At 39.0% G+C, this 288,358-nt stretch overlaps 14 protein-coding genes across 20 annotated transcripts; 8 read left to right on the top strand and 6 right to left on the bottom strand.

Annotated features, from left to right (window-relative positions):
- Positions 1-902: 902 nt before the first annotated feature.
- tnxba (tenascin XBa) lies at positions 903-7,966 on the bottom strand. The gene is made up of 15 exons (XM_033981771.2): positions 7,374-7,966; positions 5,682-6,954; positions 5,498-5,599; positions 4,414-5,421; positions 4,218-4,340; positions 3,647-3,790; positions 3,453-3,572; positions 3,225-3,380; positions 3,032-3,141; positions 2,815-2,947; positions 2,142-2,293; positions 1,978-2,074; positions 1,730-1,891; positions 1,323-1,486; positions 903-1,230 (listed from the first exon to the last, which is right to left on the bottom strand). The coding sequence occupies exons 2-15, from the start codon at positions 6,877-6,879 to the stop codon at positions 1,132-1,134; spliced, it is 3,768 nt and encodes a 1,255-aa protein (XP_033837662.2). The 5' UTR covers positions 6,880-6,954; positions 7,374-7,966; the 3' UTR covers positions 903-1,131.
- Positions 7,967-10,862: 2,896 nt separating this feature from the next.
- On the bottom strand, positions 10,863-21,315 carry c4b (complement 4B (Chido blood group)). The gene is made up of 41 exons (XM_055228065.1): positions 21,214-21,315; positions 20,954-21,143; positions 20,721-20,886; positions 20,583-20,653; positions 20,050-20,138; positions 19,902-19,984; positions 19,718-19,811; positions 19,398-19,509; positions 19,183-19,324; positions 18,861-18,973; positions 18,622-18,771; positions 18,376-18,537; positions 18,111-18,311; positions 17,788-17,931; positions 17,576-17,702; positions 17,400-17,468; positions 17,106-17,318; positions 16,913-17,027; positions 16,651-16,721; positions 16,332-16,471; positions 15,601-15,816; positions 15,121-15,172; positions 14,949-15,038; positions 14,677-14,883; positions 14,467-14,551; positions 13,665-13,857; positions 13,498-13,593; positions 13,270-13,429; positions 13,055-13,194; positions 12,826-12,981; positions 12,687-12,746; positions 12,532-12,622; positions 12,297-12,462; positions 12,131-12,221; positions 11,952-12,026; positions 11,780-11,882; positions 11,610-11,699; positions 11,444-11,530; positions 11,289-11,372; positions 11,078-11,210; positions 10,863-11,004 (listed from the first exon to the last, which is right to left on the bottom strand). The coding sequence occupies exons 1-41, from the start codon at positions 21,276-21,278 to the stop codon at positions 10,869-10,871; spliced, it is 5,028 nt and encodes a 1,675-aa protein (XP_055084040.1). The 5' UTR covers positions 21,279-21,315; the 3' UTR covers positions 10,863-10,868.
- Positions 21,316-25,209: 3,894 nt separating this feature from the next.
- Positions 25,210-28,455, bottom strand: LOC129456958 (macrophage mannose receptor 1). The gene is made up of 5 exons (XM_055228066.1): positions 28,387-28,455; positions 27,947-28,306; positions 27,546-27,872; positions 27,211-27,444; positions 25,210-26,352 (listed from the first exon to the last, which is right to left on the bottom strand). The coding sequence occupies exons 1-5, from the start codon at positions 28,427-28,429 to the stop codon at positions 25,991-25,993; spliced, it is 1,326 nt and encodes a 441-aa protein (XP_055084041.1). The 5' UTR covers positions 28,430-28,455; the 3' UTR covers positions 25,210-25,990.
- A 1,015-nt stretch (positions 28,456-29,470) lies between these two features.
- On the top strand, positions 29,471-34,161 carry rxrbb (retinoid x receptor, beta b). 2 transcript variants are annotated; one of them, XM_033981288.2, is made up of 11 exons: positions 29,471-29,645; positions 30,520-30,706; positions 30,812-30,965; positions 31,046-31,225; positions 31,377-31,528; positions 31,649-31,778; positions 31,934-32,060; positions 32,124-32,165; positions 32,243-32,334; positions 32,415-32,520; positions 32,607-34,161. In XM_033981288.2, the coding sequence occupies exons 2-11, from the start codon at positions 30,569-30,571 to the stop codon at positions 32,752-32,754; spliced, it is 1,269 nt and encodes a 422-aa protein (XP_033837179.1). In that variant the 5' UTR covers positions 29,471-29,645; positions 30,520-30,568; the 3' UTR covers positions 32,755-34,161. The 2 variants fall into 2 exon arrangements, with proteins under 2 accessions (XP_033837179.1, XP_055084042.1); XM_055228067.1 differs by having other exon boundaries at positions 29,486-29,645; positions 31,046-31,224; positions 31,364-31,528.
- Positions 34,162-34,353: 192 nt separating this feature from the next.
- fhod3b (formin homology 2 domain containing 3b) lies at positions 34,354-107,145 on the bottom strand. Its single transcript, XM_033981285.2, has 27 exons — positions 106,699-107,145; positions 104,153-104,259; positions 97,911-97,975; positions 64,105-64,172; positions 62,264-62,369; positions 50,725-50,819; positions 50,219-50,330; positions 49,346-49,440; positions 48,829-48,972; positions 48,171-48,418; positions 45,732-45,803; positions 44,947-45,036; positions 44,637-44,771; positions 44,431-44,481; positions 43,678-43,865; positions 42,832-43,350; positions 41,825-42,726; positions 41,452-41,610; positions 40,765-40,947; positions 40,364-40,483; positions 39,419-39,580; positions 38,747-38,937; positions 38,467-38,659; positions 37,270-37,293; positions 36,696-36,882; positions 35,899-36,060; positions 34,354-35,817 (listed from the first exon to the last, which is right to left on the bottom strand). The coding sequence occupies exons 1-27, from the start codon at positions 106,861-106,863 to the stop codon at positions 35,738-35,740; spliced, it is 4,623 nt and encodes a 1,540-aa protein (XP_033837176.1). The 5' UTR covers positions 106,864-107,145; the 3' UTR covers positions 34,354-35,737.
- Positions 107,146-107,762: 617 nt separating this feature from the next.
- slc6a19b (solute carrier family 6 member 19b) lies at positions 107,763-112,235 on the top strand. Its single transcript, XM_033981519.2, has 12 exons — positions 107,763-107,976; positions 108,818-108,958; positions 109,034-109,171; positions 109,259-109,440; positions 109,514-109,624; positions 109,755-109,867; positions 109,941-110,069; positions 110,160-110,316; positions 110,391-110,595; positions 111,103-111,262; positions 111,336-111,498; positions 112,044-112,235. The coding sequence occupies exons 1-12, from the start codon at positions 107,778-107,780 to the stop codon at positions 112,233-112,235; spliced, it is 1,890 nt and encodes a 629-aa protein (XP_033837410.1). The 5' UTR covers positions 107,763-107,777.
- Positions 112,236-112,632: 397 nt separating this feature from the next.
- On the top strand, positions 112,633-116,149 carry LOC117383747 (sodium-dependent neutral amino acid transporter B(0)AT3-like). Its single transcript, XM_033980964.2, has 11 exons — positions 112,633-112,876; positions 113,207-113,347; positions 113,425-113,562; positions 113,881-114,173; positions 114,262-114,374; positions 114,448-114,576; positions 114,680-114,836; positions 114,909-115,113; positions 115,215-115,374; positions 115,636-115,798; positions 115,863-116,149. Exons 1-11 carry the CDS (start codon positions 112,705-112,707, stop codon positions 116,016-116,018), a joined length of 1,827 nt encoding a protein of 608 aa, XP_033836855.1. The 5' UTR covers positions 112,633-112,704; the 3' UTR covers positions 116,019-116,149.
- A 175-nt stretch (positions 116,150-116,324) lies between these two features.
- On the top strand, positions 116,325-119,979 carry si:ch211-254p10.2 (solute carrier family 40 protein member 1). Its single transcript, XM_055227746.1, has 9 exons — positions 116,325-116,566; positions 116,744-116,847; positions 116,920-116,987; positions 117,081-117,240; positions 117,320-117,435; positions 117,603-117,729; positions 117,859-118,110; positions 118,228-118,899; positions 118,983-119,979. The coding sequence occupies exons 2-9, from the start codon at positions 116,805-116,807 to the stop codon at positions 119,240-119,242; spliced, it is 1,698 nt and encodes a 565-aa protein (XP_055083721.1). The 5' UTR covers positions 116,325-116,566; positions 116,744-116,804; the 3' UTR covers positions 119,243-119,979.
- A 2,040-nt stretch (positions 119,980-122,019) lies between these two features.
- On the top strand, positions 122,020-139,899 carry LOC117383662 (rap guanine nucleotide exchange factor 5-like). Its single transcript, XM_033980859.2, has 19 exons — positions 122,020-122,093; positions 122,194-122,403; positions 125,756-125,865; positions 126,453-126,547; positions 130,754-130,832; positions 131,440-131,584; positions 132,971-133,068; positions 135,095-135,125; positions 135,222-135,300; positions 136,284-136,433; positions 136,814-136,911; positions 136,996-137,118; positions 137,187-137,365; positions 137,494-137,584; positions 137,676-137,726; positions 137,965-138,052; positions 138,122-138,186; positions 138,258-138,312; positions 138,379-139,899. The coding sequence occupies exons 1-19, from the start codon at positions 122,091-122,093 to the stop codon at positions 138,495-138,497; spliced, it is 1,869 nt and encodes a 622-aa protein (XP_033836750.1). The 5' UTR covers positions 122,020-122,090; the 3' UTR covers positions 138,498-139,899.
- Positions 139,900-141,418: 1,519 nt separating this feature from the next.
- LOC117383661 (dynein axonemal heavy chain 11) lies at positions 141,419-176,420 on the bottom strand. 2 transcript variants are annotated; one of them, XM_055227648.1, is made up of 82 exons: positions 176,205-176,420; positions 175,928-176,068; positions 175,645-175,830; positions 175,369-175,551; positions 175,185-175,284; positions 174,902-175,113; positions 174,607-174,828; positions 174,355-174,522; positions 174,152-174,268; positions 173,705-173,842; positions 173,515-173,630; positions 173,164-173,359; positions 172,786-172,890; positions 172,311-172,706; positions 171,689-172,021; positions 171,019-171,273; positions 170,586-170,755; positions 170,290-170,512; positions 170,096-170,212; positions 169,872-169,958; positions 169,639-169,797; positions 168,830-168,913; positions 168,542-168,700; positions 168,149-168,271; positions 167,956-168,078; positions 166,660-166,884; positions 166,489-166,580; positions 166,261-166,387; positions 165,749-165,901; positions 165,439-165,672; positions 164,601-164,732; positions 164,310-164,470; positions 164,003-164,159; positions 163,416-163,561; positions 163,215-163,331; positions 162,888-163,026; positions 162,705-162,797; positions 162,441-162,635; positions 162,288-162,365; positions 162,073-162,205; positions 161,834-161,961; positions 161,115-161,263; positions 160,879-161,029; positions 160,678-160,809; positions 160,365-160,538; positions 159,603-159,807; positions 159,062-159,227; positions 158,886-158,988; positions 158,566-158,805; positions 158,319-158,480; positions 158,055-158,248; positions 157,744-157,906; positions 157,527-157,650; positions 157,306-157,448; positions 156,570-156,731; positions 155,203-155,436; positions 154,789-154,935; positions 154,611-154,724; positions 154,393-154,536; positions 153,974-154,156; positions 153,779-153,880; positions 153,568-153,702; positions 152,347-152,520; positions 151,540-151,775; positions 150,927-151,049; positions 148,837-149,041; positions 148,595-148,759; positions 148,273-148,413; positions 147,536-147,706; positions 146,870-146,992; positions 146,601-146,794; positions 146,364-146,512; positions 146,158-146,285; positions 145,431-145,658; positions 144,801-144,992; positions 143,555-143,674; positions 142,913-143,155; positions 142,648-142,830; positions 142,463-142,578; positions 142,079-142,191; positions 141,864-142,004; positions 141,419-141,702 (listed from the first exon to the last, which is right to left on the bottom strand). In XM_055227648.1, exons 1-82 carry the CDS (start codon positions 176,418-176,420, stop codon positions 141,455-141,457), a joined length of 13,359 nt encoding a protein of 4,452 aa, XP_055083623.1. In that variant the 3' UTR covers positions 141,419-141,454. The 2 variants fall into 2 exon arrangements, with proteins under 2 accessions (XP_055083623.1, XP_033836749.1); XM_033980858.2 differs by having other exon boundaries at positions 175,369-175,579; positions 175,655-175,830; positions 175,928-176,067; positions 176,201-176,420.
- A 42,911-nt stretch (positions 176,421-219,331) lies between these two features.
- sp8b (sp8 transcription factor b) lies at positions 219,332-221,897 on the top strand. 2 transcript variants are annotated; one of them, XM_055227742.1, is made up of 3 exons: positions 219,332-219,417; positions 219,846-220,031; positions 220,161-221,897. In XM_055227742.1, the coding sequence occupies exons 1-3, from the start codon at positions 219,397-219,399 to the stop codon at positions 221,181-221,183; spliced, it is 1,230 nt and encodes a 409-aa protein (XP_055083717.1). In that variant the 5' UTR covers positions 219,332-219,396; the 3' UTR covers positions 221,184-221,897. The 2 variants fall into 2 exon arrangements, with proteins under 2 accessions (XP_055083717.1, XP_033836189.1); XM_033980298.2 differs by having other exon boundaries at positions 219,846-221,897.
- A 2,946-nt stretch (positions 221,898-224,843) lies between these two features.
- macc1 (MET transcriptional regulator MACC1) lies at positions 224,844-230,039 on the top strand. The gene is made up of 5 exons (XM_033981192.2): positions 224,844-225,076; positions 225,806-225,924; positions 226,199-228,231; positions 228,818-229,006; positions 229,384-230,039. The coding sequence occupies exons 1-5, from the start codon at positions 225,006-225,008 to the stop codon at positions 229,585-229,587; spliced, it is 2,616 nt and encodes an 871-aa protein (XP_033837083.1). The 5' UTR covers positions 224,844-225,005; the 3' UTR covers positions 229,588-230,039.
- Positions 230,040-240,417: 10,378 nt separating this feature from the next.
- twist1b (twist family bHLH transcription factor 1b) lies at positions 240,418-241,733 on the top strand. The gene is made up of 2 exons (XM_033981719.2): positions 240,418-241,112; positions 241,280-241,733. Exon 1 carries the CDS (start codon positions 240,580-240,582, stop codon positions 241,084-241,086), a length of 507 nt encoding a protein of 168 aa, XP_033837610.1. The 5' UTR covers positions 240,418-240,579; the 3' UTR covers positions 241,087-241,112; positions 241,280-241,733.
- A 24,893-nt stretch (positions 241,734-266,626) lies between these two features.
- hdac9b (histone deacetylase 9b) lies at positions 266,627-286,402 on the bottom strand. Of its 4 annotated transcripts, none has more exons than XM_033980562.2 (11): positions 285,997-286,402; positions 279,542-279,783; positions 278,635-278,794; positions 278,007-278,130; positions 277,774-277,895; positions 273,478-273,609; positions 272,834-272,949; positions 271,046-271,153; positions 270,441-270,618; positions 269,691-269,905; positions 266,627-268,408 (listed from the first exon to the last, which is right to left on the bottom strand). In XM_033980562.2, exons 1-11 carry the CDS (start codon positions 286,103-286,105, stop codon positions 268,079-268,081), a joined length of 1,836 nt encoding a protein of 611 aa, XP_033836453.1. In that variant the 5' UTR covers positions 286,106-286,402; the 3' UTR covers positions 266,627-268,078. The 4 variants fall into 4 exon arrangements, with proteins under 4 accessions (XP_033836453.1, XP_055083599.1, XP_055083600.1 ...); XM_055227624.1 differs by having other exon boundaries at positions 278,007-278,137; positions 278,633-278,794; XM_055227625.1 differs by lacking the exon at positions 285,997-286,402 and adding an exon at positions 285,812-285,914.
- Between the last annotated feature and the right edge of the window lie 1,956 nt (positions 286,403-288,358).

Here is a 288,358-nt window from a genome sequence, read left to right on the forward strand (position 1 = left end):
TAAGTCATGTCAACATTATGATGGCATTTGACTTTGAATTAATTTACTTCTCTAATTCACTCACAAGGTTAAGTATAAAAAACTGTAAAACTGTTGCAACATGTAAAACAAACAAAAAAAATTATAAAATAAAATAAATAAATAACTAAAAAATAGGGATTCACACCAGACAGTTGTGCTTAATACAGAGTGAAGCCAACTGTACACTTGTGTGTCCTTGGGACCTGATGTTGTAATGCTGTAAACTGTGTGTTATCAGAAAATATGTTTAACATCTGAGTCTTTAGTAAACATGGGCAGGCCTGGGCTCTGTCTTGTCCATATTGGTTGTAACAAAGAATAAACCTTTTGGAATTTCATAACTCACCAGGCTTTGCAAATGTATTATTGTTTATCAAGAGAGAGATAGTGTTTTCCACAACAGTTGGTATTAATAAAATTGTGAAAGAGCGCATAACACTGCTGGACTTTGTCAGTGCAACTGGCTGTATTTTTTTTTGCCTTATAGTCATTTTCACGCCCGGCTTTCTGTATTTCGACTAAACAAATGCCAATATATTGTCCCCTTTACTGTTGCTGAGGATCAGATTGGTCAAAAATAGGGAGACCTAGAACATTTCTTAAATAAAATTGGGACAAATCAATTAATTTGGATAAATCTGCTGGGACATGGAGCACAGAGCTCAAAACTGTGACTGTCAGGGGTGAATAGGAATGTCTGTCAAGTCAAGTAAAATTTATTTATAAAGCACATTTAAAAACAACCACACACAGCTGCCCAAAGTGCCCACAGATGTAATCTGGTCACCCTAGATTGGCTTCTCAGACGTTACTTTACCATAAAAGTCAAAATAGGCTATACAATTTTAGCTTCTGGCCTCATGAATAAAATAAACCAAAAATTAGACCCACGATGGCCACATTTATTCAATTGGAGCGAGACAGTGCATACTTAGTTACAGTAGTGAAGTACCTTTGCAGTACACATGAAGGTGTTAAGACTAGGACACTGAAATACAGATGAATCTAAATGGGTCTTTTCTCAACAAAAATATGAACAATCAAAACAATGAGACAAACAGGATGGAAAACTTTAACATTCAACTTTCTTGGGCACAAAGAGAGTGTTGTTTAGCCGTGTGTGGCCGGAGAAAATGTGGAGGGTCGGAATTTCATCTCGGTGAATGGAATGGAGGAGTCTTTACCTTTCCAGTCAATCCACACTATTCCCTGTTAATTAAAACAAGCAAAACAATAATACAGTGGATTATTATTAAATGAATAAATGAATATGACTTATTTTGAAGTAAAAAAAGATGTACCTGATTGTTGCTGTTGATGCCATACAGGCCGTTGAGGTTGGTTTTATAACAGTTCTTGTACCACCAACCCCCCATATAGGACCTAGAACAGTGAATGCCCAACGGATCTGGGTTCTTGTCCCGGGCTGAGAATGGGCGGCCATTGTGATACCTCATAGAGTCACCTGATGGACATTTAAAAGGCAGATATAAGGGAATTGACAAAAATCCTTTTATACTTTTTGATATGATATAGTCAAATTATATTTTTGCAGTCTTTCAGACAGATGTGAAATATTGTAAAACATAATCATAAATATCCGATTGCGTCCATGTTTAAGAGATTACAATCCTACTTCTCGTTTGACAGAAGAGTTTTTTACATTTTGACAGATGGCAACATGTGTAAGCTTAAGTTGGTGGGTCACCTGCGTTCCCTGAGTAACCAGATAAAGTCAGGGTGTAGTGCTTCTCCTCTGAGCCGACAGAGAAGTTTGCGTAATGAGCAAATGCAGTGTCATTTCCAGATCTCATATCCACTCTCAGGCTGACTGGGCCAACACTGGTCAAGTTATGAAGTAGTCTATTTCCTGTTGGCACATATTATATTCATCTTGTTACAGAATTGGTTATGTTTTTAAATGAGAGTAATGAGTTTGCTCATAAAACTCTATACCAAGCCAGAACTCTTCACTGATGTTCCCAAAGCCAGTGCTATACTCGTTCCATGTTCTGTAGAAGTCAGTCTTTCCATTCATTCGCCGTTGGAAAACCTAAAATATTTCATATGTTTATGAATGTGACTTTTTTGCACAGATTGATTTAAGCAGTTTCTCTTACTGTCCATCCACCTCCATTGGTCTCCATGTCACAGTAGACTCTGACTGCTGGGCCCTCTCTGCCCTGTGGGTAAATGTCCACCTCTCCTGAGTGAAGAGCCCCATTCAGCAGCTCCTGGGAGCATTCAGTGGGGAAAGGGAAGCGCACTTTCCCTGAAAGGATTCAAAATTTCCATAAATACAAGTAAGAATATTTGGCATATGCCTGACTAAAATATTTCAATATCCAAAAATTCCATACCTACCAGTTAGACAAGAACTACTATATGTTGGATTTTTAAAAGGGTGCACTTTATGTAACTTATCTGGAAGGATGGTCCGGCCTGGAATGTTCTACAGTATAGTATTACACTTATAGTCTATAAGTGTGAAGCCATACTTGCAGGCTCAGGTCCAGACCAAACTGACTTAGGGTGCACCTGAGTATTAGTATAGGTGTCATTATTTTATTTGAAAATAAAATGAGGGAGCAAACACAGATCTGACTTGCGACTTCATGGAGATAGATATGTTTAATGCCATACTGTGGAAGATTCCAGGCAAAGGAATAACATCTCTATGGAGACCAGCAGGTGGCTTACACTCCACTAGAAACGGGACCTAACTTTTAAATCGATGGAGGAATTTGAAGTGATGATACTTCTTGTTATCAGTTTAATGCTGCAGATCTTTACCTGTGGTGAACTCTGCGGTGACAAGAGAAGTGTAGTGCCCATCTCTTTCACCTTGCACCAACACTGTATACTGAGACATGGGAATGAGGCCTGTCAGCTTGTATTCAGTGACGGTTGGATCCAAAATAATCTCCTGAATGAAATACAGAGAGTTATATCATTATTATTATTATTAAAATCGCTGGTCTTTGTATATCAAGAATACAACATTTTGTACCTTTGCCTCCTCACCAACCACCTGGTATATAACTCTGTAGCTGTGATAAAAAGTTGAGCGCTTCCATGTTATGACAGCATAACGAGCACCTACTTCACTGGGCCTGACCGCTGCAAAGTACAGAATTGTACATTTAAATAAATAAATAGTAAAAAATGGAAAACAGTAGTTGTAATTGCAGTTGTATACTCACCGTTAGCAGTAGTAAAAGTGGTCGACACACTGGGACTGTGGTAGCTGTCTTTCTGGCTGAAGATCTTAACTGAATACACGGTTCCTCGTAGCAAGCCTTTTAGCTGGTGTTCAATAGTGTTGCCAGATAGCATCACTGTCACTGTTACATTTGGAGCTGAAACAAGACAAATATTAAATACATTTTGTTACTTTATTTTTATTAGGTTGGTCAAGTTTCAATACTCACTTTTGGACGATTCGTAGCTGATCACAAAGCGATCGACCTTTCCCAAACTGGGTGTCCACTTCAGGAGAGCCTTTGTGTCAGAAACCTCTGTGGCTTGGAAATGTGTTGGAGGAGCGGGAACTGTGAAGGGGACAAGACAAAGCTTTATACAGTTTCTCATAACAAACCAAGTAAAATGCTTGAAAATGATTTACCTGTACTGATAAGGGTGGTGTGGGGGTCACTCTGGACACTGCCATATCGCGTATACACAGTGACGATGTAGGAAGTGCCAGCAGACAACTTGGACAATGTGAAACTGGTATGTTCTGTACTGAGAATCACTGATTGGCTTTCCCCTGGGATAAAAGATGCATGTTTAAGGATACTTTTCTATTTACCACAGATGAAATAAGTACTCCTGTCCATACTATATTCTAGAGCTAACTTCAAGTGGTAATAAAAATTTTACTATAACAATAAGTAATACTAAAATAAGGCAATGAAAAAAATGAATTGTCATCTGATCTTGTGACAATTCACTATTTTGTTGAGATTATCATATTGCGATTCAGTACCTTTTCGTTTAATGCAGTTCTGTTCTCAAACACACACATTTCCCCATCAATTTCTAACCAGTTGCAGATGGCTTTAGTTACCCCTTAATGGCAGTTAAAAATTGCTAATTGCACTAAGTAACAACTCAACATACCTCAAACAATGTAAGAAAAAATGCACATGATTACAAGAAAAAACATAGACTGTTTGCTCTTGGTGCAGACAAACCTGTAATGATGTTGATGTATGTAATTATGTAGCCAGTGAATGCACCCTTTGGTTTATTCCAAGACAGAGTGAAAGAATTCTCAGTCAGGTCACTGAACAGCACCTCCTTGAGTGGCTCTGGGCCTGTGGAAAGGAAATGGATTCATGTCAAGAAACCTTCAAAAACTTTATAAACTTACCCAAAATTAGAAATTACCTGTTGTGACTGTTACATTGTGTGTCTTGGATCGTCTCTCTGCTCTTGAACCGTAGATGCTCAGCACATACCGCGTGTTTGCTCGAAGGTTACTAAATTCCACTGAACGTGTGTTGCCAGGGATGACCATAGAGATCCTCCTGCCTTCTGCTTTGGTTCTTGTTGCCGTCACTTTACCAAAAGTTGTTTCATTGATGGTGTTTTCACTTTGCACTTGTATGTCAGTGATATTCTTAGCTGTTTTGTCTTTTTCAAGGACTTCCTCTTCTTCTAACTCTCCAGCCTCAGGTTCACGGCGGATAACTGTAAAATTCTTGAACATGCCATGTGGGGCAGACCAAGTGAGGATAAAGCTATAGGAGGAAACATTGGTTACCCTTACCAATCCTAGCCCTCCTGATTTAGGATCTTTTACTATGTCACTTTTGTTTTGCTGAAGTCCAGTCTCCTTTGTTGACTGCACAGTTGTCACATTCACAAGATATATACTCCTTTGGTGGGCCTTGCCATCACCAGCTTGTTTGTCATCACTTGCCTTTTCCTTTTGGCCCTGCTGGGTGGTAGGCTTCTCTTTCATGGTTGACTGCTCCGCCTTGGTTTTGCTTGTTTCAATTACAGATTTTGTTGTGTTATTGACTTTCTTTGTTGTGATTTGTGTGACGTTGGTGCGAGGCTCATCTTTGAGTTTGGGGGATTTAGAAGTTATTTTACCTGCAGATTCTTCAGCCTTGGTGTCTTGGCTGCTCTTTTTCGGAGTCATGACTTCAGGTTTATCTCTGCGTAGTTCTTCCTTCTTCATTTTGGTCTGCAGTATCTGAGTCTTTGTAGCATTTGTCTTCTTAACAGGAGTGTCTAATTTGGTTTGCATTTTATTTGTTCCTTCATTGGTTGTGGACTCAGATTCTCCCTTCTTGGCCTTTATTTGGGATGAGTCTTTTGCACTACCATCTTTTTTCATTGATGTAGAGCCTGTGTCTCCTGTAGTCTTAGGCTTTTGTTTGACAACTTCTGAAACACCAAAATAATAATTTCAAATGACATTCAGAATATTTGGGCCCGATTCAGTTTGATGCTTTCTACTCACTGCTGCAGTCTGATCCAGTGAAATCTTGTTGGCAAATACATTTCCCTTTCTCGCATTTGCCATGGCCACTGCAGTCATTGGGACAGCTTGCAGAACAGGCACCTACAAAGCACCAAAGACAACCAAAATTTAAATAAAAACACATATAAACAAATAATATATATGATTTACAAAGCATCCTTACACTTCTCTTTTAGGGATGACATTTCTTTTTCCAGCAGAGCCACTCGTCCCTCAAGGGCAGCCATCTTGGCCTCACACTCACCCTTGCAGCTGGTGGGCACCAAACTGATCTTGTGCGTCATCACCAGAGGAGCGCCAGGCTTCAGCTCCATCTCTTCGTCCTTTTTGCTGCCGGACTCACAGCCATCACTGATGACCACCTTGATTGGCGGGGTGGGGGCAACACTGGGCTTAGGAGCTTTGAGGACCAGTGTCTGATTGGCTGAGGGCTGATCCTTAGCTTTTGTGGTAGGAGCTTTTGTTGGTGCTTGTTTCACAGTTTGATTTGTGGAGGTGGTCTTCTCTGTGGAGACAGTTTTTTCTTTGTTGGTTCTAGCAGCTCCACCTGAAACTGATTTGGTTGAAGTTGACTGAACTTCTTGGACTGTTGTAGTGGGGGCCTTCTTTGCAATAGTCGTATTACTTGAAGCAGGTTTTGTTGTGACTGTAACTGCAAGTTGAACCTTCTCTTTGGTTGTCTTTGCTGAAGTGGCCTGAGCAGTTGTAGATGTTCTTGGGGCAGACTTCTCTTTAGTTGCCTTTGCTTCAGTTGTAGTTTGATTTACAGAGGCCTGCATTTTGTTTTTGTTGAGTTTCTCTGTTGCAGATTTGGACACAGATTTGGCTGAAACACTCTGGATTACTGACACTTTATCCTTGGTGTTCCTTATACTACTTCCTGCCACTGCCTTAGCTGCTGTCAGCGGGACATGTGGACCTGGAGTGGGGGCAGTTTTCTCTTTGCTATCCTTTGCCTCAGCAGCAGCCTGAGGTTTGGCTGGGGCTGTCTGGTTGACTGAGGCTGAGAGCTTGTCTTTGTTAGATCCACCGAAGGCAGGAGCGGTCTTTGAGGGTGCTGCCGGAGTGGTTTGAATCACTGGTGGGCTGGGCTTAGTTTTGGCGGGTCCTGTGGTGCTGGCCGTTGGGGGGTTTGGGGTGGTGGTAGGAGTAGTTAAGACTGTCTGATTGACCGTACTTGGCTTAGAGGCAGAGCGAGAAGCCGCTTTGGCAGCCGCTACAGTGGTTTTTGGTTTTAGTAAGGTAAGAACTGCATTTACTCTGGTGCCTTCACTTCCCAAAGAGTCCCTTCTGTCAATGGTTGGGCTTTCAAAGGAGGGAAGTGGGACGACGAGTAGGAAAAGTCCAAGAATAAACAACATTTTCAGCCAGCACCTTTGCCTTTCTATATGTGCAGTTTATGTATATATATTTTAATGTCCTCCCTGGTTTCCCTCCTGAAGATTACAAAACAAACAAAACATATTAACGATAATAAGTTACAAAATCATATGAGCAAAATCAATAGCTTTAACTACCATCATTTAGTAGCTTGCCAAAACTGTAAAAATAGCTGAAGGTGCACAGGAAGGAAATGGTGTGAAAACGAAGAACAGCAACAGAGCGTTAGTGTTTAGGACTGTGGCACTCTGTACACGAGGTTACATAATTCTGCAGCCTATGCCTAGTATTAACTAAAATTTGCAATTAAAAATAAGTAGAAATAATAATGAAATAATTAAGCAGTTTACATATAACATCCCACTTACAACTAAGGCTAGCATGCTTAAAATCTTTACAAATGACCAAAAATTGTGCAAAAATGAAAATAAATAAATAAATCAATAAAGGACATTACTAAATCATAAAGACTTACCTGAATATTGATATTGTCCTTACTTTATAACTATCTTTGGGCTATAGAGTCCATCTGAATGAAAAATCTCCCAAGGCTCTGTAGATGGTATCAGGAGAAAGATGTGAGGGAAAGAAGTAGCACTAAAAGGAGGAGAGATATAAGTTTGCTCGTACTTAAGGACCCCTCCTTCCCCACAAGTGGTTCCACTCTCCACCACTGCGGAAAATATTTGCACAGGACTTCCAGAAAGTGTGGCAGTTTACATCAATTTATATTTCTAATCAATAATTAACCAATAATTATCTACAAATGTGAGGTCAAATTTGAATAAAACCCACAAATAAAGCAGCTTAATTAATACATAACTGTGGCATATTATTCAGTTAATAACAGTAACATGTCATTTTGGTCTGTACATTTTCAATCAATTGTTTGGCTCTTTGTTCTGGATATGCACAGTTCACCTCAAAAATTCTGATCCAATGTTAGTATTTCTGGAAGGGAATCTGACACAAAATCAGTCTTCACAACCAGTGTGAGTACAGATATATGCATTTGTGTACTTCACTTTTTGATTTTTACCTCAGAATTAACAACAAACAGTAAGTACACATATGTATTTAGTGGAGATTGTTTCTTTGTCTGGTGCCCAGCCCGGAGCGTGCGTTAGTGTTAGGAGGCGAAGACAGGCAGATTGATGTAGGCTTTGGGTGGATAAAGGCTCGGTGTGAGAATCATGATTCAGCTGGAATACATAGTACATAACAGTGCTGGTATTCAGGCTGCACTCTTGGGGACAGGAACCGCGCGCTATATGAATTGCCCGCTTGTTGGAGGTAATGAGATGTAACTACGTGGGAGTTATGTAAGTGACCAAGTATCCACCAGATTTAAGCATGCTCTGTCAAGGCCCTGCGGCTCTGACCAGTTGGCCACCCACCATCCTGCCTTTTGTAAACCACATGAAGACGTGAGGGCTTTGGAGTCACCACCTTTCCAGCAACATGCACGCAAAATTTACTAACTACAAGAATTACATTTCAGATGTTAAGCTACATAAGTGCAATTACACACAAATACATTGCAGACCTAAATGCTGCTTCTATAACAACTTGAGGTAGAAAGAATGAATATGAATTAAAAACACATTTGAGACGCTCTCCTCACAACATGAAGGTTCTGGGTTCAATTCTAGCCTCGAGGTGCTACAATCATCCCTAACTCCAGTTCTGTGCATAGTGACTAACCCTCCTTCCAATCTACCACTTACATTACATTGTATCTCATTAAGTAACACCATTTTCCCACTACCATCAGTTTTTTTGGTGGAGGATCTGCAACCTTCTTATTCCCATGTTCCAACTTTATCTGGTATGTTTCACAGCAAGGCATTGAAACTTGTCCTATGGCAGGTTACGGCACTGTGTCAAGTTACAGCTCAGATCTGTGGAGAGGCTACCATGGGATACCTCTTGCAACAAAAACTCATAATGAAATAAGTGTAAGACCAGTACATTGAATGCCATACTGTGGAACATTCTAAGCGAAGCACAAGCAGGTTGCAGACCCTCAACCAGAAAATTTACATAGTGCACCTTTAAATATGTTTTATCCTCTGACTGTAAGAGAGTTATTCCAAATGTACAGATACATACTAGGTTGTGGACAGTGTGCACAAGTACTTAATAAACACATACATATTAGATAAAAGGATGTTATATGCAATAAATTTGACAGAAGCACATATTGCACGCTGCAGACTCAACAAACATCTAAAACAGTTTCATGATGGGGCAACATGTTTTATTCAGTGATGTAGACGATAGACTGGACTGTGTGTCACTGCTGTGGTTGTCCTGTACATGTGAGTGCCCGCATGGTGAAGTTATATTTGCATGAGGATATATTTGTTGCAACATGTCTAAATGAACATGTTTACCTTGGCACAGATGTTCTGACTCTATCATAATAGACCTACAGTGAGAGCACCCTAAAAAGGTCAGTGCAGCAGACAGTAAATAGAGAAATAATGAGTAGAGTTTAAATACATCAGATTAAATGGTTTTCTTAGACAGATTTGGCTAAAGGACGGGACATGCTGTTCATGGCTGTAAGGTGTGGGACCATATTTATATTTGGCTTTAGGCCTGAACTTAGGACAGTACACTTTATGTACTGAATTGTGAATATTACCTCCATTCAAATTACAAAACTGGACTATAATTTACAAATATATTTCTGAATAACTACTTTTTCCTGTCTTCAATCGCATGTTGCCTGCTCTAGTGACCATGTCAGTTTTACCAGTCACAGTAATAGTACAGGAAGCAGATGATCATATTTCACCACTATTAATGCTCTCTGATTGTTTGCTCATTTTAAATTCAACACTAGATTCAATACTATTCAGAATGACACTCTTGACAGTTTCTCTATTGGGGTGTGACATGTACAGCTGTATTCTGTTATCTTGTCTGATTAACAGTTACTGAACGCTTTTATTTTTTTTTTTTTTTTTTTTTTTTTTTTCTTCAAGTTGCTTTTGTAATTTTACAATCCAAAACCTATTTAGATCATGTTGTGCATATTCCTGAGGATGGTGTTAACTGCTTGCAAATTTTTAGACAAATTTGGTCATCACAGCAAGCATTTCACTGAAAGGATACAGCTGTGTTACAAATAAGATCCCTTTTAAAATCACAATGTTTCTGTTGGCAGCTGATGGGGATTATGTCCGTATTCCAAGTCAGGTCTATATATCTGGGCCTTATTGATTTATGTTTAATGAACTGTCTAATAGCAAATCCAGTGACACTGCGGCCATTGATAGGGTCATGATTGAAGTGAGCGTCAGTACTCCCCGTGTTGCTTACATTAGGCCAGGCCTCAGAGATTAGAATAATATAAGTGCATAAGCTCTCACTTGTTCCACTCCTCCCCCTCTGGGCCCCCATACCCCCCTCGCCTTAACCCCCTCCCACACGCCCGCTCCATCTTTCCTCACCTTCAACTCATCACACGTTACATAATGACCCATATCTTCATGCATGTATTCATAATTGCCCATTAAGTACTTTTCTATCATCTTCAGTCAGTGTAAATACTTTTTGTTAATTAGTCTTATATGCTGGACCACTTCAAATCCCAGACTCTACTTCCTTACTTAGCAGATGTTGAAGAAAGAGGCGGGGTAGCCATAAGGGGGCTATGTGGAGTACAGAGCACCCTCTCAGGTACCTTAGAAAAAACGAAATTCAGCGAAAATACCAAAGCTGCACACCAAAGTGAATCATAGTATTTAGATAAGATTGGCTGTTTACATATGGGCTATTTTCTCGGATTCTGTGTGATTGGATGTGTTAAAGAACTGTCTCCATCTCTAATGCCAGTTAAAGAAATAATGTTTATTTTAATAGTTCCATTTATAATGTATTGATAACAATTACTATTTTATGGAGGGATACATTTTAAAGAGCAGATGCAGTTATTTTTCTAGCAAAATAAATGTTTTATTCACTGTCTGCATGAGTTAGCCTTGAAGTCTTCCACAAAATTTGTAAAGTCAATGCAGAAATTTGCATGGTCAGTTTTATCGCAATCAAATGGTTTTGGTTCAACCCAAGTGTTCGCTTCCAAAAGATACTGTTTCCTACAAGGTCAGACAATTAGATAAGATTATTGTTGTTGACAGAAGGTTTGACCTAATACTGACTAATACTTACTGCCCGTGGGAGTCGGTAGTGGTGCCATCTTTTCCCATAATGAGGTACTCCATTCCCTCTTCTAATCTGCTTTTACACTGTCGTCTTTTGGCAAACACGCGATGAGAGCCAGTCTTCACAACATGATCCCCATCTAAAAATACAAAATTTAATATTGTACTGCAAACAACATATGTCTGAGAGGTACTGTCTGTAAGACTTTTTTACTTACTGATTTTCAACACATCAGTGACTTTGGTTTTGTATAGTACAAAGTTGTTTTTCTCAGAAGCCTCCATGACTGTCACCATGTATGCTAAGGAACAAGAGAGAAGTCTGTGTGATTACACTATTATTGAAACCTAGTTTAACTGACAGTGTGCTGACCATAATCCACAAGAGGATAGAAGCAAGCGTGATTTTGGCGGTCTTCTTCAGCGTTCTTGGATGTATTTCTTATTTTGTGACAAGGTCCTTTGACAGAGTCATCAGACATTATTAATGTAAGTAAAAACAGGACATATTTGATATTGTATTACACAGTTCAACAGACTTTCTGCACATTGGCACACATCTCCCGAACAGAGCCTGGAGATCACCTTGCTCCTCTTTGGAGCGGAGTAGAAAACAGTACACTTGTGACCTGTACCAAAGCATATGGCACATCAGTATATGACACTCTTAAAGACTCCACATATAGTATAGTACACTCCAGGAACCAACCTGGCTCATAATAATCATAAAAGACTGCAGGCGCAGGCTGCAGAAGGCCAACTGTGTGCAACTGTTTAGCATCAAACTCAAAGCACTGCTTTTGTTCAACAAGCTGTAAAGAAGTGTAAATGTTTTTAAGTGTGTTTTAATGACCAGTACACAAGCAGTATTGTAGCTTTACCTGATTCAGATAGATCAGAACTTTTCCATGTGACAGTTCATAGTGGGAGATATATTGTTCCGGGGGAGCTTTAAGCTAAAATAGTTTGATATCATTTCTGTACTTATTCTCAGATTTTTAAATAATCATATATAGTTATTACTGTAATATATGATACTGTAAGGAGCTGAGATACTTACAGCCTCCAGGTCCTCTGCTTCAGCCACAAACCCACTCAGGAGTGTAAGATCAACAATTGCCATTCCTGTGAGCTCATAGGTAGGGTTATGCCTAGAACAATACAAGATTTTCAGTACAATTTCATTTATCATCTCACTCATTGCCTAGTGTTGTAACTATACTAACATGACACAAACTTCATAAGTGACAAAGTGATCATCAGCTTGGTCACTGTCCACATCTCTTCTCCTGCGCGTGCGAATATCAATCCACTCAATGGCGGTACGAGACATTCGGTTGTCATCACCCATATTGTCATCATCATAGTATTCATAATTCTCTTGGATTGCAACTGTGGGTCAGGACTCAGAATCAGGGCCCTGTTTACGTTTGTTCTTTGTTTTGGTTCAAAGTTTCTTACCAGTGTACTTGACTTTCCCCTTCACTTTCACTTCAATTGACACTTTATCACAAATGTCTTTGGGTTCCATCAGATGAAACACTTTTCGAACCTACACATACAACAGTCACTTGTCACTTTGAATAGAATACACAGATGTTTTCTACTAAACTCACTTTAACTATGGCTTTTCCACTTCCTTTGAATGTTGCTGTAATATCCCTCCCAACAAAGCGCTATGGCAAACAATAAAGGAAAGTTATTATATATTATTAAGATATAAGAGGTGTTTTTTAAATCCTTGTTGCTCGATACCTTTAGGTCCTTTTCCACCTTGTCTTTGTTATCCAACTGTAACTTTTCAACATAGTTTTTCCCTTGAGCTGTGAATAATGCCTCTAAATTTGCTTCAGATGTGGCTGGTGCCATCATTTCATATTCTGAAAGAGCCTCCAAAGCTACTAAAGTATCCTACAAAGACATTAAACACTTTAGACCATCTGCAATCAATCAAAAGTAACTGCCATTTCTATTTTCCCTGCACCTGTGATGAGTAGAAGCCACCATAGTAATTTTCTTGTGTGGTTAACCAGTGTGCTAATTTATTTGCCTGCTGGACTTCTTTAAGGGCCACTGCAGTCAGCAACGCATATGCTGTGGTCTCTACTGTAATTGCAGCCTTGTCTGTAAAGTAAAATTAAACAAATTTAACATGACAGTTTTAAATGATGCATTACACACTGTTGATTGATTGGTTACCTGTAGCTTCAAATTTTGCCCAGTCAATCTTGCGTCTGACCTCTGGAGCATACTCTTTACTTACTGCGAGGGAATATGCTGTGATGGCAACAGCTAATGGATGTTGCAGTTGATTAAAGTTCGACCAAAGATATTCTGTTGCTTTTGATATGACAGCCAGCTGGTATGAGATCAGCAGTATTATTCATCATTCTTCATCAGTTTTATTTTTTTCAAACATTATCGTACCGTAGAACTCTTTTCTTGTTCGTTCAATAGATCAAGAGACTGGGTTAATGCTAGAGTAGCAAAGGACGTCATGAATGCCTTGCTATCTACACCGTTCTAAAATAAAATAAACAGGTAATAAAAGTTTTCAGTGTATGCTTGGACACATGCTTTTAATTTCAATTTACCAAAATGCCTCTATGTAGAACACGATTTGCATCGCTAAATGAGCCATCAGCTTCCTGTTTAGCACTCAAATATCTGACTCCTTCTATGATTTGCTGTACTGGTGTGTTTATTTTCTTTCTTCCCTCTCGATCAAATGTAAACAGCTGGCGTTTCCCCACCATTGACAGAACTTTCACCACATGGGAAGTTAACCTGTAAAAGAGCAACATAGTTTGGAGAGTTAAAATACAGTACAATTCAACTGTATTGTACTGTGAAGGTTTGGGTTTTTTGTGTGTTCTGTGCTGTTTTCCCCCCTCCCTTCTGTGTTTGAGCCTGGAGCTGGGCGGAGATTCTGGTTCCTCCCACACACACCTGCAACTCATTATTTGTCTAGCTGCACCTGTGAGTAAAAAAAGGACTGAGAATCTGACACTCAGGGCCAGATCGTCTTGTCATCTTCTGTCTTTTCTTCATGTCACGCTCCGGTTTATTTGGTCGTGTATCCACCATCCTGCTCCCAGGAACCACTCTGCACCTCTGTCTCTGACCCAGCTTTCCACAACCAATACGAACACCTCAGCCTCAGATCCGGCTCACCTCGATTGAGACAAACACCCCAGGCTCTGACCCTGCGACCCATGACCTGCTCCACGAATACGTCATACAACACCACTCCCAACTGTCTGCTCTGTCTACCTTCATTTACATTCCTGTATCTGCAAGTAAAATCTTTTGAACTGCTTCCCGAGTCTGTATCTTTGGTCCTCCCGTCAGTCTTTACATGTTCAATATAAAAACTATGAGAAAAAAATATCATACCAAGTGCTGGGTCTGTGATTGGGCCATGACCCATAAGCCCCTGGTGACCTGCTTTGGGTTAATAATTGTACAATTCTAGCGACACCTGAAAAGTATATGAGAAAAAGTGTTGAATATTTAATCTATATAAAATATTTGGTCTTGGCACATTATTTGATGAAAAAGGAAAAATCCTCCACATCATTTACTGATAGGTTCATTTTGTTTTACCTTTCCCAATATAATTAACTGCTTCATCTCGGCTTCCAGGAGGCATGCTGAACCACTGGTCACTTAGATCTAGGTAGCGCACAGCCACAGCTGTCGGAGTGAGAGTCCTGGTTGTTTGTTCCAAACAGCCACTAGGCAGGTGAATGAGCTTAGCAACTTTCTCTGGATTAAGAAGATTCTTCAAACGTGACTTGCTAAATCCATCCTCTGTCAAACATAAATATTATTTAAGTATATAGAGTCACTCACACATGAATGTTTTAATGACATACCCTCCACTGAAATGAAAATGTTGGATGTAGATTCAGGAACTGTGTCATCTGGTAACTTTCCATTAATTTTCCTGGTTACATCATTTGTTCCTTTGAAAATACAAACAAAAATATTGCATGAATTAATTGAGAGAAAAACACAAAACACTGGAAAAAAAATAAAATCACCAACCATTTAAATGTATTATTGTCGTTTCTTCTTCAGTCTTTTCAACTCCCTCTGTCTACAAAAATGATAAAACACAAAGATGACTGCTGCAGTAGGGTCAGGTCCAGCATCTTGGTGCTCTACTCTCTGAGATTAACACCAATCAAATACTACTGTAGATTCCAGAGAGCCTCTCCATGATGAACTCATACCAAAATCACTTTTGAGAACAATAAGTCTTGGCCTTGTAGATTTGTTTATTTATTTATTTTAATCATTTGGTTATTTTAATAGGGACAATTCACATTAATACATATTTCTGTAAATGTACTAGTATTACCTATACAGCTGCAGTCTGAATTATTTTAGAAATACCGGTAGATATTTTGAAAACTAGTCAAGTCAAAGGTATTTGTGTAGTGCATTTAAAGGACCACAGTGCTGAACATAGACAATAAACCCCAATACAAGCAATAATACGCCAACGAAAACCTTGACACTTACCCATACATTCAAAATCTTCTCAATGGCATCTAATTCTGATTCTTTATTTATGTCATACAGGCGTATTTGAATAGGTATGGAGCCACTTCTCATTGGGACAGCCGAAAATGTGACTGTCTGTGATGAGTCTGGGCTCACGGTGACGTTTACAAATGACACTGAGGTAGCTGAGCCTGGAGAACAAAGGCCTTCACTCTGGGCCATGTGCACTGCTACCTGTTACAACAGATAATATATATATTTACACATGTACTGCACCTGTCATGTTATAACAGATATTTAATCATATCTGTTACATGGTTATAGTAAATACACTGCCCCCTGTTAGAAGAGTTAATATATAGACCTAGTAAATAAATATGTAAGGCCACTTGGTATTATAGGGTCAAATTTACATGTGTACTAAAGATGTGCAATTTATTGAATTTTAATCAAATCAAGGTCCAATCATGTTCAATCAAATCACGGTCCAATCATATTAAATAATCAGTGATTAGATCTTGATCCATCGAGCAAAAAATATACAAACTCCACACAGAATGGCCCAGGCTGGCCCAGGACCCGTGACCTTTTGGCTTTGAAAAGGGAGTGCTCGCCATTCAGCCACTATGCTGCTCAAACTATTGTTTTGTGTGACATGAGACTGATTGAAAGTCTGTATTAAGTTGTAAGAATGAAGCCCTGACCCTGTTATAACAGAAAATGTGTAAATACATTTCTCATTCACTTACATGAAGGTCAGCACTATCGTAGTTGTAAATGACTGGAGCAATAAACATTTCCTCGTACTTCCTAACTGAAGTAGGAAGTCTCAGAGACACAAAAACTGGTTTAAACGCCCTCAGCAGACTTGGTTTTTTGACACACAAACCTGTAATTGAAACAGACAAAGTGGAGGTGCTGCAGAGCTGAGGTTTAACTTGTCATTGTTATTTTGCTGTAATATCAATATACATTCAGAGTACACATTCTTTTTGATATTTTAGTGCAACGTGTCTATTGTGAAACTGCCTCTGATTGGAATGGCGAGATTAGAAAAGTTGGTGTCACCTGATGCTTTGGACAAAGTGACAACTCGAATCTCCCATGTGGTGATAGAATCAGGCAAACCTAGCCGGAAGCTTTTAAAATTTAAGAAAAAGTTATTGTGCAAATTTGAAAAGAATAAAAATTACAAGACCACCAGAACATCCCACATGACTCTGTTTTTTGTCAACCCTCTGACATTTTTTATTTAGAAAAGCTTCTGGTTGACTGGGTCTTATTTTATATTATCCCCTTCACTTTATATAAATGAAAGTTTCTACTTTACCTTGCTTTGCCCTTTACAGGAAATGATGTGAAAGCAAACGAGGAGGAGAAAACTTTCCTAATGAATGCATTGTCTGTGGTCAAGAAGTGCTCTTCAATATCAAGTAAACTTGTAGCTTTAGTAGAAAGGACAAAGCTCCTGTTACTTGTCAAGTAGTTATGATTGGATAATGTCATTTAAATAGCACACTCACTTCTGCCCAGTCCTTTCTTAGCCTCCTCTTTGGCCCTCTGCTCTCTCAGGCGCTGCCCTTCCAGGCAGCAGTCCCTGAAGGCCCAAGTACAGGAGGTGTTTCCCTGGAGCTCAAAGACCCTCTTAACCCTCTCTTCACATGACCATTGCATAGGGATAAGAAGGAACCCATGGGCACAACAGCTTTGCAAAATCTCTTCTTCATACTTGGATTCTGAAAATAAAATAAAATACATTTGTGGTGCTAAACTTGTAGTGATGAAATATTTGTTGATAAACTGCATATACTATATACTTAATTCCATCATTTCTTGTTCAAGGTCCACAGATCGCTTTTGTCGTACTTTGGAATGGCACTTCAAATCTAAAAGCAGGACAAAAAGTTTCATTTGTTCAGTTGTACTGCATAAACATTACATCAAGAAATCAATTACAAAAAATACATCTGTATTTTGTCTGAAACACTTGTACCTTTTCTCCATTTCGCCTTAGTCTCGGTTGTAAAAAATGCCAACCCCGCTTCTTCCATAACAGAGCCAGGATCTTGTCCTCCACCATATGAACAGCCCAGGTCATAGGCCTCCATTGAGGAGTACACCTGTTGAATAAAAAAAAAAAACATTCTTCATGTTTTTGTTTAACCTTTTTGTTTAGAGAAGAACTGATTTTGAATGTTGAGTTACCTGCTCTTGAGTGAGTTTATTGTCTGCATTAAGGCTATTGAAGGCTGTGTCCACTGCCAGCAGAGCCACTGTGGCTTCTTGCCCGAACAAATCAATATCTAACTTGGACAAACGTCGTGGTTCAACTGTTGCTTTATGTTCAACCTAAAACAGTAATAATCACAGTAATTACTCACACAACGTTCATGCAGAGGCAAAGAGCATGAAGTATCTTGCCCAAAGACACAATGGCAGCATGCTGTCAGCTGGGATGTAACCACTGATGTTCAGGTTGGTACATGACATTATGTTCACACACTGATGATGCAATCTTCTTTACTTACCTTCACCTTTTCCTCACAATTGCCTTTGGCAGCCAGCCACACAGAGTCGCTGATGATGTGATTGTTTGGAGTGTAGAAGTAGCCAATTATACGGAAGGATGGCACCATGTTGTCTGATATCTGCAGCTTCAGTGGGGTCTGTGTGATTGCATCTCTCATGTTCACATGATTTGTGTCGACTATAGATCCTTGACTCAGCACCTACAGCACAGAGGATTCTGTCATAAGTTCTGACTGGTACAGCTGTTACTGAGGCTGGTCCTACCAGGTAGTGTATGACCCCAGTCTGTGGAGCGTTTTTAGTCATGAACTTCACTTGTAGTTCATCTCCCACTGTGTACTCTTTATGAAGTACATCCAGGTAGAGGTCGACTGGAGATACAGCAGCATTTATTACTTTGGATTCACTGCTGTCATCAACAGACACCTATTAGAAAAGACAAGCAGGAAAAATTAAACAGAGTTTATTAACATTTAGGATGTTATCTGTCTGGATCATGAGTCGACCTACTGTAAGAGTCACTGCATTCGTGGACACGACATTAAATGTATAAAACACTGCCCCCTGCAGGTTAGTTGTACTTTGCCCTGTTTGATCCATTAAAGTCATTGTTACTGGCACTTTCTCTGCAGGAGAGCCATCTGGAAGACGAACCAGCGCCTAATACAAACACACAAAGCACAAAAATAAAGACATAATTAAACATACATAGTTTTGAAAGCTGTACCCATGTCATTATTCAGACTTACTGCCACATTTAATGGAAATCCAGGTTTGAAATGAGAGACAGTTCTTGAAAGGTCAATCCTGTATTTGTGAGACACTACAGGTATAAACATTTGTCGCTCTTGTATTTCTCCATCTGCAGAGACAAACAGTCAATAGATTCACTAAATAGCATCAGGCACAATACAAGGTATAATAATAATAATAATAATAATAATAATAATAATAATAATAATAATAATAATAATAATAATAATAATAATAATAATAATAATAATAATAATAATAACAATCATAATAATCATAATAATCATAATAATCATAATAATCATAATAATGTCATACTTTGTACGTCAGTGACAAGTACTCCCAAATACAGAAGTTCCCCGCGGCCCTCTAACTCTGACAAGCTCAGGTTTGTCTGCTCTTGGGTTTTCTGATTTAATTTTGCAATATTCACTGAAACTGATGCTGTTCCATCGTTGATCTGTACAAAAATAATATATTCTTCACAAAAGCAATTTTTAATGTGTCAAATTTTTGCTGCTGTAGTGTCTCACAGAACCAGTCTGCTCCATGCCCTTAATCAAGGTTGGCTTTGCACTGGATCCTTTTGGAATGACTCCAAACTGACAGTGGTAGGCCCCGTTCACTGGGTTTGCATGTGTATACCTAAAACATGTAATCAGAAATACAATCATTTTGATGGTCACTGGTCTACATACATCTGCCCCTCATATTCTTTTGCTTTATTCAGTGTTGGTTTTTTGGGTTTTTTTGGGGTTTTTTTTTCTGTAGGATCTCTGAGTAGATGTCATCTCCATAGACATTCCACTTCTCTCCCTGGTTTACTTCCTCTCATCTTCAAAAAAAAGGTTACCTTGCCAAGATTCTGAAGTTGATATTTTCTTCTTTAGTATTGACTAAAATGTAGTTATTCTCCATTTGAACGTTCACTTCAAAACTGGGCATCACTGTAAAATATATAAAGAATCTACAGTAAAATATAGGATTGATTTGAAATTTGTTTCATATCATAGTAAACAATAAAAATTACAGCTCACCAAACTTTTGAACTTTAAACTCTTTAGAAACAGCATGATCTCTATCTCCTTCATAGTGTGCCACAATCCTCCATATGCCTGTTCTTTAAACACACACACTGTTAACTGTGCCGCAGTCAGGCTTTGCTCGTGCCTTTAGAAAACTTACTTAGCTACATCTGGAATGACAAAATGATTTTCAAATAGGCCTCCCTTCGTAGTGTAAATTGCTTTCAATGCTCTGTTTCCAAGTGCATTCTGCAAAAGACAAAGCCATTAGGTAACCGGTAGTTAATATTTCCATTGTGAATACATTTTGAGAAATTAGTTGGATTTTTTGAAAGGGAAACAAATTGTCAATTTACAGAAACATATTCAAGTTTGAGCTTGGCCTATATGGGTTTTTTTCATGGTTGATTACTATATATATATATATATATATATATATATATATATATATATATATATATATATATATATATATATATATATATATATATATATATATATAAATCCACATGAGCAATTTCAAAGTTCACAGTTCACATCTACTACACCGCTCTATACATATAGCAATGAACCACAATCCTGTTTCCATCGAATTATTTTAAAGCATATTTTGTGGTGTTTTGGCCCAAACAAAATATTGGCCTATACTGGAACTTTAAGGCCAATAGCGAATTCTTACATACAGATACTTACATACAATAACAAGTGAAAAACCTCCTCTGATGGCCTGAATGTGTGGTCAAGAGTGAATATCCTGAATTTCACTGTAGAAGTAAAAGTATTACTCTCAACAAATGAACTTCTTTATGTAAGTGATGATGTAGACTGTACCTGTGTCCATGGGTTTGTACAGAGGCTGGTCAGTCTGAATAAAGATGTGGCCTCTGTGTGGGGAGAGCAGCACCCTGGTCATCTTTCTGTCCACAGAAAGGCCTTCTGCCACCAACATGACATAGCTAGGTCTGGGTGACAGGGTGGAGAGCTTTTTCTGGTCTATCTGTTGTTGTTTAAAATACCATCAGTGTCATCATTTTAAAGGTCAAATGTATTGTAGCATGTCCTACCATCAGCTCTGTTAGCTCCCCTTTCTCTTCCTTTGTACAGGTAACAGTCACTGTATCTGACAAAACAATGCCTAAACTCTCATGTTCCAAGTAAATCCGAAGATTTTTATTTAGATGGTTTTTGCCCAGCTGCACAAAGACTTTCTCTTTCACTCCCTCATGGAACACGTTAGGAGCTGAGATGAAGAATCTGCATAAGCAAGAAATATTTGTTATTACCTTTGACCTTAATGTGTAGTGTGTGTGCAGGAGTGTGTTACCTGTCGTCAGGTGAGGCATCCACCGCCAGGCTCAGCAGCAGAGCAGACAGGAGCAGGAGCATCATTGTTCCCTGTTTGTCTCTTCTGATACTTCTGCTCAGGGCCTTTTATAAGCAGTCCAGCCTTTATTTCTCAAGCCCCTCAAATGCTTCCTAAGCCCTCCCAGTTCTGTTCTGCTCCAAGTTTTTTGTACACCCTCAACAGAAGAAAATGTTCTCAATTGTGTCACAAATTGAAGACATTTTGTGTGCCATAAGCTTTGGGCTTTTTCCTTTTGTAAAGTGTTTCACTCAAATTCATAAACTGAACAGAATAAATTGTTCAAACAGACAGATTAACAGTGTTAACTGTGTATTTACTGTGCATATATTATTTATTCACCACAGTATATGCTGTGCCTTATTATTATTTTTTACAGAATGTTGGTATAAAAGAGGTTTGATACTGGAGTATATTAAAATGTATTGCACAATAAGTGAGCTGTTTTGGCAGCTGCTTGATCACTTCCCCCAAATCATGTGATTTACAAGAAATCTAATTTGCAAAAGGGAGGAGGGGGCACTATTCTGGCTCTTAAAAATAGACAAAACATGCACACATACTTAAAATTTCATTTTGCCAAGTCAGCTATATTCAAATTGAATTTTTATAACTTGCTTATTCCCTCATAGGAAAAAACTGTGTCTGCATTTGACCCATCTGCCAGTACCACATGGGCAGTCTCTGATGCAGTGGGTGACCGCAGAGCAGCGCCTGTGGACCCATCTCCAGTTGTTGAGCTGTTTGGTCAGGACTATATGAGAATTGGCCTATTGTGCACGTTTAGTTTGATGTGGTAAACTAGAGTCCCCAGCAACAATAGCACAAGTCACTCACTGCCACAAGTACCAGTCGTAATGGTATCATAAATCAGACCAGTAGAAAAATACACATAAAAAAATCACTTTGAAACAATAATAACAAAATAATAACAAAATTAAAAATTAAATAAATAAAGTAAACATCAATTTAAAGCTTTTTAATGACATATTTTCATTAATGACATACAATCAAGTAACAGATGACCAATCTGTTTTTTTCTAGAGCAACCAGTTTGATCAACTTTGGAATCTCAACTTTATTCCAATTTAACGGATTAAACTGATTAGTTTTGGCTTGTATTTCATGTTTTTTGTAGTACTGTATGAAGGTTAATATAGTAGCTGCCTTTATGAGAAGATATTTCATGTGAATTTATGTAGCAATTGCCTCCCTTCAGCTGTTTTAGAGTTTGTTGAAAGAGTTTTGTTTATTCTTCATCATAGTAAAAAATCTGTTTTGAATGCAAACAAATGTGAAACTCAGGAATATGTTGTATATATATATATATATATATATATATATATATATATATTTTTTTTTTTTTTTTTTTTTTTTTTTTTTTCATTTTATATATTGTACTCTAGCCACTCTGAAAAGGAAGAAATAATTCCTAAAAATAGTGATTGTGATGATTTAGTTCATACATGTGATGGACATTGAAGTATTAGTATTGTTCTATTTTTTGTAATATATATATATATATATATATATATATATATATATATATATATATATATATATATATATATATATATATATATATATATATATATATATATATATATATATAGGGTCTCTCACACTGTCACACTCATAACTTGGCAGTACCACATTCTCACTTCTGCAAAGTTTTAGTACTGCAAAAATGCTAGTTGATGTCTACTTTTGTGTTTAAAAGTAAATGAAAAATGGTAAGTTATGGTACATTAAATATCTATTGCTTTTCTATCGCTCTGTTCTTCTCTAGTGAAAAATCAGGCCTTTCGTTTTCCCAGTAGAAGCCAGTGAGAATCAGGGGCCTGATGTCCATCCACAACTCCTGAAGAAGGTGAACAAAAACAAGAATTGCGTTTGGACAATCAGCCCCTGAGTCACTATCTTATCAAAAATCAGTTCTGGAGAAAAGTCCTGTAAAAACAAAATATATATATATTAGATTGTTTTTTTTAAGTAGCATGTGGAGGAATATCATAATCTCTTTTCAATTGAAATGTTTCCCATAAGAAATACTTACTTTTTGCAGAATTTATGATTTGTAGTAATGCTCCCAGTAATGTCAAATGGAACAAACAAATAAACAAAAAAGTTATATCTCTAAAGTTGTAAAGTTTAGTCCACAGTCCAGTGCGTCCGTCCTCAGGCGCTGCTCAGTTCAGTTTGTCTTGTCCACTTGCTCTGCTCTGTCTCTACCCTCGATCCATCTCATTTCATGCAGGAGTGGGGTTACCTAAGCGACCCGGCCTCAATGGAGAAAATCTCTTTTTCTACAATTAACTGTGAAAGTGACAGAAGGAAAAGGAGGGAGGGCTGTCCACTCAGAAAAGAAAAGAGGAGCATGGGAAAGGCTGCAGTGCGCATGGCAGGTACGCAGACACCCAATTCAAAACTAATATTTGCTAAGACAGCAGTATGGTGCAAGGACAATGTTGGAAATAAAGTTGGTGTCTTATAGGTAGACTTCAGTTGAAAATGTTCATAATTATTACATTTGAATGTTGCAATAAACTAGTATAGTCACCTGTATGTAAATTTGCTGTGCATAGTTAGATTTTGTTGTAACCGCGTGCTATAGCTTGTTGTATTCAAGGTGTAGTATTGGCCAAATTAGATTGCATTACAACACTGCTACACTGATCCTTCTTTAAGTGAATTATACCCACCAACTCAAAATGCAGTGGGAGTGACCAGCAAGTTTCCATGGAGAGGTATACACAAAAGGGTGTGGCGTGGGAATGTCCCCAAAGGTCAGGAGTAAGGGTGAAGAGGTCAAAGGTCAGAGGCAGCTGGACAGCACAAGAGAAGATGAGGGTGAGAAAGAGGGTGGAAAGTGGGGGTGAGCCCTGAGAGCCACTGGCCGGACTGAGGGACTTTAACATTGAACTGATGGGAGACAGGCTGACCAATGAGAGGCCGGGTGATGACACACTCATGTGTAATGGTCCGTGGTAATTGACAAGTGACAGGCCTTTATTGTGGATGCAGGAGCAGTCATCAATATGCAGCTGCGGATTACAAGGTTTACGTTCTGTTTCAGTGGTTTTACACATAGTTTAGTCCACAATGATGAGGACATTTTGAAATGTTGTTTTCCAAAGCATAGTTACGGTGTCCATCTGACATCCTTTTCAAACCCTGTACCATGTAAGAACCATGGCTCTGAATCTTCCCAAAACGTGCAATTTGAGATTTCTCAATTCTGTGGAAATGTTGTAATGATGGGGGGGACTGATGTAGAGACTCCTCCCTGGGTAACTCCAGAATTATCCTGTAAACATGTGAAGTGGAACAACAAGTTTCAAACCAAGATTCACACATAGTTTTCTCTTTATTTTGGCAAGGCAAGGCAAGGCAAGTTTATTTGTATAGCACAATTCATACACAAAGTAACTGAAAGTGCTTTACACAGAATAAGAAAGACATTAAAATCACACACATCAAAACATAAATAGTCACAAATAATCATCATAAAATTAACATTAAAACAGAAGAGCACAAAACAAAACCAAACAAAACCAACCAAACAAACAAACAAACAAATAAACAAACTTATAGAAACACATAACAAGGAACCCAGGAAACATTCAGAATCTCTCCTTTTAAAACTAAAATCAACTACAATCTGTTCATATTGTTCATTGCTTTAACTGCAGATAACATGAACACAAATAGGTATGTCAAAGTGATTCGTTTAATTCATAATTGTGATTATTCTGATAATCTGATATTCTGATAACATAATCGTACAAACTAAAGAAATGAAAACAATGTAAGAAGTACAAAAGACATGTATAATGTTTATTTCCAAAATCTGAACTTTAAGTTCTGCTTATGTAACAAAGTTTGAATAATTGGTCAAATACTAGAGAAATATTAAGCAAGAAAACGTGAAAAGTATGTAATTAAGGATATCACTGTTGGTGGTCATTATGTCAATAAGAGTGTATAATTGTAAAATTCTTCTCACATTCCTGAGCAAGAATTTTTACAAAATAAACATCCCTTAAAGTAAATATATCACATTCACTTGTACATGTAAATAAGTTAACGTTCGGAGGACAGCAGACAGCCCTGTGGTCCATGTGGCGTCCTAGTGAAGGTCAGGTCATAGAGTCAAACCTACTGTTTTGGGGGGCCACTGGAGGGTCAACATGTAAATAGTAACCCCGAGTGAAAGGCGTAGAGTGGATCAATGTTCTCACATCACTCTAGCTGCCCATGACTGTGAATGTGCACGCCTACTCTCTGCATGACGTTTTCACATTCATTGAAATTCAAACATAACAAAAGGCAGAGCAGCTGTACTGGAACAATGCAGTGACATCATCAGTGGGAAAGATACAACTCAGGTTATAGCAAATTTGCAATTGAATATTAGGGCTACAAAATATGCTGCAAGCAAATTGATAACAATATTTCAGTTGCCACAATTATCAAATCACAAAGGATACAATTATTTTGATCAAAGGATGATCTCTTCAAATAACAACAAATCATTTACCTGTAGTTTAGGTCTCTACAAACGTTCTGAAATTCACGGGATTCTTGTATCAGTTTATCAGTTAATATTTCTGACTTCTTATTGTCAGAAAAAAAAGAATTTTTTCATCCCTATTTCATATTTTCCAGCAAACACTACACAAGTGAAAGATTTTTTCTAGATAGTGTGTTGCAATGCCATGTATTCAACTCATTTCCTTCAACCTACACATCCATAGCAAATGAAATTCAACTTCTCTGTCTGTGGCAGGCCTACCCACTGCTGCCTCCCAGTGGCCTGAATTGCACCTGTAGCTCCACAGTTGTAATTTCCCTCATAGCCTTGTTGAGGAGCCCAGTTCTGGTAGCAGCCGCTGCTTGACCTGATCCAGAACCAGAGTTTTGAGTGGCAAGTGTATTTAAGGCCGATCCACACGTGAGGCGTTGTGGCATTTTTCGCCTTTTCGGCAACTTTCATTTGAACATTCTCAGTGGAGATGTGGACCAGATCAATATAATTACTCCTGCAGTAGGTTATAGCTTCAACCCATGTTAGGTTTTGTTGAACTAAAACCAAGTTATCTGTGAGAGGACAAAGTAAAGGTAGTAATTAGTACAAGGGCTGTACTCTTAAAATGTATAAATTGTGATTTCAATCATTGCATTATTCAAAAGTGTTGCAATTGAAAATACAATTCATTAACTTCAGTTCACAATATGTGTGCTCGTTCCCTGCTAAATCTGGAGCAAAGCCATTTGTATAATCTACTGTGGCTTTTGACAATGTAGAAATTACTGTTTGAAATTGAACTGAGATTTCAGTTAGGAGCCAAATAGGAGCCAATAGCCAAAATTCTGATGATTATTTGTGTTATAATAGAGCAGCCCAGTTTTTTACAGGCACATTTACATTGGTGATTGAAAGAGCAGTGATGATGGTAATGCATACAATTTACTGTTTACTCGTCTTCTCTGCAATCCAGCGGTTGGTAAAATTGTGTTTTTTAATCTTTTTATTAATAGCTTGCAGAATGTCTAGAAGTACGTTTTATTTTCTTTATGGATAAATTATGTTCTTTAAGGGCCGAATTTGGCCCTGATCCTAAATAAGGGAATAAAGGGTTAAAATTGAAAAAGTGAATATTTCAGTGTTCAGTGAACTTATAGCAGTAATTGAATGCATTGTTCATAATTTTCCAAAGAAGAAAAGGGTTCTTGGGTTCTTCAGACATATTTTGACTACTCTAGGCCTAAATTAACAAGTAAAAGAAAGTCAATAAGAATGTCAGCTGTTGTACTGTGAGGTGAAATTCTAATATATTGGGTGGAGTTATTTATGCTTTTCCTTTCAAATAAGACATTAATTATTTCTGATTGAAGAGCATCATGATGAACTGCAGAGAAGACCGTAACGTGTTTAAAAATCCAAATATAACCTACCTGGTGTGTTACTATGTGGGGCCAGTGTTACCGGCTTAGTTGTGTTTGGTGCTGCTGAGACTCCCACCGTGGTGGGGACTGTTGTTGTGGAAACATTTGTGGAGTTTTTATCAAGAGTGAAATGAAAAGTCACTGTGATGCTTTCAGATGTTACGCTGTAATGGGTGCTCAGATATGTCACTTTCGTTGCCCCTTGGGTAGTGGTTTCAAGAGTTGTTGTGGGTACTTTATATGCTGGAAGATAGCAACAAAACATAATATACATAAAATGTTACTCAAATTATACTATACAGATGAATTCAAATTCAAATGTGGTACAAAATACATTATCTTACCTCCTTGACAAATAAATGCCCTTTTACCTGGACATTTCAGATCATTCCATTTCCCAGAGTTTTTGAAAATCACAGTAACACAGTCCTGACCTTCTAGATAGTTGGGCTGAAATGCACTCCAGTATCGGAAAGAGGAATCACTTCCATCTGACCACTTCCATGGATCTTTGAAGAGGCCGATCCATATATTTTGAGACATATTGCTCACTACTGCATTCTCCTCTGCAGACAGTATGCTAACCAAATCTGTAGACAGACTCCTGCAGTGGTTTTGTGCATCCCGCCATGTTTTAGTGTCAGCAACAAATACATGACTACCTCCGTCACCTGCCGGAGAACCTCATTTATAAAAGCTGTTGTGCATTTATTGAGTTTTTGTGTTGGTGTTTTTTTCAACTTACTGTGACATACAAAGCTCATTTTGGATTTACAGTCACTCTCGAACCACTTGCCATTTTCATCCACAGCCACACATGCATCCTGATCATTGTCTTGAGGATTTCCTTCCCTCCAGTTTGTATAAGCTACTGTGTGACCAGGCAAAGACCAATGCCATGTTCGTTTGTCTGCTAATTCAAGCCCTATCCAGGCTCTACTGGTACTGCCCGACACCAAATTAATCAAATCATTCATTTCAGAAAAGTTGTGAATTGTAGCCAAGTCTGTGTACATTTCTCTACAGTAACGTTTGGATTCTTCATAGCTCTTGAGCTTATTGATAAGATGAAATTCAGAAGAGCCATGTGAAAATACGTACAGTCCTATAAAAAGTGAACAGTTAACAACAACCAAACCAACTCTTAAAAGTAATAACCTGTCATAAAGAACACATATAACCTACCTGAGATGAAAAGCAGATGAATAAACTTGCTATTTACCAACATAATGCAACAAATACTCAGTAAACAGTTCCAATGTTACTCTGGCAGTGTAATGGCTGAGAATGCTACTGGGTTTGTTAAAAGACACATGTAAGAACAGGCACTATCAGCAAAGCAGTTTTTCAGGTCTTACCCCCTCCCACCCTTCATGTGACAACGCAATGACAAAACACATATGGAAAACACACACAAAAAGACCAGTTTATAGATATAATTTAGTTTAAAGTGGTGTTAATTTGTAAAAACTGAGATAAGGGTAATGGTTATCAAATGATTCCTCATCCAGCAGGAAAATGGTGCAGGCCTATGTATGTTATGAAGTCCTATGTTTAGGCCTATTTCAAAACTTAATTAACACAACAAAACCAGAACAATTAAAATTAATTCTCATCTGTATGTTCAAAATAAATAAATTGGCAAAGATTTCCCATTTGGGAGATTGACGGGAGGTGGGAGGTCCATTCATAGTGAGATCTTACACTGATGAATTTGTGGAGGCCACAGTTTTGGACTTGGGGCTCTTTAGTCAGGTAGGCTTCAAGCAGGTTAGAGGATGGATTGATGTCATGACAAAAAATAGAATTACAAGTCAAGGATTTAGTGGCCATCAATGGGTTTCAGAATGATGAAAAAAACTGAACCATTACAATAGGGATAAACAATTTATAACACAATATTAGCCTACATCTTGAATGGGAATAAGTCCTCCAAATGTTGCCTGTAACAGAAACCCATACATAATTAGGCCTACACATGTTCTAGCCTGCAGCCTATTGTTGGCCGGGGTTTTATCGAGACTTAGGCTCCCTCTATTGAACCGAATAGGCTATGTCTTTGATAATGAAGACAATTTAATCTTAATAAAATTACATATGATAATAAATGGATATGATCATTGTGAATAGGCTACAAAGCTGATTACCTAATAGAAAGTCCATTGCCATAAAGCCAGTTATGAAAAATGTAAGTCTATAATAATAACAACACAGCGCATGAACACGTGATGAAAGCAGAGTGTATGATTTTATTTGATGTGTCATGTGACTGGGCTGTAATGGGGTGGTCCCTCAGACATTTTGGCTCAGGCACTGGCACAGAGCCATCATGGCCTGTAAACAACAACAGCCCTCAGTGAAGCAGACTGGCTGTGAGCGCTAGCCGTCTGAGGCTCGGTCAAAACGGAAACAACCCACATTAAAATGTGTCGAAGGGTTTTTTGGTAAGTTAGAACATTATTTTAATTACTTTTAAACTATTTTGCCATGAAAAGGATTTAAAACGATCGACCTTAGCTGATCGACCTTGTTAGCTAACGTTAGCCACATTTAAACGCTAGCCAAATTAGCTCCGTGAACAAATGCAGCTAACAGGCGATTTGCACCGATAAATTAAACGATTTCTTATGCATCTTGAATTAGCACGCGGCCTTATATACTGTTATGCGACAACTTTACACACTTGGCTATTTTACATGACGCCTTAAATCTAACTGCTGTCGTATAACATCAAACCCAAATGGATGGTACCAAGCTAACACTTGAAAGCTACTGTAGCCAAACGCCATCCCAGTTTACTCGGATCACGTTTTCAAATAGTCTGTGTTATTACGCATGCTTTTGGTACATGGACGATTGTCTGCTCACCTAGATTAGGGGCGGTTATATGTTTGATTACATGAAAAAAGCATGTTAAGTTTTGATCCACGTACCTCCGGATTTGATCAAAAGTAGCGTTATTTACCACTTCACCCTGAGCGTGTTTTCAGTATGCAGTAAGGTTGCTTCAAGTGTCTGTTTAGTTTGGATTAATAAGAATTTGAGTTCCATGGTTGATCTACTTGGTATTTAGTCTTACTGCGATTTTTTTCTTTTCTTATGAATGTGTTGTACTCCGAATTAATGCTAATTGGATTAAGCTTGAAGCTTCACTTAACCCTAATGTAACTTCTTACTTGTACCACATCAAACGTTATCTTTGTTCAGTCAGTGCATCTACTGGCCATGTCACTGTTGCAAAGTAGCTGCCTTAGTCTATAGTGTTCCCTAATAAAACCTAATGCACTAATGCCCAAATGCCTCTTTTTTTCTTTCCAGTTGAGAACCTTCAGACGGGCCCTTGCTCTCCTCTGGTAGTGTCCCCGCCATGTCCTCACAGCAGAACAGCTCAGGGTCCAACAGCCCCACCAACCTCTTGGGTTCTCCTTTCTCAGTCATAAGTCCCGCTCTGAATTCACCCCTGGTATCGCCCTCTTTAGGATTTGGACCTATCAGCAACTATCAGGTAAATTATATTTTTATTTTATCATGTAATAGTTTTTATTATTCATTTTATTATTTCTATGACTATGATTATTATTGGAGTTCTGAATAAGTATTGCATTTCTAGCTGGGTTCTTCAGCTTCTGCATCAGGGATGCACTCCATCAGCAGCTCAGAGGATGTGAAGCCTCCTTTTGGCCTGCGTCCTGGACCACCACACAGTCCTGGGATCATGATGTCCCAGAAACGCCTTTGTGTCATCTGTGGAGACCGGTCCTCTGGTAAATAATTGCATACTTTCAAGTAGACCTAGAATCTTAAAAATTCACATGTTAACATTTTTCTTGTTGTTTATTTTCAGGCAAGCACTATGGTGTGTACAGTTGCGAAGGTTGTAAAGGATTTTTCAAGCGGACTGTGCGCAAAGATCTGAGTTACACTTGCAGGGATAACAAAGAGTGCCTGGTAGATAAACGCCAGCGGAACCGATGCCAGTACTGCCGCTACCAGAAGTGCCTTGCCATGGGCATGAAGAGGGAAGGTATAAGACCATTATTCTGCATTTCTTGTACAATACACAGAAGTACCATTTAAATCACAATGTCTGTAACCCCTTAAATCACAATCCCTCTCTATCTACCCTATCCTGTTATTTAATTCGTTTTTTTTGCTTTGAACTGCTGTGACCGCAGCGGTCCAGGAGGAGCGCCAAAGAAATCGTGAGCGTGAGGGAGAGTTTGAGTTCAGTATGTCTGTGAATGAGGAGATGCCTGTGGAGAAAATCCTGGAAGCAGAGACTGCAGTGGAGCACAAGACAGAGCTTCACTCTGATGCAGGCTCCTCTGTAAGTTTTGATGGTGCTTCTTTTAGATGAAAATTTATTTATATGTATATACATACATATATACAAGTATGAATTTTATATATATATATATATAATAAATTATGATGTCTTTGTCTGTAGCCCCATGATGCTGTGACCAACATCTGCCAGACCGCAGACAAACAGCTGTATGCCCTGGTAGAGTGGGCAAAAAGAATCCCCCATTTCTCTGAGCTGCCGCTTGATGACCAGGTCATTCTCCTTCGTGCAGGTACTAAAACCATTCCACGGCCACTGTGTCACATTAGCCTCCATACATGACTTTTGGTTCAATGGCATACAAAGTTTTAGAGACATTTTGGCAAAAATGACATGTAAGCCATATCTTATCACTTATACCACAAATGTAATGTTTTGTAATTCCAGGATGGAATGAGCTCCTGATTGCCTCATTTTCCCACCGGTCCATTGCTCTTAAAGATGGAGTTGTTCTAACCTCTGAGCTGCAGCGTGACAGCGCACAGAGTGGTGGAGTTGGAGCCATTTTTGACAGGTAAAGTGCATCGTTTACTCAAACCAGTGTAAGGAGACATCTAATTTCACATCTTTACCACAGGGAGAGTGTGCAGAGTGCTGAAGTTGGTGCCATATTTGACAGGTATTTTTCTCTATCCAGTCTTAACTAGCTGTTCTTGATTTAGTTGAACATTCTGCTGATGCTTTGTTATAAACCAGGGTTCTCACTGAGCTTGTCAATAAAATGAGAGATATGCAAATGGACAAGACAGAGCTAGGCTGCCTCAGAGCAATAGTTCTCTTCAACCCAGGTACCAATATGCAGATAAATAAAATCTGTTACATTTTCATAGTATGAATGTGCATTAAGCCTTAAAAATGATTTGTGTAGATGCTAAAGGACTTACCAACACCAGCGAGGTGGAGCTCCTTAGGGAAAAGGTCTATGCATCATTGGAGGCCTATTGCAAACAGAAGTATCCAGAGCAGCAGGGAAGGTGAATTGCCTGCATTCCCTTACACCCGTTCTCAAGTCAAATGACTGGCTGTTTCATTATTTTATTATTATTATTTATTTTTGCAGGTTTGCTAAGCTACTTCTTCGACTGCCTGCACTGCGCTCCATTGGCTTGAAGTGCTTGGAGCATCTTTTCTTCTTCAAGCTGATTGGCGACACACCTATCGACACTTTCCTAATGGAAATGCTTGAAGCTCCCCATCAGTTGTCTTAGGTTGAAAGAGATGCTTACTGTGGTTAGGTTTAGATGGCTGAAGTCTGGGAGGCTGGAGTGGGACTGGAGTGGCACTTTAAGTTCTTTGAACATTTGTCAGTGTGTCTCACTGCTGTCTGGGTTACACTTTTGTAGTGCATCACAGATTTGCTCTTCAGATCAAACCCAAGGCTTGGCATAATCTACAATCTGGTGCTATAACCTTATGCGCAACTATGCTTACAAAAGTATTTTTTAAAAACAACGTAACAAATTTCCTTCAAATGAGCAGAAATTTGGAATTACTTTTTTATAAACATTTTTAGATGCGTCAAATTTGAGTTTCGGTTATTGTGACTGAACAGAATTACAAAACCTATTTTTAAAGCTGAACATAACCAGATAAGTAAATATGCATGAGAAAGCAGTCTCTACTTTATAATGTAAAACTAGATTTTAACCAAACATAAGCTGTGATCTGTAGGAATGTTCAGCTCAGTTTACAGCAGATGAAAGAACCATGCTAACAGTGACAAGTCAATCACTCATTCTGTCAAATGCAGCTTGTCTTGATCTTGGATCATCAGCTTTATATGTCTGGTAATACTATAGTTAGATGTTTACTTCGCTGTTTCTCAATCTAATCACTTTATGGCTAATTAGACTGCACTGCACACCTGCTACTTTCTATTTTTTTCTTTAAAAAAAAAAACACTTTCTCACTAAATTACGTGAGAGTGTTTGCCTTTTGGTGCTATTTCAGGATATAATTTGACATCCAGATGCATAGAGCAAAATGCACTATGAACCAAAACAGATAAGAAAATATGCAACAAAAAAGAATCCCTTTGTTAATCTTTGTTAAAATGTAGCAATATAAAATGTAAAAAGCTTTCTGCCTGTGAGTCTTTTCAGGGGTTTTCCAAGTCCAATCATGTCTGGTGGAAAGGGAATTTCAGTTTTATAATGATCTCTACACCTCTAAGGTACTGTGCAAACATAATTGTTCAGGGACATTGTAGATGGGAAACTGATAAAAAATGATTAGGAGATAAAATACATTTGAAACCCTTGCCCTTGGTTTTAGTTATTGTAAAGCAGAACATGTCTTGGATTGCACTGGATTTGCTGAGACAGTTTCAGCTGATTTTCTTTTGTGTGCTTTTTTAATGCTCAGTTGTATTTCCTACTTTTGGGCCCCTTATAGGTAGCTGTCTTGTTCATTATGTCTCTGCAATTTATTAAAGCAAATCATAATCACCTTTAGATCCATAACACCTGTGGACAAATAGGAATTTCAAACACAAGGTCTTTGTGACAGCCACATGTCAACAGGAGCTGTTCTGATAAATCTGTCATCGGCCGCCATTTGCTCAAGTGACTTGAAGCATGGGTTGTATGGACTAAAAATAAAGAGGCTTAACTTTTGCCATGGTCCTTGTTCTTTTTGCATTGAGTGAAATCATACAGTTCTCTCACTCTGCAGGGTAAAATAAAAAAAAAAAAATCACCTTTTCATTTAACTTATGTTTGTCAACCTTTTAATGGTCAGCATCTCCACATTCAAATGTCATTGTCAAAATATTTGTGAATCGTGTAATAAAACACTCGAGGTGTTCCACAAACCTACTCAAAAGTCAAAGTGGCATTGCTTTTATTAACACATTTTAAACCGTGCATGGCTTGGTTTGCATAAATTAGAATTAAAATAATACTGCTTTTTAGTAATATACACTATTCTACATATGGACCAAAAAGGAAAATTACAAAACATTGTAACATATATCATTTTAAAGCAGTCTCCCTTTCACTTACCACAAAACCCCAGTTTGTCTTCAGTGATTTCAGTTCTACTTTGGTTCTACATGTGACATGCTACACATAAACTCTAAGGTGCTGAAAAGTAATTGCTCATTTAGTTAAAATTTGTTCTTCCACTGCAATTTTTACTTGCCCCATACCAATTCAGATAATGTTTGAATGTTTGCATCTTGCACTAAGCTGCTGTCACAGTGTTTTTTACATTTAGGATTTTGCTCTTTTTAAGAAAAGAGCAAAATCCTTTTTTGTCTTTTAAAATGTTCAGTGGTGTCTCTAAAAAAGCACACATTTGAACAGTGGAGCACTTTATCCAAATATTATAGTAAGGCAAAAGCTTGTTGAAGACTGTGTTATAAATAAAGCTAATGTAGTAAACAATAAGCTGTAACGCATTACAGTCACAGACTCCAGATGAATTCTCCCTGAAAACATAATAAATATCTGCTCATAAGAGACCTTACCCAAGTGTGTAGCTGGATGCTGTATCATTGCAAGAGTCTTTGTATAGTGCTCTGTTGATTTCTGTGATTGTGATTTAAACATCTGAACTGCGTAACATTTTACTATATTTGCTGTTTTGGTATTGCATTTACTAAATAACAAGTAACCTTATCTACATATTGTATAAACCCAAGATTGTTGGTTATTGGTGAAAGCTAAACTTATCAAGTAGAGTCCTCTCATTGACACTCACTGTTAATATCCAGTGCACATTTTACTTTCTGAGCACCTTTTACCAGAAACACAAACCTTCTACAGTAGTAAAAAGAAAAACAGAAAGTTCAAATGCAAGTCCATCAACTATACAATACCAACAATGTCTTTTACTAAAGATACAAAGCTGCTGAAGCCATACCACCATTCAGTCATTTGAATATTAAATGAGGGCAAGGACCTTTGAAATACACAAACACTTGTGTTTTCTTTCCAAGATGACTGTGAGTGAGCTACATGAGTGCAGATATTATACCTATCCTGCTATCGCAAAGCTTGGTGCTTTTGAAGGCAGCTGTGTTTTTGGTGCCCATCAAAGTCGAGATGTTTTATCGGCTCTGTCAAGGGTTCTGCAGTGTAAACATGATGCAGAGATAAGAGACCTTCTGCACGATACTTGGGCCATCTCCAGTCAAACCTCTACAGATTGTGTGGTGCCAACAGTGAAGTCCCACATGTGAAGACCTGCTCACACCTGCAGCTCTGAGCTTGACAAACCAAGAGCATTGGCTTCTTCTGTTGTCAAACCATCCCTCAGTGTCCTCCTCACTGCAGGGAAATACACATTAGATCACACCATGTTGTCATAAACTTAAAAATACAAAAAAAGTGAAGTATGTCTGAACCCACGTGACTTTCGATTGGCTCGTGAGCGCCTCCTCTCTCGGGGCAAGGTCCTGTGGGTTGGCCCCTGTGTGGCTGACCTCACTATTCTCTCCATGATCTCATCGGCAGTGTCGTCCACACAGTTCACTGGGTCATCATTAGTGGTGCACCATGGGGGGACACGCCCTGATACAAAGTCACATGTGTAAGAGGACAGTCGTACATGTGCAATGACAAGTGATTAGACCTCTGGAGGTGAGTCTGCCACTTGCTTGTCTGTTCAGATGTTATTGCTTTGCCTGGGACGTTCCACATTATGGCATTAAACTCTATCTTGTATTGATGTGCTTAAAAATACCTTGAAAAAGTGTCTACATAGATCTGACCTGTGTGACTTGAGCTGCTTTATCTTCATGGAGATAGAAAAGTTTAATGCCTTACTGTGGAAGATTCAAGTCATCCCCATGGTGACAAGCAGGCGTTCCAAAACTAAAGTTACATTAATAATTAAGAAAATTAATCAACTACTCCTTCCTCTTGCCTTTTAATTTCAATTTAAATAATTTTATGTATTAATTTTGTATTTTTAAAGTAATTGCACCCCACAGTGCCACCCTAACCACCTTTGCTAATGCAAAATATATTACAAAATGCATTCATTTTCCAATTAGGTGGGAATGGATGGGGGATCAAAAAAGATACAGATGGTCAGTCTAAATCATTAAAAAATATATTAATTATTCAAAAGGCAATTGAAATGTCAAGAACTGCCAAAGTTGTCTATTTGTTTATGGTAATTTATGAAATAAGTGTTGGCTAACCTCTGGTGCCATTGGCCCTGGTGCGTGAGCGGAGGCCTGGCAGAGTGCTGGTGCTGCTGTCTCCTCCCTGTGAGCTGTTCCTCAGCACTGCTTTCATGTTCTCGTGTTCAGCTGCATTTTCTGCAAACTCCAGGCCCTGAGGCTGGCTCTCCTGGGGGTCTGATGGAGTACTGCCAAATTTACCACTCTGCAATGCACAGACATAATGGCATATCATAAAGGAAGGTTTGACAGCCTTAGATTTCAAATAGGTTTTTACATTGGCTTCCCATCATCGCAAAGTTAAAAATACAGACGTTGCATGTCTGTATATAAAAAAATGTTTTCAAACAAATGTGCTGTATTAGTAATTCCTAATGGGGAAGTGTTTCTCATTCATGTCAACACTCCAACATCATGCTAAACTTCTCTGCCCCACCGTCAAAAACATTTCACTTCCTCATTCATAACATGTTACATAAACTGATCTGTCACTTTAACCAAAGAACAACAATACTCTTTGTTAAAAAAAACATTTCAACACAATGTTAGAAGCCACAATAGGCTTTCATGCATTTGTTCAGTTGTATCATACCTCACTATCGTCATCATCCTCGCTCTACAAAAGGTAACGCATAAATAAATTTTCAGTTCAGGCTTTTAAAGTATTGTAGATTATCTCATGTGGTTAATATTTATAAACCAAGCTAAAAATGAATATTGTTTTGTGTCCATAAGAAGACTGTAGCCTGTGGAACAAAAGTTTGACCAAACATCTTGTTTAAAAGGTTCAGGTGCAGTTCGTGTTATTCTCCCTCATATACGTCCAAAGGTTTGAATTTTCACACAGTGATTGAATTAGTGTCTCTTTGAAGAGAGAGGGGCCCCCCCATCAAGGCTTGCAGTGAAGTCCAGTCTGGAGCAGCCGCCTCCTCTGGGTTTAAAGGATTTTAATCAGGCATCCAAGTGTTTTCTCTGGCCTTTCTGAGCTTGCCACAGCTACAGAATAGAATACACTGAAAACAACTGGCTGTTTATTGATACAGTAACCTATACATGTGAATACCAAGAAGTGAAGTTGATGTCATTAGGAATGTATGTCGGATCTTCATAAAACAAAGACACTGGGCGCTTAAAGCAGGATCAGAGCAGTGCCTGGGGAGTGTTCACATTAAATAGGTTGTGTTCTCGTTCTAGAATTTGATCATGTCATAATTTTAGACAGAAGGCATGGGTCTTTATAATAGCACCACTTTCTGAAGTAGTTGTGAAAAATAATTTCACTTTTGTTTATTTATACAGATGGAGAAGACATTGAACTTTGTGACAGTTTTTATTTCATGTGGGTTAATTACAAATATTAACCATAAATCAGGTCAACAAATCTGACAGTTAAATAGTCAGTTCCACTATAGAATTAAGACCTGTCCTCCAAGGCAATGTTAAATTATATAGATTCAAGGATGTTATGATGACCTGAACACAACCTATAGGTGGTTTTCAAATTCATTCTACAATTTGATGGTGTCAGAAACACAGATGGGGTGCCAGTTTTCCCTATTACACTGTCCATAACTTGACAAATGTCAAACCTAATTATTTTTGTTAATGACTAGACCCCAAAATTTGCTATATTTGAATAACATTTTAACAATATTAATTTTCGCTGCCCCACATCTGTATTAAATATCATTGTCCTATTGATTGGTGTGGTGTCATCTGAAACCCAGCAACTGGACTAAGATGGAGGATGAGGAAAATGAGAGATGTTCATGTGACCTACAGCACTTACATCTGTGATCATTTTCCCCCGGGTCTTGTTCCTCTCTCTGTGATTGGCTCGTTTCTGTTTCTGCTGCAAGACGCGTTCTCTCGTGGTGCGATACTCCAGGGCAAATTCACTTAGGATTTTACTAAAGCGGTGGATGCTGACCTCACGGATGCCATATACTGGATGACCCAAGAAAAGCAAGAACGCATGAAACCTGTAGAAAAGCAAATCCAGCCCTCTTTAATCAAAAGCATATACTGTAAAATGAGCCTATTATGTCATACTATGGTTTTGGTCATACCTATTGATTATCCTTCGATGTACAACCTTCAGGATAATGATTCTCTCTGCACAGTCTTTTAAGAAGTCAGACATTTTTTGTTTCAGTGCTGCTTTCATCTCATGTTTAGAGATGACCTTCAGATGATCCCATGATGCTTTGCAGCGTCTCTCCATCTGAGCCAGATTGTCTTGTAACTGATCAAAGTCCACCTGTGGAGACAACAGGTCATGACCAGCGTACAGTGAGTTTATGTACAGTACAGTATATAATCTGTAACTCCTGCCTGATGTTGAGTGATCTTTATCTCCAATCTTATTCTTGTATAAGGCGTACATTTAAAGAGCACTGCCTAATCCCTTATGCAACATAGTGTGCATTACAGTGGCTTATAATGATTACACTCTATAATCAAACTACACATGAATTAGTCTTTAGAAAGCATGAATTAGCTGATAATGAAAAATAGTTTATTCATACTTTATTTAGGTTTGGTAACTCTTTAATTAAGGGCTTGAAATTGCATTCTTCTTCTATTCACCTCTTTCACACATATAATGGCAACATTTCAGTTATAATTATGCTACATTTCAGTTATAAGACAACAACTCTACTCTACCCTATCTAAAATTTCAATGACTCCGACAAGTACAGAACATCATGACCATTTATGTGTTAAAAAATAAAGCTAACCTTTGTAAGCCGTGTGATAGCTCCTATCTCGGAGTAGAGGTCGGTGCTGTCAGGAAACTTTTCAACCACGATGGCACAGGCGTGGTGCAGCAGTGACTGTTTGTGAACCGTATCCTTCACCTCCGGAACTTTCTCCAGGTAATTTAACTCAAATCCTTTTGCCTACAGAAGCATATGTACACCAAATGAGTCACAGACAAGTACAGGAAACAACCAATGCCTAACTTGTAGTAATTGTGGAGCATTTCCTCTTCGTCATACAAAAAAAGGCCTCAGAGTGGAGTGGATTTCTGGATTTATTAAGCTGGATTTATCAAAAACCACAATCTACTCTCAAAGCCCACTGACTGATTGTTCTACTTACCACTGTACGCCTAAAAACCACAGCAAATATAATCCTAACAAAATCTCCCTTGTTTCTTTGCCAGTTTTAAATGGCTTACCGTGAAACCCAAATGCAAACACTACTTATGGGAAGTAGCTTTTTTGATGTTGTTGACTAATGCTTTTCTCGTGCATGTTTGTCTTTTCATATGTCACTATACAAATGTATGTACAGTGTATAGGACAAAATGTGTGCTCAGTGAGAAACCACAAAATGTACTGAGACACAGTGAGGTTGACTATGGAAAGACAGTCAGGCAGGACATTCTTCTGCACAAAATGTTACTAAGTAAATATGTTGTGTGATATGTAAAATAATGTCAGAAGGACGAGGTGATGTTGATGAAAAAAGAAAAGCATTTCACACAGATTTTGAGATCTGTTAAAAATATAATATACCAGATGTAGTAAAGCAAAGTAATAAGTATCCACTGTAAAATGTATGCTATGTAAATGAAGTACAGATACCTAAAAATTGCACTTAAGTATACTACTGCTACTTTTGTACTTGTACTACTGTACCATTACTGCCCTATACAGTATGTCCAGAGAGATACTCACGTTTGTGCCATTCAGGAAATTGCCGATGGCAAGCAGCGTGGTCAGAATGTAACGGAGAGTCTTGTTTTTCTCTAACTGGTCCATTCCTTCTTTGAGATCCTGTAGAGGCTCAGCAACTTCCTAAAAAAAGATTAAATTAATGATTAACAACATTTGCAGACTATTTCTGTCTATTTAACAATGTAAAGGATTGCCTGTACAATTTACACATGCAGTAGTTTGTCTCTTTTGCCGTGCAAACAAAATAAAATAAAACCATTAGGAGGCTACCTCTCTAATCCCTTGTATATAATAATATAAATCTGACTAGCTGCAAGTTACTCAGAGGCTGTCTTATGTATATCTTATATAAGCAGCACAAGCCATGTCATTCTAACAGACAGGAGCTCTGTGTGTCTGACCTTCTCCATCAGCTCGTAGTCCATCTTGAAGGCCCACAGCTGCAGCCGCGCGCTCAACTCTGTGATGGAGGACAGGGTCAGGAGGAACTGCTCTGCGCTGCCCAGGGGAACGTCCGGACTCATCAGCTGGGCCTCCTGGATCCTCTGCTTTTCCTCCTCCGTCGGGATCATGGTCAGGATTTTCTACATTAAGAACAAAGAAGAAGAAAGGGAAACACTTGTGGGAGTGTTCTGTCAACTCTAAATGTCAAGAATTTATTTTACGTAATATGTCGGAGGAAATACGTTTCCAGCTGTGTTTATCTCAAATGTTGCAGGCTTCATACAAACCTGTGTGACAGGTGAACTCCCAACCTCACATTAGACTTCATGAGCAGATGGACTCATAGAATAAAGGTGAGAACGTTTCTCACAACTGCCATTACTGGACATGTTATATAACATGTAAGATGCAACATGAATCACTTCTGTGTAGAGTATATGGGTTATGTAGTAAAGGAAATTCACAAATGTTTCTCATTAGTTGAAATCAGTCAGACAGACGGCCAATGTAAAGGAACCAGACAGATTTTCTATAATTCCACCCAGATCAGACAAATCTGTAACTATAAATGTTATGTGGTATTTTTAGTGCTGGATCAAGTATATTTAAACAGTATTACAATGAATCAAGGTTAAAATGCATACCTCAATGCCTTCTTTGTTAAGAGCATATTCATCAAAGTTGAGGATAGCAGTTTTGATTGTGCGAGGGGGAGGTAAAACTGTCAATCCGATGTTTATGGCGTTGCTTCGTTTTGAGTCTAGAACAATGATTTCTTGTCGTTTTCCATCAACTGCAGCTTTCTATTAAAAAAAAAAAAACAACCACAAAAAACTAATTATCAATAATATTATGCTCATCCAACAGGTCTTTCAATCTTAACTAAAAAAATAACGTTACTTGGAAAAAATTATGAGGTCAGTGATGAAAAAGGTGCAAATTTGGATCTGACTTACTGATGATAAATCACTAATTATGTAAAACAAAACAACTGGGATGTTGCTGATGAAAGCTTACTTTAGTAACAGGCAGCTCCTTGGACTTAGACTCAAACAGCTGCTCCAGTTTGGATGTGTCCAGTTTAATGGGCTCTAGTTTGGACCAGAGTGAGTCCTTACAAAATTTATGGCTCTTGCTCTGCCAGTCCACGGGCCGGACTTCGTTCCAAAAAAGACGAATAGTCTTCTTCTTCTTCTGGAAGATGGGAACATCCCCTCGATAGAGCTGGGGAGAGGGTGGGGGCATGGGGGCCATGAATGGAGGAGGAGGGGGCATCACTTTACCAAAGATGGGAGGAGGAGGGGGGCACCCGAACAGAGGAGGTGGAGGGGGCAGTGCAGTGTGGTGCAGAGGAGAAGCAGGTACAGAGTCACCTGACCTCATCAGATTGTCCATGTCTAAAATGTCCATGTCGTCCTCGTCTCCTAGGTCTGTGAAGTCCATCTCTTTGATGCGGAGCTCTCGGGGTGTGGCCAGCAGCTGGTCCCAGATGTGGTCCGACTCTTTTTTAGGAGGTAGTGGTGCTGGGACAGTGGTCACTTTCTCCTGCGTCTGCTGCTGTTCTTTTAGGGTTTCCACCTCTGAGGGACAACCCAGTCCTTTGACCAGATCTCCAAACCTCTCTGCTACAGCTCGGACTGAGCCATGGTCCCGGTGCCCCACTTCCCCTTTTTTTACAGCCTCCTCTCGGGCTTGTCTCTGGGCCTCCAGGGTGGAGATCCTGCTGACCAGGCTGCCCACAGCGGGTACACTCGTCTCTATATCTTTCTCACACTTACTACTCTTTGTCTCATTCGTCTCAGGGTTTTCTTCATTGTTGTTCTCTGTTTGGGCATAAAGCATGTCCAGCATGAAGCGTTTATTACTGAGGATTTTGTCACAGTTTCCATTCACATCTTCATCACACTGAATCAGCTGACCTGTAACAATGGGAACAGGAACTGTAAATGTATAAAGAATAGACCACTTTAACATAGACAATAACATGTGTGCAAATGCAGTAGTGCATTATGTGACTTTAGTACCTGCTTGGATGTTCAGCCTGTCCTCGCGCTCCTCTCTTTCCAGGGTACTACTGGTGGAGGAGATGCTGGATGCTGAACAGTTGTCCTTTTCATTCACTTCCTCATTCTGTCGTTCCTTCTCACTCAGGAGCACACTGTCTTCCTCGTCTCTCTCCATCTGCTGCTCTTTCTCACACTCATCCAACTCCATGTCCACATCTGTCTCCACCACCTCTGCGACCTGCACTCCTCCCTCCAGCTCCTCCACAGTCTGGAGCTGCTCCTCTGGCTTTGGCTCCTCACATGTCTTCTCAGTTATATCTTCTCTGGATGTGGGCTCAACAGTAGAGTGCTGGCCACTCTGTCTCTCACAGTTACCCCTCTCTATGGTACTCTCCCGGGTACTCTGTCGGGTACTCTCTCTCTCCCGTGCGTCTGTGTCTCGAGCTGTGGTGGAGCTCTGTGTTACTCTTAAATCCGCCGCTGGACTCGTGGTCCTGGTCTGTAGGTCCAGACTTTGCTCTGAGTTGTGCTCGGAGTCTGCAGGAGAAATCAAAACAAAGTTCACAGGAACACTCTTTGTACGGTGCTATTTCAACAAATGCACATGATCTGATCCAGCAGAAACAGATTGTTTAAGTAAAACAGCTTTAAATTACTTCCTGTATGACTGATGGAAGCAAAAGCAAAGAAATCTTTTGAAGTAATCATTCATGTTTATTTTAATTGATTATGTCCTTTTGGCTTCTTCTACATTTCATGCAAAACTTGGATAAACAAAAAACAGAGACTAATATTTCTTGCTAGTTTCAGACTGCAGATGTTTTTGTTTTGTTTTTAAATGGAAGTCTGTAATACAGGATTTACCTGGTTTGGTGCAGGCTGTGGTGGCTGTGTCTTCTTGTGAGATGATGGATGGGGTGGTACTGCGCGATGCTGAGCGGCTGCCTGGTCTGGGACTTAAACACAAAGTGATCTCTGTTCGCCCTCTGAAGGGCACCCGAGGGTGCTCTCGCTCAAACTCCTCTGCAGCCAGTCGATCCACAGCCTTGTACCTGTTGGAAGATCTACATGTTTACATCTGTCTCGATAGTCTGTTGTTGCCGCAGTAACAAATTACATTTGAAAGCTCTGCTGAAGAACATTCTTCCAGTATTAAATGAATAAAGGTTCTGTTGTCACCATTCATGCTCTGATATTGGCAGAGACTTTGCTCACTGAATGGAAAAACAAAACCTCTCTGTAACATCTGGCACAGGCAGCATACGATTTTTCAGTTGGATGATTTGTCTACATTTTCTGCTAATGAGTTACTGTGGGAAGCATGAAGGAATAGTTTCAGAAAACACATTTCAAAACATTTCATGAGGAGAAATTCACCAATATAGTCTGTCCAAATCACTATTAAACACTTGTCTTGTTAACCTCTGAGCTGTGAGGAGGCAGTCTGTCTTCTGTGATTTGGTCTAAGGGGGGTACAGAACATTTTACATCTGCAACCAATTACAAAATGGAGCTAAGAGTGTTTTCACAGCTCCAAAGTTTTTCATCTACATATTTTCACACCATTAAAATGATTTTGTTTTTTTAAACCAATATGTCAGGTCACTCTGAGCCCACCTTTCCTCTCTGGCTTGTCTGGCCTCTTCCCTCTTGTCCACATAATCCCGGCTGCAACACAAAGTACATCCTAGTAAGCTTTGTTTATTTCTACACATGCAATTACATCTAAATCAGTTCAAATAAGGCAAACTATAAAAAGCTATGACTGTTTTTGAATAAAAATACTTGATCTGGGTTTCAGGGATGTGTAAAGCAAAACTCACTTGAAGCGATTTCTTTCTTCCCTCTCAATCTTCAACAGACGCTCTTCTCGTTCTTGGCGTCTTTTCTCTCTCTCTGCGGCCAAAGACTCCTGGTGCTGTCTGTACGATGAAGTAAGCAACCCTCCTAGAGCCGCTCTGCATGCCAAACACACAGGAATATATGACAGTGAAAGTAACTGGAAGTAATAGGTCTGTGTTTGATATAAATATGCGAGTGTATTTAATATATGACTCCTTTACTGTCAGACTGCAAGATTTAATTATAAATATGTATGGTATGTCAAACTATAAAAGGACTTAGAAGGCTGACCTGTCAGCTTTGGAGTCTGTAGAGCAGGAGGATGCACTGGCAAGGCGGTGGACAGGTGAAGGGGGAGTCTGCTGTTTGCTGCTATTTATCCTTCAACAAGAAAAACTACATTATAGCACATGATCAATCCAATGAAACCCAATGAAGACATAAAAAACAGGTGCTTCCATATGTCAATGATATCAGCTGCAGGAATCTGCTATGGGAATTCCAATACTGGATGAGAAAGAGCATGCCAGAAAAGCAATTTTCAATATAATATCCATATAAAGTTAACAGTGCAAAACAAACACCATCACAGGAGTTAAATTTGTGCTGGTCCCAAAATTGGATAAATGGATAATGCATTGCAATTTAGCATACAATGAATATGCAGAGAACTAAACACTAAAATAACTGACTACAGTGGCCCTAAAGGGAAAATATCATGTTTTTATATTAGCAAAATGGAGCTGAACTGTTGATGGGGATTCTTGGCTCATTTTTTATTTTTAGAAATTTTTCCAAAATAAATATGATCTATATACATTTATATAGATCTAAATGTATAGGAAACATTCATGAAAATATGGCAAACTGTATGGTAGTAAAGCTAATTTTCAGCTTTCAAAAGATCCATGGGTGAAATAAATAAGAACACAAGATCCACTTATATACATCCGGTACATCAGTTGTTATATCATAAATGCATATGTGCCTATATATGCATAATGGTTAAAAACTAGATTGTTATTGTGAGTTCATCCTTATGTGAGCTGTGCCCATGCATTAAGATCTAGCCTTACCTTTCAGCCCAGCAGGGCTTTTTAGTTGTTAAAGGTGTACTAGAGTTGTTTGCGTGAGGTGTTTCTGTCACACTGAAGATGAAAAGCACAATTAGAAAAACACACACAACATCCCAAAGATAAAGGATAATGAGTTAGTCACAGATATAAAGATAGGGAGAGGTAGGAGGGCAGCAAGACCACGCAACTCTGTAATAACCACTGAACTGGGAAAATAATAAAATGTATTGTTTGTATTTCAAGCTGTTACCCACTATAACCAAATATGTGGCAGCGCTTCTTTTGATGTTTTTATTACAGTCATTTGATGGCATGAAATTAAGAAGGTAGATTGACAATATTATTTGATGGTGTGTAAAGCTTTGTGCAGTGCAGCAAAAAGCAAAAAATGGGATAAGTTTTTTTGAGGGCACACACCAAAGGCTATAGTTCCTCTGTTTAGGAGCGACGGACACAGGAGTGGAGGTCCTGCTCTGGACTTCAGGGACACTTGGCCTGGGCACGAGTTGGGCCATACACTTAAAGCTCAGACACATGCTAGCTGCAGCCGCACTGCAGGACAAAGTACAAGAGACAAGGAGGACTAACCGGGAGAATGAACTGTTTTCCAATGGTAAATGAACTTCTGATTTATTTAAAGGTTTCCATACTGCTTGATTTTTTAATATACAAATGAATTAGACGTCCAACATGTGAATGTTTCAGTCTTAATTTAATGAAAATAAACAAATTAGACTTTTAATGAGTGCCATTTAACTCAAAACATTTTCAAATTTCTCCAAAGTCTTAACTAATCTCCAAAGAACATTGTTATACTACTGCTGTAGATTTGCACAAAAACAAAAAACTCTAAGCTGACACTTGATGATTTGAAACTATTGAAAATGTATTATATGCCCAACCCTAATTATCACTATATTCAACATTAAACTTGATGGATACGTTCATTGAAGCGCTCCAAACTAATTAAAAAACAACAACACTGCATTATGAGAAACCTTTGAAATAAATGACAAAGCGATTATGGGAGACTATAATGGAATACTACAGTATCAGGGAACACAACTGACCCAAAATACCTGTGTTCACCCTGACTACTGGACTCAATGACTGGGTGACTTTCAGCATCTGCATCTTCCTCCACCTCCTCCTCCTCCTCCTCCTCCTCATCATCATCCTCATCATCATCCTCCTCCTCCTCTTCCTCCTCCTCATCCTCCTCCTCTCTGGGGTTGAGAGGAGGGGTAGAGGATCAGCAGTAGGGAACAGAGATTAAGACAGACAACATGAACACAGAGCAGACAATGGATAGACATGGGCACTTAGAACATGCAGAAGGCTTGTAAATAGAGTTAGTAGATGGACAACCATGCCTTAGAAATGGTGATTGTTAATGGACAAAGATGATAAAAATTAATATAAATTCCAATTTCATCACCAAAATGACAACTAGGACTAACATGTAGGAGGTACGCTGTGTATGTTGCACTGTTCTGATCACTTGTGTAACTTCTCTGGATCCAATTAACAATAGAGAGACCAGTGACTTTCAAAGAGGCTGTAAATTCTTGTAGTGAACCGGAACAACCTACTCCGGTTTCAGATGACCAGCTGGGTTTGATCAACTTTACTGGTTGGCGTGCTACTACATAGGTAAAAAATGCACAAAAGCAAATACTGATAGCAGAAAACATGGTTATTGAGATGAAAAAGCCCATCTTTGAGTAAAATTATATCACCACAATATTTCATTACCTCTGTGTCACACAAAAAGTTGTACTCAATATAAATAGTTGTAATGTGTCAGCACTTTCACTATTGTTCCACTTGTTAGCAGGTGATGTGATGGTTTGACATTTGTTAATTTGACATGGTAATTATATTCTGCATTATTTTTCTGCAATATATAAGCTTAGGAAAACTGAGCCACAAAATGATCTGGAGCTTATAGTACATGCCTCTGTGTCGTCACATTTAGACTATTGTAATAGTTTGTTTTCTAAACAAAAAGGAGCTGTCTTGTCTGCAACTGGTCCAAAGCTCTGCAACGAGGATCTTAACTTGCACCAATAGAAGGGCTCACATTACCCTTATTCTCAAAGCTCTTTATTGGCTTCTGGTCTCCTACCGGATACAATTTAAAATTTTGGTGCCGACTTTCAGAGCCTTGCACTCGTTTTCGGACCAGAGGAGACCATTGTAATTGTGTGTTATTTTTACGTGTTTTAACTTGTTTTTATAAAGCTCTTTGTGACTTCCCTGTCTGTGAAAGGTGCCATATGAATAAACTTTGCTTGCTTGCTTTGCTTTATGAATGTGCCAATCAAACTATTTTCCTGTGTAATCAAGTACTACTCTATGGACCTCAAGATAATTACTGATGTTTTGACAAGTGAGTTTAGATCACTCAGACCCATTTCGCTGATCTGTCCCTCTCACCTCTCACTGATGTCCTCCACTCTAGGACCACCGAAAGACAAAAAGCCGGTCCCGTGCGTGTAGGGGCTGCAGGGCGATGCGGGGGCAGAGGCATGTCCTCTATTGTTTTGGAGTGAATGTCTCCGACTGCGCCTCCGCTCTAAACCCCGCCCTTCTGAAGTGCATCCCACACTGGCCCGTCTGCGGTCCTTACGCCCACTCGGGGGTAACTGGGTCTCCTCATCACCATCCTCATGTCTTAGCACCATCTGGGAAAGAAACATAGGAAACGATGAACAACGGAAATATAATTGGAGAGGGAGTAACTTCTGTCTTATTATCAGTGACGTCATTTTTTTGAGGGATGTAATAAAGATGAGTCAAACTTTAATTTACAGCACAGTGGTAGCATAGTTGTTGAGTTGAAATAGCATTGTAGCTGGGATATCAAGGGATAATGCATATTGCAGCACTGTTTCCATAGACTACCAAGAAAATACTAAACTTGTTTCCTAGCAATTTACGGTGGGTTACGATGACTCATTACGATGATAAAATGTACAATAAATAATGATTCCATGTGTAATTACAATTAAATATTTAGACTTTACACTATCATGCTATTACCGTCCTTACCAAACAGAAACCCAAGCAAAACATACTTGGTGCTGCTGCGTACCTCATAAATGTTGAACTGCTCCACCAGGTCGAGGTCAGTGCCCTTTCTGCTCAGGTGTCTCTGGGCCAGAGCCTCCAGGCCCTGCTCCTCTAGACTGTCCACCACGTCATAGTACGAGTCCTGGTCTGGGAGCCCCGCCAGCGTCTGTCAAGGCCAAGTATACAAACAGGGAGCTATGATTAGTAAAGCTTATGAAGATTTCAATATTTAGTTGTTTTTTTAAAGATTAACTATCTCTAAATCGATGCATCATTGCAGACAAGATTTTCTAATAATACAAGAACGTGCATCTCAAATTCCATTGTGCAACTGAAATGTGTCACTTATTTACTAAAACTCTAATAGCATTGTTTACAGTTGATAAAAACCACAAAACCAAAAATAAATACATAGCTAACTTTAATGAGTCTGTAGAATAAGTATGGCCCAATGGAATACATATTGAGGAGCTCAGCATAGAAAAATTACTTATATTTGGAATAAGAACTTTTATAAATAAACAAATTTGTGTACTGACCTTATTGATTAGAGTCATGGCGTAGACCAGCAGTTCTGTATCCACGCCATCCTTCTCGTCTAAAATCTCCATTATATTTGACCAAAACTTTGTTCCTATGGCGGCACAAGACACTCACATTATAACAGGCTAATAGCATTACACAGGGTTTTCCAGCTTGCTAAGTCATCTCGGAGCTCCAGATCAGTCTCTTGCACTTTCACTGAAAAAAAGCAGTGGAAAAAGCAGAGGCGACTTGATCTCTAATACGGAGACGGCAGAGTCAAGTCCATTTCCTTCACTCCGGGAGACACTGGATCAGGTTTACTTATGCAACAGTAGAAGGGATGAGACAGAGCTATACCAGATCCCACTTACAATACAGGACCCCCAGTAGAGTCAATGTGCATAATGTGGAGCAGGTAGGGACATGGGTAATTGAGAAAGTCATGCAGTGTGGTTCGGTTGCATGGGACATTTAATCTGAGTAGTGAAAAACGAGAGGAGGAGTGTATAGTAATTTGAACACTGGAATCTCTGAATATCTAGTAGTAGCAAGATTATATTGTATTTCATTGTGAAGTAGATGAATACTATTTATGGATAAAGCACCCGGTAATATTATAAGTTTAACATTTATTGAGTAAAGGGAGGATAACTACAATCCACTGCTTCTCTTGCTATGTTCCCACTTCCTGAGTTGGCCCCGGTTTAGTCCTGATGTAGACTTGGCTTGGGCTTGTTCTAATCTTGGTTTATTCGTGGTCTAGTCCAGGTTTAGTTCTGGGTTTAGTCTTGTTTAGTCCTAATTTTGATGTGTGTGCAAGTGTGAACACAGCCTTAAGTTACTACCCAAAATATACTGCTAGAACTATGACTTCTTTAGTACTTTACCTCTTTTGGCATCGACAGTGTTCACAGCCTGAATGAGCAGAGCGGCATTGGACTCGGTGTACTCCACAAACACCAGCAGCAGTTTCAGAGCGGTCTTTACCACCAGGCGAAACTACACAAGAAAAAGTACACTGTTTAAGTATATTAACACACTTCACACTTTATTGAATTACATGATTAACTAACTATCAATGCACTCACCCAGAAATATTGATCAAAATCAGACCTATGCACAAAGCAGTGATCCCATATATTCTCCAATGGATAGGTCACTTATTACGGTTTCCAAATGAACTATCATTTTTTAGTAATGTTAATAAATGTGTACCACTGATTTAACACACACTATACACTGAATTTCTTAGTGATTTACTAATAGGCAGAACCACAGTCTGACCACTAGAGGGCTGAGGTGACCAATATGACTGCAAGCTAGTTAACACTGCACCTTACAACTATTTCATTTAACTTTTATGATTGGTGGATTATATCTAAAATGCATTTACCTTTGACCCAACCAGGGAGTACAGCCACTGAACTGTTTCATTGTGTGATATGAGTCCATTCATTCCATCCACGTACAGCATAATCTGCCCAAGAGCTGCAACGCAAAAGAGAAAATATTAGGATTTTAAAAAAATATATATATATGAATTTTAATATATGAATGCAAAGGTATGAGTCAACAGGTATCAGGGTACAAGAAGTACACTTTCCAGTCATCATTCATCTGAGGCAACACAAAAGGATGGAAAATATTTGAACTGACGACTTCCCAGGATGTGAACATCACTTGAGTAACAGGATACATAAATAAGATATATAATAAGAGCCCTGGGATCTCACTAGGGGGCAGTGAAAGTGTGCAGATGATGTGAGGGGAGGGGGGCACACTGCCACACGGAGGTGAAATATGGACTGGCTTCTCAATGGCTTTATGAATGTTTTTAGCTGCTTGGTCAGCGGGGTATTGGAAAGAACTTCATGAGGTAGAAATAGAACAAGACAAATGCAATAAAATAGCTTCTAGAAATAGTGCATATATACTGCACTAAAAATAGTGCAGTATATTTTGGCAGCGGGGCTGTGGTGTCAGAAATGTTCTTGCTTTTCTTAAGTGGCATCAAAGTGTGAATGTGGTGGAGAGAAGTCAGGATCCTCATGTGCAGCTTCTGTATTTATGATGAAAGTTTGTAAGTTAAAGCCTTAAAAGAGCTTCTTAATCTTGGGTTGATCTAATAATTCACCCACCAAGCTCTTTTATATCAAAATTATTTCACTGGCAACATTATTGTTTGTTCAGTTACTAATCCATTCTGGCTCAGGGATGTGGAATGTTCTGAACTTGCAATATACAGCCTCCTAGACTTAGACTTTAACATTCTTATTAAAACATAAAACAATATTAAAGTGAAGAATGACGGCCCTCTGACATCACTGCTACAGCCTGTGGTTGACCACATGAGCTACAAAGTGCTCCATGAAATTCTGCATTAGCATTAGTTGTGAAGGCAGAGAAAAGTGGTCATCACAGTAAGGCTGTGGTTTAAAAATATTGGCAAGAACCTACCATTATTTTTATCTGTGTTATATGAATTTGTGCACTATTTAACTTTTCAGGTGGAGAGTCAGTCATGTACTTGGAGATGTTATGGCGTTGCTTGGAATCTTCCACAGCATGGCATTTAGCGTATTTATCTCCATGCATATAAGCAGGCCAAGTTATAGGTCAGATATGTGCAGAGAAGACCCCACTTACAGTAAGAATGCATGCTGTTCAAGGTATTATAGAGCAATAAATAAATGCAAGATAGAAACGTTTAATGGCATATTGTGGAACATTACTGGCCAAGCAATATCATATTACTGGAACCCCCACCAGAAAAGTTACACAGAACACCTTTAAATGCTGATTATATTATCATCTTTTCACAAAAGTTCTTCCAGTTGTTTATCTGTAGAAGTTCAGTCTCCTGGTTTCAGCTCATGGCTCTGGGAAAAACAGCTTTTATCTTGGCGCTGCACCTGTGGACTGCACTGATGTGAGAGGCACGAGGAATGCCCACTGAAAACATCAGTGAGGAGATAGGTGTCTGTAATGAGCCTTTTAAGAGCACCATTATACCAGTCTACTGCTTTTGAATGTTCAGCTGCTGACAGATGAGATGTTAGCGCCCGCTCCCTCCCTCCCCCGTCATCCTCACAACGCAATGACTTTGGGATCATTTTGACATGTTTGCATAAGACATTTTTAAAGATATTGCTGATAGGTAGAGATGACTTTATACAGGCAACTCCCAGCCAAGTCAAATAAACTCACACAGGAGGGGCGTATCATATGTAGATTTAATATAGAGGACAGTTGAGATAGGGCGAGGATACGATACTGAAAAACAGCTATGCCCAGACCGCATAGTCATTATCCATTTACTCAAAAGTGCTGCTTCATAAAATGTCTCCCAAGTATAATTTAACAGGAGAAACAGTTTGATTCCCACATATTTAGTTTGCAATGCAGACAAAAAATGGAATTCATTATGTGCAATGTTATGCTACAAAATAGCTTTAGGAAATGTTTAATGGTGTTTAAACAGCCACCTTTGTGAACCATTGTTTCCATAAACTTGTGGTCAAATTAGTCATGCAAAAATCTATTCTGCGTTACCTTGACCAAGATATTATACAAGAATCTAAATCTCGGTGGTAAACAGCGTCCAGACCTAAGGATTTGTTTTAAATTCTCCCAAAGACACTCATCAATAACTCTGAAAGAAGGTTAATAGGAAGAACATGTGAGTGCTGAGGCTGCACAGGGCAAAGGCTGGTGCAGAGCCAAAAATGTGCATGGGCCTCCATTCAAGTAATCAAGATCAACTGTGCACCATACCTCACACACAGTACAACAATAACAGGGCTAAGTCGCTCCGAATGGATGTCACGTAAATGAGACGCTGGCAAACAATACGCCGCCTTCAAAGAGCAGTGATTAGAATTTAAATGTAAAGCCATTATGAGCGAAGGGGGACGAGGAAGAGGAGGAGGAGGAAAGATTAAGGCCTGAAAAAGAAACTTGGAAGTGTTCAATGAGTGGTCTGGGCGTCTGGAGAGCACTCTCACACTCAGATTCAAGATTCAAACTGAGATGGTCTATAGACGCAGAACTTCACGGTATTGGCAGCACAAGTGCAACAAAACTTGTTACTTTTACCACACAGCTTTACAACAACAAAATCTTAGGCGATGAAAGACAGTAAAAAATAACTAATAAAATCAAATATATATATATATATATTTTTTTTTGCTTTTAACCTTGTTATATTGTTAAAACAACTCCAGACCAAGTATGTTTTTGATTAAGGGCGATTCTCATCAAAAACATATCTGGCCTGGAGTTGTATTAGTTTCATTCACGCTTGTTTTATTAATCCTTTTTATTAGGCCACATTCTCTCTCTGCTCAAATCACTCTGTTTGAATTTTTCCTAGATGGCTATGTCATAGATCAGAAATAAAAGTCTCCTGCACTATTTTTAAGTCCATAAACCATCACTAGGCTCATTCTGTAATCATTATTTTCACAACAAACGCATGGCTCTATTCCCACATCCTCATTAAGTCATTTTTTAAAAGAACTTTTCTATTTTACAGTGTTAGATAATTCATTCCATCCAGGTTAAAGAGTGGGTCAGGCTGCAGACAGAAGGGAAGTTCTGTTGGATGAAAAGCTGAAGCAGAGTGAGATGGAGAGGTGGTTTGTTCAGGGCCTTTTGTGAAACCACAGCTATTGCCTTCAGAGGAATGTGCCGGAAGGGCTGCTCCTGACCACTGTAGAGGTGAGAAGTGTGGGCGCCTGCAACTCATTTAAACCATAGAGCTGGGATAGATTTGAAAAATTTGTGGTGCTGGTCTGGTTTTGAGTCAATTTTGTACAGAAAGACTGGCAGAAGTGTGGTGGCTAAACTGCAGTTACAGCTCCTACACCAATCAAACACTGATAACTTTGGCAAGGAGGGTGAGGTGTTTTACCCAAGGACACAAGTGTGGGATTGGAGCGCAGATCAAACTGTAAACAACCACTAAGCACCATCACCACAAAATTACATTAAGATAAAAGTTTAAACTGAGATATTTCCACATTTAATTAAATAAATAGTAAATATAAACCCATGGCATTTTATTTTCTTTTTTTATTGCAACTGTAGGACGTTATGATAATTAAAGGTGCACCATGTAACTTTTATCATGGAGAGACTACCAGTTTGACTCCATGGAGATGTTGTTACTCTGTCTAGCATGTTCTACAGTATGGGATTAACCATGTGCAAACAGGTAACACCACCAGGTCAAGTTACAGGGCAGATCTGTGGAGAGGCGACCTAAGGCTAACAGTAAGAATACATGTTTTTCCAATGTATTTTGAGCAATAGAAACACCAGTAATAAAATAAACACAAAATATATAACTTTACTGCTTTACTCTGGCACATTTCAGAGCAATATCTCCATGGGGATCAGCAGGCAATGGACCACCATTAGAAGTTACATAGTGCCCCTTTAAATTTAGATATTCTTTGGTTGTCTTGTACTGTAAAATCATATATATACCGATATATACACACACATACACACACACACACATATGCAGACAGATCTTTAACAGCAATTCTTAAAGTGGATAAACCCGTCCTCGGCTTCTCCCTGACACACCCGTCATTCCCTCAAGATCCATTATTTTGTTGGACTTCATCAAAACTGGGTCAAGCTGCACCATTTGTTTTAGCTGAGCTTTGAGAGATGATCCAAATCCTCACCTCTTACTCTGCGCTTATCTTGTTAAGTTGTGCATTAGCAAGGCTCAGTGTTCGGAGTGGGCCTCCCTGAGCGTACACATACTACCAACAGTCCGGGCAAAATATTTGAAATATTTTACTGCCCATAGCAAGAATAGTAACTGCAAACATATAAACTGAAAAATTATGGAGTTAAGGATTAAAATGTTTATTATTTGCTTTATAGACTTTGCACAGAAGTAGTTAAGTGTTGTTAAATATAAAACAGGTATAATGATTTAGTAACGCCCAACATCCCTTCATATTGTCACATACCAATAACACATACAATAAATTCACTGATTTACTGTTGGTCTATATACCAAACTTTATTAGAGGGGAAAATTCCACCTCTTACTGGACATAAACAGGATGAGACAATTTCAGGTTTAGCTAATGACCCAGGCTATTAGAGTCAGACACAGGGGCTCTGCCAGTCCTGCCGTACCACTAAAACCATTGCCAAAGTAACTGCGTAAATCTGCATACAGTAAACCAAGAGGAGCGAGGAGGCGCCCACCAGCATCTGACAAGGTTTACAGAGGCAGCGCAAACAAAACTCCCCACAGACAGCCAAATAAAACTGTGAACAATAGAGCAGCTGATGAGAGGCGCTGCTGGGGTAAAGCAGTGTGTGAAGGCCTCATCAGCACCAATCATTTTACAAACAAGAGGAAGGTCTGTCTGTTCATGGTATATGCGACATCTTGAGGACGTTTTCCTATTCAAAAGATACTTTTTTTTGTGTTAAATTGTCATTATGGCATAGACATGGGCGATATTGACAAATCTTGACATTTTTTTCATAATCTCGATAATGATATTCAGAGGATCATTCAACAATAAGGAAAATTTGCCTATAAATGCCTTGGTTGAGGTATCGCACAAAAAAGAAAAGCAGAAATATCAATTTATACTCTTGTTTGGGAGATTGCACTAGATGTTTTGTCTCTTTTTGAGGTCATGTTTAATAGTTTTAATTATAGACCATATGACTGATATTCTAATTTTGTATATTTTCAAAACAACTATTGCGATACTAGAAATGTTTCGATATACCTCCCACCTTTACTATGGCAATGGTACTAATTCTGTTACAATTCTGAAACTTATGAAGGGTTTTAAGTAAATAATTGGGCAACACGAAACTTACGTACTATAAAAATTTACCCTAAAATATTGCCTTAAACTACTCAAATCTAAAATTTCAAACTAAGCCACAAAAACAATAATCAAATAAAATTCTAGCATTTATTAATTGCCATTTCCAGAAGATGTCTTGAATTTTAAACATAACAAGATTACAATTTTAACTTGTTTTAAGTAGCTTTTTGCTTGGTCTACCATCTGGCCAAATACAAGTCATTAAAAATCAAAGCGGGATACTAACTAAAATCTGAGTTTGATTATGTCCAGTGAGTGAGGGGTGGTGTTCCTGTGCCCTGCTCTGCTCTCGTGCAGAGGAGGGGGGATGTAGGTCAGGCAGGTGGGGCTGGATTGGCTTCAGATGTGGTCGTTCACGTGAGGAGATCCCAAAGTCTGTGATTCTGAGGGGGGCACAGGGCGGAGCGTGTCCCGTCATCCAGACCAAACCAAAAACAGGACAACACGTGAAGCTTGCAGTTCACTCAAAGGTTGTCTGGCACTGTGACATTTTGAACCCTGCCGCAATTAAGCACGTTCCAGAAATATGTAAGTTGTAATATGCACTCTTAGTCCATGGATTATGATATTTTTACAAAGCAAAGCCAGTGTATAGGCTGATAAAATTTTTGTCAAATACTAGTCTTGAGTGAATAGAGATCAGACATGGAAGAATAAGATAAATCAAAACCTGTACTGATCTGTACTGTACATATTACAACGTTTCACATATGAAAGTGTTCACATTTTAGAGACATTTTATTGTTTGACTCTACTACAACTACGATTACTTCTACTGCAATACTACAACTACTACGGGCAAATCTATACTGAGACTGTGTCCTTTTAAAACCTTGGTACTGCCAGGCAAAGGTACATAATATTATTCCTGAGTCCACAGTTAGCAAAGGTGGGCAATTATTTCTTCCCTGGAGCCACATTCAAATCCGGGCATTTGGCGGAAGCCTGGACCAACGCGATCATTGTTTTATTTTATTCAGTTTGTTCAATTCAAATAACTTTATTTGTACCCAAGGGGAAATTAAAAGGCAAATGGTGTAACAGACGCACATTTCTATGATCTTTTCTCTAGCTAATATCTATTGGTACAGTAAGACAATCAATATAATCAAACCCAAATCAGATTAAAAGAGACCAAGGGCTGCAAAATGTCCAGCTCTGGTCTCTATGGTGGTGATGCTTTAGCTTTAGCTGCAGGTTGTCAAGTTCAAAGGGAGAAAATGTATAATCAGTTTTGTTTTTTTTTATAACTACGAAAGGAAGTTTTACTTGTGTGCAGCATTTTAACTAACTGAAAAATGTTAATTTTGCAGTGTTGGCATGAGATAACATTCTGTATTGAGAGTTGAAGTGAATTCCACTGTTTACATTGTTTTTTGTTTCTCTACATTCATAATCTTGTGAATCTTGTGTTATTTATGTGAAATATTTTAGCTGTTTACATTTTACAGAAAGTTTTGGCCTCTAGAGTAGAGCATGGTCCAGCTCTGAAAACATCAGCGATTTCCCATGAGATCTTACTACATACCAGGCATCACATTTCTCCTGCTGCACAAGTCTTCCTGGAGACCTCCTCCTCACTGCTCAACATGTGTCAGCAGTTCCTTTGTTGACTATATCGGAGTTTCACTTTGCCCTAGGATTTCCACTCCTCATTCACCTCCCCTTATGTCCTTCTACCCTCTACTTGATCACACAAACAAGGAAGTTACAGCACCTGTACTAGACCAGATTCTACAAATATAGCCCAGACAGGAGTGGAGCATTTATCCAGACTATTGGCCAAAGCAGACGGCAACACACTGTTTCCTATGCAAGCGTCCAACTTGCACTGTTAACTTTAGCGAGCCTGGTATTTCACTTAACAAAAGTAGGAGCTCTGTTACACAGCTTTGACTTTTAAAGAACTTGTCCACAATGGCGGTAGTAATGTCCTCTTTTCAAATGTAACGCAATACAACTTTGCGACTAGCACTTTGTTCAACCGGACTTAAAAGTGCAATTTGTGTTTATTGATGTATAACATTTTACGCCTCAACACACAAAAGACTGCCATAGAGACAGAACACAATGAGGTCTTGTGTTCTGGGTTCACTAAGACACTAAAAGTCGAACTGAGATTGCGAGTGGGGGCAAACAGTTTAAAAAGGCAGTGAAAATCATCAATATATCTCCCTTTGCGGTTCAAGTAGAAATCAGGAAGTCCAGGTGGTTAACTTATGGCAATATAATGGCCATGTTATTGAAAACAGTTTGACCAAGGGAGACGAAGAGATAAAAGCACAAATGATATATGACCGTGAGTTATTCAAAGCAGTAAGAGTCTTCACAATGTAACTCCATTTTCCTCTGCCAGCTATAAATCTGTGCTTTTTGCCATGTATGTAATTGCATTCAAAAAGAATAGTTACCTGTTTTGAGATAAAGCTGTAGTTTTTTGTAAGATATGAGTAATACGTTTTAAAGGTGTACTATGTAACTTTTCTGGTGGAAGGTTCACCATCTGCTTGTTGCCTTTATGTAGAGATGTTATAGCTTTCAATGGAATATTCCACAGTATGGCAATAAATGATCTTTTTAGCATTTTTTTCATTAGGAACGTGACTACTTCTTACTATCTGATCTGCTCATCTCCATAACGGGCAAGTTTAATGCTATACTGTGGAACATTCCAAGCAAAACAAAGAACATCTCAAGTCACTCTACCAGAAAAGTTACATCATGTGTGACTCACTGGATGAAATAATCCATTATATTTTCTCACAATGCTATGTTTAACCTCCAAAACGGGTCTTACGATATTTTGATGTTCCACTTTTTCGTTCGAAACAGCACTGCACTTCTGCAATGTGATGTACTTAACAAAAACATCAACTTTAATTTGGAGATTCTCGGAGACGGTGTGTGTTGTGTAAACAGGTAGAAATGGTACAGCCTTTCAAAAGTGCCAACAGAGAAAGTGTAGCTCAAAACAAAGCTTATAGAGAGGAATGTCAGGAGATTTCAAAGAGGGGCATAATTACTTCAAGTCAACTGCAATTGGTCTGGTTTAATCCACCCAGCTCACAATTTTACAGCCGCCAATTAAAACCTGGTGGTAGCTGTTAGTTTTGGTAAACACAGAAAGTAGAGACTGATCCACCAAAATCTTGTTATACACTTCTTTAGCTTGTTCCTGAGTTGTTCATCTAAACGGAGCAGGAGTGTGATACTTAAACTATTCTGACCTTTCGCACAAGCTGTTTTCATTTAACAGGCTGAGGCAACCCCTGCAGTCTGTCAACAGCGTTTAGTTATTATGGCTACTGGTGTTGAAAAAAAGTTTGAAAATGTATGGACAGGCACAACTGACTAAAGGGAAAAAATATAGACTTTTTAAAGGAAATGCCAGATTGGACATAACTTACTTTTAATACAGTTGCCACATTGTCTGTCACACCTTATTAAATAGTAATAGTGAACTGGTAGAAGTGTGTTTTGTGCCAGTGTTGGTTTATTAGTTTATTTGTAAAGTAATTTAAAAAAGAAAATATTTGTAAAAGTTGACAACACAGAAGATAACAGTTGATGGAAGAGTTAACAAGTTTGTATTTTTGTAGTCGTACATGTCTTTACTCAGTTTTGTATAGTTTTGTATATGTTCCATGTCTTTTCCTTGTGTTCCCTGTGTCTTGACTATTTTTGTCCAATTTTCTAACCGCACTTTAAACCAAATATACATAAAAAACATTTAAATTTAATTGTAGGCTATTCAAGGAACAACTTTCTTTTGATAACTTGCCTGTGGCCCAAGGTTTTAAGATGTGTTGCTGGCTGCTGGGAATGAGTGGATTTTAATGGTTCTAACACATACTGTGTTGTTTATATTACTCCATGAGTCTATCCCATACTTTTTATTCATTTACGTACATTTACAGTGTTCTAATCTTCCAATCTTTTAGAATAACACTTACATTCATTATATTATGAAAGAAATTCTAATATTTTGACTAGTGATGTTATGTTTTGTATTCCACTTCCCTGGCTGTGTTTATCCATGTGCCCCTCCAGATGGCACATTGCCCCTAAAGGAATGACCTCAGCTCCATTTAGCCTGATGGTTTGATAGAGGTGCACATAGGCCCCCCACGGGCCCCTCTGATGGGCTGAGGCCAGGCCTCAAGTGCTGTGGTCCAGGTGTGAGGGGCCCTTCAGGGGACAGCCACCCGCCTTCTGCCACATTATAATGGAGCACTAACTGGCCACAGACATGTTTGGGGGTCCAAAGTAAGGACTTGTTCAAAATGTGTAGATTTGTTCTCTGTTCTCATAAATTTGTATTTATTAAAATTATTATTATGTATGGAAGGACGTACAACCAGGTCCAAACCAGGACTCAAGTAGGACCAAAAACATGAACTTGGAGTCATCTTGAGACATTATTTTTTATAATAAAATAAGACAGCTTTGTCTGTATCAAATAATGTAAAAACAAGTATTTTACTTATCCCAAATACCAAAGAAAGGCAAAGGCCTAGATAAATGTCTACACAGTATTTATAGTCAGGATATAAGTGCAGTAGTCACTTGCGTAGTCTGTGAAACTGTGATGTGGGACCATGATGTTTGTAAAAAACTTTACAGAAATAATAGGCTGGAGCACGTGTAAATATATATGTGTCATATGATTGATTTTGATCATAAAAGCAAGTGAAATGGTCATGTCCAGACCTTTCTAATGCACAGCAGACAGTTGGCCTCAAAAGAGCACATTCCTATTTGCTTTTTCTAAACTGCCCCAAACATGAAAGACATTACAGTGAAACCTCCCACATGTGAAAGGCCCGAGACAATTATACCTTCGACTTTCTCTATGTACACGTGTGAAAATGAGAGGGTCTAATTTACTCCTCCTTTGGGAATCCTCACCGCATCCAGCAGCCAGATCTTTATACACTCCTGACACGTCCATGTGTGCTCCTCAGCTCACAGGGAGAGTGATCTACTGCAGCCCCTTTCCTCAGCTGCTCCGCTCACAATTAGGTCAAGAGTTGAAACAGGTTTAGAAAAGGGCTTCTGGGGGAGATCGGGTCTAATTGGAGTATGAAGTTTGCAGACACACCGACGAGGCAGCACGTGCAGGAATTATTTGTTTAGTGGGGGAATACAGTAAGGAGGATTTTATTACCAGCTACGGACACTTTTGAGATAACCTGTGATCTTTGATATTTTCTTCTCAGGGGAAAATGAAGGTGGGGTCTGAAAAGGTGCATTCCAGTAATTTCTATAGGCTACATCTTCTCTATAGGGACTGAGATTTTGGCTCCAGTGTTACTGTATGATATAGTGAATATACAAAGACAGAACATTTTTTAAATCCTGTTTTATTTTGTATAATTTTGCTCTTGTAATTTTCTGCTGCAACACTGCATTACCAGGGAATATTGTCCAAAATGTATATGTTGAAAAGTCTTTTAAAAATGCAAGGGCCCTATAGATGAATTATAAGAATACAACAAGCATGAATGGCTGTTTAAGGATTAGAAAAATAATGACTGTACCAAAATTATAGTGTGATTATGGTGTACGCAAATAAGTATAATAGCAACAATCTTGATGTTTTATGTAAAGGTGAAGAGGTAGAAGAGGGGGAAATTAGTTTTATGATCTGCAATATCCTGCCTGTATTTTATTAGCCAGTAGTCAGTGCCCCTCACGGCAGGTTGGGGAGTGGACACTTTCTTGTAGACACTTGAACTACGCTTAAACCTGCTTAGTCCTTCTTCTATCCCACTGACCCCCGCTCGTGACCTTTCACCTCATCATCAGGGGACAGATAAATTAGGTCGTTGTTAGACTTTGCAGAACTTCTACAAAATCCAGGTCACAAATTTTCAGCTTGTTTATACATTCTTAATGTGTGAGGGTGAGAAGGAAGGATCATCAATTTACATGGTGTATATAAGCACATGTGGTCCGGGATAAGTGAACGGAAAACATGGGGTTATGGGGTTGATTAATGACCTCCTGGATTGGCCCGTGCTCTGAATGCGATGTGTGAGAAAATGGACGTACCCCTGAGGATGTAGTTCTGGTAGTTCTGGTCGGCCTCAGCTCCGACTTTTATCAAACACGTGAGTCCTTCTGCCACCACAAACTCATGGACCAGGTCTTTGTCGTCCTGCAAAACAAACACATATTGTGAAGAAAGAAATCATTTGTGGGTCTTTGTTTTTGTGTTAGAGGTGCACTATGTAACTATTCCGGTGAAGAGACGGATGGAGATGTTATTGCTTAGCCTGAAATGTTCCATAGTCCTCTCCACAGATCTAACCTGTAACTGTTACGTAGTGCAACTTTAGTTTAACTCTTAAGAATGTGAGAGGAGGAACTGATGAAACAGAAACACTGAGCAATTGAAAAAAAAATCCAAGACATTCTTGTAGTAGTAATTTAGTTATTCGTTCAGAAACAGCCATCCATCTATCCATTTTCTTCCACTTATCTGGAGCCGGGTCTAAGCAGGGACTCCCAGACTTCCCTCACCCCAGACACGTCCTCCTGCTCCTCCGGTGGGATCCCAAGGTGTTCAGAAAGAGCTTTGTGGCTAAATAACCTGCACATTTATGCCTCCACTAGTGACCATATCTAGATCTTGCTCTTGAGACGGCAAGATCGAGTCAATCCCTTTGTTAGGGTCTAGGCTCTGCAAATTAGCTACAATTTCCGCTACATACTATATTTAAATAAAACACAATATTTCAGATTTAATGTCTTTTACAATATGTCAATTAGAAAACCATCTGCTTCCCCCATTTCCACCAGTAGCTTTGTAATTTAAAACAACACAGAGGTTTCTGCACTATTATGAAGTGTATACAGTAGGTTAGTAGTCAAATGCGCAGTAATGGACTCTGCGGGGAGCCTTAACTTCTGTATGGACATGTTGTATAGACCTGTGATGGAGACTCCAGTCATTTGGCAATGTTTCTAAAATCACAAGATAAAATATAGAAACGACAGCTTGGAGACTAATACATGCGCTCAACACTTCTTCAAGTCAACTGAGGACGCATGATTTCATTTTCATATGCGATACAGTTATGCTGTTACTCTCAGCTTTACACGCAAAAAGTCGAAGTGAAATACAACCAAGGTATTTTCATGTGGTATTTTTTCAACAAAGTGTAGACTTTGCAAGTAGAATGAATTGCATGTGATAACATTAACAGTATCTGAATTGCTGTTATAACTATCCAACTTCTTTAGTATGTTTGAGCAAATATTTCCAGTCAATTTGGTTTATTTTTACCCTATATTAAATCTAACATGCAAACATTCACATCTTCTCCAGGTTATCCAAGCCAGCGCTGTAAACGCAATTAAAACACAACTTTAATACCCACTTCCTCCTGCTTCTTTAATAAGAGCAAAATTGAAAAAAAAAAACTATACTAAACATGTTTAAACAAGTGCAAAGCAAGGTCTAAAACAGGTCTTGTCTCCTACTAGATGAATATCCATAGTTTTAAATCCAGACATGTGTAAAAGTGTAAAAGTCAAATGGATAGTCTGGTAGTGGTGTGGTAATACTGCATAGAATTAAATTAAAGCTAACTGTAAAATCTGCATTTCTGTAATAGCAACCCACTTTCATTAGTAAGTTTGATCAACTATTTCAAGCCAATTTGATTTATTTTCACCCCAAATTAAATCTAACATGCAAACTTCCACACCGCCCTCCCCTGTCCAGGCTCTCCAAGTTAGCACTGCACCACTGAGTTCCCATGTCTGTTTGTATCTGCAGGCTAAAATCTGCCTATCTGCAAATCTGATTGTTGAGTGAGTGCAAATTAGTGCAAATAGACATTACCATAAAGGACCAAATCACTGTGTCTATGTAAATTAACTATTACCTGAAATATCTGCTTGAGGGAAAACAGGGCTCGGCGCAGCTCCCGTCCAGTGGAGTTGTACAGCTTTTCTGGAAAAAGAAAAAAAAAGTTTAAGATCAACCATCAGGCACTGTCATAATTCAATGTTTTATGTAGAAATATTATGTAAATGTTTAAACAGACATAGAAGGAAATGTGTGGTACAGTTTGAGCTCATTTGTGGTTCATTAGCCATCACTGAGCGTTTTATAATCACCACACATGTGTAGCATGGAAAAGAATTGATTCAACGGCCACATTTGGGTTGTCAAAAACTCAAAGCACAGATGTGAAATGATGCTAAAACTAGTATTGAAACAGAGGAACTCAATTGATTGAGTATTGACAATGAAAAAATACATAAGATTGACCAATTTTAATCTTTCTTTAATAGAACTATTATAAGGCCACATGGTAATTATGTACAAACTACCATTATTTTGGGTGAAAATAACATTCCACTGTATAGAAGAGGGTATTATTAATTCCGTTATCAAAAAGTACTGAGCCTTTTGCTTACGTATTAGTATTAGAATCAAATTTTAAGTTTTATTATCAACATACATATGCAAACCCAGTTGTTACTTCAGTGTAATTGTGATAATGACCACAAGGTGTCAGTGCTGGGTCCAGTGTTTTGCTTGTTCATCACTGCTGCCTGCACTCTGACTCAGCAAAAGCCCTGGTAGCACTGCAGCTCCACAGCACTATACTGCAGCTACTCTCCTATTCTGTTATTGCTGCACCACTAGTCTGAGAACCGAGGCACATGCACAATAAACCAGTATGTCTTGGCCTTAATCTGCATATCAATAGCAAACATGTCTAGTGTCAGGAAGCTGGTAGTCTTTACAAACAGCTGGTGTTAATTCTATTCATAAGTGTGAGAAACATAGACAAGTGTGCACTCTCGGGATCAGGGTGAACAGTCCTCTATTCATTGATATTATTGGCCTCCTCCTCCTCCTCAGTAAAGAGAGAAAATCTTCCTTGTGATGAGCTGAGAAAGAGGAGGAGGAGGGATATGACGGCTGAGCGCTTCTGCTACAAACATGCTTTTATCATAAAGCAGGTGGTATGTGGTCTTTGAGTTAAGATCTGCATAAAAACAAGACATAAAAGGTGTTTAATTGAAAATTCAGATGCTCGGATCAGGTTTTAGCATATTTGTCTGTTGCTCTATAGTTGATTCATTTCCTTTCACACATTACCTGCTCGTTGGAGGCCTAACAACTAGAGACAGCAGAGACATTTGAAAAAAACACCTGCATCTCTTTGGATAAATACTTAAATCGAAAAGCCCTTTTGTGTGAGACTCAAAGGCTAACTACTCTGCCACTCTGTATGATCATTAGCAGTAATTTGTGATAGAGATCAGGATTGTGTCGTTACATTTCAGAGTTAGGCTAATGCTAAAGCAATAGAGGTTTTAATATGCTAAATACAACATGTGACGTTCATTCAGAAGTACAATGTGAGGGATTTCCCAGTGGTGACCAATCTTACAAAGCTTGTTCCATATTTTTTTATTTACTTTTTATTATTTTTGCTAATGCATCTCTATGATCATAACATCACATTTTTGCCATTCGATCCCAAGCTCTATTGCAACCTGCATGTAGACTGGAACTAAAGTTGTCTGACGAGTTCTCAAGAGAATTCAGACAAGAAGCATAAACGTGGTAACTGCAACTTTCAGAAATCTCCAGTAGATATCCGTGTCTCATAAACAGCGTGGCTAATTTGCACTGACGTTTCTATTGGCACTTCACTCCTTCATCTTGTTCACTGCGTGTCTGACAACCAACAGCTGAGCGCAAAAAAACAAAACACCAAACTTCTACAACCAGGCAAGCCGCTGGCAGCACATCCTCTAGGAATAAATCCACACAAGTCCAGAGGTATTAAGACGGGAAACGTGCTATACTGTTGATTTATGCCATTATAAATAACAGGAAGGAACTGTGAGGCAGAACTTCTCAGCTGGGCCCCTGGGTGCTGGAACTCCCAAGCTGAGATGTCACAGTTGCCAAGTTGGGATCATCATTCAAACCTACAATGAAAACAGACCTAATACTGTTGTTGTATAGCTCCCTGATTTTATTAACGACCTATATTTTAATATATACTGTGTGAACTACTGCACTCCTGTAAGTCTGTCAGTTTCTATCTATAACATTATGGTGATTTTTATGTGTTTGTACATTATTGTGGTGGATTTTTGATATTTTTTGAGATATTTCATAGTCAGTGGAACAAGCACCAGTTGTGTTCTAGGTATGGAATAAACATAATTGATTCAAATAACAATTAATACAACTATTTATTTACAGTTTTACAAAATTATTTGTTATGTAGAGTGAAAGTTCAGTTATGTGTTGTTCAGAAAAAAACAAAAAACAAAACTAAGTTAAAAGTTACGATACTATAACGAGCATTGTATCAAAAGTAGTTACAACTGAATAGGTACCGATAGTGAAAATGACAAAGTTGGATCATTCCTGACTTGTTTTAGAATGGTTTTAAAAGTGTTTATCAGAACTAACATGAGACATAATACTAATAAAACAAATACTATTACTTTGTTTTGAAAATTACATTCTATTCGTAAAAAAAGGTAGAATAGTATCATCCTTATATAAACTTTTAATGGGAAGAAGGGAATGTAATACTTTAGATGTAAAACAAAAATGGGAGAAAAAAGTGGGTATTACAGTTTTGGATGGAGAATGGTCAAACATGAGTAGAACCCAACAAACCACAACTACATCCAGAGTTTGGAGGGAGCATTGTTGGAATATAATTCAATTTTTCATCACACCCCAAATTTCAAGTAAATATATATCCAGAATACAGCCTTGTTGGAGAGAATGTGGACATGTGCAAATAAATCACATCTTTTGGTTATGCCTGAAAATTGTATCATTCTGGGATACTGTACACTCAGTAATAATGAAGGTACTGAGGTGTGCTATCCCAAAAACCTGTTTAGTTTTCTCTGCTACAGTGTTTAAGAAGTACCCCTATAAGCCTGCAAGAAAGCCATTACAAAAAAATACTGAAAACCAGAAATACCTACATGTAAGGAATGGATACTTGTGAGTGACAAAGTTTGAGAACAATCAACAACGTCAAGAGAAATTGACAAAATGGACAACTTACACACCAATGACAAATGTCTTAAAAGAACTGTAAAGGTCATATATCCTGCTGTGATAAAATGATAAATGTCTAATGTGTTTGTGTAAAAAATATGAAGTATATTAAAAAAAGAACATTCCATTCTATTGTATCATTTGGAAATCAGCAATGAAGGTCAAAACGGAGTTTGAAATTGTGCTTTCATGTCAACACTATAACAGTGATTCTTCATTTTACATCTATGTAGAAATTCCACCAGTGGGACAGGGACCACAGCTTGAGAACCACTGCTCTAAACAAGGATGGCTTTTGGCTAACACTATAATGGTTAATTATTTACTACTTTACTGTGTTCAATTACTGCATTGCTCTGTAGGTCAAGGTAAGGGCATTTGTGTTTGTGGAGACCTGAGGATGACGAGTTAGATTAGAGCGAGGGTCTCCAAACAGCCATTCTGCTTTCTGATCAAAAGTGTGGAAAGACAGTGGGATACTCTCCAGGTTAGTCATTGTACCTTAGCGTAACAAACATATGTGATTTGTAGTGGTGCAAATACTTCCTTTTCTCTGCAGGCCTTACAGAGTGATCAATGGTTAGAGACTGCCAGAGGAGCTGATCAAAGTGGCCAGATCAGAGTGGGCTGCGACAGTGATGCATCGACTCAAAGCAGGAGGAAATCTAGCATGCATCTGTGTGTTTGTGTACAGCCACTTTAGACCGGTACATATGAAGCTTTTAGGATTATAGGGCTAATCTGATGAGGGTTGTGGTTTTTGTCCAGAAAGTACAATCCAGGCCAAAACCATGACTCAATGTAAACTCAAGTGTTGTGTATTTTAATCAGCACTAAGGCAGCTGGAATCACAGGGAGCCTCACCATTAGATTCACTGTGTTATATATGACTCAAAATACTATGAAAATGTATATATAGAATATGCCTACTACAATATTATAAGCTTGTTCAGTAAATACATACTGCTGTAAGTAATACTGTAGAACGTTTTTACAAGTAAGCAACCAAATGATGGTGCTGCCTCAATATGGTTTTATATATAAAACAAGATTACAAATATATTGATAGTACAAACTGGAATTTGGGTTGTAAAAAGAATCAATCCCCAGATACTAAGAATAATAAAGAATTACATAATTACACTAATTTGGATTTAATTTACATCTGAATTAGTGTAAAACCAAATAATAACATGAAAAATGCTGCTATTATTTTATACTGAAAAATATATCTCATATTATTGGAACACATATTGGAATATTATATAATATCTTTCACTTCTTAACACCAATTCTACCACAAAAGGAGAACACGTGAAATACTTTGGCTTACAGGCGCACATTATTCCTGGACATGATTTCAAAAGTAGGAACAGGCGGTCCCACCCAGTGTATGTCTATGGTCCACACATGATGCACCTCCCAAGGGTCAGGCTCTAATGAGAAATCACTCACAGATTAGTTCCATACTGTTTGGCACACATTTGCAATATATCAATGGACTCTGTGCTTTTCCTAATTTAGGAAAGAAACTAAAGCCTCATCTGTCCAGAAACCACTAAAAGCAGCTTTTCACAACATGTGTCTTGTGTTTGTGTTTGAAATTGAACAGTTTTTTGACCATAGGAAGACTGTAATGTAATACAGTTTTTAGCTGAGGCAAATCAGAATGGGTCACAAGAAGAAAGTATCCAAAGCACCAGGTATTGTTATCGAGACATCATAAAGATCGAGTGGTGCAACACTACCTTTAACCGATAAATAAAATACAAGCAAGAGGCAGATGAATTGCACTGATACAATGCCTATACAGATGAATGGTTTAGCATTGAACACTACACAATTAAAAACATATTTTTTGTGAGGCTCAATACTAGGCTATACATGTCTAAATACACATCTGTCTATAACAGCTCATTTGCCTATCTGATACATTACCTTGACTGTTGAGATTTTAGACTTTTTTGTGAAGTAAACATACTGTCAAAAGGTGGGCATATATAACAGCATTCTGCTTAAAATAAAACATGCATAAGCAGAAGATCCAATCCAATCTGATATTTCAATAACAGGTTACTCCAAAATACTGGGGAAGCTCTGAGGTATTCACACCGATAAGAACAAGTATGTGTTTTCAGTGTCGTACCCACGCTGAGGATTCTGCTGACAAGATGCTGTCTGTAAAATGACTCAACAAGGTGAAAATGTTGAGGGCATTTTTATTCAAGCACCAATGAAAGCAGCTGTTTCTCCTCTTAAACCCCAATACAGTCACATTTTCTTAACTGGAAAATGTCCCATAATTATGTTCATAAAAGTCACTGTGGAATCTGAATGATGATCAGGAATGTGCTCATCTGAACTCTACAGGGGTGAAACCTGTATGGAAGAAGTAGGGCAGTTTGTCATGAGAATTTTGGTTCCTCTGACAAAAATATAAATTCACACCATCAACAAAAACTTCTGTGATTTAACTTCAGCCCAATTAACAAATCAACACACTGAATTTGACTATAACACCTCACTGCTGTGACAGTTTCCATTCTTGAAACCATGTGTGATTACAACTCACTCATCTTTTCACACGTCGGTATTTCCATAAAGTGGTGTGCAGTAAAAAGGATGACTACCGCTCGGAGCAACATAAAAGCCACATCCAAAGCTCAGCGGGGGAAACCACAGAGACCCCACTGGGCGGGACAGACCAGAACACGCTGCTGTTAATCTAAAGTATTTGTTCTAGACAGCAACTGTATGTAGAGGTGGTATAGGAGTGTGGATGGAGAAAGTTCATACTTATGGAAGTTACAGTTAAAAAAAACAAAACAAAAAAACAAAACAGCTGTAATTACCTGATCATTTCCAAAGTTAGATCAAGATGTAGAGTATAGATTTTAGCTATTCTGGCTTTAAGATGTAGAAAATACTGTAAAGTGGAGGAATATAAATAATGCAAACTGAATGCCAGACTACCAATGTGCAGAGGAAACGTAATTTCCTCTTTTTTTGGGAAGGAGGAGGGGAAGGTATATCACTAAAGTTTTTACATTTTATAAGGTGTGTCTTGCGTATGAGTTATATATATATGTATGTTTTAGTAAAAGCAGTATAGTGGATGCAGTAGTGGAGCAGTTGAAACAGAAGAAGTAGAAGAAGACTGATATGAGTATACAGTTTGCTTTACAGATTGGCGCTTGTGTACTGGTGCCTTCTATATAAATAACATGGGTTGTTTTTGTAATGAGTGTAGATTTTAAATGTACACTCTTTAGATTTGCCCTGATCATTGAAGGGCACAGTGACACACTGCAGCAGACTGTAAAGCACTACTCTGCATAGCCAGCACCACTAAAACAAGACCGGGATTAACTTAAGTTTTTCCTGTTTCTTTATGAGCTCTGCATAATGGCTGTCTGGACTCCACAACAACAACAGAACTATTCCACGTCAGTTTATAAAGTAACCCCTTGTTCCTACATTTATGAAGAGAAAGCACGAGTAATTAAACACAGGACCTCCCAAACTGGGCCTTTAGCGTTCTACTTTTAGATCTCCTTTTTCCGTGAACAAAACATAAAGTGAGTGATGGGTCAATAAAAGCAGACTATTGCGCTCAGGTTGAAATCATTATGGGGGAATGCAGGTAAGAATGAGATCACTTTCAATGTGTTTGGGTTTGCACTCACCATTATGGAGCGGGAGGACACGCACTGCACACAAACGGGAACATACGGACACTAGCACAGGCAGTTTAGAGACACAACAGGGCAAAAATGACATTAATTAATTTGTTCCTGGGGTCTGGAGTTGATTCAAACATTTTTGGAAGTGGTGATGGGAGGCAGATGTAGAGATGGTTTAGATTAGAAAGAGAGGAAGCCCACACAGACTGAAGAAGAAGCCGTTGTTGTTGGGATGAGGCCTCACAGGAAGCCTAATGGTGGACAGTGTCAAACATGCAAGCAAACAAGGCAGAGGGCACAATCATATTTACAACTAGGAGCAATTCATAACAGACCTCTGGCCAGACATAACACGCTTTTTCATATTTGTGCCACGCTCAAATGTTAATTTCTAGACTAAACTTAAGCCTTGTACTTAATATCAGATTGGACCTGTTCTATGGCAAAACATGTCCGAATTTGAGGAGTAATCTGATGGGTCTTATTCCAATTTACCCAATTTGAGAAGAGAAATGTAAGAGTTATGTTAGATTCAGATTTAATTTGATGCAAAGTTAAAGCATTTATGGGTCTTTTGCATCATTTCCTTTTTGAGTTGGGGAAGTCCACATTTATATACAGTTTTAATTTGCAAGGTGTTTCTTCCTGAGTGTTTGAGTATTTACACTTGAACTAATGGACAGAAAAGACAAAATCAATATATAGATAGATATGGAAACTATAAAGATACCAAACCAGCTGCACAGAAATGTCATTTCATTGTATTAACTGTCAAAGCCTGCCTTGCTTGGTGAAGTTAAAATGAGCTGTATAAGCATGCAGACATATTGACTTGATTACATGTCTTGACGTGGCACCTGGGTTTTGTCTGCCCATCGTGAGTGCTGTGTCAAACTCTCTCAGGAGCGAAGCACAGATTGAATTTCTCTCCAATGACATGCTTCTCTGGCATAGCTACACCTGATACTGCCTTTGCCACTGCACATCAGATCTAGACTGTACTATAGATTTTTGCAATTGAAATAAAATTTAGGGATACTGGGGACAAAATCTGACCTTTCCTGAATAGTTTTAGTTTGGTTTTGATCTATATAAGAACAAGACTACACAGTAATATCAAAAATACATGTTATTGATGATGTTTTGTGTTGAAAATTACATTGTGTTGCATCATTGTGGTGTAGAAATGGAGTCTTTCCCTTAGCATTGAAAACAAGTTTAAAATGTTAGTATTAATTTGTAACAACGCTAAAGTACTTTAGAAATTCATAAATGGTTTTAGTCAGTTGCAGCTCAGAAGGCACGAAAAACATTTGTCCTTCAAGATCCTATCTGACTCTGTCAAGGAGGAAAGTGGAATTTGCAGAATGTTGGAGCAGATCGGAGCGGGACAGCGAGGCCAACCTGAGGACAGACCTATCTTTCATGGGAGCCATTCCTGAGCTGCAGCAGGTGGAAGGAGCCCCATGTATCCCATCCCATAATATCAATGAGAGCAGACAGGGATTTTCTCTATGTAATTGTGTAGATTTGACCCCCCTTAGCCACAGTGGAAGACTTCCCCACCTGCACCGCGACTGACACAGATATGTAGTGGAGAGGAGAGAGTCGTCATGGTGTGTAAGCAGAGACTGGACATGGGCTTGAATGAACCAGGGGGTAACAAGTGAAGAGGCAGAGTGGAGGCTGAAAGTATGAAAAATCATTATGAGGCATAAAAACTTTAGTGCCTCAAAACAAGTAAAAGTTTCACAGTCCTGGTTTTGCTGCAAAGACCAGAATAAGTCTCGTGTCCGTCTAGTATTTGAAACCATGGGTAAGCACCCACTAAAAGCTAAACACATATTTAGCAAACTATAAGCCAATTAAATTACTTTTTATGAGCTGTTTCTTGCTGAGGTAAAATCCACTCATGTATAGACCAAATAAGCTTGATATTTTTAACATGTGTGACATATGTACTGGAGTTATTAAAACAGCATACAGCATAGTGATTACATTCAAACAGTGGGTCCTTGTAGCCAGGAATCAAATTGGCATTATTAGCCAAACCCATTGTCTGTATTGTTGTTTTGCTTGTTAAATAAGAAAAAGGTACAGCTCAGATTTATCACCTTTATTAACAGAGCAAACATTTATTCCTTAACTAGAAGTTTACAAGTGCTGGCCTTGGCAATGTTTCTTTACCATTGGAAGATAGTGTAAAGTCTCTTAATAAGCGCTATCCAAGAGTTACAAGTTACCAATTGGCACTTGTTTCTAATTAATTTTGTATCAAAGCATCATGAGCAAATGACTATGTATTGTAAACTGTAAATGAGGGAAATTGTAAAGTGCAAAACTGTTACCGCTGAACCTGCTGCACAAAATCTCCCAACACTCCTTTCTCCACTGTTAACAGCTCATACTGTTGTATTTGATGTGGAGCCACTGCTGGCAACCTGGCATCTGCGAACTCATAGACACTGAACAGGGGATTTCAATTTCCCTTCAACCTTGTGAATGTTTATTATTTGATACAACTTAAAAAGATGTTGGCTTTATAAGTGAAACGAGGCACTGCATAACATTATAAGTTGGGTCATATTCTGTTGACAAGTGTGATATGGGTTATCAGGGCAGTGTTGGCGATACTTGAAAGAATCGTCACGTCATGCTGGGTGTGTCGATGTGAGTGCTGACAGGTACTAGAGACACAGAGAGGCTGGGTCACATGATAGAAGCCACGGGTGGAAGGGTAAAAGGTATACTGTGTGTTACCCAGGAGTCCACTGCAAAAATAATAATAATGCATCTTTTGTGTATTGTTCATTCATTCCACACTTGGCTGTGGTAAAATACTACTGTAGTCACAGCTGCGGTCAATCTACATTCCTACCCTCACCTATGGTCATGAGTTTTGGGTAATGACCGAAAGGAGAAGATCGCGGATACAAGCGGCTGCAACGGGTTTCCTCCGCAGGGTGACTGGGCGCTGCCTTAGAAATAGAGTGACGAGCTCGGTCACACAGGAGGAGCTCGGAGTAGAGTCACTGCTCCTACACGTCGAGAGGAGCCAGCTGAGGTGGCTCGGGCATCTGTCCAGCATGCCTCCTGGTTGCCTCCCTAAAGAGGTGTTCTGGGCATGTCCCACTGGGAGGAGGCCCTGTGGAAGACCCAGAACATGCTGGAGGGACTATGTCTCTGAGCTAGCCTGGGAATGCCTTGAGGTCCCACCGGAGGAGCTGGAGGATGTGTCTGCGGTGAGGGAAATCTGAGAATCCCTGCTTAGACTGCTGCTCCCACGACCTGGCCCCGGATAAGCAGAAGAAAATGGATGGATAGTCACAGCTGCCCTGGGACAGACTGGTGGAAACGAATCTACCAATCTGGGACATTGACTCCTTTGCCCAACAAACAATCAACTGCTGCTTCACTGTAGCACCAGTGGCCTACCTTTCAAGTAATAACCAAGCCTGTCTTACCAGGCCTCTGAGATCACACAAAAATGGGCATTAAATGACCAGATGTAGTTCCAACCAAAACAGTTTGTAGAAAGGCCTATATAATTCCTTACTATAAAGCACCTAATGTAACCTTGTTAACGACACAGACAGCAACAATACAACATTTGATATGCATAAGAGTATGTAAGTCGTCTCAATGGAATCTGATGAACATGATATTAATACATAATGAGAAAAGATTATTTGCATTTCTGGCAGACTTCCACCAACGTGACACAGGATCCATCTCAAGGATGTGAAATGCCTATACTTTTTTGTATGAGGTAAATGCTTTATCTTCTGAGCTTCAAAACAACCCACTTAATTATTTATTAAACCCTTGGGGTTAGTATCGCAATTAAGACATCCTCACCTCACACTAAAATAATTCAAATTAAACGTTTATCAACTCCTTCTTTGCCTTTTACTATCCTTTTTATTTATTTTTGTCTAGCATACAGACCAAACATTTAATGACGTAAACTTTGGCGTGAGTGGACAGCTTAAACACCCATGGGAACCTACTAGCCTAGAGAATATAATCTATTGGCTGCTTGTGAGAAATGTATCCTCACAATACAAAAAGACTGAAGTGTTTGCTTTTTTATGTGTTGCAGACCTTATCACACTTTTCTCACTCCTGCTGTAGCTGGCATATAAAACAAATTACTTCATAAGACTTGTTGGCAGACAGTTTTTTTCCTACTTGGCTTTGAAAATATTTTTGTTTTTGTTTTTTTAAAGATTTACTTGAGATTTACATGACATATGTTTCACTGATGCAACGATGGGCCAAATAGATGTGGCAACTCTCTCTTTCACCTAAAAAATGAACTGATCAAAATCCCACTCACTACATGAGACATAAATCCAGATTAACATGAAATATGATACAGAAACTGTATTTGTGATTGATGGGATTTTTTTTTTTTTTTACTTGGACACAAACGTTTTTCAACCGTCATGTGTCAGATCAGAGGTATCACCATATCAAAAATACTGATAAAATTACTCCTAAAAAACGAAAAATTAAGTTTACAGGAAAAGCAATGGTAAAAAACCTGAAAGAACAGTTCATATATTGGATATTTGAATCTTATTATGGCTAATATGACAAAAAAGTTGTATTATATTCAAATTTGTCTCATTAAAAACTAATAAAATGTCTATATTAACCGTGAGTTTTACCATTTAATACAAAAACAGCCACATTTCTTGCTCTAAAGTCTAAATAACAGCTTTTACCAACAGAGGATTGGCTATGGGCCTCTTAATTAAGATGATCTTTGGCAATTAGAAATGACCAAATCTCATTCTTGATTAAAATTGGATAGATTGCACAACCCTAACACAAAGGTATACAAAGTCTAGTGGGTATATTCTCCAAAATCAACATTGCGATGAGAATAATGGGAAAATGAGTGCCTTGAGCTGCTGGGTTAAAATAAGTCATTTTCAGTAAACAAGTCTGGGCAGTAAAAATTATAAGGACAGTTTTGAGCTCCTCTATTGGGATTCAGTCATGCATCCCCAAAACATGACAGTGAGAGGAGCCACACCTACAGCAGCCTCAGTCTCTAATGGGATCAAAGGACCCTGTGGCTCCCAGTACAGCGCAAGATCCAGCAAAAGTTTGGCAAGACGCAATGTTAAGTACTCTTTGTTTAACCACTAGCTGACAGAAGAGTGGTTAACAAGAGACAACAGATTCCAGCAAGATACACAAATGTAAAAAAAAAAAATAGAAAAGAAAAAGATGCTCAAGAACCTTATGATATTATATGATTTTTAGGGTTGAAATATGTTTTATGCACAGTTTTGGGAGAAAAAAAAATTGTTGCGATTGGATTATATTTTCAAATAAGGATTCAGTTTACAGTGTGTGTTTGACTGAAAAATGAACTGGAGCAAGACTAAAAGAGCCCTACCTTCCTCAACACGTTTGCAGAAGCTTTCCAAACCAGGATCTTTTGCTGTTTACATGCAGAAAGCTTTGGTGACGCGATAAGTGGGGCAATTCAACATTTGTATTAAACTGTGATTAAGTTAAGTCTGCAGCCCTAAATAGAGTTCCCATTGTTACAGGTATAGCACAATTAAACCATGTCTTTAACAGGTTTAACTATCCCCACAACACAGAAAGTAAAGTAATAAAGCCAAACAAACAAAGTGAGAAGGAGCCTGGTCTGTGCTCTGTGGGATGTGCGGTTCATGGTCACCTCTAAAAGTGTGTCTATGGTGAGTCAGGCATAGACAGATATAAACCTTCCCACAATATTGGCATATCAATGTGGTTTAATTAACTTGAAAGTTTAAAGAAAATCAAATCAAACATGAGTATAAATATTTAACAAGCAGATGAGATGTGCCTACTAAACCAAAGACAATATGGAATTGAAACTGGTTGAATACTGGTTTCTTTTTTTTTTTTTTTCAAAATCATAATCAGAAGACTTTTATTGCCATTGTCAGTGAACACAACTCACAAACTAGGAATGTTCGTCGGTGATAAAGTGCAACATAAAACACTGAATAATAATAATAATAATATAAAAAAGTAGAAATATAGCTATAAGGACATGCATAAAGTTAAAAAAAGATATGCTTAAAAATAAAATAAAAATATTCTTGTTAAATGTGTTAAGGGGTGCAGGCCTTTCATTGTTTAATAGTTTTATTGGTCAACTAAAACGTATATTGTCGACTAACACCACTTATCTTGTTATGCCAGTGCACTTTGGGTCAAATATGGTTTGATCATTGGGATCTTTTTTTTTTTCCTTAATGCTATGTTCCCATGTATTTGTATCCCTTTAGTCGACCAAGGATTTCTTGCACACAGCTAAAAAACATGTAAAATAGATGCAGTCTTTCTCAAACAAAATGTCTTTCTGTTGACTGGCTGGTGCCTCTGTGTTAGAATGCCCTTGGCCCTTGTCAGTGTGAGTATGACCAGACACACCATAACACCATAACAAACAGGGCACCAGCTCCACTCTGCTCTTTGCTCTGTCCAGTGTCCACCATGATGCCAGTTTCACTATAACCCCTCAGACAGCTGCTAGTGGTTACGCCCAATCACAGAGCTCCGCAGAGCCCCTGGTTTGATTGACAGCTCTACCTCGTTGTTAATGTGAACATGCGTGCACATTTGATCCAATACTATATGTTTAAAATATAAGTTTATGTGAAGCAGTTGGATCAAAGGCAGCAGAAAGGTTCATATGTGTTTGAATAAAGTGAAGGAATGCAGATCTATTATTTTTTATTATCGCACGAGCAGTGAGAAATAACAGAGCTAAAACTAGGTCTGACCCACATTTACAGCCGCTTATTGACAACAATGAAAAGAAGAAGGTATTTACTGAAAAGAGGGAGGATCTTGTAAAATTTGGGCAAACCTTTCAACAGTGCAGTTAAAGTACTGAAGATAAAAGTGAATCGTGTGACAACTTGAGCACGTTGTTGTTCTACTAATACAACTATTCAACTAATTACAGTATTTCTTTGTGGTTTAAAGTGCTGGCAGGTTAGAATACTATTCATTTAATAATTAAGATTAGTTTTCCCTAGTTCAACAAAGTTGGTGAAGTTTATATGCTAATTTCACTTCTTGATTTGACATGGGCAGCAGATGTTTAAAAAATGTGTTTGTATTTTAGATGGAATTTTGTGTGTTGATGAAACATATAAAGGGATTCGTCCTTAAAATAGCACTAGTTCCTGTATTTTTCAGTTTTTCTTCATAAACTACCATTTAACTATGAGACTATAAGAAATATTTACCACACATACCATCCCACTAAACGCAGTCATAATGGGAAAAACATGAGAACCTGTCAAATACACTTCGAGACTTTTTCTAACTTGTGATCACATTGAATTTGAATCTCAAAATCCCTCCCCTATCTCGAAGTTATACATTTATGTCTTGTACAAAGCCACTGATGCTGTCTTGACTCTGATCTAGCTCAGATAAAACCAGCAGCTCTGAAAAAGCCGGACTTCTCCAGCTGGATCCCATAAAGCTGCAGGCCTCTTTGTGTTGGGAAAGCCACTGCAGTAGACAACACAACTGTGCATGGTCTAAAAACGACATGATTAGAAACGAAGAGGAAGAGTATACCACACGATTAGATACTGACAAACAAAGACCGGGTTTGGAAGCAGAACAATGGCGGCGAGTGAATGAATGCTGTCATTTACATAATATTGATGTCCGAAGAGGAAGGAGAACCACATTTAGGCAACAAGAGTCAAACAGTCCTAATGAAATTCAAAGGGAGATGGGTCTGTTTATTTACATTAGAGTAATGGTGGAGCTATTTTCATTCATCTTGTGGCTTGTATCTGACATTTATGGCCACAGGGAAAGTTTTTTTCTTTTTTACATAGGTTTGGCATAAACAGACTGTATTTTCTGGTTTGTTGTTTGGTGGCTTGTTAGCAACTCCAAAATACTATACACAATATGCCATCTACTATGAAAATTTAGAATCGAGACAAAAAACATGTGGAACAAGTAGACTGTCTGGGTTGTATCCTTAACAAGACAAAATACTAACAAAATTTAAAGTCTTCAAACCGCGAAAAGGCAAAGCAAGTCTTTAAATATAGTTAACTAGGTCCTAGCTCCCACAAACTCTTTGGTAAATCCACTGCATTTACATACATGAATTTTAAGACACGTGCACAGCTTCAGAAAAGATGTTTGTTTTGTTTTTGATCCTAGCAACTTCTTTCCAGGTTTGCGGTCCACTACGGTCACTGCTATACGCCATTAGCAAACTGTTTTATTCCTTTGTGTAAATGTTTGTGAACTGTAGGGGTTTTCCAAAAGATATGGTTTCTCTGAACAGATAAACACCGTCTTTATCAAGTGAGAGTAACACATTTTAACAACTTTTTAAACTATGACTAATCGGGCTTGGGGTACATTGCGATAAGCTAAATACATAATATTGACGGGTATGTTTTCCCAGCAGCGAAGCATGTCGGTGCCACTACTTTTCCGCTTCACAGAGTCACCTTTGACCTCCATGATATCAATAGCTCCGGTGTGGGATAATCAAGAACTAATTGTGCTCTTAAAGGAAATACACCAACACTGACCATTCACTGGAGAGCAACGCATTTCCACAGCCATTTATTACCATCAAGTTGTTCAGTCTGACCCCTCCATCACATTACGGGTATGTCATGAACTAAGTGAAACGTAGTGATTTACTTGTTAAATTTGACAGCTAATAGAAACCTCAGTAGTATATTTCCTTACATTTTGTTTTAAATTGCTAAATGAGGATCTAAATTTTGTTGAATGGCCAATTACATCATGTCCGCGCGGTCTGGATGCCTGTGCTTAAAAAGAGCGCAGACTTGAATGTGATCTGAAACTGGAGCAGGGTCAATAGCATTCCTCTGACGACTGGCTTTGAACTTAATGGTGAGGTGGACTGACTTGTGCCCATGCTTGGTATTATTGTAGACCATGCAAAGTATTGAAACTACAACTGCCAACTTTCCAACGCCCCATAAAGACACCATGGGGCAAATTTTAGTCAAAACAGTGTTAGCATTTGACCACATAATGCTGAATGTTCAAACACTTTATTACAGATACAAATCTTCATAGTTTTACTGTGCACTGTACTTGTAAAATATAGTAACCATACGTATGACAATTATATAGGCTTATTTGATTGATGGGTCACTTTGAATACTTCATATGATTGCATTTGTCTTAGTGTAGGTTAAAGTTAAGGGGGCGACAGTCAGCACAGTGTTTCTCCGCTGATCCGAGGGTTGGCAGTTTGAATCCCACTTTTTTGACATAAATATCTTTGGTACAGTGGTCCGATCCATTGACCCACAGGTTGACGGTGTGATTCCAGCTCCCACAGATGAATGCTTCTGTTGTTTCATTGGCAAGACACTTAACTTTTCCTCACCCCCTTGAATGAGGAAGAGCACTATATTAAAATGTGACCATGACCATTTACCAAGGTATACTTTAGTGACAATGTAAGCTCAAGGTGCCATTGTGGGATAAGGTGAGAGGTACCTTCTTCAGCCACAAGAGGTCAGGTACAATATATTTGTTATAGTGAACTGGTTACCACAGCATACTTCTTCCATGATGTCTTGGTCCAAATGTGTGCAAAAGCAGTAAAGCTGGTGTTTGCACTGTGGGAGAGCTAGTCTGTAGTTAACATGTTGTTTTTAGCCCGTCATAATGTCTTCCATGTCTGGGCCATTTGTCGCTGGTTTGAGTTAGCCACATCAGAAGAGACACAAGAGGAGACCCGGCTGTTCACGGATCTGCACCAGACGAGCCGTCCAAACTGTAATTAGTGCGCTTCTGTCGAGACGTCTCTGCAACAGTGGCCAATTCAAATATGCAAATATGGCATGAACTACAAAAGTCAGTCCAGAACTAGAAGTGTGCTAGTTAAGGGGTCTATCCATTTAGCCAAAAAGCACATAACATATATTTTCCTTTATAGTGATAAAAATCGGGTAAAATTAGTCACAGTACTGCACTTCATTAAAGATACACTGTAGCTTTTTGCTGTAACCATGAAGACAGTACCTCCTTGTCTCCGGATAATGCTGCCTGGCCAATTTACAGGTCAGATCTGAGGTTCACATCTCACTGTAAACCTCTCCACAGACCTGATCTTCATGTTTTTTAAGGTATTTTTGAGCAATAAAAACACCTGTAGTTGAATAAATCCAAGATATTCCAGGCAAAACAATAACAATACCATAGAGATCAGCATCAGGTGGTGCCTTTGAAGTAAAAAAAAAAACGACAAAAAACGTCATTAGTTAGATTTAGAGGTACCAACCCATGCCTGACGGGGTAATACATTTTAAAAATAGTGAAACTGTGCGAATAACTGCCTTGTGATTTCCCCAGCGGATGGAAACTAACCTAAATGTCCACTTTGGCAATTTGCAACCACAACAGAACAACAAACAAAGAGAGAAATGAGTAAGAAATTGAACATCTCTTTCCCTGCTTCAAACTGACATTTCAAAACCTCAAAACAACACCAATAAACTGCCTCAGAGCTGAGCAGATGTGCATATGTATTCACTTTGTGCTGAGCCCAAGGCCAATTTGAAGGAGATTTTTCAGTCATTTCCAGCATATACCACTCAATCACATAATGGCAGGTGTATCCTTACATTTCAAATTGTTACCTCTTAAAACACCTAATCAGCAACTTGTATTGAACTTATATATAGTGAGTCCAAATGCTTAAAGGATTAGGCTTTTGATTGGAAGTAGCAGTCTTGGGTGTGGAATCTGGTTTTGTGTTCAACCACAGTGGCTCTGGACTTTTCCACACAGCTGTATTAGTTCATATGACTTCGGCTACAATAAAAGGCCTGTTTTAACACTACCAGCCGTGGGATGGACTCATCTGACTGACCCATATTTTATACATTGTTTTGTAGTAACAGAGCAACAAACCAACAGGGGGTTAGGGGTGGGAAACACAAGAGACAAAATATTTGGACTGTCCCATAACAATAATAAGATCATATATTTTCAGCTATCCAAAATGAGCAAATCACACTTGTAAATACCTTGGTTGAGATTCAAGTATCATTCAAAAGTGACAGTGAATCACAAAAGTGCCCTGACAATTTTCTAATAGACTCTGGAGGGTCAGCTAGCTGCTTATCTATATAGAGATGTTATTGTTCTGCCTGAAATGTCCACAATATGACATGAGACTATCTCCAGGAAAGCAAGCAGGAGATACCACCAGGCTAAGTTACAGGTCAGATCAGTGGAGAGGTGATCCCACTCAAAGTAAGAAAGCATGTATTTGTTAGCAAAAACATATGTAATAGGTAAAAAGTGTAAAGACTGGTTTAACCTCATACCGTGGAATATTCAAGGCATTACATAGTGCAACTATGGGGGATTTTTCTCTGATTAAAGAAAATGTGACTTCAATTGATAATAGACACATGAACTTAACATTGCCCCATTGATGAGTAGATGTTAACTTTTGACTTTCTCTGTAGTCAGATAAAAGGTCATAATGAAAGGGGAACCATGAGCTTAAATCACAACATTAATGCCTTGAAGTTCTAAATAACACTCATAAAAGTAAGGTCTGTTATGTTACTTGCAAGTTTTGACAAGACATTTCATGATTGTCATTTGAGCAAAGTAGAAAATATGTGCATGATTACATAAAAGACAAGCCATTTAGAGCTACACTGTATGAAGCATGGTCTGAAATAAAATGACTTTCACAAAGATGGTATTAACAGCTGTGCGTTCATTTGGAAAGCACAGGGACACTTCCAAGGCTAATTTGTCGCAAGTATTCCACGCACAGACACATATAGACATGACCTCACTATTGAATCAAATACATTCTAAATAGAGTATACTTGCATATTTCATCTTATCTTGCAATGGTAGGTCAGTGGATCTAATTTATATTGTAATAATTGTCTTTGTTAGTAATGTTTTGCAGCTGCACACATTTTAATTGGCAAACTAGACTGAAAAGTCTATTGCTGGGTGTCAGATGACATCACACCACTCTACACGCCAATATCTTTTAATACAGATTGGGGACAGCTAAAATTAAAATTGTTAAATGCAGATTTTTGCTGTAATACAGTGAATTCTTGGATATACTCAAGGATAGAAATAATCAAGTTCAACATTTGTTTTTCTGTGATGATTTCATCTGGGAGAATGACATCACCACCAATAACACATCTTTGGAGTTTAGTTATGAAATAATTTGAAGTTATTTGCAGCTTCTAACTAGAGATTCACGCTTCATCAAAGGATTAACAGTACCAAATTGCACAATTGTTCATATATCATGCACAGAATTTTAAAAGCCCATTAAGTAACTTTGATGTTTGAGATGTTACTTCTTTGCTCGAAATAATGCACAGTACAGCATTAAACGCATCTATCTCCATGGAGACGAGAACGTGGCTAACCCTCCAGCTGACAAATTACGTAGTGCACCTTATTTTCCCTTGTGGATCAATAAAAAACTTATGTCAGTACTGGCCAATACATAGTGTTAGTTTGCTCATATTAAAAAACGTGGTTATTGCATAGCCCTCTGCGCCTTACAAACTAATGAGTAATATAGTGTGATGAATTGTTTACACCATTACTTTTCACACGGAGCGGTGAACCAGTGAACCTAAACTTTGCCAGACATGAGGTCGGCAACTGAAAAGAAATATGAGGTGTTAAGGGTTCAGGTGCACCTTTTGATATTTTGAACATGTCCAAATATGGTAATGACCTCATAAATAAAACTAAACAAATTCCTTAAGAGTAAAGTGGATTCCAACACCTTCACAGCCCGCTCTTCTCCTGCACGTGTTGCGTATTAAGTTTCACAAAATCCTTCAACAATTATGATGATTTGAAGGGAAGCTGAGGTAATCGATAATATAGAGCCAGATGATACTGAGGTCATTATTCAAAAGTTCAGACAAGACTTTTTCCCTATACTGACATTTTATGAAGCTGAGCGTGTACGGCATGGAAAACAAGCTTATTTTTCTCTTATGCCATAGGGTTGATGTAGTGGTGAAATATTGGAGCAATGCACAGTGCGGCACAGAATTATTCAAGTAAAACCCGCTCCATCTTTTGAACTGCAGCTATACTTTGTCAAGTCTAGACAGTGACTCTGTGTTACATAATAGAAGATAACATAACATTACATTGTACAAGACAGTAAATCTTACGATATAGATGGTATTATTATGGCTCAAAATATTTGTACTGTGTCCATCTTACCTGTCAAAATTCCACTTAAAAAAACAGTAGTGTGTGGAAGCTTTTCAGTAGATGATCATTTTTAAGCCATGATGCAAACTGGGAAAACATCTTGCAGTGTTTTGGATGATGAGACTGAAGTTGAATAATGGTCTTCCAGTTTGAGGGGAAATCTTCCATTAAGCCCTAAAACCCCTTGTGTTTTACAATGGTATGTTCATTCTAAAAATAGTGATTTTTTTCATGAACGAGCAGAGTTAGTATCAGCAGATAATTATATTTAAGAATTTAATTTACAATTTCAAATATATACAGGATTAAAGGGCCCATGTTATGCTATTTTCTGGTCTGTTATAATGTTCCTCATCAAATGCACAAACCTTGCATATTTAGACTGAGTTTTTCTCAAATAGAAAACACTCTGTTCCACCTTTGATGTCATGTGGCAATGCAGGAAGTGCTCCACTGTGTTTTTAAACTCCATACACCTTCACTAAAATCATTTGGATCATTTCAGCCATGGAATTTCTAATCTCTGCGGAACTAAAGGTAAAAAGTAGCTGTTAACTTGAAAACTACCACTTCATGACATCACAAGGTGGAACAGAGCATTTTGAGCTTTTGGAGATGTAGACAAACTAATAATAAAGGGTTACTCAAATATGTGTGAACGAAACAAAACACAACTCCAGGTATGTTTATGAGGAAGCTATAGCAGTATAACATGGCGTATTATTAATTAAGGGTAATTTTTGTGTGATATAGTACCTTTAAATGTAGTTGATCTTGATAACAGAAAAAATACCATAACTGAGCTATTTCTGAAAACAGAAAAAAGAAGTGTTGTATCATCCAGCATACAGTATAACACCTGAGTCAAATAAATGTATTTTCATATCATATAAAGTCCTACCACACTGGCCCTGTAGATCATTTGGTGTGGTAAATTTGATACTGCAATAAACCAGACAACTATCAAAACAACACATGGTATAACATATTCTTGTGGTATAGAGGCAATAAATCTCCAGCTATACTTAGCTCATGTTCCTAAACTAAATGGCTGCTGAATGGTGGTGCAGGTGGCATCAGTGAGATGTAAGCAAGATACAAAATAGAGCTGTCTACACCTGTTAAATTTGTGTCTGTGATCAAAAAACGATCTGGCGTTATCTAAATAGGCCTTAATGAGTCACCAGCTATAGAGATTCCAGTTTAAGGTCACACTAAATTTAAGCACAAGCACGTATGCATGTGCAAGTCCATAGGATAAATATACACAGGTATTATTAGACTTGTGTGTGGATGAAGTGGGTGAAGTCTAAGAACAACCGACTGGTTAGAATATGCAGGTCACTGTTCACTAATTATCAGCACATAACAGTATCCTAAAAGTGCAGCTGATGCTATATTTTGACTCTACAGGCACGCCACGTAACTCATGGCTTAGATTGGCGATGATAAGAATAATATGCTTAATAGCTGCCATCTTGAGTTACAAATTATTTCCTCTACTGCCAAACCTCAAATAGCTCAGGTCTGTTTCAATTTGATAAAGTTATATGTGCCAGGAGAAAGATAGGCTGAAAATGTATACAGGTGCATCAAGGAGGGCATCTGGCATAAAAACAATGTAAAATATAGAGTTAGGTAAGAAAATAATGTTATATCTGTGCATGCATTCACTATGATCAAAACATCATGTCATTCTTAATGCTCTTTATGTAACTGAGCTTCCAAAATTAGTATGAAATTGTAAAATAACTATTTCTAAAGCCAGTTTGATGAGAAACTATCTAACTTTTTGAATGGCCCTATTTTGCCCATTATACCCAAAGCCTCTATTTGTCAACTCAGGAAACAACCGTGCTGTTTTGATGGCACAAACAGCCTTTAAGAACTTTCTGCAGGGGCGCTAATTTGTCATGCTCCTCCACAATATAGAATATATGAGGCCTTCTAGTCTCCTGCTGTTATTGGGGCTTCATTATAAGGAGAAAAATGAGTCCAATATAGACAGAAAGAATGACATGAATTCCTGCATTAAGTGGATGAGGCCCGACTTGCTCCGAGACTTGGATTACACTATGGCCTACTGCCCATACGGAGCTCTTTGTCCCACATTCCCTCCAGCGCATGACAAAAACATAGTGTGTGAGATACAGACCCTGGCACGGAAATCATACAAGATGCTCCAATTGAACAAGATTTTGGACTATTCAAGGCTGTCAATCACACATTCTGGTGAAGTACAATGTCTTGATCTTTCTTTAGCGAGTTAGCTGACACTGGAAGCGGCCGCTGCTTTTCTGTGGACTCAACACTTTCCAAAGATAACATGTGCCAAAGATTTCCCCCTCATGGGCAGGGAGGCCAGATGAGGACCAGACCAAAGAGAGCTCTGTGCATAGCCATAAGGATGTGCATGGGATGTGGCTGATATGGTTTATGGTTACCTGAGAAACAGAAGGAGCACATGTGGTGAAAAGTTGTAGTCTTTTAAACAGGGACAGGTGCTTAGCCTGGCCTGGCCTTGGTTAATGTGCAATGCAAACTTCCAACTAAAAGCTAAAGTTACAAAAACAATACTGGTCCATCCTACCAAACCTAAGCAAAACTAACATCCACGATCTATGCATGAATGTAAATGTATTCATGGGTTTTAGCTTCCTGTTATGTGCATAATTTTGAGGATTTGTTTTAAATTGTTAATTGCCATGGCAACACTTAATTTTTCATCAGTCTGAAACATGTGGATAAGACAGGTTAATTGCATAAAATAGCTTAACAGTCACATATGTTTTATAACCTGGCTCTGAGTCATACATGTACTGTTGTCAGCAAGTATTCATTTGCCAAAACCATCTTAACATTCAACAGGCGCTTTTCCCCATTTTAAAAAGGAAAGCCAAAAAACATGGTTTAGCAGCAAATCACTACATAATTGTGCCCTTAAAACCTTCCATGTTAAATATGTCTGGGAAAAACTTTAAAAAACTATTTCCATCCGATACCCAATTTAATTTTTGACTTTGAACCAATCCGTTAAAGAAAACTTAATCCTTTACCAAACATGATCATTACCTCGCTCAAAAATATTCAGTGAGTGAGCAGTGAATGTGTTGGCAAGCACATCCTATCGTCTGTTTAAGAGATTTGCTTACTAACTCCAGCCCGGAGCCCACAGGCAGTTGACTGAATGATATGATGTTATGACTTTAAATTCTGGGAGCTTGAATTGTGTGCAGTCTCCATAAATCATTGGACGGTGACAGGAGGTGGTCCCCTAGCTCGCTCAGCCCACCCCCGCTGGCTGACCTCCGGGGGCAACGGCTTCCCTCCAGCGTCAACCCAAACAAAAGTGCTCCCATAGCCGCATGTATAGAGGTCGCTCCCAGCCATGCCTTTCATCCTAAAGCGTTTACAGGATCAGAGCATATATAACCATCAAAGAGCAACAGACAGACAGGCAAAGAGGAGCAAAGTAACAGAGACAGAGATGGCCTTTTTGACCTCTTCATATTGGTGTGGGATAATCCTTGGACAGCAATGAGGAGGGGGTCTCCAGGTGGTCCATGAGGTTAGGCGGTCTTAACCCCAGTTGACCCCAGATCACTGCTGTCAGAAGTAGGTGATCTACCCAAAGCTTGTCGAGGAAACTAGAACAATGTGGCATGTCTGTCATGTAAAACAAACAGGGAGGCAGAGGGCTGAGCTGCATGAGAAACAGTGCTGTTAGCAGGAGATTTTGCCATCTGAATTTTAAGTAGTCATTTGGGGTAAAAAATCTGGTCATGGACGTGAAGTTGTGTGAATACTTTACAGCTCAACAAGTGTCCAAGTAATTTTCCTTGTGGATAAGTCATGTTTGTCTAAGTCCAACTGGTGCGTGACTTGTAGGAACATATGACGATGGGATTTTATTTGCAATGTTTTATTCAATAACTACTACTTCTGCTTTAGGTTTCGTTTTTTACTACTATGTGATCAACAAAACACAAATAAAATACAAAGTTTCTACCATTTCCATTCATTTGGACTTGGACCAGGCACAAAGGGCCTTGTGTGACTAACCTAGGGCTATGCAATGAATTGAATTTTAATCATGATTGAGATTCTGTCTTTAATCATGAATGATCAGCTTGGGTCTTTTAAATCGAGGTCCACAGCCAGTCCTCTGTGAGTAAAAGAATGTGGTTTGGAGCAGAGTTCAGACTATGGAAGAAGCTATTTGACTATTTTTTGTGTTTAATGGCAGTCATTATAAGTCTGTATTGTTTATGTTCAGAAAGTTAAATTGAAAGCTGTTTTTATTTGTTTTAATAAGACAAAATAAAACCAAATTGAACACTACAATCAATCAATATGAGAGAAAAATATTTTTGTTACATCAGCCAGCTTTTGACTGACATACGTCAAACACTGAAATGCAACATGCTCTATAAATTGTGAAAACGTATGGATCTCTTTAAAGCTTTGTTCACACATTTGTTCAAACTGTCAAAGTATAAAATATCAAACCCTCCAAAACCATGATCAAATTTATGCAGGGCAGATTTTCAAAACCTGGCTTCTATTACTGAATAAAACTTTGAATAAGATATTTCTCTGTGACCCTGTGAGGTAAAATGATAGTGTCTGTTCCAGGATAAGCTTCAGTGGAGGCCTTCGCTGGCTGGCTTTAGCTCAACTTTAAACACCTCCAAATACTGCAAAACAAACGCTTCAGATGGCAGCAGCGCATGGCTTGGACTCCTGCTCCTGTGTCGCTATGGTAGTCCAGGAATGTCTGCAGTCTGCAACAGCTGACAGGTCAAAGGTCACACACCCCCCTCTGTTTGACTGGTCATCAATGAGGGACACAGTTTGAGTCAGGTATAGGAAGAATACATGAGTCCAGAGAATATAAAAATATAGTTTTTATATAGTTGGTGGATTTGACAGTGGGCCAACACATCTGCTGCTGTGGTTCTGCTCAGCTGCACCAGTGGAAAGTCGAAGCCGGAGCTCGTCTGTGGCTTAGGATGACACACAGACAACAAAATATGCGCTTATTGCAATCTGAATATCCGCTGCAAGGTTTAGTGTCAGAATTCATATGGTTTAACTTGGAAAATAAAAGAGCATACACTCAAATTTAGTCTCATTTTGATCAAACATCCCTGTTCAACACCAGTTTATTAATCATGCAGTATGGAACTTTTCACTAAGGGTTTGCCACATGCTTGACACTATGGAGATGTTTTTGTGTCATCTGAAATGTTCCATAGTATTACAGTAAACATATCTATCGCCATAGAGAAGGGTTTAATCTCCATGTTTAATCTCATTCTGTGTAACATTCTAAACAAAGCAATAGCATCACTATGGAGACAAGCAAGTGGTGTACCCCCAACCAGAAAAGATACGTCATTTCCAAACACAACGATTAAAGGCTTTCATACATGCTTTTATCAAACAAGAGTCTGCATGTTCCAGCATCCACAACTGGCCACATAGACAAACAATACAACACTTTAACTGAAAGACAGGCTTAGACATGGAATAAACCACAACAATGATGTTCAATGACTTCAGACGTGTTACAGGCTACAACTACGCAAACGCTTTTTTCCTTTTCATGTTAAAATGCAGACTAAGCAAAGAGAAGATTGAGTTTGCTTGCTCTCACCACATCTTTAGAATGGGTAAACCCTAAGTCTAAACTGTATTATAACCAAATTTAGTCTACAATTTGACCGATTGTGTAAAAAGATAAAAATACTTCAGAACCATGGGAACATTTTAGTTTTTTTATTCCCTCTTTGAATGATTTGGTTCAACATGAGCTGTGGCCATTGACATAAGATCTGAGTCAGCTTTTGTACTGCACTTCTCCTTAGCAACATCTAACAAAGGTTGTCCAATCGTCTTGCTACGATCTGCGGTGTTCCCCATCAGATCCTCGAGTGAGTCTGAAGTGGAGACTACTGGCTATTCAGATCCCTCATTTCACTCTTCCTACGGCTAAGGCTGGTTGATAAGATGGTTTGCCAAAAGCCTACCTAACTATTGAACAGAATTGCTACACAGTCCGTAAGGTATCCTATTCTCCTTGATTTTGCCTTCTGAAGTCGTAAATCCCATGCATTTTAATGTGAACTGATTTGCCACAGGTTTTTAACTTAAAAGGCTCTTCCTGATACAGCTCCTTCCATCTATCAATGCCAATGCTTGCAAGTGGTACACCGAATAAATAACAGTATGATGCATTCAGTGTGTGCAAATGTAATCTTTTAGTTTGTCATCACTGCTTATCTGTTCCACATTTTTTATATTTGAGCCTTTCGGAAAGTTACCCATAAGTCCCTGTGAAAAGATAAATTTTACTTTTCTTCCCTCTTCAATGGAATTACATCACCTCTAAAAATAACACGTTGTACCTTGGCCTTGAAAGCGCTTGCAGCTTATGAAATCAAACCTGATATTTACAGTGGATCTGAATGCGAACCAGCATGGACCTTGATATACACAGTCATTCCTAAAGCCTTCGTCATTTCTGCTCTCTGGGTGGTTATAATGCTTTGCTGCAATCCTCACATCAATTCAACCCCTGCTAAATGGCCCTGGGTCAGTTTGCCTTATGTTTCCATTGGCGCGTTGCCAGTTAAGAGTGATAAAGTGTAAAAGATGGTGGGTACAGGTGTTCGGGAGTGGCCTAACACCTGATATAAGCACAAAAACACGGATTTCCCTGAATTAAATGACGAGTATTTACCCAAAACAGTGCACAATACACTTGGAACCCAATCTTAGCACCTGTAAATGACAACATCCCATATACATTCAATCAAAGTCAGCCGTAATAGTGAAATGACTCAAAGTTAACCAGCTGTGGCAACATGTCCTGAAAGCAGTCATAATAGCGCAGATCGAGAGAACACTGGGTGACTGACAGTTACAGCAACAGCCCAAAAAGTAACTTGATTTTATGACGCATTTCACAGACTTTCCGAGTAGATCCGGAGAGAGAGATTTCCTTACAAAGGTGCTGACATGAAAGTGAAACAGGAAGAAAAGAAGCCAGCATGACATGTGTGAGAGGAGGTGGAATTCTGTGGCACACTGGGACTTGGAGCAGAGCCAAAGGGGTACTGCGCTGGGGTCAGTGGGGCTTCCTTCAATGTACCGCCTGCCACACATGCTGCCCGTGTCTGTGTGCATGTGTGTATGCATGCAGAAATGGTTCACACCTGGACATTTATTTATTTGAGAGGTAAGATAGAAGAAATATATACCGATACAGAATACAAAATAGAGTAGAATATGGCCAAGTATGTAAGCTCATACGCCCTATTCCAAATGTAGTTATTATAGTATTAACAAGGCAAAATAAAATTACACCATGATATGACAAAATAAATATACTTCTACATTTTAATTTCTGTCTTTGTAATAATAACTTATAGTTTCTTGCAGATAGTATGGGGTACAGTCTATGTAAAGGCCATGCAGGCAAATATTGATCTTACTGTTTTGCCATGTAAAATAAATAAACAAAATAACAAATCACAAACAATGGGCACAGGCAATTTACAATTTACATTAAAGTAGCTACTGCAAGTGCAATGAGTAATATTCAAATTGTTTGTTAAATCCAAATATACAAGGATTTTAAGCCACTATAGCCAGTGCCTCATGGTCTTTCTCTCAGTATTTCCTCGTCCTCTAATTTAAACTGTCCTGGACCAAGTGTAGATATGCAACAAGCAACACTCTGTGGACATCAGTAAATGTTAGTGGGAATAAAAACAAAGTCAGATTCTTTCCCAGTGCCTTCGTCTGTGCAGTCAGCTGTTTAGAGTCTGTGGCTGCTGAGGTTACACACCTGTCCAGTCCACTCACAAAAAGGAGGCTTGAGTGCTTAGAGAATGTCTTTTTCATCTACCTCTTATCCTCACCCACTGGGTCATACATGTTGGGTTAAAATGTTAAAAAATCACATACATGGAAAGGGACTTATCAATAGTCCCATTTCTGCTACTAAGACATGTTAGATTAGATTCTGTGCTTTCCGGTGAACAAAATATAAACTAATCATGTACATATGTTATGGTTTAAGAACCAGTAGAAAAGTATAAAATGTCTTCTTTACAGACAGATAGACAGTGAACATCCCCCAATAAAATAATGAGTAGTAAAGGCTTAGAGCTCATGGTGTATTCCAACATTGTCTCTCGTAAACAGATGAAAAAGAACCTCTTCAAATGAAAATCTAGAGCACCTTCTATTTTGGATAGCTGTGCGGCTGTACTCGAGACAACTGAAACCAGATGGGCCCTTAATATGGGAAAGCTCTTACATGTGGATGTAGTATATACTGTATGTGCATGTGAGCACGCTTACAAGAATTATGATTATAACAGTAGTGCAAGGGGGGTATGGAGCAAACAGTGAAAGCCAATCATCTGATTGTAAAAATAGGCAAAACGGTAATTATGTTGAATACTCAGACTGTCAAAGATACAAAATTGCTCAAAGAATATGAACAATTCTTTACTTTCTACACTACACAGATTACATAGTGCTTTTTCTATACCCAAAGCGTTTTACATTGCATTTTATTATTGACTCAACCATGCTCTGGTGTAGCAGACAACCACATTCATATGTAGGCAATGTGGGTGAAGTATCTTGCACAAGGACACAAAAAAAAACCTCACAATTCAGACCTAAGCACTGGGCTTGGGGGCAATCACTCAACTATTGAAACACAGGCATATGCTGCACATACCATATAACTTGTATTGAATATGTATTTTTGCATATCTTAGGGCTGCAAGATTTAGGAAAAATATCAAATTGAGATATTCTGACAAACATTAGTGATTAGATTTTCAATTTATGTTTTAATAATTAGATTTAGTTCAAAGCTCACATTTTTAACACATACATAAGAGCCTTTCAGACCATGAATGCACAGACTTAAACTACAGGGTTAACAGTTTTTTTTAATGCAGAATAAGACATAATATTTTGTTGTTTATGGAGAAATGACTTGTTAATTGCGTCTATTGAAATTGCATATCTCTTTTGGTTTATTTTTTACTGAGCAACCCTGATGATAACTTCAACCCGCAAAGTTGTCCGAGAGCAAAAACATCGGACATAAGGAGCCCACGTGAGGCGAGTGAATGGTCTGGCTGTAAATTCAGACAGATCCTCTCACATGTCTCCTTCCTGGCCTGGTGCTGTTTGCATTGGCCCCCCAGTGTGACTCTAAGCCCCTGATCCCATTTTAGGTGTGTTGTGGAGCGAGAAGGAGGAGAAACAGGGTGTCATGGGAGCCATATGATCCGAATGTGTTTAATTATTCCTCATTCTTCAGTGACAGAACATGACAGGGCACCTCATATGATGCTTTGATGGACCGCACTCTCCAAGAATGTAATACCAGTTGGGCCATTCTAAAGATGCAAGGGTATCTTAGGATGTCTCTGTTAGTTCATTCTTCAAACATCCTGGTTCAAAACATTCACAGACATTCAAGACATTTCCCTTATCCCCTGGGTTGTAATTTCAAAGTTGAAGAAGTTAGTGGCGTTAACAGAAGTTCAGGCAAAATCTCATGATGACTCATTGTGAGACGGTGTAAATCAAAATGGCAGGTTACGTACTGTGCTGCCAGATGCTGCCAATAAGCCAATAATAAAGGCAGAGGTCAACCACGGCATTTACCAGCACATTTAAGCACTTTTTTTTAGATAATACTACTGTATACCAAATGGTACAATGCATTTTTTTCAGAATCTAAATATTTTCTACGGAACTATAATAAAGTTGCAGATGGTTCAGAAAATATGTGACACTGACACACTAACACACTGGACTTACTGGGGGGAGTGGAAAAGGGCTTTAGAAAACCACTCTAATCCACAGGTGATCTGATCCCCTTAAGACATGGTCCCAACCCCCTCCCCATCTGGGACTGCTGCCCCCTGCAAACACATACCTAACCAGTCATATTTCCACTAAAGCAGGAACCCAAACAGTTATTATAAAAAAAACTACAGTGTATCCTCTTCCCTTTTCACAACCACAAAACTTTCAGCTGTCAACCTGGAGATTAAAACTACCAATTTAACTAAATTATAGCCACAGTAAGCTCCACAAGTCAGTCCCGGCATTGCAGTGAATCACAGTGGAGAGCAGAGATTATAAAAGTTGTAAAAGATGAAGCAGATAATCCACTCAGAATGTGTCACCTCTTATTAAAGCCGTCACTCCTCTCCTGGGATCACAGTGTCGACAGATGAACCTGCCTTTAAAGGCCACAGATAGGCGGTATAAGGTGATAACGTGAGTAGTAAGGTACTATTGTGTAACAATAACTGTGTAAATGACCTTTATTTTTTGATTGTTTATTATCTTCCCTATTGGCCATTGTCTTGACACTGGCTACTCTTCTTGGGTCCTCAAATCTAGCTCCATCATATAAAGATAAAAAGAAAAAAAACATACTGTGTTTTCAGTTTGAAAATATAGATAAAACACTGCAGTTTACAATACATATTCTTTTTTGTCATTAAGCATTTTACAGACATCTGTAACCACCTCAGTTTTCTGTCTTAAAATTAAGCTTGGTTTAGGCTCAACCTTTACAATCAAAACTTGATTATAAAGTTTTTCAAAGCGTGCAGGATTGTTGAGGTGTGTGGACGTGAAGTGATACAAAACAACTCCATAAATCAGACCTGCGGCAGAGCTTTCGCTGCAGACGTGCACATATCTGAGGCTGTCCCATGTAAAGATCCATGTGTTTGTGAACACTAATGACTATCATTATAAAAGCACTGCTATGGTTTGAGCTTTGGTTTAACCTGACAGTCACACAGACACTAGATGGGACACACAACAGAACACAACACAGTCCACAATGACAAAATGTACCTAAAATGTATAGTCTAGGTTTGTAAAAATTTAAAATAATGAAAAAAATCAATACCTGGATAAGTATCAATTATAAGTATTGATATTTTTAAAAAATCTGATAAATAGGACAAAATGTAACTTGGCCTGAATAGTTTCAGAACTAAGGCCACATTCTAATATTAAAACTACAATATTATTATAAAATTATAAAACTACATTCTTTTCTATTTGGAATTTTAGTATTATGAAAACACTAGTATACTCTAATTGTGTTTAGGCTTCACAACATGTACACCCACCTCAGTGCATTTCTCTAAACCCTACTGTCATAACATTGTATTGCATAACAAACTTATTAAGGCGAAACAAAAGAGAAAGATTTGGATCAAAAAGCACTGACAATCCCGGGGCTCCCTTTGGGGACAGTGTTGGATTTATGAATGAATTCATTCAGACAGAGACTTCAGACTTTGTTTATCATTGTAAGACTAAAACACAACCTCTTCAAACAAAATAAATTGCCAAGACCATTCGCCACAATTAGACTCAAATGTTGGAACCAGTTACTGTACAATGTTGTTACAGCGAGGACATTGCCCAGACTAAATAAATCAAGGAGCTTCTTGGGAAGTCGCAACAGGTGGCTGTCAACTTAGAGGGTCATCATCCACTTAGGCCGGGCCACAGTCTGTCTGGCTCTGCACAGGATTCACAAACCAGGCCCAGGTAACAGCAGGGGCACTGGAAGAGTCCTCACTTTAACTTTACGCACAGGATCACATCAATGAGATTCTAGTCCAAGAGCATCCCTGGTTTATTTACTACACATGTAACAATATATGACAAAATACAACAGTGGTAGTTTCATGACAAGTGACTATGTTAGGGCTGAAATGATTAATCGAGGAAATCCAGTAATTTTACTAAAAAGCTCTGATTATTGTTGCCTCAATGATTCATTTAATTATTATAATTCTTTCAAATTGTGTGAAACTGAAGCGCACAGAATCAATGCAGAATTTGTAAAGAGTGGAGAGACCCGGAGGATTCTGATGATAAAAAAACTGTTCATACAAGAGCGCAACAAGGGGCATGGAGGCTAAAGTAAACACCACACGAAGCTAGCACAGGAAAATGACTCGTCCTCAGTGATGCAGAGCTCAGAGCTCAAAGCTCAACACGACAGGATAAACACATGTTTGCCTCTTATCTTAGCTGAAAACTTTAATTAATTAATAAAAAAACTGTGACTGTAGGTCAGAATGAATGTGGCCTGTTAACAAGTAAATTGGTATTAAACATTCTAGGGACATTTTCATCCGTTCTATCTACAGCAAAATATTACTGATGTGCAATTAAGAATAAGATGTTATTTCAAGCAGAAAAAAGGAAGTGTTTGTTTTTACTATAAAAATAACTAATATGCTTTTAAGAATATTTTATTTTATGTTAGGGTAAAAAACTTAATAGATTACAGTACTCAGTTAACTGAAGTAAATAATCAATAGATTACTCAACTAAAGTAATCGATAGCTGCAGCCCTGGACTATGCATCTAAATTTCATCTAGGGTGGACTGGGAGGTAACCAAAACAATAACCAAACAATCACATTTTTTTAGAGTGTAGCAAATCCCAATTCAAATTTGACAACATATCATGTGCTCTTTATATAATCATATATATATATATATATATATATATATATATATATATATATATATATATATATATATATATATATATATATATATATATATATATATATATATATATATATATATATATGTCATCTGCTGTGTCTGAAAGTACAAACTTTATTCTGCAGAGCAAGGAGAAGGTTCTGAGAGCTGATTCACACCTGGAAGTCACCACCAAGGACAATAATCAAAGAGGCATTCAGGAGTTTGGTCCCAGTTTGATTTTTATCATCATATTGTCCAACCTCAGAAAATTTCCTACCAGGTCTCCAGCACTGGTGGTCACTACCTATCCAAAGTAGCCCAAGACAGCAACAATGAAGAATACTTGCTGCATAATAGGGATTTGATATTTCTGCTAGGTGTACTCTGTCAATTAAACATAATAGTATAAACACAGTAGCTCCGGTTTCTTGGTAGTTTTATCTAAATTTGTGGTAGACTTTTTGGTGAAACCGAAAACCGAAAAAAAAAAAAAAAAACTGAAATCAGAGAGTTTACTAATAGCTTTTCCAGACTGTAGGTTATTTTTGCACTTGTGGGGGCACAGTTTTCCTCATGTTTTGCGAGATCATACAGTGCATGAAACCAAAATGAAATTACTGCAGATTTTGTCTATAACTTTAGTGTTTCATGTACTTTGTTTATCAATCAGACATCCAATGTAAACAGAGAGGAGACTGACACATCTGTGAGTAAAGGATAAGCCATTTGGGGCCTAATGTTATTAAAGCTGAACTGGTATTGACTGTGTGTCGTGTGTGTCAGCACATGTGGCCTGGGTGCACGCTGCATATGGTTTCACTCAGCTCTTTGCACTAGTTCCTTCACATTACTCAGAGACACCGGGAGGCCCAATAAAACCAAGTGACAGAACACAGTAACTCCGAAACATAAAGAAACGTGTTTAAGGCATCTGCTTACTGCCCCCACTCTTGTTTCAGGCTGGTGATCAAAGGCTGTTTGACCTCACAAACAGATTTACGTGCCACTGTGTAACTAGTTTTGCATTGATATGAATCATCTTTTTAAACAATACAAAATGAGTAGTGGTCATTTTGTTACTCACCGATGCAGGCGTGGACTCTGACTGACAGCTGAGTCCGAAGAATAATGCTGTGTTTCTTCCCTCTCCTGAAAAAGAAAGTGGTTGATTTTATAATTTGTGCCCATCTCCAATACAGACACATATGATACAGACTATAAAACTGGAAAAGTTGAAGTTGAATAATAATGTTATTGGTCATTGAGATATTTATGAGTATTTCTTGGCAAGTTCACCTCATGTATATAAGTATGTCCAACATATATTCCCAGTCGAACTACAAAGCCTTGAGTCTATGAAGGATGGGAGTGTCTCACAGGTCAGCTCCGCCGCTGTGTATTAATAAAGATGTGAAGACTCTGTGACCTCCTGTCAACAGCTCACAAAGACTACAATGCAGTAAAAACAAAAGCAGCAACATTGACAACGCTGCTCCAGTCACCAATGAGTCCACTATGTAACTTTTCTGGCGAAGGGCATGCCACCTTGTTGTCTCATTGGTGATACTAGTGCTCTGCCTGATTCCACAGTATGGCATTAAAGGAGACTAGCAAGTGACATCCATAAATCAAGGCTAGAAATAAAGCATCTGTAACTGAATAAATGCAAGATATATTTTAATGATATACGTTCCCCCTCACCACTACCAGACCATTCACACTTCACACTTGCACATCAAAATTAAAACTCAAACTGGGCCCAAACCAGGACCAAACCAAGGCAAGTGTGAACGTGCCCTAACTTAGAGATCTTGCCCCATATTTGTACTTAATCCATTGACTACTGTCCTGCTACTTAAGCTGGCAGACATGGCTCTTGACAGCTCAGCAGGTAGAGTTGTGCAACACTTTTAATTGGACTCGCTGACAAATAGGCTTTTATTCCCTTATTACAAAAGCCGTATGTGTCGGGGTGGCTCTGCTCCAACAGAAGGCTCACTGGTTTTGCACCACTCATATAAGACAGCTTACACTATCAGTAGCACAGCATTAGCATAGCATTAACTTTGCACCATTATCCTACTACAGTTTGGCATGAGGCAGGGATATTTGATATGCCCACTGTTATCATGCCCCCTGTGTCACCTTAACAGGCTAAGGTGACACGGGGGTATTATCTGTCAGTGTAGATCTTGTCAAAATGAGATGGTAGATTGTGGTAATATGGGAGCAAATAAGTAAGCTATTTTTCCCAAGTGCCTGTTTTATTTTCTCCAATGCTGTAAGTTGATATCTGTGATTAAACCAGACATGAGGCTACACAGACCAAGATACTCATTAACAAATAAGTCTACACCAGCAAAGATTGTCAGACACCTATTGGACACCTACAGTGCAAATCATCACCATGGAAGAGACATGCTTAATGTTTACATTTAGATGCATCTTTTTTATTTACAGTGAAATCCAAACTACTGCAGTTAATGATGTTTATACATGACTTTACATTTGATTTGTTTGTGGCAGTGAAAGACATTTTTTTCATTGACATTTAAGCAAATTATTAAAACTCCCCTTTAAACTTGTAACTTGCAACCAGGTAACTTCTCCAGGCACAGGATTACTATTTGATTTGTACTAGGGATGCACCAATCCGATACTGATGAAACAAAATTGCTGGATCGGATATCGATTTCCAAATATTGGTTCAGACGATATCCTGGTTGGACATATAATTTGATGTAATAAGACTATTTACTCGTCTAGTCAGCCCATTAAGTTTGAATTTTTATCTATACAAAGCTATTCCCTAGTTACTTTAGAGATAAATCACAGCTACATAACACATTTGGATCAGTTCTGTCTCATATTGTTTTTGATTAAAGGAAATAAATGCTGTTTTCAGTCTCTGCACTGGTATTGGTTAATATCTGGTACTGGCAGACATTTCAGGATACAGTATCGCAATCGGTATCGGAACTGAAAAAGCTGGATCGATGCATTTGTAATTTGTACTGTTCACTATTTTCCTAATTTCTCTCAAGTGTATATATGGATGGGAAAACACTATAATATTGTTTAGTGTGATTTAAAAAAAAAAAAAAACGGTTGAAATAACTGTGGTACATTTTGTATAATTGTAATAATCTCCAACAAAACTGACCACTTATCCATGATGTTCTTTGGTAGATTATTGTTGTTTTCAAAAATAACAAAGTACAATTTTATAATAGTTGTTTAAACATCATATACCTTCTAAAAGTATATCCTAACACAGCATTTACTATACCAGTGGATGTCTGCCAGCACTGCTCTTTCTGGCTTTGTCTAAGACAGCCATCCACAAATGAGGGTCCACAGAACGTGAATACAAATAAACTAAAGCCTCTCTACAGCTTACAGAGCGATTAATAGCAGACAGGAAGGCCCCACTAAGAGCCATTGAATCAGCATTTTCACCACTTGCCAGCGAGGCGGCATCAAGGGGGCAAAAAGATGGAAAAATTAAGCACAAGAGTAACAAAAAAGCTTTATTTCACAGTAGAGCTCATTCATTAACCATTTACCAGCACTACGGCAGCCAGTAACCAATTAAACTCAGCTATTCAATTCTGTTAATAACAGACTAAACTGCTGGGCAAACAGACGATACAGTGTGTTTTGCGTCCTAAAACTTTAAGCCCCATGATGTTTGACAATTCCTCTGGTTCTTTTCAAATGCACTTTCCGTTTTTCTGCTCCAAATGAAAGTCTAGTGTGCTCTGTGTCTCGGCAACAATGTCCAAGTGGGTCAGAAAGATGAAAATAATGAAAACTGTCCAGTGAGAGATGATAGGGTACGATTAGGAACCCGAAATACTTGCGGTCTGCAGTGAAGTCGCTTTAATATAGACTTCTAACTGGTTGTCAGACACATCAAGAGCAGTCAATAAAGAATGAAGGGCATATTTGACACAATGGTTTCTGGCTGGCTTGCATGTTTTTCACTTCAGAAATAAGGCGGAGGAATTTGAAAAAGTGTCTTCTGTAGTGCCAGCTGGACATTTCACATGCGGAATCAATTAGGCAGTCAATAACATGTGATCTTCGAAAGACAAGCCAGGGCATATGTGTCCTTGAGGATTTGACTAATCATATGTCAATCAATGCCAAGTGAAAGTAATACCCAAGCAAAATGGTAAAACTTCACACATGTATAGGAGATGTATATTTTCCTATTGCAAATCCAACTTTCTGTAAAAATTCTCAGCCGGCAAACACTCCCTCCTCTGTAAAAGGTAGAAAACTGTGTGTGTGAAAAATAACACTGTGTAAAAAAAGATTTCATATCAAATTCTTATTTTATAAAAGAAAAAGAACAGTGAAATGTAATTAGCATGGTTCCAGGCCACTGTTTTTGATTTAAAGATGTTTACGCAAAGTCTTTCCTAAAAATCAATAATCAAAATCAGCTCTATATATCGGCCCAAAAATATCGGCAGAGCTTATCAACCATGCTCTTGCTCTGCATTCTAAACAATTGGTATCAGTAACACATATCGGTCGATCTCTACTACAGATTTTACCTACTGTCAAAAACAATAGATTCTTTGTTAGTTTGTGATTAAATGGCCAGACATATTTTTTGCTGAAACAGAAAAAGTCTAGTGTTGTCATGATAGTAACATTTCAACCTCAATTCCGATACAAAGAAATAGACGTGGCACATATTTGATTTCGATACCACAATGATAATTAATGAAACATAATTTTCAGCACTAAATAACAAGACTTTCTTTGTGTTATACTTTCATGTGGTGTTATACTAAGGCTGATAAAGCTCAACGTTATTCTAAAACTATTCAGAAATGGTCAACATGTTTTGTATCGATATTTGTTCAACTGTGTATCTACTTTTGACATAAGTTTTACTCTACAAAGTTTGTGCACTATGGGTTCAATTGAGACAGTGGAGTTAGTGCTTTAGCGGATGTCTCTATATCTCAAGGCTGCGTGCAAACCCTCCACCAGAAAAGTTACACAGTGCACCTTTAACACTGTTGCTGATTTATGTTTGAGTTGACTCAAAGTTAGAATCAAAACCAGGGTAGACCTTCGGGCCAGCTAACATGGTGTGGAAGTGATTACGGCCCTTAAGCTCTTATGACATGGATCTCTGCGGCGGTCTGTCACTATAATCTGATTGTACAGACACCAGGTATGACACAGGCACCTCAGGAATGTAATCTGTCATTAATATCAATTACCAGTGCAGCCCATGGCCAGTGATCAGGAGGAGGCAGGAACGCAGACTGCACAGAATATGCTTTCCTGCGGATCAGGGCTAAGATTACAGCAAAACCCAGGAGACCACCACTACAATAACATGGTTCACGAAAAGTGATGGAGGTATGACCGCTATAGACAGTTTTGAGCAAAACATCAAAGAATAATGTATTTGGACCTTACATAAGACTTTGGAAATCCCATTAGTGGTAAATCATCATGAACACTAGATAAGACTGTCTTTGACTAATCAACCCTTAAGTTATTTTATCTGTACTATTCTGTAATATTAAGAACCATTATTAAGTACCTCGAAGGAGCAGGTAGCTATGGTAACTACGAGCTTCAAGTTAAAGATGGACCGTGTAACTTTTTTGGTTGGAGGCCTATCAGGTGCTTCTCTGAGATTTGTCTGGCTTCCACAGAATCTGAGTGGGCTTGTTTATCCACAGATCTGATTTGTAACTTAGCTTAGTGGCATCATCTGCTAGTTTATCACGGTATGATACATGCCAGACAAAGCAATAACACAGAGACAAGCAGGTGGTAGACTCCCAACCAGAAAAGTTACAACGTACACCTTTAAGTAACCTGACTGGACTGATAGAAGTAGAAAGTAGCCAACACCACCTGAAAAGATAATGTGTAAAATAGATTTTCTTTTGCATTATGTTACACGATACAGCTAAAATGTTGCTTCTTATGTTTTAGATCTGTCAAAAATCCTTCTGAATTTTAATAAAGAGGGCAGCCAAAAATATCTAGATGTTGTTTTAAAATAACAAGCTTACCTGAAACCATTTCATTAGCTCCATAATCATCATATCAACAATACTGAGCCGAGGGGGTCTAATCTCATGCGCACAGTGCCAGAATCTACTACCAAACACAACTGCCCTATTTCTACAGAATAATTGGCTAACCACCTTCACCCCAGCCTCCATAGAAAGCCCTGTGTGGGTTTAATGACACACATCCCATACCTGCCTGTGCCAGCTGGCAACCTACACAGTCCGACCAGAGAAGAAGTGGACGACTCTAACCTCACAGCGCTCAATAAGCACCTAACAATTTCACATGGAGCGAAGAAAGGACACATATCCACTGTCCAATAGAAACATCAAATCCAGAGAGCAACTTATGAATTCCAAGTTGGACAAATAAATCTTTACGTGTTTGTGGTCCCGCCAACCAGACACGCTCATGCCAGCTTTAGGGTATGAGAATTCAAAATAAAACGGTGATATGTGAGATCACTGTACATGCGAAAAACATGTGGGGTTAATAAAACAATTGGAACGCATATGTGTATGAAAGTAAAACATTTTAAAGCTTTCTTTTCTTGATCCAGATCCACTTATATGATGGCTAAATCATACTCTAAGCAATTTACCCTGGTCTGATGGCATGGCTGTGGTTGATCTGTATCTAATGAGGACATAGCAGTGAGAGTGATTACTTATGAGATATGTCCACACCTCCTAAGTGACCGCATGACTTCACTGTTGCTTTAGGGCCAGGTATTTGAAGGGTCACCACTGAACACATGCCATGGAAATTCTGCAACAATTGGTCAGAATGTAGGGCACCGTTCCTTTCATATGGTTGATAAAAAGAGCAGGCATTTTGAATTGACTTGTTGAGCGCCAAAGTTCCCCACTTGCAGAATGACAATATTTAATTGCCATCATTCTGACATACAAACATTCATCAGGTTGTTTTAAATAATAGTGATCCATCTATTAGCCGATTTGTTATTGTGATTTGAGATATATGTTTAAAAAGGAGGATTCTGTTCAAAGTACACATTGTAAGCAACTCCAGGAGCATGAACATTTGAGAGAAGACTGAAATATGACTGATAAACTAATACAAGAATCCCATGCATCTATGTAGACATCTAAACTACAAATACAACTATCTATGTCTATCTACTTATCTATAGATAGGATATTTAGTTCTCTACAGAAGATATTGTATTATCTAAATGCAGCCTTTGCAATTCGATTATTGTGCCAACTCAAATGGCGCTAAATCAAATTGTATAAATCATTTCCTTACCCTCCATCCTCCTGAAAGCCTTCCAGTTCATCTCGCTGCTCTGCCAAGGTCGACTCCAAGTCAAGGTAGCTTCCATTATGGGACAACTGCAGAGCACAGTCATCAGGCTAAAAAGTAAAGGGAATAAAATCAAAACAAACCAATAGATATACAATGTGAACAGCATAATCACAAGCAAAATGCGAATAGAGGACTGCTATGTGGCCATGTGATTGATATAACTTAAATTGTTTTATTGGTGGAAAGTCGTTTTTCCTCTCATTTAGCCTATTTCATGTACTGTTACTACTGATATATATATAGTTGCTTGTGATATACAGTATTATGTTTATTTAGATTATGAAAGTTCATCCCAGCCTCTCCAATATCCAATTTCTAAAATATTAACATATTGTGTCATCAGTTCATACTACTAATTACTCAGAGTCTGTGTATTCAGGTTGGGTGATCCAAATAAAAGTCCTTAAATCCAGGAAACAGATTATCAGAGGCAGCAGCTCTCTTAACTGTGCTTTGCTCAGGACATGAACCCAGTGTGTCTTTGCGAAGGCCAAGTCCAAAGACCAGACCACAAGTCTCTCACACTGAGGTCTGGCCTCTCCCTTCAACCACCATTCTGTGGTCCTCTGACCGGGTGGTAGTCAGGGATCAGACTAAAAATAAATAGAAGACCATTTCCAATTGAATTTTGGTCATAATTCAGAAATAATCTGTTCCATTAATACATTCCACCAACAGCCTTTCTGAATGGTTCTGACTGTGATACATCGTTCTTCTGTCTGTTTAGCACTTCATATCAGTTGGACTCTGTAAATGTAGAGGAGCAGTGGCTCTACTCCAAGCTCTTTGCAAGCCTTTGGCCCCTATCGCTATGAAACAGTACCATTTAAAAATCAAAAATAAGTAGTAACAACTAACCGTTTTTGTTTTTGTGTATGTACATTATATTTCTATAAAAATGATTTGAAATTTTGAAGATTTGAAAATCTAAAGTAGAGAAGAGCATTGATAAAGTTTAACTTTAATATGAACCCAGAGACATGACCTTATTCTCCCTGACTACAGTGTGATGTTGCCTGGTATTGGACAGGGCCCTCTGCTGAGACAACACTCCCAGATGCACTGACCAGCAAAACCTCAGCTCTGCATAACAATGTGCAAAAGAATTTAAAGGAGTCCCAACAGGCACCAAGAAGGAACCTGTACTTTAGAGCATTTAGCATAACTTCTCATTATGGGACTCTGTAATTCCTGATGGAGAGAAATACAAGGAAACACAGCAAACAAAGATGGTTAAAGAGAGTCCACTCCCAGAGCTTTCTCCCATCCTTGAATTTACTTTGCTGAAGCCTCAAGGCCACTGAGCCACAGGCCAAATCTATTCATCTAAATGTGAATGCCAAACTGAAACTTGTGCAATATTTTTCTGCAATAAAGTCTATAACTAGTGATTACCAGTATTCAATTAATATATGGTGTAAATAGATTAAACACTGTAGAAAATAGTTAAACAAAATTGTTAACTATTTGTTCATATAGTCCAAACTGCTTAGTAACAGCCTTCTACTTCAATAAAGATGCTCAGTGATGCTTCTTTCAAGATAATTACTGACTTATTCTACAGTCCAGATGACCTATTAAACATTTAGGCAGCCTGTGTATAATACATGTTAGAAACATTGATGCAAACTAACATCAATTCTTGGACATCCAGTTTACCCCAGCCTCCACACTGGAACTGACAGCGACAGCACAGGCAGAGCATGTGTAAGCTGTTTGGACTCCCTGTGCACCATGTGTTAGCAGTGAGCTATTAATACTGGACTGACCAGGGCATCCACCGAGAAAGCATGAGACACCAGGTTTGTTTTTGGGGGTATTTAGAGGTTCACACTAAAGTCACAGCTACTCACAATCACTTGTACTGTCAGTCCAAACTATATGTGATTGATCAGGTTAATAATGAAGTTAATAGAAAAAAAATACTTGTTTCTGTCTAAGGTGCAGGAGATTCAATGCTAAACCTGATCTGGCCTGAACCCTGTTGTGTTTGTGTTTTTAATTCCGCCCATTTCTTCCCCAAACAGTAGTAAGTGCTACCATCCCACCCTGCTGCTCTGTCTGAGTGGCCACCAGAATAGAAGCCAGGCTTGTGGTGATCCACAACATCCTGAGGCTGCCGTGACTTATCCAGCCAGCCAAACTCAGGACACAGCACCACAGAGGAGATAAAGAGAAGAAAGAGCTCAATTCAAAAGTGATAGTGAATAAACTATTAAACAAACATCAACAAAGGATTATGAAGCAACTTTACAACATCACAAAATTCAAAACATTTAAGGTGAAAACTTGACTTGCAAGTATTTCACCATAACTTTGATATTTGCATGAACAAAAGAGCACTAATAGAAACTCACAGTATTATTATTATCACCAAGTTGTTTTTATTAATATAATGTAGTACAATTTTTTTTAATCCACATCTTCAATGTATGGGAATGAACAACCTGAGTGCCAAGAAATAAACTGACAGTAGTTGTGCTTACCTTCTGTGGTGCCTTGAGCAGCCTGTGGACTCCAGAGATCTGATTGATCAGAGGGATGTCCTCTCTGAAGGTGTACAGAGGTGGTCTGGTCGGCTCGGGGAAGTTGGTGCTGTTGAATGGATCAGTATCATCTAAGAACTGCACCCTGCTCACAAAAGTCGCCATACTGTATCCATGCAGCGTCAGATCATCAGAATATCAGATGCGCCAGACAGACTCCTGCAGAAGCACAACCATGCAGCCCGGGTTATCCTTGGACTTTCTCCATTGGTTCAACGCAGTGCACGATACTGCAGACAGTGTCTATCACAGCTCAAAACAGCAAGTTAAGTGAGAAGACAAACGCACGCTGCCGCAGTATCCAAGGGCATAGCGGGCGGAGCTGATGGACTCTGCCGACGGGACCGCTACACTTGGCGCCTGTACTGAGAGCGATGTGTGAGCTGCTCGCTCCTCTCGCTCAAACTCAGCCAAGGGACCCGGAGTCAGAGCTCAGCCGGCAGAGAGAGATCAGATTACAGGCGCACTGGCGGCCTCCTGTGGCGTAAAAGGGGAGTGCGCCATAGGACGGCCTGCTGTCAGGAGTCAGCTACTGTAGAACTGACACTGGACATGCTGCGGCTTCAGATAACATTTTAGAGCTAGTTTAATTACTAACTTTTATCAAAGTAGACTGAAAAAAATATATATTTATTTGATCTATTTATGTACAGCAAAGCATAGCATTAATTTGCCATGGAACCATTTTTTTATTTGTACTGAAAATAAATAATGCATAGGTATTTTATGATGCAAACAATTATTAGCTAAATATATATGTATTTATGTCTAAATACTCAAGTTAAATGGAGAAATTATGAAATTATTGATTCCTCAAAATTTGTTTCATCAAACAAACTGAGCTAATGTGCTTTGGACTTTCATTAAACCCCTTTTGTCTTACTCAGCAAAAGCATAGAAACCCATGCCTGAAGCCAATAACCAGCGGCACTAAATGTTGTCAATCTATTACAGAGTTCTTTTGCTTCATACAGTGACAGTCTCTTGTAGTGAGTTGACGACAACTTCCTTTAAAAAACATGAAGCTTCAGTTCCCAAATCCAGGCCTTGAGGACAGAATCTTGTCCCATGAACAACTGGAGCGCCTGGACAAGGAGCAGGCAGGGGACCGGCCAAAGTGGGACAACAAGGCACAGTACATGCTGACATGTGTGGGCTTCTGCGTAGGGCTCGGAAATGTGTGGCGCTTCCCTTATCTCTGCCAGAGTCACGGAGGAGGTAAGAGAAGATTACATTTTTACTATTATTTTTTCATATTTAAAACAAAAACAATCTTAAAATCAGTAAATTTGACTTAAAGTAAAAACCCAAAAATCCTAAAATTAAAAATAAATAGATTACAACAATAAAATAAAAGTGGTAAACATAAAATGTGTTAGTAAAATATTTATAAAGAATATTTATAAAAAGGACAGATGTGGGCAGACTAACCAAAAATGTACTCAAGAATATTATTAAAGTATGAATACAAAAAAGTGTCCTAAAAACTACTCAGGTAACAACTCAAGTAGGAATAGGCCTAATTAAGTAACTGCCTCACATCTGTAACATCTGATTTATAATTTGAAGTTGTTAGAAAGCAATAATGTCAACTTATATAATTAAAATAATTAATTAAAATAATGCACAAAAATCTGGTATTTTCAAAGAATGGATCACAAAAATGAGAAATACTAAATTATATTTAAAAGAGTGGTGCAAAAAAACATGCTCAAAATAATTTCATATTATCAACATAAAAGCTTTTGTCACTTACACCTTTTAAATTAATTATTTAGTAAGTCAATTATATTAGTCAAGTAGTAGTAAAAGTACTGTACATAAAAGTCTGAATACTAGTCAAACTAACTTAGTGCTTGAGAAAGTTTAACTGACCCACCTCTAGCTGGGTTAAAAAAAAGAAAAAAAGAAGCTGAATTAATAAATTGATAAAAAACAGTTTACAGGTTATACATTGACGAGGAGCCTTAATGATTGATGAGTATGTTACAGATGTCAGAGAAGTTACCTGCTCAACAGAATACACTGAAACACACCTTTTTTTTTTTTTACATTATAGGGGCATTTATGATCCCATTTTTGATTCTGTTGGTACTGGAGGGAATCCCACTTCTACATCTGGAATTTGCAATTGGTCAGCGTTTAAGAAGAGCCAGTTTAGGAATGTGGGGAGCTATTAATCCCTATCTAACTGGCATTGGTATGTTCACCTTTCTTAGGAATATTGGCACAAATGCAATATTGGAAACACAACATGATGGAAAACTATTTTCAGGTATTGCATCTATGGGCGTGTCACTAACTATCAGTCTGTACTATAACACCATCATTGGCTGGATTCTGTGGTACCTTTTCAATTCATTTCAAGATAGTCTACCCTGGAGTCAGTGTCCAATCAACTCAAACCTAACAGGTAACAATAGTCATGATAGTCATAACAATATATGTAGGCCTAATGACAAATGCTGCTAAGGTGAAATATGCACTTTACATTTGACAGGTCCAGTATCAGAGTGTGAGAGGAGCTCCTCTGTGGACTACTTCTGGTACAGACAGACCCTGAACATAACTCCACACATTGAAGAGGATGGTGGGCTGCAGTGGTGGCTGCTGCTGTGCCATATCTGTGCATGGACTGTGCTCTATCTGTGTATCATACGGGGAATAGAGACAACTGGAAAGGTATTGCTTATTCACACCTATGAACATTATGTAAATGATTTATCAAAACTATGATTTTTGAATGTGTTTGTAGGCTGTGTATGTGACTTCAACACTTCCTTATGTTGTGCTGACAATATTTCTGATCCGAGGACTAACACTGAAGGGCTCTTTGGATGGAATAAAGTTTCTCTTTACACCAGACGTAAGATCCACACAAGTAACAAGTAACATACATTACAGTGGAGTATTTAAGTAATAGATAAATGATCTCCGGTGATCTCCCTGCTACAATACTTATCATATGATCTAATTAAGCTTCTAACTCCCTCTAGCTGTCAGAGCTGTCCAAACCCTCCACATGGCTTGACGCTGGTGCACAAGTTTTTTACTCTTTCTCTTTGGCGTTCGGTGGGCTCATTTCTTTCTCCAGCTACAACTCAGTGCAGTGAGTTATAATATATCAGTCATTTACAACGTGATCTAAAAAATCTGAACATATATTGACTTTTTCTTGTCAGTAACAACTGTGAACAGGATGCAGTGATCATCTCCACCATCAACGGCCTCACCTCTGTGTATTCTGCAACTGTTATTTATAGCATCATAGGCTTCAGAGCCACAGACAGATTTGACAACTGTTTAAGCGGGTACTTCCCGTCTTTTGTGGCTTTTATTCAAATTTGGTATAGTATAATTTGAGAATGGTGTTCAAACTTAAATTTGCATATGTGTTTTAGAAATATCTTGGCAATACTAAATGCATTTGATTTAGCCGAGGGTGAAATCACTACCAGTAACTACACTGAGGTTGTTCAGCATCTCAACACAACAAATCCTGATGCCTTTCAAGCACTACATCTCGACACTTGTGATCTGAACACATTTCTGAGTGAGGTAAATTTTCTCTCTGCATTTAAGTAAAACTATTTTAAAATATTGTCAGAATGATTTTGTTCTCCATATTACAGGGAGTTGAAGGCACAGGGCTTGCCTTTATTGTGTTTACAGAAGCCATCACGAAAATGCCAATATCTCCCCTGTGGTCTATACTCTTCTTCATCATGCTCTTCTGCCTCGGACTGTCCTCCATGTTTGGAAACATTGAGGGAGTTTTAGTGCCAATCCAAGATCTAAAGATTTTTCCCAAAACATGGCCCAAAGAGGCTGTAACTGGTAACAACAATGCAATTTTGTTAAGATAATTATTTTTTCACAATAAATCACCAACGTCTGCGTTCCCTCTCTCTCTCTCTATTGTCCCGCAAGTCATCTGACTTGATGTTTTTTACTCTTTCTCTTTGATGTTCTTCACAAATACATTCATAAATGTCCTACTGCTTTTTTCTGATGGCAACCAAAATAATGAATATTACTGTACTATGAAAAAAAAGGTCTTCACCTCTTAAAAGCTCAACTTCAAATTATATTAACACCAAAACTATTTCCACTGGCAAAACATGCAAAAAAAAAAAAAAAAAAAAAATGGTGTCATATCACCTAAACCAAACAAACCAATTATACTGTTTGCAATTCAAAAATAGATAAAATATTACTTGCATCAAATAGTGTAACCTTTCTCTTAGTTACCATACTGCTTTGTCTACACAATAATATTCTGGGTTTTTTTTTTATGTAACTTGATTTGTCTACTAAATATCTATCCTTACATCTTGCCATCAGGTGTAACATGCCTGTTCTGCTGCTTGGTGGGTCTAATCTTTATCCAAGGCTCTGGAAACTACTGGCTTTCTCTGTTTGACACTTATGGAGGATCCATCCCACTGCTGGTGGTGGGATTCTGTGAGATGTTCTCCATTGTGTACATTTATGGCATAGACAGGTCAATAAGAACACATCTACCAATGACTATTACCATCACATGATTTAACATGCGTTATATTGTTCTTTTATAGGTTCAATGATGATATAAAGTTTATGATCGGGCACAAACCCAACTTCTTCTGGCAAATATCTTGGAGATTTATCAGCCCAGTGATTATGTTCTTAATACTGGTGTTTTACTTTGTCACTAAAGTTTCTGAAAAGCTTCTCTACAAAACATGGGACCCTGAATCGGTAAAATATTTTCTGATTTCTTTGTATTGCACCACATTCATAGACTGTATAAAGAAGTGGACTAAGAGTGTGATGTCACTCATAGTGTTCAGCTACAAATTTAGAGACAAGTTCCATATTTGGAATTCCAACCACAAATATCATTGTAACCAAAGCGCCAATCCAGAGTGATGCTACTGAAGCTAATTCTGCTCACAGGGACTGGGCGCTGAGCAACACTGTCAGTCAAACTTGTTGCTAATGCTAGCGGGAGGGACCTCAGTGAAAGAGGGCAGCTGATTGGTTTGTTATAATGTTCATATATTGATTTATGGACAAAAGAGCCAAATAAAACACCAGGATCATGTAGAGCAGGCTAATACAAACATCTTAAGACTAAAATGACAAACCTGACAGTAGCAGTTACAGAAAGAGGGCAATGCGTTTTTAACAGAAAGTGAACTGGAGCCAGTCAATGGAATGCAGTGGCTAGTAGGTATTTATATATACAGTCTATGATCACATTGTACATGCTTATAATATGTATGATTCATTTTTGCACATAGGACAAATTTCCAACACTGGTGGAAAAGACTTACCCATCATGGATCTACGCCATCATTTTTATACTGGCAGGAATACCGTGCCTTGGTATTCCTTTTGCTGCAGTCGTGAAATACTGTAAGACAAGGAAACAAGAGAAGTTATATGTCAGCAGTGTTTCTCTGAACTCAACAGCAACCATGAGTGAAAAATAAGCAGTTTTGTTTGTGCAAATGAGCTCATTATGTCCTTTCACAAATTACATATAATTTTATAATAATCATTTGCTAAATAATTGTTCTTGTTTCACTGTGTATTATCTGTTTATATAAAATAAGTGGAAATGGTTCATTGAAATTTTGGTTAAAACCATCTTACAGTTTATTTGTTGCATAATTGATTAAACACTGTAATATATGACATGTTTATATGATATATTTTATTTTTTTATTTCAAAATACAACAGGGAATGATTTTTGTGTGACTATGTTACACATAGTTAGTTACTAATGCAGTCTTAAAAGCCATTATTCATATTTGTTTGCTCTTTCTTATCAAAAGCATACAGCAGCAACTCACACAAAAGCTTTTCCCACAGATGGGTCTGTGAGAATTCATTTTGCTTCACACAGAGGAGGGAGGTCAAGTATAAGAATAGTCAAAAGTGCAGGTATTTAAAAAACAATGGTTAGTGAAGATGAATGTGCTGACCACACAATGTCTGGAGAAGCGAAAGACTCAGAGGAGAGGCCAAAATGGGACAATAAGGTTCAGTACTTGCTGACTTGTATCGGATTTGCTGTGGGTCTCGGTAACGTCTGGAGATTCCCATATTTGTGCCAAGTGTATGGTGGAGGTAGGAACATACTTATTTATACAAAAAAGATCTAATTCAAATGAGTATTAACAAAATACATGTTTATTTAACAAATACAAAAAAATATCTTTAAAACCACCGATGCTACCACTACTAAAGTAAAATAATAAAAAAAAACTTGGGGTTAATGTAACATAATGATTTGTGGTTGAATACTTAGTACTTTTCCAATCTACGAATCAGAGAAATACATGCATATGATCAAACGTTTCACAGATGTTACATATGCATTATATGTGAGTGTGCTACTGGTTATACTGAATCACTTTTAAACATTGTTTTATTGTATTGTTTTCATTTCTTTGCTAGGGGCCTTTCTCATCCCTTATGCCATTGCTCTGGTGTTTGAAGGGCTCCCTCTGTTGTACTTAGAACTGGCCATTGGCCAGCGGCTCCGAGCAGGAAGTGTTGGAGTGTGGACCTCCATTTCACCGTATATGGGAGGTTTAGGTAAATAAAACACTATATAACAAATGTATACATTGATATTTAAAGTCTTACATATTTGTGTTAATGTATGTCCAAAGGTGTGGCTTCCTTATTTGTATCATTTCTGGTGGGCCTTTTTTACAACATGATTCTTGCCTGGATCCTCTGGTACTTTTTCCATTCATTCCAAAGTCCTCTTCCTTGGACTGATTGCCCATTGAACAGCAACCACACAGGTATGCTACAGATTAACTCTATACACAAAACATTTCGTAACACTTTATAATAACTACACTACTAATAGCCTTAATAAAGCCTGAACAAAGACTTAATTCATAATTAATACATATTTTAATAAAACAAAACAAAAAAAACCAACAACAAAAAAACACTTAATTAAAACCTAACTCCTCCCCCTTAAAGAAGTAGTTACTAAGCTATAAACTGCTTTATTCAAACAAATTAAGGTGTAGTTATTATAAAGTGGCACCAAACAATCTTCTATTGCTAACGCACATATCTATCTCTCCATATACTATGAAACTCTAATGCAGGCTATATACCAGCGTGTGAGGACAGCACTCCAGTGAACTACTTCTGGTACCGGGAGACACTGAACATCTCAGCTAACATTGAGACAAGTGGCGGTTTGCAGTGGTGGTTAGTGCTGTGTTTGGCCTCAGCTTGGTGCCTGGTCTACATCTGCTTCATCAGAGGAATCGAAACCATTGGAAAGGCCATTTATGTCACAGTCACATTCCCGTACCTCGTGTTAACCATTTTCTTAATTGAAGCTTTAACTCTACCAGGGGCTGATGATGGCCTAGTATACCTCTTCACTCCAAATGTGAGTTGTTTTTGCTCACTGTTTAGTCACGAGTAACAGCGGCGTGTAAAGGTTGATAAAAGATAACATTTTGCATGTATCATTACAGTGGGAAACATTGAAAAATCCTCAAGTCTGGCTGGATGCTGCTACCCAAATATTTTTTTCACTCTCTTTGGCTTTTGGAGGACTTATTGCTTTTTCCAGCTATAATCCACAAAAGTAACATATATAAAAGGAACAATTAGTGTATACAATGGTACTATAAGTTATAATTTCAAGTTATATTTTACAGGAACAACTGTGAAAGCGATGCCTTGATAGTTGGATGCGTCAACAGCTTTACTTCTTTATATGCCTCAATTCCAATTTTTGCAATTCTTGGATTTTTGGCAAATGAAAATTATATTGACTGTCAAAACAGGTATTCAAACATACATCTTAATAGTCCTTTGTAGTAATCCATTATACTATATACTATAACAATATGGCTCCAATAAAGTTATGATTAATTTGTTTTTATTTAGTAACATACTCACACTGACCAATGCCTTTAATATTGGGGATGAAAACATAACTCGACAAAACTATGAAGAATGGTTTGAACATTTAAACTTCAGTGATCCCTCTAAGGTGGAAAGCCTCCAATTGAAAACCTGCGACTTACAAACTTTTCTTGATCAGGTAAATCATCTGAGAGGTAATATAATATTGTACTACCGGTAAATTACATTATTATTACATTACTGCCTTCAGAGTGCATCGGGGACTGGACTAGCCTTTATAGTGTTCACTGAAGCGGTGATCAAAATGCCAGGGTCCCAGGTCTGGTCCGTGCTGTTCTTCGTGATGCTGTTTATGCTCGGCCTCTCTTCCATGTTTGGGAATCTAGAGGGGGTCCTCACGCCTTTGCTGGACCTTCAAGTGATACCATCTTGGATTCCAAAGGAGCTTTTAACGGGTATAAGGACAAAGAAATTATGTGTGCTTAGTTATTAGATAGAATATTCTGAGGATTAAAAAGATATATTGTCTATTTATTCATTTATTTTTTGTCTACAGGCTTAATTTGTCTCACCTCGTTTGGTGTGGGACTAATATTCACCTTAGGATCTGGAAATTACTGGCTGGAGATTTTCAACAGCTACGTGGGATCACTGCCGCTGCTCATTATAGCCTTCTTTGAGATTATTAGTGTGGTCTATATCTATGGCATAAAAAGGTGAACATTTAACTGATAATAATATAGTAGAAGTAATATAGAAAAAACATATACTGCTCTATAGTCAAGAGGTTTGTTGGTGGAAGTGTTGTGAAATCAATTCCTGGCGAGAATTTGAATGTCTCTCCAGGCAAAGCTATGACATCTCCATATAGACAAGCAAGTGGTAGACCCTCCACCAGAAAAAAGTTGCATAATGCACCTTTAATATTAATGACATATTTAAAATGGACAGTGTTATATGTCTCAATGTGTCCACAGGTTTATTGAAGACATTGAGTGGATGACAGGCAAAAGACCAAACCTTTTTTGGCGGATCAACTGGTGCGTCATTAGCCCCCTTATGCTTCTAATTGTTTTTCTGGCATATGTTTTTGTGGAATCAGAAACTACAGTCACATATCAAGTCTGGAATCCAGATTATGTAAGTTTAATCAAGAACAGTACAATTGCTAAACAGGTCAACTAACTCTCACCTTGGGTTGCAGGTTCACTTCCCCATGGCTGATGTTCTTCACTATCCAGAATGGGTTGCAGCTATTTGCATACTCCTTTCTGTGTTCCCTGTTTTGTCGATTCCTCTTGTGGCTCTGTATAACTTTATTATTTATCTGAAGACGTACATTCAAAACAGACAACATTAAAACTGTTCTGAATTATTTTTGGGGAGGATTTTATAGACATATCTAATGCACTGCCATGTAACATGCCACCTGACAAACGGCACTGAATGTATGTAATTTTTACTCCAGTGTATCAGAAAAATAAATATAGAAGACAGTGAATTTATTTGAGTTGTTACTGAGTTTTTCAATATTCAAAGTTTGTATATGGAGGTGCACTGATTAATGAGCAGCAGAGAGCAGTAACTTGACCCCTTGATGAGGGTACAAGCGCAGCCTCCCTGTCCATGTGTTATGTTGTGTATATTTTGAGTCATACCAGTTACACAGTTTTGCTTTTTGTGGCATGAGTGAACGCGGATATTGTCTGTCCAGGATCACGTGCTTTGGAATATGCTGGCTGCCTTTGTTTTCCCGCTGCATGTTCTGCTTTTCTGGCGTTTTCATACAATGGTGCACCTCAACACTGAACACTGAATTCCAGCCTTTAGGAAACAGCAACATCCCAAACTAGGATACATGGATACAGTGTCTAAAGCCAAAAGGATTGATTAAATATCAGCGCAAAGGTAAGACTGCCCTTTATACTTTGAATCTGAACAGTGCTGTTACTCTATACAACTAATGTTGCATCATATTCCCAGTCAATGGCAGAAAGTGCTTACTTATAGCTTTAACTATCCAATGACTGCAGCTAGTTCAACATAATGCTGTTATAAGGTTGAATAGTGTTTGTAATCCTACAGAAAGCAATGTCACACCGAGCAGAGGAATCTGCATGTGGACGGGGTGTGATGGAGTTTGAAAATGATCAATCAAAAAGAGAAAAAAAAAGGCAGCAGTATATCAGGTGATGCAACAATGAATAAAACTATATTTGTAGTTTACAACATAGTCTAAATACAGTTTATTTTTCTTGAAGGTTCCGCTCTTATTTACCTCAAAGGTCCTAAATTTCTCATCTATGTCAGTGGAGCACTATCTATGTGGGTAAGGTTTTTCTCATTTATATGCAAACTCTTGGCTAATATGAGCTAATATGACCAGTGTTCAGATTTCAAACACAGTCAATGTGTGACACAGGGCGATCGCATGTGGCATTTTGCGATCTCAGTCTTTCTGATTGAGCTGTACGGCCGAAACCTGCTCCTGACTGCAGTGTTTGGACTGGTGCTGGCTGGATCAGTGCTTCTACTTGGTGCTCTGATTGGTGACTGGGTCGACCGCAATCCCAGGAATAAAGGTAAGCACTTAATTCTCACTATTGTTTTATTATAAGTATATCTTTAAGGGTAATTTTTCTTTCTTCCCATTCTTTCCAGTTGCGCATGCATCACTCTTTATCCAGAACATCTCTGTGACTGTCTGTAGCATTGTTCTCATGTTGGTGTTCTCCTATAAGAACTGGATTGAGCAGATCTGGGATGGATGGCTCACTGTGAGTAGACTCTTAACATGTGTCATGACTGACTTAAAACCTTTTGAATATTCTATCTTCTATGATGGATTTCTGCTGTTCTATATGTTGTGTGGTCCTGATGCCTCTGAGTTTGTGGCTACTCTGTGCTGTCATAGTAACCTGTTGCATCACAAAACTTACACAAGGTGGTTTGTTACACGGTGGTGATCGTCCTGGCAGATGTGGCAAATCTTGCAAGTACCGCTCTGACCATTGCCATTCAGAGGGACTGGATTGTTGTAATCACAGGGTACAACCGCGGTCACTTAGCTGGTGAGATAAAACAACAGCGTTTTTGTTTGTAAATGTGCATGTTATGAAAATGTGCTTAAAATACTGTATGAATGAAAAATACTAACCTACTCCTGTCCTCCTAGTACTTATACTATCATTTTGAAACAGGGATGAATGCCACCATGAGGAGGATTGATCAGGTGACCAACATCCTGGCCCCCCTGGCAGTGGGGCAGGTCATGACCCTGGCCTCTAATGTGGTGGGCTGTGGCTTCATCCTGGGCTGGAACTTGGTGTCTCTCATTGTGGAATTTTTCTTCTTGTCAAGAGTGTATCGAATTGTGCCAGCACTTTCAATCAAACCACCGACTGAGGAGGTAGATATGGCTTATCTGCAGAGCAGAGAAAGAAGGTCACAAGGCAAGTAAAGCAAATCATTTTACAAATATGTCAGTCACTCATTTCTTGGGAACAGCACTGTTGTAGTAGTAATGGGATAAGAGTTTTTTTTGTTTGTTTTTTGTTTATTTTCATCAGCGCAAGAGAATGGGACTCTATCTCCACCTCCGACAGAGGAGCCCAGTAACACTGGTCTGAAACATCCCAGAGAGTTTTCTTTGGGTTTACGCAGACTGCAGTGCCTTGTGAGCACCTGTAAGGATGGCTGGAGCTCTTACTACCGCCAGCCTGTGTTCCTGGCTGGTATGGGCCTAGCCTTTCTCTACACCACAGTACTGGGCTTTGATTGCATCACTACAGGCTACGCCTATACTCAGGGCATAAGTGGCTCCTTGCTCAGTATTCTGATGGGCGTGTCGGCGATCACCGGTCTCATGGGGACTGTGCTGTTCACCAGACTGAGGAAGTCCTTTGGACTGGTCAACACCGGGATCATATCCAGCTGTCTACACCTGGGCTGCTTGTTGCTCTGCGTCAGCTCCGTCTTTGCTCCAGGCAGTCCCATGGACACAAGTCTTCTGAGGCCATTCACTGACTCCAACTCCTCTGAGCTGGGAGGAATGCCAAGCCAGAGTCAAAAACACACATACCCTCTGAGAGGCGGAGCTAACCAGCCGCTGTTACCAGACCGCTCCTCCATCCACTGGACCAACAACACTGTGCTCTTCGACAATGTGCCCACTGGCACTGAACCTGAGTCGTACATCTCTATTATTCTGTTGTTTCTAGGTGTCATTACAGCACGTATAGGTAAGTCAAACTGAGAGAGTTGTTAGGCATTTGTGAATGAAATTATAAGAAACTAGTAAGCCATAGCTGTATGTATGTTTCAGGTCTGTGGTCCTTTGACCTGACAGTGACGCAGCTGCTGCAGGAGAACATCTCGGAATCCGAGCGTGGGGTGGTTAATGGGGTCCAGAGCTCCATGAACTACCTGATGGATCTGCTTCACTTCATCATGGTCATCTCTGCTCCACAGCCGCAGCACTTTGGATACCTAGTCATCATTTCTGTGTTATTCATTGCCACGGGACATACTATGTACTTCATGTACGCTCACAAAACCAAGAGAAAACATCGATTAGACACATAAAAATCAGTGTACATGTGTTACACATGTAGACAAACAGGGCTACCAGCACTGACTCAACTTGACGCCTGTGAAATGAATGTCTCTCTCCATGTCTTTCAGCATCCACTTGTGACATAGTCATTCATTTAAGCACATCTCAGCAAACGTGTATCCCAACTCAGCTGCTTATAACTCAGGTAAAGAAGAGCGGGATAGCCTCTCCCTCTGGGCAAGCCATGCTAATAAGAGGCACAACAGGGCAGATATGGCAAACTACAGAAACCTACAAACGTTCATGTTGGTGTCTAAAGCGGAGAAGATACACAGAACTTTCAGTTCAAACTACTGTTTTGTGAAGACAACATAGATGTTACTGATCCGTCCACTTGGAAATATTCCAGGATGTCCTAAAGGAACATAAAGGGAACTTGACAAAAGACTGTTACGTTCTTCAGCTCTCTTTAATGAACATGAGTGAAAGTGTTCCCCTGGTTTGTTTCTCTGTGGATGAATCAAACATTCAGAGTACATTATTTTCATTCACTTATAGAGTGCTAGTAGTGGTTTTTGATGACTTTCTATCTGGTTGTATTTTCAGAGTTGATACATGTATTGTATTGTATTCCTCTAACAGCAGCAGTCCCACTTTTTCTGTTCTTTTGTTGGGTTAAACAGTTCACCTTAACTAGTGAACAGCTTCATAAAAATAACAAGGGCTTTTTCAATTTTAACCAATATCTTGTTCATTTTGTACTAGATTGTCTGTGAAAAAATAAATAAATAAATAAATAAATAAAACCTATACAACCCAACCATTTGTTTATGGAAGTAAGTCCTGTTACTTGATTCACTGAACATGAAACGATGGACTGGGTGTAAAAAACAAGTAGCTGTAATACATAAATTGTCCAGTAGAGGTCCTAATTGTGCCAGATTGCCCCGACCGCGAAACACATTGATCGATAAAAGCAGCACTAGGACATGGTATTTTTAACCTGTGGCAGCAGTGGGTTTAGATTTTATTACTAATAAAAATAAATAAATAAATAAATAAATAAACAAACAAATATTACAATAGTTTGTAAGTTTGCTGGCTTTGTTTAAATTTTATACGAAAATTGCCTAATAGGTTACATAAAGAGGAAAACATACTCACCATATTGGCATGTTCACTGTAAGTCTTCAAAAATATATATTTTTATACATTTCGTGTTGATAAAGTAACTTGAAGAGTAGTCGTGCTTTCATACAAAACAAAACAAAACAAAAAAATCCCAAAAAAACAGCACAACATCGTGGTGCGTCCTGTCGCTCTTCGGATGCCGTAGTTACTTTACGTAGTTAGAATGTTGATTTTTTTTATTGATGTAGTGATTTGAGGATATTTCAGGTTGTTAAATCATCTGGAGACCAGGGCTGACCTAATTACAATTATAACAGTATAATGGGCTGTCAGTGCCTGCGTTTATCTAAATAGTCTCTATTGGGGTCCAGGGGACGCCCATCACATTTTCTCCAGTCAGTTTTTATTTTAATACATTATGAAGAGTAGCCAATATTAGGCCCACAAGATTTTGGCAACAGCATCGTAACATTAACAATATCCACAGTATGCTTTAGAGTACTGATCCTAAGACACATTTTATAGAAACAGAAACATTGCATTAGATGATATCTGGGTTGTTTCAGGTTAATGTAACAAACTATGTAAAGTTTCATCACTGGTGCCGTAGGCCTACAGTAACTGTGTAAATTCCCTTGGCTCTTGTCATAGTCCTCAAAGACACCAGCACCGGAAAACCTGACTTCAGGCATGTTCACTTTGCAATTCATTTATTTAAAAAGTGGGTCAGTGGGAGCACTGTTAAAGCCTGTGCTTTTTGTACAAAGTGGTGCTCTGCGGAGCTAGAAGAAAGGGTTATTATAATTATTTTGCATTATTAAGAACCTTATACTTTTCCCTACATAAGATCCAAAAGCGAGACAATATGAAGAAATATGCTGTATGAATCTTGCATTTACAGATAAAAATTCGTGAAACGATGTAAAACAATTGAGGAGCATTGTACTGGTTTACTCTTGCCAAAAGAAGCTGCTCATGGAGACAGATCTTTGCTCTTTCTACACTGCTGCTGCATCAGCAGTTTACAGTCACTGTCATAGAATGGCTTTCCAATGACTCAATGGACCATCACAATGCAGACAATGGAGCAAAGGATGTCACAATAAAACATAATACAACTGATCTCCTTACACACCATGTTGTATCACTGATCACAGAGAATAGGTATGTGGCATTACAACTTTCAACATAATTTAAAAGACATGTGAAGAATGTAAAATGCTTTGATGATATGCAAATCCCCTTTTATTAGATGTAACATTTGTTGATTTTCCTTTTAGATATCTCTTTAAAGACAATTTAATCAATGTGGAAAACTGACCCCTGCCCCTCATCTGGGAGCATGACATTGTTACTCCCTAGAATCAAGCTACACACAGTTCAATCAGGTCCACAGAGATGACATAAGGGTACTATAGGGTTTGAGTGAACTCCCAGCCACAGACGGGTCTTAGGTCTTGCTTAAACAGTGATGGTTGTCAGTATTTCTAAGGCTGAACACTTTTACCAAATTGGAGGACCACCCATTGTACTGTGCCCTTTCTCCTGTCCGCACAGGATTTTGAAACTTCCTTTTTAGGACTGTCCTGTACTCCAGATGTTTCCTGAACCCACCTAACTCACTCCCATCCTGGCGGTTAAGAAAGGCAAGGAACAAGTCAAGTCACTCACTGAAAACCAGCACACTGTTCTACCGATACAGGGCAGGATAGGGACGTTGAAGTTTGTAATATAAAAGGGAGAAAAATGGTGAGTATGTTATTTTATGAGATCCTTGTTTGCAATAACTAACTTTTCAACTATTGATTTGTGGTGCATGAACACTGTGCGGTTTTATGCTGATTTACAGGATGAAAAGCAGGACCCAGCCAAACAGACAGTGATGTGGGACTGTGGGCTAAGGTACATGTTTGGTCCGACTCCTGCCCTGCACCCTGGCAGCAGGTGCATCATGCAGTGTAAGGAGGACCTGTCCAGACTGGAGATGGTTCACAGACTGGCCAAAGACGGATGCCGTCTTTTTCAAATCCATGGAAAGGGACCAGATAAAGTAAAAGAGGTTAGTCACAATACTTATTCTCTATAAGAAGAGTAAGATATCTTAATTACTAAACGTGCACTATGTAACTTTTCTGGAGGGCATTTCACCCCCTGCTTGTCTCCAGGGAGGTGGGCTTTTTTTTCACCTTTTCATCTCTTGATGGATCTGATCTGTAACTTGGCCTGGAGGTGCCACCTGTGCTTGTATCTATGGAGATAAATACAAGCACAGGTGGCCATACTCTGAGGAACATTCCAGGTATAACAATAACATATCCATGGAGACAATCAGGTGGCAGATACTCCACCAGAAAAGTTGCTAAGGTTACCTTTAAAAACTTTTGATGCTGCATGTCAGTGTATAGTAACATCATAGGGAGTAGAGAATTAATGTATATGGTCTTCAGAGAATACTGAAATGTAATGAAATTGTACCATTTTAAGTTATTATGATATTCAGATATGTTATACCTAAAATATGTTGACAATGTTGAGGCTGGCAATTACAGAAATGAAATTTGTTGAAAATACAGTTGGCAGTCTGCATTATTAAATAATGGTGTAAACCCAAACCACCAATAATTCATGAGAATGGAGTGCATGAGATGTGTTTACACTTCCTGGTACAGTCCTGGTGTACACTTGAATTGGTTGCATTTTAATCCTGGTTTAGATCTACGTTTAATGTAATGTGATGTGATGAGTGCAGACAAAATGATACTTTTCATGACACTACATGATTGTCTAGGGCTAAAGTTTTATACATCTGTTTACTTTGTTATATTAAGATTGGTGCAAAAAAAACTACAAATAATTCAAATTTTACTTTGTGCTTTAAATAATTTCCTTGGTTCTGGTTGAATTGGTAAATCCTCCGGGCAGGATACATGTTATGTTAGTCCTCTGTGTGGGGTAGGTGTCCTGTGGTTCTGGACAAACCTTCTGTCCTAGAGGCGTAAGACAAATTCCCTGAAGGTCAATAATAATGTTAAACTTATTTTAGGAACAGTGCCAGGACAAACTGTGAGCTCGTTCCTCCCTGATTGCGCCTTTCCTACATTTTGAAACATCACACCTGTCATTGTGCTCTAAACTAAGTATCTGATTGGCTGACCTTCTGGGCTTTTCCCTTCCTGCCAGCTGCGTTTATAAGCAGCAGCGGTTGACAAAGGCAGGAAGACTTGACGTAGAAGAACTGGGCCAAGCCTCATGCCATTGTATGTTAGAGCAGAGGGTGGATTCCAGTACAGTAGGAATTTGACCTTTCCTCATAACAGCAGACACCTTTTGGCTACTCATTGAAATATGTGTTATACTCCATCCTGTCTGATGATAAGTTAGAAGAAGCAGAAAGTGAAACTATATTAATGTACATTTTTTATGTAGATGCATGTACAGTACATTTGAAATTCTGTAGTATAACATGGGTAATCCTAATGGGTAGATATCATGACCTTTAGTTTAATGCGTATCTAGAAATCAAGCTTATCTGAGATTATCTGAGAGCATTTTCATTTTATAGCATGTTTTAATCTACAACATAATCCAGAATTGGTGCAGTACAATGCACACGCCACATGATGTATATAAATATAAAATACATAAAAGAGCTTTGAGGAATTTGCGAAATCCCAGCCGTAGGAAGTGGAGTTGTTTAATATACAATGAACATAAACATGTGAAATATTGAGGTTATGGAAATTATGCAATACCGAAAGTGAATATGAATGGTGCTTCTTGTTTCTTTCTTTCTTTTTTTTTTTGGTAAACACATACTGTAAGGTTTCAATCATTGTCCACTGTGTTAAATTATTTTGTGTAATCAACATCCATAGATTTATATGAGACATTACAACTTCAAAATGCATCTTTCTCACAGGGACATAAAGATAAAGAGCACCAAACTTTCCCATCTTCCAATCATTTCCAAGATTTGTATATATGTAATCTTAAACCTGATTTATTAAAGTTTTTAATAAAAAGGTTAGGCAAAATTGCAAAATGTGTGCACAATTTTCCAGTAAAATGTAGTTTATTCAAATACTATGTAAAATATACAAGAAGTTAAAACTGACTTTATCTGTATTTCAGATTTATATGTCCCAAATATGTGTGATTTCAGCCTTATTTATATATGAAAACTATAAAAAGTTTCAAATTAACAGTGTCTCACCTTGAACTGAGAAAAAAATGTTTCTGGTGAAACTCACTCACTGAGTACCTCAGTGAAAGTGGGAGGATCCCCAGCGGAACGAACATGCAACACTATCATAGGAAAAGAAAGACATAATTTCACTAGTATGAGATTATTGTTTTATATTTTAAACATTTAGAACGTTTATAAATTTACTGAGAACAAAAAAATGGTCAGAATCCATATGGGTTTTTTCTAGTTTGCTCTGATATAAGTCTTTGCCTCCCTTCAGTATAGAGTCGGCTAAAGATATAAACCAACATTGATTTTCCCATTACATTGTACAGGCTGATAAACCACATCAAGGAAGAGGCCTGCTGCAAACATTTCCATTAATGGTCCTGTCTGGGTCTGATCCCTGCTGTTTGGAGATGCGACTGCTCATCTGTGCAATGTTCATATTCTGACATGTGTTCAATATTGTTGTCTTTAACAGAAGCATGTTATACAGACAATAAACATATTTATGTTAGTGTTACCATAAAAACAATAGTCTGTGCTTGGAATTCTAAAATGAAGGGGTCTTGATGTTTGTTAGGCAAAGGAAAACAATGTAAAAAAACCCTGCACAAAGACGGCCATTGCTTTGAGTCTTGTCTGTGGAGGAGAGGTAAAGGAGGGGGGTGCAGGATGCGTGCACCACATGGTCAGCTCCTCATTAGGGCTATTATCCCTGCCAGACCCTCCACTGTCAAGCAACAACCAGCATCTTTGTTTCTAGCCAAATACTACTGTAACTTTAAAAGAGATTGTAAAAAATATACTATTACAGTTGTTAGTCACCTCTTACATAATAATGCTGAATGGTTTTGTCCTACTGGTGAGTTGAACAGCATAAACAATAGAGAAACAGAAACAGATGTGTCAATATGTCATATTTATAACACAGCAATGTTTTCATTCTAAAATAATAGCTCTGACTGGAGTGGTAATTTCACAACCCAAATCACAGTGAACCTACTCACTACATTAGTGTAATTAAAATATGCATGAGTCCTCTATGTTAATCTATGAATGGGGACCACCGATAAGCACTGAATAAAGGCATATTGAAGTTTGCTTTCATTAACAGTGGCGGCTTAAACAGAGCATTATTATGGAAATGAGTGGAGGTTGTGTGGGAGGAAATACAGGGGAATCTCCTCGGTGATAACAGCCCTCCTCCTCTGTGTTTCAGCCCCACAGTGACGAGGCAGTCCGTGTGAGTGTGAGCGACCGCGGCCGCGATGTGCTCGTGCTCCAGGCTCTCAGAGGATCTGTGAGGGGAGGGGCCACAGAGGAGGAGAGGTAAGCCCGCTCCCTCCTGTTTCCACTGTCAGCCGCTGTCTCTGGCATGCTTACATCACTACACTCTTCACATAATTGGCATAGGAAACATAGAAGTGAGCAGCATGGGACTGTGAGCAGAGCACTGCTGCTGCCTTCTGCACATCCAGGAGCTCTGAACCGTGAAGTCAGCCAATCCCCCGCTGTCTGAGGCAGCGCTGGACACTGTTAGGAGCAGCCGATGGATGGACAGACAGATAAAAGGGGAATGCATTAGTAACTCCGGGGACAGAGGCGGTGTGAGGGCAGCAGGACTCTGCGAGGATGGGCTCTCAAGCTCAGCCCCACAGTCTGCTGCAGGAGGAGGGCAGGCTTCTGCATGCCGCGCTGGTGGAGCAGGAGGAAGATGAGGACGAAGACGAGGGCTCAGAGCTGAGCTGCACTAGTGACAGTATAAGTCGTGTGGAGCCCCTCACCATGCCCACCTTTGATGTCCCGTACTTTCGTTACATAGATGATGAAGGGACAGAGGGAGAAGAGGACTGGAGCAGCCGCTCTCTGTCCTCTATCGAAGAAGACTCGTCCACTGACTCTGCTCTGTCCGACAGGTACGTGGTGGTGTCAGGAACCCCCGAGAAGATCCTGGAGCATCTGTTAAACGAGCAGAGAGTGGAGGACGAACAGGGGAACACGCAGGGAGAAGGTCAGTGCAAACTAAACTTCCTCTTCAGGTTTGATGCTTGAGCTCACAACAGAAGTAACACTACTTTTATGTTCAACTTAAGAAGCAATGAACACTGGACTCATGGTTAATAAAAGTACGTTGCTTGACTTTCTATGGAGCTTTCACTTCCCCCTCTGCATGCTGGGATGGCTGGGACAGCAGACACCCCTCCCCTTCTCACTGGGTTAATCATCTACAGTCAATTCCCAAATGATTTGAGCTATGCTCTTTTACAAGAATTCGTTTTATGGGTATTGGTGCAAATAGCTTTGAAACAAGTCCAGTATCACAGCAAAAACAAATCAACGCATCCCTCCTTCCCAGCAGGTTCATGGAAATGTGACACTGTTGCCAAGGCAAAGGAAGCCTGTTTGTGGCTCATGCTGGAGCTGTCTTTATGGGAAATGATGATTGAGTGTGAGGCACAGTAAGGCAAAAGACAAAGAGAAATGAAAAACTGAAATGAAAAGAAAGCAGTGAGACAGACAAGGTGAGACCTGAGGTTTGTCAAGAAAATAGAGCTGGTGACAGCTGATCGTTCATCAGGATGGAGCCACGCTAAGCCCTCTACAGATGATTACTCATGCTGATGAGCGACAGCACTAAATTGATCTGAATGGGCTCTCAGGAGATGTAGCAGGGATTGTACATTATTTGTACTCCTACTAGGTTGTTGTAATATGACTCATTTATTATATAGTGTAATGTGTAGTGATCATTGTTTTCTAACCGATTTAATTCATGTATTCCAAAATGTAAAATGAACAAAATTTCCAATACATTACACTAGGAAGATGTTTTAATCTAATTAACAAATCAAACAGAAAACACGCATTAATGTTGTTATAGAGATGCAAATACAAGGAGCAGCAAATTCAGAAATGTAACTCACATGGGAGGTCACCTGCCATTTGTTGGAGGGGGATATGAGCACCTGGGCTTGCAACTATTTGGTATACTGTGGTTGAAAGCAAGAAAAAAAATGATCTGATGATGGCTTTTTGCCGAAAAGTAATGTCAAAAAAATAAATAAATAAATTTAAAAAAAAAAATATATATATATATATATATATATATATATATATATATATATATATATATATATATATATATATATATATATATATATATATATATATATATATATATATATATATATATATATATATATATATATATATATATATATATATATATATATATACATGTTTTGGACATCGCCCAACTGAGTGTGCTATGCATTTTTTTTATTTTTATTAAATGTTCTGAATTTAAATTAAATATTCAAAATTTATGTAAACATCTATCCTCAAGGAAAACCCCTTTTTATTGCAAGTTGGCAACTTTAAGAAGGGAAACATAAAAGATATGTAAAAATGCAAATCACTGCTGGGTTGGTTGCTGATTAATTGTGAGTTTGAAACAGAAAAGCTAAAAGCAAAGATGTTCAATGAAGCTATACCAGTGGCAAATAAGCAGTCACTTCAACTTAATAAAGTAAAAAGAGTTCATCTTTGTATTCACTACTCAGCTAATTGCCTGTGAAGTTTGGTGGTATGGTTGGTTGATGGATCATTCCCCTTAGATCACCTTGGTCTGACTCCATTAACAGTGAGTCTCCATAGGGAGCATAGAGGAGCATGAGGCTGAGTGATGTCCCAGGTCAAAGAGCAGAGACCAGACTGGGGCAAAGCCCCGACACCCATTGATCTAAACTCAGCTCTGTTTAATTGTTGGTCTCCCTCTGGCCTTGGAGTGCAGCCTGAATACTGACACTCTGGAACACCGGTCCAGGATGCCCTTGGAGGCTGAACAATGGGATAACCATGACAGATTGTTAAATTCACCAGAAGTAGTTGTAGGTGAGGTCAGTGCTGCGTGACTGGCAAGTCTTTATGCAGTGCTCATCCACAAAATAAATTCATAGATCATTATTGGACATCCATTTGCGCAGGCAACATAAGGAATGCAGAGGAGCTACCAGTATTTTCTGCTAGATATTTCACATTTTGGAAGAATACCAAAGGCATGCTGGAGAAAAACTGCTTAATAGTAAATGTAGCTGAGCTTCCTTTATTGTTGGTTTGTGCCCAAGTTGTAGTGTATTTGTTTACAAGAGCAGTGGTCCATAATCAACTGGCTGCATTAAAATGAGTTTGACAGAATTTTACTTAATTTCAAGCATTTTACCATGCAATGAATAGGATTGTCTTTTATTATGACAAATGACCATGTGCATTTCAACGACAAGCTTGGATCAATTTTACAAACACTTATTGAAATGCAAAAAGAATTGGCAGGTTGATGGATTTCACAGCCAATGGATGCAGAATCAATGAATCCATTATACACTTCCTCTGACTGAGAAAGCACCTTTTGATTTGATCTGAGCTAGTGAAAGAATGCAGCCAGGTGGATTACATCAACACTAGCTTTTATAGTAATGCAATTTTACTTGTAATTCTCATGTTGGTTTTAAATTTTTAGGTTATTTTAATATATTGATTATTATATACTTAAAAAATGAACACAGACTTAATTCTTAGGAGTTTAGGCTTAGTAACTACTTAATTAAGTGTTTAGGAGCTTTAGGTATTATTTATTCATTCTTAATAAACAAATCTTCATTATTAATTTAGAGTTTCTGTTGTTGTTTCTGCATAAACTCTGATTAATTTGCAGGACTTGCAGATTAAATATTTATAATATTTTCTGCCTTATAAAACATACAGAGACCACTGCCTGGGAGGTGTACATGTACTGCATCTTATGTGATACCAGTAGTGGAAGAGAGCTCAAATTTGTTATTTATAAGCTTGGTCTAAATGTATGTGGCTGTATTCTTTATGTTAGCCATGTGCTAATTGGCATAAGCAGTAAGTGATGAGTTCACAGCTGCTGTTTATGGATTAGCATAATTGTAACAGGGATTTTTGTGGACCACAAAAGACTCTGGAGCCTCACTCTGACACTTTCAGAAGAGGTTTTCCTTAATAGGATTTGTACAGCACTTGCTTTCAGTGTTACATCTTGTCTGGAAGTCACTGCATGAAAAACAGTTTGTATGCCAGATTATAAAATATACTATAAACTGTTCATTAAATCATCTGGTCTACATACGTATAGTACCAGGGGGCGTGCTTTGCTGCATTTCAAACTACAACAATTTATAGGCCTATATTATTGAATGGAGATGTGATAGGCAAAGTAACTCTTCTTGAGATGTAGATTACGTTGTTGTAGTAAGGAGCTCATCCAATGTTTTTCTATTGCACATTTGCATAGAGTAAATTGAATGGCTGCTATGATATGATAAGATTTAACATTTGTAGAATTTTCTTCTGAAATGTTATAGTTTCAGATTCTAGCAGGTGGTGATGTCACATTGTCAGATGGTGCCAAGTTTGCTCACTGATTACATCAGTAATCCAGAAGTATCCAGAAGGAAAATTCGTAATTTATGAAATGGATTTCCTTGATTTTTAGACCCATCACCCAGACCCAGATCTCTTACTATACCACACCAATGTTTTTGCCCCAGTTTTTCCCAAATACAAGTCATAGCTCCACACAATGTGATCATCTGAGGCCTGTTGACCTAGAGGACCACTCTTGTCTTTTTTATTTTCCACAAACATTTGTGCATGTATGTAGCCTTGATTGCATACTTTTATTGAAAATATTGAGTGGTGAATTTGCAGCTTCAAACACTTTAGGCTGATGGTGAGATTAGAAAGAGCCAGCTAATGTGAATGGAAACCTGGAGTAAACAGAGGTCACGTCAATCAGCTGATGCATTTACATTATTGGCTTATCTGCACTGATTCAGGTTTCAGGGTTACACTAATGACTGTGCTTATGCCCATTTACATTTGTCCAAGAAACTGAAGGAAGTAATCTTTGTTGTTTGAATCAGAAAATAAGCATAAGAAATAGGAATCAATATTCCCCCTGACTTAACCATTACTGTATTTTTTTTTTTTTTACTATACAAAGAGCATTTTGTCTGTTGCAGCATTAATCAAACAAACTGACATAGCACTTGTGCTTGCATCTGAACACAGACAACCTATTGCCCATTTGGGGAATTAGAAACTAATGGGTTTATAGCACATGCCTGCAGATATGTACAAAATAAGAAGATTACGGTGATTATAAAACCATGTATTTATTTTTATTTTCTAGATACTCTTCTGGATGACTTCTTGCTCACCTACCCAGTCTTCATGACAACCAGTGATTTTTGCCAAGCTCTACTCGGACAATATCCTTTTTATGTATTACTTTGAACTCAAAATCACATGCACATATAGAAAGCATTATTATCACTTCTGCTATTCTGCTGCAAGCAGATTGTCGATTGTTGTTATTTTATTCCCTGGTCAAATACTATATGGTCTGTATATGTGAAGTCTGCACACACTTTCAATATTACTATGTACTGCCTAGGTATTTCACTATCTCCCAGGCCTGTATGTATGGTGGTTGGAAAGGCCAGGGCAGATGTGGCAACAATACTAACTTACTATCAATGAGTATGGAGTTAATTAAAAACACACCACAAAAGCGACTTTGAGTGTCTGGAAAAGCACTATGCAAGACTAATACATTGTTATTATTATCACATTGTATGGTGATAAATGTCTTTGTGTGTTTATACTATAATTAATGAGTGTGGCCCACATAGCCTAATGCTGCTATAGGTCAGAATGTTTGGATCCAGCCACTTGAGTTAACGTAGACTTCATAAATGTTGCAGGGACCATCTCTCAACATTAGCACCACAGTTTCTTATCAGGTGCACATTTACACTCCCCTGCAGATGTCCGTATGATATCAAACTATCCATCTAAAGCCTTAACAAAACTCACCTTCTGCACCAAGCGATACCGAGGAAAAGAGGACAGGAAAGAGGTGCTGCAGAGGAAACAGAAAGTCCTCCACTTGGTTTTACAGTGGATGACTCTGTGCAAAAGCTTCCTGAGGGACGACCAGCATATCAAAGTGTTTCTGAAGGTACAAAGCACAACAAGGGGTGGCCAAAACAGTTCAACAATGACAGATTTGAAAACAGTCTGAAAACAACCACATTATAGACATTAGTTACCACACTAGGTTCACTTCCATCGTGCCATTAAACTCTTACTATTTGAATTTTTAGTAAAAGCCAAAGTTAAATCTGTTAATTGAACACAAAGTTGTAGGAGTGAAGACGTATTGTTGCTCATCCAAGCCGTTTCTTCAGTTCTGGTCAAATTGCTGGTGGACACTGCCTTATATCTATCTGAGGGGAGGAGCTAACAATACTAAAACTGTAAACAGCTATTGTTTACAGTTTCAGTCTTAATGGGCCTATAATCAGTTTTAATGGTTTGAGATTCCTGTCTTTTTCAAACCTACTACAAACACTTTAAGATAGAAACTGGTTCACCCAGAGGACAAAACACTGAGCCATAAACAAAGTCCTGTGGTCTACTCCACTGAGTGTAGTGAAGAATGCATTGAGAAACTAAGCAGTCACTCCATAACAGAATGTACCAACACTATCACAAGAGATCCTCTGAACCCCGGTCCGCCGTACATCTCCATCTCAAATCCACTAACCACTCCTTTGAAGATAGTGAGGTTCAGATTTTAGCCAGAGAAAAGAAATGGTTTGAGAGGGGAGTTAAAGAAGCTATTTTTGTTAGGAAAGACAATCCTTCCTTGAACAGGAATTGGGGCCTTAGACATCACCTGTCCCCCATATATAATGCCATACCGGGACCCAAAGCAAACAAATGAAACAAAGAGAACAATAGAGCTAGCCAGTAGGCCCATTAAGACAATACCTGTTTACAGTTTCAGTGTAGTTATCTCCTCCCTTCAGATAGATATAAGGCAGTGTCCACCAGCAATCTGACCAGAACTGAAGAAGCTGCTTGGATGAGCAACAAAACATCTTCACTCCTACAACTTTGTGTTCAATTGACACATTTAACTTTGGCTTTTAATATGGATTAGACCTGGATGACTGAGATGTACAGATATATTTCAAATTTTCTAAATGTTCATGGGAAAAATTTATGGGAAATTGTCTTTCAGAATCTCAGCAAGCTTCAAAGAATGTTGAGCTCCATATAAATACATATTAAAAATGTGCCAGAACTTGTCTTGGTTAAGGTTCAAATATCACAAAAAAAGTACATAAATATCACTGTTTGGAAAATCCTGTTCTTTCTATCAAGTTAGTTTAGTTAGTCATAGGCAATATGCTTGCTATTCTAATTTTGGATCCCATGAAACAACAATTCCAATGTGATTTTGTATTTTTTTTTTTTTTTTGCTCTATCACTTCTACACTGCATACAAAGAAATGGAAGCTCTGTTAAAGATATTAACCTCTTGGTACTTCCTTTGCAGACTTTGTACCGTTATGCATTAGAAGATTTGTACGAACATCCAGCTCTGGAGAAGGATTTGAGGGACCTGCAGGAAATCTATCAACTGCATCGTCGAAAGTGAGTGAGACTACACCATGTACAGTATAAGCAGCTTAAGTCTGTGTATCAGCATCACAGAGAGGGGCTGGTGGCAGTGCACAAAGACAGAACTCCCCTTATTCTGTAGGCTTTATTTAGCCCCTCTGTCAATGATCCTATTCAACAAGATTCCACTGTTCTGAGCATGGCTGAAAGGAAGCCACCAACACACCAAGACAAGTCTGAAATGTTAAGAAATGAATGAAAAACATCTTTAAGATAGATCGTAATTAAGTAGAGCAGAATCTTGAGATAGCTAGAGATTCAACTGGGACTGCCCTGGGCTGTTTTTGAAGTTAAAGCTCCCCACATCATGAATTTTATATTTTTTATTCAGGACTGGGCAATATGGCAAAAAATGATGAGTTATTTCCTTTCAATTGATCTTCTTAATTTTCTTTTTATTGTATATTGCTAGAATTCAATTGTTTCTATTTGACTGTTTTCAAGCAAATATATTATACATGACAGGCTGTTGATTTGAAATTTGTCTTGGACGTCAGGGGCACAATGAAAATAGATAATGTCCAAACACAATTTCGTACAATGTACAGTACTGAACATACTTCACTGGTCAAGAACTACACAATCCACAGAAAAAAAAGACCATTAAACATATTCATATCAGCATTACACTCAAATAATTATGCAATCCCTTTACGGGCTTTGGTTAAACTTTTGCTTAAAAACAAATAACTTTTCCACTGCAGTGCAATTTAACACAAACCAAGTTCTATTTGTTTATCTAAAGACCAAACTCTGCTCCAATCAACTCGAAATTGGCTGGTAGACCTTGTGATTAAAAACCCCAGCAGCAGTAACTGATCTGCAATAACTTCAACCACAAACCCATGAAAATTAAATTATTTGAATTATTTGTACAGCTGTATTTTCATGCATTATTTGTGTGCTACATATTTGCAGTAAAGTGTTTTCTCAAGATTACTTCTTCACCACCAGTCTGCATTACACTGGTCAATAGCTGTTTAAATATTTATTATGTCTCAAGAGTATGTCAAACAGCAAAATACATCACTTTTTTCTGTGTCTACACTTGTAATTTCATTGTACTGTGGGTGTTACTGTTGTGACAGATGATGTGCCACTCAGCTTCATTTTCTTGATCTTGATAAAACCAGACACTACATTGGCCTCCGTACCTCACAGTCAGCAGACAAATTGCCACACCCGAGTACCCCCACTCCACCCCTCCTTCTCCTGCCTCCGCCACAGCCCCCAACCGCTCCTCCGTCCCCGGGGAGGCCACAACCTGCCGCCCATCACCAACATTTGCAGACAACAATCCCTTATTCATGTTTATATCCAGGGAGGACCCAGCTCGCCCTCTCTTCCTTAAACAAGAGCATGTTGTGTGGGTGTTACTACCTGACATGCTCTAATATTTATGAGACATCACCATTATCTTGGGAGAGGACTGCACAGGCTGCTTTTTGACAATCTGCCCATGAAAAGCATTTTTTTAAATAAACCACCACAAACAGGAAGCAGACCTCTCTCATCAATGCCTTCCCTTTTAAAGCTTATGAGGTAATCTTGGGTCATATGGTTGTTTTTTTTTTTTGTTTGTTTTTTTTGAAAAGGCAAGCTCCTGTCCTCACTTTGCCTGGTAGCAGCAGGAATAGATTACAAAAGATTACAAGGTTTGAGATGACAGAGAGATTCCAGTTTTTCATTAGTCTATGCTAGCTGCTGCTGCTGTCGGACAGTGAGGAGCGGTCCCCCAGGGCAGGCTTTGTGCCAACACGTCTATTGTGATCCAGAGCCCAGAAAACCACTGGGACCATCCATCATGCTTTACAGGTCTAAGTGATGAGAATTGCTTGATTAAACTAAGGACCAGGCTGGACAGTTAGAAATCTACAAAGCACTCTAATCCTATTGAGATGCTGTTGAATAATGGGTTGATTGGCGTAAAGAACTGCATGCATTTCATTTACTTTGATAATAGACTAATAATATATGCTGTTTCTTTTCTTTTTTTCAGTACAAGCGATGATTATTCTCCACACAGAAAGGTTGGTTTGAATTGCCATGGATTGCTGCTCTACCAACCCTGCTAAAATATTACTGTTTCAACCATGTTTTGAAATATTGACATTTTTTCCTCCCAGAGCAAAGCATTGTTCCACCAGTTGAGTTTCAAAGACAATGGAGTGCAGCCCAGAGTCTCACACAGGGAGACCAAGGAGGGTGAGTTGTGATCTAAGACACAAGCCACACATTCTTCACACCATACGCTGTTACTAAAGTTACGACGGGCAGTCTGGACAATGGAGAGGACTTTCGGGGAATAGAGCAGCCTGGGGAAGAACAAATTCCTCAGTCGTGACTCAGATGCTTTGCCTTTTTTAGGATGAATTTTGATGTTTTGTTGCTGCTAGAAAGACTGCTTGATTTTGGGGCCTGGGTGATAATTTTGTTAATTTTCTAGCTCTAGTTCAAGTGTCGCCTTTATGATTGGATTGTTCCTTAAATTGCGACGGTGATATATTGTTATACAGACCTAGCCGCCTGAGGAGTTTACAAAACCAGAGGCGTCCTTCAGATAAGACAGTGCTGATTTGAAGCAGTTTAACATGAGTCACTCAGTGTAACCACCTGACCTCATTAGTGAGGAGCAGAGCAGCTGCACCAAAGTACTTGTTCATTTGTCTTTCTTATGGCCACCTCAGCCTATGGATATGAGATTGTTCATGTCTTTGTTCAAGCTGTTTTGTAATTTAAGCCAACTTGCTGTTCACTATGATAAGTCAACAGTGCAGACTAGAGCCATGTGCTGTGGAGACATACTTCTGTAATAAAAGCAACCAAATGGAATGATAGAAATTGACAAATGATTAATAGCATTTGCAACAAAATTAAATTGTCTGTGTTCAGCAACCAAACATGAAGCACCTGGATTATTATATAGCACATAATTATGATTTATTTTACAATTTAATTTGACAGAATATGTGAGCTTGAACATCTACATATTATTATTATTATTTTTGTTTTTTCGTTTGGATACAGTACATTGTTTTGGGTTGTTTGCTGTCATTTGCTTCATGTTACATGTTTTGATAACAGACCTACAAACACATTAGTGTGTGCATGATAGTATGAGACGCAATAATATGTTATACTGTAGATTGTTAAACTGTATTGACTGTATGTGTATGTGTATGTTGTAGTTTTGTGCCATGTGTACATCTCCATGGATTCCTACCTGAGTATCAGGGCCAGTGGAGGCATCGTAGCCCAGGAGCTGCTGCAGGCAGTGGCAGAGAGGATGGATGTCCCTCTGGGGGATCTGGTACTGGTGGCCATCACTTACCCTGGAGGTAAATACAATACATTGCACCAGGACAAACTTAGTTTAATTAAAGTTTGTGGCTGTGCCGTGCTCCTTGTTTACCTCATATACTCATGCAGTGTCTCATTATTATGCACATTCATTAGCAATGTACTACAGGGGGATATTGCATCTCAAGGTCATTTTTCACTGGCTTTTATTGCTTGCTTTTCATTAATAGTGTAATATAAAGTAAATACAATAAGCATTTTGCCATCTGTCTTTCAAATAAAGTATGCTTTTTGTCTTATTCTGTATGAGTCCAGTGGCTGAGGTGTGACCTCCCTGAGTGTAGTTTGGTCTAACAGCTGAATGCTGCAGTCTTTTTCCTGACAGGTTTAATAGGAGCTGTCATATTTGTATCTGCAGGTCGACTGCTCCTGCAGCCTCAGGATAAAGTCTACTCTGAGTTGTTACGACCAATCGGGCGGCTGCATGTGTGCAGGAAGGACCTCGGTGATGTGCTGGTATGGACTCTGCAGATATAGTACCTTTACTTTTTTTATGTGTACATACCATGAATCTTTTTTTTTTTTTTTTTTTTGTATCAGAACCCATTTACAGATAACTCTGAGCTACAGCAAAGGACCACTCACATGCTCAGTCTGAACACATGGGACGTGGCTGTGGCTCTCACAAATTTAGACTGGGTCCTTTTTGACTCCATCCATGAGGTTTGTGTGCAGAGTAAACTGTTTATGACATAGGAGTCTCTTTGCTGATTTGTCTTTTACTTTTACAGCAACAGTTGATCTACTTCACTTTCAGCCGCACGGCCAGCAGTGGCCACACTGTGGCACTGGAGCTTCTACTAAAACGCTGTAATGAAGTGCAGCTCTGGGTGATGACCGAGGTGCTTCTGTGTCCAACACTCTGTAAACGAGTGCAGCTCATCAAGAAGTTCATCAAGATAGCTGCTCAGTAATTATTATTATATTTTTAATTCAATCATTGACCATGAAAACCAGATGCTTAAAACTTAAATAATAGCATGGCGCCCTCTTGTGGTATCTTAGAAAACTCTTTTTTTTTTTTTTTTTTTTTTCCAGCTGTAAAGCTCTGAAAAATTTCAACTGTTTCTTTGCCATTATCATGGGTCTGAATTCTGCAGCTGTGAGCCGCCTCACTCAGACATGGGAGGTACTTATTTTCATTTGTTAATCTGTTTTAATATTTTGGCCACAACTTTTCAGTGCTGTATTTGATTTGTTTTGTTACATTCTCATTTTAGAAAATACCAGGGAAATTTAAAAAGCTGTTTTCAGAGCTCGAGACTACAACAGTAAGTGGAAAAACCTTATGCACAATACTACACAATACAATACTGCACAGTAGATAAGATAATTCTCTGGTGGCTAGTGTTGTGCTCCAATAAAATAATTTGCTGTGTTAAGATTTGAAAACTATAAAAATAATAATTATAATTCAGATGGATTTGCCTCTAACAGATCAGGCATGCACACACTTTGTTACCAATTCCCAGAGGATTAGACTAATGTATTTGAAAAATGTCTTGACAGGATCCCTCGCTGAACCACAAAGCCTACAGAGAGTCCTTTAAAAAGATGAAAGCACCAAAGATCCCCTTCCTTCCTCTGCTACTTAAAGGTACTCATAATATTGGCACTTAACATGTACCGTATAAAAACATATACATAATAATGTTGTCTGTTATAGATATCACATTTATCCACGAAGGCAACAAGACATTTCATGATAATTTGGTCAATTTTGAAAAGTTGGTGAGTCTCTTATGTTCATAGTCCAGGAACACATCTGGCAATATAGAAGCTAATGTGTGACTCTCTTGCAGCACATGATAGCAGAAGCTGTTCGAATCATTCGGCAGTGTCAAAACGACATGATGGGTAAGTATTCTAATGAGACAGCTTTGTGATGTGATGGATACATGAGTGATTATTGTACCATTTTAGGAAATGACATTACACAGAAAAGCAGTTCAGAAGTACGAGCGTATGTGGATTTTCTTCACATCATCGACAATCAACAGACTCTTTTTGAGCTCTCAGTTAAGCTGGAGCCACGTGCTTAAAGGAATCTTCTACTGTTCTACTGTCCAAGGATTACACGTCTATGAATAATAAACTACTGTTACTCAGGACTCTATGCAGATAGTGCACGTCCCTCTCTGGCCACAAGAGGGAGCCACCATACCAGAATAATGAATACACTGAAGTCAGCAAGAGAGACCTGAGGTCAACTACAGCAGTAACTGGCTTGCCTCTGCAGAGAAAGGAGAAATATGATTCAATATCAAGGTCTATCAGTAGAAATAAGTCTCTCCAGCAGTAAACAACAACAACAACAGTCAGTCTGAGCTGCACTGTAAGACATCAGTTCAGTTTGTTTTTACTTCATGTAAAATAATGATCTGGGATGTGTCTAGCACTGACGGCAACTTTCATGTAGGAAGAGGTTTAAGGCAAACTCTTTTGTCCCAATGTCCCATTAGAGAATTATGTCCCATGTCGCTGCTTCTGACCTAGAGTAGTTCACTGAGGAGCCTTGGGTGACCACACTGCTGTCAAGAGCATTCAGATGTTGATCTGGAGCCAACCTGAGCTGTGCAGATTCTAATAATATTAGATATTATCTATTTTTTGCAACACAAATATGAAAAAACAAGGATTTATTTAAATATGGAATATTTTCAGGCAAAAGAATTTTATAGTTAGCCAAAGAGCTAAAGGCAAATCCTTCTCATAACCTTAAACAATTTCCATCAATTAGACTTTATCATCTTCTTGTTTTATTGTCTCCTTAATTTACATATATGAGTAAGTCCAATGGTTTTACTCTAGGACAGTGCTGTAAGTAGTAACGAACCTCTCTGTGTGTGACTTACAATCATGTATTTTGGTGCCAAATGTGGTAAAAATATCAGAGAATATCTTGTGATAGGATTGATTTGTTTTACTGTGGACAATCAGTGAAATGATGCAACATACCATCTGTGTATTGGTATTTGACATTTTATAGGCTACTGTAGCTGCAGTCTCAATTATAGCTGATGGATGATACACATTAGATGGAAAAGTTTTATGTATTTGGCCAGCTGTCGTGAAATTGTAGATGAACTTTTATATACTGTTATTTTGTTGCTTTTCCGAATAGACTACTTAAGAATGTACATGCTTCAGAATGTGTTTATTCAGGTTTTGTATTTTAAGTATTTTAAGTATGTACTGTGTACTTTATTTTGTAAATATCCATTAATTCTGGATTGTATTATTTATTTCAGAATTCTTTATTTTATCCATAAACATTTGATCCTCTGTGATGGTTCTGTGCACAGTGTTTGATTGATCTGCATGATGAAGCAAACCATGGATTGTCCTCTCTAATTTAGTCAACTGTGTATGCAATAAAATATTGCTTTTGTTTACCACATTGGAATACAATGCCACCATAATACACACTCCCCGAATTTATAAATGCAGCACAATACTTTTTTTTAGATGATACAAAATCCGATATTTGTCTAGCTATTGTGGCTGATAACCAATATTTGCTGATGCCAAGATTAAGCTTTTAAAATCAATAAACTGAAAATCCAGAGAATTCAGAGTTTAAACTCAAATGTAGTTGTGTGCAAGTTGCCATGTTGAACTTGGTGTGACCCAGATGCCTTCTCCTGCTCACAGCCAGGTGTCCTGCCTGGCCTTTAACATGACTATCTGTGGCACGACCCCTGCTGCTCTGGGCCTTGTACCCTGCCATTTCCTCCCAAACACCAGCGGCACTGTATCATTTCCCTGTCACCAAATTAGTGGCTAGCTGCTGTGGTGCGCTAATGAGAGGAAGAGAGAGGGCACACGAACAGAGTACAGGAAGGCTGCTTCTTCATTTTCTTCATGCAATACAATACACCCAATCAATCCTCTGTCCTCCACACGTCTGTCGGGGAAAATTAAGAGCAGCACAGCGGTTATTAGAGTAGAGAAAATCCTGTTTGGTAAGATAACACTGCTGATTTTCACCAAAGACATAATGTGCGTGTAATTTATCTCTCTATCAACATTGTCTGGATAAAGAATATTGTTGTGTATATTCCCGGACAGTGCATAATGTCTCTTATCAAATGTGTGCTATCATTTTGATCATAGGTCTCTCAGAATGATAAAGGCAGCCTTGACTTTAAGGCTACAGTGACATACACAGGCACCTTTGTCATGTAGGTGATTTAATAGAAAATTAATAAATATACATGGTGCATAAGGTAAACTTTTGACCCAGGATTCTCATGATCTGTTCAAAAGACAACAGCTACTAATGGTACTGCTCCTTTTAAAGTTAGCTGCATTATTTAGACCATATAAAAAAATCCAGCACTGATAGTTCACAGAGATAAAGGATGGGTAATCTAAAGAGTTTCTCATAGAAGGCTATCTGTGCCTTTGAATAGGTCTCTTCATCAGGCCTGGATGAATGAATTACACTAGTCTGTTAGTATTCTGGCTCTGCCGTACAAAAGGTCAATGTCAAATGCACCTCATTTAAAAGTCAATAGCGACCATGCACATCATCTCCTGGGAATTCTGTCCGGGAGCCCTCCAGACAGCATTGTGTATCATTCAGTTAGTAGAGGGCAGCCACAGTGCTTTTTTAATCTTGACCTTCCAATAAAATATGCTCCCTATCCAGAATTACATGGCCTAAAATGGAGACATAAGCTCTCGACAAATCACAGCCAGACTCGGCCCTCTCCAGAGAGCACTTGAGCAGTGTCACACGCAGACCCAACAGGTTTGGCACTGGTTAAACATGGCTTTCTTTATTTGCTTAATCTCTAAATCTTCAACAAATGTACAGAACTATAGAAGTACTATAGTTCTAATATAGTAGTACTATAGTAGAACTATAGTACTACATAATTTTGTACAAATAAAAACTGCATAATTATATAAAATACATGATCTGGTTATTTTGGTGAGACACTAAAATACTGAATTATAATACTTGTAATACTTTACACTCACTGTCTCTCCCTCAGACAGACAGCAGCAGAGCCACTCCAGCTATAATCCACTTGGCAGGAGACTGTTTAGTTTTAAGGTGCAGAGTCCACACATGTGTGCCACCTCTCTGTTTAGTGCGATACACTGGACACTCATATGTGTTCTTGAGCTCCAGCTCCTCTGACGGCACTGCTCTCACATAGACCACAGGCATGGCAGGGGTCAGATCCCTCAGAATGGCCTCAGAAATGACTCCGGACTGACAGTCCCAGCGAGCACCTGAAAGACAGGACATGCTGCTGTAAGGATCTGACACTGTGAGAGGATTTCAAGAAGCAAACACACACAATTACATAGAGTACATGTGTATGTTTGCAACACCTTAAACAACTGTAAACACTAACATATTATACAAACTATATTATATAGACCTGTCTGACCTTCCATGAAGAACCCGTGGATGTAAGCTCCCTCTCGAGGAGGATGTCCAAAGTCATCTTTTGTCTTCTTTGTCACATCTACAGTCAGACACATCCGGTCCAGAGGCCACTCGTTCTTGCGAGCAATGCTCTGGAGCACAGCTACAGCAGATACTGATGGTTAATATAGATAGAACTCCAGTAACGTTTGGCATTAATTTAATGTAAGAGTTCACCTGTGAGGAAGGACTGAGGGTTGAAGAGCCCTGACAGCCAAACAACTGCAGGAAGAACAAAGTCCTGAGTCCAGCTGTCGAGCTCTTGACAACTCAACAACACATCATTAAACCTGTAAAATGGGAATCAATATTTTAGAATGACTCAGCCAAATCTTTTACATCTATGATCATAGTCAAAGTTTCATGTATTCAGTCCCTGAACATTTACCCAAGGAAATAATTATATAATAAAATGTAATATAACACAATATAATAAAATATTTATTTCATTATAAATTATATTACCCCACATATATATTTTCTGGAGTAAAGCTCATATAGAAGAGTTTAGCGTGACATGTGTAATAAAAGTGTATTTCACTGAGAAAAATTAGCAGTTACCAATGTGCCAGAGTTTTGGTGGACGGGTAAGACAGTCTGGCCCATGAGTCAGGAACCACATCACTGAACAAAGCTGACTGCAGAGTTTCCATACTGGATGAGATGGTCAACTCTCCCTTTGAACAAACATAATTCATATGAAGGATATGTGATACAAAAAATAAATATTTTGTAATGATCAGTACCTTCAACCCAAGCTCCAGCTCATTCAGTGACCTATGCATTTCTGCTATCAGATGGTTCATGCGCTCACATTCTTGAAGACAGACTAACACATATGGTGTCCTCTCAGCTGTCTTGGACATGATCTCGGCCATGTTATACTCGTCAGGCAGTCTGTCAATAATATCTTCAATAACTGACTTCACCTGTCAACAATGTTAGGTTAGTAATATAGTCGCTTGAATTCAGAGCTATTTCATGTGACAGCGGTAATCCCTGCATCTCCACCTTGTCCTCTGAGCTCTGGGCCGCCCCCTCCCCTCTAGTGGAGTTGTGGGGTTGGAGCTCAAACAGGGTCCTGAGCAGGTGGTCCGAGGTGACGGTGAGACACTCCAGCTCTGCGTTGGGATGGAGTCCGTATAGAGTGGGGTTTTCACAAGGAAGATGTTCATCAATGTAACTATGGTAACCGCTATAGTCCATAATCGGTGGGGACGGGAAACCAGGGCAGAGAAGCAGCTCACCTTCAAACTAGAAATATAAATGTTTATAATAATGAAAATATTTAATTACAGTTCCATTGTCTTTATTACATGCAACTGTATGATGCCTTTGTTGCAGATAACATTATTTTAGTTTCTGTGTCACTAATATAAGTTCATTGTTAGTTAATTTGATGCCGATCCGCCACTTAACTTACCTATGTACAATGCAATGTATATTTACATCTCCAGAGGGCAGTCTTTACCTTGAGGACTTCAAGCCATATGCAATAGAACTGCAGTTGATTACTCTAAGTAATGTATACGATTCTTTATGCTAACTTTTATAGCATATTTATGGATTTTTTTTTTATTTTAATTTTTAATTATTATTTTTTTTTTTTTTTACAATTTTTAAGTTAATATTTAGTAGTGAACATTGGCTGACCATTTTTGGATTCATCAGTTCTTGTAGATAGGTACGGCAAACTCTTCTGTCCCAGTCGTCAGTGATGTGACCTCCATACATGATTTCTCCAAAAAGGTAGCACAGGTCCTCCCATGGCACCTGCATGGACTACAATTAAATTTAAAGATAAAATCAATGGAATAAAATAAATAGAAAGTATGCATATGAATCTACATTATTACTTTGGCATGGTGGCATCAACAACCTTTAGTCTATAATAAGGCTTTGTCATTTTAAAATCCATCTACACAATTCTTTATTATTTTCTGCCGTAACAATAATCTCTACCACATGAAAACCACACATTGGAGTAATTCCTGATGGAGCGTCTCTTCCTCACTCGGAGACTATGATCCGTGAGGGTGAAGGAGGATGAAAGGAACCTGTGATTCATAACAAATGACAAAAGCTGGAGGTTCACAATCATTTGTACCTGTATTGTTTTGCAAATTGCTTCGTTCATCAGCTCTAATTGCAGTGATCACTTATGTAGCGTTGTGAACTGTCACATTGGCTGCATGTAATTACATTTAGGAGAACGCTTCATTGCCCTCCTAATGAATCCTCTGTATACGCACATACAGGTTACTGTTTGGTTAACATAATGAAGGACATTCGTTTTTTGGAGGGCAGAACACCTAGGAGACATAATTGGTTGTGACCGGAGTAATATGAGTTCTAAGAGAAATCATTACAAGTTCTGAGAGCTGCATCAACCAAAAATAGATTTTTTTGTCTTGCTGAAATAAAGCTAAATTATAGGTTTCATTTCCATGCCAGGAGGAAAATATGAAGCTCATGTGTTAAAATAGGGAGTAACAAATGAGTGTATAACAATAGCATGTAGGCTATGTAATTAGATTAATATCATGCTTTTAAAATAACAAATACAATAGATATATTTAAAGGTGGACTATGTAACTTTTTCTGGAGGAAAGTACGTCAAATGCTTGTCTGTATGAAGAAATTATTGTTTGCCTGGAATATTCCACAGTATGGCATTAGATTATCTATCTCCATGTAGAAAAGCAGGTGATATGACAAGGTCACGTTAAGGTCAAATATGTGGACGGGCCACCCTGCTCACTGTAAGAATTTATGTTTTGCAAGGTGTTTTTGAATTACAAAATAACATGAAAAAGAGATGAGTTTAAGACCCTCCACCAGAAAAGTTACACCTTTAAATAAGTAAAAAAAAAAAAAAAACAGAAATAGAAAAGAGTACTTTTGTATTGGCTTCTAGGTAGTTGTATAAAACACTGCTTGAGATGGTGAGGTCTCCGGTGCTGAAGGGATACTTGTGATTCCAACCTTGTGCACCAAATTTGCAGCGTTCGATTAAACTGGCGTGAAAGAAACAAAGGGAGAAGAGCATCAGGTTGAACTCCTGTTCCCGGGAGCACATGTCCAGCGTATCCTAAAAAAACAAAACATAGGCACAATATTTAGTCTGCATTCACACTTGCATTTGCCATGCTTCTTGGGGACATTGCACTGACTTACAAGAATTTCCTGGAGACAGATCCTGATGTTAACCATAGTTACAACTTGCTTTAACCTGAATCCTAACCTTAACCTATTTAACCCATATCGTTTCTCAAATAACGAAGAATTTATGTCATGATGATCTGATTTTTGTGCCCGTAAGAGAGGCAGGCTCCCGTGATGTGTGTACATACAACTTTTTAATTGTCATAATGTGATAAATACGCGCCTATACACACCACATCAAAAATGGAAAGAAATTGGGCTCTGGCACAAAACCTGGACAACACCAAACTAAGCTTACATCAGAACTAAACTGGGATCAAACCAGGACAAAACATTTTTCAGATGTTGATGAAATTAAACTTACTTGACTGAAGTTGTTGAGTGCAGCGTGGAGACTTGCATTCATACCAGTGGGTGGCTCATTGGTGATTTTAATTGAGTTTTCTAATATTCCTCTGGGGATGACATGATACTCAGGGCTCTGGGCTGGTTCACCCATCATAAACACTCTGAAGTTTGGGTGACTATTTTTGCCAGTGGTCTCCAGAAGAGCCTCCAGTGAGGGAAGCCAGCTCGCAACTAGATGGACATTCTAAGATGGCCAAAAATAAAATAAATATTCATATTTAGACAGTGATTCACACATTTTTCCATCAGATATGACCAAATCTAAGATAAGCGTAAAACAGTGCAGTACTAACAGAAACAGCTCACTAATCACATCACAACAATTCCTCTCAAAGACCTTCATGGCAAATTAATTGTATATGAACAATTTCAGGGCTTGTAATAGAAGAAAGTTTGAAATTTTGGACTTAAAACATTCTCAGAAGATGATTTTCATTCACAAAAATTTTACAATATGTCTTAATTTTCTCCATATAAGCTGGCTGCACAAAGGAAAGCCCCCTTGAATTCCTCAACTGGATGATTCTCTATTAGATGAAATGATTAGAGAGTTAGTTCAGCCAATTATGATTTTATTGAACCAAATTGAGTTCATTTCCCCAGCTCCAAATGTGAGACAATACCATTAGAGTGGCTGGCATGAGAGTAGCAATAACCTTTGACTAAACCAGAATACTCCATACCTGCAGAATGACCCAGTGTCCCAACTGAGAGGCGCTTTTCAACACCCTCTCAGCAATCTCCTCCTGTCCCTGACCCAAAGACACATTATGTAAGGTATCTTGGTCAATAGAAAAGCCCAATTTTAATCCTGAAAAATAGGAAAAAGTTCAAATGAATCCATAACATGAAACACAAAAAATATGAAGCTGTTACATGCAATAAGTACCTAGTTTCTCTAAATCCTTTAGTGGATCCACTCCAGGAGAAAGAATAAAAAAGAGAGGGTTACAGGGGTTGCTGTCTTCATATAGTTTTTCAAATTCAACTGTTGCAGGCTCAACGTATTTGGTACCCAAGTTTTCCTCAACAAAGTTCCTGTGAGAGGTCATTTTGTACTCTTAATAATATAGTATGATAAGTAGACTCGTTGTAGTAAAAGTAAAACATATTTCTAGTGCATTACTTGAGAGCGTAGGTGATTCGATCAGGACGCAGAGCCCTCAGAATAATGAGTTTCTGAAGTGAGGTTTTGTTCTTCCAGTCGTGAGGAAGCCGTTCTTTCTCGGGACAACAGGACTCAACTATTTTCCTCCAGTGTTTTGGTGAGGTCTCAAAGTCTCTGTCTAGACCAGTCAAGTGATCCAAGGAAGAGACTGCCTATAAGCAAACAACATGAAGCATAAAAACACTTGTGCTTAACAACATTTTATTATTTAGTCTAAAATGACATACCTTAATAGCTCCCCATGTGTGTGGTGAGAGGAATGACACAGGGCAAACTTTACTAGGCTCCACAGGGAATTGGAGCAAGAAATCCAGCTCTTGGATATTAAGTTTGTCTTGTTTAAGGAGAATCTAAAGAAAAAAAAAAAAAAATATATATATATATATATAGGAAGTTGATTAGGATGGTAAGATAAGATGTTGAAATGAAAGGTGTTTGGTAACCATCCATCACATTCTCTTGTATAATGTATTGTGCTTTTTGTAAAAAATGAAAATAAATAAATATAATCCAAATATATATTATATTTTATATTAAATGTTGACATTTTGGATCAGTTTACTCATACACAAGTTTTCAAACCAAAAACTACCACAATTCCAATCTCTAGCAGCTGCATTTTTCCTAGACATGTCCTCAATGGCATCCATCAAACCTAGTTAATTCCAAGACAAAGCCCAATGACAAAATATTGCATTGACCCATCAGAACCAACCCCCTTGTCAGAACCAACTGTCTGAACAGCCACCATGACGCGTCTTGTGAGAGATAATCAATAGCAGCGTATGCTCGTTCTGATTGCCATTAATTGATGTTAATGTGGGGCAGAAAAGTGCAGTGATGGATGAGGATGACAGAGGACCACACCTTAGAGGAGGCCCCAAACGCCTTACCTGGAAAGTAATGTGTGACAAGAAGGTTAGCTTGTCTCTCTCAAACAGGCCCTGGCTGGTGTACAGGAATACAGAGTAGGTGATGGCTTCTGCGAGGGTGTGCACTCTTATGCGCACATCCTCATCCCACTCTGCACGCTCCATTGCTTTGTTAAATGCTGAGTTAAAAGTCTGGAAAAGATCCAAAAGGAGGAATGCTTTGGTTAGGAGTACATGACTACGGTCTACTGACAGAGCATAAACAATTTGTTCATATGGCTTGATTCAAAAGGAATTTTAGTATTTGAACAAATATGCATAGTTTATTGTGAAAAAAAAGAAGAAAAAAAAGAGATTTCAACTGTTACTTTATGTATTCAGTTTTATAAAATTATGAACAACATTTGTACATTACTTAGCATGTGCAAATTGTTTTTTTTAGTTTTACTGATAACTGTATATATAGAAAGGGTGGGCTGATCTGCAGCCTCATTTCACACAGTCCACCTCAGGGAATCTTGTAGTAGCTTACGACCAAAGAGTGAATGAATCATAAGCAAAATTGTACTTTGAGTGTTTGGAAAAGCACCATATAGGACAAATTCCTTCATTCAGTACTTTTATGAAGACTGTATATATCTGTTAAGCTACTACTGCAAGCTTCCCTGGGATGGACTGAGGTGAAGTACATTTAGAGTTTCCAGTAGTAGCATGCTCATTACTAATGGCTTCCAAAGTTCCAGAGGCAAACATGTTACCTTGAGTGAAAATTGGTACATAGGGTTAATCTTGCTGAGGTCATTTATGATAAAGAAGAGAAGTGACGCTCTCTCAGCTGCGGGGCGGTAGAGCTCTCGGGCCTCGTTGATCTTTGTCTCGTTCTCTCTGGCCTCCACCACCTGTGTGTTCCAGTTGCACAAAATGAGCTCTTAAGCACCCAGGCATGCACCAAATAACTCTCATTACAAAGTAGTACATAGCAAGAGTAATTGCTGGAGCAGTACAATGCATTTTTAGCATGTATTTAAATACTTGTATATTCACACAACTAAAAAGCTTCCCACCATTTAAGTAACTCACCTTATACTGAATGAGGGCTGCGGTGGTCTTGGTGTTTTCAAGTTGCTCGACCAAAGAAATATCACCCAGAAAATTGCCCTCGGCCGCGGACAGACGAGTCAACAGGTCATCTTCCAGCCTCTTGAGCTCAATTTTGAAGTGATTCTGCTGCATGGTTAGCTCCAACTAAAGTAAGAGCCACAATGTAATTTAAAATAGTTACCTTGCTGTTTTCAATTCTCCACAATTGATTTTTCATTTACCTTTAGAGTTTCAAGTTCAGGTCTTTCCCGTGACACGACCTGCCCGAGGAGCTGCTCCTCCAGCCCCACAGGAGTGACTGTGAAGTTGATCAGGGCCGCCTGGGCCTGAAGCTCCGGGGGGAAGTGAGGATTGGACATCTTGGTGTGCATAATGAGTCGAAACCTACTGTTGTACTCGCATTCTTTGCCTCCAATTTGAATGTACCTGGAACATAAGCTTGTAATATAAGTGAGTCCAGAAATAAAATATAGACAAAATAGAATAAATATCATATACTGTGATAAAGTAGTTGGACTCTCTTCAGCTGGTAATATAAAGGCTGTAAATCTTTATAATACAGTTCTGTTATACATCCTTCCCATACTTCAACTGTATCTCGTCCTTTTATCTGTCAATTAACCGACACCAAAAAAAGTTTACCGAAAATGTATTTCTTTATTATTATTATTTTGATTCAGAACACATTTAAGGCAACAGTCTTCTTCATTCTAAAAATCATGCTATTGTAATTGTTAAGTCAGTGTGCAGTCAGATAATGCTGATATTATTGCTACAGCAGCCAATACTTATCTGTCCTTGCATTTCAATTCAATTAGGAGTACTAGCATGACGAACCCGGTGGCTTTTCATTTTCCTCTAATTACCCCCCAGGATGTCAGGCAAAGGCCCCAATTTTACAACTCAGGTTCCTCGTGGCCAAGGCGCAGATCAACTCTATATCTTCACAAGCCAGAATTAATGTACTATTGATAGAACCATTACTCCACCAAATTAAAGTCCGCGCTGATGGATTGGCTTGTAGTCTTCCGTCAGCGATGAAAGGAATAATTAGTATTCATTACTTCACACTCTACAACATTCCAATTATTAATGAACTTCAGCTGTAGAAGCCCACCAGATCCATCATGGCCGCCGCAGCACATTTTATTAATCATCGACAGAAACAAGTGCGTGGGTCATTTGCAGGGGATAAACTTATAATCAGATTTGCCGAGATGAATAGTTGCGTCTGGATGGACAGGACTTGGGAAAGACGCTCAATGAACAATATCCATAGCGGCGCATATAGATCGAGAAAGATGTAAGCATTTTTCAAAAGAACAATATCAATACATGGTCATTTCAATTTCCTACAAATATTAGCTACTTGCCGCTTCTGTAGATTAATATTTAGTTTAGTCTGTGAACGTGCCAGACATGTTCCATACTAAGTGATCTGTTATTTTGCTTCCAGAAAGATTATTGTAGTAATGTATGTATATATAAAAAGCACTGAATCACTGAATATTGTGTGCAGCATGCCAATTTTCTTATACATAACCATGACTGGTCCCAGTCCAGCCTTTACACTGGCCCAGCTGTTCAATATTCATCACACCTAAACAATATGAACACACAAATATACATCTATCACCAATGTTGAGGGGCCAATCAATATGCTGCCCTCTGGGATTCAGAGCATGTGCTGCCAATTCATTTATAATCTGAAGAGCGGCCATGAGAATGCATTCAGTCTTCTCTTAGTGGCATTTTCGAGCTCACTGAGATTCAACCATCTGGCAAATCTGATTCTATTGTCTCGTACCACTGACACATGTGGAGAGGCATATTGACTATTTGGTTTCAACAGGGAGAAAGCGAGTAGTGATTTGAAAAGGTTTTGTTTAGACATCTGAAATGCAGAGTGGCCTGTGTACAGTATAATGATCCGAATAAGGCTCTTTAGCAATTCAGCATGATGTGTTCATTTTTGTTAATAGCTTATCTCAGAAATACAATGGGTAACATTTTAGGGATGCTCAAGTACACATGAAATAGCAATTTGAGTAGTTGCAATTATCAGTGGCAGCAATTAAGTAATACAGAATGTTCTCTGCAGACAACAAAATATCCTGTTTGTTTATAGACATTTTTTTAACCCTGTAGTTTAGACCTCCAAAAACATTTTCAGCCTTCTCTCAAGTTGTAATTCTTCTGGATGGGTTTAAGCTGTGCATGGTGAAATGAATCCCTGTGACAATACTTTTACACAAAATATGTTACAGAACGATTTTGTGGAATTCAGTATAAATCATTGTTTGGTACTAACCTTCCTTTTTTGATTGTGTTTCTGCCTAGTAATGGCTCTAAGACTGGGTCCAACTTTTCCGTAATGTTCTCAATCAGTAGAGTTTCTCCGCAGGCAAGAGCTTTTTCGATTACTTTCAGATACCTACAGAAAAAGAAGCGCAGTGGGTAAGAATCACAATGAGATAGCAAATGGGTGAAAACACACATTTTCTCAGCACTCAGACCTTGAACACAAGACAAAACAGGTTCACTCAATCGAACAACTTTGAGTGAGGTAATGATGAAGAAATATCATTGTAACATGGTCAAAATCTTAAAGGTCAAATTGTGGAAAATGTTCTTCTACTTTTACAAATTGTGCTACTTTTACAGTACTATGCCTACATTACTTATTCGATGTTATGGTATCAGAACTGAAGAAGTGGCTTGGATGAGCAGCAAAACGTCTTCACTCCTACAACTTTTTGTCAGGTTGACGGATTTTACATTTTGCTTTTACTATGGATCATATCTGGACAACTGAGGGATTACACAGACATCTATGTTATGGTGTTATATCTGTAGCAAAAGTGCATTGCAATAAGTAATAAATCATAAACTACAGAGTATAAAAAGGAAAAAGCCCATCTCACCCTCTTTGCCCCATTTGCACCACAGTTAGCTCTGACCCAAGCCAGTTTTGGATCCACTTAATGGCCTGCTGCTGAGGGTCAATGAGAAGTGGCCAACGCTCACTGGTGGTCAGGATGGCAGCGTTTTCGATGGACATCCGATCGTTTGGCAGGCCCTGGTTATGCCAAGCAGCCACGGTGGCATCATCTGTAAGCATGAGGACCGGGTCCAGGCCGTCTGTCAGGGCAATGGAGACCTGGAACAGAAAGCACCGCTAATGTCACTCTGATGGGAAGAGCAAAAGATGGTGAGGGAATCTATTGTATTGTAGGCATTTGAAGTAAGAGCTTTGACTGTACTTACTTTAGAATAGAAGTGGGTAACATATTGTATACTGTAAACAAGGTAATGTCAAAGCTTTTGTTTTGATACAGTTAAAATTAATGTAATACAAATATTCAGTGTAAAATTTCATATTACATGGTAGGTCATTTTTTCCTAACCAGGGGTGCAGGTACATTTATCTAGGGGTAGTTGGAATGTACTTGGATGATAGTTTTAAAAGGAAGGTGAAATTGAATGTATTATTTTCTTGATAAGAAAAATGTATATTGTAAAAAATGGTTTGTTGAATAATTTTGGCATAAGTATGATTAAAAAAAAAAAAAGATCAGACAATATCAACTGATTTAAACAGTACTTTAAATGTACTTGTAAAAGTCTTGGTTATACAGTAAATCACATTTCCAATCAATTACAAAAATACGATGTGATTATTCATTATTATTGATTCAAGAAAACATTAAGCTCAAATAAAGTTGTACTACCTTTTTAGACTGAAGGAAAGGGATCCAGCTGTCACTGAGAAGCTCAGTGCGATATTGCAAAGGGAAATATCCCATGTAAGACACAAACGCTGTGGTGAGGAGGACATCTCCACATAGAGTCTGCTGCTGCTTCTCATACTCGACCAGGGCATGAGACCAGCGCTCTTTCTCTGACTAAAAACAAGACCAGAGTTACAAACTTCAGCAAGGAGGAAAACTGTAACAGAGAAAACATTTAAAGCCTAAAAGCACTCTCAAAAATTATGCTGCACATGATCATAACAAACAACAGAAACAATTCCTTTAAAATATCTTTTACAATTTTCCCTGTATTTACTTACCATCAATTTTCCATCTATTTAAACCTTCAATACTATGACTGTGACAGCCCCACAGTGATAAATCATGCGTGGCATTTTCTTACAAGGGGCTGTGGATCTAGAATATGTCACATAATAAATTCCCAGACAGTTAAAAATCACTATAATTTTAGCCTAATGTATTATGGATTGCTTGTAATATCACTCAGTCTGGGGTTAGACATTGTTAATTTCCAACAGCTGTTGGGGCATTGAGGTAAGTTAATGATTAAATATAGACGGTCTGATTTATTAGTCTCAACACTATTACTTCCAGGTCAATGCCATAAAGATAAAACATTTATCTTGATATGCTTAAAAGCCAAGCTGCTCCATGCAAACCGCATTTGTTCTCACGAATAAGAAAGTCGAACTTACAAAATGGCCACTGAAATGACCATCGTTTACTCCATATTAGCATCCATAAAGATAATGGATAGTGCAGGTAAACAAGGAGTAAGGAAATATACGAGAAAAATATACCAGGACGTTTTTCTAAGAACAGAAGCTTCAGAAATATTTTGTTACCTGACGGCTGTGCTGTGAAATCTAAACCATACAGTGTTAATTGTGAAAGCAGTTAGCTCATCTCTTGTCCTCTATTTGGATGCTGTTCAGAAGCCAGTTGCTCTGCTTAGCCATGCATTTTGTGTGGTCCAGCCCTCTCTACCTGTCTCACAAGTCCCCAGTACGATACTGAGCCAGGCTGTAAAACCACCCAATGTTAAATTGTATGGAAAACTGTCACCTTGTGTTGCCAGGACATACCAGATTAAATGTAGTTGGTTAGTACTGAGTTTCCATGCATTTCAGTGTGTGATTAACAGGTTATATGTTCCAGGTCAGCCACGCACACGTTTACCTCTAGGCCCTTGACCAGTCTGTTGGCCAGTTGTATGGTCTGGTTGGTGCGGGACACCTCCTCCTGGCAGCTTAGTTTCTCTGCTGTTGCCTTTTTGAACTGTTCTGTGAGGTTCTGGAGAGTTGAATCAAGATCCTAACAGCAAACAAATAAACATATTTTACAATTTTTATTTGTACTAAATGTGGGTAAGTGATTATAAAGTACTTACCATTAACTTCTTTTGAACAGCCAGCAACTTGGATGTAGCCATTTCCAATTCTATATTAGCTTGTGCCAATGCTTGTCGCTTTGGAATAACTTCACAGTAAATCTGCAATCACGATAATGATAGTTAATCAAACTAAAATATCGTGCGTTGTATATTAATCAACCCAAAAACACTTATGAAAGTGTACTGCCAAACCTCATAATATCTAACAATGTTAATGATCCAGGCACAGAGTCCAGCTGCAGCTGTGGACTTGGTCCGAACCATATCCGGGTGGAAGCCAGGTTTTCTCAGATATTCCTGCTTGACCACACTCAAACAGGTGTCTGGAATGTTCTCCTTGTCGTATGACATCAATGCTTGTAGAAAATCATCCACCTGAAAATGAAGTTATTTAAACATTTGAAAAAATAAATTTACAAATGCAGTATGTATATTTGTATTATTAACTATTCATATCATATAACTGAATCAAACCAATCTAATGATTCTCTTTTTGTGACTAGGCATATTCATAGATCTATTCTGAGCCACTGGGCAGGTCTGGGTCAAGGTCTGTGTGAATTAGATTGGCATTCATCAGGCAGATATGAGTGACACAGTGACAGCTTAACCTTGCCCATGAAGGCTCGTGCTGCTTTCCAGCTCCGATCCTTTGGCACTCGACCGCGAGGAGCTAGCAGCACCATCACAGCTGCGGCCACATTGATCACTGCCACCGGAGGGTTTGGAAAGGCTTTCATCTCAGTCAAATTCACCTAAAGTTCAGAAACATTCATCAGGTCTGTACTCGACTGGAGTTCAAGTGGGTCTGGTTAGCAAGATATGGCACCTTGTTGAGGGTGTTGAGAGCTGCTGTAGCAGCTGCTAGTGATGGCTCGGCTTTAGCAAGATCATTTTCACAATCTTTTTGTTTAGTTGCCACCTGAGTCTGGATGACAGCAACCTGCACACAACAGAACACGTGTTAAATGAAAAAAAAAAAAAAAAAAAGTGATAAGATACCTCACCTTCTGTGCCTCTGTATCTGCAGCTTCTCTCTTGCTGCTAACCTTTTCCGTTTGTTGACCAATTTTAGCAATGAGAGCTTCAATGTTCTGGTTTTTAATAGACAACTCGCCCTCCTGAGAAGCCAGTTTGGCTTTCAGATCTTCAACCTAAAAAAGAGAGAAATATATAGGAAAAAGTATTCTTGAGTTACCAGCAAGTTATCTCCTTAAGCATAGTCTATAGTATCCTTGGGCATGGAATTAAATTTTTTTTTTTTTTTTTTATACTGAATGATTTTTTTGCAACCCAATGTATTTATCAATGCTTTTATCTACCAACGTAAGGATAACAACCCATGGTGATTTTGTATTTGTATTGTGTTTGCTTTGATTTTTACAATCAGCAGCCATAAATCCCATAGTAAAATGTTTTACCTGGGCTGCGGTAGTTTGCAATTTTTGGAGGCCACTGTCCAGACGTCCCATCTTGTCCTGGAGCTGGGCACGGCTCCTCTCCAGCAGGTTTCTGTACAGGCTGATTTGCTGGAGAAAGCTCTTGGGGGTGGTGTAATTGTACCTCTTCTCATTGCGTTGGTATTTTTCACTAGCATGTTTGACACTGGTGTGAACGTAGGCCATGAAAAGACTGATGGATTCCTGGACAGCAGGCTGTAAAAATAAGCAGAGGGTGGGGGCAGGGGGAGAGAGCGGGGCAAGGTGGATTGAGTAGAGTTTAACATCCCATCCTGATGGAGCTGAAATATTATCTTCATAAATTTTGAATTCATCTACAAGTTTTGCCGTTTTACTTGGCTGCTCTGACTTACTCAATCTGATATTTAAGTGCAGCTAGCAGGAATGATTAGGGTTTGAAACCTCTGTGAAAATAATGTATTTAGGCCACCGTCATAAGGCTGGGGCTCACTGTTTGCATTAAGTCGCCTTTGCTTTTCTAACTTTCTCAACACAACATACATGCTGCTATTGCTTTTCTACTGGATGCAAAGTGTGCTTATAATATGACGCATAGTGACAGAACAACTCTATTCATCATAGTAATCAATTATAGACTAAAACAAACGCTTGGACAATGAGGATCAGAACTTACTATAACTCATAATGTTATTAGAGGAGACAGGTGAAAATCATTATTAATTAAAATAAAGTAAAGGATTTTTCAGCTCTGTGCTTAAATATACACTATGTAAGTTTCAAGTGAAGGGTCCGCCATCCGTCTGTTTCCACACTATGGTCTATCTATTTCCATGGACACAGGCATGTGACCCCACCAGGCCAAGTTACATGTCAGCTCGGTGGAGATGCAAGCCATAAAGACATGGGTAGGTATTATTGAGCAATAAAAACAACTGTAATTGCACCTTTAATAATGCCCAATAAAATATAACACAAGCTTCATGAATCTATATAGAACAGGAGGCTTAGGTCTGGCACATATGGCTCAGATGTGATGACACTTGCTGGTTGTGACAGCTGTGCTTCCTCGCAGGGTCATTATGTGCTTAATCACTCTTCTCCCATTAACACAAATGATCCTGGTTGAGATGGAAAACAATGATATGCCTGCACTCACTTAGAGTCTCCAAGCATGCGTTCAGCAATTTGTCAGTAGCTCAGCGCACAACTAATGATGAGGGATCTACGCAAAAGTTAATCCAGCTGCACCATAGTAATTACAAGGTGTTCATTCAAATCAGTTGGAAACTAAGGTTAGATGACAACAGATGTAACACACATAAGTAATAACATTGAACACAACCATGAGTACAGTATTAGGCCCAAACCTCAATTCCTTCTATTTCTTGGATGAATCTGTGGCTGACAGACTGCAGAGCCTCTACTGTCCAAGGGTGGAACCAGTCGATGGTGGTGCACTGGAATAAGGCGGGAAATCTACGTGCCCTAGTACGTAGTGCACTGCCAACTGGAGAGAAGCACAGCACTACCTAAAAGTATCAAGCAGACGTGATCCTTTTTAGCTAGGACCACTCAATTATAGAAAAAAAAAAAAAAAAAAACAACATAATGGAACTTAATTTGGTCATAACTGAAATCTCAAACAGTTGATACAATAATATACTGTCAAAAGTCCTAGAACACAGAGAGTCACAGACCAGTGATCAATACAGTGGATAATTCAGATGGTGCATTTAGCATACTTTAAATAAGGCTTGAAATATTATTATTAGGTCTGTATGACAATGCAATGTGATGTTATTTAGGTTATATTGGAAGGATTACTCAAATTTGCCATGAAAAGTACTGATTATGATCAATTGGGCCAGTTCAACTAATGGCCTGAGGTCCTAGAAGAAGAATACCATACTTTACTGTACGATACTGTTTTTTTAAATGCCACTACAGATCTGACAAGTGGTTTGCTCTAGGTTTTGAGGACCCCACCTCATTCAGAGCGACATAATGTTTATAATTAAAAGAAGCAATAATTGTAGTCTCTTTCTCAAAGCCTTACTTAACACATAATCAAGTATAAAGCTATTACAAGAGTTGCAAATTTACCTTAAGTCGTTGCTGTACTCTTTCTGTAAAAAACCTCCAGCAATTCTCCTTGTTGTCTAGTAGTCCAGAGGCACGGACTTCAGCTTTCACTCCGGATACTATTCCCTCAGCCTCCTCCTCAGTGAAGAGCTCAGGGATCTCTCCTGTACAATCGTAACACTTTCAAAAGATCATTTCAAAAGAGAACAAATATGAACACTGTTAAAGACATAATTTCAAACCTGAGGCCAGAAAGTCGTTGATGATGACCAAAAATCTTTCATCTGGAATTTGGGCTTCAGTCAAGAGCAAAACCACTTTTTGGTTCTTTAGACCAGTCCTAATGAACAAACCCACAAGGTCCATCTACAACAAAACAAATTAAATCATTTTTAGATATGTATTTTTATTTTCAGTGCTATATTACATTATACAGCAATACTGTATGTGATAGTGTACCTTAAGATCCTGGATACTATATCCATTAGTCAAAGTAATTTGGAAAACTTCTGTGGACGATATGAAAGCTGCAAGGCGTGTGAGGCTCTGCTTTCCACTGCCTCCCACTCCCACCAGTAAACCATGAGCTCTGGGAGATGCCAGGATACGACTTATGCGGCATCTACAGATAACAGAGTTTCAATCTTGTATTATTTCTTTATATATATCTTGGTGTTACTTTTTTTCATTTGGTACAGATTTATGTATGCGAGTTTCTTCACTCTGAATCTAATCAAGAAGAACTTGTCTAAATGGTTTTCAATACTCACACATGTTGCATGGCGTCTTCAAATAGCACCAAGTCCATTGCAGCGTTGAGCTCATTGTAGTTCTCCAGAGCGTCAGTGAGTAAGACCCTGAGCACAGACCAGTCACTCATTTGGGAGTAGGATGATTCTCCATCCACTTGAGCAAAGTGACAATATAGAAGGGGCTGCTGTGTCATCTTTGCCTTATCCAAATCCTATAAATTAAAATCTGTATTTAAAGCAGTGTTGGGCAGTATCAGTAATGATTTAAACACATTTCATTACCTCAAAACACTGATGTACAGTCTCTGTCTGCAGCCTCTGGAAGAGCTGCAGGTCTTTGTCATCCACCAGTCTGTCGGAGTAGACTCTGCAGGACTCATGCAGCCACAGCAGGGCTAGATCAGAGCTGTCTCTCACTGTGTCATGTCCAGCAATGAACATGCCCTGAATAAATACATATCACATCAGTCCATAATATTAACTCACTCAACTCACTCAACTCACTTTACTATAAATCTGCTGGCACTACCTGGAAGACGTTGGATAAGTCTCGGAGATTAAATATGTAGTGGAATTTGATGGCAGTGGGTAGACAGCTGTTAACCATCTTGTGATGAAGAGTTATGGCAGCACGGAGCACAGCTGTGGCACTTTTCTGAACCAGTGAACTAAAGGGCTGCTGCTGCAGATGGGCCGTGAGAATCTGACCAAAGATCGACATCTGAGCATCAGTCGAAGGGAAGTTTACGGCTAATACTGAAAAATGCCTCTGTGGAGAAAACAGATAGTATTTTTCCCAATTGTGTTTGCATGTGATTTGCATAAATAACACAAGTATCGATAAGTTACCTGTAGTCTAGGGTTAATATTGAAGCTTCCAGCAGTTGGGTTCATACAAGCAATATACTGAGTGTTGTGTATTTCTTTTAGGGTCAGTTTATGTCTGTCATACCTGTGTTTACAGAGAAAACAAATAAGTAAACATAATATTATTTTACATATATTACATGTTTTATTCTTCTCACCAGTGGCCATAATCTAGATGTTGACGGATGAGAGTGTGAGGCTGCACGGTGCCATAAGTGTCTACAGCCGGCATGTTTATGTCATCCACAAAATAGATCAGCTTCTTGTTACCGACAGGTGAGTAAGTTTTGCCTGTTCTTTTCTCCAAATGCTGTTCAAGGTTCACTGAAAAGCAACAAAGAAAATGTTATTAATAAATGCAAAAGTAAAGGTTAGCCACATTACAAAAAAGTAAGAATAAAAGAAGGTGGTTTTACACTACACGTCTTTTATTAATATACATGAAAGTGAAAAACTGCACAATTAACCTTTAGCCTTTAGTATTTAAATCCTACCTTTACTTTCTTACTGCTATAATTTATCTGATCATATTACTTAAAAAAATGTGTATAGAGGATTGTTGTTTTTTTTTTACTATTTGTGAATCATTGTGTCAAGTAATTCCCATGTTTCGATAAAGCTTGTCAAAGTCTAATGGCCAGTAGATGGTGCTGTAGTTTATCTCAAATTTAACAAAACCAGACCAAAAACCTGACTTACTCTGCAGCATGTGAGAGGTGGTGTAGTAGTTGAGTGGCACTTTTGCCGTCATGTAACTCTGTTGAAGTGAGTCTAACTTGTTCCTGACAAGTGCCGACTTCCCCACTCCGGCGTTCCCCACCAGCATCAGCGGCTGTCTCTTTTTCAGCAACAAGTCCATGAAGTATTGCAGACACACGCTCTCTGCTGTGTGCACCAGAACAGCCTGCAATCATAGGAGCAGCAGGGAGCGCGTGCACAGAAACATACATGCTTATTACGGCTTTCTTTTAGTGATTTATTGACAGACATGTGTTCAGTGAATTGCATGTGATTTATAATTTCTTGTATTTCCCCAGTAGACCACAACTATTCTGTCATAATAGCATCATTTGCAGAGAACAAAACCCCACTAATTATGGCCCAGTGAGAGGCTTTAGAGCATTCACAGCTGTATGCAGGAGAATAAAGAAAGACAATAGTGTGTGGGTGATAGCTCAAGCCTTGTTGCTCATGACTTCACCCCCGCTCAGTCTGGTATGGGGTTCACTAGATGGTAATCAGACACAGTGGCAAGCCTATCATCCATTCCTGCACCCTACCATAACCTCACAATGTGACTTTACCCTCTCTTATTATGTTCACCCAGGCATGCTTACATTTTTAATATGCTTGCATTGTTCATTTTTGGTAATTTTTTTTTTTCTTAAATGGGGTATGATTGCCAAGGGATATTTTATTGTAGGGAAAGCTGGTAGTTTTAAGTCTAACAGTGAGTCTTACCTGTAATGGTGTACAAGTTTCCATTTCAAAAGCAGGGACAATATCAGACCAGGGTAAAAATCTTCTGGTTTGTGGATCAAGGTAGTAATCAAAAACAGTCCCCTGTGCTGGTAATTTCACTGACTTCATTTCTTTGGCCCACCAGTGACTGAATTCCATACGGTAATCACAGAGCTAATGAAAAAAAGAATATATATATATATATATGCATTGTTGTCGTAGCAATTAACATTTCAAAATCCTCAAAATGTCACCTATAAACAGGAAGTTGAAAAACACACATTTACAAAAAAAATATTGCAAATAAACATACCTGATCTTGATGTAGCGCACCACCAAAAGCCCAAATGCAAGCAAAAGTAAAATATGTCTCATAAATTTCCCGTGGAGAGTCAGATGGGATGTTTTCGGGAGTTAAAAGGCAGTCAAGTAAACAGCAGAGTGTCTAAAGAAGAAATCAGTGTTTTACAGTAGGTTTATACAGTTACTATAAATATACTGGTGTGTGTAGTACCTGAACCATTGAGCTTTCAGGGATAGGAGTTATGGTCTTAAACTTGTTTCTCATTTGCTCTAGACAACGTGGCACATATTTTTCAAACAGTATGGTGAGATGCGCTCTTTCAGTCTGCCTTTCCCGTTGGTCAATCCAGGTTGCAACGTATCTAAGATCACAACAACTCATTCCCATTAGTTTTGCATGGAATATTATTGGATAAAGAGCAATAAAAGTGTTTTAGTTTGACTCACGGGTTCCAGCCCAAGTCGTGCTGATTGACATAGAGGATTCCTGCTCTGGACACAGTGGCGGGAGTGGCCGATTGGAGGTGACTGATTTCAAATAGCAGTCTCATTGATGAGGTGAGGGGCACACGCTCGTTACTGGCCAAAGTCAGGACCTGAAAGGTAACATTTTACACAATTACAACAACATCCAATTTTCTGTCAGCCTGTTTTCTCAATCTTCTTAGCGTAGAGTGATTTGGTCTATGATTTGGAACAGTTACACACTTCCTGTTTACACATCTGGGACCAGCAAAATGTGAGATGGTTTATGCCGCTCCAGGTGACTGATTGGTCTACAGTTACGAAAAAGATATAATATTGTCTAAGAACATATCCAAATGTTAAAAAAATGAAATTATTCTGTGGTTCTCACTTTACATATATACAGTGTCTAGTGTCATAGTATAACAATTTTACTATCATTTCTAAAAAAAAACAAAAAACAAAATGTTCATCAATTATAAATTTGATTCGGAGATTTAATATAGAACTTTTCAAGATTTTATTTTTGTAAATGAACGCTTGATATGGTTTACATTTTCTCTAATCTAATTTACTGACCTCATTGTACCTGGACCAAATATTGACCGATGATATTCAAGTAAACTCAATAAAAAGCTTTATGCAGCCTCTTGTGTACCCTGTGCTGTACAACAGTGTAAGTGTTAACAGGAGGGAGGGACCTTGTTGTCATCCATTACAGTGTTGAGGGATTCAATCCACATCGGATCAATGTCTCCATCGAGCACAATCCACTTAGGACCCGGGTGGGAGATGTTCGCCTGCTCTCGCATCAGAGATGAGAGCAAACCTGAAACAGCCAATGAACCACAGCAATTCACAAGGCCATACAATTATCATAGTAATAAAGTATAGACTGGCTCCTAAATAAATCTCTTTTATTCAAACAAATCTGTATTACCATCTTTCCACTCTCGTGTAGAAGGATGAATGAAGCCGAACAATTCATCTGTATCCACTGCCTTTGGATTGAGGTCACTCCAGACAGGCTTTTTCTTCAAGTTTGTGTAAGTTTTATGAAGGACTCTTAGTATCTACAAAATAAATACTGTTAAGTTACATGTCTAGTTATAAAATACTGTATACAGAATTTACAGAAAAATCTAAATAATGCACCTGGCTTTTTCCAGTCCCAGCATTTCCAGCAACAAACACTGAATGTCGGATTGCCAGAAGTTCGTGTAACTGCACCACCTGGAAAAAGTGTTTTTTATTTATTTTTTCTTGTTTTAAATAGTTTTAATGAAAGAAAAGTCATTATCATCTAACCTTTAGGACAAATGTCTCTTCAGGCTGAAGGCGAAGTTCCAGGATGCTGCTACGGATGCTTTTTTCAAATTCCAAATCTCTTTCCCTCTCAACATCCAGGCCAGGGAAAAGGTCACCAAGAAGTCCGAGGAAAATTGATACATCTTCTGTCACAATTTTGGGCATGTTGAAATCCCTTAATGCACGCATCAATACCTGAAAAAAGTTTAAAATTTGTGAAAAATATTATATTTTTGAGAAATATCATATGGGTATAAAATTTACCTGCTCCTCTGGTCTTGAGCTGTCTCTTCTTTTCAGTGTTCCTGCCACAACTAAGACAGACTTCACAGCTCGTAAACCCCAGTCATAGTGGTCCTAAAAAACATAGTTTATAACATATATAATAATTTTATCACAGAATTCACATAAACATTAGTACAAACTCAATGGAATGGTTGAGTTTACCTGTTTTGAAAGCAGTTCCTTGCATAGTGAGTACAAAGTTATGAACTTTCTGGCCAAAATCTTTGCACTACGGAAGCCCTCAGTGACCAACATTATCTCACAAATCAGCTCTGTATCAGGTACCACCATAGCACAGGGTCTAAAGGCATTTAAGAAAATAAAACATAACTTCACATACAATTGGTGCATTCATACTTGCACACACCAAATCAAACCAAGAACTACTGCAAATCTGGACTAGACCTGAACTAAAACAGGACTAAATTGGGCAGAAAACAAGGACCCATCCACAACAAAGGACTAAGTAATGATTATCTAATGACATACCTGAATAAAGTCTTGAGGTTCTGGGGCAGCTCTGTTCTTCCTGCATATCCAGGGTTCATCGTGATAAAAATCCCAACTGACTGTTTTAGGGCAATTTCTGTGTCCAAAAACAGAAACCTGCAATGTTGTAGAGTCATAAAGTCATTCACTGCCACTATAATGAATTACAAAACTAAAGCAACACTAAATATGGAGGAATACCTTTTCTTTTTGGAGCGAATTGCATCCTGAATTGTTTTGACCTGAACAGCCACTACTGACAAAACATCCACTGCGATGCGATTGAACTCATCAAAGCAGCCCCATGCTCCAGTCTGAGCCAGGCCTTTGTAGATGTTTCCTATTGACTGGAGGAAAAAGAATGACACTTTATCATAAATCATATGAGGGCATCAAGTTTAATCAAGTGAATCAAGTGCGCAATTTGAATTATGAAGCAGTGCACTATATATCCGGTAATACTTAAATCTTTTGAAGCATTTGAGAACATGCTGTTTGCATAGAACATTACATTGCTTAAAAAAGCACTGGAGGAGGGTCTACCACCTGCTTGTCTCCATAGAGATATTATTGTTAATGTTCTATACAAATAACATGTTTTCAAAGATTCCTGTATTAGATTACCAGTTAAAATTTCATTCATTTCATTCCTGAAATATTAATGTTTTTGGTGTTTAAATGTACTTATACAGGATTTTTTTTTAAATGCAATTGTAATCACAACAGCAATACTAGTGAATTTTTCCAAAACTGTTCATGCCTACTTTATATCTATGTAGTTCTATTACCTTATAATCCATTTGTTCAGAGCAGTTGAAGATGTACACCATGACACCCAATGCTCTGCCTAGATCTTTGGTAGTCTCAGTTTTTCCTGTCCCGGCTGGACCTGCCGGTGCCCCACTCATGGTCAGGTGAAGGGATTGTGTTAGGGTGATGTAGCATCTGAAATGACAAATGATCCATATAAAAACCTCAGAGAAAATACTGTATGTGGTCGTACAAAAGCACTTCACAAATAAAGTTTGTTTGATTGAATAATATACGAAGTTGTCCTTTCCAAATAAAATATAGTAAAAGCAAAGTATTAGTTACCGGTCTGTGAGTGGAGTGACAACAAGACGTGGGGTATTTCCAAGATATTCATAAGAATACTGGAACTGAGCATCACAGATATTAACAAAGCAGTGGCCCAGTTGTTCATTCCAGCAGTGTCTGAGCTGGGAAAGCCAGTGAAAGGCCTGTGAAGAGGTTGCCTAAAGACAAGTTTTAAACATATTAAAATTAAATAAAAACAGAGAGAGAGAGAGATTACAGTTAATATGTGATGTAAAAGTTTAAATCATATTAGTGTAGAGTGAAACTAGGCCACTCAGTTGTACAAACCTTTTGAGCAATCAGGTTAGCAACGACATCTCTTGCGTGGACGTCAATGGTACAAACAGTCATGATCTTCTGTCTATTTCCTGGACTCAACTCTCCCAGGAGCATGGTAATTAGAGAATTGAGCTGAGAAATCTGAAAGAAACAAGTATTCTAAAATAATATGGTGTTTTTATTTTATTTTTGTAACAGCTTGTGCTTGCATTTGTCAACAGTCATGTGAGCTGCCAATTCAATCAGTGCAGTCCACAGACGTGAAAGGTGAAAAAGATTATTCAACAGCAAGGACAAGGACATGCTAACCTCAAAGAGTGCTAATGAAACTGACAAGCCCAATAATATAAGTGTGAGCATGGTACACACACAGCTTGTACAAATAGAGCAGGTCATTGATTTATTACCCAATTATTAACTTAAAACAAAATATGTCAATCACTGCAAGTACACATTTAACAGCTAATTCAATAGAGCAATACTATCTGATTGGACAGCACATTAGCATATTAGCCTGCACCTGTTTCTAGGGTGACCACCTGTTCCTCTTTTGGTTGTCCTGCACAGCCATTTTGGCCCCTGTCTCGTCCCACTTATTAAGAAAATCTCCCTCTTTTTTGATGGCACATGAATGGCATAAAAAGTCACATTTACAAAGATAGCATTTTTTTTTCTTATTCCTATTGCTATTCCAGACTGTGCATTCTGGTTGATAAAAACTAAAAATCATATGGTGTTACTGCAGTGACTTTCTACCTCTGAGGCTAAATTTGCCAAGTCCGTCCCTCAGTGTCCCACCACATTCAACATGTCCCTCTCTTTCTACAATTTAAAGTGCTCAGCCTACCTGTTTCTTGTTGTAGTCCTTTAGAGATGACTCAAATCCCTCCTCCAGGCGTTTGAATACGTGCTCCATGTCGTTGCTCCACCAGATCTGAGAGCCAGTGAGGGCCACCTGTGCCGGGAGCTCAAGGATCCACTGCTCCCGCTGTTTATCCTCATATGTCCCCACAGCCTCGGACAGGTGGGCTCTCACGCTCTCCCTCATAGACTTCTCTAGAGAGCTGAGCCAGACTTCCACCTGATATGAAAAATACACAAATGCTTTAGTGATAGTTTTTGGTTTATTGTAGGTGTGTTATTTTAGGTGATCTTACCGGTCCACAGCAGACACACTCAGTCGGGAAAGGCACATACTCTCTCTCTTTGCTGTACATGCCCAGTGCCAGTTTGGGATTATCCAAATGCTCATTCTTGGCAAACTCCAGATCGGACACATTGTCGAACAGTTTTGAAAGATGAACACATGTCTGCAAAAAATTCACATTAAGTCATAAGTACTTGAAGGTGCAATGTGTAACTTTGCTGGTGGTGGTTCTGACACTTGCTATTTTCCACAGAATGGCATTAAGGTGTTCTTATAGGGAAATAGCAACAAGCATTGTAAAGGGGTCTCCTGTCCACAGATCTGACCTGTCACACACTTAAACAGATCAGGGTAATGTGATACTGTGGGAAATTTGGTACAATCACAATATCTCCATCTGCACCTCCATCTGCATATCCATGGAGACAAAAGCAGGTGATGGGCCCTCCACCAGAAAAGTTACAGTTCTTTAAAGAAAAACATTTCTGCTGACACTGAAATAAAAGGGAAAGTAGCATTTACCTCTTTAGGACGACTGCCCTTTGAGAGGATGTCTAACAAATCTGCAGTGGAAATGAAGTAGAAACGTGGAAACAGAAGTCGTTTGCTCTCTAGATATTCCCCAAGAGCCTTTTCACACAAGGCCAACCTGTTTGTGGAGGAGAAAAATTGCATATTTGAAAAGACTGTAAAATATAATAGCATACTATGATTATGGGTTTCAGTTGAATATTTTTTAAAAGTACCCGCCTTTTTTGTAGGTTCTCCAATTTCTCATACAGACCCGGTTTATTGGTAGCCTCAATGACATTTCTAGTTTTAGCACTATCTTGCATCAATTCCTTTAAAAACAAAATCAAACCTGTTAAATTATTCAAAACATCCAAGTAGCCTATGTGCAAGAAGTTACTAATTAAAAACCTGAAATTCTGTATCTATAATTTCAAATCTGTGTGCATCTTCTGGGAGCTGTTGTCGTAAGTCTTCACAGTCTTTGAAGATGCTCTCAAGGTAAACCCAGATCCTCTGCACCTCCATCCACACCATCAGCACCGAGTCTGCTAAGGTCAGCTGCTTCTGGAGTGTCACCACTTGCACCAGGAAGTGATCTACATGTTTACTCTGAAAAATGTTTTGCAGCTGAACCTAGTAGTGAGAAACAAAACAGATACTTTGAGATAACAAGTGAATATGAAAGATTGTCATGTTTTTTTCTGATAATAATAATAATTTGGTGGCATAGTGTCTGGTAATTTAATTATCAAATTCTTTTTAATCATTTTAGTGAAGAGATGTTGAAAAATGTAATGGAGTACTGTAATAGAGGGATAGCTTTTTAGTACTCTATGTCATCAATACACAAAATTCCATCTATCCATTCCATGCAAAATTATGCACAAGAAAATATTTTTGAGAAAATCAAGATTGTGTAAATTGGCTAACTTATGACACTTGTTTAGGCAAGGCAAGTTTATTTGTATAGCACAATTCATACACAAAGTAATTCAAAGTGCTTTACAGAATAAGAAAGACATTAAAATCACACAAATCAAAACATAAATAATCTCAAATAATCATCATAAAATGACCATTAAAACAGAAGAGTGCAGAATAAAGCACAACTAAACACAATCGTTTTGAGCCTGGATTGTCAAAATAGAGGCCTGTCTCACATCTTCAGGTTTTAACTGCATAAAACTGGTTGCTTGGTAACTTATTACTTCTACATTATCTTACATCTGCTGCCAACGTCCAACCAGGATATAAAATTATTATCTACAGCAAAATGGTCAAACTAGGGAAAACTAGGTATGCATTAGGTTAACTTGCAATATGTGGTAGTCCAACTTTCCATATGCATATGTCCCCTTATTAGGACTTCTCAACCATAAACTAAGAAAAAGAAAAATTCAAATGAGCTCTATACACTAAGATGCACTAAAGAGACAGGGCATCTAATTGGTGGTTGTAACCTCCTATACATCTGGTGTACATGTTAAAGATAGCCACAGTGCAACAAAGCACATAAGCAATAAATCTGATGGCTCAATAGGGACCTCTTCTCCCTCGCCAGAGCAGTTAGACAGTCAGACAGGGCGGTCCTTTTGTGTGCGCTATTCACCACTTCTACCAGACAGTGTTAAGGGCCCCTGCAGTGCACAGACTTTACAACAGAGGCATAAAATATTAATTAAATAACAATAACAAAGACTTTACCTGGTGATCCTCGAGCGTTTCAATCAGCTGTTCGTCGCATTTAAGAAGCAGCACTGAGGTTTGGTAATGGTCGACATAAGAAAGCTCCATTGCTGCCCAGGTTTGAGTTATTTCAGTCACAATCTTAAAAAAATAAAAATAAAAAATTTGAAATAATTAACCATTTTTTTCACCATTCTGCTTAATAACCAACCTTTTCTATGGTCATCTCTTTGACTGCCTTATCCACTATGCTGCGGACTTCATCTTCAAACAAATGGAGCTTCAGAGCCAGGAGGTTCTCAAGTGTGGTGCTATCAGTCACACAAAAGTTCATCTGTGGAAAAGGAAAGTTGTTTTAAAGACAGAAACAGCTACCATAAAAGTGCCATTAGGAGTAGATGTATAAAAATATAACCACTTAGGGTTTTTCAATGTTCATTATCAATCTATTTATTAAAACACCAAATTAAATCAGTGCACATTCCCAGTATTTTGGCGTATGTGGCACAGATGTATCCTGATTTAAGTGCACAAAGATATCAATTGTAACTCCCAATGACAGGTTTCACATCTTGAATTGTATTTCTTTTGTCTTTTTACTCACCTTTGTAATGCTAATGAGCTGTACCCAGTGGCGCTCCCTTATGGCTGGGCTCTGTAACTGACTCACGGCCCGCAGTGACGTGAGCAGATTCTTTACATAGAGGTCTAACCCAGAGTACACGTCCCAAACGCGGGCCTCTTTGTCGAGCCTCCTCATGTCCTGCACAAACAGAAGGTAGGTAAACGTAATTAGTTAGTTTGGGGCATCTGTTACAAGCCGCAGCGGCGCATGACAGAGAGACAGCAGGAGAGATGTAGTGGTGTGATGGAGCACTGTTGGGGACCTCACCTTGGCAAACCTCCTCAAATCTGCATCCATCTGGTCCACGCTTATCTGCCTCCATTTGGTCAGTGTCCATTTCTCCACACTGGTCTGCAGACATATAAAAGTAATGGGCAATGGTGTTTATGAGAAGATTTAGGCTACAGGGTAAAGGGTCAACTGCAACATGACACAAATGATAGTCATTTTAGAATGTTTTTAGCTTTCAAAATTGTACTGAAACCTTTTTGGCTATATTTTATTTGGAAATTATTAGACACGTAAAGGTGAGCAATTTTGTCTAGACTCTATGCAATATCAAAATTGTTGTTTTGAAGGTATGCTAAATTATAACCTCGAGAAGGCCTATAATATCTATTGTAAGAAAACTGTCAAAAACTGTAAAATGAGTTTAAACAGTTGAAAAATAAATAAAAAAGAAAAGGGAACTCTGTTATCTCTCAGACAAGAATGAAGTGGCAATCCTTTATCCTCAACTAAGATATGTGCCAGCTCCACTGAACCCAAATCCACTTAATTTATTGAAGGACAGTTCTCGTGGGTTGTAAAAATATTATTTCATTATTGTTGTTTTCTTTTTTGTCTTTTTTTTATGAGAAGATATACATTCCTGGCCCAAACCAATAGATATGTTTATGAAATATGGCTTAGTGACTTCCAGAAAGCAGAGCTGTACTCAATCACTAGTCCATTAGTATTAGTATTGTGCCATTTTATGCTAGGCCCCTGCTTTAAGGCCCATAGATGCTGGAACCAACACCCAAGACCCCCAGCAATAACAGCATTAGATGAATGAGTGACGTGACAATACACACCTGTACAAATATGACAATGTCCCATAGTTCTTTGAGGACTGTAATTTCCCGACGACACAGTTTGATTTCTCTGTATTCAGGGATAGTGACATCGAACAGGTTTGTGGATTCCTGGAGATCAGCTAAAGCTTTCTCAATCAATCGGATCTCCCTTTCAGACTGAAAATGACATATAGTTTAGTTTTGATTAATCTGGCAAAACAACAGGGTATCAAGGTCTCAGTTACACTTGCCTTCCAAAGATTAGTGTATGGATCCAGTGCGTTGTAACTGAAAGGTGCTGAAGTTTTGAATTTCTCTCTGAATTTTCTTTGCTTTACCTGAAATAGTATAAAGGCAAGGTAGATAGGTTTAATGCCTTACTGTGAAATACTTTTAGCATAGCAATAACATTTCCATGGTACAAGTTCGCTGCAAACCCTCCAATCAGAAAGGTTAAATGAAAGGTTAGTTTCACCTCAAATTCCACACACTGCTTCCTCAAAATCATGACTTCAATATTTTGCAGCGGTGCCACTCCATGCCTCACTTTCAAGGCCAGTTTTTTGGCCTCATTCCATTTTTCAGGCAGATCCTAAATACATGAATATAGCATGAGCATTTTAAAAGGTGTAAATTCATGTAACTAAATAAAATAATGCATTCACCCACCTCTAGTTGTGAGTATACATGTTCTGGTATTTTGACTCCAGATCTTTCCAGAAGGGTCACTGTTTGTCGGAGGGGATCAAACATTTTGTCTGTATTTTTCTGTCGGCCCCTTACAGCTACAAGATGACCCATGACTTTAACCAATCCACCGCTGTCTCCTTTGACCACAGGCACACCTAGTCCTTCCATAGTGGTCTGAATGAACTCCTCTAACTCATTAAGACTAGGAGAAAAAACTGTTTAAACATTTTTTTATAGTTACTGCTGACAATATGTGCACAATTAATCGTGTTTACCTGTTAATGACATATCTCAGAAGGTGCTCTTTGAACAACCAGCTCCACTTCTTGATAAGATTCAGAACAGTGGCCTTGAAGAACTTGATGTCAACTCGAAACCAGCCATCGTACAATTTGAAGTCCTCGTACTTGGACATTTCAGAATGTAGATCTTCATAATAACTGATCTGAAATATAATATTTTTAATTTACAGCAAACTAAGGTGTGAAGAGCCAATAATTGTTTTCAAGTATGAGTACACAAGTATTTGTGTTGTATATCAAATCTGTCTGTATCTGTGGTGTCAGAAAATTACTCTCAGGAGTCAAAGTTCCTCAAAATGCAACTCGAGTGAATGTGACTAAACGTAACGCTCGCTAAGAATTGCAAGATTTCAAAAATACATCACTTTGTTTGGATGTCAGTTTATCATTGGAAAACATTTCTTACCTGTTCCTCAAATTTATCAATAGTTGGTGAGGATTGTGGTAGTAAATCAGCTTTGTAAGCCTCCATCTCCTCCGCTGTGAGTACACGTCCATACAGCAGAAACTGGTTGAGGAATTCAGCCCTGTCTTCCTGCCACAGGTGGGAGTAACAATCAAAGTTCTTCTGGAAATGGATGGCTTTCTTCAGTACGTTTCCCACTCGCTCCATTATCTCCTGTCTGAGGTCGGACAGATCCACCATTTTATCCATCACCTCCTGCAGGAGTAATATCACATCAACAACTGTATTTGAGAAGTTATTTTACAGTTCTGTCTATTTAAGGCCAGAAAAACAAAAAGAAAATGCAATGGTTCACATATTTGGATAAACATTAAACTAATAATCCATCATATTATCCATGACAATTATTATCTGGATTTACTGTTCTATAAATTAGATAAACAGTATTTTAGTCTAATTATTGTATTACTGTGACATTTTTGTTTACAGGAGTGATGGATGTTTTATTGTGCTACTTATTACCTGAAGCTCAAATTTTGCTTACAAAATAGTTTGTTTAGAAAACATTTCAGATTATCATGGTGTAGAGTAAGTAACTTATTGTAGACTCGAGTTTTATTGTTCATCCTAAAATTTCATAAGACAGGCCATACACAGTACTTTTTTGTACCTGGTAGCTTTCATTGTTCAAATGTGCTGCTACCCGGTTGATGTTTCCTGAAATCTTGAATATGTCTCCCACCATCCCCTCCACCAGCTCATACAGGCCATCTCCTGCCTCTCGTTCCAGTGATGGGGAAAAGGTGAGCTCGGACCCTCTGAGCAGAAGCTGGGCCTCAAACAGAGGAGGGTGGTGAGGCCTGGTCTCCATGTTGTCCACAAAAAACTGTAAAGACCGTCGAATGTAGCTGAAGAGCCCCTCTATCACCATCTCATCCACATACTCCAGGTAAAGCTCCCATTCACTGGAGGCAGGATCAGCACTGAAAAAAGCCTGATTCTCCTGGTGAACAATTCAAAGACAATAATAGATTTAAAATGACAAAAAACATGTATTTCTATGTCATACATTTAGTACAAAGGTTTTTACATACTTTTTACCTCTTATATTTTACAAATATTAGCATTATGATTATAACCTTTTCAATGAAAAACTAAATTAAACTATGACATTATATATCGGTTAACAACTTACCTCTCTACAATAAGTCCAAATCACTGAATACTAGAGTAAACAAATAATTGTAATAAATTCAAAATCAGTTGAATAAATCACGTTCAAAGACACCCACCTGAACCAGCTGATGGATGAGCTCTGCTTCCTTTTTCACACTGCTGTTCATTCTTCTCACATGTTCTGCTCGTTCTTCGATGTGTATCAGAGATCCTTTTCTGTTGTCCTTTCTGAAAAACATGGCCTGCTTGCACCACGCCTTCATTATCGTCTGTATAGCCTGACAGTTTTCCTTGGCTTTGCTGACTCTCTGTACAAGATCATGGACCAGATCTTTGGTAGTTCTTATGAAGTCCCAACAGCCCGGATCCTGCCAGGTCAAGTCCAACTCTGCTCTGGCCAGTTCTGTGTCTATAACCTCCATTTTGGCTCTGATGAGAGGAAACTCAACAGCCAAAACTGTATGTTTGAGCTTATTGTAATCCTCTACCAGCAGCTGAAGACTTCTCACATACTGTAAAATGTTCAGACACATTTAATAAAAACATATATTTTTTTAATGGTCAAAATAAATATGTATAACCTTTCTTTACCTTTGTGAACATCTCACGCTTTTCAAAAACTGCCATGGCAGCTGCTGGGATGCTGATATGGCTAAGGGATTGTATGTAGTTCACATCTTTTAAAATTTCAATCAGCTAGAGTGAAAAAAACAAACACAAAAAACCATGGTGATCATACCAACCAGTAACATAAATTTAAAGAATCTCTGTGTGTTAATTGATCTTCTTCCAGTAAAACAATTTATAAGTCAAAGTGATGCTGCACTTGGTTGCTTGCTGTTTTGAACTGTACATCCTTCTAAAACTTGCCACAAAAGATTAATCAGTTTTATATTTGTCATAATGATATAATTAATTCATAGAATTAGCTGTGTTATTAAGCCTGTAATAATATCAATACTTCACTACCTTTGGGCTAAAGTTGACAGCAATAAGTCCAGACAGGAGGTCTCTTGTGAGCAGAGGGTGGTTCAGGTTGGACAGACATGTTTCTTCCAGACCATTGCACCATTCAGAGTGGACTCTCTCCTCGTAGTGGTCCAGGAGACTCAGCATCTCAGTGTATGTCTGGTACTCCCCCATCACATCCACACCAGCAGCAGACCTGAAAACACATATTTAATCTCAACTTAATAAACAGGGGATAAAATAATGGTCATTCATATTTTTGATTGACCAACAACAGTTATTAAAATAAAAGGACTGTAAAACAAAATGTTGACTGAAGATGGTAAAGTAAAAAAGTGTATTCATACTCACATGTCAAACAATAATTGTATTTTTTCCCATGGGTCCTGAAGCCGCTCCCGGAGCATTTTTGCCCACTTGAATGCCCCAGATGTGTGAGCCATATATTTCATTTGACTCCTGTCAGTCTATAAGTGATTGGAAAATGTTCCTTAACATGTACACGGTATTAGTGTAACTAATAGTTTAATTGACAGAATACCTGATTGAACTGTTGCTTCAACAGCACTCTACAAATGTCCAGCTCTTCTCGGAGCAGTTGCTTCAATATAAGGAAGTTGTGACTGAATATTTCTCGAATTAGTTTTCTTTCCATGAAGGGCTCAACAATTGTTAACAGCTGAAAGACAATATGTTTGGTGTTGTAATAAGTCAATTCACAGTTACAGTAGTTTAAACATCATGTAACATTTCTGGTTTTGGGTCAGACACCTGCTTTCCTCTAGAGAGAGATTATTAGTTTGCCTTGAATGTTTTAGGTATTTATTCAATTATGGGTGATTTTTACTGCACAAAAATATCAGCAGGCCCGCCTCTCCACAGATCTGACCTGTAACTTGGCCTGGTGGCACTGGGAGACAAGCAGGGGGTGGACCCTAAACCAAAAAACCTACATAGCACATCTTTAAAGAAATTTAACTGTACGTACTTTTAAAGCAGAGTCCAACCCAGAGCAATCTTTGAAGGCTGAGCAGAGGAAACTGGCAAGGCGACACTCAAAGTCCACAATTCCATCTTTAAAAGTACTGTAGTCACTCTCAAAATCCTGAACATATAAATACAGTTACAATGTATTTCATGATGAATATCAAGTTAAGTCATTAGACGTTGTAAATCATTTATCCATTTCACCTTTGAGTCACAATCCAGGGGGTTGTTTTCAGTGTGTCTAATTATCTGGCACTGGTTACTGAACTGTGCATATAGTTGAGCAGCTTGGTCATTGTAAAGTTTGCCCTTAACACCACCAAATTCTAGTTTCTCCATTCTCTCAAAGTCGAGCATAATTTCCAGCGTATCCTGAAGATATAAGGAGATAAACGCACATAGTAATTAGTATAGAGTATGCATACGAAATCTTACTCGACAGTTCAATCTTGCCACCTCAATTTGCTGCATGCGATTAAAGAACTTGTTGAAACGTGTAAAAACCATAGCAGAAGGGAAATCCCAGGGTGCATGACTCCTGCTGCCAACCAGGTGCTCTCTCTGAGTCTCATAATTTTTTTTAAAACTAAGAAAAATGTCTAGTGCCCGTTGCACCATTTGCAGACTTTCTTTGGTATCCTCCCTGAGTAGCACATCTTCAGAAAGATAGGTTCCAGCCTAAACAAAAACAGAAATCCCAACGTAATAATACAGACTAGCAATTTGTATTTTAAAACTTCCAGAGGCTTACTTGATCAATAAGGAGATTGCAGAGTTGTTGCAGGAGAACGACAATGCGGGCTGGCCTTTGATAAGATCGGCAGTTGGTCCAGATTAGTAAAATTGTATGAAAAAGTGAGGGAATACATTGTTTGATTTGGGCAAAACCATTAGTTTCCAAATATGATAATTGAGTATGGAGAGGCTGCAGATGTAGATCAATGTCTTCAGCTTCTTTTAGAGCTATATGAAATTTAAAAAAAGATTTTAGCAAGCAAGGTATATAAAGTACAGCATAGGCTATGTGTTGTTACCTTTAAATACTTTCTCAATCCCCATCTGAATCACTGGATGGTAACTGCTCTCAATAGTTTCTAATGCCTTCTCCATTTTTTGAACCACAGGACTCTGAAGCTGAAGAGTAAAATACCATTTAAAATACAGAGGATGAACAGGTAACATGTTGGTAAAAGTCTGCTGCATATAAGGTCAATTTACCTGTTGATAAATGCTCTCTATGTTGCTTTTTCTTGAGGCCCAAAACTTCAGCTCTGCCCAGGGCCCTGGATTGCTGCCAGTCTTCATTATGTCTGCAGAGTCCTCCATCAAAGTTTTGTGGATTTGATTAGTCCAATTGATAATGTGGGTCTCAATTGTGTGGGTGAGTGATCTGTCATAGCTCTCAGACCTAGAAACAACACATTTTAGACTCTGGACTGCAACAAAACCACTGATGTAACAATTAGGGTAACATGATTTTTCTTACATTCGGACATGGCTGAGCGGCTTGTCTAACCACTGAGTTGACATCGGGATTGGAAGAACAGTTTTCCCTTGAATCTGACCCTGCACGACTGCTGTCTTACTGGAGATCCTCTCAACATGGTGTATAACGTCCTGGGACAGCAGGCGGGGCCACATCTTGTGGTTGTTTGTGTTTGCCAAGAGTGGAGCACATAACTAGAGCAACAGCAGCAAAGTGTATTAAAGTCAAAGCAAATGTAAACACTTATGTAATCATATAAAATTATGCATTGAGGCAGCACTACAAAGTCACCTGCTCAATAGTGCATGACAACTGCAGCAGTAGACATGGAGATACCAGGCCATAAGTCAAGATTTCTCTGTAGTTTTCAGTGCCCAGTGGAACAGACTTTTTCTTAAGGATATACACTTGATCATTTTGCGTGACAGAACTCTGTAAAATGAAAAAAAAAAGAAAAAAAAAAAAGAAAAAAGATTTTTCTTTATCACATTCAGAGACATGTAAGAAAAGGCCACTGTAAACAAATATTCAGGGTTAAGAAGATGTAGCCATATATAAGAAATCATACCTCATTAGAAGCCTCCAAACCGCCATTTTTTGATACAAAGATAAAAATTACACTATTCTTGTCGAAAAATTGTTGCAGTAGAGTCTGAAACTCTTGGCTGGCAGCAGACTTTTCCCATGTCTGGCGCTGCAGTCGTAGCAGTCTGCACACGACTCCCTGCACAAACTTCACTCTAACGTCCTCAAGAAAACATGGCACACTTTCCTCGTCAGACATTTTGCTTTCACACCATTTTAGCAATAAAGTGTAAACGAATTGGTGAATCCCAGTCGAAATTAGTTTCACATAGAGTTTGACTGGAGCAGTGGGCAGCCTGTGGGGGCGGGTCAGCGTTCTGTTACTAAGCGACAGCTCCAGCGTTCAATCACTGCCATGAGTAAAATAAATAGACCTGTTTTTTCTGTTAAAGGGACCTCTGATAAGCATACAATGAGCACAGTGTTAGATCACAAGTAATCAGTTTGAGATCTGTGCAGACAACTATTTGTATCTATTTTGGGTCTTTTTACTTGCAAATAAGCACATACAAATATGCTAATAAAATGATGAAGTCATCATTGTATATAGGTCTAGTTTGGGCCGGCTTGGACATACTTTTGCGCATTTGGTTTCAGGCACCTCTTTGTGACAGGCTGAGGACTGACACAATAAATACACTATGCCCCCTAGTGGTTAGATAAGGCTGATGACAATAATGACTGGGTGGAATTGAAGATATTTTTTTAAAACATGTGTTTATACTGAGTAAATAGTTGTCTTTTCTAGACATCAGCTTATATATTACAGGCCCATTTAATATTTTACAGTTTGACTCTTACAGGTGAGAAGGTTCAGTGAGCATTGGGCAGACTTTACAGTTGCACATTCCTGCTTTACACATGTTCAAATAAGAGCCCCCTCTGGTGCCCCATTACAGAGGCCTTGGCAGAGAGGGCCTGTATACACTGAAACTATGTTGTAAAAGAGATAGATGTTTCAGAGTGGGCGACTGCACTGCTGCGCTGTTGTCTTGGCAGCTAAGCATTGGTCTGACTCTTGCAAATGTCACCCTCAGTGCATTCTACTTCACAAAATTTAACCAGGTGTTAAAATACGTTTAGGGACCAGTTTTAAATATGAAGGTTGGGCATTTAAAAAGTAACTCAGAAATGCTCGAGTATGTTCAATAAAAAGGTAGGCGTCTATGTAATTCATATAAAATGCCGTCATATGGAAATGGGTGAGATGCTCATGTTTGCAGGTGGCAGTACCGTTTTGGACCTCATTACTAACAATGACAAGACCACCTACGAGGCACAGATTGCAGGCCTGTTGCTATGGTGCTAATAACAAGTTGGGAGCAATGCATTCAAGCAGTTAAGATGAAGATGGCTCCTGATGTAATCTACATGCTCATTTTACTCTGAAATCAGTGCAGATGTTAACATGGTGCAGATACACGAGTCATTTAGTCTGCTGCACACCAGACATCCATGCTGTGTCTCAAATATGAAGCTTACGTGATGGAAAGACAAAACTGTTTCTTTTATTTAGATTTTATTTATGTTCATCTTTTTACAAATTTACAAAATAGTGTGTAAGGAAATCACTCACACAGAAAAGAAAGTAAATATTGCACGCCTTTAAGCACTTTCCAACAATGGTAAGAATATATCAGACAGATCTGTACTTACCAGATATATCACAATGACAGAAAATCATGTAAAACTATTTGTAAATAATACGTTAGTGCCCTACAGCTCTAAAACGAGGAATCCTTTCAAACATTCCTGGCATTAGTAGTAGTCTGACAGCCATATACTCTACATTATACAACACATAATATACAAAATGTAAACACAGAACTTGTCAGTTGCAGCACTGCTCAGCTATTTTTCTTCTAAATAATTTTTTGTGTGCATGCAGTTCAAATTGTTGCAGTGGCCTTCAGAAATTGTACATTTGTAATATGGAACAGCTCATCAATGGTGGACAGTGACAGCAGGCTTTTGTTGATGGTGCCTTATTGATCCCAGGACTGACTCTCTGAGCACCACTCCATCATCTCCACCGGGTCAATGCAACAGGCTAATACATGCAAACTCATGTTGGAGGTTTCTCATCTTTTGTCAAATAGTCAGCCATTTTAATCTGAATCACAACCGAGGTACAACAGCAGCTTTATGTGAAACTGGTCTTGTTTTGGATTTTGTTTTGAGTAGCTTAGACTTCAGAAACAGACTAATTATCAATGTGTACAAAAATAATAATAAATAAATAAATCTCTATCTATCTATCTATCTATCTATCTATCTATCTATCTATCTAAAACAAATTTATGTTTTATTTTTTTCAAAGCTTACATGATTTTATTACCATTTTAAGCTGTCAATTTCTAAAACATACTAAATTAAATGCATTACTGTAGCCAACTGCACCTAAACCAAGATATGGGCCAGGCTATATTTTTGTTACGATACACACTTAGAGTCAAAATGTGTTCCCCTTTTCAGTTTGCATAATTGTGCAAAGAATATAATGTTATGAGTCAGCTATATCAATAGGACCAGGCCTATAATTTATATCTCAAGTCTGTAATAATCACATGGCATGGTCTTGTGAGTAGATGTGTTTATGCGCGCTGCGTCCTGCAGAGGGCACTGGCCCGTCTCTTTTCATATTGCTGTTTGGCATCGGGACTAAACATTGAACAGAGGTGAGATTTGTGGTCTGTAAACTTATTTTACACAGAAAGAGGCAGAAACACGCGCTTTCATTTTTCTCCTGTGTCCATATTAAATAGCCAAAGGAATAAGTTCACATTAATAATTTCGGTCCGTGGGAACAACCAAACACATTTCAAGTAGGTGTTTGACAAAAGCGCCAACAACAAATTTGTAATTTGTTTTTCTCTGCGTGACACTGACGTCTGTTGACCCCCGTCCCTTGAAATAATTGATCGACTTGACTGAATAATAATAACTTGTCAGTCAGTCCGTCACACATCATTGTGCCACTTGTCTCCAAAATAAACTAGTTTGATGTCGGTGAGAAATAATAATAACTATAATAGACGGGACGTAGGGAAAACGCAGTGTGTTTGTGATGAAAGGCTTGTCATGGGGAAAACAACAGTGCGCTTTTCTACCTGCGCGGTGATATTTCCAGTGGATCACTCCAAATCCGCGCCGATAACGAGCGCTCAGGGCTCAGGCTCCCGGGGTGTTATGTAAGCCCCGGAATGAACAAATTTGTTAGCCCACGCCCGGGGGCATCTGTGATGGATATGTTTTCCTGAGGGAGCGGGGAAAGGCGCTACAACAGCCGGCCGCTTATCTTGAAAGGCCTGTTCTGAGCGCGCCTCCGCCACAAAACAAAAGATTTAAGGGCGCCCATTACCTTACAATAGTTGTACAATCCCTTTTGTTTAGTTAGTTCTCACACGTAGGTATTAGAGCATATGCCATGAATTAGCCATAAGCGCACAGGTTAAGAGGCAGATACACTGAAGGAGAAAATTCTGGGGCCGAGGCGCATTCAAATATGCAGTTTAAAAAGCAAATATTTTGGTAACAGGTAGGTGATGCTGCGGAGTGGGCAGGTCCAGGTCTTCAAATGGGACGTCCCAGAGGAGAGCCAGGCCACTTGTGCGTGAGGGGCTGGTTTATCCCACTTAATCAGCAGCATCCTGAGAGACTGGCACTGCCCCCATGGCCATAATGCCGCCGGTCACATGAGCTGCTCAAAATGGAGAGAAGCCACGCAGACAATGGTTCTGTCAATCAGCCTTAACCTGAGCCAGCCCTTTATTCCTCATAAAGTGTACTCCAGTAATCATTCACTCCATAAATGCTAATTCAGCTAATTAATGTTTTCACTCACACTGCAAAGATACGTTAAAACTATTTTGTTAAATAAATATTCAACAGTAAAATATAAGCCTACACAGGGAACAAGCAGAGTATTTCCATAGTTCTTACTCCATAGAACTGTAGCCATAGGGAACAGTATTTTGCAGAGTACATTATTGTTTTTGTTGCTGAAAAAGTAGGCTAATTAAGGCTAGTAATAATGAATTTTTAACATTTAATTTGTATTATTTGGATAGGCTGTGTAGGAGTTTTAGTAAGGTAAACATAGATGCACAGTATCACTAAATAATACAACACCCTGATGTATTGCTTCAAATAAGTTTAAGTGCCTGGCATCTGCACCAGTTTCAAAGCGTAACAGTTGAGTGAGCCTCTGTACTTCACAACACAGCACTGTCTGAGGGCCTCGTGTAGCGTTTGTAGCCAACGTTGCCCTTTTGATTTCTGAATCCCAGCACGAGCCATGAGATATCCCACTTACAGTTTGATTTATGTTCTGCTGGTGCATGGCTCATTGGTGAGGGGATCACACAGGTGTTAGGCCTCTGAGTAGAGCAGTTTTAATATGCAGAGCTTGTGGTCAGTGGCAGGGTACAGAGCAAGGATTACCGCTATTCAGTGGGAGGGGGTGGGTGGGTCAATACTGGTTTAAAATTCATCTGAGGCCTACCACATCATAGAAGTACATGTCTTGCACCATGGAATCTCTTGACAGATCTGATGGCTGTACCTATAGAAGACAAAAACACAAATATTTTTTGGGGAAACGGGAAAGTATTTTACTGTATTTTTCATGTTGTACCTCTTTCATATTTTAGATCTCTGGTAATTTTGACATCTATAAAATTAGGTCAAGAAATATAAGTAGTTTTGAGGCTCAATGGGTAAAATGGGCTTAAAAATGTAGAAGTTTAAGTTTATAAGGTTACTCATTTTTTTGCATAGTGAAATATAGGTATAGTGCCTTAGAAGGTCATTCTAGCGAGATCTTTTTTCATGTTTTTGTAAATAAATACATACTTATTTCTATTGGACAACAGATAGTGCGCTATTGGTTATGGTCACCAATATTTGTTTAGGAAAGTCACTTCTCTAAGCACTCTTGTTTGACTAAATTGTTTGCTTAAGCCGCTCTTTAAACTGAAGAGGTTGACCTTTGCTTATATGTCATTGTAAAAGTCTCTTAACATAAAATCAAGTGCACTGCAAACCCAACAAACAACATTATCAGCTTAAGTATTTCCCCTTTCATTGCCACAGTAAGACGTTTATATTTTAATTATAGCTTTTGCAAATCATCTTTTTATCATTTAAGTGAATTACAACCCGGGGTACATTTAAAGGCGCTATTTCTTAAGCCTGAGGAAGTAGGTCTACCCCCTGCTGCCTTTGCTGTCAGGCTAATGATCGTGTGAATTAATTATATGACAATTTACTCTGTAGTAGTCTCAATATGCCACACTTCAATTTCTATGTGTTTTGGACAAATGTTGGAAAATACAGTTGAAAGCCAGCCAATACTGACTTATTTTTAGTGCAGCGTTGTAAAAAATAGGCTTCATAGGAGAAACAGATGAGGTTTATTATTAAATTTGATGATTTTGGTTACGCCCTTTTCCAAAAAATTCCATGCAGTAATATTTCAGGCATTTGAGATATGATTTGTTAAGACAAGTCAACAGCAGTCTTCCTATTTTATTTAATGACAGTGTAGTAATCGCTCCAATGTTTTCCGCTTTTCATATACTGCCAGAGGGATTTTAGTGAACATACCTGGCAACAACTATCTGGTCTACTACATCTTCCTCGTTTATGTACTGGGAGTTTTATACCCATCCCCCTTTACTTCAGTTGGAGGTCATAGAGGGCTTTAGTTGTTTAAGAACTGCGGGCTCAAAGTGGTGTGACCTTTTCAACTCCAGCTTTTTATACTGTGGATCCTCAGCGTTGCTTGTTTGCCTTCTGTTTATGCTTGAAAGCTTTTATATGGTTCCAGACCTGAAATAAGTATTATCTGATTCAAGGGTAAATGCTCTTTATATTGAGTCCCATATTGAAAACTGAAAAACTACGAAAACAAATCTTAAAACACTGAAAATGAAGATGAAAATTCACTTTTTGAACAATTCTTCATGCAAAATATATGAGCACTAAAGCATAAACAAATTAAAGAAGTGTACAGAATGTTAATTAACAGTGCAAATAGTTGTCTTAACATAGCAGTTTATTGTATACCACAGACAATGGATTAAACTGGGGAAAATTATATTAATTAGTCATATGTAAATATTTAATTGAGTTCATTATTCTTGAACAATTTCAAAACACTTCCCATTGCTTTACAGATGAATGGAAATAATAAAGCAATTAATGTTTTATAATTTTGTCACGTTAAACACAGTACTGCTCTTTTGTTTTCCCATCATTTACCTCTTTCAAAATCGTTTCGCCTTGCGTTTACAATTCTGCAGCGCCGTCACGAATAATTTTTTGTGTTAAGAAATGTACCGCACTCCAAGGTTAGAAGCATTTAGTTCTTACATGGATGCCCCCTCCTACCCTAGCCACTACCCCTCCCTCCTCCCTCCCCCCTCTCCCTTGTCCATTAGACCTTGCAGACTAATCGAGCAGCGCCAATTGCTCCCGTGGTGAGATCATTAAGTAAATTATTTTAAGATCAAACGGTCAGCAGCCACAATTGGGTCCTGTGTGATGGTAAAAAGCTCCCGCAGCAGCCGCCCACCCCTTCCTTCAAATTAAAGCTTGTTTGGGGGGAGAGAAGTTGGTGGGGAGGGGGAGTCCTCTCAGGTAGATGCCCCCCATTAGACCTTTTAGCTGCAGGCTAAGGTAGGACCCACTAATTGGTCCTTTGAACAAAACTAGCCCACTGACAGGATTCAACATGTACGTAGCCTCACGACTCTCCTTTGCGGCTAAAGATGAATTTAGTGTAAAAATGTTACCAAGAAATACAGCCTGTTCTGTAAATGTGAAAGGATAAAGCACACCTGTGACATCCTGAGGGTAGTTTCAAGTGCAGTTCTGTCAAAGTACAGCAAAAGCACTGACAATAAATAAAGCAATATATTCAAGGTGTGACTGAGACTGCTATTCAAAATGTTCCCATCTCTAGTATACTATATGCTCCCATATTCCATTAGCAAAGGCTCTCAAAACCATCTCTATGATCTGACAATATATTTGGTCTAAAGTGCACTGACAAGACAAGTACAAGTAAATTGCATATTTGTATGTAAAAGAACTGCCTTAAATTTATAACTGTATTTCCAAATCTCTGGTTAACACATTCCATGCCTTTTCCTTTCAACTGTGGTCCAGATACATCATTTGACTCTATATAAAATAATGAGTCTACTGATAAAAACTTGGGGTGACTAAGATGCCATAAGCCAATTAATGGACTAAATGAATGAAGGCCCACCAACTACTTGACAGTTTTCTTCTTCGTTGCCTCTTCTTTGGAGTTCATTGTTGTAATTTCTTTTTAGAAAAGGTAGAAAATAGATAGGCTAACATACAATTTTGAAACTGTAATGCAAAAACTGAGCAGGCTGTGTATAAATAATTTACCCAGATTATTTAAAAAAAAAAGGATCCTTTCATTTTTTCTGTGTATCTGAATTATCGGAAAGTCTTTGACACCAACTAGTGAGCTTTGGACACATGGTTCAAAATAACCCTTCACTTATATAATCAAATTTAAATGAACAGGTTTTTGTAATCAGCAGAGACTCAAAAGAAATGACAACAGCACAAAGACGACACGCAGAATGCTTTTATAATGTCTTATTTGCTGAAGTAAAATAGCCTTTAGTATACTATAACACACCTTAAGTGTTTTTCATCTATGTATCTGCCATTTTCACCAAGTCCAGGTAAGAGTTAAGCATGATTAAAGTATTAGATATGTCACTTGAGCAGAGCAAAGCATAGAAAACCATTAGAGGCCGATTACACTGTGAGTATGGAGAGACTGACACGCTCCCTTTTAACAGGTCAAGTGTCACTCAACTTAACACTATTAAGAGCAAGTGGTGTATGTTTACAGAAGGGCAGCATTCATTTAAGTAGACAGGCTAGTGTTAATGCCGCTTTTGTTTCTTGTATTATGTGACTAAAAAGCAACAAAACATTAAGCGTCCATTGCATTAAGAGGAGAGCTGAGTAAGTGTTGGGCTTACAGTACGTGGTGCTGTGGAGGCAGGAAGCAATGCAGCAAAGTGACTGCGAGATTGATTAATTCTGCGCTGGCATGAAGCGTCAGTGTCATCAATCACGTGCTTTTAATTAGTGATGGCTCCCCTTTGTGGCTGAGAAATGTGCATGTAATTCAATTTGGGACTCACCGCTGCCTCCTGGAGCCTGCGTGGGGTCTTCCATAGTGTCAGTGCCTTATAGAATGCCTTCAGACGCAGACTGCGAAAAAAAACATACGTACATACGAGTTATTTATATTTTGTTGCATTTATTCTATGGAAAAAGAAGGTACTTATGAACAGATTTTAAGAGGATACATTTTAGAATTTTGCTGTAAGATATTCGCCTGATTATGTTGGCTTCGTTTTTAAGCATAGTGTTGCAAATTACCTACCTTTCTGGATGATTTGTGAAAGTATTTTGAGCAAATTTGGCTCTTTGCTAACTAAAATAAAACAGTGACTAAACTGAGACCTACTGAACCTTGTTACCTACAATCTATGAGTCTCAGTTAAAATTCAGTTCCACTATTTGGTAAAAACCTTAATATCTGACTTTTATTATTCTGTTATCACTTCATTGTGCTGTTTAAAAGAGGTATTTGTTTTGATATTAGCTGGTCTATCTCTGTATATTGCACCTGCCTGAATGTACAGTTTGTGTACATATACAGTATTTCATCACCAAATACTTTCCACTATCCTATTGCCTAAACACCAATTATTCTTACAAAAGGTCTAACCATTACAATAGCAGTTTAAATGAGTATGCATTAGCCCCATGAATGCTGTCACTAGTGTTTTCACTGGAGGTAATTGAGGTCATTGAGTCGGCTCTACAGTAGTGCAAGACAAACCCAGCTCCTCTTCAACTTTTGACTCTCACAAACTTCTTAACCTCATTTACAGATTCTTCTTCTGATTTCCTCTTCAATGGGAAACTCTTAACTGATAGCAGCAGTAAAGAGCCCAGTCTTAAATAAAAAACAATGGCATCTTTGAGAGTTAAGGCATCCATTGAAATGCTAAAGCCGCCAACTGCACTAATTCAGTTGTGTAAGGACACTTGAAAGTCTCTTATCTGAAGCATGCTAATCAAAGTCACTGAAGTCATGTTTATGTCACAGCAACCATCTATTGTCAAATCAAAGGAGGCTCACCTTTTGAAATCACCCCATCACTAACAATAAAGGGCATATCATTAGCTTTATGGTTTTACTGGCATTAAAGTATTATGCATTAAAATACATTTCAGTGGGAGGAACCTTTAATTAAGTCTCAGTGAGAATGTGTGAAAGTGTGAAAAACAATACAACATGGAGCATAGATCATAAAAATGTAGTTGGAATGAGCTTATGGTGTGGATGTTTTGTCTCTATAATAATAATAATCTGTCTTCAGTTCATCAGTTTTCATTAACACACAGTGTGTTAATTGTGTGTTACATTTGCCATGTTTTCCATAACAGTGTTGGGGTTTGATTAGATTTGATTAACAAAAATAAATAACTTAACCAAAAATTCACAATCTAATTTCCAGAAGATAAGTGGTCCTATGTGGTAGACCCAATTTTGGAGGTGAGGATACTAGAGCTTTAAAAAAACAACAACAACAACTTTTAAATCTCAACTCTTATTGCAGTGCAGGAGTGCTACTATTCTCCTTGTAGAGGACATTTCATTCATTGGGCCTGTGACAAACAAACAGTCTATTGGATTGTGGTGAGATTAAAAATAAAAAGACAACTTTTTCTCTTTTCATAATCACATTTCAGTGAATCACTTCCTTCCACACTTTGGAAAACAAGTGTGATTCACAGATATGATTGCTGTACAAAACAAAATGTCAAATTGTTTTTTGGAGGCATCAGGTCCTTTACAAAATCTTCCACCAATCAATTCCTCTGATGCGTTTGTCTTGTTCATCCTGATTATAGACTGGATCTTTTCCCTTCTTAACAACACCAAATCAGCCCTCACAATCAAGCCACTATTTGGTCTATGAAAATTTGGCCATGCCATTAGGTGATACCAGACCTCTGTGGTTGTTTTAAAAGAAATTGTTTGCTTTCACCCCCGTGTTGATTGACTCTAATCAGCCAAACCGTGCCAATACGGCTTTGTCCTGGAGCCCGAATGCTGCTTCTGATTGGAACTGAAGTAAAAACATAAATATTTAGCATCCTCTACACAAACACACCAGCTTTTCCAATGCATGCACTTACAGCCTAACAGCCCATCAGTGAATAAAAACCCACTTTGGAAAATGCAATCTTGGGACGAGCAGGGCCGCCGTGTGCTGAAAGAAAAAAAAAACTGACAACATTACAATTATTGGCTTGTTTTTCACGTGCTGAACTGGTTTGACAAAGACAGCACTGACGCCAGGTTAGAGGAGCCATGTCTGGAACCGCAAAAACTGTAACGCTCTAGGCTATTCTCACAGAATTCAAATCCACCATTGAGAAATTAGCTGATCGTTAGCAACCGTATTTGTCACTACACGCACTTTAGCACTGAACGAGTCAACATTTGTAAAGCTAAATCCAGACAATATCCAGGGGCGAGAAGAGACAGCAAACTTCCTATATCCTGTGCTTGATCGTGAGGGGCTGGGACAGGGCTATAATCTGGAAGGAGTGATCACAAAGAGCAAAGTGGAGTGAATTCCGCTTGTCCGACTTCAAACAGGACAGTAAATCATACAGGTAGACGACACCAGGCGGCTCACTCATCCCGAGCTCCCCCTTCTGCCAGAGTCCCCAAGGCAAAAGAAAAACAACAAATATGCCAACAATGTCACCCAACAACGGTGCAGAGCCTGAGAGGAGCGAACAGTGGTTTACTGCATTTGACTGAAGCACTATGGGCTTGTGGAGTGACAGGGTGTGCAATGTTACATACAAGGTAGTGGACGGGGTAATGTTTTATGGATTACTAGTGTTTACTGTCAAACCAGGATAGATCATGTAGGTTTATTTTTGCAGCATAGCACAAAGTTGAACATATGGTTGGCATGGATGGACAAGTAACTGTATTGACTTAAAATTGTGCTCAATAAATTGTACATACAAAAACTTTAGTAGGAACTGAAACAAGGTTGTGAGTAACAGATGAGATTTATAGACAGAACGAGATGTTGTTTTATTTTGAGGATAAAATCTCAGACTTGTGTTAAGCCATTGGGTCACTCACTGAATACTTTTTCTGCTACGGAAATTGGACTTTGTATTGCAGTTAAAAATGAGAAATATTGGTGAATCGTATTCCCAATGATGGCATTTTTGACAAAACTTTGGCAATCCATCAGAAACATGCCACAACATGCCAGTAAATGTGTTGGTTGAGTTTCAAGAACCACACAAGACGTCAACAAACTGTAAAACGAACCACAGCAGAGCAGAAATATCACCACATAGACCTACCATTGTATGAAAGATTGCCCCGAAACTTTACAGTATTTTTATTTCTAACCAGCATTTTTGCAGCATTTGTTTAAAAACTAAGATTATTATTGGCAATATACTGTTCTGCTTATCTAAAAAAGTGATATTACCTCATGTTTCAATTATCTCTCTGATGTGTTTGTGTATGTATGCAATTAATGTAAGATATAAGCAATTCTCTTGACTATAAAGTGTAAGTATACAGGTAAATGTTGTATTGAGGAATCCTATGTGAACCCAGAGTGACAGGCAGAGATGGATCAGCACAGCCCAAGGTCAGTGTGATATTTGAGGCTCCTGCTTTACATGGACGCATCTCCAATGAAGGCCTTTAATCAGAGCCGACTGCCTGGATTACTGTACAACTGCACTGAGACGGTAATGTCACAGGGATAAATCTTTACTATGACGAGAAAGCAGTTTAGTACAGAAATGTCCAGGGTCAATAGTGGTTTACAATATTAGTTTTTGTAAAAGTAAAGCGCAGTAAAGCACACAACAGCAAACTGTCTATAAACAAAATGGTTTATCAGGGTTTTTTTTTTTTGCAATATTAACATTTTGGCGTTTAGAGACGTGGAATAAAGGGTCATGGGTAAAAAAAATATATAGTTCAAAGCTAATAATGTAAATCTCAAAAAGGTTCACACTCAAAATGAATTATTTTGGTCAAACTTTCATAATTAAACAGAATATATTTATCAAATCATTCGTCAAAACTTTTGCGTAGCACTTAGTTTAGGTTTATATGTCTACCTATATTTCAGCATTTATATTCATAAAGTCTAAAACTAATGATAAATGAGTCCACACTAAATATAACCATATATTCTTGTTTAGAAATGTGCAGTGGTTTTGCCTGAGAATAAGTTTGCTTTGCTGCCTAAAATTACCATCCATTACTCCCTTGTCAACACATTTTTCCTTTTAGCTCCCTGCTAGCTTATTTAAATTTACACTTGGCTAATTCTTATACCTCAAAAACTTGGATCACATTCAGGATACTAAAAACGTATTTAAAAAAAACATCTCCCAAGATTCATTTATCTAAAGTTTTCTTAATATAAGCCAGGAACCCAATGCTCTTAACAATCAATACATTATCTTATGAGCAAAGTCTAGATGTGCTGTTTTTTTCTAAGCGTTTGGGACAAATTAAAAGCCAGAGGAGTCAGTAAAAGACCAATTCATAAAGGTGAAGGAGTGGGTATTCGCTTGTGACGGGACGGAGCGGTGAAAAATCTCTGCTGACCCTCTCATCCCAACTCTCATCTATCTCTCACTACTGTCCACTCATAGATTTCCTCTCTCTGATTTATGGGAGAAAAAAAAATGTCACCGCGGAATGGGCTTTTGATAAAATTGTTCAAGAGATTCGGGGCAATAAATCCTGATCTTTACATCCAGGTTGCGGGCTACTTTCACATTCTCAGACCATCAATAAGGAGCCCCGTGAACATGACACGCAGTCGATAACTTTACAATATTCTGAGCACTTTGGCAAAACAGTTACATTTATATCGAGACAAGAAGAGCAAGTCACTTTCACACTGACGATGAAGAGCACGTTAACATCGGTTGAAAATGAGTCAAATTGTGTTTATGCATTTACACGAAGCATGATGTTCAATCTTTCTGTGCTGAAAGCAGTTTGAAAAGTAAAACTGCCTCAAACTATTTGCATATTTAAAGTGACACTATATAACTGGTTGCAAGGCTTCTTCTGCAACCAGCTTGTCTGTTTTAGTTTGCCTGGAATGTTTCACAGTATGATATGACACTCCTCTGTGTCGACGGAGACAAGCAAGTGACGCCATCAGACGAAGTTATAGGTCAGATCTGTGGTGAAGCAAGCACGCTCACCGTAACAATGCAAGTTACTCAAGGTTTTTACGCAATAATAATTGGACACTTTATAATACCGGTCACCTTAATAAGTCAGTTGTTCTGATGCTGCTGTTGTATATATTTTCTACCTCCAAGTGTTTTATTTTTAAGCATACCTTTTTTAACTTTGTGCGTGCCCTTATTTGTATTTATTCAGTGTTTTTATGTTGCACTTTATCACCAAAGTAAGTTTCTAGTTTGTGAGCTGTGTTCACTGACAATGGCAATAAAAGTCTTCTGATTCTGATTAATACCATACCGTGGAACATTCCTGGCAATAATAACCTGACACTACTACGAAACAAAATATTACAACAACCAATATTCATACAATCACTATAAAGCCAATCAGTCAAAACCTTTAAGAAGAAAAAAATGTCTTCTGTAACTTCTATTCTTTTTACTTGTTATGACTCTAAAATCTATATAATCGTAGCATTCTGGTGTAAGAAAACAAACCAAATTTCTTCTGGTTATTAATTTCTGAACTCAAGGGTTACTGTAGGCCATAACCCATGCCAAAACAGCAGCAAAACAAAAGCAGTCCTAAAGCCAGACTCAAGAACCTTCAGATCAACTTGTCGGCATAGCAACCAAGTGTCGCATACAAACGCAGTTACATTACCAGCAACACATTAACATTAACAATTACAACAAAAGGAGTCAACTCTGATCCAAACGCAAAATATCAGGTCAATATTTTTCAAAACCAAAGGAGGGAATAAGTATTAAAAAAAATCTGGAAACATGCTACCTGTCCTAGCAAAACACATCTCCGCTAACATTACTAAAAGCTAAAGTGGCCTACATCAGTCATGGCTGTCTGTGTATTGGCAGGAACTGTGTGTCAGCCCAGTGGCGCCAGGAAGAGTGAGTGATTCAGCAAACCGGGTGTCTTTACGATGCAGGTAAGGGCCCAACAATGAGGCACTTTCTCAGCAGCACAGGTGTTTTTCGGCACACCAGACGACTTGTAAAAACAGGTAGGGTTTCCATTGACTCACATTAAAGACTCCTGCTGCCATAATTCACAAGGGCTGACTTCAAGTTACCTGCCAGAGAAATCATAGAAGCATTTCATTTACACAATAGTGGAAAAGAAGACATTGTTTGGAGTAAGGTAATCCTCAAGATACACATCAGCTGTTAGTAAAGCAGATTGACAAGGCATTTAAGAGAAGAACATACTGACTTGCAGACGCTTTGGGGACAGTTTGTCTTTCAGATTAAGCCCTGTGCTACAAGCAGTGACAAAGACATCTCAGGAGAGGGTGAGGAAATGAAATGTTTACTATAAAAATGCTTGAGTAGACTTGTTTGAGCAGTCATTTTTTTGAAGCAACGTTGAGAAGTGGTCATCTTAAAACAAGTGGCTATAGTGAAAAATGGCATCCTGGATTAAATCCCCACTGTCAACATCTCGCTACAATTTCCATTCAATACAGCAGTCAGATCAGCAATTTGTTTTGGGTCTCCACTCACAGTCTGCCGATGATTCCTTTTCGGTGACTATGAAAAGGCACGCTCGCAATTTCTATTTGCTCTGGAAATATTTCATGTATGAAGCCATTTAAGAAACATGCTATAAAGTCTAAACATTTGGGAGGATGTGACAGGGGTGGTAAAGCATACATTTCCGGCATGGGTATTTGTGCTTCCCTATTTATAGAGAAACAGCATGTTAAATTAATGCAACATGATACACTACAGCACAGGATAAAAAGATGCCTGTTGTCATCTTTGTAATCACAGCGGAGGCAGGAGCATAGGCCACAGGTCCCCTACTGCGCTGCGTTTTTGTGGGCTAATCTTTTCATTTCATAGCCCATCTCTCCATATCAAACAAACACAAATGGCTCAATTTGCATGACAGGATTTGTAACAGGGCCGAATCAGGTGTCAGAGCCGATTAAACATCACACCGCACTATCATAATCAGCTGTCTAATGAGCGGGACCCGGGTGTGCAGGCTCAGCCCAGCGGGGGGTGACCCACTGGGGGGATTACAGCTCCCTCCGGCCCTGACAGACATGCCCACACACACACGTAGAGAGATAGAGGAACTGTCTTAAAGCCAACGCACAGAGGTGGATAGTAAAATAACGGCATAAACTATAATAGTAACCTCACTGCATGATCATGAAGCATTCTTTAATTATTATCATTAACAACATTATGTGAATCAGTTTATAGAGCACTGTACATGTATCTTTGTGTTATAAGACAATATATGTGCTGGAATTTAATTTTGTAGTTAAAATTAGTTTCCTGAACTATTCTGGTCAAATGTCATGTTAAAGACTTTTCATGTGCTTGGCCTAACTGGATGAACAGGTGCCAGTGCAGTAAGGACAAATGCAGTTTGTTCAACAAGTAGCTCATTGAAACAGTTGTAGCCGCTTGTGCTATTTCATGACATTATATGAGGTGTTGATGTTGTCCACCTCCGCCCCTCCTCACTGTCATTACCATCACGCCCCTGGATACAGTAGGCCCCTCCCACTGCTGCCCTTATTGTCAGGTGCTGAATATACACTGCTGCAAATTCTATTCTGTTGATGTGCAGCACTGGTCCCCGCTGCCACCATGCTACCACCCTGTGCCTGCTCCCCACCCCCACCCTCTCCCTCTGGGGTGACCCGGCGCTGTTCGCAGGGCTCCTCACACCCAGAGCTGTCAGCGGCCTCCTTCCTTCCCATGAGCGGAACACACAATAGAGAAAGGGCTCCGGCTGAGAGGTTCAGTAGCCATTAACCCCTACCAGCTGTTCCTGCCGAGGGTATTCTGTGCCACAATACATGCCCCCGAGGGGGCCCTCACGTCCACTAATCTAGCCATTGTTGGCCAGGAATGCTGACAGAAGAAAAGAAATTTTTCTTGTGTCCATGCAAGCGTGTGTATCCATGTGTGAGAGCCGAGAAACGTAGGGCTAATTTCTATAGTTGGTTGTAAAGAAGGGAGACCATGAAGAATACCCTATTTAGCTGCTTGACAAAATCCTTTGGCCAAAAATGAAAAAACAATGACAATTGTTTTTGTGGTCTTCTTTACAATGTGACTGAAATAAACTTGATACGTCTTATGCATATAAATGGAAGTCTAGCATTGAATGGCTTAATAATTAATTTTAAAGCACATTCAAGCAAACACTAAAAATCACGGAAGTCGGCAAATCATTTCTAAATGGATTACATTTTTGGAAATGTATTCCATTTTGCTACTTTGCTCAGAATATATTAACAATTAGTCCATTTCAATTAACATGGAAATTAAAACACCATTTTCCAGTCAATTTAACCATGATGCAGCCATTAGGGACTTCTGGTGCACTAAGCATGTTGCCGCTGTAGTCGACATATCCGAGGGAAAAAAACAGGAGAGAAGTCAAAGAAAAACACAAAATGTATGTGTACTATATCACACATGTATTTGAGATTTGTGTAATCAGTGATGGTATTTTAAAAATCTAAACAAAATACTTTGTAAAACTAAATCAATATTGTAGTGTTGTGTTGACAGCGACAGGGAGTAGCACTTGCTGTCAGTGTCAACATTAGCGTGAGGTGGTAAATAGAAGGACACCTAAAGAAGAGAAGGCTGTTCCCGATGTAAAGAGGTGAGCTCAGGAGGGAAGGTGTTTTTCTGTGCAGGCCCATCCCACAGTAGTTTGGCCTGTGTTGTGACAGCCGGCCGATCCGCATCAGTCAATTATATGTCCCAACAGACTTTTGTGCTAATGAGCTGGTCCAGCCATCGGCAGACTTCCCCTGTCGTCCAGAAAAGATCACTTTCATTGCTTGCAGAACTAATTCAGAGCACAAAAGTGGGAGCTTCACCACTGCAGCCTCTTTACTGCTCCTTTTGTGGAGGCTTTAGAAGAGTGGGCCTAGAGCTCAGGCCTCTTCATCTCCAGTCCATTGGCTGTCATTAACATACATATCCATATGAAAAGTGGGCTCAGGCCGGAACAGCTGTCCAGTAAAGAGCCAGTGATTCCCTCTCCCAAATGCTGACAGAAGCCTTTAGCCTTCCTGGCCAATAATAAACCAAACCATTTAAACAGTCTTTCAGAGGCAGAGAATGTGATTGGGTCATAATGCTACATTCACAAACGTCCATGGCTCTCATTGGCTCGCCACAGTCTATTGCAGAATTACAAAAGTTAGGGACAAACTGGGGACAGAATAATAAAACTTGAACAATATAAATATAATTGAGGAACCTTTTTTATTTCATATGTAAAATAATTGTTTTCATTATTTAAAACCTAGTGGTTTGGGGAAATTGTAAATTGTAATTATTCAGTGTTTGTGAGATAAAAGCATAAATAAGTCTAATACTATTGAGTGAGAAAGTGAGGAGCCATCTTGTGTTTGCGGAGCTGGTGCAGACCATTAAGACATAGGTTAAGTGACTTGCCCTGGGTCACGCGGGAGTCCTTTATTTAGGGCAGATTTTCTACTAAATCTTCATTTTTGAAAGTCAATGATTTTATTTGCATTTTTGAAAACTGACATAGAAGGATAAGAAGGACAATAATGCTATATCTGCTTAAAGTGGTTTGTTCAAAACTGAGGAAACATTTCTCTTCCATTTTTTATAGTTAGAGACTAGCAATATAAACAAAACACAAATATAGACTAAACAAATAATAAAATGTCAAATAGAAATGTGTATTACAAAATGAGGGCACATTTTGTTGTTTTCTATGAGTTTTGAGTTACTCTTGAGGAGAATGTGATTATTTCTTAAAAATCTTTCACATTTTAATACATTTCAGTAGATAATAAAGAAAAGTAAAAATATAACCCTTGATGTAATGCTTCTAACAGAGTGTCAGAGAGGAGCACTCGCTCACTGAGGTAGTAGATGACGTTATCCCAAACCTTAGTAGAGGGATCTTTTGGAGTGCTTTGTGCTTGAGGAGGCTCGTTCAGTGGAAAAGGAGACGCCAGGATCCGGATCTAATGAATAAGAAAAGCCTTTGGTTAAAAGGGGACTGGTTTGTCTCTTCATGGGTCACTTTTTATTCAGCTTTAGAAAGAGTGCAGTCCTGATTGATAAATCCCCTCCTTGCCCCCCTGGCGCCTGTGACCCCAGAGTCATCAAGTACAATGTGCAGCACCTTAAGTTTCTAAATCTGCAATTGAAAAATAGAAGGAGCGAATTTGTGTCCATTGAGTGAGCTTTGACGTGCTTTTGCAGGGATAATGATTGTGAGGCCGGAGCCCAGTGGGTGAGCTCACTGCAGATTTACCTCGAGCACAGCACAGCTCAGCACAGGCCACTCTAATGGCACTTGTTGCAGCGTTTAAATCCAGCGGAAGTGTTTTTCTCTCAGATGAGCGGCCAAGGCCTGCGGCTCTCTGCTCCTGGCTTTATTTATCACTGTTCTGCTGTTTGTTGTCTCTGTAAAGTTCCAACATTCATTAAAAGTGGAGTGAGGGGTGGCACAGAGCGCAGAGGCAGAGCAGGGCAGGGCAGAGGAGCAGGGGCTAAAGGGGAGGGATTAGGATGACTTCTTGAACACATTTTCTCCCTTTTGCTGCAATTAAACAAAGTAGGTCTGTGATTAGTGCAGAGCAGGGAGCAGAGAAAAAGACACCCTTGAATCCCAATGGAGGGACCTGACTGAGCATTATTGCCAGACAATAGGCGAGTTTATTGCTCAAACCTGCTTACCCTCCTGCACAGCAAACCATGGGAACTCCAGTCAGGTGGAAACTTTTTCTCTTTTCTTTTGCTCATTGCCTTGTTTTTGTGCTCCCTCCCCCTCGCGCTCAGAGCACGGAAGCCCTCCAGGAGCTCACACAGTGGGCTGCAGATCCTCAATACTCCCCTGGTAACTGAGATGTTTAGGATCAGCTCGGCCTGGGTTTTGTGCATGAGCTCACACTTGTCTGGTGTTGTTCGAACACAGTTAATGATGAGCTTCCTCTGTTTTCTCCACACCCCTTTCCCCGCTCTCCTGTCCTCCTCCTCTCGCTGCTTGGTGTTTGAAGCTAAGCGGCTGTTTAAGTGGAGTGCCTCCTCCCTCTGGCACTTGGGAATGCTCTCGAGGGGCCCTTGCCTGGCACTGTGTGCATGACACATAATGAAAACAATTTTACGCTGCCGAGGGAAGTATGAGGCAATTACGGATGTGACAGCCACCTGCAGACTCACCCTCCACAGTCTCAGTCTCCAACTCCAGCGGCATCAGCAGCCAAAGCTAGTGTCAGGCGAACACAGGCTTCATGAATATGTGATGGCTTGATGTTGTTGTGAATGGCCGGGGCAGGTGAGGGAGGGGGCAGTAATAAGTTGCCCAGCTGGAGGCTGTGTTGTTGCTCTGTGGCCCTGTGGCAGGCCCTCCACAAGCCATGACCCGGGACGGGCCTCCTGAGGGGAGCCAAGGATGACGTGACAGAGGCGTGCAGAGCACCCCCCCAAATCTCTTGTTGGCCAATTTTACACATGAAGCCAGGCCCAAAGGCTCAAGTGGCAGGCCTAACAGAGGCTTGATTTAATTTGATAACCTGCTTAGTCAATGTGAATTAAATGAGTATGAACACAAACTAATGAAGTCCTGTTGGCATAAGGACCTAAACAAAGATTTCTAGTTTTAGAAACTAATCTAAACAAACAAATCTAATCATGTTTGATATGGGCACTAAATGCTGTTGTTTGCATCAAACACCAATTCAAATCTAGGTTTTATGGTACAATACAAAGCACAAAGTTTTTATATTTTCTATTACTACCAGAGCATCATCATCTCATCTGTACAGAATTATCAAACTAACACAAAAATCCCTCAGTTCATCTCCATCCTTGGGTGTTGTACTCCTCAGGACTGCTTTAGGTCTCAGACCCCTGTGAGGACTGTTCATTCAGGGCAGTGCTTCAGCCTGGCGCCCCTAATGGCTGGGCTGAGCGGTGCAGACAGGGGGTGATGAGTGGATCTGCGGTCACATCTGACAGATTAGAGACGGGTGCTGATAAACCCCAGAGTAGATCCTGTAATGCTGTAGACATAAACCACAAGGGTATGAACAAAGACACTGCAGGAGAGAGGAGTCCTGATCAGATGAAACACAGTTGGTGAAAAATGGCCTTTGTGAATGCTGATATTATGCAATGGTTTCTCCAGCCATCAATCCAATAAGGCCACAAGGACTATATTCTGCGTGTGCTCAGTGGAAGTGTAATATAATAGATGAGAAGATCAAGGTGAAACAGGAATAAATAAGTAAAAACAGCATATCTAAGCATGAAAAATATCACAGGAGACGCAGCCCACAGTAAACTGAGAAGATGAAAAGTAGTAAATTAATCTTTAGGCAATATTTCCACGACGAGGAAAAGTGTGGCGGTCTTTATTCCCTGTAACAACTCAAGACAAATGACTGTGGCCGCTGCATTAGTTCTGATAAGGGACATGCAAGAAAGACAATGGTTTTCAAAGTCCTGATCTAATCAGGGCCCGGAGTGATTTACCTCAGGAAATAATCAAAGGGATTAATCAGGAATCATGACATAGAGGGGGTGCAAGGGCAAACCTGGGATTTCACACATGAAACACACCAGGATGCATGTTTTTAGACAGGATAAATATGCAAAAAAGGAAATTTGCTGAATGACAAAAAACATTACATTACTATGGAAAACAATATACAGCACATATAGAATTAAAAAAACAAACGTCATCTGGTTAAGGCCTAAATTTTATGTACCCACAATAGTCTCATGTCTTACAATGTGAAACGTGTAAATTCATTATTTTGGGGGTAAAATATCTGTACATCTATTTGGACCCCCTCAGAGTATGACCTTTTGCCGATATGTTAATATGAAACACTAAAAACTTTGTTGGGATTTTTTTATAATCACTTTTTTTTTTAACAAAACATGATCATGAACAAAAATATGTAACAAATGGTGTTGAATTTAATTGTGACTATACAGAATATTTAGAAGTATTGGGTACCTGTAGGATTGAAGCCCTGAACACAAAGCCTAAGTTATGTGCGAAAATCTAGGCACATTCTTGTTTTTTTTCTGCTACCGACTCATCCTTTACAAAAATGACAGTGTCTTCTTATTGATTTTAGTCTCAGAGATCAATCAGCTTTGCCCTGACTCAGACAAAATATACAACCCCCTTCTTGAGAACGTCCATATCCGCATTCAGAGAGGAGACCCTCATCCAGCCACACCCACAAACACACACAGTAAAAGGCCTTAGTGTCATATGGATAAGCTAATTGGTACAGGAAAAATAACAAATAGTTATCCTACCTGATCAATATACAGACATACAACATGGAAGCTCCAGTGCTGAAAATGACGACAAGCTCTTTAAATAAAATCCCCCTCTTAAAGCAAAATGACTGTGATTATAAATAATAAAAGTGATAAAAAAAAAGTTAGAGATAAAAAAAACAAAAAAAACTTATGGACTCAGATTATCATATTGTCTTATGGCTGTGTTTTGGGAAGAAATTTGCATTTTTATTCCATTGTGCAATCTCCAAAAATACCGCACCTGTTTTATTTGTATTGTGTGTCTTTCTGAATGTGCTTTTAAAAGTTCCACTTCATACAAACCTAATTGAGTGAGCCAACATTTAAAAACAAAAAATAAAAGTTAGCAAGCAAAAGGACTGTGGTTACTCAGTCCAGATAAACACAGGACTGTGCCAGGGAATTTAGCCAATAAAAAACAAATCAAAACAGAAAAGACAAAATTAAACCATAAGAAAGAGATTTTAACTTGAAAACATTGTTGACGCCTAAAATATTTTCAAAGACTAGATGTGTTAGCATGATCATGAACATTTATAGAAGGTTGAAAGTGCTTGAGTATCTCCTCTCCCTACCATTCCTTCTCCATGTTTTCTCAGACTAAACCGGAGTAAAGTGCAGAGCTCCCGTCATCGCAGAGGCCTGTCCTGCCCTGACCTTTGCCCTGATCCTGGCACACGGAGCCCAGCAGCTGTGCAGAGATGGCCCTCAGTCACGGGTACTGCACCACTCTGCTGTCCCTCTGCCCGCCACACGACTCCATGGTACCTGGCACCGTGCACAGACATAGTCATCAGCCAAAGCCATTACCGTACACTGCGGCCTGGCGGGTTAATCCAGGGTTAATTCTATTGGCCTGTGGGACAGAGGGAGCATAGAGACAAGAACGGGTTTAATAAACAAGAAAATCTATGCTGGACAGTGTGTCTTATGTAGTTTATTTCATTATTAGCAACGAGATTGGATTAATTAAGAGCTGTCTACAAAATAAGCAGTGTATTAGTATTGGTTTGTTTTTTATGTTTAGCAATCTGTCCATATGGTAACTACCTTCCTTCAGTATATTCTCTCAAATCTATGCTTTCTATAAATGTGTACAGAGCTGGTGAATTACATTATGTCTACTATAAATTATTTGAGATTAGACAAAGTTAATAGTTCCTAATGATGTCAGAATTATTACAAAACTATTGCATGAAGAAATAGCTGTGTGTTGCCCAAATAAGTTATGGATAAACGTACAAATACCTACATGTGGGCCAGACAAACACTGGTTGTACAGGTAAACTGCTACACCAGAACACTGTGTTAGTAATGCATGAAGAGAAAGAGGGTTACTTTTTCCCCCCTTTTGCCCCAACATCACAATTGTCACATTTAAATGGCTACATGTGAAATTGCAGACTACCTTTTCACCAATTTGCTCGTTGGAATAAATAAACTAAAGGCTTTTAAACAGGCAAAGCTGGTGATTGGCACTGAGACAAAATATTTCTTCTCATACATATACTATTATCAGCCTATTACTGTCACACACAGATGGAGCCGAGATAAAATCTTTTAGACGTGTTTCCTACAACATCATATCAAACAAATGCCATTTTATTCTGTGAAACCAAAAGTTCATTTACAAAAGACTAGTTGTTGCAGTGGCGGCTCTAATGTAGTAGCGAGGAGGAAAAAAGGGTAATTGGTTTGGTAAAGATCGTTTTCCATCGCTACATAAAGCACTACACAATAGAAAAGGTCGCCAATTAAGCAATCATGAATACCAAGTACCATAGCTGATGAAAATAGGCCAGTGGTTTAAATAGATTTGCAAGCAATTTACCTTTTCACAATGTTGGCAATCTGATGCAATTTGCTTGCAATTTTGTGGGCTTTCAGTAGCACTCCGCTCTGACACTGCGCGGTGCAAATGGCAAAGAGGAGCGCATAGAAAATGTAAAACTATCTTGGCCACATCAAGGTATCAGAATGGCGCTTCATCAGGAAAATTACAACAATTAGCATAAGTGCTCCAAAATCAACACTTTAAATGTCAGCGCCAAAGGTTGGGCCATAGATGAGGCTGGGTATCCTCCTGGATGGACTCAGGGCGAACCAGCAGCAATCAGCCATCATCTCTCTGTGATGGCCACAATTGCTGTGACATTCTCTCAGGCCTGTCATTCTTGGTCACCCACAATTTGCTCCTGGTAGAATTGTGACTGTCTACAGCATATTTTATAGACAAATATTTTCTCCTGCCAACTTTTGCCTCCTGGAATTGATTTGTTGAAAATGTGAAATTCAGTTTTCTAACAGTCACCTGAAAATGTCTATGAGCTTATTGTGCACACTGTAGTCAGTACTAAAGCCTTAAATATTTCATGTTTATTTGAATTTCATGATAATATTGGATCTTATAACATAAATGTTGCCAGTTGTGAGTAAGAATTGATACTGGACAATGTCTTATTTTTTGTCCACAAAGGAATTATCAAATATAGGTTATATAATTTAAAATATATTTTTACACTTTGTTTAGAACGATTTATCCATAGTTTTTTTGAGGGATGAAAAATTACCACTGTTTCTGAAAAAAATAAAAATTAGATCTTTTAAATGATCAAAAGTCCTCAAAATATAAAAAATATAAACAGAAAATTAATAGCATTTATTCAAAAGTACAGGCAGTGGCCTTTTCTAAGAGGCCCACATGTTGCAGTGCAAAATATGTAATGCCACTCGCATACAGTTGCATTTCAAATCATTATCTTCATTTAAAGAGCATTATACAGCATCAGTCACTCAGCAGACAGCTGCTAACGCTCTCTGAATGTGACAGAGGCTCTCAAAAACAGCACTTCAAACACTCAGATTTTAAGGTGGAATGGCAGGACATCTCTTAAGTTGTGGTGAGGAGTCTGTAGTGAGCACTTAGCATTATCTTTGTGCGTCATCTCCCGCCTTAAGGCACAGCTCTAGTAGTTCCTCCTGCTGTCTCTCAGCTCTGGAGGTGAACTTGTCAGATTTGCCACAGGGGACAGATGTGTATGTTGTCTGGCACTGTTTTATGAATGGAAAAAGGAAGCACACATCACTGCTATAATGATGAATAGGAAATGGGTTTATGGCTGTGGCTCCACTGATTGAAGCAGAAGAAAAATAGGTTTTTGTTTTATTTGACACAGTTGCTCCAAAACTATGAGGTAATTAATCTTGTACTTTTAAGTTGAATTGACTTGGCACAAGTGTAAATGATTGTTTGTTAAAGTTTGCCATAAGAAAAGTTTAGCAGAGCCAGAAGTAGTAAAATGTATTTGTTATGAAAGCATACTGGCAAAGCATATTTAAATAAGAAAATGCTTTGGAAAATATACTACAAAAATGTTCCACTTCAGTAAAAAGTTGAAAAAAGTGATACATTTGAATTGTTACAGCTCATTAGAAAAGTTGGTCTTGAAATCGAAGAACAGTAAATTTCCAATATTTAATCACATTTGAAAGAGCAAAACATAAACTCTGTGAGCCATGCTTCATTAGTAGATCCCGTCCCACGGTTCATTTGTCTGTATTGATTTTAGCGTTTAAGTATCATTGCTTTAACACTGCATTTGTCAATATGTATTCACCGTGTGTCTGCAATACAGACGGCAGAATTTTTCATCATTTAAGCACAGATAGTGATTTTCTTTCATGTAAGAATGAAAAAAGTAAAAACAAGCCTGTGTTTATGTAAAAGTAATAGAAAGACCAGGACATTGCACAGTGAGTGGAAGAAAGTTATTGGTCCTTTCTAACAGATGGGCTCTATAGGCTGGCTCTGGGTTCAGTCTTTTGTGTAGACGCTGCCCTCTAATTACAGCTGATGAGTGTGCGTGTGTGTGTGACGAGGGGGGGTGAGAGGACAGGAGGGGGGGAGGGGGTGAGCAGGTGACGGGACGAGGAGAGGAACCTGTGGCAGCACCCGCACCATCAGGCACAACGTAGCCCCAGCCTGACAGCTAATTAGGAACGACACGGATTTCTCCCAATGTAACAGATGTTGCCTAATCAGTCCAGCTCGAGAGAAGCCGGCGCCAGCAACATTTCATGCACAATTTCACCATCTAAAAGGGACCAAATACTTAATGCATTGTAAGGCCCGCACAGCTGTTTCTCTCGTCAGGAAAATCTCGCAGTCAAAAATATTCATGTTTTATGTAACTCTAACCGAGTGTCCATAATGCCATAATCGCTGAGAAAAATTGCAGCCACGCATCTGCCAAAGATTTCTGCTCTATTGGGCTCCACCACTCTGATGGAGCTAATGCAGATTGGACTTTTAAAGACTTGGGCTGACAAATAATCAATGAATCACACATCAAACAATTTTCACAGATAAACTATAAAAGCCAATGGATGAATTTGAATATTTTTAACTGCCAGCTGATATTGCAAATTACCTTAAGAATATAAAAACACTCAAGTAAATGTTTTACCCCAGTGGGAGCTGATGTTGGAATTCCAGACAGTAGGTTAAAAAAAAAAGAGAAAATCCAACTACTACTACTGCAGAATCTACCAATATTTTAATTTATTTTATTCCACAGGGACAGTGAATGTAATGGACATTAACAGTTAAACACTGCAAATGCTACTGAGTCAATAAATATATGAATTTAACACGGTTTACTTTTATTTTTGGTTTTATATAAAGCATTAAACATGGCTTTCTGTTCAAACCATGTATCAATCTTATATTTTTGTACCAGTACTTTATCAGTGAAATGTTCATTTGAGCCTTCTTTTTGTCTTTTTCAACATGACAATCTTTTTCTTCCAATCTGTTTCTGCTTCAGCATTGGTCATATCTACTCAACTCTGCATTTTTATCTGATGCACTAGATGACAGGTAATCTAGCTCAAAGTTCCAACAATTGCACACAAAGAAAAAAAGAAAAACGCAGCTGATGAAATCGGAGCAGTTATCAGACTAACCATTACCTGTCAGACTCTCGGCTTCAATTTAAGGGTGCATCAATTTTCTGAAGAGGAAATCAAGGGCGCGGGAGAAAAGGCGAGCAGATAAACAGTGACAAAGGCCTCTTTTCTGTTGCCTTTATTTATGATGGGATGTTGCCGTGCAGGGACTCGGGCCAAGGGCTTTATCAGACCCACTGATACATGTGTGATAGCTGGGACTCTTCACCCTTGATGAAGTGCCGCGCTGGCCACACACACACAGACTTCAAGCTCAAATGACTTTCGCTGGAAAACCTGTGGAGACAGGGGAATCCCTAAACGGTTACGCACACGGCTCAGGGGGTGACAGAGAGACAGAGAGCAAACATGTTGGAGTGTGTAAGGGGGAGAGAGAGAGATAGGGAGGAGGAGGGGGTGATGATGGGTAAAGCTTGTTTGTTCACGGGAGGCCATGTCTGGATCCACGGTAAATAAATAGTGCCAGGGGTTACTGATGGTTACATGGGAACAAGTAACATGGGAATGGGTCTGAACTGTATCTGCTATCACTTCATAATAGATTTTATTTTGAGCTTTTTTTTATTTGAAAAATATTATGACACTTGCTGGGCTATTTTCTAAGTGTCTCTGATCATTGTATTACAAATCATGATTTGTTGAAGTTAAAATGCCTTATGTATCCAATATATACATTTGTAGTAGAATCTGTGCAATTAGTTGACAAATTATGAAAAATATGACTAAACAACAAGAAGTTTTGCCATATTTGCTATATGTTTTTTTCAGAGATGGTAAAAACACCATTATCATTTCATCATTTAAAAAGGAGTAAAAAGACATCTAACATCATCCCTTATTGTAAAAGCACCTGACACAACACTGCAGTTGGGTTGAAGAAAGGACAATGTGTGATTACCTAAATGAAGACAGTGAATTACCTCGGCCCATCACAGCTGTCTGTACTTCGTCATCACTTTACGGGAGTAGGTGGGTGTCTAAACCAACTGTCCTAATGTTGTGATAGCTCCATGTGCGTGCACGTGTTATGGCCTGTTTAAAGAGGCTAAGGGCTCCCATGCTGACAGTTAACTGGGGAGACATGGACGAACCATAATTAGATTCATCTACTGTTATTGACAAACGCCTCGAGACTCCGGTCAGATCAATACGCACACTCACCATATTGTTCCGAAAACCAATAACAGCGAATATTTGTCTTCTCTGCATTAGATACAGTCAAATAATTAGATGTGCACTTTTAAACATGGATAGTCCCAGCTGTCAAGTCAAGAGGACACTAACACATCTACACTGGGTATGGTTCACTGGAGTGTCATAAGGAAAAAAACTAGTGTCTTAGCCTTAAAAAACTTTTTTTGAGGTACATCCTTATAAAATTGGGTTGTTTATGTGGTTGGTTGTTTTTGATTAAAAGAAAGAACACATGGGACACCAGTATAAATGCACTTATTGACGTTGAGGGTGGGGTGAGGGATTCTATACAATTTTAAAACCGAAAACTAAAGGTAGATTTAGTAGAAGTAGATTTGTTAAATGTTTCGTGGTCAAAATAGACCTCTCACAATAACAAAATATCCAAAATCTCCCCACTTTCCAAACAAAATATACTGTTCCAACTGTCACACATTGAATGATAAGTCAATATAGTAATTATAATTAGAATTGTGACAAGCCTAGGTCTAAAGGAAAGAACATTTACCCCTTAAGATATTTTAGACCATTGCAATTTTGGACAGCTTCCTTAGCATTTCCAATTGGCCAACACATGCATATAACATGGAAATATTGATTTTTAGTATTGTTAAATAAAGTATATATATGTTTCTTCTGCCACATTTGAGATTATAGCCGCAGAGTGCACACATTATCTGTGATTACCTAAAAGCTTTGTACTCAATTCAATATTGACAAAAACAAACACCCTTTTTACTCCCATTGATGCTTGAACCCAACAGCATTTTTTTTTACTTTCAATCATCACATGCTTTTTGTTCTCCATAACTGCACCACTTATTGCCGCCATCTTTGCAACAGTGCTGTTAAAATTAGCTTGACTTAACATGTGTCCAATACGTCAATACATATGTTGTGCAGCTAAAGGTAGAAGGTAAGCTAATGTGTGCGGATCCAGATAATGGACAAGTGATAATGGACAGCAATTAGCAAAGCACAAACCACGAGAAAAGCTCTGCTGTGTGTGACTGTCTGTTCTTTGTGATTATTTGTGTTCGACTAATGAGGAATATGTACGTATCTGAGACTTTAATTAATGGCACTACATTCGAACTTCTAATATAGCATTCAGATAACAGTGCACCTTACAAGCACTATTATTCATAAAAGACTATTTAAAACAGCATTATTTGTCAGATAACAACATCATAAACATTGACACATAGACTTTGATATAGAATTATAAAAATGTACAGTGCAAAGCAATATGGCTTAATAAAAGATAATACAATAATCAAAGCACAAGAAGACAGAACACTGTACGCTTTTGTGCCAAATGTAGAGGGATGTCTAGAGATTTAAATACACTGAAAATATTTGATGGCAACAACAGAAGGGATTAGACAAAATCTTTAAACAATTATGAATGAAAACTTTGATGCATCTCTATTGTAATACGCTTTCTCTCAATGTGAAAATTATCATGCCGTGAGAATGATTTGCAATATATTTGGGGGAGAAAAGACAGATTTATAAGTAAAAACAATAGTCTTGTACAAAGCATCTCTTCAATGTGTCTTTGACCAATGCTACTGTACATGGTCCCTGTAAAATAAACTAAATCAACTAAACTAAAAAGCTCTTCACTGGTCGCTGGGACAGGGGTTAGTAAATATGCATCAGTGTCCAAACCTGGAGCTTGATTGGAGCATTGCGAGACATGACAGGCAATTACTCACACTAAGTGTTTCCTGAGCGCAGCCGCAGCGCTCATATTTGATAAATGATTCACGTGTATTTTAATTTGGAGTGCCCTTTGACCTCTGGGGCCAGCTAATGTCTTGTGGGGTCACACGCACAGACTAGGACAGACCAGGAGCCAGTGCCACAGCAGCCACAGTTAATGGGATTATCTCAGCAGTGGAGCAGCATCTCTAACCCCAGCCCTGGTCCCACTGTGGCCATCAGAGGGGCTTCTGGTCCTTAACGCATCACGAGAGAGGCTGTGATCGCCCGCTGTGGTCCCCTTTCTCTCTCTCACACACACATAACCTCTGCCTCTTTATAGACATACCCCCCTGAGGAGAGCTAAAGCAGCATCCAGCAGGTCACCATAAGACACCATTAACCCTGAACATCCCCTCTGCTCCGTGTACGTTTAAAAATCACTTGTGGCAGCAATGACAGCTGCATCAACACCTTGTACGCTGACCTCAAGTCCGTAGCTTTTAATGTGATGCTCAAACCTCTAATGGATCTGTACTAGTGTGGCGGTGAGACATGTAGCTCAACAATAAAAAACTAAATGCTAATTTTTATGCTACTTTGATACTCAGAAAACACGGAAGCCTGGGCGCGCATTCCTTTCCGTCTACACTCCCAACGCGATTACGTAGAAATGAAGCGGAAAATGGAAGCGATTTATTAACGAGACATTAGAGAGGCACTTTTAATAACCTTCCCATCCTGCCCAGCGGGGAGCGGCGGATTACACCACACAGGTTTCGGTGACACCAGAAAGGAAGTCCCCCGCAGGGTGTGTGAAGAGCGGAGAGGGGAGCACAATGCCCGGCCTGGGGTTCTCACATCCAGCTCTGGGCCCTCACCCCGGGGGGAAGGACAATGGGTTAAAAAGGCATGAATGTCCTGCCTATCCAGGATATAATGTAGGTGCCTGCCACTGGCTCTGAATGGGCTGACGGAGCGGCGCAGGGACAGAGCACAAAAAGCCTGTAATAAAAGAGATTCCTCGGGTCAGTAAAGCATTGCATTCAGTGGCGGCCTCCTCAGCACAGTGCACAGCTTCTGCTCACACATTCACCTTTTTAGTCCAAACTGCAACATCTCGCTGCCTATAGGATATGCTTCAATGGTGAATACATGCGTGAATGGAAGTGTTGTTTATAAGAATCCCAGGGCCAGAAATCAAATTAGGACCAAGACTTTTTAAGAAGACATTAATTAAAACTGACATATGGTAGTGAGTTGCTGCCATTATGAAATTTCAATGGGAATATACAACACAAACCTAATTGGGAAAAGTAAAAAATAAACTAAAATGCATTTCACTTTATTTGTCAAGAACCATGTACAAATGCATTAATCTTACGAAAGAAAAGATGACTTGGCTACTGCTACTTTCCTTTGCCGTCCCTGAACTTATAAAAATTTTGTCTCCAAGAGTAAATAATGAAAAAAATAAGCAACCTGTGGACGGTAACGATGTGAAAATGGATCTTAAGTAGCAAATGAGCAATATCTGAATATTTTATGTGGGAGGCTACATCTTTAAAAATGTTTCCAATTAAAGCAATTTTGTAACTACGACTAATTCTATATGCAGCATTGCTTTTTCTCATCATTGCTGGGAAAAAGCAAAACTATTAGGTCATAAGAGAAGAAAAATAATGGATTCTTACTTTTTTTTACATTGCCCAAATTGACAATTTTTTTCCTAATTGAGCTTTGCATTTAATGGAGCATGCTAAAAGCACTTATAAGAAAAAGAGATCTGGTTTAAAAGGTAGGGCGTCTCTCCCGCTTAGGTCCGGATTAGGGAAATTCCTGGGTATCAGTTGACATATGTTCGTGCAAACGTGTGAGAAATCAGCTGCTTGATTATTTCCTTTGAGACGTCTGTGCGCTCCTAATTTGTTTGTGCTAATTTAACTACACAAATAAGCCATCACAGTCTGATACAATTATAATACAGGCAGATAAGTGCAGATCTATTATTATTTTGAAAATGTGAGGAATTTTCTAAATTATGTAGTTTTAGCACAATGATAGGATACGTGCAGATTGTTGGTAAAGTATAATGCATTTGTCACTCTTTATTGTGATATGATCAAAAAACACACAAGGCAATTTGGCAAACTGACTGGACTCAATGAGAAAAACAAGCATTTACACCAAAACTACACTTATCAAAGGGAAAGATTAACTGTGCTTGGCAGTAGAGTTTTCAATCCGATACTAAACGATACAAAAATTGGTACTGAAATACTCATATGAGCAAGTATTAATACCAAAAACAGGACCTTTCTTAACAAACTTAGAATGATTTATTATTATTTAGTGTTTTTTTTATTTTTTATTAATCATTGAGTTATCTGAACAGGTATTGGGTATCAAGCCTATTCCTCAGCACTGAAATCAAATTTGAAATGATAACACTACTTGGCAGAACCAGAGACTTTAACGTATTTTGTGTGTAAATTTTAACATCCTACCTCTTCCATCTCAATAAGGCTTTTGCATAATACTGTGCATATGTAGATGTCTTGTCCTTCTCATCTGAACAATCATTAAATCCTTTGTACATCTGACAGTGCAGAACAATCAGATAATGGCAAGAGACAAGAGATGATGCAGACACAGAGCAATGCCTTTACTGCACTAATCTAATTAAAGTAAATAAACTTATAACTGATGTGACCGGTGACAAAACGCTGCTGAGGAAAGCTAATTTGTTTCCTTGTTGTGGCTCTAGAAACAGATAATACTGTTTTATTACACAAAGGTCACCAGGGAAATTAACTCCGAGCCCAGCAAATAAAAGACAGGCCGGGCACTCAGAATAACAAGTACATACTGATTACATTCAATCAGCCTGTCCCACCAGGAGCCCATAGGCTGACCTTTCTACTGCCTGTCAGGAAATAAGGAAAGTCAACGCGGGATGGGCCACTTACACCAGACTGTTCTCATGTTGTATTGGAGAAACAATCGAGCCAGGCAGCCACTACAGAGGGAATCGTTCAGGTAGTTTGTTTGAGAGAAGTTTAATTTGGAATATGTTGAATGAAAATACCACTGTTTTGATAGAAGACGCTTTTCCTTGAAATTTCAGGCAAGGAACGCATTATATTTTATACAAGTTAAGGTTAAGTTGGAGTTAAGTAGATTTAATAAATTTCCTTATCTTACTACTTTAGTTAAAGGTGATTGTTTTTAATAGGTCTATTTTCAATCCTTATTTGATAGTTTTTGGGGGTTTATTCTGCTCCTACCATTCTACTACTTTGCTATTGTGTGGCAAATGATCACAAAAATATCATTAGTATTATAAAATGATATGGACTGACCTTAGATTTTAGTTTGTAACTGTTGCAAATACAACCATTAGTATAATAGTTAATTAAAGATAAGAAAAAGTTAGAGTTAGTATTTAAAAGTACTTAAAAATAATATTATCTGAGTAAAAGTAGTTAATAGACAACAACTGCACTGCTGGAAACAAGTTATTTGTCAAGAAAAGTTTTGTCAGTTGAATAAAAAATGCGTTTTTCTTTTTGGCTCATGTTTGAGACAATTTGCCTTTAATGTCTCTGGTGATTGACTGGCTTCATCTCCTGCATTATTTGTAGCTTTTCCAAACACCGCACGCTGCTGGATGTGTTTTTATTGTACACTTTCATTTCATTTTGAGCCTCCGTACCAGGCGCAGTTACTCATTGTCTCTACTCTTCCTCCATGATTGATGTTTACAGGTCATAGCAATACTCTTTACTCATTAGTTAGAAAGGGAATACCGAGGCCGAGTGAGATATTGCCCCTAAACACAGGCAGCTTTCCCAATGTGGTGGACAGAGCAAGCCAGCAGCATCAGTGTGTGATAATAGGCCCCTGAACTATTGCACGTTTCAATCAATGGAGACACAAGTAAATAAAAAAACTCGAGGGGAAGATTCAGCAGCATCGATCCCACAGGGCCCAACACAGACCTTGCTGACAATCTTTGGTCTGGGCCAGTAATGCTCCCAGTCATCTGCAAAATCAATGAAACTCATCCTTTCAATAGCATCCAATTATTAGCACAAAGTAAAGGCACCAGTCCACAATAAATCAGAAAACTTCATCGGGAAGCCCCACGGACAAGATAAATGTTAATTGAAATGGGGATGTGTAAAATGTAAATACAATGTTATTAAGTATTAGATCTCTCCAGTTTGGGGGCAAAGTGCATCACTTATTGATACGAGTGGTCACTAATGAACTGCTTTTATGTGTAAGCCAATAAATTCTAATACAAAATGTCTTCAATGCTCATCAAGTCTTATCCAAATTCCATTTAGGACATTTTAATCAATAAGATTATGGTGGGAGTGGGCACAATAAATGTTTTTCACAAGTTTAATCCAATGTGAGACTTTATGTATTATTTCAATGATTTATCCTTTTTTTAAACAATGATGTTATTTTTTTTCTATTACGCCAGGACCTTGTGCCAATATAACAAGCCTGGATCAGTGCAGAGGAGTTTCAATTAAATATTTTTGAACGAAACATAAAATTAGCTCAAATGTTATGCTAATCACAGAAGCCCATCAGAGGGACATTATGAATTGCTGTTGTGTTACCACAAGTTAAAACATTACAATATGAATGAAACTCTATATTTGACCAGGTTCACTTTTGGTTATTAAAACACTAACCTGATTATCTACAGTTACTGCATTATACTTTGTCTAGAAGAGGGAAGCCCTAACATTCCCCTTTGGCTTGCCCCTTAGTACTAACCATTAATTTCCCATCATAGTTTGTGTTAATTAAAAACGCTACATGTTTAATTGCCATTAAATGTAATGATGTTAGATCTCATGTTCGTATGCTGTGCTCCTCCCATCACTGGGTCGTTACTCAAACCTGCTGGATTTAATCAGATCTAGTACCAAGTCTTGTCTCTAATTATTTGCTCCGCTTCCTCATTTAATCTTACTAAACAGCTCGCCGTGTGCGCAGCTGCTGTTACTCCTAATATTTCTTAGTGATGACGAGCGTTGATGATGGACTACTGCCATTAAGAGCTCTGCCAAAGTAATTATTTGCTCTCATATACCAACTGCTAATTGAGAAACGCACAGCTACATGAGAAATTATTAATTACATTAATGTAACTTTGCTTTTGTATCAACATTTCACCGTACAATGTTAGAGCAGCAAGTTAAACTGATAAATGCCCTGAATTGACTGAAAGTTGACATTGCAAGTAATGAGCCATGAAACTATGCATACAATAAATGGAAAATACATGAATTTTGTGACCAAATTTTACACCGTCAATATACATCTTGGTAAATTTGAGATGATAAATGATCTAAATGATAAATGTTTCCCCATTTCTGTTTTGTTTTTTGTACTGAGGACTTTCTCAGGGCTGGCTGTGTGACCTTTTACATTTTTATACATACTTGAAATTAATTCTGTATCTATTCCTGTTTTAATAATTTTCTACAACCATCAAAAATAATAATATAACCATTGTGACTATTATTACTCTACTATTTAACCTAGAGCCTAGTTTTAATAATATTTACATAATTTATTTATTTGATAGGGACAGTGCATATTAATAATCGTATGTAATTACAGTGTAAATATGCCAGACTATAGCAAAGGTGTTAATTTACATCTGTTGTCCCTAGGCACATAACACAGCAGACAATTACAACAAAACATTGCAAAAATGACAACACAGAAACATAAAAGGCCATCCAAAATGTTCCTAGATTGTCCGCACAGCTGTATGGAGTAATCTAAGTAGGACAGTTCCAGTAGCCGGTGTGGGAGGGTCTTGGGTCTCACTGTGCTAATTTATGAGCCTTCTCCAAATGTCATAAATCTGCAGAGTTCACAGCTTATCAACACCACTGCTGTTAGGACAGACTGTGGTTATAGCACACACAAAATCAATCAGAGACACTTCATATGGAAATACAGGCATGATGTCACTACTCACAAATAAACATCAATTCAAGTTATTAGAGCTCAAAGTTCATAACTGTGCATTTCATTAAATGGTCAATCTAATAGTTTTATTCAAACACTATCCTTTACTATACTAATATGTTAAAGTAAAGAAAAAAGCAAAAGAAAAAAAATCTTCAAAGGTAAACCTAGCTTATTTCTTCAAATGTAAGCCTAACTTATTTCAAAATATTACTCAAGCTGACAAAACTTGAATGTAAACTTACAAACTTGAAAAATACCAAAAAATATTACCGCTACAAGTAATTGCCATGAATTTTAAAATAAGTACCAGTATATTTCTAAAGCATTTCTTGTACTACAGTAACAAACCTGACTTGATCACAAGCATACTTAAAAATATATTTTTAAAAAAGCTTCTCGAAAACGTAGCCTTGTCATAAAATAAAAGTACACAAGTAAAAGTATTAAACATTTTACCACAGAATTAGTAACTACACATATCGTCACGCTCGTACCATGTCAAACCTCTTTAGGAATCCCACACGAGAAGCACAATGTGAGTGAAGTGTCGGAGGAACGCACTCTGAGAACGAAGGGAAAGAAAATCTGATTAAACAATTAGTGTCAATTAGCCCCGACCAAATCATTCCACAAACAATTGGTCTCTAGTGCCCGGCTTAATTACACGCGACTTTCAGCTCCTTATCACGAGCCACGTCGCCCTGTGATTCATGTCCGACTCACGCCTGTCCCTCAAGCACCATCAATTATCCTCCAGTAAACCAATCCACCAGAAAACTGCAGCGCGGCCGCTCTGATTAGCATAGCTCTGTGGATGCTCGTCAGCTGCAGCCTCCTCTGATGAGATGAGCGGCTGGGCCTGGGGATCAATACGAACAAAAGGCCTTGTTAGACTTTGATTTGTTCTGATTTTAAATACTTTTTGAAATACAGGACAGTCATTTGACCACGGAAGTTTCACAAAGAAATCAGCCACAATCACGGCTTCTATAGTTTACGGGGTGGAACTGTTGTATTTAATCGATATGTAATAAGTAATACTTTTTAATTAACTACTAAAATGACAACTTTCCTTTTAAGTAGGTTTATAAAATGTTGGGAACTTGACAGGTAGTAACTACATATTAGTGGAAACAGTAGTAAGGAGTAGCAAATGAAACACTAATAGCAAAAGTAAAAGTAACCATAATAGCAGTAAAGATTACAGTATTAGTAGTGCAAGGTAGTAGTAGTTTACAGTAGTTAGTAATAGTAGTAGTAATAGAATAGTGCAGTTATAGAGGTATTGTAAAAGCAGTAGTTTAATAGCAGTCACAAATACATGCATTTATTTAATTTTTTTTGTTTAGTACTACTTCTTTAATACTATTTGTACTAGTATTTTTTATATTATATCAAAGAAATGTTGAATTACTTTAGTACAGATTGTAAGTACCACATCAGTGCAGTACTAACGATGCTATTTATAAAACTGCCATGTGGACTATAACAATATTCTAATAGCTCGCTGCTCAACAATGAAAGATAACACAAACAACACAACAACAGCATGATGTTACAAGTCGCAGCCTGTCCCAGAATGTGAGGCTGCGACCCCACATCCACAGGCGCAGAGCGGAGGGGAGAGACAGCAGGTGCGATGACATGTTAAATTACCCCGGTGATGTATAGCTTAATGAACCCCTTGTGTTGATCACACTCCACATTAATCAACAGCCATGAGCAGATTCCCTTATTTTCTCAATGCTGCCTTGATAAACTGCAATTTCATTTAACCTTGGACAGAAACTTTAATAGCTTCCACAGGACAACTGTCAATACTTCCCTGGGTATACAGTGATTAAATTGCAAGGCGAGAAGAGTGTCCCAGGCTTCCTCCAAAGGCTCATCCGCAACAACCCCCCCCCCCCCCATCCCTCATCTCCACTAACCCCCCCTCACGCACACACAACCCTAGACTTCAAATCACAGTTTGTACTTTCATTCTAACAAGGCCCACTTTAAACCAGCAAAGTCAAAACGCACTTGAGGTCAATTTTAAAACCTTGTGAAAATGTTTTATTTCAAATACAGATCAAAGAGATATGATTCTAAGGAGTAAGTACAATCGCACTGGTAAAGAAATAGTGACGAGTCCCACATACAAATTTAAAGAGATTCTATGGGGTCAATATAATATCTAATTATGTTTTCACTGTTACATGCAACATTTTGAGGACTTTTCCCCATTCAAAAAGATATAATATTTTGTTCAGCACTATGGCAACGGTCATTATTTTTCATTATTCTAAAACCTATGGATAGAGTCTTTATACAAATGTTAAATAATTAGTAATAGTGTTTGTTCTCAGTTTGTAAGAAGCACATATGTAAAAAAAAAAAAAAAAGTATGAATATAAACATTATAACGTTATAATTTTGAGATCATTTTGACGTGGGTGTTAATATTAAATATAAATGTAGAATTTCACAGCATTCCTAACATGAATATAAAATAATTAAATGAATTCTTTACTATATAGTAACTTATTAAATTGTTTGATTTCATAAATATTTTGAAAATCATTGTAGGGCTGTCTTGAAGGGTAAAAATGTCATTCCTCCATATCAATTGCCATGTTAGAAATTAAGTAGTTAGACAAGAGTGAGATGGACAGAACAAAACAGGCTGGTGACAGGCAGTGACCTGAACCCTGTCATAATGATTTTCACTGATATCCTCCACCCTTGTCAATTTAGCATAAATTATCAGTCATGAAAGGCCTGCTGGCTGATTAAAACCAATTGTCTGCATATAGAAGGACAAGTCAACCTCTTTATTATATGATAAACTAAGTAAATGGAAAACGACGTCTCCCCTCTGGGAAATCGGACCACCTCTTAATTAAAATATTGTGTTGTCTTTGAAGAGATCAGGGCCTGAATAATCTTAACAACTGGAGAAAACTTCAGGAAAACTTAATAAAGTTGTGCATCACAAAACTTTTGCCTCCTGAGTAGATATTTGACACAAACAGTAGAAACAGAGACTCACAATTGTAATCAGCACCACTCAGTTGCTAGCCTGTGCACAAACAAACAATTCAGGTTTGTTTTAACAGATCTGTTTATGAAGACACACTTCTGACACTTTGTAATTATGCTGGATCTTAAAGCATATTATCACCTCTGAAAACATGTTTCATTATCACATCCACAGTGCACAGAATCCAAGTGTGGCGCATGTCAAACACAGGGAAAATCAGGCCCACTTCACAGAGAGTTAGTCTTAGTCTAGTGCTTCAGGGATGACATAACAAGAAGAGCAAACATGTCTGTGTCTTGTACCTCTCGTCGACTTCCTCCACCCACACTTGAGAGGTGACAGGCATACACCCGGACTTCCATTATTATCCCACAAGAATGCCACTGGGAGGATAATTACTGAAACTTGAAGAGCCAGGGCTAATCCTAAGTACTTCACTTTGTATGACTGCCTCGCCCGCCTGTCTCTTAGCCCGCCGCTCATGCTGACAAAGTGCAACGTTGGGCTCGCTGAAAGTCAATAAGAAGACCTCATGGCCCGCAGATGAAGCGGTTGTGCCAAATGGATCCAAAATACACTGTTTTTGAGTTTGTCATCAAAAACTGTAATCTAACAGTGCAGAGCGGCAAACAAGTGGCCAGGGAAACAGTGATTACAACACCAACTGGCAAATAAATGAATAAATCTGTGATCAAACTCATTTTTTATGGGAACAGATGGACAACACTCCACATAAAAGCTGGTGTTGCAGATAAAATGTGATGGTAAAATGTGTGGCTGAAAGGGACAAAGAGACAAGACAAGTCCCTATACGTAGAGTTTGACTGACAGGTGCTCTGAAGGACTATTAGCACATCACTTGACATGCACTGCAATTCTCAAGATATTTGTTATTTACCATACAATTATCCTAATACGTTAGACAAATTATGCCCATCTAAATGTACATAATAACCAACAACATAGCTGTTACCAACACAGCCCTATGTTAATCATGACAATCTACTTTAAATGAAATTGTAAATATTGAATTGCCTCAAGAGCCTGACAAACATTTTTACCACAGTACTTCATATGAAAGTAATCAAGACTACTGCACTCTTGAGATGGCTGAGTACTTGTTTTGCTTTTGGTTTTTATAGTTGACTTAATAAAAGGCAAAGGAAACTTAGGAGCGTTTGGTCTTTTCATTCCCAGAGGAAACGGAGGCACCCATCCTCCCGCACAAAGACGGGAACAGCTGGCTGATCGATACGCGACAAAAGCTCAGAGGTTAGAGCAGTCAAAAGATTGTTAACTAGCCATTTTATTTGCCAGACATTTATATCATTGTTTATGGTTCAGTGCACCCCTTGAGCACGGCCCATGCTGCACACCTGTGCTTGGAACACAGTCAGGGCCTCTTCACCCACTTCCAATGACCTCGAGATAAAGAGCACGGCACCGCCAACACCTCCATTTAGAGAGCAACAACACTAGCAAAGAGTACGTTCAAAATAGATCGATTTGTTTTGCCCCTGTTTTCCAGGCACTTTGGCTGTATCTTAATATTAGCTCAATAATAGTTCTTTCTACATTGTTGCCAAATAGAAAATGTAGTTGTCTATATTAAAATTACAAGTATTTTCATGCTTGAATTATTATTTTGACATTCCTACATATGCGTTTGTGTTTGTGTGAATGTGTGTGAATGTGGGTGTTAGTACACTGTGAGTCGAGGCCAGTAACACATGGCTGTGGCTGCAGTAGACAGGGTCCCCGCGGGCTGGCAGGCCGGCCGACCCTCTGTGTGGCTCATCCAGGCGAAGAGGGGCTTCCTGCACATCTTTTGTCACACCAGTTGGGCCCTTGTGTCTGTGGCGGCTCCGCTCCGGACTCACTTGGCAGCCCACTGCTCAGACGGACATCTGCTCTCTCCATCCTCCCTGTGAATGGCTTTGAAAACATACAGACCATGATCAGAGCTCTTTATACTTTTATCAATAATGTTGCACCATCAGTAAGTGACAGAATTACTGTGCTCCTCGCATAAATATTGATGTGTATTGAAAATATCCATCTTTAAACACTTTTTTAAAAATTTCCTTATTAGAACAAAATCTGATTAATGGATGCACTCTTGTCCAGTTGAAAAAAGTCTGCATTAAAAACAGAACTTGTACATCTTGATTCCTCTCAGGAGTTCTCTGGGCAGTGAGTGATTTTGGAGCACGCAATATTGAACACACTTTGTTCCTGCTCAGCGGCCCAGAATAACGCGGTCATTATGGCGGCGAAGGGACAGGTTTTGAGTTTGATTTCATGATGGTAATATAGCCCATGTGTGGAGAAGAAAGCCTTCAATGGGGACATCTGTTCGACGCGGCTTACAGTTACAGACGTGCTTAAAGAACAACCTCTGCACCCCATATGAACTGGGACCGACCCATAGCCGCTGCAAGCAACAGGCAACAAAAGACTTGGAGGATGCTGCCAGAGTTGTACACCTGTATTAAATGTCGCTCACATCCCTGCAGCGGGGTGGCGATTCCAGCTCCCATGTCCATCCCACGGCTCAGCACCTTCTAAATTATAATCGGTCAGCCTTTTAAAAACAGTTTCCCTACAAACATACAAGTAAACCTGTCATTTAGCGTGCACACTGCATTTTAATTAATATATTTTGTGTTATTTTAATAATGTATGCGCGCTCTTGTTAAGGCTCTGTAAAAATATTACCCTGTTAATTGCTGAGCCGGTGTGGTGCTGTGGTGTGGTTCAGTTTTAGAGTCGACTCAGGAAAGCTGCCGTTTATTCTGCAGAGCTTACGCCGAGGGTCACTCAGTGCGCGTCTCTGTGGAGCACGTATGTACGCTTTGATTTATCTCCCCGTACGCTTTGTCACATTTTAATAATTATTGTCATGTATACGACGTTTTTTTTTCCTTCCAGTTTGCACGTTTATCTGCACCACTGAAGAATTAGAATAGCTTTTCCATTTTATTTCATTTATAATAAAGAGAGTGCGCGCTGCTGCAAATCGAGGCTGCGTTTGTTTTGTATGATTTTAAGAATGTGTAGACTAAAAGCTTTGCCGCGGAGAAACGTTTAAAGTAACGTTTAAATTAGTTGTGCAATGTGAAAGTCTATAACCACGATGTAAAAATGGAAGTTACAAAAATCTAGCGCGTAAAAATTAGTTAATTTATTTAGTCATCCATTTGTAAAACAGTACAAATACGTCCTAAAAGCGCTTGTCCAATCGCAGAAACACAAGTATTAATCAGCCAGTCCATCTATCACGCTGTGTAATAAAGGAAGCGACATGGTTTAGGCAGATGATGTGATGTATAATCCCTGGTCGTTTTAATTAACTTTTCCCTGTCCTGTAATGACCAAGCTGGTCAACAGAGCCGGTCAATAAGCATGTTAATATCAAACAAATAAAAGTGTAGATGATTAAAAACCTCCTGCGTTATTAAATTTGAAATTCAAATGAAATGTATGCTTCCAGTGCGCACTGCATGCTAATAGCGCCCAGATTGAGTCCCTGACTTTAACACGCGTGGTTCCTTATACTCATTATGTAATAGCAGCTTGCCTTATAGATTTACCAAAATGTCAACAGACAAAGTGATGAACTTATTCAATTTTACTCAAGGTTTGTGCAATCCCTTAATTATATACACTGATAACAAATGTCCATAACCTGAACCACTCTTTTCCCAAACACTAAATCTTGAAAATTCCCCATGTTTTATTTTTGTAATATCCAGAACAAAATGAAGTAAAAGTCAACTACATCAACCTTTCACTCCTCCTCCTCTGCTATAAGCTAATATCACAAATTGACTTACCCACCTACGGAATGCGCTAGTTTTAATCAAAACTGTCAAAGATAATTGTGCACAATTACAGTAAAGTTTAAAATGGCACCAGACCCATTATCCAGGACCAAGAACAAAGCACTCTTTATATATCGTCTAAAATCATGTGTATATTAAGTTAAAACTTCCAAAGAGTCACCTGCGTAAAGTAGCGTCTAAAATATAACAAAATGGAGCTCACTGAGGCCCGATGCGCACAGACGTTCTTATTCGGATAATGTGAAATTTTAAACAAAAAAAAACAAATAATATGTTACAGAATATTTTTGTTGTGCGGTTTTACTGTGTATGACTGAGTAAATGGTTGCCTAAACTCAGTTGTGCAGACTAGTCAGACTAGTCAGAGCCATCCACAGTGACCGGCTCTTTTTATTTATGGAATGTGATGTTCAGTAAAATTTCAGTAAGTGCCCCTAATTCCTCCTTCCTAATTCAGTGTCATTTAACTTTGCCTTCCTTCCGCTGTGTTTTATGATGGAGGGGGCGGTGTGGGGTGGAGGAGGGAGGAGAACTGTCTGCGACGCTCTATTGATGACCTCACGGTAGAATGTGGCAGTGCGGCACGACGCGCCTGCTGATTGGTCGCCCGTGTCACAGCGGCACTTCAAAGCCAGAGAGGAGCCTACAATTGTGGAAGAATGGGCGGACCGCATCATTGTATTGCACACCTCTAAAAAAACAGTGCTCTGATTCATAAATATAAAAAGATCCTCTGAAGAGGGCAGTGTTTTTGTGTGATGGCAACTTCACTTCTAGGGGTGAGTCTAAAGGACTTTCTTTCTGGTTTAATTAGTTCGTGTCATTGTCCGGCAGAGAAGGATTAAACTCGCAGCGATCAGAAACTGCCAGCAAAGCCAGTGCAGTCCATGTGTTTCCCGAAACGTCTCTGAGATTTTGCGGAGGATACAAGAGTTAGATTTGTAGCTTAAAGCGCGAATGTTTACCGGTGTCCCGTTTGGCATGTGCCTGTGAACAGTCTGTTGCTGTTTGGTGTTTAACGCTTGTTCAGGTAGGAGCTGATTCGTTTTAGGGCATTTTCTTATTGAATTGTAACTGTTGAAGAAAGAGTGTTTGTTGTCCATGATATCAACAAAGTCTCTCTGGAGCTGGAGTTTGAAGTGTGCCTAAAGAACCTGTTCAACTTGTCAGACTGACCAGTCACTCACTGTTTGTCTTGTGTTTTCAGGAGGAGCCGAGGTTAGGATCGACTCCTTTAGCCATGTTAGCCGCAACATGTAATAAAATTGGGAGCCCCAGCCCGTCACCGTCTACTATTACGGATAATTCCTCCTCATTTGGTAAAGGATTCCATCCATGGAAAAGAGCAGCGGCCAGCAGCTGCAGTCTGGGGTCTGGCCTGCCCGGCTTCGGGGTGAGTCGTAACGGATCTGGGATCTCGGATTCATTCGGCACCAACAACTCAAATGGATCCAGCGCCTTTTCTTTGACGCCCGGCACGACTTCTAGCTCCCACTTTGGAAACGATTACTCTGTGTTCCAGGCGTCTGTTTCCAGCAGCTCCCAGGAGTCCAGCCACCAGCCCGTGTTCATCTCCAAGGTGCACACGTCAGTGGACAGTCTACAGGGCATCTATCCCAGAATGAGCGTGGCACATCCCTACGAGTCTTGGTTCAAGTCGTCTCATCCCGGGATTCCCACTGGAGACGTGGGCACCACGAGCGCATCTACGTGGTGGGACGTTGGAGCAGGATGGATAGATGTCCAGAACCCAAACGGAGCTGCGCTCCAGACGTCCTTGCACTCCGGGGGACTGCAGACATCGCTGCACTCTCCTTTAGGCGGATACAACTCTGATTACTCCACTCTGAGTCACTCTGCGTTCAGCACGAGCCCTTCGCCGCACCTGTTGACCACCGGACAGCACCTGATGGACGGGTTTAAGCCCGTCTTGTCCTCCTATCCTGATACCAGCCCATCTCCACTGGCCGGGGCAGGAGGCACGATGTTGTCCGGGGCTCCCCCTGCGTCTTTAGCTGGCTCCCCGCGCTCCTCGGCGCGGCGTTACTCAGGCAGAGCCACGTGCGACTGTCCCAACTGTCAGGAGGCTGAAAGACTGGGGCCGGCGGGCGCGAGTTTACGGAGAAAAGGACTCCATAGCTGCCACATTCCCGGGTGCGGAAAAGTTTACGGGAAAACATCTCATCTGAAGGCACACTTGCGCTGGCATACAGGCGAAAGACCGTTTGTGTGTAACTGGCTCTTTTGTGGAAAAAGATTCACGCGCTCGGACGAGCTGCAGCGACATTTACGCACGCACACAGGAGAGAAACGGTTTGCCTGTCCGGTGTGCAACAAGAGATTTATGCGCAGCGACCATCTGAGCAAACACGTAAAGACTCATAGTGCTGGGGGCTCCGCCGGTTCTGGCTCCGGGGGCAGTGGGGGCAAGAGGGGCAGTGACACCGACAGTGAGCACAGTGCGCCCGGAAGCCCCCCGTGCCAATCTCCCGACCTGTTGCACCCAAACGAGACAAGTCAGGGAGTGACTTTGAATGGCCTCTGATTCTATAAGGACAGAAAACTGTTGAACTCTCCGAGGTGCGCGTGAATATACACGGAACACGCGGAAACACAGTGAATATTGTCATGTGAGGAGAAAAGGCCCGTGTGTAACAAGTGTTTCAGTCAAACTGCGTCTCTTCTAACGGTTCAACGCAAGTATTTTCACAGAGCTCCAGAATGCAGCAGTAGTGGCGCACACAAGGAGCGCACACAACTTTTTATGGCTCTAACTCATGGGCAATTTTATTGCAACATGTTGAAGAATTGGGACATGGAAGTGATGCTCTGCTGTCTTGTGTTCAAAACCAAACTCTGGCACTTTATTATCAAGCAGGAGAATTTGTTCTAATGGGATGTTTCTAGATCCATTTATTTTGAAAGTAAATTTCCCACGTTGTTATTCACGTCACCTTGTGCCACCTTTTTAAGTCTGGGCCAGTTGAAGAAATTGGCATCGAAATGTGTACATAAAAATAGGTTAGATGAACCTCATCCCACTGTAAAAGGTGTATTTGTCCAAGAGACGCTTTTGTATAGGTATTTCTAGTTGTATATTGACTGCAGTAAATATTTGCAAATATACAGAAATGTACTTGGATTTTCTTTGACATGATATGTAATGTGGAATTTCTATTTAACCACGAGTTTTCTTGTGTTTAGGGGTCTACCATTTGGCGCACTTTTATTTTTAAGGATCTCAAATTATTTACTGTTTACCCACTTGTTTTAATTTAAGTACGCATGATGTAACGTGCTTTTAAATTTTTTTTATTTTATTTTTATTTTTCTGCGAGAATGGCTTTATGGAAGTCATCAATAAAGTCAGTTAAATGAAGCAGCTGTGGATCCACAGTTTTACTGGACGGAAAACAAGCCTAACAAGGTTGTTATGAATAAATACGTAGACAAGAAGAATAATTGGGAAAATGTGATTTTGTATTATGTGTAACACGCGCACGTATCTAGAGCCGGTTTTAGTTGTTACAAATAATTTCAAAGAATTTTGAGCATTTTGTTGCATGAGTTGATGCACCAGGAGAAGTGAGCGCAGTCCAGTGACAGGAGCAAGTGACAGATGATGGTGTTTTTAAGCCATGTTACAAATGCTGTTTTATATTGTTTTGCTTGTTTATCAAGTCAACAATTATTGTAAATACACCCCTATGTCAAGACTTTCCCTCATATGCTGTGTTGAGATTTGTATTATTTAAAATATTTTCCAAACGAAATGTTAATTTTAAATAATAGAATTAAATAATATTGGTCTATGTTGGTGTTTTGAAATTGTTATACGAGTTTAGCAAACTGATTACCCACAACCTGGAATGTATAAATAAAAGATAATATTAAAATATATTAAAGGGTTATAAATATAGTAACAATTACAAAATAATTTATAAATACCCTAATGATAAAATATAAATGGTTAAATAAATTGATGCGTCTGAGAATAATAAGATGATGCGCTTTTTGCTCAGGTATTTTCGTAAATGCCAGGTGGTGGTAAACATTTCTACAATTTGATCATTCCGTGCTCATTGGAAAGGTTTAAAATAAGAAGTAAGCAAAGTAACTAATGTCATTTAATATTATCTGTGAGTGTATCTTCCCCTAGTGGACTAGTCATAATTATGACATTAATAAATCTGGATTTATGTCGTTTTCGTAACTTTAAGAAATTAACAGATACATTACACACTACAAGTTTTAGAATAAAAAGGATCACATTATCTTTGGGTTTTTATGTACAACAACTCTAATTCATCGTTTTCATTTTTCTGCCAAAAGCGGAGCAAACTACAAATGCAGCAGCAGCCTTAGAGCGCCATCTAGTGCTTCATCGTTGCCTAGAATCTTTGTGCGGGGAGCATTGTGCCCACATGATCAAACTTGACGGTGCAATACGTAACTTTTCTGGAAAAAGCACACACCTGCTCGTCTCCTGTTTTGCTTGGAATGTTCCACATGTTCCACAATAGGACATTAACTCCATGGAAACATGCAGGTGACAAGCAGATTACGGGTCAGAGGTGTGATCCCACTCACAACAATAATGCATGTGTTTCTAGGCATTTTCAAGCAATAAAAACACACGCATTAAATAAATAAGACAGATCAGTTTAACATCATTCTGTGAAACATTTCAGAGAAAAGAAATAACACACTACATGCAACTGAAAGGCGTAAAGTTCACAACATTCATTCTGAACGCACAACAAAAAGGAAAATGCTACAAATCTTTCATATCCTATATTTACAGACAAGAGAAGAAGATAAAGAAGGAAAAAAAGATTATATTCACAGTGTCGTCTCTAAAGATCACCTAAAACATTTGGATGATGGAGTAAAATGCAAAGCATATTTTGCAGTTTTGTGTGTTTTAAAGATTACTTAGTTACTTATTTTTATTTTAAAACTAATATGTTAAAGTGTACTGTCCTAGACTTTACCTTCAAAATGATATATTTTAGAATTTAGCATTCATAGCTCTCCTGATAGGGCCTTAACTGTGTGGTTGCCCTATTACATTTGCATAGCACTTTGGATGGACAAAGTCTTTCTGACTCTCTGCCAACTGGAAATCACACAGAAGATAAACAGTGGCCAAGAGGAACAGAACTCCGGCTTGGGGACAAGGTAAGTGACTGAAGGTTAGCGACTGAAGTTAGAGTGGAGACATTTGTACAAGAGACACATCTGATGCAGCATAAAAACATGCAATCTAAACTTTGACCAGTCCAAGAGCAATAAATGTGATCCACTTGTGAAACCTCTAACCTAATCTATGAGAACAGACAAGATCAAGTTAACTGCTCCTGATGAGGTGCCCCCGGGGCATTGAAGGATGGGTTAAATGCAAAGGTTCAGGGACAAAAAAGTGTACCTTAAACCTTAAAGGTAAGACACATGAACAGCATAAGAAATTAGGGATATTTATCTGGTTTTCTAAGAATTGACATACAAAAACAGCCTTCACAAATATGTGTGCCATTTTAACTCACAAAACTGCACTGCTCTGACTGTCAATGGAAACTTTTGATACAAACTATGGACCCAATGATGTTCTACGCAAAGTCTGATGACAGGAAAAACACTTTTTATCTAGGCCTACAAAACTTTTTTTCAGCTGAAATGTCTCTGCTGCATGGTTCGCCACGAATAAATAGGAAAATGCTTCCCCCAAGTGGCGAAAGTAAAGTCCAACATGTTTGAGTAACCGGCGCGTGACGTTGCTTGTTTTAATATATGCCATGCAGCCGATCCAATATATTCATTTAGACTATAGTATACTACAGTAGGTATCAAAATAGGGTATAATCAGGATGGGTAAGCCTATACTAGGGTATTTTGCCCGTTTTATTCAGTAAACTGTCCGTGAGCAAAGTTTTCGAGGTAAAAAAGCAAAATAGACCAATGCGCTTTTTCAAACATGACCAAAATCTCCAAACGCTCCAGTCACGGGCTACTAATCTTTGTGTTTGTTAAGCTCCGCGTGTAGAGTGAGGGCAAACCGTGGTTGCTGTCGTGCAAACATGAAGCTTCAGATTGAGAGATACCTGTGTTTGTAGTGTGTCTTATCAGCTCCACAGTCGAAACCGCAGATGGACCAGCGCTGAGTTTCAGGTGTTGCAAGTCTACCGTTTAAACAACGAGTTGCATTGTGGGAAATGTGGTTTCTCTGCCCCAGAGGCCACTCCTCTACTTTGGTTATGTGTTTTACTTGAGACTTCCAGTCCCAAAATGCCCTGTATCCGAGGGCAAACACGGAACGTTGAAACGTGAGGAGGGGAAAGATTTTGGTTACGCCCCAGAAAAAGCGTAAATGAGTGAAGAAGACTGGTTTCTTTTTCTACCAACGAGACTAAACAAAATTGCCAGCGACTCATGCTGTCGGTGAGAATATAACTTTTTATTGTAGTTCTTCTTACTCTTAGAACATTAGTGACCAAATCTGTGTGCAATAGCTGAATAAGTCATGAATATGTAACGACAGGTGCACCTGTTCACAAGCTGACGGGGATCGACCCTCTCATTGTTTTCTTTGTGTTGTTGTTTTGTTTCTGAAGTTGTCCCAGTGTAGCTTATATATTTATGAACATATGTGTACATAAAGAATACAGTTTATACTTTAATAGGCTATTAATAATACACGTGACCTACTATATATTGAGGCTATTGACAAATGTATTATTATAGTTTAGTTTTGTTTGAATACAGCAAATATATGCATGTTTTCTAGGTTTTGGAGACATAATGATTCGACTGCAATTAAAATACACTTTGACTTTTTAAGGCCAGAAGCACAAAAGAAACTAACCACTGTTTCAGAGGCTTGACAAGACCAACCTGTTCCTGTGCACTACCTGGTGTAAGAAAGCACATTATTAATGACTGACTCACTGTGAGGAGCTGTGAGTGGGTAGTGTCCTGTCTACAAACAAGTGACAGAGTAAATAGCTTATGTTTTTTCATGCTTTCAAGCTGACAGTGGTTGTTCAGAGTGCTCGAAACTCGCTGGGTCAAAAGACACAACAATAACATTACCTAGGCACCTACACTTTTATTGTTACCTCAAAACTGGAATGACATTATAACTATTTACATGTAAGCCTTATTTGACAGATTAAACATGGCGGACAGAAGAATACAGTCAATTCGCCGTGTTGGGAGTATTATGCGGAGCAGATCAGAGGGAACTTTGATTGATCTGGATGACAATGCTTTTACTAACAGCCTAAATGGTAAGATATCAAATCAATAAAGCTGCCAATCATTTTTAGAAATTGATGTTTAAATTCACTTTTTGTTTTGTATTTTATTGAATTTGTTTTATTAGCGTTACTTATTATAGAGTTTGTCGGTATGTTTGCTTTGTATCTGGTAAACCCTGATTGGAGCAGGTGCAGTGTCTCTTCTATTATGATATTATGCATGTATATATGTTATGTAGGCTACTGAAATGAATCATTTGCAATATAAATAATGAAGATAAAATGGCATTGTTTTGTTTTTCAGGAGCGCCCCACCAGAATTTTGAGTGGCCCCTTCTACAAACAAACACCCCAAAGTTAACTGAGACAAAAAACCCTTTCTGGAACAAACTGTCAGGGTCAAATCCTTTTCTAGATGACATTGTATTTAGCAGTCCAGATAAAGACATTTCTAATCCAATCAATGCGAAACAAGACTCAGAACAACATCCTAACAATGAGGATACTGCAAGTACTTCATCAGATGAAGGCAACATTGGAAATCTTTTGGAGAACAGAAATAAAGTTAGCAACAGGTCTGGACGATGGAGAAGTGCGTCTGATATTTTGGATGAGTTTGAGAGGAAAGTGCCAAAACGTGCAAATAGCACCAGCAAACCCCCCGGGACAGTCCTGAATCCAGATTTTGAGTGGCTAAAAGACGACAGAGAGGCTTATAAGATGGCCTGGTTGAGTCATCGGCAGCTCACGCGCTCTTGTTTGGACCTGAACCTGATGAGCCAAAGTCCAGGGTGGGCTCAAACACAGGCCACGGACTTCCAGGTCATCTGTAAAATTGGACACACAGGAGGCTCTGTTCAGCTGCCCGACTCGGAGATAACCATCCATTTCCCAGAAGGCCATGTGGCACCTGGGGAAGTCCAGGAAGTGACCCTGAAAGCAACCCTAGACCCCCCTCCTGGACTGAATAACAATTACATGACAACTATGAGCCCCCTGGTGGAAGTAATCCTCAGTAACATTAACACAAAAAAGTGTATATCTCTGGACGTGAAGCTGTCTGGGGCGGTGCGCGCTGACAATACAAGCCAGGTGATGACAAATGTTTCTGGGCTGTTGTCTAACAAGAGAGAAGGCCCCTATGCCAAAATGGATGACTGTTACATTCACAAAAACATGATGCAAATGAAGCTAGAGGAGTTGAAGACGCATTTCTATGTTATTGCCGTGGCAGAGGCTTGTGCAATTGAGCCCCCCGCCTCTTCAGTATGGGATTACCTTGACCGGCCCATCACTGTGGCGGTTTATGGTCCTCGCTACATACATCCATCTTTCAAGGTTGTAATAGTGGTATGCTGTCATGATGATGTCCCGCCAAAGCTGCCATTCTCAGATGTTTGTCGAGGCAACAAAAATCTGCCCCCTCTAGTGCTCCAGCTGTGGGGGAAGCATCACTTAAAACCAGATAAACTGAATGACATGAAAATTGCAATTAGAGTGATAGAAACATTGTTTAAAATCCAACCAGACGATAAGCTTAAAGAAGTAAGACAAAGTCAGCTTAAAATAGGCACAGTGCTGCATCTACCTGTAGCTTTATCTTGTGACAGTACAGCAGAAATTGTACCTTTTACTCTAGCGTTACATCTGACCGAATCTAATGCTGAAACTGTCGCGCAATTTCAAGTACTATCCCCCACTATGGCACCGCTGCGATCTGAAAAACGAAGCAGGCAATTTGAAAAGCGACTGGAAATGCCAAAAAGTCCAACAATCCCGGAGGAAAGTGTGCCGGATTTACCAAGTTTCCAAGACAACCCGATAAATCTGCAGTGGTATGGAGTCGCTCTGAAGTCCGTTTTCCGGCAACCGAGAGTGGATTACCTGTTGGAGTACTTCAAAGGGGACACAATGGCTCTTTTATCGAAGGACACTGTCAAATCAGTAGGAAATTTCAAAGTAAAAGAGTGGTATATTGGGTTTCTCCGAGGCAAGATGGGTTTGGTTCACTGTAAAAATGTCAAACTTATTACGAAAGATCAAGTAATGGACTTCACTGGAATTCAGATGACTACGGAGGTGCTACTGGACAACATGATGCTGCCCTTTAAAAAACTCACATACATGTACTCTGCCATTCAGACTATGGTGACTGAACACATACGCAGCTGGAGACACTTCGCCAGCGCTTTAGGCTATCACAACCTAACCCTAGACACCATCACACGGAGGTACACGGAAACGGAGGCAGACAAAGTGGCCTGTGTGCTGGAGAAGCTGAAGGAGGACTGCCACACAGATAAGAGCAGGAGGAAGTTTCTGCATGAACTCATGATTGTAAGTAGAAGCTAGGGTTGTCCATAAAACAATAAACAGATACTAATTGATACTTAAAGGAGTAATAAAACTATATACTCATTTGAAACATTGATACTGAAAAAAACACAATTGGATTAGAACAAAATTGGATGTTTCTTGAATAATATTTGAATGATCTTAACCTATATAAAAATAGTAGCCTATAAGACTCTTTTATAAGACCACACTGTAATATTGACAAAACTTGATAAGTACCCTAGTACAAAGTGTTAGGATTGTGACAACTAATACAAGCAAGTATTTAAAGATTTCACAACTCGATATCTACATGTGCATTATTTGAAATGTGCAGTATAAACATCACTATTGTAACTTTCATCACCACAATAGTGTAAATATATATTCTTTGCCACTGATTTTGAGCATTCATATTTTTCCAGTGGATATCTTTTATTTTATTATTATTATTAGTTTTATTTTTTTCTATTATTTATGTGTAGATATTTTTACTTATCAGGGCTGCCAAGTTAAACGAACATAGTTCTAGCTTATCTTATCTTATGAAAGTAATGATTTTTTTCCATTCATGGTTCTTTGTTGTCAGGGCTTGTTGAAAATGGACGCTGTGAACCTTGCGGCTCAGCTAATCCAGAACACTGTGATCCTGTCAACTGCTGTAGAGCTTGGGTCTCGATGGAGAGAGCTGGCGGAGAAGATGGAAAAACTCACTAGTGCTCAGTTAGCTGCATATGAGGCACCCCACCGAGGCAAGAATGGTGAAGTGTCCCCCCAGGTCTGTGCATTGATATTATGTGTATTTAATGTCACACATCTTTTCTGGAGGAGCTTAGCATGGGTCTGAACATCATTCTTTAACAGCTATTTCCTATGTAACAGAGTAGAAAAACTGCATATCTGCATATACCCTATTTACATAAAATGCAGTCACATACTTCCTTTCAGGTCACACACAGATCCTTAAAATTCCTTCATTTTCTTTGTTATTTTGTAACAATTTTTTAGCATTTGTACTGTTTTGTATCAACATAGATATTTGACCAAGTGAGGGCAAAAAGATGGACAAAAATGTTGTTGACCTGACCTACACTCATCGTTCATTACGCTGTAAATGTAGCTATATTGTATTAAAATTAGGTCCTACTTTTTTAGGCAATGTGGAAACCTGCCTATGACTTCCTCTATTCCTGGAGCCAGAGGTACAGAAATAGTCACAAAGACATGGTCCAGGACCTGCACTTGGTTCTGGACAAAATGAAAAACCCCACAACTCGACAGTGGAGACAGCTGACAGGAGCGCTCATCACAGTAAACTGTCTCCAACTCTTCCGGAGCTCTGCATTCTCCAAATCATAGAACAACAGTCACAGCGCTGTCACAGCACGGATCAGACCAGGGAGGTATTTGACTATAATCTCAACTCACTTATCAACTGATGTATGTTGTGTTTGTAGAGCTACTATACTGTTCCTTTTTATCATATGTATTTTATTTTTAATATGTGAAATTATTTCTGAATGAGTTAAAGAGATCAAAATGTGTATTTTATCTTATTATTTTGTTAAAATGCAGCATCACTGTGAAACTTCCTGTTACTCAAACTATAAACCTTGTCCATGTGTCATTAGCCCTGTCACTTTTGTATCACTTTTTTTTTTTTTTTACTAAAATATAGGATTGTTATATTTATACATTTAAATTATGTAAAGCCTGACCACTTGTGCCAAATGATATCTTACAATAATGTGCCAGATTTTAAAAGATAACAGCAGAATAAAATCCCCTCGTGGTGGTGGTAAACTCCTTAACCTTAAACTGTATGGCAGTAGCATTTGTGCCAATGATAAAATGTGTGTGACTTTATCAACTCTAATCTACTTAAGGCAAATGGGAGTGTTTGAATTCAATGAGCTTTATTTGCAGAAACCAGTTTCTGCTAAAAGCTTAGTGTGAGGTTGCTAAACCCAGCGAGATTAACTACATAAACACATGTACAATTATAAAGAGTCTAAAACAAATACTTAAAAAGCCACACAATAATCTTGTTGAACTCATAACAGCATTGACAACACATTATGCATTAATGGTTAAACAATTGTTCAAAACACCAGAGTCAGAGAATGTGGGACAGAAAAAATGACAGCACATAGGTCCTCTATTTAGTCAGAAACAAAATATGTTTGTATCAAACACAACTCAGTGTTTAATAAATATTTAAATTCATATGAAGACAATAGCTTCTGCAGGTATCAACAGATGTGTTCATGTACAATGTGGTGATGCACATAGCTAAAGATCTTCCTAAAGAAATTTTTTTTTAACAACTTGAAGAATGTTCAGAGGTAAAAGTTTTTTTTGGTTTTTTTTATGCCAGTTTTCGGCCACAGGGTGTCAGTAAAGTGTCCACAGGTACAATGGCCCAGACCTGAGAAGAGCTGAATATTTGTAGGATGCTACATTGTATTTTTAGATGTGGAAATTGTGAATAGTGCGTTTCCTTGCCAGGAGGTTAATGCCAACATTTCTGTTTGATTGACTGTCCTAACTGTCTTTGGTCTCACACTCAGGATTTGGTCTTGGATGCGCACGTCGCCAATTGAATTATATTTTTACGCACCACAACAAAGATACCACAAAACGTTTTGATCTTCTGACAACCACAGTTTTATAAAACCACTGTATCAAAAAGCACAAAGCCAGGCAAAAGTTAGAAAACATGGTGATTGACGTAGACGAATATGCCTGTTTATGTCCATATTTCCCTCGTTAATCATGTTTTGACATAAAAAACGCGACACTGCTGTTCTTTCTAACACGTTGACACATTTACACATTAATTAGATCTCACATTAAGAATCTGACTGGAGCTCGTGCCAACCTTAAGCGCTGGCACCAAATATACGCGGGTTATTTGCATGTTAAAGTGTTTTGCAGACAAGAGTGTGATATTATGCAAACTGTGAATTTTCTCAGCCATATCTGAAGTACATCACACGGGAGACGCATAACACTTAACGGCTATGTGTTCAGCTGGGCGCGCGGCCAGGGCTGTGCTATGTTTGCGTGAAGCTCTTGATTTATGCGACCTAAAAGCTTTATCCTGGGGAGGCACTCACTACAGTTCCCACAATCCATCACTCATCACAAAAGACAGGGCGAGATCTCACGAAGCGAGACTCAGCATCAGCAGTGGAGTTTCAAATCTCAGATCAAACTTCGTAAACATCCTTCACTGTTACAGGCCTGGTCCATTTTTATCTTCTTAACTGTATTTTCACAGATATAACAAGAATACAAACACATATCTCACATATTATATACAGAAACACTCCGAGAGGAAGCCCATCAACAGGCGTTTAAACAAGTCAAGCCAACAGAGGGCGCAATTGGTTCAATTGTTGTATTGGCCATTTAAGAAAAGTTAAGTGCAGTCGATCAGCCACAGTTTATTAGGCAATAAAAGTGTGTGGGTGTGCGTGTTGGTGTGTAGGGGTGTGTGTGTGTGTGTGTGTGTGGGGGGGGGGGGGGGTGCGTGTTTGTATGTGCGTATGCCTGTATATGTATGCGTGTGTATGTATGTGTGTGTGTATGTGTATCTGTATGTGCGTGTGTGTGTATAAATGTGTATATGTGTGTGTTTGTGTGTATCTGTATGTGCGTGTGTAAATGTGTATATGTGTGTGTTTGTTTGTGTATCTGTATGTGCGTGTGTGTGTGCGTGTGTGTGTGTGTGTAAAGGTGGGGGTGTGTGTGTTTGTGTATCTGTGTGCGTGTGTGTGTGTGTTTGTAATGTTGATGTCATTAAACACCTTTCAGTAGTAATTATTATGTGGTCAATTATACCAGTGCTATAGAGCTGCTGATATGGAGTTGGGGTTTTTTTGTTGTTTTTGTTGTTTTGAACATGTTCCACGTAATAACAGAAGGTCACTCTTAAAGTGTCTCAACTAAAAGTGGTTAAAACATTCAGGTGTAAACTACTAAGTACATGAACACTGCATGAACGGCCCAAAGAGTGGGGCTCCTGCTGGGAGATAGTGCACAGGGACCATTCACAAATCATTGTTGTGAACAGAAGCATTCCTCTGTCCTCTGGGGTATACAAGACTTCATTTGGTTTTCCTCTGTGATATATGTTAAGGCCAAGAAGTCATTTACCTTCCAATGTATTAGCCTGATGATTTATGGGAGCTGCAGAAGTGTAGTGGTGGATCCTATAGGCCCCTACTGACCCCTCTTCACATCACACTAATAATTATGTAAAATATGATGTGAAAGGGGGAGGCAGCACTCAGCTTTTAGTTTACCAAGGTTGGACTAAATGATTTGGCGACAGATTAAATTACAAGAGTCTATATTTTTACTATACTTATCGAAATGAAATGGACATTTTCTCATTAAGTTCTTTGTATTTTCTTCAACCACAGTGGCCTTATTAATGAAAAAACGTATGTTCTGCAGTCAGTGGATTTAATTGACTTGTTTTTATTGTTTCAAATGCCTGTGTGACTTTCTGTAACCCTGTATGTGTAATCACTCGCAGTCTGAATTTTTATAAAAACGCATGCAGAGCAGTGGGTGGAGCTAGGGGTAGGTGAAAACTGAAATTTTCTAGACGCTCTAGCTTTGATTAGGACATTATGAGATTATTCTAACATGCATGGATCAACCAAAATGTACCTCAGACTTATTAGGAGAGAACACCATTACACTGTTAAAAGTAAAAAACTAAATGTTACACAAAATGTCGCCTTTAAGCTTTGTAATTTGGTGTGTTTTTGGGGGCCTCTAGTGGCTGCTGGGGCTCAATGCAGCTACTTAAACTTGCGCCAGATAACCAAACTGGATATTTGGCAAACTTGAACTCTCCTGTTTTTGTTAAATGTTCCAATGTAGAAGTTCTGGATAAACTATAATTCTAAACTGAACTCTTTGACATAACTTTTACATATTTGCTTGATTTGTATGAGCCCAGATTTTGTTGGTTACAAGGCGTTGATCATTGCCTCCAGTTTAATACCATTCATGTGACTAACAACCTTTCTTCAGCTCTTCCCCTGACCACCGCTGCGTCGAAGGAAGCTCCATGACCAAAATGAGTCAAGGGAAAATAAAAAGCACAACCTGAAGTATTTGGATCAGCCTTTTTTTGTGAGTAATCCCTGAGACACCTCTCTCTGCTTTCACTCTCACTTTTTCCACAAACCAACCGTTGCAGGGGCCCAATTCCGTCATGGTACAGGCTACGATAAAGATTAAAGCCAATCAGAATGCACAAATAACCCTGGCTTTTTGGTGATAAACATCCAAGAATGCCTATGTGCACCTCAGACCACTACAAAGTCATGATTAGCTTGCCATCAGGGGAATAACTGCCCACTAAATACTGCTTTTATCGAGTCGTCTCCGCTTGTGCTGTTATGTGGTAAAGAACTTGTTTGTGTATGCAGTAGTCTAGTAGTGCACTGATGATGGCGTCAAAAAAAACCTTGTCAATAATCTATAAAACAGATGGCCACATTGAAAAGCATTACAGTGCCCAAAACATTTAGCAGCTTTAAGGTATTTTACTATTAGGCAAGTCAAGGTTAGAATATATGGTACTTTCTGTTTTACCTGTTACTGCGTGAGGAATGTCCAGCATATGGTGAGAACAGCCATAAAGTGCAGGTGTCCACACTTCACGACATCAAGTAATGCCTTTGACAGACTGGACTTTGGAGTCTGAATGTACTATAGAGACCATGATATACCAACTCTCTGCTGTATTAAGAGAGAGACCATTGTCAATTTTTCAACAATGCTTAAAGTGACAGGGTAGACTACTAATTTCACTAATGTGGTTGTGTAGTTTTTTCCTAATTTTACAGTTTGGCAAAGTTTATTTAGTTCACTTCCTTGTTGGACATAAGCAGCAGATGTGACATATGTAGAGGTATTTCCATAACTATTATCTAGAAATCATACTGTAAACATATGCCTAAGCTCATTTAGTCTACACAATTATTATTATTTGGCAAATGAAATATACTTACAACACCTTCAATTAGTTAAATGAATGTTAAAACTTTCATTAACCCTTTAAGGACTGAGGACATTATAGACCACCATAGCTCGCCTAGACTTTTTTTTTCTTTTTTAGCCATAAAAATCATGTTAAAGGAAGTATGAGCATGTACTTTTGCCATTTTTCACACAACTACCTCTATTTTACATAGCCATCCTTATTTTTCCTTTAATGCATCAAATAAGTGTGTTATACCTGTTTAAGTAGAAGAAAAATATAAAAACGAATGTACTTTTGAGTAACTTTTATGCAAGTAAACAATGTAAAAACTATCTGGCCAGCTCAGAAACACTTTATAAGATATATTTGAACAATAATCAATATTTATAGAGGAGATTATGCATATTGTACTTAGAGTTAGGTTTTTACAGCCCTTCTTATAAAAAAAATGTCAGGTGTTTATGCAGCAAAGACATTGATTTTGCCAGTTCATATTTTTTGGAATATCTATTAAAACTCTCCTTGCATTTTGGCTGAAATGTTGGGATTTATTTTTATTTTTATAACTTTTGTCAACTTTTCTTTTCAAACTTAACTGGTGTAATCTTGGGAAATCTTTACTACAATCAAGTACTTATACCACAAAAGTAGTAATTATTAGGAAAAATCTGAAAATCTGTCAGAGGCCCTTCATGATATGATTTGAGGGGAAATGTTTTGACTGGCCGCACTTTTTATATTTTGGTGACTGAATGTGCCTGTAACAAAGTAAGATTGTTTCGTCATATATTATGTAAAACTGACTCATGTGACTCACTAATTCTTGTTAAAACACTGTTAGCTCCTTAAAAACATAGTTGGAGCTGTGTTTTGTTTCATTCACACAAGTTTAATCCTGCACTATCAGTCTGTCTACATCTCCAAAGCTTTTTATTTAGTAGACATCGGCAATTCTAGGGCTGAAATTATTCAAATGATTTTAACAAATGTGTATGAAACTTAAAAAACAAATGTAGCACTTCCTGTATCACCACATGACACAAAGTGGAACAGAGTGTGACTGAAACAAAACACAATTCCAGGTATGTTTTTGACGAGGAAACACCATTATAACATAGATCTGAAAATAGCACAATTTAATACTTTGCAAAGACATGGTAAGAGCGAAAAAACTGAAAAATAAAAATAAAATCAAACCTCTCTGGACCACCATTAACCCACAAGCTGACAATAAATGTGAAATAAATAATCATTGTTTGGCTGAGTGAGATAAATCCATCAAACTATGTCTTCTTGGTGATGAGGGAGAACAAGAAGGGCTGTGTGCTTCCTGCTCCAAAAACAACAGGGCTGGAGAGGTAGCCTATTGTGTCCTGACAGATCGCCCTGACTGTGGGAGGAGGGAGGAGGGAGGCCCAATGACATGGGACTCAGAGGAGCAGAGGGGAGCGAGGATCTGGGGGAGTGCACAGCTGTAGACCCGGGATAGACAGGGCTCTCACTGCCTATGAAGGATATTTAAAGGGGATGTTGATATATGTAGCTGTACTGGGATTAATTGCTGGGAGGAAATGTACTGAGAACCTTTAAGAACTGAGATTGGATGATTTAGGTAAAATAGGCAAGGAAAGTTTATTTGTATAGCAGAGTTGATACACAAAGTAATTCAAAGTGCTTTACAGAATAAGAAAGATGTTAAAATCACTAAACAACAAATCAAAAACATAAATAATCACAAAAAATGATCATAAAATTAACATTAAAGGAGAAAAGTGCAGAATGAAAACCTTTCAGTCATATGCACAGCTAAAAAGAACCATTTTGAGCCTGGATTTAAACATTGTCAAAGAAGAGGCCTGTCTCACATTTTCAGGAAGATTGTCTCAGGTTTTAGCTGCATAAAACTGAAACTCTGATTCTCCACGTTTAGTCCTGACTCTGGGCACCAGCAGGAGGCCGGTCTCTGAAGTCCTCAGAGCACGAGATGGTTCATATGGCACTAACATGTCAGAGATGAAAATATATAGAAAATATATCCTGCATAAAGATGTACTCAGTTTGGCCTCATCAAAATAAAATCAAATGCAAATGTGAAAATAAAACTGTCAAAGGGCCATTGTACTAAAACAAAAATCTAATAGTTTAAATATGTTTTTCTGTTTAGTGTAAAATCATGAAAGGAATATAAAAAAAATATTTAGCAAAACTCTAATTCTGATTCAAAGGGGCTCCAGTGAACCTATAAAATACTGGAATATTGATCACTATATATAGTTATTGTAGTTTTTATGTTTGATATTGCCCTGCCCAGATTTAAAGTATATTGAAACTGAAGCCTCTATCCTGATCAGATCTCCTAGCCCCACCCACATATCCTTCATAAGTCCCATTGTACTGTGTTCATGTTGTATTGCAGCTGCAGCCCTTTCTGTGACCCCCTCTCTCCTCTGTGACTCCTTATTGAGCAGGACTGTAGCAGGACACTTCACAGCTCTTGTGGTTGGAGCTGAGAACCACATCGGACTCTACCAGCTCAATGCTCATTACAGAACATAAGTCTTTGTGACATGGCAGAGCACAGTTTCCCGCTTGTGCACAGCCAGACTTGTTTGGGTTGGATTCGAGCCATTGATAACTATGATTTTTATTTTCATCTTTGTTTTCTTTCATTACAAGTGATGACAGGTCTAACTTATAGTAGTTTTGCTACTTTTATGTTTAATTTCAGCTGGTTCTTTAAAAGGTTGCCAGAGTAGGACATTGTGACTTTGAAGGTTCTAAATTTTTACTGTCAGGTTAACATAGGCTTTGTGGAAGAAGGGTCTTACCGAACAACACAATACTGGTGCACTTTAGGCTGTTTTTGATTATAAATACTACTGCTGTTGTAGACTTACATCAAAGATACCAACTCCAGTCACAAACAGTTTATGAACTGAATATATCGCTCTAATGAAGCCAAAGGAAACACATTTCCTTGGAAACAAGCAAGAGGAGGCCCTTTTTCAAGCTCAATAAGAGTCAGGTTTGTGGAGATGCAAACCAACTCAGTGTAAGGACGCAAATGTTTCAAGTTTTTCAGTCCAACAAGCACAGTCAAAAAAATAAATAAATAATAATAATAATAATAAAATCTGTTCATTTCCTGACTAAAAAGTTACATACTGTAACTTTAATAAAATGGGTTTGCATTCATCTGAGTACTTACTGACTTGGTTTATAAATAGATAAATGTCTATTATCTAGTGTATGTTAGGCAAAACCTTTTCAACCTACATTCCGTTTTACAATTCTTTTATTAGCAAGTTTATACCTCATTCAAATCAATCATCACTTTTTATAACTTGTGTAAAAACAGTGCTTGCTCCCAGACCAAACTAAAAGTCTTTGTAAACTCCACCACTAGCACCTGTCCACTTCCTTGGCGGGCGAGTCTGGAGAGGCTACTGTAGCAGAGCAACAGATATTTGGATTGTGTGGGTCAATGCGCTGGTCGTCATGCCGCAGAGGCCTGGCTCAACATGTGTGTGGTCCCAAGGCTGGCAGCATGCTTTTACAGCCCGGACAAGGCACGGCTTAGAAATGAGGTTAGGGCACCAAATATACAAGCTCACTTTCATCCCATGGTCTTCTCAATGTGTAAGTAAGAATGTCTTTAATGCAATGGAGTGATAGCCATTTTGAATTGTTTTGGTTGTTTATTTTAACTTCAATCTAGGCAGTGAAACTTTCTTCCAGGCCAAGAGGAAGTCCTATGTTTGTTTTGCGTGTGCGTGTGTGATTACACTGCTGGGATGCCAGTTCTTCCCCGGACCCCACATCACCTCGAGCTCCCAAGCTGTGAAAACATACTGGAGGTTTGTTGGTTCTTAGTGGCTAATAAGGTGTCATTGTGCGGTAGAGCTGTCTGCTATCCCCGAGGCTCCTTAGCATGACGTGAACAGATTCAACACAGCGTCTATTACAACGTACACATCTAATATCTATTTAATCAATCACATTTTAGAATTAGGACAAGCCAAAATAAGCAAAAGGCTAAAATTCTGTTTCAGGAATACCCATTTTCGACCCTGCCACATCAAAGTGCCTGTGTTTTCAAAGGCTTTCTTCTTTTTTATAGCTAACTTCAGGACTCCTGGCTCCTATGTGTCCAGACAGCTTATAAAAAAGAGCTGTTTTCATCCTCACCTCCCCAATTCAACACTCCAGATTCTCTCTCACCACCACTGTTATCTGACCACTCCTGTTACTGCTCTGTTTTTCCCTATACACAAAGACATTTGATTATCTTCTTGACCTTGTTAGTCTGAAAGGCTATCTTGCTCTGCCCCTTTGAAGCGCCGAGCCTCTCCTGTCATCTCCCATCTAAATTCAGCTGATCCATCTCCAGGCCACTGGCACGGGATCTCATTGTGGTTTTCAACTTTAATGGAGTGAACATGAATACGACCTGTCGATTTTGGGAGTACTTTACATGCGGGAGACGATAGTTTGTTATTTCAAAAGATATCAGTGGGCTGATACAGAGCCATAGAAAACCTCTGCAAGTGAAAATAGACAGGCCTCAGTGGATAGGGTTTGGGTTAGGATTTTGTAGGTTGGGTCTGTCTCCCAGTGACCTCTCATAATGACTGAAGGGTCAAACATGGCTGTTGTGTCAAATTGCATGAGTCACTAATATACACTTGAGGATGTCATAACACCCACTCTTCAGTCATTGATAAGGGAGAGAGTAGTTTCTTTGCTGTTGCTGCTGTTATGGGCCATGCAAATAAAAAGGCTATGGGTTTATCTCTGTGTAATAATATTAATTGTCTAGTCGACGGCCCATAAGAGATAAAGGTTAAGGCGTTATTAAAGAACAACACTGGAGGAGTTGTCTAGTGGTGACATCATATTCTAAAGGAGCAGCTGTGTTTTCTCAATAGTCCCAAGCACCAGCAATCTGAAGCTCTCTCTAGGATCAGCAAATAAATTGTAGCAAAGTAAATACTAGAATTACTGCCTTACAGAAATCTTTTTCTTATCCCTTCTGTTGTAATCACTGCAAATCATATGGCTCCTATTGTATTGCATTTATAGTCATTGTTTTCATGCTGCTCTCTTCTTGGGGTTACCCTGCTTTTAACAAGCAGAGTGTACTTAAGGCCTACATGAAGCAAGACTACAGCCACATAATATAGAATACCAAAGTTGTAAGCCAGCGACAGGTGAGATCAGCACCATGGACAGTGCGCACACACCTGGTCCAAATGCCAGGTATTCTTCCCTTGCTACTCTTCTGTACAAATAGAGCTTATGCTCCTTTGCCAAGGTACACAGTTTTATGATAAAGATTAGTGCAATCATAAGTTCCCGCATAACCAGTCAGAGCCCAAGCTAAACAAGTTTGTGTCAGGGGTAGCCCCAGGTTGTGTGAAACAATACTTCACTCTCAGGCCCCTCATAGATGTAAATGGATGTTCACTGGTGTTGCGACCTTTGACCTTGTCTGCCCCCTGTTTCCTGAACCAGATGCGGCTCCTGTGGACCACAGTCTTCTTAAACTAAACAAAGTAATCCTCCACTAAACAAGATGGATATTGTATCACCACTGCAGTAAATACCAGGACAGCAGCTTTACGCACGGAGCATGCTTTGTCCACGTCTGTGATGGAAGCTCAGGGAATAATCACACTGTTGTTTCTGGAGCTGAAATATGACTTTGTTATATAACACTTGCAGCACTCATAAAGAGCGCGGTAAAACGGCATCGTATCATAACATGCCCCCTTGTGGGTGATGAAATAACACAAGCCCATCAAAGGGTTTAGGACGCACAAAGAAGAAAAAGAAACATTGAAATGAAGAAAGAAGTGTAAAATCTAAACCTTTTTTATTTCAAAAAGCAAAGACTAAACTGAAAAACATTAGTCTACATAAAATGAAAAGTTAATTTAATGATTGTAATGTTTTTTTCTGAAATGTTTTATCGTGCGTAAAAGCAAAGTATGTGTATTTGTTATTTAAAGTATTTTGCATTGTATTTATTCAATATTCCACTCACGAGTCCAGTTACCTTCCAGCAATACTTTCAGTTCCTGGTGTGCGTCCTCCCCCTGCCTTACGTAACCCGCCTTCTCAGCCAATCACAGGTTCTCCTAAAAGTTTACGCCAAGCAGCCTATAAGAACTGCCTAAGTTTCTCAAGTATCAGAAAAGATTTGTCCTCCTGGAGACCCATCTATGGATACTTTCGTGTCTGCTGAGACGCACAGACCTACACAGGTGGACTAACTCGTGGGATTCATGAAAGGGAAATAATTTTTGTAGACTTTGCAGCCACCATCAACCCAAGTGGTGATGTCTGAGGAAAATATGGGTGAAGAGTCGGGCAGCTCCCCTGTCTCTCCTGTGGACAGCTTGAGCAACAGCGAGGGGGAGCTGGACAGGCAACCGAAGCGCTGTGGGAGGAAGAGGAGACCGAGCAGGAAAAACGGGGAGGACTCTGATAGCCCTACCCCTGGGAAACGAGGCAAGAAGTCCAACAGCAGCAGTCCCCAGTCTTTCGAGGAGCTCCAGTCGCAGAGGGTCATGGCCAACGTGCGGGAGCGACAGAGGACCCAGTCTCTTAACGAGGCTTTTGCTGCTTTACGCAAAATAATCCCCACGTTACCATCGGATAAACTGAGCAAAATACAGACCCTTAAACTCGCGGCCAGGTACATCGACTTCCTTTGCCAGGTGCTGCAAAGTGATGAGCTGGACGCGAAAATGTCAAGTTGTAGTTATGTGGCACACGAGAGGCTGAGCTACGCATTCTCCGTGTGGAGGATGGAGGGCGCTTGGTCCATGTCAACATCTCACTAGCATAAGGAGAAATTATGCCCAAAATGGTACGCGCTGTTTTCTGGAGTGTTTGTTTTGACCAAGGCCTTTTTTTCCAGACCAAATGTTCCTTGATAAATTTGCCTCGTTGCTGTATTGCACTGTTTATTCTGTTTCATATGCTACTGGTAACTAAATCAATGCTTATGCTAACTGGCTCATTCTTGATCCACAGGTGACTGCTGATATTACATTCCGACGGGACAATTCTGGAGTCATGCTGGATACATGGGATCACTATTTAAACAAAGACGACAGAGGCTGTGTGCTGGGGAGATTTACGCAGAGGCCCGTTATGCGTAAACTCCACAACCCATCTGAAATGTTCCTCTTTGTTGACGACGAATGTTCATACTGTCATTTATAGATGAGAATAGAGTTTAATGCATGCCTTCGGACTTATTTCTGTGGAGGTCAAAGTGCATTGAAGCAGTTCTCTGTGAGTCTGTCAGGTGGCGGTGTATTGGCCTCATGCGTGGATCAAACCTGTGCAAAAGATTTTCAGAATACATTTATTTATTTATTGGTGAAACGTGTTGCATTGAAGAAAAAAATCCTGTGTCTGAAATACAAATACATTCCTATTTTTATCATGTTTTTGTATATATTTGTATTTTTGCAATAAAGAAAAATCGTCAAAATAGTTTTTAATGTTTAACTTTGATTTTTTTTAAGGGTAAATATTTTTGTCACGTCAAAATATACTTTATTAATGTTATAATGCCTTTCCCATTGTTTGGGGTGTACTGTACTCTTCATGACGTTTTTAAGTCATTTGTGGATCCAGGGAGTATTATTGGCTAGAACCAAATCAGTAGAGAAAAATAAATATGTGACTATTTTGTAATTCCAAATGTATAAGTCTAAGTATAAGTCTAACAGTAGGAGTTGGAAATCTTTGTGGGCAAAATTAAACCTTTCTGAAAACCTTAAAACTAGAAATGGGGACACTTTAGTCATTAGCTGTAATCTTTGTTTAAACACAGTATTTCAAAATTCTAACGTTCTTTAGAGCAATTATCACGTTTGTTTTTGTTTTGTTTTTTTTGTTTTTTAAAAAAACACTTTTTAGGAATTTTATGGCTCAATCAGATCAGCAAAAACAAGGTAACCCAAATTCATAATTAAACACAAGGCCTAATAAAAATGTATAAAACGCATAGTATTATTAAAGATACCACATGTGAGCAATTTATTATTTATTACATTTATTTCAAGTTAAATTACAGTAAGCTTAAGTAAGGCTTTAGTTGTGTTTATTTTATTGATGACATAGGGTGAGTTTTAAATTTACGCACAAGTGCTTGGAAACATGGGGCATAAACACCTAAAAACAAACTGTAAATAATTATTTTTCCTTAATATTTTTGACCCCTTAATAAGGACTGTAGAGGTTGATTTTGTGATTCGCGGCTGTGCGCATGCCCCAGTGGTGCCCTCAAAAATACTCTTGATTATTGTCATAAAATAAATCTTTCATAGCAGCATCGTCCTGATTGATCTGCCTGATCTGGGAAAGTGTTTCTCACTGTCCAAATCAAAGCGTGTGTCCGTTTGAAGGTGTGTAATTGACTTGCGAGGCATGTATGGAATTCCCAGATGTCTATGAAATTTAAGGAGGCCGCGAAGGTACCCTGTATCTGCAAAGTGTGCGTTTTCAAAGGACACAAAACCTTGACACGCTCTGCACCAAAAAATAACATATCTGGCATCAATTAGATGTAAGGACGTGGTTATAACACGAATAGGATAAACCACATCAATAATTAACTGCAGACATGGAATGCAATTTATCTCATATTAAATACACGGCTGGTTTAAAAAAAAAGCTAAATAATAAAAACAGGAAGTTTATCATACACAATATTCCCCAAAAACTTTCAATTTTCTTTTTGGAAAGAGAGGAGTTGGCAATTGACACGATGCAGAGGCACAGAATGAAACCTATTTAGACCAGATGTTAGTATTTTTAAAAAAACGTCACGTGAAATGAGCAGATGTTCTGAGAGTGCAGGCTCGGCACAGTGCATTAGTCTGCAGAGAGAGCTCCACAGAGCAGCCTGCTTTTCTCACACTGGAACACGGAGTCTGTACTTTTAGTTTGTCTTGTACCGTGGGTCTAATTAATACGGATTAAATTAAGGGGCCACCTGCAACAACCCGCCGCCATCTGACATGGGCGTCCAGGTAGGCAAATCCAATTCCCTTTGTCTTTTCTGATCGTGTAGACCTAAAATATCGGATGATATGTTAGCCTGTCTATTACCATCATGTGAAACTATAGTTGTTGTTTTTTTATACTTCCAAACGCCAAAGAGAAACAGTCATGGAGGTTTCTTGACGCGTGTGCCGTGTGTGCGCGCGCTGTGGGGGAGGAGGTGGCGTAGCTAAAGGAGGGGAGTTGGCTCACTGAGGCACTCACGAGCATTTTCATGGAGTTATTAAGCGGACAGAGGCCGTCCAGTCAGGACCCTCTGACCAACAGCTCAGCTGGCCTTAAAAACATACATAAAGTGTCACTACTGTAGGCCTATTTCTATTTTCAGGAATCTCACTGCGCATTTATTTATGTAGGCCTAGCAAATTAATAGTTTTATTATTATTATTATTATTATTATTATTATTATTATTATTATTATTATTATTATTATTATTATTATTATTATTATTATTATTAAGTAATTGTATTATTATTATCATTATACGTTTTTAGTATCCTAACAAACGGGTCAAAGCAGGTGCGGGTGAGGCAGCCCAAATGAGGCCCCATAGAGCTTTCTTAACACCTTACACATGCTGCACAACTGGAATATTAAATTCATTAGGGACAAGTTTTTCTACGGCCACGCATTGGTGATTTGTATAAATGCATCTACATCATAAATACACACATTGGTTGTGAACACATATGTGTAACTGTAGCTCATGTCAACACAGTATTATGAATTTGAAGGAGTGGTGGTGTACATTACAGGTCTGAATGAAACCAGATTTGTGATTTTCATTTTGCATTATAACCTGAAGTTACACCTGCCAGACTTGAAAAGAATGAAATTGAATGTGAATGTCAAACAAGTCTTTTGGAAATCAACCAGATCTATAGTGTCACTGCAAATAAAGGATTTATTAAAAAATTATAATAATGTATAGAGTTATTGGGACTATATTAGAAAATAATATAGAGAAAAAATATGAAAAAGACTGAATTTCCAAGAAGTTACTGTTGATACCAGAAATGCTCCAAGCAACAAAGAAAGCACAACAATACCACAAGATAGGCCTAGATAGGTATTGGCTTGATATTCCAAAGTAGTTATAAACACAATGCCTAACACAATAACATAATCAATGCACATTATATTTGAGTCATACACAAAAAAAATGCAAAATAATAATATTTCTCTCATTTAGATAAGATCAAAAAGTGAAATTCTGTGGGTTTGTTTTTTATATATGTGTGAAGGTTATTGGACACAACATTTAAGCTGTGAAATTACACAATTCAAACTGAAATTGTGAAGTCAAAACTGGTCAGTGTTTCATCACAGTGGTTAAAAAGAGTGACGCCATCTTTCAAAGTGGTTTGATTGCAGCCTGGACCGCACTGTCCTGTATACAAGTGCACTGTCAAAATGTGTGCACCTATGATGTGTGCCACCCAGGCTGCAGACGGGACGCGTTTTAAGGGAATATACAATGATCTCAGTGATGGAACGGTCTCGGCACCTTATACAATAGAACTGGATCCCCCCTATTGGCTCAGCAAAAAGAGAGCAATAATAAACAGGCAATCAGAAGACAGCGTGAGCGTACACAAGGCTCTGCAAAAAAGATAATAAAAGCAGATTTTTGGGTGACTGGAGGCGGATGATTATTTGTATTCTTCAGTTGTCCATAAATAGAGGGCTGCTCACAGGAAGTATAAACACACAGATCGAAGGGAGGCCTGGCTCGCTCTCCTGTTTATCCTCAATCAGGATGGTGTATATGCACAACACTGCAGCTCTGATCTGAGGAGGGGGATCGCTCACTATAAAATGTAAACCTCTTGATGACTGTTTCTTTTGTTATGCCACAAACAAAATCTATTACTCACTCCAGCTTCCTGTTTCAAAAATAAATATACTTTGATAGTTTTTCATTGAACCTCAGCGTAATCCTGCCACAAGAGTGTATTAGTGTGAGCCAGTCCCAAGCCTGGAAAACAAATATGGGAAGAGCATCTGATGTCAAATCTACAGGACTCAGAGTTATTTTATTAAAAGCCAAAGGACAAACAAACAGTCACAAAATATATTTTTTTATGTTATCTATTATTGAAAGAAAGTGTCCAAACAAAGCTGTATCCATAATTTCTGACGCTGCATTTGCATGTTCTCCCTGTGTCTATTGTGTTTCGTCAAGGAGCTCTGGTTTTCCCCATCAAACTAAAACATACACCAGAAGGGTCTCTAGGCGTTGCACTGTGGTCGCCCACTGCCCCTGACAGGTTATCCAGACATCCAAGCAATAAAGCATGGCTCACAAGTTCACTCTATGGTTAACCAAAAATATATACCTTACCCTTACACTAAAAATGTGTTTTCATTGTAGTTAATGGCCTATTGTGTTCTGTACCTCAAAAAGCGCACCAATGTTTATTTAGACCTTAGCAGAATAGCCGACTGATATTTTTATGACAAACATTTACAAAATCAAATTCAGTTCTTATTTTAACTTATCAATTTTAAGGTATGACAACCCCTACATATGTGAAACAAACACTTAATGTATATGAGCGCCCACGTTTGGCCCATGTGTTGCAGTCAGATGTACATGCATTGCGTATGTCTTTGGTTAATGTAGCTAATGATGGAGCCTCCTTGTTGCTCACTTGCCTAAGGGCCCGCTGCTCCCTGGGTATTAATCCTATTGCCTTCATTAACCTGCCGGCCCACAATCCCACCAACTGGCCCCCTATATGTCACACTGATAATTGATGTGTTGTTACCTCCATTTACAATGATCCCTTTATTTCTTTCCAATACTGACTTAAATGCTCTATTCTTGGTGAATTAGTTTGGAGGAGATTAGCAGAATTGCCTTGAAGCAGGCTAAATTAAATTGACCATCACTATGAACATTCCAGACTCAAGAATGTACGCCTCTGAGTCAGTGTTAAGTACTGATCAAACTTGCAGTAAATAAGGAAACTAAGCTATAAAAAGGGGTGGTCATCTTTTCAAGCTATAAAAGCAAGATATAAAAAGTGTATTACGTACAGAATTTCCAAAGAATAAGTGGTTTGCCAGTAAACCTGCTCATTGGTTTATTCTGGTACATTAAGCTGCATTGTAATGATTCACTGTGTGTTTGTCACTTCCAGGCACATTCACCAGTGGGACACGTCAGGATTCACAGACCAACGACAGCAGCACCTGATCTAACACCAGGAGTGAAACGAAACGAGGAACAGTGTTTGCTTGTTTGTCCAGCGGAAATACAAGTAATTAATTAAATGACATTGACTATTGACTTGCCTAATCGTTCCAGTAATAGGGAGAGATGACAAAGGACTAAGTCACGCATAAAAAACAAAAATGTTTTCTTTTATGAAGAACAAAAGTACCTCAAAAATTGAATAAAAAACAAGGAAAAGTTGAAATAGTACAAGTTAATTTTAATATTTGCAACAGTTTACAGGAGGTATCGAGAGGTATAGTTCCTGTTGAAGCTGTCTCATACCCAGATAAAGAAAAGTATCTGTTTTTTCTCCAAATTAAGAATAAATTTACAACCCTAAAAGTGAGGGAACAAAATCAATTAGATACATTATGGCAAATATATAGCAAATAGGTTTCAGAAAATTCATTGGATTGGCCGTATAAACCTGTTGACTAAATCACATAACAGTTATTTGACATATATTCAATTGTGATTCAGTTCTATCTTGATAATTGTATTACCCCACAGAAACTTTTAAATAGTTTGACTGAGAATCAATTATAGTTGTGTCATTAGTGTTAAATTCATGGCTTGTGCAGCAGCAAGTGAACAACCAGAGCCAATGTATCCAGTTACATTACAACATCCCTAGTCAAAAAATTAAGTTTGTATTAAAAATGTATTAGGCAACTTAGCACAACAATGTCCTAATTTAAATAAACAGCTATTCCCCAAAAATACTCCCATTAAACCCCAGTAATAATCCCTATCGTAAGACACCATAAACATATTCTTATCCAACCTTATCTCTGTGTCATCACAGTCCAAGCTTAGCGTTCATCCTCAGTCAGAGAGGAGGTCGCTCATGTTTGTGACCGGAGCGCTAAACCAAGTTCAAAGAGGAACCCCGGCATTTGGTAGATACTTTTACACCAGGGCAGTGCTAGAACAGAGTGTTTGGTCAACCTCTGCCTCCTCCTTTCATTCACGCATGCATGTGACCCCATGGCAGACCCCCCCTCCACACACACACATATATACACACACACATAAATACACATACACAGTGCAGATAGCAGCCTAGTGCTAAATGACTCAGCCCACTTGACTTGCAATGTCTACTCACTCTCCTCTATTATTTTTATGACCTAACTTTTCGCACAGAGGCTATTTGATTAGGCTGCTTTGGCTACGACACAAGGGGAAAACCGTCAGTGCAAGCCAGGAATAAGAAGAAAATAAGGATATAAAGCATACTTTTTGGAAATAATATAGAGGGGAACAAATGAAGTGATTAGTTTCATTTGTAATATTGTTACAGCTTTGGAAGTTGTTGTCAGTGTTTTGACATAAAATAAGTGCATGACTTCAGGTGTTTTGATTGAACCGCATCCATCTTCCTGTATCGACTGTGAGTTCCCTTTAGGTTTTTTAAAGATAGATTTTTACACGTACAGTCCTGTGCATAGGTCTAAAGCAGGTTTTTAAGAAAGCCATTAAAACAAAGAGAGGGGCGTTTATGTTCAAAACTTGCCAAGAGAAATCACACCAGAGGTATTCAGAAAGCATGACCTCTCAAAGTACTGCTGTCATATACCATGGATTTAGTTCATTGGTCATTTTTGTATCAGTCACAATAAAGATTATACTAAAAATGACATGTCTCTAAAATATTATTCCTTTAAACACAACTAGATTTGGAGCCACATTTAAGCTTTTTGGAAATAAAATGATTTATGTTTTGTTACTACTGTCAAAAACATTTGCACACTGAACTGTGTCCTAGTCTGGGTAAGCTTCTGCAGTGTTTGCTCCCAACAGTCTGGTGCCAGTGCGCATTGTCCATGAGAAAAGAAATACATGTGCCACATAAACTTTACTCCGCTGGAAAAACATCAGGAATAACAGCCTGTGTTGATTTTGTATTATCGCATTATGTGTGAATAATCTATTGTCATGTGAAAGTTTTTCTTTTAGAACAAAATGTATCAATAAAAGAATACTGAAGCCAGACAAAGGCTAAATACTACGCAGTGTGTGTTTTTCTTCTTTATTTCACAAATATTTTATTGAGTCTGCGAAACTTCACCAAACTGTAAAATTTGCTGGACAAAACAAAACAAGAACATGATCGACATGGAACGCCAACATTTTTACTTCACATGGTTTGGAGCAGAAAGTTGGAGTGTCAGTTGTCCTTGAGCGCATATGTTTGAGTGAGTAATTGTAGAAATGTTTAACAAAAGAAATATCGCTGCGCTACAGTGTGTCACTTTCTCACACACGCATGTGTTTGTGTTCATATTATGTGTTATTTTGGTTCATTTGTGCAACCTTTAACTTGTGCCCCAGAGATATGCAAATGCCTAAAGAACATAATGGCTGGCTTCCTGTGTAAAAGCAGCCTGTAAAAGAAGATAATTAGGGTTGTCATGACGACGGGGTCCAGCGGGCTCAAGGTGCCGTGTTCAGGACTTCAAACGAGATCGGGCTGGAGCAGAACTGGTTTCTGAGGGTCTGGTTTGAATTAGCGACTGACTTCCAGCGCTTTCTTCAGATTCAAGATCAATATGGAGCAGCCCCTTCAGAGGGGGAGAAGGCTGGTTCGGTCCAGACGGACCTTGAGATCTGGATTTCATTAGAGACAATTATCTTATCTGTTTCATCTCAGTGCTGCCCCTAGGGTTGGCAGGCGGACCAGTGCAGTTTGAGAAAGCCTGCAGCCAGCCAGGGCCCTGTGGATCGGGTCATTAAAACACTCCTGCGCCTGCTGCTAGCGATAAAATATTTTCATGCTTTTGTCAATAGATTTTCTCCTTTCAACCCCACAGGACAGAAAAGCCACAACTTTTCTTCTCAGGATGTCACCGGATATGGATGTCCTAGGTTTTGAAAAGGCCGATTTTTTGTTAGTTAAACTCTCAGGTGAGGCTGCTCAAGCATGTCTGTATACTTCTGTTGAGTCTTCATCGCTGTCTGCAACTTAATCATCAACAAAACCTGTTCCATTTTCAGGTCAGTGCCACAGACACCTGTCCAAGCACAATCAGAGCACAAATATAGTCCTAACACTGCAGCGTCATCATGAAGGACAGGAAAAGTCTAGTCAGTGATAGCGAGAAGTCATGCTTTATAGAAAGAAAAATTAAACAAAATGTCAAATGTGCCTGCGGCTTTGCAAAACACAGCTAGACCGCTTGTCCTGAGAGAATAGCAGGGACAGCCTGGGAGTCAGTTACAGAAAATGGCTGCTTATTAGAGGAAGTGATGCCCTGTGTGGTTAGGGAGGGTGGGGGGAAGTAGTGGCAGAGGGGCAGAGGGGCACATGGGGCCCGGGACCTGCAGCTGAAATGGAGAAGGCCTCTCCTCAGGGGTGAGGGATCACTGAAGAGGCTTCCCTTCATCACAGGAGCGCTGGGAAATGCACAGGACAGCACGGGTCAGCCCGACGGCCCGCTGTGTGCCGTTACCATGGCAAACAAGCCACGGGCCAAGGAAAATATATGACAAGCACAAAAATACCAAATGCAATCTCAAAGGTCAGAATTCAGTTTCAAGGTTCTATATGGCGTAAAAGAAGTTAGTGTTTTTTAAGAGAAAATGACTCTATAATGTGGTCATTTTTCCTGCATGTTTCAAGAATCAGAAAACCTTGAGAGCTGTGCACTGGAGACTAAGCAGCTCGGAGAGATTCCAGTCCACTTCCATCGGCAGATCTTTATTTTCCGGTTCTTTGTACTGGGTGCCCTGCAGATGGAATCGCACATCCTCTTCAAGGGGAAATTTTATGACTTATTAACTGTCAACAGTTCATAACCTCTGAGGAGCTATTAAAGGGTCTCTTGTGGTCACTGCACAAATGCCCATGTTTGATTTGGCCTGTGAAGGTATTTGAGTGCTGCTCTCCACCCTGCGTGCAAGTGCAAAACATCAGCCTCATCAGGTCATCCAGCCAAGATAAGAGCAGTTATATCCACATAGTACTCTACAGGAGGCTGTGGAGATTTATAAGGCAATAATAATAGAAACAACTCACAAATCTACAGAGGTGACCAAACCCACAGAGCCAGTCTTTAATTAAGCTCCAGTCGCAGCTGCAGGTAAATGGCTTTTATCACCTCGCATCATCTTATAGCACAGTTTGTACTTGAGGAATAGTGTCGGCAGAGTGACTAAATCATTTATCACAAGCCAAAAACAACTGTGATGAATAATTGGATCCAGATGTAGCTTATTCTAGTGAGATACCAGGGTTCATTTCCTGTCTGTGCTTTGTAAGACAACCTATTACACCTCCCAGGCAGCTACGGGCGAACGGACCCTGGCCGCGGATCAACACCGCTCAGGTGTCAGCTCTGAAATCACGCACACAAGTGCCAGGGACCCACTCTACAATATGGGCATATACTACAATGTACAATGTCTTTCTTATTCTGAAATATTTTACTATACAAATAAACTTGCCTTGCCTAATAATCTCTATAAGGGATTTCTGACACCAACAAGTCACATCTCTGCCCACTATTTAAACAGATTTAAACTCATTTTATGACATCATTCTATACTATGTAGCAGTTTTTTTGTTTTTCAAATGTATGTTTTTCTCCACAAATATCATTGTTTGCCACCTTTCCATTAAAATAGGATGTGGTTTGCAAAAATCTCTCGTGATTGGTTAAAGGTCCCATGAAGTGAAAAATAAATAGAAAGATACAACAGTGACACATGCTAGCGTACTTGCACGCAGTAGCAGAGCTTGTTTATTTTATTTGCTAGGAGATCTGGGAGGCCATAATTCTCTGGCTGCCTTAAAAGCATTTCTTCTGGCCCTTTTGGGACCATGTGGTTGTAATTAAGTTTCTTGACTCAGCTATGCAGGTGACTGACACCAAGTGACCACTCCTCTGCATCAGAGCATGTGCTAATGAAGCCAGTAACAGCCCTGTTTCCTGGTCAGCTTTTTCTTCAGAGCACTCAAACTTTTAGCTGTGCTGTCCCCTGAGCCCCAGCACTGACACTCAGCAGTTATATAATGTGCCATATCTGTGCAGTGTTTTATATTCTTACACTTATGGAGTAATCTGGTTTGACTCACTTTTGGAGAGAAGAACAGTTGGTCTTACAGGTGAGAGCCAGCATGCGTCCCTCAGCACTGTTTCACATTCTTCCTGAAGTTTGTCTCCATCTTGTTCAGCGTGGATTGCATGCCAGTTTCAAAACAAATAAACAACGGCAAAGACGGCTTTGTGTGGACAAAATCAATCTGAGGCGGGATGTCAGGATTGTTTGGAGGAAAAGGTAAATAGTGAAGTGGAGTGGCCTACGGACTTTAATGTAATGTTTACACTGTAATTAGTCTTTGCAGAATGAGATTCCTGACAGAGGCTGGGAGACGGCGTGGCATGATCAAATAAACTCTAAACAGCGCTGTTTCAAGACATCCTCCATGGACCATAAACCAAGACGGCCTCTGCACTAAACCACCCCTCTCTAATTTTCAAAATGGGTGGTCGGATTTTTCCTCATCTTTTCCCTGCTGGCTTCTTTCATCTGTTTAACCCCCTCATGTCCTGTCTCTATCTCTCCTCCCTCTGCTCTTATAGCTGTGCCTGTATGTCCACTGTTTGTCACCTGACTTTCTGACCCAATAGTGTTTGGCCCTAGCTCTCCCTCTACTCCCTCTGGACTGTAGCTGATGACACAGTCTTGAGGCCGGAGACTTTTGGGGGACGACTGGGGCTCATTCAGAAGTGTGTCACTACTGTCCACCTGAGCAAACAGACACATTGAGGGAGGGGGGTGGGGGGAACCGGGAACCAACAGCAGAGGGAGGCAGGGGGGCTGGCACAGTGACAGCCCATGTACAATAACATTAGTCTTCCGCTCTGGCCCAAATCAAGGCTCCTTCTGGACACATCTCTGCCTCCAACTTTTCTTCTTATGTGTTTTTTCTTTCACTTTTTCGTGCATTAAGCTTGTTCCAATAGAAACACATTCCTGCCATGCCTCACTGCTGTTCCGTGTTTAGATTTCTCATTACAAACAGCATTACACGCATGGGCTGGAGCTGGAGTCGGAGCTGGCCAGTGCAACAGTCATGGAATAAAGCCTGGGGACCCTGATTGCCTCCAGGAGAGACAAGAAGGAGTTAGATCATCACACACACGAAATGAAGTCCACTAGCTCATATCTGCACTTATAGATGGAGTTGTCGACTTCTGTTGGAAAAATGAGAAACCAATGAGTATGAGAGATCCATATACAAGTGCAGACAATGGAGGATATCTGCCACGGCACCAGTCCTGTTCTGCAGTAACAAAGATATGGTTTCCAGTTTAGACAAAAAGGCTGTCTGCAAAATACAGAAGAATTTCATCTAACAATGGAAAGGAATGTTCTGTGTATATTTGTATTAAAAATGTATGTTGAGATGAAGGTTTAGTTCAGACGCACCATGCAATTCTAAACAGAGAGATTCCATTTGGTCCAGAATTAGGTTGCGTTCACATTCTTGAATTCAATGCTGTCATAATGTCAAATGGAGGGTACGGACTTTATGGGAGATTTACCACTTTTGAAAGGAATTATCAAACAAACCGTATAATCATTGGGATTGAGTCCACAAACCTGCCTCAATCTTATGGCTTAAAGTCCTTTCAACTGAAAACTATCACCCCATCTTTGGAGTTGAATAATGGCAGCACTTACTGAAACCTTTGCTAAAAGAGAAGATGTTGAACTTTGTCCAAGTTTTAGTTTGAAGTGCATATGCCCAGTAATTTCAGAGATATCAATAAATAAATGATAATTAATATATAATTGAATTGTGAATTGTCCTACAGAATTGTGACCTGCCAACTCATTTTCAAACCATCATCTTAACAGATCTTGGAAGATCAGTCAAATGTTTTTCTAATTTTAAATATAAAGAATATTTTTTGGATAATAAAATGCAGTGAATATAGAATGAATCCCTTGGGCTATTGTACAGTCAGTTTTAACTTTGAACTTGTACTCAACTCTCTGCTTTTTGAATACGTTCTTTTGTCTGAGGTGCAGCCTTGAAAACTCCAATTTCTCCCTTTGATGTTCAACATCCATTGCATTGTTTGATTCTGAAATGTTCCTTCTATGGCGGCTGTGACGAGGGCCCAATTTCCATGCGGACGATTTATGATTATGAAGTAAAGTTGCCTCACAGGATACCAGCGCTTTATTGGAAACAGGCCTGGCTTCTTCTTCTGGCTCTCTCATCTCTGGCCAAGCGCTGCACCGAGCATTGGACCTGCTATGGCTCCCCAGGCAGTCTGCGTATTGTTGACTGACACCTGACTGGAGCTATTAGTGTGACAAGCTCAGAGGCTGTGAGAGGAATGGCACACGAAATGCTTACTCTCTGCAGCTGCCAATGACTTTAGCTATTTATGAGGGATAAAGGAGATTTTTCTAATATAGCAGCCAATTAAATAAGCCATAACCTAAAATTGTAGCTCACACTGGGAATCGGTGAGTATAGACCGTGTTTCCTGTTCACATAACGTTTCCACATAAAGCCAGAATTCATCTGCTCTTTATATTACTCAAAATGTTGCGATAAATAAACTAAGAATGCCATATTTATGAACTTCTTTCTTAGAACATTTTCTGTGGATCCAAAGTTGTTTCAACAGAATAATTTTAATATAGATACACTGGCAAAAATGCACACACACTCCACCTCAACCTTCACCTAAATTAACCCATATCTTATATTTAAACCATGTTATTGGAATGATTGAAGGACTAACTACATGGTATTTTTTATTTTACAATTCTTGTGAATTTTGGTGAATTTTGTTCAAGTTGTTGTTGTTTCAGTCCCCCAAAACTCACATACATAAGCATAGAAAACAAATAATTTGACTGTGAAGATCCCTTTGAATGGAGCATTTGTAGCACTGTCATACCCAAAGATATTAGCCAGACTTGGAAATATATCCAGGACTGTATTTGTTCATCCTGCTGAACTTGTCAATGTGGCAACCATAGTGTAAAGAAATGGCTGTCACAAATATCTGTACAACAACTCCCGCTCAGTCCTTGTTTATGACCAGTATCATTGTAAATAAACCTCTGCATAGGGTATCTAGACTGCAGTCTACCCATTGTAAGAGAGCAACTCTGATTTAAATTGTGCACCCCAAATTCTGATTGCAAATTCAGTTAGCGTTCTCCTTTGTACCCTCTCTCTGTAGAAAGCAGACATTTGTGCTGCGTTACTATGCGTGTCCTCCATGCCAGACCAAGACTTGAAGACAATCTGCTATCAATTTCTCTAAATCCTGGGAATCACACTCTGTGCTCGGGCCAAGACATAAGTGATAACAGTGGAGCGGGCCGTTTGAAGACGCAGGGACGGCGTGCTTCTTCAAAAGAGCCTGTTGTCTTTCATGTACGGATGGAATAATTTATGAAGAGAGATATTCCTCTTCTCCTTTTATCTGCAGCAGAACAATAGGCGTTTTATTTGCTGAAGATGTGTTCAGATGACAGAGAGCCCTGTGAGCATCAAGCATCTCTGTTTTACAGTCGGCACAGAGGGTTGCAATGCTCAGGACAATAACCAGACCAGACTGTAATCCATATCATATGGGGATAGGCATGTACAAAATGAAATGTATTATTTTTTACAAAGTCAGAAATAAATCCAACCACAATTATTGTTTTTGTTTTATTTTTCAGAAATGAAATTAAGATTCTCTGTGCATCTTCTTCACATTATGCTTTTGCCTTAAATTTACTCACCACTGTCAGCAGCTATGTGAGAGGCATTTTGATTTGGTCTTTTATGTTAAATGGCCTTCCTGGTATGACTGCAAGATTAATCACACGCAAATTGAAATGACAACTTGAACAGTTCCAATTATCACATCATAAAGACTGCAGTTATTTAAAGCAGACCTATTGTGAAAAATCAACTTTTTAGAGCTTTTATTCATGTTATAGTTGTTTCCCTCTGTTGACCCTCTCAAAGTTGTGATTGGAGCAATTTGTGCATGTTTGAGCAATCCTTAATCGCTTATTTTCGAGACACCATTTTGCCGATCAGCCCCTTTTTCACCACCACCAGCATATGCCCACTGCTCTTTGCTTACTTTGTTGTTCAAATTTATTTTCTTAATCAGTGATATACTTAGGATTCGACAACGATGTGTAGTCATTTTTGGCTAGCGTGATCTACAGCTATCCATCGGAGGTGCCGACAGCTTCATGGCTCTTTGTTGTGATGACGTTTATGGCGACAACAGCTCCTACTGGGCACTGCAGTTTTCTAATGCAGAAGTCAGCAAACTTGTTTCTTTTATTAAATTGTTTTAGATGAATGGTACAATTTAAAATGTTCAAATCATAACATAATGATCCATGGGGGTCATAGATTATAGCTATGTAGTAGACACAACAAGTGTTCTTTAAGTAGCATCATTTTCTCTGCAAACGGATTTTTTTCCTAAGCAGTCAGCTCTATTTCCTGGTATGAAGTATAAGAATTATGTTTGCTTTGGTATTGGAACTTTTTTATCAGACAAAGTCACAGATGCCCCAGGACTGACAGAGATGGTACGTGGCTGTACATCTGTGGATCAACTTCTCCAGCCTCCATCGATCACTTATTCATAACACCACATTGAAATGTAGGCAACGGAGGAGTATCTTGCCCAAGTACACAACAGCGGTATGCACTAACTAGCTCAGATTTAACCATTAACCTTTATAAGATGACCCCTCTACCACCAATGTTGCGCATAAAGTTTGAACTGGAATGCCAAGCCGCCAGTGAAATCTTTACAGTAGTTTTAATGCATGTTCTTGTTGCCAGTTGGTGGTGTACAATGTAACGTGCCATATTTTTTTTCCCCGTTGAGTCTCAAAAATAGAACTTTCCGCTTTGAGCTTAACACAGAGAAGTAAATCATGGGATAGGTTTCAGGGCTGGTTTCTTTGCACTAATAAATGTGGCTTTAGAGAAACTCTCCCTGAGGATGTGAGTGGGCCAAGCCTGCGTCCTTAGTGCTCAGACCAGTGCTAGCAGTACCACCTGTTTCCCTCTCACTTGTACTGCAGCGCTGTCACAATGCAGGCCTATTCATGGCAGATTAACACCAGGCCATATGAGGTGGCAGTGCCAGCTCAACCTCAAAACATGAGAGGAAGCTTCCATTTGCTCCAGACTTGCACTATTTGCGGCATCCTATGTATTTGGGTCACATGATCTCCATATATAAGGTGATTGGCCACTGTATAGACCCTTGTAAATGGGCTTTGCAACTTAAAGTTGAGCTGCCTTCAACGACAACAGGCCAATGTGCAATGTTCCTCTGCGTTAAAGACATGATTTAGTGCAGTGGATGTGTCACTGGGCTGTTTTACATTCTGGCACACACCCAAACCACTCATGAAGAGCTGGGATTCGTTCCTTTTTGTGAATTATGGGGATTCCACAAACACTCTCAAGAGAACAACAACACATAAGCTATTACAAAATATAATTTGTTGTAGTTTTGCTCTCAGGATTATCATAGCGTAACGGTGTATTTTTAAAAAGCAGAAACATTAGGACATCAGTATCAGCCAGTCAAGTTTTTTTTCAATCAAACTTTATGTCTGCTTTTTTCTAACTACATGGAAATTACTGTAGTTGCTTCAGTACTTTTTTCCAAAAGTTTTTGAGTGCTTTATTTCACATACAGTGGACAACTCACATTTACATTCATCCCAACAATAAAAGTTGGCCAATATTCAATTTTAGACATATTTTCAGACATATTTTTAAAACACTTAGAAATAAAACAAATTGGACACAATCAGCAAGCTGCGTTCAGTCTTTACACACTCACTGTTGGGTTTCCATGCTTTTTAGGGACATTACTTACATTCATTTCCTGGTGATCTTGATTCTAACTTTAATCATTGTGTCTACTTGGCTTTAACTAACTTTAACATAAACATTTACCATAACCTATGTGAACTCATATCTGAACTTTAAATCATAAATGATTTACATTGTGGGGACCTGTGAGCGTGTATACAGATTTTAGTTCTCAGAAATGTGATAAATACACGCCCACACACACAAAAACTACATTTCAAATTCATTGTGAAACAGTGATATAGTAAATGTAGCCCGCACTAGTACATTCCTACAGTCTATTTGAATGATGACATTGTTTGGAAATCACACAGATGAAAAAACACGGGGGCAGCAAATGTTAATGGTCCTTTTCTTTACTCTCCATATCTCCAACCTGCTCCTGGAGCTCTATAACACGTGCCTTTGGACCACAGCACACAGATGTTCCCCTCTGAGGTTAGCTGGTGATATAGTGCATAGCATAAAGGACAATCAACTCCCATACATGCATGCACCCCAGGGACCTATCCTGGGGCCCACACTTTATTCTTTCAATATATTGTGATAATAAGTGAGCCTCAAACCTGCTATGAGAAATATGTCCCCTGGGCTCAAGTCCCTGCAGGTAGCATTCCTTATGTACCACTTTATGGACCTTATTCTGGCCCGCACACTTTTACCTCTTAATACTACTAAACTGACCTTTTATGGTGGCACTTCCGGTTAAGCGGGAATCTCATTCAATCTCATTTCAATGGAGAATTTGAAAAAAGTTTTGCCCTTAAAACCTGATATACAGTAGGTTGATTTGTGGAAAACGTTTTATGTTCATGTGATCAACAATTCAACAATGCACCAATTCTCTGAGAGGCTTTAAAATGGCCCTGTAGTCTGCGTAGAACTTATTTGCTGTCAAGATCGGCAGCCCCATGTAAAATAATACACTCTGAATGGCAACTTCTAGAATAAAGTGAATAGTGTAGGGCTGATCTTTTTTTTTTTTTTTTTTTTGCTGGGATAAAATTTTACTTAATTAATATGAAGACGTCTACATTGTTTAAAAGTATTTAAACGTGCACTAAGTATCCTTACCACCGCCTTGCCTCCAGTATGTTCCACAGTAAAACAGTGGAACGTGCCAGAGAGTTATCTATCTTGTATTTATTCAGTTAGAGATATTTTATTCATTCTTGTGAATTGGGTGGCCTCTTCACAGATCTGACCTGCTTGCCTCCACTTACAGTAGGTGTAAGTTTAATACCATACTTTGCATTGCAAACTAAGCCAAAATACTGTACACTAATGGCCTGTGTATGTGTAGCTTTTATCAAAAGTGTGCAGACTATTTAGGAAATTATAACTTGGTTGTAAATCTTTATGTAACTATGTAAAATCGTGAGCTAGATTTGTCCTTCTTTGTATCAGACTAGAAGACATGATGGATCCATGGTTGAAATTCCCTTGCATTTTACATCTTTAAAAATCATTTGGGTCAACTGCATTGCCTCGTGACAACATCTCATGTCATTATCGCTCTGCTGTAGTTATTTGACCATGATCCAAACCTTGTCATTTTGCAGCTGTACTGAATTCCTCTGGTGCGGCTCCCCTCTCCACGGGCACGGCTTGTGGCAGTGTGCAGTGTTACGAGCCCCTGGGGTGCCATTGGTGCCGCGGTGACTTCAGGCAACACGTCCTGTCCAACTACCACAGAACTCCAGAACTGCTTTATTAGATGTGAGTCTGTATTAAAATGTAGTCATTTTGATTCCATTGGCCTGGTAAGAAGTAAATAAAAACTAGTGTAATTATTTTTCAGTTTAAATTCGGTTCAATGCTATAAAGCTACGGGTCATTTGTTGTTTTTAAAGGTGCACTTGGTAAGTTCTTGTGGAGGTTATGCAACCTGCTGGTTGACACGGAGATGTTATTGCTTAGGCTGAACTGTTCTGCAGTATGGTATTCTTACTGTGAGTGGAGTCACCTCTCAACAGATCTGATCTGTAACTTGGCCTGGTAGCATCACCTGCTTCTCTTCATGGAGACAGATATGTTTAATGCCATAATATGGAACACTGCAGAAAAAATAAATAAATAAAAATGAAATAGTGACCCTTAAAAATATTTTGATGATCTAAACCGTCCCTTGTGGAAAAAATGTGTTGAGTTGGTCTGATTTTCTCATACACCTACAGTGTTTCACAAAATTCATACTGAAAACCCATTGAGTTATAACAAAAAAGAAAAAAAATTGTGGACAAAAGTTTAGTTTGTCCGCAGTCTAGGTATATGAGATGCTTGCACTTCCCCTCACCGCTGGGCTTTCTCAGTATCACCTATCACCAGGGTCAATCAGTGGCTGAGATAGAGCAGCTCCTAAAGCCCAGTGGTCTTTGAACACAGCAGGAGGACAGCTCCCCCGCTCCTCTTATCTCATTAAACTTGAAAAGGTCTATTAATCCTGGCTAAGTCTAAGATAACATGAGGATGGCACACGTCAAAGAGAGTGACAGTAAAGTACAGGCTATCAACCAGGGGTCACCACAGTTTGGTTTAGCAACTCAGAGACAGGAAATTCATCAACTTTTAATGGAAATGAATGTGGAAATCGTTTTGGAATGCCAGGATAAGTTTACTGATTCTGGGGACTGGAAGGTTGAACCATGGCCATGGCAATTAATAATTAAATCATCTAAACTAAATATAGTATCTTTTGAAAGGAAGTCCTCAAAATGTATCTTATAAACAGGATGCTAAAACCCATGAGTACTCTGAGTTTATTATTTACTAATTAGATGATCAAATTCTCTTAGTTGTACATGTTCTGGAGAGGTGAAGAAGTGCTTCAGATATAGGCTATAAAATTAGAACAATTCCACCATAAAAAATATGAAATATGTCTATGGTGTGCATGTTATCTGCTATTCATGGGTTTCACCTGTCAGCTATATGTGACATTTTGAAGACGTTTCACCATTCAAAGGAGAGTATATTTTGTTTTTATTTGTTAATTGATATGGCAGCTTTCCTAATTTTTCATCATTCTGAAACCCATGGATATCCACATGGGAAAGAAAGAAAATAATACAATTCTCTATTCTTCTATTGCCAATTTGTCACCAATTCAATAAAACAACACATTTAACCCAAACACATGAAGCTGGTTTAATACAAAATGACAGGCACACTAGCCATCAAAGACAGAAACCTTGGTCTCTCATATTTACAGAGTCTGAAAAATCCAAGAAAATAGTGAACTATAAACACAGCTGACACAGGGTCGTTTTTTCCTCTATTCTGTGATGCATTTCTTCACAGTCGAACACAAGACGGTCTCATTTGGCTGCCAGCGCTGCTCTGTCCTACACCTTGAGCATGGTTAACAGCACGTGGAAAGAAAAACACCACATTGTATAACCAGATGCCAGACTTATACAAATCTTGACATGCACACACACAAAGAGTTGGAAAATTTCCTGTATGGGTTATGTTTTAGTCTTCTGTCATCGTCAACTTTGGTGGTCAATGTTTGAAGTAGCACGAGTTCAGCTAACAAATGATTTCCTCATTTAGGACTTTTTTGTGAGGGAAATAGTTGTATTCGCAGTGTCAAAGTCTAACATAAGCAAAATGATGAAAACCTAAACCCATCTGATTTGTTAACAGCTCAGATCAGACACGGCCTTGGTAGTGTTAGAACATAAATAAATTGCAATCAAATGCGGCTATTATTGTGATATTTGGAAATAGGAACTGCAACCTGCTTCACTGTATGTGGGGAAGACGCACACCACATGATTCCTCGAGTTAAACATCTGTACATTCCTAAAGGGGGTATTAATAAAATGAGTTAAAAGGGAAGTTTGGAAGTAATTATTGGCAAAAAACCCATCAATATCAGCTTATACCACATGACTCTGCTATTACTATTATACAATAAATTACTATATTTGTTTCTAAATGGTGCACTATGTTTCTGATGCTTCTGATGCTGCTGTTGTTTATATTTTTTCTACCTTTAAGTATTTTATTTGATTTTTAAGCATATCTCTTTTTAACTTCGTGCATGCCCTTATTTGTATTTGTATTTATTCAGTGTGTTTTATGTTTTATGTTGCACTTTATCACCAAAATAAGTTCCTAGTCCTGTGTTCACAAACGATGGCAATAAAAGGATTCTGATTCTGATGTAACTTTTCTAGTGAGAGATCAGCCACCTGTTTGTCTCCATGGAGATGTCATTTTCGCAATATGGCATTAAACCTATTTATCTTGTCTTATTTATTCAAGTGATATTCCTAACAGAAATAAATTGAAACATTACAACATGCATTTTAGTTTGCGCACCCCCAACATATCTGACTTGCAACTTGGCGTCACCAGGGGATAGAAGTTTATTGCCATGTGGAACATTATTAGCAGAAAAATATGTTACAAAGAAAAAGTACACCTTTGATTACATTGAAAATTAAAGTAAGTAGAATTTAAAGGGCCTATATTACACAAAATTAACTCTTGTGAGCATTAAGCCATGTTCTAATGTTGTTACCTCCCACATTCACAAATGTTTGAGTAACGTAAGCCTTCATTATTAGTCTGTCTACATCTCAAAAGCTCAAAATGCGGAAATTCCACGGCTGAAATCATCCAAATGACACTAGTGAAGGTGTATGGAGTTTTAAAAAACAGTGGAGAACTTCCTGTATTACCACATGACATCACAATGTGGAACAGAGTGTTTTCAGTTTGAGAGAAGAAATAAGAGAAACACAACTCCAGGTAACATTATTATAACATAGACCAGAAAATAGTGTAATATGGGCCCTTTAGTATAAAATATGGCCAGTGGCATTATTTCTCCATACCTCATCAGAACAACTACACTTCTCTGTTAATATTACTTCCACTAACAACATCTACTATTGTATGCATGTTACCATCGTCAGCTTTAGCAAATTTGTTTGAATTGTATTGTATTGTATGTATTCACTCACAGGATATGCCTCTCTATCATCACTGTATTGTCTCCAGATAGAAAACCATGAAATATGTCTACAATGGACTGAAATGCTCCACAGTCTTTGGGATAGTGTTCATTGTGCGTGAGTTGTTTCTGCATTTTTGCATTTATGGGTATCTACCGCTGATATTAAACCCATATCCTGACACACCCAGAATCAGATTGAGGGTAAGGAGGGATTTGCTTCATAACACAAGAGTAGGGACCATAAAGTTTATACAGTTCAAGTATAAACGGTCAGTGCCAAAGATGTTGGTCAAACCACACAGATATTTGTCCTGTTTTTTTACTGTTGTGTTGTGGAGGTAACATCACAACACTGAGCAAACAAGCACTTTAACACAAAGGGCGTGTCTGTTTGAGAGTATTTAAGTTAATGAACTGGACAATAAAAGCAAGGTCCTTTTATAGATGCGAACTAATGAAGTGGTGTGAAGGAGTGTGAAGGATTATTGAAGAATAAGGTATGACAAATTTGAAAACTTAAATGAAAGTCGCAGTTTTTTGGGGTTTTTTTACGATTTATGATTATTTGACCATAATTCAATATTCATGTTTTGCCCTCCTTCAATTTTATGTTAAGCATTTGTCAGATGAAGACTGCAGTTTATTGTATTTAGTTAGTCATTTGCATTTTTTATCTCAAATTTTAAAGGGTTACTTTTATTATTGACTATTACCTTTGATTATAGCTGCAACTGATACAGTTTTAAAAATATATTGTAATATACTTTAATAGTTTAGATTTGCCTGTTCTGTGGAAAGAATACACAGGAGGATCCCTTTTTTTCTCTGATCTGACCTGAATGTTACGTGACATGTTGGTGTCACCTGCTTGTCTCTATGAAGATGGATATATGTATAATGTCATACTGTGGAACATTGTGGACAAAGCAGAAACATTGTTGTGGAGACGAGTAGGTGGCAGGCCCTGTTATAATTTTCATATCAACTGTTTGAGAGTTCTTTTTATTGCGTTTTAACATCAGCTATTTCTTTTGGCATAGAGTTGGTGCAGCTGGTATTATACTGCTGCCCTGTTTTTAAAATCTTTTAATGACACTTAACATAAGTTTGTTTTTGCCTATACAGCGGAAAGAATACACAGGATATTTTAAAGTTTACCTACTATTTCTCTATTTGAATATGAACTATGCTGCTGTGTCCCAAAGTGGAGAAAACCAAAGAAGGGGTGAAAATGGGGTCTTCCAATGTGTTCCTTTGGCCTGGTGAGTCTCTGTGACAAAGGTGTGTGTGCTGTGGGCCCGGTCCAAAGGGGAATTCCAGATATTTGGTGCCATGATTTGAACTGTGGGACACTGAGAGAGGCAGGAGCTGACATCTATTGACGAGGCCACGGAGGCTGACGTTTACACAGCTGCTCTGTGTTATCCGAGGAAAACTTTCTTAGGTTTTCCCTAGGACACACTGACCAGGAGCTTGTAAGGCCATTCATCCCTTTGACAAGGCACAGCAATGACAGACCTCTTGGGAGATGGGTAGTTATCATCTTAGCTATGGTCAGGTGGAATTATAGTTGTGAAGTGTTCAACAGATTTTTCTTTCTGACACAGCTGCCACTCATGACTTACAGGTGATGAGAGAATACATTTTCAAAACATAGATGCAAATTCAATTCTGCCATGTTTTAGTGCCGTACTATTATACTGTAGAAGCAGTCTAGACCTGCAGTACATTGGCACATTCCCGTTTCTCACAATAGAAACAGTAATTCCCCTACTGACCCCTTGTGGCTAGAGTCTTTGGCTGTATCTTGCAATTATATAGAGTGTTGTAAGTACATCAACTACTTCATAATTATTCATTTTGGTGTATTATTTACGCCTCTGTAATTATTATTGTTGTATTATGTAAATCTGTCTGGTGGTGTCAACTGCTTGTCTCCATTGGTGTGATGTTATAATGTGGAAAACTTAAAAGCAAAACCATTTCCAAGAAGACAAGCAAGTGATGGGCCTCAATCAGAAAAGTTACATAGTGCACCTTTACCACCTTGACCAATGAAAATGTGTCAATAAGTTGAAATATACAGTCCAAACACATTTTTTTATGGACCTCGTTTAACTTTTTTATTTACACAACTGACGACTTGTGACTAAAGTTATATATGTTGAGTTCTATCTCCCAGTGGAACAAAACGCTTTCCATACATTACTTCTGACTTGTCAAGCGGTACCTTTGTGACATTTGAGTTTATGTAGACATTTTCCCTTGTCTTGTGGCCACTGGGGGCTGGTGGTTTCCCTCTTGTTTAGAGTTGTCAGTGGAGCGCTGGGAGCAGAAGTTGTTTGTGTTTTGATGAGTCATGCTTACATCGGAGCTTAGTCATTGCTCTGGGGACTTGGCCTGACATGGGAGGAGAATTTAGTTAATATGTTATGTATAGAGATTCATGGACCACTGGAATTGAGACAATAATTACAAAGCCTCTAATACAATGATCTTCCAACTATTTCTTTAATGCGCAACTATAAGAGAATAAACTTTCCCATTCTCAAAATATGCACTGAAACCTTAATTGGCTTGTGCAATTATTTTACCATGTGCTTTTCACATAATAGTGTTGCCCTTAAGATATTCTGGCCTGTACTTGCTCATTAGAAGTATCACCCTATGTGGTATCATTAATATCTTCTACAGCCCTATTTTTTGCATGTACCACATTCAAATAGTTGAGTTTTATTGCACCGTGGGTGATAAAACTGCGCACTCACTCCTAGGCTAATCCACTCGGAAATAGTTAGGCCTATGTTTTTCTTATACTTCCTTACACCTTTAAAAATGCTTGTTTGCTTTTACAACATGGCTGCATGGACCTATGGGGAGGGCGGTGCAGACAGATTTGGAATTTATTATTTTTTCTTGCCTTTGTAACAGCTCATTTAAAATCACAAGAGCCTGAAGCCCAAGACAGATGGGAACAACTTAAGAAGGAGTCTAATTGAACTCAAATACTTCCTAATGTGAAGAAACTCAATGCATGAGAGATACTGTCATGAAAGAGCCAATGTTTTGTTTTGTAACATGCCGTATAGTTCAGTACATTCTATTCTAACATTTGAAAATGCAGTAAAACATATTGGAAAGTCTCATAAAAAGGCGTTGTCAATAGATTAGCTTTACCAATAACTCATGTTGAAAGTGAAATACTCAAAGATACTACTTCTTCCAAATCCAAATAAATTACCAGATGTAAAAACTAAAAATATGATCTATCCTATGGCAGTCAAAACAGACAGTATTACCACAGAAGAATGTATAACTTACTCAGAAAAAGCAAATATATGTATTTTTATATTAACATGTGCTTTATGTCAAATTTATGTAAAACCTTTAAGGCGTGTTGCTTCCATAATTTGAATTAAAAATGAAATGTTTGTCTGTATGACCCATTTAGGACTACATCTAATTGCAATATGCCAATTGATCAGAATAATATTGTACACTGTTGTCGTACAAAATGCCAGATTGCATGTAAACCTCCCAGTCCCATGAAGCGGGCTTAAAGCTATGAAATTGCTTAAGCCTGGATTGAAAGCGTCAGTGCCAGTCATATATCAGCAGTTCACAGCTCACCTTATCTTGACTTGCTCTAATGCTGCCACAAGAAGGCTCACTTGCCAACATCAAAGACATGTTTGAGAAAGCTGCTTAAGCTCGCTTTAAAGGGTTACACAGATCCCCCAAAATACAGGGCTGTTATTGGACCCAGTGTGGGAACTGCAGGCTGCTCTAATGATTTAGGCAGTTCACTATGTCCTCGCAATAACATCCTAAAAGTTCTGTCCCTGTGAAATAGGAGACATACAGTACTGTGCAAAAGTATTGGTAAGTTTTAGAAAAGCAATGATCAAAGAGAAGTGGATCAATGTTGAACTAAATTAAAGAAAGTAAATCTAGTCTAGATGTGTTCAGAGAATATGGTCTATGTCATGGCACTGGCCTCAATATGGTAATGATATACAAAGCCATAGAATCCCTGAACAGCATACTAACCTGATTGGTTTGGCAGAATCATGATGTTGCTTTTTTGCCTATATGATACTAACAACTGTTTTGTCAAAAAATTCCCCAAAATGGACTCTGAACTCGTTAGATATTTTTAGACCTAAAAAAAACATGCAATTTTGTATACAAGCTAAGCAAGTATGACATATTAGTAAGCAATGTCAGACATAGGAGGAAAACAAACTTTATTTAAAAAAGGAAGGTTTATCACACAAAGGCAAATGAAAAAGAAGAAATGCAAACATCTATGAACAGACCACAAACCCCCGTCCCGCCTCCAGCTGCACCCCTCCACTGGCACTCGAGGGGTTCCTGTTACAACCGAGTCAAACCGAGCCAAAAACAAGCCTCGTACTGTTCTGATTGTGTTTACTTACACTACATCACAATGAAGAGCGGACAATTGGAGGGTACAGCATACAGATGAACAGTTTGGACTTTCCACATGAATTCAAACACAGGACCTCGCACTAACATTTCTCTTTAACATTAAGCTGACAAAGTACAAATGAAACATGAAGATTCAACTATGCAATACAATTGACTGATCACTTTAAGACAGATTTTACATGTTTCAAATGGGCACTTTGAGAGGAATCAGGCTCGACAAACAAAAAATAAGAAAATTAGAAGAGAGGAGCCATCCAGGGTTTTTATTGAAGTAACATCAAACCTGTGTGTTGAGGTAAGCATGCCACTTGGGAATACTCAGGAAGCGATTCCCTTTAAAAAGGACTCCCTTAACCATATCCCCACTCACTTTGTAATTCGCCTTGACAGTAAATCAATTCTCGAGCCTGGCCCCTTGGACTCCTCCAACCCGAGGTCCTCCTTTCTCAACATTCCTGCACACATGAATCACTGCAGCTCCTGGCTTCTAGAAGGCATTTCCTGCCCGGCCCTCCTTCTCTCTCTCCAGACTCCTCTGCTGAAAAGTTGGGCAGGAACCCGACCGAGCTTTGATTTGGACCCAGGGGGGACAGAGAGGAGAGCCAGGCCCAGAGCTAAGGCCCTGTGCGGGACAAGCAGTGACACAGAGATTTGGTACGTGTTGTGGAGATGCCTGCACACCCAAAGTCCGGGATTTAGTGCTTTATCCTCCAATATGCAATCTCAGCAGCAAAAATGTTTCCAATGGCAACACTCTGCCTCTCAGATAGTCCTGAGGGTATGTCCTGCTAGGGTTTAAGTACATTCTCTCTTGGACTGATGTTCATTATTTCAGTGTGGACACCACTTCATTCTGAACATCACTCAAATGTAGTGTTCTTTATTTATCATTTACACCTTGAGCTGAACAGCATTCATTTAAATTATTTATGGCAAAAATGTACAGAATTAGTAAGATTGACGCAGTACATCTCTCCCAGCATTACTAGTAATGTCCAAATCCATAGTATCTCTATATACACATGCAAGTTTCCAAAGAGCAGACTCCCGGGGAGCATAAAAAAACAATGTCTTCATTCTATTTACACAGAGGTGAGTTGTATCACAACACACAGGTCACAGACGTGGAGTCCAGAGTGGTGTGATGAGGAGAGCTGGCCATAGTGAAGTGCTGTGTGTGTGTATTTGTCTGCGAATGTACAAGTGTGTGTCCTCCTCATCCTTTAGATCATGGCTCTTATCACCAGCCGCCCATTGACCTGGTGCAGATAGGAGCTCTGATCCGACTCTAAGCCTGGATTGCTCAGAGCTTCATCCTCGCTGTCGAGTGGTTCCTCTTTGACCTTGATGACCCCGATGTGGGGGTCTGGATGCTCTGCACTGGAGCCACTGCTGCTGCTGCTGAGGGTGTGCTTCCGGATAACGCCTCCAGGGGGCAGCTTGTCCTCCTCCATGCGCTCACTCTGGTCTCTGTGCAGCTCCTCCTGCTCTTCCTCTGACTCCTGCAGGTGTGTGCTGGGCTGACGTAACTGCTCAATGGACTTGGACAACAGCTGCAATACACATTGGCCTCATATTAATGATGATATCCACAGCACAAACCTTTACACATCAAATCTTTTACCACAGTGCAATGTAGAAGACTTTTGTTCATGAATTTAGTCAACACAGCCAGTCAAAATGTATGTGCCAGATATGTGCCATGATCTTAGATTACCTCAGTAACATTTTCACATTGATTTATTCAGCCTACTTTTCCTTTGTTGTATTTTTATTTTGTGTTTCTTTCTAGCATTTCTGCTCCTTTCAAGGCACGTTGCCACTAGGTGGCTCCACTAATTGAGCTCATACTTAACACTTGGCTCACACAGCATTACTGTCTGCAGAATAGACGCCAGGCCATATATAAATACACCTCAGAGCGGCATTAGTAAATAAAGTTCATCGCTTCTTAAGCTTCTGTAGATTTCCATGAGTGCCCCCTACTGTAGACAGTGAATGCCTGGAAATTAATTAGGGCAATGTTTCAGAGCTCCCCTCAGTAAACACTGAGGGCTCATCCCTGATTAGGGGCCATTTATAACCTCTACTTAAAGAGGCTTTAGTCGCGATCTCATTGGCCTGAGTGATCTGCCTTGGGCTCTTCACATGTTACTGGACAAAAATCACAGCTGATATAGAAACATTTAATTGTTGATTTTGACAGTTAAGTATCTAGAGCTTTAAATGTTTGTTTTTTTTACTGTAAGGCTCCTATGTGTTCATTTAAAGACTAGTAAGAAATGCAGTTGTTGTTCCCAGGACTCTATGCGCCCCTCTCTGGGACACATCAGTCGTGTTCTAACACAATGCTGCCTTTCACTGTGTCTGCCACCTCACACACGTCCCTCACCAGAATAATTACTCTCTGTGTAAAGAGAGGTCACTTCGGCCAGCTCACAGAAACACAAATATTGGCACAGAGGAACAAAATGTATTCGGGTCCTTTTCCTTCATTTGAACTTAGGTGAATTGAATTTCACAGCGTTAGCATGAGAACAGCACTGATGCCTTAAGCTATGATAACAGAATTAGTGCAGGGGAAGCATTTCTTCCCTATTTGAAGTCAGTCTGCACCTCTTTGCTTTGCAAAAATAACACCAGGATTTCAGGGAAGGCACACACTGAAGTGAAACTGTAAACTTGTACTAGCACATTTGCTTTCACAAAAGTCTGAAAATAGAATGCTTTTGTGAATAAATCAGAGCCTGCAGGCAAAATGAAACTTAAAAGGAGAAGACAATAGGCCATCATGAAAAATCTCTTAGTGGTGATTCAAACACAATTGTGGCGTACCTTGTTTATATGGACCTGCTGCTGGTACTGCTTCTGCTTCTCCAGGAAGTGCTGGTGTTGTTGCTGGATAACCAGTTGGGCCAGTGTGTTCTGGGGCAGCGGCGCAGACTGGGTGCGGTTCAGGGGCCGGTGTTTGGGAAGTTTGGGCCTGGTGCTGGATGGACGCTCCTTCATGGCCAAAGGAGACTGTGGCAGGGAGGACATAGAGCCAGGACCTGCACAAAGACAAGAAAGTAAAGCCAGTTAAAGTCAAATGTTGCTAAATACAGAGCCATTCATTTATATTAGCAGCCCTGACTAAATGTGTGGTAATGTCGATAAAAAGCTCCTTGAACTTTCTGACTCACTTACTCAGTTCTCCAGCAGTGACTCATGGAGATTTTCAAGCCAAACCATCCTTCTGGCAGTGTGCTCCAGGTTGATATTGAACACATATACAAAGTCTTAATTACTTCCCTGATGTTGGAAAGTCATGAATAGTTCCTGTTCCTTGGCACCCAGGTTCACAAAAATCTGAAGAACTCACCGGAAAAGTTTTTCTCATGTGAATTCACACAGATGTCATAAAATGTTCCAAAAAGATTCTGTATTTATTTTTTACTACAAAAGCAGTGTAGCAATAAATACATGAGTTTTGGTGACAAACCCTTTTTAAGGGTATGTAAGCTTTTTAAGTATTTTACTGTTTCTAAGCAAACTGTGCCTCTGGGGAGGTTGATGAGGCTATATACAGAGTAGACTGTGATGTACCTGAGGAGAGCATCTTCTGTTGCCTTATCTGCTCCTTCTGCAGCAGGTGCTGGAGCAGAGCCTGGTGACTGGGGCTCACTTTGGACTCCAGGCCTGAGTGGAGAGGCACAGGGCCCAGCAGGTGTCCTGGGAGACCGTGCTTGATCTCTGTTGATCGGTCTTTCAAACCCATAGCAGCCTAAAAAATATATCCAAAATACATGTCTTTATTCATAAGCACTGATTTAAGAGTGTCACATGTATTGGATATTGATGTACAGATTATGCTGGATTTACAACAAATATTTAAAAATTGGATTATAGGAGTGAGTGCAGCTGCTGAACAGATATCTGAAGAATGTACCAAAAAAGTGTATTTATAAGGCACTGTTGTCAAGAATTTCATTAAAACTGGATTTGGAAAACTATTAAGTCCTAGACAGAGCAATATGATATGTTTGTATGTCCTATATTTTACACTGCAGTGACTGAAATCCAGTATTTATCAAGTGAAAGCCACCGGTCAATAACTCCAACACAACACGAGAGGAGATCATTTTTGAACATGGCAAAAACATGGCTGGATCATGCATCTTGTATAAGAATGTGGATAGTTGTGTACTTACACCAGTGGAGAGGCCCAGGGAGATGTTAGGTAAAGAAGGAGAGGTGTATAAACTCAGCATTGAGACAGAGCCCTCTGGACAGAACAGTCTTGGTTGTGAAGGCCATCGCTGCATCCAACAGGCAAGAAAAGAAACAAATACAAGAAGATATTTAGATGGAGGCGACAGTTTTAGAAATCCCACTATGGACCATTTCTAAAGATAACAAGAACAGCAGTACAAAATGCAATGTACTGTGAAGAACAACAGGCCTCTTTGTGGAAAACGAAAAGGTATGAGATTCTCGGCTGACTTATATAAGGAGTGCCAATATGAAAAAGTGTTGCATTGATTGGGGGGGTTTAAAGGTGCACTAGAAAACCTTGCTTAGATTGTCCCACAGCATGGCATCTATTTCCACAAAGACAAGGAGATGCCACCAGGCCAAGCTAGAGGGGAGTCAACTCATAGTAAGAATGCATGTTTTACAAGGTATTTCTGAGCAATAAAAACATGTGATTGAACAAATTATATATGGATAAGTTTAATGCTATGCTGCAAAACATTCAAATCAAAGCAATTATATCTTCAAGAAGGTTGCAGACCACACACAAGAAATATTACATAGTGCATGTTAAAGATATTAAACATTGTTGGATGTGTCCCGAGTTTTGGACGATGGGGGTGAGAGTGCTCCCGCCCTGAGCTGCACTGGGGCACACTTCCTGTACCCAGCTGAACCACGCACCAGCATGTGGTTTGGGAACAGCCATGTTTATCCTTCCAACCCCTGCCACTATTCAGTGACCTGTATGTGGATATCCGGCCTATATTTGACCCCAGGGACCAGTTCCCTCTGAAAAAGGATACCTAATGTAACGGTGCACAAACACATCATGCTTTTGCTACAGGCATGAGGTCCACATGCAGCTCTGTCTTTGGCCAATAGCTTTCACGAGAGCTTTAGCTTAGCTTACAATAGCAATCCAGCCTGTTTATGTTGTTATCATGAGAGTGTCTTTGGCTACCAGTGCCTGGGATATCAATTAAAGTGCACAGTTTGTCTGTCTCCCCGAGCCCCAACCCCGCGCCCCATGTCAGGTCGGCTCTCCCCTCTCCGAGTCACTGGAGGTCCCTGGGAGAGTAAACAACGGTACTTAAAGGAAAACACAGCTGCACTTCTAAACATTGTTGGGAGATGTGTCATAACTGCCACCCAAAAACATTGTACTGTGAAGAATTGGTCCAAAAGAAGCACTAGCCATGAATTTAGGCATGAATCTACAACCTCAGAGGAGCTCACACAACAGCATCTGGCCAAGTCCGGGACAGAAAACTAGAAACTTCAATAAGCTGTTTTTGTCTGTGACATTTGAGGACAAATGCAAAAAAAATAACGTAACTTTCTCTACATTGGCTGTAAAGCTTGAAGCAACAGATTTAGACAATGCGCTAATAAAAAAGATGTTTGTTTTTTAGTAATACACCACAAACATTCACAAGATCTAATTTTACCAAACCATGTAGTAAATATATTTTATAGGTCAGCACACATCTCACTACACCTTTAAACCCAGGCACCTAAATTAACCTTAAAAATATAGTTGCAAAAAGTTCACTAGGACTATTTTTGTCCTTAAAACATTCAAGCTTGTTCTTCAGTGCTCTTTTATGTAACTTCATATGCTTTGCCAAGTCAGTTTTCTACATTTCCGTTCATGTATTGATTCTTGTTTGTCAAGTATGTGTTTTGACCGCAGAAATCCTCATGTCCTTAAGTGAGTGTAATTTTTGGTGGGGGAAAATTACCTCGGTTTTTGTGGTAGTGGGCAGAGAGGAGGGTCCGTTCTCAGCCCCCAAGGCACTGGAGGCTCCGATGGGCGAGCTTGGGCCTGAGCCAGGAGCACTGTTAGTAGGCGTTGAATCTAGAAAACAGAAAAAGTATGCATGCTCACACAATGGTGAATGGTAAAATACTACAGGATAAGGCAGTTCAGTTGAATGTGTTTCTTATATTAGGTTTACATTGGCTTTAAATATACATATAGCTTGGTTTCAAATTGCAACACAACTTTCTATAGTTGTTCTACAGTACAGTAAAAAGATAAGAGCACCGTTATTTCTCTCACAATAGGAAAATTCTAATGTTGCAATGCAAAGTACAACAACATCAGAAGAATGCAAAATAATAATAATAATAATAATTTAGATACAGTAAAGCAAATTAGCATTATTAAAATAACAGCAACAACAACAACAACAACAACTGTGTGGATTTTTGCTTTGGATTAGGACTAGTGATCTCAACTAAATAGTTTCAGAATTGCGAATGTTGTTTTTGGACAATTGGAAATATCATATAATCAATAGAAAGTAATAGCCACTGCTCTCCATCTTAGAGTGTGACATCATCTCATTCTATAATCTAAAAACTGCCAATAGTAATTTCTTACCCATTATCTCTAAGGCCCTCTTCTTGTACGGGGTCATAATGTTGCTGTCTCTTCGTTTTAGCATTGGGCTGCTCCTCCTCTCTGCTACTTTCTGCTTCAGTCTTGATCGTACCTTCAGGTTTGGCTCGGAGGCTGCAAGAAAAACAAATACAAGATATAAAAAGAGTTTGCGCTGTGTCTTTTTATAGAGTCATGTAGCGAGTAGTGCAGTGAGTGTCATAAACTTCATTACCCAAATAGTAAATCACAAATAAATGAATCTAAATGAGAAGTTAAAGCAATAAATCTGTTGGAAATAAGCAATGTTGTCAGGTTTCAAGTGTAATAATTTTAGGTTATGCTACATTCAAAGCAGGTTTCAGATAAATGAATTGAGTCAGGCTCGGGCCCACTTCCACCTCATCTGGACCAAATTAGGTCGAGCAACACACCAAGCTCTAAGTGAAATAGTCCGCTACCTGCCGCCCTGGTGACCACACTCTGATACAGTAGCAACAGTTAAACTAACACAAAAACATGGCAGATGTTTCAAGCTCGCCCTGCGCCCGCCTTCATCCTAATGCAAAACAGAGAGATCCCAAAACTCCGGTCTAACATGTGCACCGCAGCTCACAGTCAGAAATCAAGTCCATTGCTGTTGATAGAAGAATGGTGTAAGACTTTTTAGTGCTGTAAAGTCGGCATTGACAGGTGACACCAATAAGACAAACACATAATTTCATTTCATCTTTTCATGTAAATATTTTTAGTGAAAATGCCATGTTTACTTTTCATTCACTTTGGGAAAATTCTCAAAAAGCACGAAGGATTTATTTAATGAAGCAAAGGACTAACAAAACAGGAAGATTGTGACTTTTAGATATGAAAAGTCCCCTATGAAGATTTGTGTCCTGGTTCAAAACAAGCTAAAAGTAGACAATAGATAATATAATAAGATATGTTCTCCTATTCTTCCATGTGCGTCAGACTATTCATTGTGACTGTGGCTCACTGGGTCAGCCTCATTTGGTGTTCCTTTCAGCGTTCAGATACAGCAGTGTTACACACTGACACAAATACAAATGAATACATAAGCTGCTCTATTGACTGGGAGCCAGAGCTGGAGTCTGCATCCAAGTTATGTAAACCTGTTACACAATGGCCAACCTGTTTGAAATATTTAGCTCAGATCAATAATTAAAAATGTCTTTTATGCAATGTGTAGAACACACAGCAGTGAGAAATGGCATGACGTGGGAGCGCTGCGGGGAGAGCAGAGCTGTGATAGGGGCACTCGGAGGGGGCCAAATGCACATGCTATTTCTGGCTTTTGTCAAAAGCAGCAAAACCCTGTTCCATAATACAGCCCTGTAATCCTGGGGGTGTGAGGTAGATGAGAGTGAGTGAGAGAGGAAGACAGCAGGCAGGGGAGATAAATGCAGAGAAAACACTGCAGGGAGTCCTATGAATCTGTTGCCTTGATTGCTTTCTATTTTTACACGGCACTGCCACCAAGCTACGCATCCCAATTGGTCGCCACGGGAACACCAGACCACAGCTTGAGAACAAACACTTTCTCACTGGTGTCTGTGGAAAAAAACGTCCCGAGAGAACTGCAGTGCAACAGGAGGTAATGATGGCGCGCATATACAAGCCAACGCCAGGGTCACTTCACTCCAACTTTTCACTTAAAGAAAATATACTAGATGCCCGCTCTGCTGCGCACATAAATCAACCTGCTTATTGTATTTGAAAGAGGTGCTGCGGGGCTTGTGCTTTGCAAGTAAATGTGTTATACTATCTCCGTATAATCAGAATTTTAAGCATGCTGTCACCATCAGGGCCAGAGTCCATTAGACCCTGAACCTGGACAGATGGCTTAGAGACAGAACTAAACAAAGAACTGCAGTCTAAATAGTGAAAAAAACATCCATGAACTCAAATAGCCAATAAAACAGCCAATTCTATGCACACTATTTTAGGCCTTAATGACCTCAAATCTTCTTTAGCTGTTCTCTTGGTAGTTTTGTTACAGTATGGGAATTTTGGAGGGATTATTATAAGTCTTCCGTGCACCTGCTGAATGTACACTTTTGGTAAGTGGGTCAACAACACCAGGCAAGGTGTTGTTACTTCTTAGTGTTAAGCTGCAACTATTCTCACTACAGACTACTTTGTATCATGAGTCTACAATCCAGTCTATTTTAGTCTGTGGAAGTGAAACAAAGAGGATATCAGCATACCAAGAAAACAGGTTGGCCAAGTAAAGGGGCCACTTGGGTAATTGCGTATTTAGGGCAATGAACTTTTAACAAATAAGAAGTGCTGAATACTAAGTGCAATGACTTTGGTAAGTAAACTTATTTTGAAAGAAGGTGCAAAAAGATTTATAAAAACAACAAGAGATGTGATAGATGTGTGAGAGGTGATATTTTCCCTACTAGATACTATCAAAATCCTTGTTTTGAGAATATGCAAAATTAGAATGTTGACTATGTATATTATTCATAATAAGAAAACTGCACTTTTAAGTTTAAATACAGCCCATACACTTGATACTGATACTTGAATCTCAATTAGGACATTCGCAGGTACATTTGAGCACATTAACAATGGATTTAGACAAATATGATACTGAAATCATTGTGATAAACCAAAAATTTTAAAGATTGTTCTCAATATTGCTAAGCCATACAAAAACAAAATGAGTTACATAAGTAGATACACTTTTGGCTATATGGTCTGTTCTAGCAAAAATGATTTCAAACCCTAATATTTCCCTGTCACTTGACCTCAGCCACATAAAGGTGCCATGGGGCCCCTCAGGCAGCAGAATCCACAGGACATCTGCACTCAAGTCATCTCCACTTCATTTGGGGAGTGCTATCTTTGCTTAAACAAACACTGCTGTCGAGGTCCATCCTGTCTGTGTGCCAGTCTTAGCAGTGCACCACCTGCCAATCAGCCGCCAGTGACAGCGCGAGCCCATGGAAACAACAGTACCTTTGTGCACGCCCCCTCCCCTCCTCGCGTGCCAAGCTCTCCCTGGACTTTAATGAAGACAGACAGGAAGTGGGGGAGGAAGACCAGAGCAGGAAATGACCACATATAGATTGAGGAATTCAAAGAGCCAAAGAAGTATAGCTTTATCAGTGCGGCAGAGTTATAGGCCCAGGGAGAAGAGATGATTGAATGAAAGCATGAAAATGTGATGAAGAGCAGAGGGACTGAAATTTTACCCTTGAGGTATTTGTATAAATGTCTTTTAAGTATATGAGGTCAAAGACAAACAATGCTGCCCTAAAAACTATGTTATTTCAGAAAACTGGCGATTTCACTGAAAAGGCACCATATTATACTAAGTGCATTTGTCCCACATATACATATATATTTACAAGGTACTTTTCTTAGAAGAAAATTACAGCAAATAAATTCTGACTCAAACGTTTTTCTAGGTCTCTAATCTGTGCTCCAGCAACACGCGGCTTATTTTCACAAAGGTAATTTCTTTACTTGAGCTCTAAATTGCATATATACACAACATGACAGGTCTGTAGTTAAATAACTCACCACCTATAACTGCTTTTCAGTTTAATTAAAAGAGACACAGAAGGGGAAAGGTGCATAATGTAATTTGGTGACCTCATGGCTGAATTATGAAGTTTGGGGTTTGGCTTATGTTCACGCAAACCAAAAAGGTAGATTTTTTGCTTATTTATGCAGCCAACCCCCTAAATGGGCTCTCAGACTTTAAACCAACAAACCTGAACTGCGCTTTGGTGTGTTTTGAAAGATAATTTAAAATGCCCTAAGAAATGAGTGTCATTAATTAGATGAACACCTTTAAAAAACTTACTCCATACTGCATGGAGTAAAATTACTGTGTGCTCATAAATCCAATGCATATAATCCAAATGATACTAATTTAATCTAGAGTAATCCAAACAGAAACATAGTTGTCGGGGCGACTGTTGTGTCATGTACCAGTCTTTAGGGAGGTTTAATGATGAGCCCTGGGGTAATGAACTGAAGGTCAAAGGTCGCTCTGAGCTTGACTGATGTCATTAGCAGATCAGCGCCAACCTCAGGAAGCTCTATGTGGCATAACAAGACATCTGTCTGCAAGCTAATTCTACACATTCATTTGCTGTATTGAAAAGCATCATTCACTGTAATGGAATAAAATATGAATTGTGAGCTTACAAAAATACTAAATGTGATAATGAATATTTTTTCCAATCTAACCCTGTTTATTTCTGGATGTGGTACTGTATGTCCTTGAGTGAGGGGTATTTTTATACATGGAAAGAAGCAAACCTGTCTTTCTCAAGGGAAAGTCGTCCTTGCTCTCAATGGGTGACGGCAGAGTGTACTGGCAGGTGGGGGAGGTGCCGCCTGGAGGTGGAGAGCTTTGGTCCAGGGATGTGTGATGAGAGGACCTGGTACACATAAAAAGTACATATTAATCCACGCTATTGCACTGAACATTGTATAATTTCCTTGAATCACTACAAAACAATACTATTTCAATTAGAGTGAGTGCTACTTACATGTACCAGAGTTTTGGGTGCTGAATGAAAGAGTGAGTGCCTCCATTGCTCACAGGGTCCTTTGCAGTTTTATTCAACAGAAACTCTTGGAGTTTCTGTTTGACTTCTGTACTGGCCACAGCACCTGTGAGACCAGCAGAGACAAACAGGGGGATTGGGGTTACCCTAGGGCAGACAAATCTGATCACAATATTTTACAGTGCATCATGGTCCTTTTTGTCTAGAAATCTTCCCATATTTCCTCCTCACAGCAGCTCTATCTCATGTAGAAACATCGCCCTCTTGTGGTGTGTGTGTCTGTATATTTTGGGATGCTGTAGTGTGACTGCAGTGAGATGTTCTTTCCCACTGGGGGATTACAGTTGCAGAACACAGTTTCAAATTACCCATCCTGACAAAGTCATAAATCTATTCTATAATTAGCTGTAAGGTAAAAACAGAATGAAATACAATACACTAAGTTATTTTCACCTGGATATTAAGAGACTGTTTTCTTAAATTGTGAGCCTGCATGGCACCAAGCAAAGTATCTCTGCATGTTAAACAATATTTAAATAATACTATAAAAATAATATTCAAATCGAAGCCAGAGCATGTTTAGACAGTGTGGTGTGGTGATGAGGCTCACTCTCTCTGGAGCGCTCCTTGGCCCTCAGGCTGAGTGCAGTCACGTGCGTCTCCCTGCGGTGGCGCTCTTGCTCCTTCTCCTGCTGGTTCTGCTGCTCCAGGCGACGCTCCTTCTCGGCCAGTTCCTGCTGCTGCTTCATGGCCTGCAGCTCCTGCTGGAGCTGTGCACGGGACAGAGTCAGAAACAGGAATAATGTGAAACAAAGCATTTTACAGTAGTACTGCAGTCTATTGCACTTTTACTGCAGTGGACAACGCTGAGCTCATCTGTGCAAACAGAACTCACTATAGTATGCTGAGTGTGTTAAAGAGCCTGCAAAATTGCTGAATACATTAAATTAAGTAAGTGCATTAGCAGAAATTGTTTCTATTGATTATTACAAGAAGTGTAAAAAGCAGATATATAAATTTGTTATACAGTACATGTAAAAATCCTGTCCTCTCATGATGGCCCTTCCTCCTCTCCTCCATGTCTATAGCCATGTGTCTCTGTGCTCAAACCTTGAGGTGCTCCTGTTTCTGTCCCTGTCTTGTGTCTCTCACATCTCATGTCTCTCATGTCTCAGGTTTGTGTGCTCAGACCTTGAGGTGCTCCTGTCTCTGTTCTTGTCTCATGTCTCTCATGTCTCCTGTCTCTTTTGTCTCAAGTCTTTCATGTCTCATGTCTATGTGCTCAGACCTTGAGATGCTCCTGTTTCTGTCCCTGTCTTGCGTCTCTCACATCTCATGTCTCTCATGTCTCAGGTCTGTGTGCTCAGACCTTGAGGTGCTTCTGTCTCTGTTCCTGTCTCATGTTTCTCATGTCTCCTGTCTCTTATGTCTCATGTCACTGTGTTCAGACCTTGGGGTGCTCCTGTTTCTATCCCTGACTCATGTCTCTTGTGTCTCTCATGTCTCTGTGCTCAGACCTTGAGGTGCTCCTGGAGCTGGGCCTGGTGCTGCCTGCTCAGTTTCTCGTGCTGCTTCTGGAACTCGCTGATGAGGAGCTGCTTCTGGATCTGCTGTTGCTTCTGGATGAGCAGCAGCTCCTGCTGCAGCTGCCGCTCCCACAGACTTGGGTCTGAGCCTGGTCCCAGCATCCTTAGCTCTGTGCGCAGGTCCAGAGGGGAGAGGGGCTCCACAGACAGAGGGACGTCTGGCTTTATGTCCACTGTGGCACACAGAGAGAGAGAGGGAGGTCAGTGAAACTAAATTAAAGTCAGACAAGTTTTTAAAAAAGACCACCTTTCAAATCAATGAAACCTGTAATTTTGATCTCCCCCATAAACAAACAAAAGATCCACCACATCCTCCAACAGAGTTCGTTGGGAAACCCATAGCACACTCAACTGACATTTGGCACAAAATGTCAACATGGTCATTTCTGCCTCTTTAATAATATCTTCATGTTTAGTAATAAATACAAGAAATTGGACATTCAATCTACTTCACTTCAATTCACCCCATGGTTCTGTGAGCCTAAACTTTATATAAAAAAGCACATTCATCTTTTGACAAGTGCTTCCATTATAAGCAATTGTGAGACAAAGTGAGAGGGCATCCCTTTGGTCTACTGCTTCTTTATATAGCAGTACACCAGAGAAGATCGATTGCCAGTAAAGTAAAGTACATGAAAGACAAGGCTCTTCCGCAGCACTGATTAGAGAATAGGTTTGAGCTGCATGTCTTGTTCTTTCACTACACTACTTATATCACAATTATCATTAACTGAATTTTAAATTATTTAAATCTAACATTACAAATCACATGGTGGAAGTGACCGCTGACTCCACATTGATGTATTATCACAAAATTACATTTAAGAAAGAGAACACTTAATCTAGACTGCATAATTTCTGATCCATTTTAAGAACAATAAAAAACCTTTTAAATATATATAAATCTTAAGGTACTCATAATACCTATAAGGGGGGTCATTTACAGTGTTATACTGAGGACCTTTTGAATATTGTCACTCCTTTACCTACTCTTTTTTTTGTAGTTGTTATAGTAATAAAAATAAATAAAAGTGTTATGCATTTAGTATTTGAAACAGTACTCAAGCACCCCTCCCCTTTTTTCACTGTTATATGAGGTCCACTGTCTACTGCCTGTGCGTTCTGCCCTAAAGCCTGTTTTTCATAGCCACCATTCCATGTGTATGCTGTACTGATGATTATAAATAGCAACATAAAAGCAAGTGGCGCAATTCTGGTCTGTGACAACCCCCACGCCCTCTCTCTCTCTCCTTCTCTCTCTCTCTCTCTCTCTCTCTCTCCTTCTCTCTCTCCTTCTCTCTCCCTGCCACCCTAACTTGCCGCTGCCATGACAACGCCTGCTACGTAATTATGTCTCCCCATCCCGCACATATCCCGTCTCGCTGCATGTCATCTCCTAACTACAGTGGCACATGTTGACTCTTATATCAGTTCTTATATAAGGGAAAAGGAGTCCCCCAGCACAGAAAGACAAGAGCGCCGCAAAAGCCTGACACCAGGTCTACTTTTCAAAGCTGTTGTTTTTCTGAGGTGTTCAAAGAGGAAAAAGAGGTAGTCCTGTGCTCTAATTCTTTTTGTGTGTTCTAAAATAAGCTCCCACTGAACAACAGGGAGTGCAGGCACCTGTAGCATGGACTCTTCCTCCTGACAGACCATATTAATCTTAGCTTGTAAGTACTTTGACAAAGGGCTATTTTTGCAAGCAGGGACCAAACTGGTGAACCATACAGTCAGACAGCACTGCTTTCGGCTAATAGACCTAAATATAGAAAAAAACACCTGCTGCTGCCAGGGAGAATTCACCACTGTGATAACTAATTAATCTCATATTTTATTCTGTGCCCTGGCTGTGACTGGCATTAAGAGCTACACTTTGATGGGGGCACCTCACTGAGCGTCTCAGTGGCAGTGGTTTAGAGCAGGATGAGGAAAAGGGTGAGAGTGTGGAGAGGAGAGGCAAAGGGTGAAAGCTTAAGGCACCTTTGATAGTTGAGGCACTAGAGACAACCACAGCATGTGCCTCATCTATTATTATAGGATGGCCATGTCCAAAAGAGTGACAATACTGCACTAACATAATAAGCCCTGAAGGTGTGCTATATTTGGACCTCAATGTGAGAAGGAGAAATGAAATATGTCTCTGTTGCGCAGCCACCACCAGAACCAAAATATCCACACTTCTGATTTACTGTCACATAAAGTGTATTTTAAGTGAAGCGCACCCGTCCTCCACCTCAATATAAAATCTATGCCTCGTGTATGGTAAAAATACGTAGAGAATACGGAACTACCACCAGTAACCATGGCTATATATAAGTGCTTTTCTGAGCAGGGGCTTAATATAGACAATGTGAGAAAGACTGTCACAGTTGTGAGGGCCGCCTGCTCAATTTAACATGGGCAAAAATAAAGGCGCAGCACTGCCTTTATGTAACATAAATTTTCAGGTCACTTTTTAAAATTGCATTGTATAAGGACATATGAATCACAGTGGTTTTATCTATTTGTCAGATCTATGCTTCAAATTCAGATCAAAATTTAATGTGAATGTAATATGACACAATAGAAATTCTACAAATGTTGACTAGTATTTTTATAAATTATATAGGTGATTGAATCCCTTAAAAGAAAGTCAAAATATCCCAGAATAAATTGTTATTGGATTTGTTTCTAATATTATCCAGGGCGAAAGTGCACAAAGGTGTCTCCAGGCATGGGTAAGCCAAAGATTTATGAATGACAGCTCCCAAATTTGTTTTTAGCACCAGGGGGAGATGAGTACCCAGCCCCATGCCCACATTCCTCAGTGTGGAGGTCCTGCCAAAAGAGGGGGCGGGGGGTGGACTCACTCGTGACTCACGCAGACCTGCTGGGACTCCTGCTGCAGTAGCGTCGTGGGCCAGCCTCTCCAAAGTGTTTATTTCTATCACTGCGATGCCTCTCATTAGCCCTGCCGGCGGTCGCGGCGACAATCACAGCCTTAATTTGAGACGTCGGATCAGTGTCTGTTTTTTGCCTCCCGCCACATTAGCAGCGTTCGCACACATCACCAATGACACCAGCAGCATCACATGAGAGCAAGATGTAACACATATATTTAGTCACCGCACGTGTGAGAGAGTATGGCTATAACACTTTGAGGGATCCATTTAAAAACTGTCTCTTGTAACTAATATAGTATTAGCATCCGCAGAATATTAACAAAATATCCAACAGCTTGCTAGTGGTTCTTAGAACAAGGTGCTAGGTGCAGCAAGACGTATCTAAGAGGCCTAAAAGTGTGACTATTGCTCTGGGTTTTTTTTTTTCTTTCTATGAACACACTTGTTGATGCTTTTCTAAGGTAGGTCTTACAGGCAAATTATATATCAATATCTATGTCTATCTATAATCATATCCATATCTATCTATCTATCTATCTATACATATATAAACATATATATATATATACACACACACACATATATACATATATACACACACATATATACGTGTGTGTGTGTGTGTATATAGACAGATAGATAGATAGATACAGAGATATAGATAGATAGATAGATAGATAGATAGATAGATAGATAGATAGATAGATAGATATAGATATAGATATAGATATAGTACTGTTAGAACCCACTTCAAATATCGCTCAATTCAAGAAGGCAGATGTCTTGTCATGACTTGGAAAGATGTAAAGGTAGAGTAATATATAAGCATATCTGTTTATGGTGTTGCATAAAGCCTTAGCCTTTAGCAAACTGCATCCCTGCTCATAAATGCTATAATTCAACAATTGCAAAGCGTGTACAGAAATCACGTGGATCACTGCAGAACAACTTGTTCCCCATAGACTGTGATGTCTGCTTAAAAGGCTTTTATTCAGTGTGATGCTGACCACAGCTCATCAATTATCAGTGTATATATTATCTGTGACACACGCAAGTGTTTCGTACATAACAGCACCAGCAGTTCAATGTTTACTCCTTAAACATGTCGTATGTTGCATGGATTTGGAGCCTGTGGAGATGGCTGCTGATCTATATTCCCTGTCTGACAGTATAAATAGCAGCAGAGATAGAGGAGATGTTTGAGGGCAAAAATAAGCTGATGCTGGGGACTGCAATGTGGCGCTGGATCTCTCATTAAGTGCCTGTTATTTTGAGCAGCTGGCATGTCTAAAGCAGGAAACAGGTCTTTATTTTTAAGACTCGGGTTCGTCCTTGTTGCAGCTGAGCTGTAGTTTTCAGACTGTTTGTTAACAAACAGCACTCACTGAAAAGAGTCACCAGTCATGCACTGCTCTTAGACCTTACGCCTCATCAAACAATGGAGTATGTGTCTGTTTCCACTTTTATGATTAGGGACGCGTAGTTCTATAGAATAAAGTATTTGTCGTAGTTAGTGATCTGGACTCTAATAAATGAATGATGCTATCAGTGGAATATCTTTGTGTCGTCCAGTGTCTATTGATCACCATAGTCACCTAAAGAAAATTAATGGATCTGCCTTTTTTTAATTAATCTTTTGTATTATGGTATTATTTTACTCTGTGGTTGGAATAAGATGAGTGAATTAATTTGAGAGTTAATTTAAAGCATAACATAGGTGTAGAAAAAAGTCAACAGAATTCATTCTTCTTTTGCTATGGACCTTACCTGGATTACTGAGGGATTACACAGACATCTTTTTTAACAAGGCATAGGATATAGGACAGGATAGTATTGTCTTATGTTGTACAGCTTTGAAAAGAACTCTGTTAAAGTCTTGTTAAATCCAGACTTAGGACTTGACCTTAATGCCACAGGCCAAAACAACAACAATCCTCTTGTTTGGAAATGTGCAGGCTAAACTCAGCTGCCCCGCTTGTGTGCACCATATGCACACAAAGCTAATACCACTTTTACGCGAAACAATGCACAGTTCTGAAATTATCATTATTATTTCAAATCCACTTTGCAAATCCAGTTTCTATTGTATCATGTCCCTTTAGCAATGAGCACTTCACATGTAACCCAATGAATAGACAGATGAGAGGACTTGAAAGCGACAGTGTCATTATTCTCTGAAAGGTTGCTTGCCTGTCTTTCATTATATTTTACCTGGTAGAAATGCATTGCGGGAGCTAATTAATAAGAGAGCCCATGTGTTTTAACAGAACTTTGATAATAGAAATAATAAAATTATAAAAATGAATACAAACCTTTTGACGCAATGGGGTAGTGTAGTGTTTTAAAATGTCAAGAACTTTGAACCACTTCAGTGATATGCTGATGAAGGATGTCTACTATGGCAACAGCATTAAAATGACAACCAACACACAAAAGAGGGATATTTTAGTCTTGGTAATATTAGTCACCGTCAAATGACTTACTATAAAGTGGAAAGGACAAATTAGACTGACAAACAGAATGAACCTCTATAAATATCTGTTCCAAACCACTGTTAGAGCGAGACGCGCCAAGATGGAATGATAACGCACACATGCCTAATCTTAGCAGGCTAATGCCATAAGCTGAAAATAACTCACCTAAGAATAGCTGACCCACAGAATACGCAAGGAGCCTCAATTCACTGTGCACTCCTCTGTATCTGTTGTTTAGCTCAGAGACAAATAATAAGATCTTTAAGTTGTGGTGAGCTTTCAAAAGTGGACCGTTTCTTCATAATCTTCAGCTATTTTAATACAAAAGTTCTAGAGTGAAGTTGTTAAGATATGTATTGAACAGAAGGGTCAAAGGGCAGGATGCATTTTTCCATTAAGATCTCATATGACTACTTTTTGTTTGTTCCCAGAAATCCCCTTGGCAGTGTATTCACTAAAAACAACACTTCTTCTAAAGTGACTATATATAACTGCTTTATCAACAATCGGTAACAAAAACCTAACCAAACGAAGCATGACTCATGTTTAGTCAATAGCAGTGCCTAGTCATCCGTCACTCTGATGTCACTCACTTACAATGCAATTCCAAAATAGCCCGGACAATGAGTTAGTGTGTTGATATCTTACAACAGTTGAAGAGTTTCTGTAAAAAAAAATCCTGCTTCCTGAAAAGTGACAGAACAGCCTTGCACAACACGAGCGCAACATCCCCTAAGTGAAGCTCAGTGCTTAGAAACACAGAGCTTAAGGTGTCAAAAGCAACACTCTGTAGCCAAACACTTTAAACTAACAAGAACAGAGCTGGTAAACATCACAGTAAATACCTTGAAACGAAGGAGAAGCGCCAGTTCCTACCAAGCTGCTGCTGCGACTGACAATCTTTGAGTTTGGAATGAGAGAGTGAAAAGAGTTAAGAGGGAGAGAGAGAGAGAGAGCACAGAGGAGAGCAGAGTGACAGGATGGAGAAGGATGTCCGAGCACCCGGGTCTGTACTATCTGTTTTCCTCACCTGAGTTGTTCACGTTGTGCATCTTGCTGCTGGCAATGTGCTGCTGCTGGTACTGTCCAATGTCTGTTGTGGAGAAACTGGACTCGCCCTCGTAAATGGTCTGCAGCATACTCCACTCAGCGCTCAGGTCTTCATTGCAAGCCGTAGTGTTGCTTCCTGTCACCAGAAGAGCCACCCCTTCCCTTCAGCCGCGCTCTCTGGGGAAGCGACCAAGACAACAGGCTCTCTCTCTTCCTCTCTCTCGCTCACTCTGCCTCCTCCTTCCTTCTCCGACAAGCACACAGTAAAGAGAGAGAGAGAAAATAACTACTCTTTCTTCAAAACAGAGTAAAGTCCACCTCTGAGCAGCAGAAAAGATCTGAGTTGCCAGAGGAAAAGCTGCACGGTGTATACTGAGCGAGACTTTGGAGCGGTAATGCCAAAGCTAGGGGAGGGGAGCGAGCCTTCATTTGCATGTGAATCAACAACTGCGTGGCCCCACAGGTGACAGAAATAGAACAATGGCCAGCCCTGGCTAAAAATAGGTCAGGCGAGGCGCGGGGATTGGAGCAGCATTGATGCGTTTAAAAATACCCCACCAAACACAGCTGTCTTCTTCTGCTGCCGCTTCTGACTCCAGTGCTCTCCATATACACACACACACACATATGAAGGCTTGGTTTCTCCCTATGCGCTTTTGACTTGTTGAACCAGTCTTTCACACTATTGCTATTTTTATCTCTTTTCTCGGGTACAAAGATCCACCTTGATGTATCTAAAAGAGGAACATGTAAAGGCAAAGGTTGTGAAGTGGTGTGTGACTCACAAAATGCAAAAATAGCATACCACTGTACCTGACATCTCTAATATAATCTAATATACACTAGTGAATGCTAAAAGCTTTATGGAAACTACATAAAATCAGTGATTATTAATTTAGATGATTTGAAAATGGCTTGAATGTGTTAATTTACTAGTGTGCAGCAAAGATTTAGTGTGAAATCAGGCCAGTAATGTTACCCAGGAAGCATGCTTTCCAGCGACCCAACTGTACGATGTCATAACAGCTTGATCACAATTGCATAAGGCCTTCAAAGTGTGTCAAGAAGCTCTCCGCGACCAGCTCACACTATTTCCTTGAAACTGTGAATCTGGAAAAACAAAAACAAGACCAGAGACTTTGTTAGAAACAGAATAGCGTTATTAGTGTAGCCACTACTTTTAGTACTACTTTTAATATCAACTGGCTTAAACGTCAATTCAAATGTACTATCTGGATGCAGGACTGGCTATCTGTGACCAAGCAAGTGTCTGTGCCTTTAAATTTTTCATCTTCCTTCATAATTTGACCTGTCCCCGAGCCAGGGGCGTGGAGCCAGCCAGCCAGCCAGCGTGGTCTATTTTTAGGCTGTGAGCTGCTTTGACGACTGGGCTGCAGGAGAGAAGGAGTTTCACTGTGTTGTTTCAGCTGGACAAACATTTAAACCCCTCATAGCTTTTATTACCGCACTAGGAAATACGCTAGTTCTCTCTCTCTTTCTCCCCTGGATTTAAAACAGCCCAGCAAGAGATCTCTATTTACAGATGCCTTTTAATCCATCTAAATATAAACGCAAATAAATAGGATAATCTGGTTTGCCAAATCCCTACAGTGACACACATTTTTATAGTTGAATCTAGGGTGATGCCGTTTGGAAGATAGAGAGACAGAAATAACAAGGATTCAAGTCCAAGGTGTGCGCTAAAGTCCCTGAGCTCCATCTGTCACACAATGCAGAGATCAGACATGCTCTAAACCTGTAGTCTGACCTACACCTACACCAACTATGTCCATGGCAATCTATCATAAAGCAAAGTAGGCCTGAGCACGGCAATTAAGTTGACAATAATGTGCAGGTGTAAAAAAGAAGACCCCCTATAGTGCAGAAATGGATCTAGAGTGGAGTAATAAAGCTATCTAGAATAAATGTGTCTACCTGCTTAGATGTCAGGTTAAAGATGTTAGATTTAATGTTAATGATAACTGCTGTTCAATATTTACTGCTTTGTATACTTTATAATTCATATACAGTTGAGTTTGGAAGGGAAAGGAATTTTAAGTAAGTACTACTTTAATGTAGTAGTATTACACAGTTCTAAACAGTAGCAGTACGTAGCATGACAGAATAGTGACAGGAAGTGGATAGTTTTCTTCCGTCTGCTCCTCAAACAAAAAGAGTTTACTGCAACACTTTAGCACTGATTAACCTACACTTTTTTATTTATAACTCACTTCCTGGGGCCGAAGGGAGATTGTGTGGTTGGAAATAGCTCCATCCAATAGGCAGGGTCCAGTAAACCTTGGATGTGGCCAGACCATAATAGATCGTTCTGCGTCACTGGT

Source organism: Periophthalmus magnuspinnatus, chromosome 16 (genome assembly GCF_009829125.3).
Source record: "Periophthalmus magnuspinnatus isolate fPerMag1 chromosome 16, fPerMag1.2.pri, whole genome shotgun sequence".
Classification (NCBI taxonomy): domain Eukaryota; kingdom Metazoa; phylum Chordata; class Actinopteri; order Gobiiformes; family Gobiidae; genus Periophthalmus; species Periophthalmus magnuspinnatus.

Bases quoted from the DNA above. Each gene is read 5' to 3' on its own strand.
- macc1 (XM_033981192.2), top strand. From the start codon at position 225,006: ATGAGTGAAGAAGACTGGTTTCTTTTTCTACCAACGAGACTAAACAAA. The intron at 225,077-225,805 runs GTGAGAATATAA...CTTATTTGACAG, and splicing joins GCCAGCGACTCATGCTGTCG to ATTAAACATGGCGGACAGAA. The intron at 225,925-226,198 runs GTAAGATATCAA...TTTGTTTTTCAG, and splicing joins TTTTACTAACAGCCTAAATG to GAGCGCCCCACCAGAATTTT.
- LOC117383662 (XM_033980859.2), top strand. The intron at 137,585-137,675 runs GTACTTATTTTC...TTCTCATTTTAG, and splicing joins GCCTCACTCAGACATGGGAG to AAAATACCAGGGAAATTTAA. The intron at 137,727-137,964 runs GTAAGTGGAAAA...ATGTCTTGACAG, and splicing joins CAGAGCTCGAGACTACAACA to GATCCCTCGCTGAACCACAA.
- c4b (XM_055228065.1), bottom strand. From the start codon at position 21,278: ATGATGCTCCTGCTCCTGTCTGCTCTGCTGCTGAGCCTGGCGGTGGAT. The intron at 19,812-19,901 runs GTGAGCTGTAAT...TATATTTTACAG, and splicing joins GTTTAAAGTTCAAAAGTTTG to TGATGCCCAGTTTTGAAGTG. The intron at 11,700-11,779 runs GTTGGTTCCTGG...GCTTTGGTACAG, and splicing joins TTATGATTATTATGAGCCAG to GTCACAAGTGTACTGTTTTC.
- hdac9b (XM_055227624.1), bottom strand. From the start codon at position 286,105: ATGCTGCAGACCATTTACGAGGGCGAGTCCAGTTTCTCCACAACAGAC. The intron at 279,784-285,996 runs GTGAGGAAAACA...TGTGTGCCACAG, and splicing joins GCACAACGTGAACAACTCAG to TGGACATAAAGCCAGACGTC. The intron at 278,138-278,632 runs GAGCCTCATCAC...GTCTCTGCTGGT, and splicing joins AGGAGCGCTCCAGAGAGAGT to CTCACAGGTGCTGTGGCCAG.
- LOC129456958 (XM_055228066.1), bottom strand. From the start codon at position 28,429: ATGTTGGTAAATAGCAAGTTTATTCATCTGCTTTTCATCTCAG. The intron at 28,307-28,386 runs GTAGGTTATATG...CACTTTTTATAG, and splicing joins TCATCTGCTTTTCATCTCAG to GACTGTACGTATTTTCACAT. The intron at 26,353-27,210 runs GTAGGTTATATT...GTCCTCTCACAG, and splicing joins CCCACATAGTAACACACCAG to ATAACTTGGTTTTAGTTCAA.
- rxrbb (XM_055228067.1), top strand. From the start codon at position 30,569: ATGTCCTCACAGCAGAACAGCTCAGGGTCCAACAGCCCCACCAACCTC. The intron at 30,707-30,811 runs GTAAATTATATT...TTGCATTTCTAG, and splicing joins GACCTATCAGCAACTATCAG to CTGGGTTCTTCAGCTTCTGC. The intron at 32,335-32,414 runs GTACCAATATGC...TGATTTGTGTAG, and splicing joins AATAGTTCTCTTCAACCCAG to ATGCTAAAGGACTTACCAAC.
- si:ch211-254p10.2 (XM_055227746.1), top strand. From the start codon at position 116,805: ATGATCAATCAAAAAGAGAAAAAAAAAGGCAGCAGTATATCAG. The intron at 116,988-117,080 runs GTAAGGTTTTTC...TGTGTGACACAG, and splicing joins GTGGAGCACTATCTATGTGG to GGCGATCGCATGTGGCATTT. The intron at 117,241-117,319 runs GTAAGCACTTAA...CATTCTTTCCAG, and splicing joins CCGCAATCCCAGGAATAAAG to TTGCGCATGCATCACTCTTT.
- sp8b (XM_033980298.2), top strand. From the start codon at position 219,397: ATGGCAACTTCACTTCTAGGG. The intron at 219,418-219,845 runs GTGAGTCTAAAG...TTGTGTTTTCAG, and splicing joins TGGCAACTTCACTTCTAGGG to GAGGAGCCGAGGTTAGGATC.
- slc6a19b (XM_033981519.2), top strand. From the start codon at position 107,778: ATGAAGCTTCAGTTCCCAAATCCAGGCCTTGAGGACAGAATCTTGTCC. The intron at 107,977-108,817 runs GTAAGAGAAGAT...TTTACATTATAG, and splicing joins CTGCCAGAGTCACGGAGGAG to GGGCATTTATGATCCCATTT. The intron at 110,317-110,390 runs GTAAATTTTCTC...TCCATATTACAG, and splicing joins TGAACACATTTCTGAGTGAG to GGAGTTGAAGGCACAGGGCT.
- fhod3b (XM_033981285.2), bottom strand. From the start codon at position 106,863: ATGGCGACTTTTGTGAGCAGGGTGCAGTTCTTAGATGATACTGATCCA. The intron at 45,037-45,731 runs GTAAGGCTAGAT...TTCTTGTTGAAG, and splicing joins AAGCCCTGCTGGGCTGAAAG to GATAAATAGCAGCAAACAGC. The intron at 36,061-36,695 runs GTTAGCCAACAC...ACTTTGTATCAG, and splicing joins CAGGGCCAATGGCACCAGAG to GGCGTGTCCCCCCATGGTGC.
- LOC117383747 (XM_033980964.2), top strand. From the start codon at position 112,705: ATGGTTAGTGAAGATGAATGTGCTGACCACACAATGTCTGGAGAAGCG. The intron at 113,348-113,424 runs GTAAATAAAACA...GTATGTCCAAAG, and splicing joins ACCGTATATGGGAGGTTTAG to GTGTGGCTTCCTTATTTGTA. The intron at 114,577-114,679 runs GTATTCAAACAT...GTTTTTATTTAG, and splicing joins TATATTGACTGTCAAAACAG to TAACATACTCACACTGACCA.
- twist1b (XM_033981719.2), top strand. From the start codon at position 240,580: ATGTCTGAGGAAAATATGGGTGAAGAGTCGGGCAGCTCCCCTGTCTCT.
- LOC117383661 (XM_033980858.2), bottom strand. From the start codon at position 176,420: ATGTCTGACGAGGAAAGTGTGCCATGTTTTCTTGAGGACGTTAGAGTG. The intron at 173,843-174,151 runs GTACGTACAGTT...ATTGTCTTTCAG, and splicing joins GGTTGGACTCTGCTTTAAAA to CTGTTAACAATTGTTGAGCC. The intron at 166,885-167,955 runs GTAAAGTCTTTG...TCTCACTACTAG, and splicing joins AAACGCTCGAGGATCACCAG to GTTCAGCTGCAAAACATTTT.
- tnxba (XM_033981771.2), bottom strand. From the start codon at position 6,879: ATGTTGTTTATTCTTGGACTTTTCCTACTCGTCGTCCCACTTCCCTCC. The intron at 4,341-4,413 runs GTAATTTCTAAT...TCCTTTCCACAG, and splicing joins CAATGTAACAGTCACAACAG to GCCCAGAGCCACTCAAGGAG. The intron at 3,791-4,217 runs GTTTGTCTGCAC...CTTTTATCCCAG, and splicing joins ATACATCAACATCATTACAG to GGGAAAGCCAATCAGTGATT.